Below are 206,789 nucleotides of genomic sequence, written 5' to 3'. Positions count from 1 at the left end.
AAATGGAATGCAAGGAAAAAATGCGTATAATTTAATATTCCGTACAAGGAAGTCATGTGGTGTACATATGAAGCTTTTTTTTAACCAAAAACTCTCGAACAACGTTTTTTCAAAACAAGCAGATTTTGAAAAAGATGATCAATGATATTCGTGAAAGAAAAATAGTGATTTTGTTAATATTTATCAACTAAGAACTGCAAATAAAACTGAAAAAACACAAGTGTGCGAAAACGAATGTGAGATTCTATATATTATTTATTTTTTTTACCGAAGCATTTAAATAAGTAGGAAACTAGAAATTGATGAATGTGCCGTGTTAGAACTTTCCGGAACCCTGGGCTAGAATTATTTTCTGCGACGAAGCAAAATGCAAACTGGCATACGTTACAGTTACAGCCAAACGAATTTCATAATTCAGTCTCAGAAAGAAAAGGAAACCTAATTATGCCTTAATCATTCAATATCTAAATCAACCTTGTATCAGCTTAGTCTGGTGCGACGAAATGAAAAGAGGTAGTACAAAGACAATCCGGCGCCATGTTAACCAATGCCACGCAGTTTTGCTTGGATTTTTTTTTTTTTTTTTTTTTTTGTATGATCAGACGCTCTGGCAGCTGGACACTCTTAACTTCCTTCCGAGCGCATTGACTTTCATCTGACCTTGACACAGTCCGGTCCGAACCGCATCTTCCATCTGATGTAAGGAAACGTTTCGTCTAACAACGTAAAACACGTGTATTCACCTAAGCAGTTCTTCAAAACAGTGATTGATGTGATAATTTTGATAATGTAATATCTCATGATCTATCCATCTTAGTCAATTAGCTACCATCTACATTTATCTGCAATTATCACATCTGTTAACCTCGAACAGGGAACAACTGAATAGTGATGTATGTAACAGGATTGGAGGTTCTGAGTAATTAAGAGAGATTTTCCGCCTGAATCAAACATATATGAATAATTCATTGAACAGAAGTAAACAAAACTGCTCAAGTTCAATTTAATTATGATCATAATTCGAATCACATTCAACATAAATATTTGCAAACAACATATCTTTAGAAATTATGAGAGACATTCTCGCCGCGCTGGAGATAAAAAATGTTTCTTTTCTTTTCTTTCTTTCTTTTTTCTTTCTTTTTTTTTTTTTTTTTTTTCGTACAGTGTTTCCCACTGCTCACTTTGAAATCTTTGAGCTTGTTAATCAGATATTCGTTAAAGTTTTCCAAAATATGAAGTAGTAAAACAAATTCGAAATTCAAAATTTGGGCTTCTCGGTGTCCATGTTCGCGTGGAGGACTATGATATTCCAAACGGGATGGCTCTAGGTACAGTCGTTTATTTACAATGCGAGAAATATGCAGACATTCATTGAAATTCTTTATTATTTAATTTGTTTAAATATAATACATCAAAGGCAACCTTATGGACAAAAGACTGCATATCTAGTAGAATAACATATTGTTAGTACTGTCTTGAGACAAGTTTTCGAATTTTATTGTTGAGAGTAATAATGAATAGTCTTTCAACAAATTTTAATTCTTTTCTCAATTAAAACAATTTTAATTCAAAAATAAACACATAATTTTAGGAAGCTTATAGCCATGTCACAATATGAAAAAAAAATTATTCTGCAAACTTATATTTCAAACAGTTAAAACTGTCAGTTAAGCATAAATATGAGATTCTGAGACGATGATCATTTTAAACTGCTTAATATGTATTAAAGGAAAAAATTTGTCTATTAAATAGTTGATATTTTGAAATATATAATTATAAATTAAATAAAAATGTAAAAATTTATTTTGCTGCTGTCATAAAAGAAATACAGAAATTCATAATTTGTTTCACCTTTTCAACAGCATCTCTTCACTGAATATATAAATATTCATGATAGCTGATGATGTCCAATTATTTACATATCTTGTTTACCAATCACCAGTTTACCAATTATCTTGAGAGTTTATTGCAAATGTTTTGGTATCTGAATGTAATAATTATGATGGATGTAGAATTTTTGAAATATAAACCAGGTTACGAAATGCTATAAAATAAAAAAGAACATTTATTAACGCAATGTAAAGAGGAAAAAAAGGACAGTCAGCAGCATTGCATGACCGAAAGTGTAAATCAGTCTGGAGAATACAGGAGCACTGCTATGATGACGTGGCTATTTGTAACAGTAATGAGCCATCTTCATCACTTGTAATATGCTGCAGATGTACAGATCCCATGTGGCACACAGCCATCACACCTGTCCTGAAGAAGTGGATTCTTAATTAACCTGCTTGAAATAAAACTTGAGCTTACAAGAACAAGTCCATGTTGTGCTGGATATATCTCTACTATTCTTCTTAATGGCCATGTAGCTGGGAAAATGTCACCTCTTAGCAGAATAATATCATCAATTTCCAGGATTGACCATTCTGATTTGGATTTCAGCATATGCAAGCATTCACTGTGCCATCTCTCTTCTTCATTTTCTTTATTTTCTGCGACAGAAACCTCATGGAATGAAGGTCAGGCCTGATACAATCACATTCAGGAACACTTGTAGTAGTTTCTCATAATTCTTTCAAAGTTCACTCAGTTTTCTCTTTGCTGCAATCAAGTTACTTATCACAGGAAATGTGTCAGGTATGAATTGGCTTCCAGAAACCTCTTGAATGCAACAGTCAATTGTTAAATCTGAGACAGCTTATTGGTGAATAGCTAGCTATTGTTGCCATGCAAACGAAAAATGCAGCATAGTTGTTAGTATTTTTCATTTACCATGACCTTAGTTAAATTTTAAGTTACTGGGCCCACATAATTAATACTACAGTTAATACATAATAATACAAGTGCCCTTCTAATTATATTTTAAATTCTGGCAAGTTAAAATTTACTTTTACACTTTACAAACTTTACATTTTGCTTTAAAATCTTTTAATAATTTTCTTTCTCCATTGAACAACAGTTGTGTTTTAAAATGGAATTTACCACTATACAGCTTGCACATGTAAGTTATGTAATTTCATTCAGCTCAATCAAGAGTTCATCCAGTCTATTAGGAGATGGATTAATAAATGAATGCTTAGCATTATAATTTATTCTAGTATGCTGAATACAACCTGCCACTTGTAGGAGGCCATCTTCAAAAAATTATTAGATGCCACCAATAAAATAATTTTCAAAGGTTTCTTGTAACTTAATAATTGTATTCCATCTTTAAAATGAACTTACTATATTCACAATGCTAAATAATGCCTTGATGCTTTTCTGCATTCCAAAGAGTTATAGAGAAAGGTTCACCCTTGAAATTTGGCAAACAGTTTTGTATCTTTTCGATAAGGGAGCTGTGCTAATTTTAAGTTTTAATTTTTAAACTATGTCATGAAAATATGGTATTAGTCCTCTTCTCAGTCAACGATCCTCAGTGATTCAGTCAAATTGAAGGGGCCTCTTTTAACCACCACAGTCAGTTTATTTTGAGCTTTTGGACCCGATTCCTCAGGAAGCAGGGCCTGCTGGGTATAATTTAGATGGAATGTAATTCTGACGAGACCTCAGTAAAACTCCCGAGATTTCTGTACTTCAGTTAACATGTTTTCCATCGGTGAAAAGGTGATGATAACCTTATTAGTACAACTTTAGAATCTGCCCATGCAAAGATTTGAAATTTGCAGTAACTCGGAATATTTTGGATGGAATCAACAAACTTTGATAGCATTCAGTTCTAATCTCAAAAAAGAAGAATAACTGTAGTCATCACAGCTATTGTAATATCAAGTTCTTGCTGTTATAATTAATCACTTATTGGTATTCAAAATCTGATGCATCACAAAATGTATGTTAACTGCATTGTCTGTGAGTGAATGCATCTAGGAATTTTAATATACTGAAACTGAATCCATTTTTCATTAATACTATTAGGAACCAGATCATACCAATCACTATTGGAAATCCAAAGATGTCGATATGTAATCTTTATCGCTTTTACGGCTATTTGGAAAGTTAAAAAATCTCCGATTGTAATTTTACACTTAATTAGGTTTTCTTCAACAGCCAAGACTGTCTTAATCCCATTATATAATAATGTTGAATCACATTATAATTTCAACAAGTTAGACAATTTATTAGGCATAATTTGCATGTTGAGAGAACCAGTTTCCTGGTTCAACAAATATTGGCTTAAAGAAAGGCCAATCAGTTCACGATTTCCTTAGTTTAAACCACTTCTTAATTTATTTAGTCACCAATTTCTTAGCTTCCAATATATAATATAACTGCCTACAAGTATCAAAAGCCTTTTCAGTGCTTTCCATTCTAAAGAAAAGTCATCACGTAGAAATAATGTCTTTTAATTGTTGATACATAGTGAATCTTTTTCACCATCCACTGCAATTGTTTCAAATTGTCATTGGCAGAAATGAAGAAGGAGGCATGAAATAAGTTACCATGTTTAATCGATCCCATGCTTTTGTTGTGCTAAGCATTTCTCTGGAAATTTCTACCTTCTTTATGTAGTCCTAAACATAATATGGAATTCAAAGACTTTCCTTTATTAGGCTTAGAAAAATCATAGCACTATCTGGTATAAATGCAGAATGGTGAGGAATGTAATATGCATTTTCAGGTAAACCTGTGTATTAAGTTAACTAGACTCATAGATTCAATTTTTCATATTTAGACATGTATTCTTTATAACCTTTTTGGAAACTAGGATTTCACTTAAATTTGTGCCCAATGGCAATTAAGTGTGAAATTGCCATTCCTCTTATATTCTCTCATATTTTCAGCAGAATCTCAAAACGGAAGCTTTACGATGAGTTTTTAACTCAGTCCAAAAGTTGTGTAATGCAATTGCGGTTTCATTGTCACGAAATAAGTTTCCAATTCTTCCAGAAAGTACCCAACCAAAATATGTGTGTTGTGCCACTACTGAATTTTTAATTACACCTGGCAACAAAAGGCAAATCTATTATAACTGCCAATAATAATGTCAATTTTTCTCACTATATTCAGGATCAGCTAACAACAGAATCTGCAGATGGCAGAATATTATGATCCGTATGCCTCGGTGGAAGAGGAGAGGTAACTTATTTAACATAACACACTCTTGCAGAATGAAATTTTAGAATCATGGGTGGAACAGCACATCTGGATAAACAGTAGATAGAACATAACTTCTTTTCAGTGGTAACTTCAGTGCACAAGACTCCGAAATAAAGCTGCATTCATTAGCAGTATGCAAAAGAACAAAACAACTGTGCTGGTTTCCCATTCTATCAAGTGCTTGAATGATTGCTGTGGGAAACAATACTTCTTATTTTTTCCACCAAAATAACGTGCCATGTAAAGCTTTAAATTATAAGAATTTGAGATCACAACTGGATTTAAGTCAGCTGTAACAAAACTGACTTACTGTTCTCATGTAGCAGTGTATTACTTAAATTAAGAAAAACTAATGCAAGTATGTTAAGTACCACAGAGGCAATTAAAGCACAGATTATATATATATATATATATATATATATATATATTACGTTATCTCTCCCTATGTTACATCTAATTCCTTAAATTTAAATATCTTAATGGTACCCATTCTTTAAATAAATAAACATAATTTATTCCTTTACATTGATAAGAAGCAGTTTTATTTGGACTTGTATTAGAAATACATTGGTATTTTCGCTAAGGTCTCTTTTCATGCTCAGTATTACAAATTTCTAATGAAGCACATCTATTACTTAAATCCTAAGAAGCTATCAGATAAGGACTGTCAATAGTTACTTTTTGAGACCATAAATAATGAGTGTTGGAGTCTACTTTTTGACTCAAAATAAATATTAAAGCAACTGTTCTGTTCTAGAAGCTTCTACATGCAATGAATATAAGTTCCGAATTACCTCATTAGAAATATCACCCTAACACTGTAAGCTTGAATGATTTGTTGCTGGTTAATCTGAAGAAGTTTTTAATAGAGATATTACTATCTCTTTTTGTCATTATATTGCTTGAAATTGTTGTATTGTCAAAAATAACTGTTACCCACAGGGCGATAATATTTGGTGTCAACAATTTAAAAAGTGATTCATCCTTTAAAGGGAATCAAAGCAAAATTATTAGCCCTTCTGGCCAACTTGGCCCTTTGGGATAAAAATCTTTAGCATTAAAGTGATTTGTTTATCTGCAGTTTTCTTGTGTGACTGTATCCTTACAAGCTTACAAGCTTCCTGTCATTTTCGTAACAGAGGTGGTGCTGCATTTCCTATATGAGAAAAGAATAAGTTATATTTCTTTCAGTAAATATAATATAGTAAATAGTAAAAATAGTAAAAACATTTTAAATTATTCTTTTTGAGTAGGTTATTTAGCTAAGTTAATTTATTTTATCAGTTTTAACAATTTTAAAATTAAAAAAAATTAGTTCACAGTTATAAGATATTCATTTTCATAAATGTTGCGTGAAATGCTCTGAATTAAAATAATTTTTTGAAACAATAGCAATTTTTTCAATTGTGAATTTTCAAAATTTCTCTCTTTGCCATTTTACTTAACCTAATTTAAAAATTATTACTAAACATCTATTAAAAGTCATATTGAAATCTAACAAAACATCTATTCAAAAGCATATTGTTACGGATTTTGTATTTAGTTAGCTATTTTTAGTAGAATTTTAAATTACTGTGTGATATTGTGATACTGTACGAATATCTGTGAGGAAAAAATTTCAGCATTTTGTTTTATTTCTTCTGATAAGAACAAATTTTATTAACTTATTAGACTCGTGCATTCATTCAGTCTATTACGAAACAGTATCATGCAAGTATATAAAAAATAATCAATCAAATCATAGTAAATCTATCAAAACATCTATTGAAAAGCATAAAAAATTTACTGTGGTCTTTTTCCACACATTTCGGTGAGTGGGAATTATTAGTCTAAAGGGGCTTTGTCCCTGAAGGACTATTGTTTTTTTTGTTTTGCGATTTTGCGTTGGTTCACTAAAAATATCCGTTTCACTTTTCAAACTGCTGCCACCTAATGTTAGAGTCCTGCATTATATTTAAAGAAATTAAATAATGAAATATCTGCATAAATGTATGCATATTTCCCGCATTGTGATAAAACAACGGTATCTAGAGCCATCCAATTTTGAATGACGTCATTCTACTGCGAATAGGGGCATGTGGAAGCCCAAATTTGAAATTTGGAATTTGTTTTATGATCGATTTCATATTTTGTAAAACTTGAACGGATTTTTGATTAACAAACTCGAGGATTTCAAAGCGAGCGATGGCAGTGCTGTACAGGAAAAACATTTTTATCTCCAGCGCGTGAGACCCTCTATGGGAAATTCAAATAGGCTCAAATGATAGGCTCAATTTAAAACTATTTTATGATATTGCTCTTGAACTAAATTTTATGGTTTAGATGCGAAGAACGTGATATTTAATAAAGAAAGGCAACAGACAAAATGTTAAAAAAGACGCCCCTTTGGACGCAATTTAAAATCTGAAACCTTTCAGATTTTCTTTCTTTTTTCAAAAAAAAAAATATTTTCTTTATAAGGATTACATACAAATTGTTTACAAAAAGACAAAAATATATGTCACTGTCAAAAATATCTGGAAAATGGTGGCCCACCTATTAGGTGAATCCCACATCTGTCCTTAGGAGTGGCCAATGCCAACACCCGACATAGGCTCGCCATTTAACACACAGAAAGGGAACAACAACAAAAAAAAATCGAATTCATGCATTGATATTAAAAATTGGTATTACATTTTCATGAATGGCAGTAGTAAAGGGTTTAAGAAACGCATTTATATCGCCAAATTGACCTCAGACCCGTAAAATACTCCGACCCACAGGCAGGAAGACAAGCAGATCTTCGGCGAACAAAACTAAAAGATAACTTTTGGTCTCACTGGGCAGAAAAACACTTAAGTTGGTGCATAAACTAACTTAATTCACTGTTTAACTAAGAGTTAACTTTTGAGTTAATTCACTGTTTAACTAAGAGTTAACTTTTCAGTTGACACAATCCTTTGACTGATTAATCATGCCTGCTTCAAAACAGTTACATTTTAGATATTGTTGTCTTAGGAAAAGCAGCATAAAAAAAAGCGAGAAAATTCGGTTCCGAATTACTTACGTCATCAGCGTTGTTAAGTCATAAGTACGAATTGATATGGAAATAAGGCAGTCCAGAGAAATTTTGATGCACTGTAGATGCTAAGAAAGGGAGCCTTCTAACCGGCAAGGCCGTATAAATACGACATAGACTATTTTTTGTGCTGTCTGCAAAAACGTATATATACGTGCATATTGAAATATGTCCACAAAATTAAGGCAATATAGTATTAAAAGCGCATAAATACAGGTATAACGTCCCGGGGATATTTTCGCATTAAAATTAAGAAAATAGCTCTTTCTCATGCCAATTTAGAATTTCGGCAGGCAGTTTTCGGAAATTAGGGCTTTCTTACGAAAACCCCGTGCCGGTCAGAGGCTTTTACAGAATTATTGCTTATAAAGTTGTACAGACATTAGATATTTTTTTGGAAGCAGGCAAGATGAAAAATATGCAACGCCTTCGCCGGGAATCGAACCACGGACTTCTCAATTACGCGCTGAGCGTGCAGACCACCACACCACGAAGGCATGCCAAGAAGGCGGCAGAAATACCTTATACACTCCTCCTTTTGAAGGGCGACTGGGGTTTTTAGGGAACCAAATTGCCAAATCCTGCGTGCGGAGAATCATCATCCAACACCCTTTTAGTTCGGACGCCACTGTAGAGACATTAGGTATCTTTTTTGGATGCAGGCAAGATGGAAAATATTCAACGTCTTCGCCGAGAATCGAATCACGGACTTCTCAATCACGCGCTGAGCGTGCAGACCAAAAGGGCGGTATAAAATTAATAATTTATTAACTGAAACACGCGTTAGCCCAGAAGGGCTATTAATCTCCAATAGGCCTTTTGCGTTGAATAAGTTAAAGGAGATGTATCACTTTTCAAACTGTTGCCACCAAATATTTTCGCCCTTTGTTATATTTAAAGAATCTAAGGAATAAATAATCTGCATAAATGTATGTATATTTCTCGCACTGTGAAAAAACATCGGTATCTAGGGTCATCCAATTTTGAATAACGTAGTCCTCTACAGGAACATGTGCACCTGGTAGCCCGAATTTTGAATTTGTTTAAATGTTTGTTTCATATTTTGGAAAATGTTAACTAATTTTTCATTAAAAATGTCAAAAGTTTTAAAGCGAGTAGTGGCAACACTGTACGGAATAAAACATTCTTGTCTCCAGCGCACAAGACTGTCTCTTGGAAATTTTAAAGAAATACGGTTTTTAAATATTTTTAACCTGAAGTGTCATAAGCCCAAATGCTCTCGTAAATGCTCTGTCTGTAAATGGGGGGGGGGGCACCCGCTTGGCCATAATGTAAAGTCTGAAAGTTTTTAGATTTTATTTTTTAAATTTATTTTCAGATTTTTCTTATTTTATATTTTACACATATATATCTTATATATACAAATAGTTTTGAATTAACAAGCATAAAAGCGAGGGTGTCGGGGGACAATTTCTCAAGTATTTTAGCAATTTTATTACATAAATTCTTTTCACTCAAAATTTGTATTAGCGAAAATACTTCATTCAGAATGAGTTCTTTCGTACTCTACTTTGGTTCTAAATACCTTCACTTCACGGAACTATTTGGCCTAACTTAATTTACCAGTTTGGCATCACCATTATTACTTGAGTAAAAGACGAAATACCTTCGTATTTATTAATTATTGTTCATTGAACGGGAGTTCCTTTGTTCCTCTTGAAAAGTCAACTAATTTCCGATCAATAGCAATAATTACTTGCTTTTAATTTAATGATTTACTTCAAGTCCCCGTAAAACATTTTTAACAATTTACATTCAAGTTACTTTAAAAAAAATTTCGGAATTAAACTTCCTACTTACGGGTTCACACTTTTTAGATACTTCTACTAAAACTAATATTAGGAGATAATATAACCAATATTTCTTTAGTAAATAAATTATGCAGATATATATATATATATATATATATATAAAGAATATGTGAAAGATTAAATTAGCAACGTAAATTAAATTTCGCTTCTCTAGTCTAAATATAGTAACTTCTATTTGTACTGCGTGATTTCGAGACTCATCCGTGTCATATGACTCTTACAAAACTCTGGTGATTTAAATGGAACTAAAACTCAAACGGCCAATCATAATTTTACAGAAATATTAAGTATCCAAACAAAATGTATTGATAAGCAAAATTAACTCAGTCTGAATTAAGATTTCACCCTGAACGTAAAGAACTTGCTTTCTACGCTTTGGCCTAGCTGGTCACTGCAGTCTGTCTGCTCCTTCGATTTTATTGCAAATTTATCTAAAATGTAAAACTTTTCGGTATAGGCACAATTAATGTGCCAACTTGATTGTGGCCGCAACATTTTTACTGAAATAAAAGTTCAATTAAATATACCTCGACTGCCAAATTTCTTATTCATTGTGGATCGGCATTTCACCATTCTACGACATCAAAATCCTCGCTGTTCATTACGGATTCAACCGTCCGCGTTCTACTATAGAATCCATTACATATACAGGGTGATTTCCTGTCATTTCTCCATACGCTCTCCCGCCCAGACAATTTCAATCCATCCATTGTCGAAATTAAGAGTCATTTAGAAACTTCATATTTAAATATTAAGCTACATTGGGTTAAGGCCCATATAGGCTTTATTGGTAATGAGAGGGCCGACAGCCTGCCCAAGCAGGCGGTCTCAAATGTCACTGCAATGGATATTCAAGTAACAGGTTCGAAAAGAATTCTAATTCGAAGAATGAAAGAATTTTACGTTAACAAATAGAAAATACGGTGGTTCTCTTCACATAAAACAAAGGATTTATGGAACTAATTAAAATCACGACTATAATGAAATGTATGAACACTATTGATGCTAATCAGGTTTTAACTGGACATGGTAGGTTTCCGTTCTATTTCAACCGATTTAATCTGCAGGAAAATAAACTAGGTAATAGTTGTCAGGTTGATGGTGATGCTAGGCATTTCATGGTTGATTGTAGTTTAACAGTCCCTATGAGAAAAATTTATAACATTACTGATTTTAATGTAAGTGTAACTAATTTTAAAGTTTTTAAATCATATTCTATTGCTCTAATGAAGTTTATCAATGAAAATAGGGCGCTGGTAGGAATCTTCTGTTAAAATTGAGTTCTGTGTTTGTGTGGGTTTTAGATATATGTGGTGTTCTATGTTGTGAATTTGTGTTTATGTTTTTTGTTTGTTTGTTCGTCTGTAATTTTGTGTTAGATGTGCTTACTTATTTTCAATTTAGTATTTTTGTTTGTTATTTGGGGGTATGTGGGTAACTGGATGCCCTCGTTTGTGGAGATACGGAGCCCCTTCTTTTGAGCTATTGGGACACTCGTGTCCAGGTGGGCTGAAGGGTGTCTCGAATTCTTACAAGGTGTATCTGAAAATGCTTCAACAAACTTAGAGGGATGATAGTAGCGATCAAGACGAACAAAAAATGCAACTGAACATGGGGCCGCAAATAATGTTTAATAAAGGGTAAAAATGGAGAAAATGGCTATTTTCGTCGAAATATAATATCCGAAATTTTTCGAGATTACAGTACAAAGAAGTAAAAAACTAATAGGGATACCACGACTTCCTTATACGTCTATTAAATTATACACACTTTTTGTAGCACTTCATTTAAATCTATTTTCTGAATTAACAGATCCCTTGGTTAATCATATCTGTATTATGACAGATAGAACTTCATAAATGAATCAACGATGTCTTATCATCGCCTTAATTATGAGTTAATTGTTTTAATTTATTAACACAAATTAGAGTTTATATAGAGAATTACTTTCTTCATAAAGGAATTCTGATAAAACACGATGTTCCGTTCTAGCTTAGACATACATTCGAAATCCGTTATAACGAATTTTAAGATATCGTAGGTTTGGTTCGCCAATATCCGATTCGGCAAGAAAAATAGATAAAATTCTTTAGAATTTCCGATACACGGTCTCGCGCGCTGGAGATAATTTTTTTTCGTACACTGTTGCCATTGCTTGCTTTGAAATTGTTAAGTTTATTAATCAAAAATTCGTTAAAGTTTCAGAAAATGTGAAAAAGACAATAAAGCAAATTCCAAATTCGGGCTTCCAGATGCACTTGTTCGGGTGGAGGCCTACGTTACTCAAAGCTGGATGGCTTCTAAGTACTGTCGTTTTTTCAAAATGGAAGAAAAATGCATACATTCGTGCAGATGCTTCATTATTTAATTTCTTTAAATATAATACGGGGCTATAATATTTTGTGGCTTTTGCGCTAAAAATTCATCATCCTATATGATGCATATATATACAAAAACAAGTACAACGCGAATGAAAGTTGCTATTGCATCAAACGATGACTAGAGAAATGTAATTTTTTTGCATCTCCTGCCTTATAAGGAATTCAAAATGAGCGGAAAAATGCTTGCTGCATTTTTGATCACGATTGATAATGAGATAGTGGATGTGCTGCCATTTCGTCTTCTCGATTGCTGTTGGATCATGCGATTTCTTAAGAGTCCGTTGACTCGGATCATTGAAGAAACGACCTCGCTTTCATTGATGTTGTATGTACGGGCAGGAATGTGTTTGAATGCGTCGTTTAGTACACACGAGATAAGAGACATCTTCTGCGGTCTCGAAAACAGTTCACCGTAACAAAACAGTCGAATATTCTGTATCGTCTTATGCAATCTTGAATGTTTGGAATTGCATTTTTTGAAAGACTAAAGATTAAATTAAAGAGAAATATAAGGGTGATAACTGATATTTCACAATTTTAATTTTTTCTTTTGTTGTATTGATTGATTAGTTGATATTTTTAAGAAATTCTTCACACGCAAACAGAGTGTGTTCATACATTTTTATAAAGAATTTGCAAAGATTTATACATAAACAAGCCTTAGAATTGTATTTGCTAATGCTCTGGCTTTTAAATGTACCAGAAAAATGCCGAATCGGAACACCAAACATTAAATTTAAAACCTGCACAGAAATTTACTCTGCAAAACAACTTTATGAAAATAAATAAATAAATAAATAAATAAATAAAATAAATAAATAAATACACAACAACAACAAAAAAGAATAAACAGAAATTTCAATAAAAATGTGTTATATATAAAACAATTACAATGAAATACGCAATATCCCTTAACACAAATATTAATTATCCTAATAAATAAATTAATCAACTTCCCGTTGGAAAATCTCAAGAATTCAAATGGTATAAAGGATGTTAAGAACTTTGTTTCCAAAAACAAATCATGCAAAATTATATAATTAAAACATAATATAAAACAAATTCAAATGAAATAAGCAATAAATCTCATATTTTCAAGAGAAAACATTCAGCAGTCCAGTACCCAAAGCAATGAATGAAAAACTGTTACCAAAACCGCATTTTTAAAAGAATGATCCTATCATCAGAAACCTATCATCAGAAAGCAATAACCCATCAAAATTCTGCTTCGTAGATGACGTAATTCGAAATATACAAACCTCTTTGCCATTAGCTAATAAAAAGAGAGAGGGGGCGGAAAAAGAAAGGAAATTCTTTGTTGTTGCGTCTCACGAGACGCATGCGCATCAGAATAAAAGAAGATTGCGATGTGCGTATTGCGTGCTTATTTAATAATATTGTTACGAATTTGGTATTTAAAAAGCTAATGTTAGTTCAATTATAAATTAAATGGTTTTATTTCTCGCGCAGTGCAGCGCGTGACGAATATTAAAAGAAAGCTAAGCCGGAAAAATTAAAAATACAAGAGCGCGTGCGTTAAATAAATAAATATCTCTTTTTGATTTCGAGAAAGTGCTGGAAAATTCTAGCGCGTGATTTTAAAATCTTATAAAAGGAGGAAAACATCTCAGTTTGTAGGAGTTGCTTAGTTTGTTGTTGTTTAGAAAACTGCCGTTGTTGATTATAGCGAATTCGCGGATTAGCGTTCTTTAGCTGTTTTGAATTACGTTCTATTGGACATTTGAGTAGTTAAAAGATAACTACTGTGAGATATTGTAATACTGCATGATAATTTGAGAAAATTTAAGCATTTTTGTTGTGATAATAATAAATTTTTGTTCATTTTTCATCGGACTTGTGCATTCATTTCATAACGAACCCGTACGCACGCAACAATATTTTATCTCGTATTTACAACAGTCAGCAGTCCAGTATACAAAGTATTAAATGAAAAACTGTTGGCAAAATCACATTTGTAAAAGAATGAAACTATTCAAAAGAACGCGATTTGATCAAAAAAGATCAAATTAAAAAAAATCTGATTCAAATTTTGAAAAACATCGCTTCGAGGTGCACTGGCTCTTGTCTAGATGCACCTATGTACCAAATGTCGTGATCCTGGGTCTATTAGCTTACGCGCAGCACAAACGAAAGGCAGACTCTTTTTTATTATATGTAGAAATGTTCAGTCTGATAGGCCTTTCGTTGAACAATCATATTACATCTTGATTTCCAAGATAAAAGTTCTTTTCTTAAAACATGAAGGTTGATTTTTATTCCACTTCTCCTTCTCAATCTTTCAGAATCTATCCAAAGTTTTGGGATGCCGCTCATAAAGAGCTTGTCCAGATCCACAGTAATCCATAGAAGACACATCAGGAATATGGGTGGGATGAATTTAAAAGGAATAGCTTCAATTCCGATTTCATTTCTCATCATTTCAAAAAATAGAACAGTAGATTTAAAGGTATGGACTTGGAGCCATATCCTGATGGAACTTAACGCAATGCAGATTGCTTGAACGAGCAGATGAAATTTCTTCTTTAAAAATATGTATTAAAACATATTTCTGATAGTAAATTGGAATTAATTTTGACATTTATTTTTCTACTTTTCTTATTTTAAGTTTTCCGTTATTAGCGAATCCAGTAATTACCATAAAACCTTTAGAAAACCTTCCGTGTTTTCTCCGAAACAACATATTCAGTTTTTTTCTTTTCTTTGTAATTCTATTGCAGTCATATAAGTATTTCCAAGCCTCCATCAGTTGTAACTATTATTATTTCCTCTCTTCAACTGCCAAATAATTTTCTTACACCAATCTGCACGTGGTCTTACGCCGAGAAATCTGTACATACATGACATCTGTACATACGGCCAGAATAAAGGACTCTTCTTCCCAACACAGATTGTAAAATGGATTTAAAATGGATTCAGCAGAGATTTTTTTCCGTCACATCTGTACGTACGTATGTATGTATCTCACATACCTCAAAAACCAGTAGCCTCAGAACGTTAAAATTTTGGACATGGGACTGCTATAACATTTAGTTGTGCACCTCCCTTTTTGGTTGATATCGGCTGCACCAAACATATGCACACACATATATATATGTAAATAGAAAACTTTTTTACACTATCTCCATAAGACAGAAATTCAATTAAAAGCGTGAATGATTAAAAGAAAAAAGTTTTTTTAGTTAGTATATTAATTAATTAGTATTTATACTACAGTATTTACATATACATACATATATATATATATATATATATATATATATATATATACCACTCTGTTGCCCGGCTCAATGAGCCAATTACCCGGCTCGATGGGTATATCTATTAGTACTTTACTGTGTTTTAAAATCTACTTTATTCGTTTAGCATATAGGTTACTATTTTTATTTTACCTCGCTCAATTGATTTGTTATTTTACTGTGTTAAAAATTACTTAATTCGTTTAGCATATAAATTACTTTTTATTAATTTTACTTGTAAATATTCAAATATTGTATTTTTCTCCTCTTTCGCACATTTCATAGCAACTAAACATGCTTATGTTGAAATTTTCACGGAGCCGCAGTTTTTGGTAACTTTTTAGCGTGCGCACTAAAATTTATCTTCCAATTTCCTTAATTTTGCAGCACAATGCGTAAAATTTTGACCACATAGGTCTTTTTTCGTTTGTTCTTACAACTTACTTTAAATTATATCTATCTATCTATATATATATATATACCCACTCTGTTACCCGACTTGATAAGCTCGGTATTTTAGTTCTTATATGTTGGTAAATTGTACATATTTTGCTTTAAAAGTGATTGCATTATGTTGCTGTTATGTTCCGGTTTATGTTTTATGCCTTTAGTTTATCTGCATGCAATAGTTGAAGATTTACCAACTATTTAAAAGTTTTAAGTGGTACTAAGCCTAAAGGGGCCGCCATTCGTTTACAATACAAATTCTTAGTAGAATAGTTAATTAAGTCAATTTGTGCACCAAACTTGTATGTCTTTTTGCCGAGTGGGACCAAAAGTAAACATTCAGTTTTGTGCACCGAAAAATATGTCTTCCTGCCCGCTGGCCGAATTCTTTGTTTTCGAGCAAAGTGTAACTTTAATTGTACATTTTTTTTGTATTTGTCGTTTTATATTTTTCAATTTTTAATAAAGATATTTTGAGTTTTCATGTGTTTTTGTCACGCCACGATGTAAGAACTGAATTCCTTAAATGAGAAATACATCTCTAACGAAGTTCGAAGAAATAAGTTAAAATGGCATCGGAATAAAAGTTAAGTGGCATCGGAGTTTTATTTTTATTTCCTTGTACGAAATAAAGGAAGTATTGAAATTGCGAAAAATTCTCACTTTCATATTTCAAAGGAAATATCCATTTTGATGTTTCCGGAATCCATTTTGATTAGTCGTGACGTCTATATGTACGTATGTTGCGTAACTCGAAAACGATACGCCGCAATATGCTGCATTTTTGTATTTGGAACTTTTGACTACTTCTGCCATGACGTCGGTACCTATACGTTCGTACATATGCATCTCGAGTCATTCAAAAAGGATTAGCGACGGAATGTTGAAATGTTGTATATGGGACTGCCATAACATTTAGTTGTGCATTTCTCATCTTTTTATTGCGATCAGCAGTGTCAAAAGAGAATTTTGAAATGAAAGATCCTATCTTTTCAAGTATGTTTAAACAAAGTGCACTTAAAAAATATGCTTAATTTAATAGGCACGAAGAGAGAAATACCTTATAAAGTATACACATTATATTAACATTACAATATCTAATAAGTTATCTTCACTAAATAATATAGGTAGAAAGGAAAAAACTATCACACATGCTTGAAATGTCATGGGGTTTTACTGGGGGGGGAAGAATATGAAAGGTTCCAGATTTTAAATTACGTCCAAAGGGGCGTTTTTTTAACGTTTTGTGTGTTACCTTTATTTATTAAATAACATGTTCTTCGCACTTAAACTACAAAATTCAGTTCATCAGCAATGTCGCAAAATAATTTTTAAATGAGCATATCTTTAGAATTTCCGATACACAGTTCCGCGCGCTGCAGATAAAAAGTTTTCTTTTCCCCCTGGTAGAGTGTTGCCATAGCTCGTTTGGAAATTGTTGAGTTTGTTAATCAAAAATTCGTAAAAGTTTTAAAAAATACGAAATTGATCATAAAACAAATTCCAAATTTCAAATTTGGACTTCCAGATACCCGTATTCGCAACAGGATTACGTCATTCAAAACTGGATGGCTCTAGGTACCGTTGTTTCATCACAATGCGAGAAACATATATACATTTATGCAGATTCTTTGTTATTTAATTTCTTCAAATATAATACAGGGCGATAATATTGAATGACAAGAATCTGAAAAGTTATACAGCCTTTTAAAGTTTTCAAAACAAAATTCGAAAAACGAAAACAGTAGTCCTTCAGGGACCAAGCCCCTTTCGACTAAAAAAGTGCTTAAAAAGGCCACTAGATGGCACTTCGTATGATAACAAAAGCAATAATTAGCAATAACAATTGATTTTTAACAAAGACTATGTTATTTATAACAAATCTTCAACATATCGGCCGTCATTCATCAACAATACCTGTAGTCGAGGGACAATGTTGTAAACAGCACTGCACAGCATATCTGTAAATATGGCGAGATTTTGTCGTCGGATTTGCCTTTTAGCTATCCTAATACGGTCGGACGACCATCGTAGACTTACGATTTCGGGTAACCCCAAAACGAATAATCACAGGGATTGAGATCTGGGGACCTCAGAGGCCAAGCATGACGGAAGTGGTGGCTCAGAACGCGATCCTCACCAAACGATGAGTGCAAGTGCAAGAGATTTTACACAAGCAGCAATATGGGGTGGAGCGCTATCCTGCATAAATGTCATACCTTCCAACAGGAGTGTATCATCCAGACTAGAGATGATGCGATTCTGCAACATGTCAAGGCACCTCGCACCTGTCACACTGATGGTTTGAATAGCAGGACTACGTATTTCCTCGAAGAAAAAGGCTCCGATGACACCGTGATCAACACTCGAAGGCGAGGGTAGAAAAGTGACAAAGTCTTGGTCAAAGTGACAAACTGATTCCTTCTCACTACAACTTCTTTCATACATGATTCTCATCCAGCGTCATTGAGATTTTGCTGCTCAGCGCCATATGTTGGCTTTTTAATTAATTAATTTATTTATTTTCTCTTTTTAGCCCAAAAGGACAGTTTGCACGTAAGGATTATTAGCTCCATTTAAGCCTTTTGCATCGGTTCACTTTTCAAATTGTTGCCACCAAATATTAGAGCCCTGCATTATATTTAAAGAAATTAAATAACAAAGAATCTGCATGAATGTACGTATGTTTCTCGCATTGTGATAAAACAAGGTACCTAGAGCCATCCAATTTTGAATTACGAAGCACAAATTTGAAATTTGTTTTATTATCGATTTCATATTTTGTAAAACTTTAACGAATTATAGATTAAGAAACTCGACGATTTCAAAGCGAGCAATGGCAACACTGTACGGGAAGAAAAAATATCTCCAGCGCGCGAGATTGTGTATCAGAAATTCTAACGATACGCTCTGTTTAAATTATTTTGCGATACTGCTGTTGAATTGAATTTTATACTTTAAATGCGAAGACCATATTTAATAAGTAAAGGTAACGCACAAAACCTTAACGCCCCTTCAGGCGTAATATAAAATCTGAAAGCTTTTAGATTTTTATTAATATTTATCCTCTTTTTTTTTCTTTCAATAAAACCTCCTGTTATTTCAAGCATGTGTGTCAATTTTTACCTTTCTACCTACATTATTCCGTGAATTATTGAATTTTCAAATGTTAATGGATTTTTGGATCATCCGGTACAAACTCTTCTGTCTATGCAAAAAGATCTATGACATCTGTAAGTACCTCACGCGTTCATGACATATGTAATATTCTGTAAAACGTTTTTCTTGATACTTCTAGGTTACGCTACTCGTCTGTAAATTTTAAAACCTTCGTAATCATCCAGCAATCTTTCCATTATGTCCATTATTCCATTATGGTCCGCTTTATTTGGGAATCAGCGGTAAAAACAACATTGTATGTCCTCAAAGTATTTGTTATTATACTGAAAATTTATTACACTCAAAGTATTCGATATTACACTGGGGTAAAAAACATTTTAAACACTTCTTAAAATATGCAGTTTTTATTACTATAAAAAAGAAAGAGCTGAAGAATTTTTGAATGCTAAATAAACCACAGCGTGTATTTCTCCCGCTTTCCTAGCGTGCCTTCGTGGTGTAGTGGTTCTGCACGCTGGGCCGGTATTCCAGAGGTCCGTGGTTCGATTCCCGACGAAGGCGTTTGCTCATTTTTCATCTTGCCTGCTTCCAAAAAATACTTAACGTCTCTAGAACGAGACTACAAAATATTGGAATGCTAGTTATATGTGCTGCCATTTTTCAAAATGTAATATCTTTCTGCCTTTTTGTCATTTTAATTTTTTATATAATGCGTTACGTGCGCACGCTATCATGCTTATTCTATCCGCGCATGTACGTTATCAAATAGACCAAAATAACGAAAACCCATTGGCAACCGCCCAGATAAATTTAAAGGACGCTTCAGTTCTTTTTCAGTTATTAACTAGTTTATGAGGAAAGGGAATTATGGTTAAGAGTTGAGAGACAACTTCATCTCTCTTCTAGCTACTAAATGGGGATTATCGCAGAAAGTCGGTGTTCTTCTTTTTTAAAATTCCAACTATTAGCTCACTCTCTCCATATATCTTGTTCCAATTTTCAGTCGTTAATAAAATACATTTTATTCATCCACTCAAGTTCAAATACATGTTTTTAAACTTGTAGTGGATGACTTACTTTTTTTTGTTTTGTATTTTTAAACTTTTTCTTTGTTGACCTAAGTTGGAATTGACTAACATTTTTTTAATATTACTTATTACAAAAACAGTTTCTACTGGAATTTATTCTAAATATTAAAAAATCTGATTCGGACACCACATAACTTCCATGCAGAGGCCTATTAAATTACACACGCTTTTGCTACACTTCATTCAAACTGATTTCCTCGAATTTTATGAGAGATATATTTTTCATTTAATCAATTCCGTTCCCACTTCACGGAAAGGCAAAAATATATATAAAACCTCAACACATTCTCATTAAAAATCGTTAAATACAGAAAAATATAAAACACCAAATACAGTTAAAAATAGTTACAAAAAAATTACAATTAGAATTAAGAGTTCTTACGCAAAAACAAGTAATCTGGACAGCGGGCAGAAAGATATATATTCGATGCATAAAACGGAAAGTTTACTTTTGATACCACTCGGTAAAAAGACTCTGAATTTGATGCACAAGCTAACTTAATTCGCTATTCTGCTAAGACTTTCAAATGGAAACAAATGCAGGCTTCGTTAGGCTTGGTATCACTTAACAACTTTTAAATTTCTGATAATTCTACAGCTATTGCATGAAGATTAACTAAATGCTTAAAACCTTAACCGAAACATAAGAACAACATAATTCAGTCACTTTTAAAGCAAAAAGTGCACAATTTACCAATATATAAAAATAAAAACAGACCTCACCGAGAGAATAACAGAGCAAGTATTATATACTATATTGGGTGCAACCTACTGCAAAGCGAAAAGAAGGTGCACAACTACATGTTATAGCAGTCCCATTTACAAAATTTCAACTTTCTGAGGCAACTCGTTTTTAAGTTATCTGAGATAAAGGCATATGTACCATATGTACATACAGACGTCAAAGAAAACGCTCTTCTAAATTGATTTTAAATCCATTTTACAATCCGTTTTGGGAAAAAAAAAGAGTCCTTTATTCTGCCCGTACGTACAGATGTCAAGCAAAAGCATCGTTTAAATGGATTCGATTGCGGTGAAAATGGGTATTTTCTTTGAAATATGATGCTTGAAATTTTTCGCCATTACAATACTTTATTTCCTACAAGGAAGTAAAAAAAAGAATTACCTGACCGTCTAGTATTTTCAACTTACCCCATACTTGAAGAATACTCAGTTTTACTGAAGAAAACTTAGCAACATTTATTTAAGCCATTCTGTTTATTACTAATCAATTTTAAATTGTCCGTAATGTTTTTAAAAGAATCAGAATGTTAAGAATAATCCTTGCTTAACGAAACACATCTTAAATTTTGATTAGTTTGATTATATTTCCTGTCTATCATATTATTATTAAAATATTTCATTTGTATTTGCATAACTTAAATTAGAATTATTTGCAAAATCATTGTCAGAATATTTATCTTCTTCTTTCTTCTTTTATTGGTTAAGTTTACAATTTAAAGGGCCGCCCAGCCGGTATAGTGGTTAGCGTTGCTGGCTGCCGTGCCGAAGGACTGCCGTGGAAGGACTGCCGAAGGACTGCTGACTGCCGCGCCTGGATTCGAATCACGAAAAAGGCATGAATTTTTCTAGATGTATTGTGTCCGTGCAGCATGGGGGCACTCTACATATGCGGCGAACCGAAAGTCCTTTGGAGAGGCTTATGGTAAAGGAAGAGGGGAGAAACCCTCGGGCCCGTCCCTCCCCGGGCGCATATTTCACAAGTGCACATCAGCGGAGCCACTGAGGGAGGAGTTTCGAGAATCGATCATTGATCTTTGCTCTAGTGACACTAAATCGTCGTACATGCCAGGGTATGTTGTTTACTGTTTCGTAGTTATAAATGTATGGTGTAATAGTAGAAAATCTCGTAGTGATTGATATTCACGACATATTATCGCTCTTTACATCGAGAATGTGACTCAAGCTACTAATATTAGCCTCGAATATTATGCATTTACTAACACCTGTGGATTAAGAGGATTCGAGTGTACAGTTTTTTTATTCGGCTGAGAAGGACTGGAAGTCTTACAATGAATCTAGTGTTTTCTTATTTCAGTGCTTGCATTCTTTTGATTTTGAAAGTGAATACAATACTAAGTGAAATTCAGAATACATATTGCATATGACCTGATTATATCCATTGTTAACATTAAAAGTTATATGTGAATAAATTCAATATATTCATTGCGCATAAGATAAACTCATTCTGTTTGATGTATTTTTCTTGTGTAGACAGTACATTTAAGAGTGAGCAGTTACTAAATGTGAAATTTAACATACTAAATGTATACGAATGCAAATTAGAAAAGTTCACTTTGAATAAAATTCTGCACTGGCTATTATTATACAACAGCTTTTACATATATACTGCAATAGAAAGTGCTGACTTCTATTTACATATGTAATTAGTGTAAATATTTTTCTCATATGCATAACCCTCATATGCATAACCTATATTTATGTAAAAGTAGCATTTGGGCTCAGATAAAACATATTTCTTTCTTCATCTTATTTATCACTACTTATTAAGTAATATTTCACGTGGATATTTTTGCGGAGTATACAATATGTGTTTGTATTTATCTCAAATTCTTTCAACTAAGTAGCGAAATCGTCACAGTTGCTTATATTTATTGCGCAATCGTCACAATAGCTTATATTTGATCTAACTTTGCAATAAAATTTTCAGAAGAAAGCGGCGATGATTTAATTATTTTGCACAGAAGATTGCGTGGCAAAATATTTTCAACCATCTTGCTTAAATCTTAAAGCGCGCGAAAGGTCATGTGACATGACAGAAATATTACTGGATGCCCATTGGTCCATCCTAGAAGCCACTCCCTCGGTGGCTACACAGATGTGCACTTGTGAAATATGCTTTCCGGTGTGCTCTCCATCAAAATTGGTTCGGAAATGAGCTAAATCGCTCTGTCGCCTGTAAAGTGCTGAAGGCTATTGCAAACGATAGGCGTAAATACCCTTTTTTGCCATGAAGAATTTCATGGGCTTGGGTTGACTATACGTGAGAGAATCGAGCAATTAGCAACAACAACAAAAACACAATTTAAAAGTTATTGTGTTAAAGATTTTGTAAATTTCTTCATTACCTCATATCCTTTTGTTAATCATTAGGATTATGTTTTGGAAGTAGGAAACTGAAGAAATGTACATTTGCCTCGCTGGAACTCGAACATGGACCTCTCGAATACGCACCGAGTGTGTGCTTAGCGGATACGTTACGTTACGTAAATACCTTATATACTCCCCTTATTAAAGGCGGACGGTGAATTAGGGGACCCAGTCGCCAAATCCTGGTAGTGAAGAATCATTATCCACAACCTTTTAGTTCGGGCGGCGCCATCCTAAAGATCGTTTAAAAAGAGCAAAAGTCCATAGGAGAAGCCTCAGATGCTTCTTTATGATACTCTTGATTCTTGAATATAGCTATAGCTGGAATTTTCCATGACAGTCAAATTTTTATTAGCATCATCATGTCAATTTTATCCCACGCCTCTTGGGTCGTTTTTCAAAACCCGTTCAGTGTTTTCCGATTTCTTTTTAGTTCAGTGTTTTCTGATGCCTTTTCCGATGCCCTTTTAAACAAATCGGAAACCAGAAGTCCACAGGAAAAGCCTCAGATGATAACATTCTGATATTGTAGAGTCATTAGGTTATTTTTGAAGCAAGAGACATGAAAAATTTGCAATGCCCTCGACGGGACTCTAACCTGGACCCGGACCTCTCGAATACGTGTCGAGTATATACCATGAAGAAATACCTTATACTTACACGGCCTGGTTTCACGGAGCTTATTTAATCATACTTTTTAAGTTTTTTTCTAATTCGGATTTTAAAATGTACGGCAGGATCGCTGAAGGCCCTCGTTTATGGTTTTTGAACTTGTGCGGTCCACGTCTTTTTTACTCCTCCTGATTCAAAAAATCCTAACGATTCTGCAACAGAAGATCAGTACCGACATTTACTCAAGTTCTTTGTACTGCTGACCCCTTTCATATGTGCTCGTCTTAAAGATACAGTTACAGTGAGAGAGTTCACAAAGTCTATTTATTTAGTCTACAGTTCACACTACGTGATACTTTAAAAATAGATAAAGTAAATATATGATTAAAAAAATGTAAAGTTGAAATATCAAAAAATAGCTATTTAAGATAAACTTTGCAAAGGCGATTTTACGTCTGGCCATGAACTGTCTTACAATCAGCCAGAATTAAGAACCACGTCGAACTGTTCGACCATTTGATTTTTTAATGATATGCATTTTACTTTTTTAGTTCTTTACTGTAATGATATGTTACAAAAAGATGTGCGTTTTAGATAGGAAAGAGTCAATTGCTGAGTTTTTTAAATACTTTATTAAATGTTGCAAACAACAAACAACGTAATATGTCTGGCAAAAAATATACAAAAGATTACAGTTAGTGTAACCAAATACGAATGCAGATATATTTACTTAACCCTTTGTGGCACAGTGTGTCCGGTCTGGACACACCTAAAAATTTCCTTCCGAACGCACAGAAAAATTGAATGAAAAAGGATTTATTACTCTGAACCTTCTTCATTTATAGTAGATGGCAGCTCAACAAAAACCAGTCCATATATTTTAGCCATGTTCAGTTTTCTAAGACCCTCATTTTTCAAAGAAATTTTCCAGATTTTTTTAGGTTATAAAAGGAATTTTTTGAAAAGAAATTTCTATGTTATTTTGTTGGCTGTGTGCTAATCTCCTTATTCTATATTAGTTTTAAATTTTTACCTTGAAATCTTGCCTAAAATCAAACGGCGAATCCTAGGTGTGCCCAGACCGGGCTCACCGATCATCTAGGACAACTGAGAGTCTGTATTCTTTGTTTCTCCGAATCTCATCGGTCAGTTCATTGACAACAATGCTCGTTTCAGCATTTTTTTCCAAGCTCTACTCAATCAGTGTGCCACTTCGGGTACACCCACAGAATTAAAACGATAAGCGCTATCTTCACAAAATTTTACTTTTGTACTCCTCTAGGCCTAATTAGACTGCCTACCTTTTTTTTTTTTTTTTTTTTTTTAAAATAAAAACTGCGACTTAAAAAGGTAGCGTCTAGAAAGTGTTAAAACCTAATCATACAGGTTGTTTATCCCTAATGAAGAATCTATATGTCTATACGCATCTTTGTATGTTCTTCCCACTGGAGAAAAATGACGGCACATAGAGTCACCAAGTTTTCGAAATCCCGAAGTCAGTTTTCCCACCGAACATGTACACAACGGGGGAAAAAAACTGAAAGGTTTCAAATTTTAAATTACGTCACGTCCAAATTGGCTTTTTTTAACGTTTTGTGTGTTACCTTATAAGGTATTTCTCTCACTTTACTTGGTGTAGTGGTTCTGCACGCTGTGCCGGTATTCCACAGGTCTGTGGTTCGATTCCTGGCGAAGGCGTTGCTAATTTTTCATCTCTCTTGTTTTCGAAAAAAAAAAAAAAAATCCTTATGTCTCTAAAGTGGCGCCCGAACTAAAAAGAGTTGTGGATGATGACTCTCAACACCCACGATTTGGTGATTGGGTCCCCTAAGAACCCCAGTCGCCCTTTAAAAGGGGGAGCATATAAGGTATTTCTCTCACCTTCTGGGGTGCCTTTGTAGTGTAGTGGTTCTACGCTGGGCCGGTATTCCAGACGTCCGCGGTTCGATTCCCGGCGAAGGCGTTGCTAATTTTTCATCTTGCTTGCTTACAAAAAATACCTAATATCTCTACAACCTTTATTTATTAATTATCATGCTCTTCGCACTTAAAGATTAAAATCCAGTTCAAGAACAATATCGCAAAATAGCTTTAAATTGAACGTATCTTTAAAATTTCCGATACATAGTCTCGCATAATGGAGATAAAAATGTTTTTTTTCTGTACAACGTTGCGATCGCTGGCTGTGAAATCCTTCAGTTTGTTAATGAAAAATTCGTTAAAGTTTTACAAAATAGGAAATAGATAATAAAACAAATTCCAAATTCGAGTTCTAGATTCCCATATTCGGGTTGAAACGCACGTTATTCAAAATTGGATGGCTCTATGTACCGTTATTTTATCCGAATGCGAGACACATACACACATTTATGCAAATTCTTCATTATTTAATTTCTTTAAATATAATGCAGGGCGATAATATTCGGTGGCAACAGTTTGAAAAGTGAACTGACATTTAAAGTTTCAACGTAAAATGTCAAAACAAAATTAATAGTCCTTCTGGGCAAATTGCCTCTTTGGAATAAAAATTGGGACAGTTCCCTATATCTCCCGTTATACAGGGTCAATCAACGAAATTCAACTTGCGTTTTTCATGTCTCGAAAATGCGACATAGGATATGTATTAATTTATATATAGCATTGTTTTAATATAGCTATTTTGACACAAAATCGGACTTTATCTGAAATGACACGCCAATTTTTCAGTAGGACTTGTTGCTTTGTTTTGATGAAATTTTACTCTTTGAAACCACTGAGATAAAGAGATAGGATTTGTTCTGTAAATAACGGATGTAAAACTTTCTCTTGATAGCACGTCAAAGTTGATTTAAATACTTTTTTCCCACTCTTCTTAATTTTAATTTCCTATTTTTTAAGAGAATCGTACTACAGTTATATACACCTTGCTGAAATTTTCTTTGCAATGACGGAACCAGCCCTGTACATTTTGTTCTCTTCGTTTTCTGTTAAAAATAAACATTTTGTTTTGTTTTGTTGTTGCAGTCATTTAGATAACTTCAAGCTTCAACAGTGATAAAAAAATTTATTTCCATTTACCTCCTGCTGAACAGTTTTCGTACAACGTTTTCTCTGTTTTCAATAATATAAATAAATAGTATAATCATAATAGTATAAAGCATTTTTAGTCTAAAGGAGCAATTTGTCCAGAAAGAGCTATTAATTTCGTTTCGACATTTTGCGTCGATTCCCTATCAACGTTGATTCACTTTTCAAATTGTTGCCACCCAATATTAGAGCCCTGTATTATATTTAAAGAAATTAAATAATGAAGAATCTGAATAAATGTATGTATGTTTCTCGCATTACGAATAAAACAATGCCTAGAGACATCAAAATTGGAATAACGTAGTCCTTCATTCGAATATGGGCATCTGGAAGCCCGAATTTGGATTTTGGAATTTGTTTTATTATCTGTTTCATATTGTTTCAAATATTAAAAATTTTTGATTAACAAACTCAACGATTTCGAAGCGAGCAATGGCAACACTGTATATATATTAAAAAAAATAGTTTATCGGAAATTGTAAAGATAGGCTCATTTTAAAATTATTTTGCGATATTACTGTTGAACTGAATTTTATGGTTTAAGAGCATGAATTTAATAAGTAAAGGTAATACACAAAACGATAAGAAACGACCGTTTAGGCGTAATATAAAATATGAAAGCTTTCAGATTTTTACAATCCTGCTTATGTTTTTTTTTAATCATTTAGGTAAACCCATGCTTCAACACGGATCTCACTTTATTTGTATTTATCTCTTTCTAAACAGTTTTCATATAGGGTTCTTCAAATTGTTCTGCTTTGAGCCACATACCTCGGAATAATCTGATGAACATTATTGTGTTTTAGCGAAAGACCACAACTTAAAAAATATTGTAAATCTTCATCTATTATTTCATTTATTATTGATACACATGTATTTATAGACTTTGCAACTGATTTCTGCATCGGCGGATTTCCTTTTGTTACCAGCGACTTAACTTTAGAAACACTGAAACAGTACGTACCTCTTTCGGGTATTCATTCGGAATTTTCTTTCCATGAAGAAGACTGACTGCGTTTCCCTTTCCGATTAATAAAGTTGTTTAATTTTCACACTGAAATTTCACTACCACGCATTTCACAAGGTCTCTGAATTGTGGAATAGAAATATTTCTTTTTGGAAAGCAAAAAAACGTATCGTTCAATCTACAGTATGTTTACATGCGAAATTTCGAAATAAGAGTAAATTTAAAAGTAGCAGACGATATTTCTCGTTTCAAACAACAAGCTGTTGCCAAAATGTTTATTCGAAAACATTTGTGCGAAGTTCCTTGTGTATTCGCGAAAAATTTCGAATATCATATTTCAAAGAAAATACCCATTTTGATCACTTTTGAATATATCTGAATGATTTTTTTGCATGACATCTGTACGTACGAACAGAATGAAAGATTCTTTTTTTTCCAAAACGAAACGCAAAACGCATTTAAAATGGATTCAAAATAGACTTTTCATGACATCTTTACATACCTACATACGTATCTCGTATAACTCAAAAACAAGTAGTCATAGAACGTTGACATTTTCTATCTCGGGCTGCTATAATATGTAGTTGTGCACATCCCTTTTTGGTGTCAATCGGCTGCACCGTAGTAAATATATATTCCCACTCTACTCCCCGGCGCGATAAACTATGTAGTTCATGTATTAATTTACTTGGTAAAATTCATGTCTTCTTGCTGATGAGTTGGATCTAACATTACTTTTAAACTTCAGTATTTTTATTCTTATATGCTGCTAAAAGTGCAATCTTTCAAAGCAAAGATTGCACTTTTAGCAGCATATAAGACCTCTTTCGTGATTGAATTATGTTGGTCTTGTGTTCCGGTTAAGATTTTATTGCCTTATTTTGCAAATTAATCTGCATACAATAGTTGTAGAATCATGTACTGGTAATAGTCCTAACGGGGCCGCCATTTGTTTACGTCTGAAACTCTTAGTAGAATAGTGACGTAAGTCAGTTGGTGCACCAAATTTCAGAGTCTTTTTGTATAAGGAGACCAAACGTTAACTTAATTTTTTACACCGAAAATTTGGTCTTCGTGTTCATTGGCCGAATTTTTTGTTTTTGCTTAGAAACTCTAATTTTAACTGCTAAAATAGTTTTTTTTTTTTAACTGTTTATAACTATATTTGGTGTTTTAGGTTTTTTTGTATTTTACAATTTTTAAGGAAGTATTTTGAGTTTTTATGCGTTTTCGCCTTGCCGTGAAATGAGAATTGAATTGATTGAATGAGAAATATACCTCTAAATGAAATTCAAGGAATTAAGTTTAAATGATATATATATATATATATATATATATATATAATTTAATAAGTCGTGCAAGGAAGTTATATGATGCCCCCATTCTTTGCCGAAAGCGGTCTAAAAATGTATTAACGCTCTTTGTTATTTTATGATCTAAATTAAAATACGAGTTTAAATGTTAAACTTGTTGCCATCAAATTCCACAAAAATACCGCTAAACTAGAAAAAATTATTTCGAAAATTCTGTGTTTACCATCAAATTTAGTTTCCGACATCGTAAACCTTATTCAGAACAGATTATTTTAAATTAACAACAGTTTCACTTCATCGAGAACGGAATTTTACTCTGTTAATGAGGGTAAAAATACACTTGTTTACCAATAATTACTTTACAGAATAAGAGCTATTTTACCGAAAATAAAAGTGCTAGAGAAGAGGAGAAACAACACAACTTTTCCCTGCAACCAATTTCCGTTGCAATTTTTCGTTCTTGAGTGATTTAAAGTCACTTTGTAACTCAAGATATCAGATGACAGTTGATGGCATGTAATATGTTGACAAGTCAGGAAGGCACGCGTTGACACACCCCCTTTTGTCCTCCCTTCCCAGCAAATGAAAGCCACTTTGAAGTTTAAGGTCAGCGAAAAGTCGCTCTGTCTTTTAAATTGTTTGTCTCCCAATTTAATTGGATAGTGGGTGGCAGAAACAAAGACAGAAAGAATTAAGCCTGTTTACTTAGTGAAGGTTGTCAAAGTAACTTTAATGAAAACGCCAAAGCGAGTGATAGCTTGTTGACGTATTTAGCTGTTAAATAAATGCACGGATATTTATTTTCACTGGCTTTCGGAATTTCACATAGTGGACTCCGAATTCGTTAGAAGAAACTCATTTATGACAATGAAATACCGTAAGAAAGAAAAATATAAGTTCTTAAAAAAATCGTGTTTAAATTATTTACGCGTGTATTTACTTAGTCGAAAATAGGTAATAATAATGACCTCTCTACAAGACGACCACGTACGCTTTCATATGATTTTAGTCTTCTCTCTGAAGATGTAGTCTCTGAATATATGAGACAAGTCAGTTTTCGTAGATAGCAAAAATGTTGTGAGTTAACATAATACGCAGTAAATTCACTATATTTGTAGTTAGCCAGGAAGAGTAAAATTAATTTTTGAAGTTAGACTACTATAGATTTGGCTCAGAGAAATAAAGATACGTATTTTTAAATTGAATAATATTACTTTATGAATATTGCCCCTTTTAATGTGCAATATCTTTCGCACCTTTGTGTAAAAATAATGTTTATCAGAAAAAAAAAAAAAAACCTCCTTTCCCTATACACGTGTATTAAATTCAGCAGCAATACTGAATGCACTTTTTCTTTCATTAAAGGCAACAGAATATTAGAAATGGGAAAGATATGGACATTAACGTGGAAATAACATATGCAGTTGCAAAGGAAATATTTTCTGCAACGTGAAAGGAAACGAACGCAACCAAATTGCAATGATACTTACGAGCACACAGTGCCTTTACAGTTGAGTCGAAATCGTCGGATAATTCAATGTGTTTTAGTTTTTGTACTAAATTCTAAAACTTGCTATTTATATAATCTAACCGCTTAAGTTTGCGTCTGGTATTTACAACATCTTTAAAGGATTTTATAATTTTATTATTCCATAAAATAGGAAGCCCTCTGTAGAACGCTGGAAGTAAATCTTTTCGGTTTGGCGTTATTATGAAAAAAAAAAAAAAAAAAAAAAAAAACAAGCGATAATTTTAACAATTCCGTGTCACTCATGCGCGTCATTCAACGAAAACAAAGCTGCCAGAATCCCTCCTAAACGTCAATACGCCAAGAGAAAATGATGTCATCGGAAAGTATGTCCAATCATAAGCACGTATTTTTCGCTATACGCGTGGCGCGGTACAAAATGCTTATATGCTTACGGGTTTGTGGCCGCCTCTTTGAAAAATCATTGCGGATTAGCAAGAAGAAATTAATAATCTATAATAGTAAAATCTGTACTCGTCTGTCTTTTTTTTTTTTTTTTTTTTGACATTATCGTTTGTGGAACGGCGGAGGGGAATTGAGTTTTGAGAGATATACTCCCTGATTCCAAAAATTCATGGAAAACCATTTCAACCATTTTCATCTCCATACGACTTTAATCAGCGGAGATATTAATTAAAAATTCTGAAAACACCAATTTTCTCCCTCATTTTTTCAGAGTGGCAACAGTTTCGCACGCTGGAGATAAAAATCTGCTTTATTTCCAGAAGTATTGCCATTGCTCGCTTTCAAATCGTAAAGTCTGTTAAATTAAAAATTCGTAAGTTTTACAAAATATGAAATAAAAATAGCATTGCCAAACATGAAATATATTATTCCCGATTCCAAAAATTCGTGAGAAGTCATTTCGACTGTTCCCATCTTCGTACGACTTTAATCAACTGGGATAATTAATTAAAAACTGTGCAAACACTAATTTTTGCACTCATTTTTACGAGTGGCAACAGTCTTGCACGTTGGAGATAAAAATGCTTTATTTCGAGAAGTGATGCCATTGCTCGCTTTCAAATCGTAGAGTCTGTTAATGAAGTTAAGTTTTGCAAAATATGAAATAAAAATAATTTTATTAAACATTAAGCACATTATTATTATTATATAAGGTCATATTCTAACGTTGAAGAAAGCACGCGATTGCATGTGACGTCATTTTACGTCGAACATTTTCGTTATTGTCAGCATTTTAAGTTGGTAATTTTTTTTGTTTCAGAATAAGAAAACTGGCACGATATGTTATTGCCACGTTAAGTCTTTTAACGAAATTGAGGAAAAGTTGTTCTATTACATCAAATTTAAATCATGGCGTCATGCATATACGTATTAACTGAAGTATTCAAAGTTTTCGCTTCCCGGTTTGGCAACCAAAAAATTATTTACGAGTTGGTTGCTGCTTGGAAAGAATGAACTGACTTCATTCATATTAAAATGTTTTATATATTTTCTTTTCAGATGTGCATACAAGTCATAAATTTTGCTTTCGTTGCAGGTAGCAACTTTGTCTACAGTACATTAAATTAATAGGTCATTTTATTTTCATTTTTTCAGTACATAGAACTTATAAATATTACTTCGACCGTAGCCCACTCATCTGTTGCGAATTGATTTAAATTAAGTATAATTATTTTGGTCATATTTTATATTTGACATATACCCCCTTCAAAGAGAAAAAGGTTTGGCGAAAGAAAAGTCTTTTGAGAAGAAAGCTGTAGTGTTAGCAAAAAGAAGAGAAAATTTGGAGAATATTTACAACATTCACAATTATAATGAGAAAGCAAATGAAGTGCTTCAAAGACACATCGTTTGGGATTTCACTGTGCGCCATCATTAGTTTCATAAACTTACTCATACTCGAATATAAAAAAAAATATACATATATATAGAAATGTAATTTAGGGATATAATATCAAAATATTATGAATGCAGAAAGGACTTCAAGTTGCATTGAAAAAGAAATGATTAAATTTAATTGGAATCAACTAGTTCTATAGTGTTGATTCCAATTAAATTTAATAATTTTTTAATAATTTTTATTCAATATTCAATAAATTGCTTATTCAAAATTCAATAAAATTTAATCAACTAGTTCTATAGTGTGGGTGCGCTGTAGATCTACCTCCTTCGTGGTCCACCTGGTAATACTTTATACTGGCTAGAAGATCTACAACTGGCATTATGTCTCATCCTTCTCGGATTGATACTCTTCAAGTGATACAGTGGAATGCTGGCGGACTGTCCCAATCCAAGCGCGCGGAGCTTTTTCAGATTCTGTGTGAAAAGGACATTGATGTCTTTATTATCATGGAAGCTAATTTGACTATCGGAAACCTAAATAACTATCCTTCTACAGGATATTCTTTTCACGTACTTACAAAATTTAGAAAAGTTGCCAGTGGTATACTAATTGGTGTCAATAAAGATTTAACAGCTGATTTTCGTATCATAAAAGAGATGGGTGTTGATGCGGATAGGAGTGAAGTCGTACATTTGGATGTATGGAAATGTGGAGCTCATTTTAAAATTCTAGCTGTATACAGCCCTCCTTGTAACCATCCGGACTTTTCCTATGTTAATCATTTAAAATATTCTATTTTTTTTAAGAGATTTTAATGCTCATTCTCCCATGTGGGGATATTCTGACACAAATGAAGCTGGAAGAAGAGTCCAGGACCTCTTGAGCTCGACTACATTCGAACTGATGTACGATAAAAAGGATTCCCATACTTATCTGCATTATACTAGTAAACGTACAACCCCAGATCTGTTGATGGTCACTTCTGAGCTTTACAAACTCACAAAGCGTAGCGTCTTGAAATATCCTAGATCAGGACACAGACAGGTGCTTGCAGAAGTTAAAATACCCAAAGCGGATCGGAAATCCTTTTCGCCATCAAAGGAATTTTAATAAAGCGAATTGGCTTCTCTTTACTGAATTGATGATTAGTGATTTGATATGTAAAATACGAAAGATTTCTGGCGTCAAGTGCCTCTTATACGCTGATGATTTGGTTTTCTGGAATGTTTCTAAAAAAGAAAGTGCAGTTAGAAACATGGAGTCTAAACTCTCTGCTGCCTTGAATGCTTTGGAAGTTTGGTGCGATACTAATGATATGGAGGGGAACTTAAATAAATCATACTGCCTGACTTTCTCACTCATGCACCAATCTTTGGATCTTCAGCTGACGTATAAGGGTACCCAAATCCCATTGTGCGATAAATTTAAATATTTGGGTGTGACGTTTGACCGCAAATTAACATGGAAGTCCCATGTCGAGGACTTGTACAACCGTGCTACGAAGAGACAAAGTGTCCTTAAACACCTTGCTGTGACAAGGTGGGCTTGCACTGGACAAACTCTGCTCCAAACTTATCATTCGTTTATCCTTCCCCTTCTGTCTTATTGCTGTGAACCACTTGTTGTGGCCGTAGAAAATATACTCTTGAAAAAATCCAAAATCAGTGCTTAAGTATTGTTTCTGGAGCCGTGAAGACCACCCCGATTGACGCCATGTTTATGTTAACTGGTGATAAACCCTTAAGAACCGTAATCCAAGAGAGGGCCTTAATTCTCTGGGAAAAGATCATTAGAGTTCCTGGATGTCTTTCACTCTGGAATGAAGTCAATCAAGATCTGACTGGAAATTTAAAGACCCAGATGGTCTTTCTAAAGAGAGTTTTTCAGCTAAAAAATTCACTTGGTTTAATGAATGAATCAGAATTACTTGTTCCACTACAAAACCCAACAAATTTGAAATCTTTCTGGATTAATCTTGACCTGAGTCAAAAAGTAACGAAACGTAATACGGATCCGTCTATTTTGACAGCCCTCGCTTTCGATGTATTAAATATTTTTTACCCTGAAGCCAGAGTGGCTTCGGATCTTCACTGATAGATCCCTCTTGTCTGATGGCTCTAATGCAGGTGCCGGAGTTTTCTTCGAAATTTTCTCTTTCTACATCCCTGTTTAGTATTTTTTGTTACCAAACGATTTACTAGTGTGTCTTTGCAACAATAGATGGCGTTGCTGGCTGATGATTCAATCCTGGTTGCTATGGTAACGAACTTTCAACTCATAATTTATGTGATTTGTATTCTATTCTTTTTTTGTTTTTTATTAATTGCTACTGTGCTTGGAGTGATGTGAGCTGTGTCGTCACGTGGACGGCATTCCTTCTATTTGAAAGTGTTATGTAAAATAAACAAGTAATAATTACAGTCCGCTTACCTTTTTTTGTGAACTTATTCATAACATTCCTGGTCCTAGCGACCGGAGAGAAGAGTTAGCGATCTTTGGATATGATGTGATTTATTCAAATATTAGCAAGTTAAATCACTTTCGATTTGTGGATTAACAATCAACTTAGTGTTCTTTCGAGTCGATTTGTGGATTATGCGTGTGACATCTGTGGTGAAATCAGTTTCGTTTTGTGGAATATTCCCGTGGTATGGTGTAGCGTAGAAACCTCAACATTTGGGTGAGTACGTTCCAATATTTCATCTTCTTTTGCTAGAGTTGTTAGTATAATATTTATTGTTGTTCATAATGGCTGATTTGAAACCAGTTTTAACTAAAAAGAAGGTTCTAAAAAGCAATATAACAACGTTTAAAGCCAAGGTAGATTCAAATTTAGAATAAGCAGAAATTTTAGAGGTAAAGTTGTTCGAAACGAAACTAAATGCTTTTAACAGTGAGCTTCGTTCTATTTATGAGGAAATATTTTTGTTGTGTCCTGAAAAAGATTGTGATACATTCATTACGGAACAACAAACAATACAAGAAACTTTAGATGAATTATGGATAACTATAAATAAAAAGTTACAGAAACTTTCCAGTGACTCTGTTATCGAAACAAGTAGTGTAGCAAAAGTAAATTCGTCTGACGTTCGATTACCAAAATTAGAACTTTCTACCTTTACAGGGGAAAATATAGAAGAGTGGATTAGTTTCTATGATCTTTTTAAGGCTAGTGTAGATAACAATCCGAATATTTCTAAATGTCAGAAGTTTCAATATTTAAAGGCTTCTTGTAAAAAAAAAGGCTCTGTCTATTGTTGAGTCAATTCCTATTTCTGATGCTAATTATGATATAGCGTTGCAACTTTTACAGGAACGTTATTCTAATAAAAGAGAATTAACTAATGCATTAATCCGTAAAATGTGTAATTTGCCAAATGTTTCTGATTCAGCTCAAGCTATTTTACATTGTGTTGATGTAGTGAATGAATGTATACGCTCTTTGAGAACTCTTAAGCTAGAAGTTTCTGATCTTTCTGATGTTCTTTTTGTTTATCTGATAACTGAGAAATTAGATAAAAACATAAAATTTTGGTGGGAAAGAACTTTGAAAAAAGATGAATTAGGTACTTTAGATAATTTACTCGAGTTTCTAAAAGACCACGCTAGAACACTTCAGAATAGTAGAAACCAATCTAAAGATTTTAGGAAATTTTCTAATTCCAAATTAACTTCTTTAGTATCGAGTAAAAACAGCTGTATAGTGTGCAAGGAAGATCATTTTCTTCACAAATGTGGTAAGTTTTTAAACTTAAGTGTCCAAAAAAGAATCGAATTTGTTAAGAAACACAAACTTTGTTTTAATTATTTATCTTCTCAGCCTCATTTAGTGAAAAACTGTCGTAGTTTACATAAATGTATGACGTGTAAGTTACCTCATCATACTGTTCTTCATTTTGATCGAAATATCAGAACTAGTGAAAATGAGAAACCAAAACAAACGTCATCACTCTCCCCCAGAGCCGAAGTGTTCTTACCAAAGAATGAAGTCGTTACAAATGCCACAACATGTACAGGTCAATTTAGTTATTCTAAAGGTGAATCAAAACGTGTATTACTGTGTACGGCTCTCATTAAAGTTAGTGATTCCAATGGTAAAGCCATCCCTTGCAGGGCTTTACTAGACTGTGGCAGTGAAGCCAGCTTTATAAGTGAAGAGTGTGTCAGAAAACTAAAGTTAGGTAGATTTAACAAAAAAACTGAAGTATCGTGCCTTGGTTCATTCAACACTGTAACAAGTGGAGAAGTGGAATTAATCTTTACCCCGCACTTTGAGTCAAATTCCAAATTTCGAACATATGCATTCTGATTCCAAGGATAACTTCAAATGTGCCTAACGTGTCGCTTCCTTCTAAAATTGCGAATCATTTTGACGATCTAGTCTTAGCTGATCCTAAGTTCTATGAAAGGAAACCTATAGATATTTTGTTAGGTGTAAATGTATTTTTTACTATCTTAAGGGAGACATCATAAAGAGAGGAGAATCGTTACCCTTTGCAATTTGTTCTCAATTGGGTTGGATCATTTCCGGGAACACTATTACTGATGATTCGAATCTAACTAACACTTTTACAGTGAATAATCTTCAGTTGAATACAAACGAATTAGTTGAAAGATTTTGGTCTTTAGACTCCATTCCGGAAGTCAAACGTATTTCAAGTGAAGATAAAAAATGTGAAGAGTTCTTTAAAACAACACACTTCCGTGATCAAAATGGTCATTACGTAGTGAAACTTCCATTTAAAGATAACCCTTCAAGGTTGGGTAATTCTAAAGATCTTGCTTTACAAAGATTTAAATCTTTAGAGAGAAATCTCTTAAGATCTCCTGATACATATGATATGTATAAACATTTCATGAAGCAATACTTGGATCTCGGGCACATGGAACCAGTCCGTAGTTCAGAGTCCCCAAGTCAGGCATACTACATGCCACATCATGCAGTAATTAAGGAATCTAGCTCTACGAGTAAAATACGTGTGGTATTTAATGCTACTAGTAAGTCTTCATCAGGACTATCTCTTAACGACATATTGATGACAGGTCCCAGAATACAACAAGAGCTGTTTCCAGTTTTGGTCAAATTCAGATGTTACCCAGTAGTTGTCACAGCTGATATCATGAAAATGTTTAGACAAATTCTAGTTAATGAAGCGGATAGAAACTTTCAAAGGATATTTTGGCGGGACAGTCCAAGTGATCCTATTCAAGAATTTCGACTTAATACTGTCACATACGGCACTGCCTCGGCTCCATATTTGGCTACTCGTGTTTTATACCAACTTGCCTACGATGAGCAGAATAACTATCCTTTAGCTTCGAAGGCTGTACTTCAAAATTTTTTTGTAGATGATTGTTTGGTAGGTGCTCAAAACACTGAAGAGTGCAAAAATCTAGTAAATCAACTCTTGCAAATGTTAGAACGTGGAGGATTTCTTCTGCGTAAATGGTCATTCAATGACTTGTCAGTGTTAGAGAATATACCCCAGGAGTTGAGAAATGATTCTGAAGCTATGAAAATTCAAGACGATAGCTCAATCAAAGTTTTAGGAATTAATTGGAATCCCCGTGAAGAGTACTTTAACTTTTCCGTATCCATTTCTGGTGAAAAGCTTAAATACTCTAAAAGAGATATCCTTTCTGATTTAGCGAAAATATTTGACCCATTGGGTTGGCTTGCTCCTTGTATTATTTATGTCAAAATCTTGATACAAGACATGTGGAAACTCCATTTATCGTGGGATGAACCTGTTAGTGATGAGATTGTTAACAAATGGAAGATTTTCCGAAATGATTTACATCTTATTCAACAATTAAAAGTACCGAGATTTGTTTTGATTACTGACGTGAACTATATTGATATCTGTGCTTTTTGTGATGCCTCCGAGAAAGGCTACTGGGCAGCAATTTATTTGCGTTCAGTGTCACGTAATTTGGACATCAAAGTAACAGTCTTAACATCAAAAACAAGAGTTGCCCCTCTGAAAGTGCAATCATTACCTCGATTAGAGTTATGCGCCGCAGTTTTGTTAGTGAATTTGCTTAAATCAGTGTTAGAACATTTAGAGTTTCCTATACGTAAAGTTATGGCCTGGACAGATTACACTGTTGTACTGTCCTGGATTTCTGCAGAACCATACCGTTGGGTTCCCTTTGTTGCAAACCGCGTTGCTAAAATACAGAACACAATTCCTAATGTAAGGTGGAACCATATCAATGGAAAGCAGAACCCAGCTGATTCAGGTACAAGAAGAATGTTTCCAGCAGAATTTCTGAAGTGTGAGCGATGGTTCATTGGAACTACTTGGTTATATTCACAAGATTACGAACCATGTCCTGACAGTGAACATCTTGCTGATTATGAAGGAGTTCGTAGAGAAGAAAGAAAAACTTACATTTCAGTATCGTGTGCGGTAAAGGAAAATGTCATTTTTAAACGGTATTCATCTTGGACAAAATTACGTCGTATAGTTGCATTATGCCTAAGATTTATTTACAACTGTCGAAACTTCTCCGAAAACCGTTTGAGAGGTTTTCTGACAACCGATGAGCTTCGATTAGCTACAAAAACAGTGATAAAAAAATGTCCAAGAATCATATTTTCCTCAAGAGCTCTCTTATTTAAAAACATCGAGAGAATTAAAAGGTGTGAGCAGCCGAGTAATACAATTAACTCCCTTCCTTGATGAAGAAGGCGTCATTCGAGTAGGTGGTCGCTTAAAAAATGCAAACATTCCTGAAAATAGCAAACATCCTATTTTGCTTCCAAAGGAAGGACATGTCACTAATCTCATCGTAACTCATTACCATGTCAATTATTTGCATGCTAGTCAAGAGTTATTAATAAGCACTTTACGAATGCAGTTTTGGATTCTTTCGGTGAGAAGCGTAGTGAGAAAGATTATTCACAGATGTATTCCTTCTATTAGAAATCGAGGCAAGACTGTGACCCAGATAATGGGTGATTTACCCTCGCCCAGAGTTCAACCATCAAGACCTTTTGCAGTCACCGGTGTTGATTATGCTGGTCCATATTCTATTAAGTCACAAGTTGGGAGAAGAACAAAAACTTTCAAATGTTACATATCCATTTTTGTGTGTTTCTCAACAAAAGCTGTACACTTGTAGTTAGTCAGTGATTTATCAACTTCAACGTTTTTAGCAGCTCTAAAAAGATTTATCGCCCGACGAGGCAAACCATCTAAAATTTCGAGTGACTGTGCTACTAACTTCAAAGGTGCTAGTAAGGAACTGAAGGAAATTTATAAAAATGCAGCTCGCATTGAGAAAAGCAGTGAATTATGTGACTACGTTACCTCAGAAGGTATAACTTGGTTATTTAATCCTCCGACATCTCCTCACTACGGTGGCTTGTGGGAATCTAATGTGAAATCCATGAAATTTCATCTTAAACGAGTATTAGGATCCACACTTCTAACTTACGAGGAATTTTTAACAGTTCTTACACAAGTGGAAACGTGTATGAATTCCCGTCCTCTTTGTGCGATGTCTAGTGATCCAAACGACTTTAGTGCATTGACTACAGGTCATTTTCTGATTGGAGCCCCTTTGCTTGCCATTCCGGAATCTGACTTGAGTGATGTGAGATCTTCACGACTTAAACGTTGGTCTCTAGTTCAACAGACTGTGCAACATTTTTGGAAACGACGGTGTGCAGAATATTTAACAACACTTCAACAACGTGCTAAGTGGTTTCGTGCGTCTCCAAATCTAAAATATGGTGATTTAGTTCTGATCAAAAACGAACATCTGCCTCCAAACCAATGGAAAATTGGAAGAATTGCCTTGATTCATCCAGGTAGTGATAAAAACGTTCGAGTGGCTAAAATCCATACAGCCACTGGTGATTTCAAACAAGCTGTTACTAAATTGTGCCTTATCCCTAATCATGACTAATATGAACTATGAACTATTGACTTTTTTCATATTATTGAACTTTAATTTTAGTTATATTTTCAATTATTTTTTTGTTAATATTATTATGTATGCTTTAACTATTTGTCTTTTGTAACCCCTAGAAGGCTTCAAGGCCGGGGCTATGTTTAGTATTTTTTGTTACCAAACGATTTACTAGTGTGTCTTTGCAACAATAGATGGCGTTGCTGCCTGATGATTCAATTCTGGTTGCTATGGTAACGAACTTTCAACTCATAATTTATGTGATTTGTATTCTATTCTTTTTTTTTGTTGTTGTTGTTTTTTATTAATTGCTACTGTGCTTGGAGTGATATGAGCTGTGTCGTCACGTGGACGGCATTCCTTCTATTTCAAAGTGTTATGTAAAATAAACAAGTGATAATTACAGTTCGCTTACCTTTTTTTGTGAACTTATTCGTAACAATCCCTGTGGGCCACGTTTCTGCGTTTGACGGTGAAATTGCTGCGATTCGCATAGCTCTGAACCAGCTACCCCATGCCACTTGGAAAAATTCTCAATAGCTGTTATACTCAGTGATTCCCGAGCTTCTATGTTGGCTATCGTTTCAGACAAAAATCCCATATCACAGGACATATTGGATTGTCGACTTTATCTACAAAACCTGGCTTCACTTCAGAAAACTACTGTTCTCCAATGGGTTCCTGCCCACTGTGGGATTCCAGGTAACGAGAAAGCCGACTTCTTTGCAAAAAAAAGGGTGCTTTAATCATGCAGAATATGTCTCGTCCTTTGCCTTCCCATACTGCTAGGGATCTTATTAAAAGATCTATCAAAGTACGTGCTCAGGAAGATCTCTATCATCGTGTTTCTCATAAGTCTTGGAAGAATGCTATCCGGAATTTGTGTCATGGCCCAAGGCGTAGAGCGGTCGCTGAATTCCGCCTTGCCACCGGACATGACTGCCTACAATATCATCTTCATAGATTCAAAATCGTTCCTTCTCCGGTATGCACTCTGTGCAGCTCTGGAGAGGTGATGGATGCCGCACATCTACCCCACTGTCCTGCTCTACGCAAGACTTATGATTATGAAGGAGCTCGCCGAGCGTTACTGGGAGGCAAGAAATATGTTAGATTAATGGACTCTGTTGCAGCTGTTTTTTTTTTTTTTTTTCTCATTGTATTGCCGTATTCTATGTTCTTTGTTCTTGTATTTTTGCTCTAACTGTTCATAATCTGTCATTGGAAATAATTAAAAAAAAAGTTCTGTAGTGTTAAATTACCCAATAACTAACTAACTTAAACGAAAAAAAAAAAAATAAATAAATAAATAAATAAAATAAAAGAATACAAAAATTTCAAAATATCCTATAAATACAAAATGAGAAATAAAGAAATGTGAAATCAACCCCCCCCGCCAAAAAACTGAAAGCTTTAAGATTTTATATTACTCCCAAAAGGGCGTATTTTTTTAACGCTTTGTGTGTTACCTTTATCTATTAAATATCATGTTCTTTGCACTTAAACCATAAAATTGAGTTCAACAGCAATATCGCAAAATAATTTTAAAATTAATAAAATTATCTTTAGAATTTCCGATGCACAGTCTCGCGCGCTGGTTATAAAAATGTCTTTTTTCCCTCGTGTATTGTCGCGATTGCTCGCTTTGAAATCGTCGAGTTTGTTAATCAAAAATTGGTTAAAGTTTTACAAAATACGAAATCGATAATAATACAAATTCCAAATTAGGGCTTCCAGATGCCCATATTCGGTGGAGAATTACGTTATTCAAAATTGGATGTCTCTAGGTCTTATTTTTTTTTTATATATATATAATATTGACGTAATAAATGATGCCATAATAATGTTTCTAAATTTACGCTAAATTTTATTCGTAGGCCGTATAAAATTGCATTGTGGATCGCATGCGACTCGCAGGCAGTTAGTTTGAGACCTCCACTTTATTGAACATCAGTACATTAACCTTCTTTTCGTTTTAAACTGTTCATTGAATGTTTCCCTCCTACCATCTGGTTTTCTGATAAAAGCACATACTCGGGAAAAAGAAGTCTTGTCCTAGTCACACAGATTCTTTTTTAAAATTTGAATGCCTTTAACCGATAGACGTTGATCTTTGAATGGATCAATGCTTGTAATTCTTTCTATTCTTGGTTTTCTTTCTCTCATTATAAGCCAGGCCGATGAATGCGAGGTTGTTAACACCAGTATCAATAGCGAACGAAAGTGCGTTTCAAAAGATAAGTGTAGTAGTAGATGATTATAGGACGGAATAAGATGCCTAATTCCTGTTAAAAGAGTAGCGCTTAAAGTGAAACGAACGTGATTTGTTGGACTAGCTCGAGCGATTCCCTGAAACAATTGGAGGTTTCTTCTTTTTTTCGTTGAAAAATACATTTTGCTATAACCGGCGAGAATTATCTCAACTAAGGTCACAAATAGTGTAGACATTTAGTGTGGGTTTTCAGATAACGGAAAAATAATTTTTAGTCCAAAGGGCGTTAGCCCAGAAGGGCTATTAATTTCCAAACGGAATTTTGCGTCGATTCACTTTTCAAACGGTTGCCAACAAATGTTATCGAAATGTATTACATTTAAAGAAATTAAATAATGAAGAGTCTGCATGAATATTTGTCGCATTTTGAAGAAACAACGGTACCTAGAGCCATCCCATTTTGAATAATGTAGTCCTCCACCCGAACAGGGGCACTTGGAATCTCAAACTTTGAATTTCGAATTTTTTCTATTATCTACTAGCCGCTACCACCCCCCGGGGGGTCGACGTAGAGAATTCTGCGAAGCTACTGGCTAGGATCTGTACCTAAGCAGTCTCGGGCACGGGGGTATAAAATTTATGAACTTGGTGGTTCTGAAGGACCTGGGAAAGGTCCCATATTGGCCGGCCTCGGGGTCTGGCATGTCCTGAGCGGTACGGGGAACCGTAGCCGTCCGTAGCCGGGGAAAGGGTGATAAGAAGAGTGAGGAAAAGTATTTAACGCAACTCAATGTACTATCAAGAAATGATTTTACGTCAGATATTTACAAAAGGAATTCCATTTCTTTATTCCATTGACTTTCTAATAGTGGAACTTCATGAAGACAAAGCAAGAATTTATGCTTGGGAAAGTACGGAATTAAGTGGTACTTTCCCACTTAATTCCTTGATGTTAAAAAAAAATGAAGACTGATATAGGTATTACATATAAATTTTTCCATGTATTCCTGCGAAGTCCCGTGACGTTTCTCCTAGTTACTACTGTGCGTCTAGTCTCTAGATAAGAACTCTTGCTAAGCGCAAACCTACCACTATAGATGGATTCTGGAAAGTAATTGAAGAGAAATGAAAATCAGTACCTTTTGGAAATTTTACGAAAAGCCCTTGGATTTTGGAAATCACGATGCTGAATGCTGAATAATATTCCAGAAGACAGACTATCATTTCGAACATTTGGAAAAATACTTTTTACATTTTAAATTTAAATAAATAGCCCAAAATCGTTTTAAAAATGTGTAAACACCCTCTGCATGTGTAAGGGCTGTGCTTTTGAGTAATAATGCTCTTCTCTGAAATATTCATGTAAATTTTGAAACTCAAAATTTTTTCCGACCTTGTTCGTGCAATTCTCGTCTCCAAATGTTCCCTGAAAATTTTCTTTTACCACTTATCTCGCTACTCCTCCGTGAACTTTGTCCTTTTTCCTCGTGATAAAATTACTTCCCTGGCTGCTACGTCATTAATTTATTTAATTTTATTCAATTTGTTCTGATGTTAGCACACAATTATCTTCAGCTATTTCCATGAGCTGAACAATGGCCTTTATTTTCTTTATTCTAACATAATGGGCATGTTCATAACTACTCTTTGTTCCCTAACAGACATTTCTAATTTACCTACTCATATTAGATAACTATCTTAATTATTCCTATTTCTAGCAAGCTATTTTTCGTCTTATAACAGCAGTTAAGTTTAAAATCAAGGAAAGCGGAAAATCTAGACCATAAAAGGCAATTACAGAAAGACAATTACGTTGTTGTTTTCCCAGATGGTTTCGTATATAATCTTAACTAACAAGCAGTTATTAATAATTTATTATTTATGCTGTTTTATTTCATTATGGACAACATACAGTTTTATTTTAGGGAGTATTGTAATCACGAAAAATTCATATTTCAGCGAAACTATCCATTTTGACCGCTCTCGAATGTAATTTAACGATGTTTTTGTGTGACATCTATACGTAAGGACAGAATAAAAGACTCTGTTTCCCCAAACGAATTGTATAAATTCATGGGGTCTCTATGTATGTATGTATAAATCAAAAATAGTAACTCTCGCATAACTCAAAAAAAGTAAACCTCAGAGTGTTGAAATTTTGTATATATGACTGCTAAAATATGTAGTCGGGCCTTTTTTGGGTGCAATCGGCCTTACCAAAAGTATATAAATAAATATACATAGAGAGAAACTAAAAGAATCTAAAGTTGAAAGTAAACTGGAGTCAATGCAAGGTCATTCTTCAACAATATCAATAATAACAATCGTGTATCATGGTTTAGTACAATATCCAAACATATAAAAATTATAAGAATTCATAGTAGTACAAACTCGAAAAATAAAAAATGAAAATGGAAAAAAAAATTACAAGCTATAAAAAAATAAAAATTAATCTGCTTTTATTGAAACTGCAATTCAGAACTGAAAAGAAGACAATGAATTCAAGTTTCTTAAAAGTCGATTAATATGTTTCGAAGACGTGTTTCGTTCTCCTGGTTCGATCGGGATCAAAAACCGAACAACGAGTCTATTAAGTTTTCATTTAAGACACTAAAATTTAAAACCGCAAACTCGAATCTCAAATGTACCAGTATTTTCCCTACACGTCTTCGAAACACTTCTTAAAACGAATGAAACATAACATTGTGCTAAACTGACTACTTAAAAAAAAAAAAAAAAAAAAAAAAAAAAAAAAAACTTTACATTACGTAGAAAGGCCGTTCAAAAAAATCAAATTGGTCTAAAGTCATTTACATACAAATCCCAAATCTGCTACTCGGCTCAATGAGCTCAGTTTTTCTTATTCTTATATATTGGTAAACTGCACATTTTTTTGGTTTCTAAATGATTGACTTATGTTGTTCTTATTTCCGGTTAAGGTTTTTATGAATTTAGTTAATCTGCATGCAATAGTTGTAGAATTATCAATAATTTAAAAATTATTTAAGTGCGGTTAAGCTTATTTTTTTTTACAATAGCAGCCATATTTGTTTACATTTAAAACTTAGCAGAATAGGGAATTAAGTCAGTTTCTGCACCTTCAGTGTCTTTTTGCCGAGTGATACCAAAAGTGAATTTTGAGTTTTGTGCACCGAAAAATCCAACTTCTTGCCTGCTGGCCGAATGGCTTGTTTTTGCGTAGAAACTGTAATTTGAATTGTAAAAAAAAAATTTTTTTTCATTGTTTAAACTGTATTTGGTGTTTTGTGTTTCTCTATATCTTTCAATTTTTAATGAAGATATTTTGTATTTTTATGTATTTTAGCCTTGCCGCGAACTGAGAATTGAATTAATTGAATGAGAAATATATCTCCAGTGAAATTCGAGGAAATAAGTTTAAATGAAATGCAGGAAAAAATGCGTATGATTTAATATTCCGTACAAGGAAGTTATGTTTCGTACATGAAGTCATTTTTTAGAAGTTCGTTCCAGAAGAAGCATTCGCACAATAATTATTTCATATTGTTTCAATCAGTTTTGATACATTTAACCTCATGCAGTTATTCATCTGTCCTTTTATATTTTTTAAACTATATTTTTTGTAAAAAAACTACCATTACAACTTCATAAAAGAGATTATTTAAATAATTTAATATTCCGTACAAGGAAATCATGTGGTGTACATATCAGATTTTTTGAAATTTTAAGTCATTAACTAATCATAAAAATTTATTTATACAGTGCGTCTACAAATTTTTTGGATTAAGCTCTACAAAATCGAAAGTTTGAAGAAAACAATTTTCTTCATCAGTCTTCAACATGCGAGCTTCTAAGACCATAAAATAATTTTCATGTTCATGTTCTTGTTTCCGGCCACTTATGTTTTTCGCTTTTATTTGCAAACATCATTTACTAAATGTTAGTGTAATGCCTTTATTATTTCGTTGTACGAAATAAAGGAAGTATTGCAACCTCAAAAATTTCGGGTATTGCATTTTAACGAAAAGATGCATTTTGACGGCTCTCGATTCCATTTGAACGACGTTTTTGAGTTACATTTGAACGTACGGACAGAATAAAGGACACATTTTCCCAAAATAGTTTGTGAAATGCATTTAAAATGGACTCAGAAGAGATTTTTTGCGTGACTTCTGTACGTATATGCATCTTGCATAATTTGAAAGGACTTCGTACAAGGAAGTAAAAACGCCCGTTTGGGTGTAATATAAAATCTGAAAGCTTTCAGAATTCAAATTAGGCAAAAGACTGCCATAGAGTTATGCATAATTTTAAATGTATATTTATACATAAATTTATGCATAATTTTAAATGCTTTGTCCAGTTTAGCGCAGATGTTCAGTCAGTCTGTAAGGCAGTAGTGCCCAGCCTTTGGCCTATCGCGAGCACATTTCCAAAACATCATCATTTTTGTTAAACATATTTCCAATCTTATGTGATACACGTGAAATATTAATTTCGTCAAATGGGTTTGACCTTATGGAAATCAGAGAAGAGGTGTTCAAAATTATTTTTCAGTGCATTTAGGTTTTCGGAGTATTTCTCTGTTTCAATTGCCTTGTGGTTATTAATATGGAGTGATAAATTCTGAAAATGAGTGAAATTTATTTCTTTCGTCTAATTTATGCACAAATTTATCTGAAAAGCAGTTACAGTTCCAGTCAATTGAAAAAGGGTTTTTTTCTTTTTCCTGGAGATCTTCGTTCAGTGTGTTCAGCTTAGCTGTCATATCCTGTCATATCCGTGAGAAAATACAGATCGGATAACCAATTATGATCGTCCGATTCTTTATAATTTTCGTTTCCGGATTCCAAAAACTGCTTTACTGGCGAAAGAAGTTCTACAAATCGTTGAAGTACTTTTCCCCTGCGGAGCCATCTAACATCGGAATGAAGCAATAAGATTCCATGCTCGCTATCAAGATCATCAGTCAGCAATCAATTATTTTACAACGTCTTGCAAGATATCTCTTATGACTATAAATGCTAACCATATTTTAACAATTAAGAAATATAAATGAAGGGTTATTTTTAAAATATTTTTTGTTCATAGTACTTAATCGGGCTGGCGAGCACATACGAGACGATCAGCGATCGCGACCACAAGATTGGCCACCGCTGCTGTAAATCTTTGAATGTTACAACAATTTTTTAAGTTTATGCCATTTTCTTATCTCTTTTAGCTTTAGCTTACAATGACCTCACTGATCACGTGAGTTATGTATAGCTTTTGTAAACAAACAATGCAAATGACTTCGGAGATCACGTGACTTACTATGTACAGCTAATGTAAATAAGCAAGGTTATTCTTCCTTTTCATGCCCTGCGGAATGCATCTCATTCCTTACCAGAATCAGTTTTTAGAATCGCGATAAATGCAAATGGCGAGAAAATTTAGAGGTAGAGTGGCATTTAAGCCAAGTTCCACTGAGAGAGTTAGGATTCCTGAATAGCGCGTGTTTGCCTGTTGGTTACAAAATTTTTCGCGATTACAATATTTACTCTACGTCGTAGAAGTAAGTAAAAAAATATTTGTGAATTGCAAAAACTTTTTTAATAGATTTAAACTATTAAAAAAGTTTTACAATATTTACTCTACGTCGTAGAAGTAAGTAAAAAAAAGATTTGTGAATTGCAAAAACTTTTTTAATAGACGCATTATTCTTGGAGGAATTCGAAACACACAGCAAAAGCCTTCTGGAAGACAGCCTTCCTCCCCCCAGATTTCCAGATATTCCAGTCCATTGTGCAGGTAGTTATTTTAGAAGTGTTCGATATCGATAGTTAAGCTGTAATAAAATTATGAATCCCGTTCACAAGTGGTTATTTTACGGAGGTGGTCCTCATGACACGGTTCGCTGTGTTACCCGCGAATATAATGAATTAATTCATTCAAAAGTTTCAAGAAAATGCTGAAACATAATTGCTTTTTATTTTCGAAACGAATAAATACGTAAATAATTAATAAAAGCAACAAGTTTGATTAAAAAAACATTTACAAAATAAAAGTATTTCCGTACACACACACACACACACACACACACACACACAAAAAAAAAAAAAAAAAAAAAAACTGAAAGTTTTCAGATTTTATATTACGCCCAAAGTGGCCTTTTTTAACGTTTTGTGTGTTACCTTTATTGGTTAAATATCATGGTCTTCGCCCTTAAACCATAAAATTCAATTCAACAGCAATATCGCAAAATACAGGGTGTTTATAAAATCCCAGACCCATTTTGATGTTTAATAACTCATAAAATAATGAAGATATAAACAAACTTATGGCATTTTATGATGGAATAACTTATATATTTTCCTTTTCAGGCTTGAATATCTTTACTTTTGTAAATATCGTCTGCGCATGGGGTTAATTTCAGATAATTTCATTTTCCAGTCTAAATATCTGTACTTTTCTAAATATCGTCTGCTTATTAATTGCATTTTTCATCTTTCTGGCATTGTTAGTCGCCATAATGTGCGCATAAGGGGATTTGAAAACCCCCATGAATACCGTGAGGCACAAAGGGATTCCCGAAAGGTTAATGTGTGGTGGTGTGGACGAATGCACGGTCCTTAGCTGTTACTACACTACGTGCCATTTGATAGCTTTGCTGGCTAAGTTAATATCACGGGCCAACTAGTTTAGAATTGTGTTAGCTTCGGCTAAATCTCTTTAGTTAGTCATTGGTTAGTTCTTATTTCTTACATGTTGAGTTTAAGCTTGAGTGCAGGCTTTGCTGTATGCCCTGAGAAAGAAGCCGACTGGATATCTTTATTTGGAACAAATAAAGGGTAATTAACCCTTCTTGAGTTTATGTTTCTGTTCTTGGACTTAATCGATTATTCGTTTAGTAGTTCACTAGGTTATTCAACGCTTAGTTTACTATAATAAAAGGAAGAAACCCTACAAGTCTCTTGATTTCAAAAACGAACAAACACAGAAGAAGGATCCGACCAGAATATGTCTGCCAGGAGCTTTCTGAAACAAATCCAAGCACATCATGTAATACTTTCTGAAGAACATAAAGAGAAATCTGTGAATTTTCTCTAAATGCTGTTGTAAGGAAAGCCTTAAGACTATAGTATTGGTCAAATAATTTCTAGAAGCGTTAAGTTTGTAGGGTTTATATTTATTTTAACTAACATTTATTTTAAGTTTAAACTATCTTTCCTGTTCAGCCTTACTTTCCCCTGGAATTGCCAATGCCAGAGTGTGTAAATTTTAGTAGAACGCGCAAGGATTCAAATTATCAGCAGAGGTAATTCTAAGTTAAATAGAAGGGAAACGAGTTCGAAGGTGTGCTTTCTTGCTTCACGAGCGTGGAGGTGGCTCGTTAGAAATTGAAGAACCACGCGTTTCGGCCTGTGTGCTTGCCTCGGCAGTTTGTTAATCTTTCAACGTAATATTCAGAAGTTTGCTGAATTATCAGCGGTATTTTAGAACGCGGCGAGGTTAGTTACGTTTAGAGAGCCTCGTAGTTAGTCACTTGTTATTATCTCTTTTCAGTTTCTTATTATTCAACATTACAAGTTCATGAATAATCCTTTGCATTTTTCTGATTAAAATACTGCGAAAATACCTACTTCTGTGTTCGTCTAAAATCTCTAGTTATATTTATATTAAATTATTTAAATTTCATCTCTGTTTTGAAGGATATTTTTTCTCCTTCTTTAATGTTAACATTCGGTTAACACGTTGAGCGCGGCACCGAAGCCGGCAGCGAGCTAAGCCGTATTTTTGTTTAGAATAATTCATTAAAACTAAATTTGATCACATTTCATTCAGACTATATTTATTTTTTTAACTTTAATACTGTCGGTCCTGCGGACCGACGCCAGCCAAACGAAAATTCCACTGCCGGTCCTCAGGGACCGACGCCGGCGCACGGAAAGTTCACTGTTGGTCCCCAGGGATCGACGCCGGCCACACGGAAAGTTCACTGCCGGTCCCCAGAGACCGGCGTCGCGCTCATCGTGTTAATGTTATCCAGATAACTGAAGGTAAATAATTTATTATCGGTTAACCCTTTGCGACACAGTTGTCCGGTCTGGACACACCTAAAAATTTCCTTCTGTACGCACAGAAAAATTGAATGAAAAAGGATTTATAGGTTACTATAAGTTACTCTGAACCTTCTTTATTTATAGTAGATGGCAGCTCAACACAAACCAGTCCATATATTTTAGCCATGTTTAGTTAAGACCCTCATTTTTCAAAGAAATCTTTCAGATTTTTTTATGGTATAAAAGGAATCGTTTGAAAAGAAATTTCTATGTTATTTTTTTGGCTGTATGCTAATCTCCTTATTCTATATTAGTTTTAAATTTTTATCTTGAAATCTTGCCTAAAATCAAACAGCGAACCCTAGGTGTGCGCAGACCGGGCTTGCCGATCATCTAGGACAACTGAGAGTCTGTATTCCTTGTTTCTCCGCATTTCATTGGTCCGTTCATTGACAACAATGCTCGTTTCTGCACTCTTTTCGAAGCTCTATTCAATTAGTGTGCCACTTTGGGCACACAGAATTAAAACGATAAGTGCTATCTTCACAAAATTTTACTTGTATACTCCTCTAGGCCTAATTAGACTGCCTACTTTTTTTTTTTTTTTTTTTTTAAATCAAGATTCTGACTTTAAAAGGTAGCGTGCCGGAAAGGGTTAATGTTATCCAGATAGTTATCATTCGGTTTATGTTATCCAGATACGCGTGGATAAAACATTTATTATCGGTTAATGTTATCAGGATAGTTATCATTCGGTTAATGTTACCCACATAGCCATGGATAAATAATTTATTATCAGTTAATGTTATCCATATAGTTATCATTTCATGAATGTTAGCGGCGCCTACTGTATTTCAGTTTTATGGGACTTTTACGATAACGGGGCGTCAGTCGCCAAATGTCTGCTGTGGCGCCAAATGTGGTAGCCTGTTTATATCTCGTCATGAACGGCTGCGCTGTGTTTGTGAAGCTTTATTGTTAGGGCTGCCGCCATCTACTTAGATTTCACGCCAACATATATGTTTGGCTCCAAGTGACCCATTAATAGAGAAGTATCAGTTTTATGTTAATTTGCATCGTCTTTTTCAAGGTTAAATAAAGTTTGAATTGAGACATAACATACGCAGAAAAACTTGCTGTACTAAATCTTATCAAATCATCTAAAATTCGCCAAAATGATCACGGAAATTTGCGCCTTATTCTAACGTTATCACTAGAAGACTCTCAAAAAAAAAAAAAAAAAAAAAAAAAAAAAAAAAAAAAAAAACGGACGTGATAATTTAAACCGGAATACTTTATATGTAAAAGTAGATTTATATTACACATTTGAAAACTGTCAGCAATAAATATGCTGTACACATATAATCGTTTCGAACTGACAAGTGCAGCTAAAAGTTTTACCTTAAAGGAGAATTTGCCCAGAAGGGCTATTAATTTCGTTTTGGCATTTTGCTTCGATTCACTATAAATTTTGAGTCAATTTTTAAATTGTTGCCACTTAATATTATCGCCCTGCATTATATTTAAAGAAATTAAATAGCGAAGAATCTGCATGAATGTATCTATGTTTCTGGCGCCGTGAAAAAGAAAAACAACGGTACGTATCGACATCCTGTTTTGAATAACGTAGTCCTCCATTTGAAAATGGGACATTTATGAGTTTTTGATTAAGAAACTGACGATTTCAAAGCAAGCAATGGCAACACTATCAAAAAGAAACATCGCAAATTCTAAAGATATGCTCTTTTAAATTATTTTTGCAATATTTCTGTTTAATTGAATTTTATGGTATAAGTGCGAAGAACATGCTATTTAATAAGTAAAGGTAACACACAAAACACTAAAAAGACTCCCCTTTGGTCGTAATATAAAATCTGGAAGCTTTCAGAATTTTATTTTCTTCCAAATTTATTTTGTTTGTTTTAAGACTTACACTTATTTCATAAGCATCAAAGTTAAAATTTTAGCAGAATTTCACAACAGCAGGAAGAGTTCTACGTTTACACAATGTCAGAGACTTCGCGTATCCCAAACTATCGTTTTTTGTACATTTAACACCCGTTCCAGATTGATAACTTAAACGAGAAAGCTAAATCGATGATCTAACTATCGATAACCTAAATTTTTGAAATAAAAACCTCCGTCTGATATTTTTAGGATGCTGAACTAGTTAAAGAAATTGATCGCCATAGAAAGACATTCGGAACGAGGATGATGACGTTTCAGATAACAAAGAACGGATAATTATTCACAGTCTGCCGAAATATCATCTAGAATGTTCCAGGAGTCCATTACCAAACCCTGAATACACGGGAGAGTGGAAAAATTAAATAAACACTGCATAATTCTGAATGAAAACAAATGCTAGTGATATTGAAGAGTTTTCACAGGCTGTGCCCCACATTCCACAAGCGCATCATTGATTCTCGAATTCTTTCTCAAATCTCGCCCTAATTCAAAGCGAAATTTAATAAAAATATGAAACAAAAGCAAAAGGGTTTTTCTGATCAGTGGTCGTCCTTGACACTATTTGAAGAAGATCGTCTACGGCCTTTCAAGGAGAAACTTTTTGTGGTGGAAGAATAACGCCTAAAACCGGTAATGTTTATTTACATAGAAATTACATCGAGGTATCTGTAAAAGTAAGATTTCTGATACAGTAAAAACTATATAACAGGTTTTTTGTTCATTAAAGAAATTGCTCAATGATTGCTTAACATATTAAGTTCGAAATATGCGAACTAATTAAATCATAAACAATCAAGATAATATTCGGGTTATCTTTTTACTATTTATTTACTTAAATTTAAACGAGTAATCTTCTATTATTACCGTTCAGAATTCAAAATTTCTTCTTAAATTTGCAAAATGTAAAATCTATATATTTCATGACGTTTAATATTAATAAATATTATAAGTTCGAAATATCTGAACTAATTGAATGAAAACAATCCGGATAATAATCGGGTTATCTTTTTACTATTTATTTACTTAAATTCTAAATTTAAACGAGTAATCGTCTATTATTACTGCCCAAAATTCAAAACAAATTCTTAAATTTGCGAAAAGCGAAATACAGTACATTAAATATCCGAACTAATTGAATCGTAAGAACAATCCGGATAATAATCGGGTTATCCTTTAACTATTTATTTACTTAAATTCTAAATTTAAACGAGTAATCTTCTATTATTACCGCTCAAAATTCAAAATTCATATATTTCATTACATTAAATATTAATAAATACTATACGCTCGAAATATCTGAACTAATCGAATCATAAAAAACAATCCGGATAATGATCGGGTTATCTTTTTACTATTTATTTACTTCAATTCTTAATTTAAACGAATAATCTTCTATTATTACTGCCCAAAATTCAAAACAAATTCTTAAATTTGCGAAAAGCGAAATACAGTACATTAAATATCCGAACTAATTGAATCGTAAGAACAATCCGGATAATAATCGGGTTATCCTTTAACTATTTATTTACTTAAATTCTAAATTTAAACGAGTAATCTTCTATTATTACCGCTCAAAATTCAAAATTCATATATTTCATTACATTAAATATTAATAAATACTATACGCTCGAAATATCTGAACTAATCGAATCATAAAAAACAATCCGGATAATGATCGGGTTATCTTTTTACTATTTATTTACTTCAATTCTTAATTTAAACGAATAATCTTCTATTATTACTGCCCAAAATTCAAAACAAATTCTTAAATTTGCGAAAAGCGAAATACAGTACATTAAATATCCGAACTAATTGAATCGTAAGAACAATCCGGATAATAATCGGGTTATCCTTTAACTATTTATTTACTTAAATTCTAAATTTAAACGAGTAATCTTCTATTATTACCGCTCAAAATTCAAAATTCATATATTTCATTACATTAAATATTAATAAATACTATACGCTCGAAATATCTGAACTAATCGAATCATAAAAAACAATCCGGATAATGATCGGGTTATCTTTTTACTATTTATTTACTTCAATTCTTAATTTAAACGAATAATCGAATAATCTTCTATTATTACTGCCCAAAATTCAAAACAAATTCTTAAATAGCGAAAAGCGAAATACAGTACATTAAATATCCGAACTAATTGAATCGTAAGAACAATCCGGATAATAATCGGGTTATCCTTTAACTATTTATTTACTTAAATTCTAAATTTAAACGAGTAATCTTCTATATTATTACCGCTCAAAATTCATATCTTTCATTATATTAAATATTAATAAATACTATACGCTCGAAATATCCTAATTGAATCATAAAAACAATCTGGATCATAATCGGGTTATCTTTTTACTATTTATTTACTTAAATTTTTAATTTAAACAAGTAATCTTCTTCAATTATTTCCGCGCAAAATTTATTCTTCAATTTTCAAAAAGCAAAACGCATATGTTTCATCATGTTAAATATTAATAAATATTACAAGCTCGAAATATTCGAACTAACTACTATATCACAAACAATCCGGATAATAATTGGGTTATCTTTTTACTATTTATTTACTTAAATTCTAAATTTAAACGTGTAATCTTCTTCTGTTATTACCGCCCAAAATTCAAAATTTATTCTTAAATTTGTAAAACGTAAAATGCATATATTTCTTTTCATTAAATATTAATAAATATTATAAGCTCGAAACACCCGAATTAATTGAATCATAAAAATAATCCGGATAATAATCGGTTTACCTTTTTACTATTTATCTATTTAAATTCTAAATTCAAATCAGTAATCTTTTTCTATTATTACCACCCAAAATTCAAAATTTATATTTAAATTTTCAAAAAGCAAAATGCACGTATTTCATTACACTAAATATTAATAAATATTATAAGCTCGAAATATCTGAACTAAATCATAAAAACAATCCGGATAATAATCGGGTTACCCTTTTACTATTTATTCAGTTAAATTATAAACTTAAACGAGAAACCTTCTTCTGTTATTACCGCCCGAAATTTATTCTTAAATTTGCAGAAATCAAAATGCATATATTTCATTATATTAAATATTAATAAATATTATAAGCTGAAAATATTTGAACTAATTATATCACAAACAATCCGGATAACAACTGGGTTATGTTTTTACTATTTATTTACTTAAATTTAAACCAGTAATCTTCTATTACTAACGACCAAAATTTATTCTTAAGTGTGCAAAAAGCAAAATGCATATATTTCATTACATTAAATATTAAGAAATATTACAAGCTCGAAATATCCGAACTCATTCAGTCATAAACAATCCAGATAATAATCGGGTTATATTTTTACTATTTGTTTACTTATTCTAAATATAAACGCTTTGTTCCAATATAGCTATTTTGACACAAAATCGGACTTTTTCTGAAATGACATACCAATTTTTTCCTATATTGCGATTCTACGACTCAAATTACGCCTAGCTACCAAGTTTTGTAAAAATCGCACGAGTCGTTTTTAAACAATTAGCTCTCAAAATTTTAGCTCCTCAATACTGAGTTTGGTACATACTTATTAATCTCTCTTTTTTTTATTGAACTTATTTCATTCTTCCTTTCACGTTTCGAAATTGAGGTTCATTCCAGATAAAATTCAGTCATTTTTTATGATTTATTTTTAAAATTTGCATTTTTAAATAATTTTTATAAATTTTTCAAAAAAATTTTTAATTATTATCTATATAAAAATTTTACCATCACCTTAAAATAGACGTGTTTCTAAACATACCTTCAAAAATAACAGTTTTATACTCAAAATTTCCGAAGATATACGTGAATTTATATATTAACGCGTTTTGAAATTGGGCATGTTTGTTGAAAGTGATAAAACGTTAAATGTGGTTTACACACTTTGCTAAAATTATTTGAAAGTAAGAACGATGTGACTTTTTTTTTCGCTCCTGCATAATGTAAAAAGATAGGAACGAGGCGCTTTTTTTCCGCTCCAGCATAATGGAAGAGAAAGGAAAATGGGTTACCACGTATTTAGAAATTCGCCAAGTGAATTATTCTTGGCGCAAACTGAAAAAAAATGCGCCAAGATAAATTTTTGAATTTCTTCGTAAATGTAGCTCCAAATTTTACAAAATTTAATATCTAGGCATAATTTGGGTCGTAGAATCGAAATATGGAAAAAAAATGGTATGCTATTTTAGAAAAAGTCGGATTTGTGTCAAAATACCTATGTTAGAACAATGCTATATATAAATCTAAGACAATCCTAAGTCGCGCTTTCGAGACATGAAAAACGCAATTTGAATTTTGTCAATCGGCCCAGTAGAACGGGAGATATCGAACTGTTCCATTCCCCCCCCCCCGCAGTGTACATGTGTGAGGTTGCGTAATACTTACTGCATTTCTGAACTCAAAAACATATTTATTACAATTACCAGAAGCTCTTTCCATGAATAGCAATTATGGTAGTGAAGTCTAGTCCTCGTAACGTGAGGGACTTGCTAACGAGGGTCTCTCTAGTCGAAAGTTCAAAAGCATTCTGACGCGATGTTCCGTTGGAGAAAATCTGCAAACTGAATTAGCCACGCCTCCTTAATTTTTCAGTAGTATTTCACATTCTCTGATTCGTTATATCTGGAACAATATCAGAGGAAAAACAAGATCATTGGTCTGTCAGCCCTCCCGAAATCGTGAGACTTGGACAAGAGACACCGTTCAGAACGTTAAAATCTCTTCATATTGGTCGTGAAGTTTTGTCTCTTGTACTGTCAAACTGGAACGAATTATTGCGTCTGCGATGCCAGACAATGTCGTTTGGCACATCATAAAAGCTTGGAAACAGTGACTTGCGGGGACGGTACACGCGATTTCCTCATCTCTGTGTCGTCCGTGGCCAAGTGTTTCTTTTGGGAAAATAAATCTTATCAAGTTATAATCGATTCAGTATACATTTAATCGATCCCAAACCCGTACACAAGTAACAATACTTAGTTGCGTAAAGATAAAAAACACACAGTCATCTTCATAAACTTTAGTTAACACTAAGTCGTGTACCGATGAAGAACTCGGTGATTTTCAGTTTGGAAATGTAAAACAATTTCATCTTTGCAACGGGCTTGTCATAGCAAGATGCCCTTCAATTCCTGAGATTGGGATTTAATATTAAATTCTCAAATTTATGTCAGCGTCTCAGCGAAGGGCCTTTCTTGTCACTCGATAATATCCCGCTTCGTAATCCAAGGCTTGCTCAAGAATGATCGAAATGATTTGATGACTCGGGTATTAAAGAACTTGAATGACTTGCACAAAGCTACAAGGGCAGAAAACAAATGATTAATTCATTTCTATTTCCTCAGGCCCGTGTGTCTTGTCATAACGGATCAAGTTCTACTTCCTCGACATCGAGGCCGATGCATCTGTGGCGAATGATAGTCACAATACTAGCAATGATTCTGTGTGGCACACATAAATAATACCAAGGCAAATAAAAAACCGAGACTCAAAGAATAAAATACAAGTTATTCCGTATATACATACATTTCCGATTCGCTCTTGACACCCTCCTAAAGTGAAAGCATTTAGCGCATAACGACACGCCCATAACTGGTCTAATTGAAGTCCACATTTGCGCAATTGCCGGGAGTTCGCACGCCACATCGCTGTTTGCATATTTATTACTAGCTGAAGTACCCGATGTCAGTTACGTTAGAATAAGAGTAATGTATCTAACAACAGAGATTTCTAATAACGATGCAAAAAATACCATTCTTAGTCATTAATTTTTCACTCTGATGCGATATGGAACCCGCATAAAAATTTCCATAGCAGAAAAAAAAAAAAAAAAAAAAAAACTGCTACAAATTTTTGATTAACGAACTCTACTATTTCAAAGCTAGCACTATCAACACTTTTCGAAATAAAGCATTTTTATCTCCAACGCGCCAGACTGTTGCCACTCGGAAAAAATGAGTACGAAAAATGAGTGTTTTCAGAGTTTTTAATTAATATCTCTGCTGATTGAAGTCGTACGAAGATGAGAACACTCGAAATGGCTTACCACGAATTTTTGGAATGGGGAATAATGTATTTAATGTTAGGAATTATTTCGTTGTAAACAACAGAAATTTTTTTATTAACAAACTCTACGATTTGAAAGCCAGCAGTGGCAACACTTTTAGAAATAAATCAAATTTTCTTTTCTAGCGTGCGAGACTATTGCCACCCGGAAAAATGAGAGTTTTCAGAGTTTTTAATTAATATCCATTATTTTAGCTTTTTAGGGGGGACGATGACCTTTCCTAGGGTCCAGAAACGAATTGTAGAAAGTTTGGTGACGGCAACTATAGTAGTGACTGAGTTAATCACGAACAAACAAACACATAAACAGACATTCTTCTTTATATAGATAACTGTTAATAGCATTTTCGAACTTACACATCGTTGACGTACTTATTACGCTTGAATGATATATTCTTTTAGTTGTCTATGACAGTGGTCGCAAGCTAGAGGCCCAAGGGGAGCGGATACATACTCAAAGCAAGTTTTGCATTCCAATACAAAACTAAGAATTTTAATAAACGCACTGCTTACACTCTTTAAATGAAAGATATTCAATAAATGCTTTTGACTCTTTGACTCTTTTTGACTAATTTATTACAGTTTGGCAACAAAATCTTATTGTGCATCTTATTGTCTGTAATAATATCACATTGTAGCGCCACATAAATATAAATAAAATCAAAATATACAGATATAGGTAGAATTAGGCGGGGAGCCAAGTTTTCCCCCACTGGTCGTAGAGGTGTAATCCCACTGCACTAACTCTGTACCTCCGCCCTAGTTTTGACGTAGAGTACTCCAGGAGATAGATCTCTCAACCCTCTTCCCCCATCAAGCTGACTGTCGCTCACCAGTATTATAAGGGTCCCCATGCCGCAGAGATACTGTACACTAACAAGCATCCATGCCTTCTCCGAGATTCCAAGCAATTCCAACAATATGACTGTTAGCATCAGTAACCACTATATCAATGAGGGAGGGGTGTTAATTCCTTACATCAGCGGGTCTCCTACTTTTATGTTTTGAGGTCTACCAGAAGCCGAGCGGTAAAATCGCCGAACACTGGTAGTTCGGTCCGAGGTTTGAATCCCGAGAACGGGCTGACCGCATGGGCGTTTTCATGTGAAAAATGAGCAACGCCTTTGCCAGGAATCGAACCACGGACCTCTGGAATACGCTCCCAGCGTGCAGATCACTAAACTACGAAGGCGGACTAAGAAGGCGGGAGAAATACCTTATCTACTTCCCCTTTTTAAAGGCCGACTGGGGTTTTAGGGGGATCCAGTCGCCAAATCCTGGGGTTGGAGAATCCTCTTTCACCACCCTTTTAGTTCGGGCCCCATTGTAGAGCAATTAGGTATTTTTGAAGCAGAAGAGATGAAAAATGAGCAACGTCCTCGCCGGGACTCGAACCACGGACCTCTGGAACACGCGCACAGCATGCAGACCACTACACAACGAAGGCACGCTAAGAAGGCGGGAGAAAGAAATATTCCTCAGAAAGTCCACCAGGAACGCATCCTTCCCCTTAGGCAGATAGGCCTCGAGGCTTTGCCATGATTACATAAACCCAAACCCTTTTATAGTTTGTAACGTATAAATAAAAATAAAAAATGTATATACAATCACAGAAGCATTTTCCGATTAAAAATCAATGCAGCCTTGACAAAATAATGTAAAAATTATACGTTCAAAAGTAATGCTATGTGCCATTAGTGGTCATAGTTTGAGAAACCCTGCCTTCCATCATTCATTGCTTCTTCTTCCGCCTTAACGCGACTGGGGAGAAGTTCGCGGCCAAGTTCGCTAATCCAGGTGATGACAAATTATCGTTCACACACCCCTTTTTATATTGGACATCACCACAGAGATTACCGAATTTTACTGAAGCAGAAAAAAAAAATTCCCGCCAAAATTCGAACCCAAGACATTCCAGTGCAAGCTGGATATGCAAGCTGCTTATACAACACCCAGCATGTATAAGAATACAGTGGTTGCCTGCAGTGGAGTAATGATCGTTTTCAAGAGTTTTTAGTCCGTTGTTTATAGTTTTTATGAGTCTCTTGTCTGTAGCTTTTAGCCCAGAAGGGCTATTAATTTCGTTTTGGCATTTTGTGGAGAATCACTACAAATACCGGAGTATCACTTTTCAAACTGTTGCCACCGAATATTATCACCCTGTATTATATTTAAAGAAATTAAATAATGAAGAATTTGCGTAAATGTGTGTATTCCACTCAAATATGGGCCTCTGGAAACCCAAATTCAGAATTCGGAATTTGTTTTATTATCTACTAGCCGCTATGTGGCCAGCCTTCGTCTGGCTTTTTGAATGTACCGTCTGGCTTTTTGAAAATAAATGTTCTCTCGACAAGCGTCCAGTATCCAAGAGAAATATTAAATTTAAATACTGCAAAGAATTATCGCCCTCATTTTTCCGAGTGGCAGCAGTGCTGATATAGCAACAATGGCAACAGTGATAAGTCAGCAACAATTGTTGCCATTGTTGCTGATCTAATGAGAGAGAATTATCTACTCGTATTTGACGCAATATCATCAAAAAACATAAAATAAATAATAATAATAATAATAATAATAATAATTTTAAAAAACATTCGAATTTTGAGAAAATCGCTTCGAAGTGCATTGGCTCTTGCCTAGATGCACCTATGTGCCAAATTTCGTAGCCCTGGGTCTATTAACTTACGCGCAGCACGAATGAAAGGACACATACACACAGACAAACCCTTTATTATATGTAGATATTTCATATTTTGTTTTTAATTAACAAACTCAAAGATTTCAAAGCGAGCAATGGCAACACTGTACGGGAAAAAAATTATCTCCAGCGCTCGAGATTGTGTATCGGAAATTCTAAAGATACACTTTCTTTTTAAATTATTTTGCGATATTGCCGTTGAATTGAGTTTTATGGTTAAAGTGCGAAAAACATGATATTCAATAAATAAAGGTAACGCACGAAACGCTAAAAAAAGCCGCTTTAGAGGTTATATCAAATCTGAAAAAAGATCTTCAGATTTCTTTTTATTTATTTTTATGAATATTTTAGAGAATAATAATAATAAACTTGAGAAAACAAGGAAAGAATTTAAATATTTTGCACAGTGTTACCAGATGTCAATAGATTTTAATAACGAGACAAGAAGCTTTTATTCCAAACATCAAATAGGGCAACCACTTCTCAGAGTTCAAGAATATTTCAAATGGACAGAATAAAACTAATTAAAGTATCCTTATGAAAAGGAATCTGTACTTTTCCTGAAGCATTCTGAAATCTCAATAAATTATGTGCGACAGAATTCAAAAAAGGTAAATACTTTTGACTTTCGAAGAAGAAAATCTGCACCTGTTGGACCCCGAAATAGGGTCAAGGATCGTTCATTTTGAGACTTGTTAACGAGCCAGAAAATACACGGAAGTGAAAACACCTATTAACGGTGAGTTTGCCCACGCCGATTTACAATCATCTCCAAAAATGCCTCCCCCATACCTGCTAGAGTCATTCATGTTTTTAGTTTGCTGTCGAAATTGTCCCACACTTCGAGAATTCGGCAGATGTCGAAGTTTTGGAATGTGGTCCATGCTGATACTTTTCAAACGGTCATCAATGACTGTTTAGTAAAAGCTGAACATGAAGTTGTTGTGTTGTTGTTGCTGCTCATTCTCACTTGTCTGAACTTTATAGTCACCTGAAGCCCATTAAATTCCTCGTGGCAAGGAGCGCAAGTTTACGCCTATCGTCTGCAACAGTCTTGAGTACCTTATAGGTTACAGTGCGGTTTAGCTCAGTTCCGCCCTCAATTTTAATGGAGAGCACTCCAGGGGGGATGGGTTCGACGGTCTCCCACCCCTCTTCCCTTACCAGCAATCTCTCGAGAGGACTTTCGGCTCGCCGCATATTTAGAGTGCCTCCATCCCACACGGACACTATACATTTACAAACACCCATGCCTTCTCAGGAATTCGAACCCGGACCCTTCGGCACGGCCGTCAGCGACGCTAACCACTTTGAGCGGCTGAACATGAAGTTAAAATGCCAAAGCAGTGAAGACAGATTATTTCAGCGCAATATTAATTGAATTTAGAAAGATAGGAGTACTTGTTTTTCAGAAAATGCATTGCTGTTTTACCTTTTCACGAAAGATCACGTGATCGAATTTTGCAGTTAAATCTCATTGGTCAGTTTCAGAAGCCACACCCACGGTTGCGATACCAATGTGCACTTAATAAATTCGCTTTCCGTTATAGTCATTATCGCTGATTTTTCTTTTAAAACCTAGTTGCCACTTGAAAACATACTCATATTTAGTTATGTGTATCAAATCAAAACACGAATTTTAGCTTACTGCATAGTGTAACCAATTGGAATACATAATGTTTACGTGTATAGTTTTGAAAGTTTCAGTGTGGTGTAGCGATATAACGGTCATTATAGTGAGTTGATGTGTAGGATGTGGACATCATTCGTGTTTACAAATTTTTCATTTTGTGTAATTTGATTAATGAGGTATTTCTCCCGCCTTCTTAGCAAGCCTTCGTGGTGTAATGGTCAGCACGCTCGACACGTATTCGAGAAATCCGTGGTTCGAGTCCCGGCGAGGGCATTGCATATTTTTCATGTCTCCTACTTCGAAATAACCTAATTTCTCTACAGTGCCGCCCGAACTTAAAAAAAAAAAAAAAAAAAAAAAAAAGGTGGTGGATGATGATTCTCCAGAACCAGGATTTGGCGATTGGATCCCCAGTCTCCCTTAAAAAGGGGGAGTATATAAGGTATTTCTCCTGCCTCCTTAGCATGCCTTCGTGATGTAATGGTCAGCACGCTCGACGCGTATTCGAGAGGTCCGAGATTCGAGTCGCGGCGAGGGGATTGTTCCTTTCTCACTTCTCCAGGTTAAAAAAAAATCCTAATGTCTTTACACTGTTTGTTGTTATTTTGATGTATTCAAAGATTTAAAATTTTCTGAACAAGTTTATAAGGTATGTATTATTACATAAAATTTTTATTACACATTTGCTTATCATATGTTTTTTGCAAAAATGTAGTCCATTCGGAAAAAATTACATTCTTTCAAAAATTGGAATAAAAACTTATTTTTTTAATATTTTTCCTATTTTGATATCAATTCTAATGTATTTTTGAATTAAATTTAAAAAATTAAATTAAATTCAAAATTCAAGCATTTAAATGTTAAGAATTCAACAACTTGCCAGTTATCTATTTGTTGGGATATCTACATAACAGTGCGCTGTCATAAGGTTGTTCTCACTCTTTATGCAGGTTGGTCGTAGTTCAGAAAATCAGGAGGAAACGTTTTGTAACGGTGTTCTGATGCAAATGCTCTCCTTATGAAAACCAGTTTCTGACTTCGAAACAAGTAATATAAAAAAAAAAATTTTTAATTCCTACTTAGGTCAACAAATAAATAAATAAATAAAATTTTAATTAAATACAAAAAATAAATAAATAAATAAATAAATAAACTGTATTAACATCAAGTGTCATCCAATACAAGTTTAAAAAAATGTATTTGAACTTGAGTGGATGAATAAAAAGTATTTTATTAACGACTGAAAATTAATTATTAACAATTAATTAAATAAAATTTAATTTTTAAATAAAATTTAATTAATTAATAATTATTTTAATTAAAAAATTTAATTAATTCCTACTTAGGTCAACAAAGAAAAATATTTTAAAATGTAAAAAATGTTAAATTAAAAATTTGAAAAATTTGTAATATGTGAAAAAAATTGTATTAACATCAAGTGTCATCCATTGCAAGTTTTTAAAAAAATGTATTTGAACTTGAGTGGATGAATAAAAAGTATTTTGATAACGATTGAAAATTTGAACAAGATATAGCGAGAGTGTGAGCTAATAGTAGGAATTTAAAAAAGAACATTCCTAAGAGGCTTAAGGCTTTCATGCTGGCATATTCTTAGGCAAATACGATTCTTACTTCTTTTACGATTTAAAATGATAAACGAAAATCGAATTTGCAGAAAAGTGCCCCCACCCTTAAAAGGCACCTTCTTTTTTTCAAGTTAGAAGCTGATCCTGCTAAGAACGCGCGAATCTTTATAACCGTTTGATTTGGCTAGGTTTACTTGATTATGGCAAAGCACACTAGAGCTATCTGCCTAAGGGAAGGGATATCTTCGCGGAGGACTTTCTAAGGGAAACAGACTTTTATACACGTTACACATGATGAAAACGAAGCGATGCGTAACTACCAGTGTTCAGCGATTTTACCGCTCAGACAATGGTAGGCCTTATAAAATGATGCCTGTCTACCTAAGTATCTCTACATATAATGAAAGAAAGAGTCTGTGTGTCTTTCGTTCGTGCTGCGTGTAAGCTAATAGACTCAGGGCTACGAAGTTTGGTATATAGGTGCATCTACACAAGAGCCAGTGCAGCTTGAAGCGATTTTTTCAAAATTCGAATCAGATTTTTTTTTTTTTTTTAATCTTTTCGATCTTATCGCATCATTTTAAATAGTTTCATTCTTTTAGAAATTTGGTTTTGGCAACATTTTTCATTCAGTTGTATACTGGACTGTTGACTGTTGAAAACCAGCACTGCACATTCTCGAGTTTTTAAATTTACTGTTTCTCTTGGATACTGGACGTTTGTTGACAGAAGGCATCGGAAGGTTGATTAATTTATTTATTAGGATAATAATATTTGTATTAAGGGATATTGCTTATTTCATTGTAATTTTGTTTGTTCTGCAGAGTCGAATTCTGCGCAGTTTTTAAATTTTACATTTCGTGTTCCCTTCAAGCATTTTTCCGGACATTTCAAAGACAGACGAAGGCTGGCAGCGTAGCTGTCTAGTTTATAATAAAAGAAATATCGATCGCTTCCAGTGACAATCGTCTGCGTAGTGACTGTGTTTTCTCGAATTTATTGTTTTCGAGAATTTCAGAATTACTAATTACTTTATTTCTCGAAATCTGAAATTCCCCTTCCGAACCTCTTGAACATTTAAAGCTTATAAAAGTAAGTTCAGTAAACAATTTCATCTCTTATAATAAGGGATTTCCAAAACTCACGGAATTCCTTTTAATAAGGGAATTTTGGGAACGTTCTCGTGAGTTTTCGGTAAATAACTTTTCTTGCTTTAATGATTTATTCGCTGAAGAAGTCCTGTTTTTGATCACCAAGATTCTAGGAGAAAAAACACGGAGAATTTCTCATTTCTTTTCTTTTCGCATTTCTTTATTTCGTTTTATCAGACATGAGTTTTTGTGCTTTTTCAGCAATTTTAAATACCAGAGGCATATATAATGTATTTCTGTTGCTAAAATTTACTGTAACTCTAACATTTATACAGAAATCTTTGTAAATATAAAACCTTGCAGGCATTTTAAAATCCTGTAAATGTATCATTTGAAAGGAAATTATTGATTTGTTAAATTTCCTTCTACACAAACAGTATATTTTTTCAAAATTTTGTGTAGTAGCAGATAGATTATGAGATAGCTTTTGGTTGCACTTTTTTTTTGGGGGGGGGTAGGAGAGGGAACTCAAATTCTCAGTATGGATTACTTCCTTGTACGAAGTAAAGGAAGTATTGTAATAATGAAAAATGTCGGGTGCCATATTTCAGAGAAAATATTCATTTTGATCGCAATTTAACGATATTTTGGCGTAACATATGTACGTAAGGACAGAATAAAGGAATCTTTTTCCACTTAACAATTATAAAACTGATTTAAAATGGATTCAAAAGAGATTTGATGTTGCGTCTGTACGTACGAACGTATGTATCTCCCATAATTCAAAACAAGTAGCCTCAGAACGTTGAAATTTTGTACACAGGACTGCTATAACACGCAGTTGTTCACCTCCCTTTTTGGTTGCAATCGGAGTCCAAAAAAAAAAAAAAAAAAAAAAAAAAAAAAAAAAAAAAAAATTCGTATTAAAAAATTAGAATAATTTTTTTTAAAACAAGTCCTGCCCTATAGCTGCAGGATTGAAGTAGAACAAATTTAAATTAATTTGGATGCTTTAAGTATATATATAAATACCCACTCTGTGACTCGGCTCAGTGCACTCAGTCTTTTTAATCCTTATATGTTGGTAAATTGTGGAATTTCTGCTGTAAACATGATTGAATTATACTGTTCAAACATTCCGTTTTATCCCTTATGTTTTCCTTCCGGTTAAGGTTTTTATGCCTTCAGTTAATCTGCATGCAATAACTGTAGAACTATCAACAATTTAAAAGTTGTTTAAGTGCGGCTAAGCCTAATTTTTTACCATAGCAGCCATATTTGTTTACATTTGAAATTTAGCAGGATAGTAAATTAAGTCTTTCTGCACCTTCAGTGTTTTTTTGCCGAGTGAGACCAAAAGGAAACTAAATTTTGTGCATCGAAATACTTGTCTTCTAGCCCGCTGTCGAAATGGCTTGTTTTTGCTGAGAAGCTGTAATTTTAATTGTAAAAAATTGTTTTTTTAATTATTTTAACTGTATTTAGCGTTTTATGTTTTTTTTCTGTACCTTTTTTTTTTTTTTTTTTTTTTTTTTTCTGTATTAATCAAAATATTTTGAGGTTTTATGCATTTTTGCCCTGCCGGGAAGTGAGAACTGAATTAATTGAATAAGAAATCTATCTCTAATGAAATTCGAGAAAATTAGTTTAAATGAAATGCAGGGGGAAATGCGTCTAATTGAATATTTTTGTACAAGGAAGCCATGTGGTATACACATGAGATTTTTCATACTGGAGAAACTGCAATTAGTCAAATGAGAATAAATTTATTTATTTTTGTGCATTAAGAGCTATCAGCAACCCCTATACTGTCAATGTTAAATTGGCCATTTTCGATGCACCTTTACTTAAAATCTGCTGTAGATACAGGCTTAATTCTTTTTTTGTAATTAAAGTACACCTATCTGATTATACTGAAATGAGCATTTGAAACATTTTGAATTTTAGAGTAATTTACAGAATATTTTGTTAGGCATAGTAAAATTTAGCACTTTTCTCACACAAAAATATTTTTTATATTTTTTCCCCCAAGTTTATCACAAAAAGCTCATTTCAGTAAATATTAGGAAACCTAATAAATAGGCCATAAAAATTTTAGATACCTGTGAACAGTAGTTCCTGAGAAAAAATACATCGAGTATAAAAAAAAACACGTTTTTATGTAAAAATTCTCATTGATCAAAGCAGTCGATGACAAATTAAAACTAGATTTTTTACAGTTCTAATTTTCATAGAGATTAAAGAATGGTATTTTTAGAAAGATAAAAGTGTAGAGAATTTGAAAATGCAAAAATCCGAAATCACAATTTTTTGAAGATTTTGTGGTTCCGACACCCCTTAAATTTCCAGCTTTTTTTCATAATATTTCTCGAGAACAGGGAATCCCGAAACTTAAAAAGAAAATTCTCGAGAAACGGAAATAGAAATGAATTTGATGGAAAATCTACGGATTCGGGATTCTCAAGAGCGATCGTTTCTTCTGAGACACGTGGGCGCAAAGACAGATTTTAGAGTACTTTGCTTGGTTTACAGTATTTGCTATGAATTTCTTTGTATATTTTAATCATGTATTAAACAGTGCTGAAAGATAAACATAAAAAAAAATTTCTCGTGGAAAGTAATTACCTTGACACCGTTTTTTGAGTCACTTGAACTTATCCCTCTCGACACTTTGACACGCGTTGATGGGAAAGGTTAAATTCGATTCCATTCATCAAGTGAGCTCCAAATTCAAGGCTGAAAAATTAAAACCAAAAATTAATTCTTATTCTTTTTCATTGTCTTGTGTACCAACTAATATCTAATACATCTTACATGTCGTCTGTACGACGGGTTTTCCTCTAAGCTTTTGGATATCCGTTGATCGGTGGCCTACATTTTTTTTAAACGGGAAGAGCATGAAAAATAGAGTTTATATTTTTCATTGCTCATTTATTTTGAAGTGAAATAGATTTAACGGAAATTTGATAGTGTACAGATGTTTCGTTAAAAACCGCAATGCATTTTTCTTTAGAATTTTCGATACACAGTCTCATGCGCCGGAGATAAAAATGTTGCCCCCCCCCGTACAACGCTGCTATGGCTCGCTTTGAAATCGTTGAGTTTTTTAAGGAAAAAATTCGTTAAAGTTTTATAAAATAGGAAATCGAATAATAAAACAAATTCCAAATTTGGACTTCCAGATGCCCATATTCGGATAGAGACGTACGTTATTCAAAACTGGGTGGCTCTAGGTACCGTTGTTTTACTACAATGGGAGAAACAGACATACATTTATGCAGATTCTTCATTATTTAATTTCTTTAAATATAATACAGGACTCTAATATTGGGTGGCAACAATTTAAAGAGATTCGTCATTTATAGTGAATGAACGCAAAATGGCAAAACGAAATTAATAGATCCTTTGGGCTAAACAAAAATTTAAACTATATAAATTTATTTATACTATATGTACGAAATTTCTAACAATACTGTTCAGGTTTCTGATAAAATTTGAAATATAAATATATCTTACTCTTTGCAGATTGGCAACATAAGGCTTTTAAATCGGTGAGTTTTTAATAAAAAGACCATTAAATTAGCACAAAATTTATCTATGTCTCTCTCTCTCTCTGTACATATATATATATATATATATGGGTTCTTTAGTCTCGAAATCACAATTCTTATTCAAACAAAACACATTTAATAAAACATTAATGCATCTATAATATAGTTCATCTATTAATACAGCATCTATAACATCTTACATCTATTAACACACCATCTACATCATCTTACATCTACCTTATCATAAAACAAAGTGGCGAGAGTTCTATCAATTTCACTCGTACAATCAACAGCTAAAATTTAGACAGCGCGCGAGGAAAAATATTAAGCTATGGATTTAAAATCCCACATATATATATGTGTGTGTGTGTGTGTGTGTGTGTGTGTGTGCGGATCCCGTGGGTGGTTTTTCGAAATCTTATGTGCACAGTGACCTTTCGCTTCTTTTGAAGGTCAAGTATGTAAAATTTTATCAACACAAGATTTATATAAATTAGCCCCCCAAAACAAAAACAAAGATACTTTTCTATATATATAGATATATATTTTCTTATATATAAGCGGCTTAAGTGTTTGTCGCCGATAGTTTATTAGTTGCTTGCGTCACTGTAAATTGTTTTATTCCCCGTGCCGTGCAGCGCGTGACGAATATTATGAGAAAGCTAAGCCGGAAAAATTAAAAATACAAGAGTACGTGCATTTAACGTTTAATAATTAAGTTTAACATCTATATATAATAGAATTCGGAAATATGCAACTGGCAAAAACCGGCAGCGGTAAAAAAATAAATAAAATGAAATAAATAAATATCTTTATTATTTTCGGCTTAAGTGTCTGTTTGTCGCCGATAGTTTATGGGTTACTTGCGTAACTGTGCTAGCCAATGGTGCGGAGTTGCCACGGCGCAGGGTTGTCGTTTCAATTGAGACGTAGACAATTTCCTGTAAAATTTGCCTTTGATATGCGTTCTTAAACTTAATATGTTTCACAAACAATAATCAATCAACAAATGGACTGTATTCCTACACTTTTATTTTATTACACTTGTCAGCGATGCGAAATAATTGATACAAAATAAGCGAGCCATTCTACATGGCTGTCACAAACACAATTCTATCAATCAATTATCTTGTTGCCACACATAAAGTTCAAAACTAAAAGAAGAAAAACAAAAGGAATTTACGCTGTTTGCAACAATAAAATGAAGCAAACGATACTCACATAAACATCCTGGCCCTCGTTGAAATCCCCTGGGATTTCAACAGTTGGAGCATTTTGAAACTTCTTAGTCTGTAATAAAAGATAAACATAAGAAAAATAATACATAATATTATATGCGAAGCAGTTCATAGTTTTTTAGTCTGAATAGGAAGAGGACACAATTTCACGACTGGTCGTTTAATGACACCATGACCAGTTTTAATACTAGCAACTCTATGATCTGAGCCCGGATGAACAGCAATTATTCTCCCTAACCTCCATTTAAGAGGCGGAAGGTTGTCTTCTTTGATTAGGACTAAGTCATTGACTTCTAAATTGTTTTGACTTTTTTGTCATTTAGGTCTTTGTTGAAGCTGAGACAGAAATTCTCGACTCCACCTTTTCCAGAAGTGCTGAAAAATAAACTGTCTCACATGCCATCTGTCAATGTGATTGAAGGAACTATAATTTAGGTCTGGTTCAGGTATGGCAGTTAAAGACGTTCCTATTAGGAAATGACCAGGTGTTAATGCAGTTAAATCATTTGGATCAGCCGATGTTGGACACAATGGCCTAGAGTTGAGACAAGCCTCAACCTGCGCTATCAAGGTCTGAAATTCCGGATAGGTCAGCACAGTATCACCAACAGTCCTTTTTAGATGTAATTTCATTGACTTTATTGCCGATTCCCATAGTCCACCAAAATGGGGAGATGATGGCGGGTTGAATATCCATTTTATTTCCTCTAAAGACAAAAATTTGTGAATTTCTTGATTTTGCTTACATTGCAAAAAACATTTTCTGATTTCTTTGTCTGCACCTTTAAAGTTAGTACCGCAGTCACTATAAATCTCAAATGGTTTCCCTCTTCTTGCAATAAATCGTTTAAATGCACTTAAAAATGCCTTTATTGACAAATCTTCTACCACTTCAAGATGTACTGCCTTGATTACAAAACACACAAATAAGCATACGTAATATTTAAATGATTTTTGTCCACGTCCTGCACGATGTTTAATCATGAACGGTCCAGAAAAATCTATTCCAGTTCGATGAAAAGGTCGCGATTGTGTTACTCTAGATTCTGGTAGATCAGCCATTATTTGACTTGCAGTTTTAGCTCTAAGTTTGCAACACGTGATACAAGATCTTACTACTTTTCGGATAGCAGATCTAGCAGCTATGATCCAAAATTGCTGTCTAATTAAAGATAGAAGAAGTTCCGGTGCTGCATGCAGATATTTGACATGAAAGTGTCTAATTATGATTTCTGTCAGATTGTGTTTTGAAGGTAATAAGATTGGATGTTTTTCATTTTCTGATAGTTGCGCATTTTTCAGTCTTCCTTTTACACGTAACACTTTGTTGTCATCTAAAATTGGACACACGGTAAGGAGGTTGCTGTTTGTAGGTAAGTCCTTTCCCAACTCCAAACATTGAATTTCGTTAAAAAAGTGAAATCGCTGTATTATTCGGACAATACAGAAAGTTGCAGCTCGAATTTCATTACTAGATAAAAAAGACGTATTTCTTTCTAGATATGCTACTTTAGAATTTGATATGAATCTTAATATCCAAGCAAATATGCGTTGTAACTGGAAATGAAGATATATTTGATATAATAGCAAGTTCCTGTACAGGTTCAGAAACTACAAATGAGACTGTTTTACGTGCATCTGGTAATGCCTCTTCATCTATAAGAATATTTTTAGAAAAGGCAATCTCACTGCACTTTAACCAAGAAGGACCATTCCACCACAATTGATGAGATAATAGTTCTGCAGGAAATAATCCACGTGAAGCACAATCAGCTGGATTTTCCTTTCCATAAACATGGCTCCAGTTCTCAGGTGGTAAGATGGATTGTATTTCAGAAACTCTATTAGATACGAATACTTGCCATTTTTTAGGATCTGACCTTAGCCATGACAACACGATTTGTGAATCACTCCAAGCTTGCACTAAATCAAAATTTATAACTAATGCAGCTTTTACAGACTGAATCAAGCGTGCCAATAACACTGCTGCACATAATTCCAGTCTTGGAATCGTAATAGATTTTAATGGTGCTACACGAGTTTTAGCTGTTACGAGTTTAACATTAATGTCAGAGTTATTGCAAGTTTTGATATAAATAACTGCTGCATAACCTCTTTGAGACGCATCACAAAATCCGTGAAGTTCACATCGAAAATAATCAGGTAGCAGAACTTTTTTAGGTATATTTATAGAATTCAAAAGTTTAACTTCTCTACATAGATTTCTCCAATTTCGATCAATCTCTTCTGTTACAGGATCATCCCATGGTAACTGTAATTTCCACAATTGCTGAAGGATCATTTTAGCGAGAATTACAAACGGAGCTATCCACCCCAATGGATCGAATAGTTTTGCTACGAATGACAAAATAATCCTTTTAGTTGGAACACTTTGATACTCTATTACACCGGCATTACATTTGAATTCATCATTGTGCGGATGCCATTCCAATCCCAGAACTTTCAATGGTTCGTCTTCTATTACACGATGAATATTGTCACTATCTGTGTTTGTTAAGCCAGAGGTTTTTAACAACGACTGTTCACTTGTCGACCATTTGTGAAGCTCAAAGCCACCACTTTTTAGCATATGTTGCAATTCGTCTATCATTGCAATACCTTCCGAACTATCTTTTACACCAGTTAACATATCATCAACATAAAAATCTCTTGAAACTATATTCTTTGCCTTTGGAAAGTTCAATTCTTCATCAATCGCTAACTGACTCAAAACTTTGGTTGCAAGATATGGAGCAGCTGCAGTTCCATGTGTAACTGTTTTCAAACGACAAACTTGTATTTGCTTATACGGGCTATCTCTCCATAATATTCTCTGAAAATCTCTATCTTTTTCATGAATCTTTATCTGTCTGTACATCATTTTAATATCAGCGGTTATTGCAATGTTATGAAGTCTAAATCTTAGTAAAATACAAATTAAGTCATCTTGTATTTTTGGGCCTATCATTAGTGTATCATTTAAAGAAACACCTGTGGTTGTTTTAGCGCTCGCGTCGAAAACAACTCTCAATTTTGTTGTTAAGCTAGAGTCCTTCAACACGAAGTGATGTGGGATATAATAGTGTTTATTCTCTAATTCATAATCTGTGTCTGGCACTAATTCTACGTGTTCTAGTGAAAAGTACTCTTTCATAAACTGAATATACTGGTTGTAAATTTCTTTCATAGATAACAGTCTCTTCTCCAAGTATTGAAATCTTCTGTACGCCATTTCACGGGTGTCACCTAGAATATCTCTATTATGTTTGAATGGTAATGCAACTGAATGACGACCTGATGTGTCTCTAAAATGCGAGTTTTTAAAATGTTCTTCACAAAGTTTTTCCTCATTTGTTAAAGGTTGTACATTTGGAAACTTTTCTAACTCCCAGAAAGAATTTACTAACTCATCTGTGTTTGTATTCAAATGATTTACATATACTGGCTCAAAATTTGTAGATTCAAAATTTGTAGTACCCGAAATTATCCATCCCAACCTCGAATTTAGAGCAAATGGTAGATCAGGACCACGTTTAACAATTTCTCCCGTCATTAAATGCAGAAATACATTTACTCCAAATAAAATGTCAACTGGTTGTGACTTGTAAAATAATAGATCAGCTAATTGTAAATCACTGAAGTTATCGAAGATGATTGATGGCAAAGATACATAGGGAATGTTATCTGTCACCTTGTCCAGTACAAACGCTGATGTTGATATACGAATATCACTTTTAAAATGAGAAGTGAATACCAAATCGACTTCCCCATTACTTATAGTATTAAATTCTCCTAGACATGATACAGAAATGGAATTATCTTTCACTCGTAATCCTAATTTCTTCACACAATCCCTTGAAATAAATGATCTCTGAGATCCAGTGTCACATAAACATCTACACTTCACAAATTGTTGCTTAGAATTTTGAACTTTTATTAAAGCAGTACACAATAAAATGTGACTGGTTTGATTACCTTTTGCATTCGAATCATAATGAGAGGCACAAACTGTGGCTGAAACGTCCTTAGGACTCGTTAATTCATCTCTTTTAATGATATATTGCGTAGGCGGAGATATACTGTTTAACTGAGTTTTATTCTTTGAATTATTTACAATGTGCAAAATACTGTGATGCTTCTTAAAGCAATGTTGATATGTATTTAAACTCTTGCATTTTTTGAGCAAGTGCATATTAGATAAACAATTAAAACAGTAACGATTAGATTTTACAAATTCTATCCTTTGCTGAACCGATAAATTTAGAAATTTCGAACATTTGGCTAAACTATGATCTTCTTTACAATAACCACAACCCAAAGTAGCAACCAGAACATTATTCTTATTTTGAAACACAGATTTAGGTACCTTATTACTTGTTGATTTGCTGTTTTGAAGTGTTCTTGCATAGTTTTTTAGGAATTCAATTAAAGTCGTAAGTTTTGGAATTTCATTAGATTTTAACTGACGTTCCCACCATAATTTTGTAGAAGGGTCTAATTTTTGCAAAATTAAATAAGTCATTAAAGTGTCACCAAAATTATCAATGATTTGATTCAATACTTCTAAAGAACGAATTACTTCATTAATATTGTCAACTAAATTTAAAATAGCAAATGCTGATTCATTTTGAATAGTTGGTAAACTTAAAAAACGTTTAATATATGCAAAAATTTGTTCTCTCTTATTTGAATATCTTTCGTCTAACAGATTCCATGCTATTTCAAAATTACAATCCGAAATTTGAATGGTTTGAATAATGCGATATGCTTCACCTTTCAACGAAGCCTTCAAATACTGCAATTTTTGAGCATTAGATAAATTTGTATTTTTTCTTACACAAGCACTGAAAAGATCTTTAAAAGCTATCCATTCTGTAATATTACCACCAAAGGTCGGTAATGTTAACTTGGGTAATTTAATATTGTCAAGAACCTGTTCTGAAATTACACCATTAGAATTATTTTTATTATTTTTATTTTTTAATATTTTTTCACCTTTAAATTTCCACAAATAAATTTTATCTGTGTACTCCTGAACATTATCTATTTCGTTTTCTAATTCTTTAGTATCTGTAATTAAACTTTCGATTTCAGAATCAAGCTTCTTTAACTCAATTTCTTTTTGTGTCAATAATTCAACACATTCCTCTAGTTTTATTAAATTAATTTCATCTGCAGTTAAAATAGTTTCAATTTTCTTTACATAATTAGTAACACTCCTGCGTAAGACCGCTCTTTTTGTTTTAAAAGTTATAAGTTCACTCATAATTGATCAATTCAAAAACAGAAATTGTTCTTAAATCACTTAACACTATTATTAAAATGAAATCGAATTCTATGCTGTATTACAACATTGTTCTTAAAATTTAACAACAAATTAAACGAATTTTTGTTCAAAATCCACTTACCTCACAAAGTGGATAATTTTCACCAACCATATGCATATTTGCGTTGTTAGAATACACTTAGAACAGTCACTATCTTCACTAGCTCTCCGGCTCGACGGACCAACTATAAGTGTTCTTAAACTTAATATGTTTCACAAACAATAATCAATCAACAAATGGACTGTATTCCTACACTTTTATTTTATTACACTTGTCAGCGATGCGAAATAATTGATACAAAATAAGCGAGCCATTCTACATGGCTGTCACAAACACAATTCTATCAATCAATTATCTTGTTGCCACACATAAAGTTCAAAACTAAAAGAAGAAAAACAAAAGGAATTTACGCTGTTTGCAACAATAAAATGAAGCAAACGATACTCACATAAACACTATGACTATCCATAATCAGGGCCAAACGCTTAAGCGTTTTGGCATTTTTTGACCTGAGCCTGCATTTGGACACGGTCAACTTTATGTTGCCTGTTCAAGAGTTCGTGAAAGAACGGACGTAAAATTAAAAATAATGGATGGTCCTCTGCAAGGCGAGCTTAAAAAGAATGGAAAGATCTACACAAGACATATTGTGTATAAAGAGATCTTTGACATGTGAATTAACATTTTATTATTTAAATCACCTTTATTTATTGAGCTAGCGGTGGCTCTTAAGAAATGTAGCGCCAGTGGTTTCCTTCATTGCACTCTACTTTAAGCAATTAAGCAAGTAGAAGGGGGAAACTCCGTGGGGCAGTAAGCAAAGGGCGTCTCGCCGCCTGCTCTGGGTAATTCAGTTTGAATAAGCAGACAGCTTTGCACAAATCATTTTAATTACAATTTATAATATCTAGAACAGCGATCATTTCGTATGACCGCCGAGCTTTCTAGTATATATAAATATATTGTTAAATTAGAATACAGCGCCACCTATTGGATATAGAGAAAAATTCTCACTTGGCCACCTGGATTCGGCTAAACAACATGCTAAGCAGAGGCTCTCAACCTTTTGACAAAAGCGTACCGTCTAAACAAAAATTGAAAACCTTTAGTACCACCACTACAAAGTACTACTACCACCACACCACTTTTGATCAAAGTTCAGATCACATACATTTACGAGTGTTAGAGGAAAAAACTCTATCAGGATGTTGGGGTTTTAATTTTTGAATTTAATGGTTAAAAATACTTTGCTTCTTTGCGTACCACCTATTTTTCTCTTGCGTACCACCAGTGGTTTTCGTACCACCGGATGAGAACCCTTTTGATAGAGCATGTACTAGAACAGAATATAGTTAATTACTGCAAATAATGTAGTTAGTTCTCGATTTATATAGTCCAGTCATTAGTTTAGAATTATAGAATCACAGTACATATATAGGTATTTATTTTCTATAAACGGTTAATTTATGGATTACTTTACGGATGAAAATATTTTGATCCACGCGTGAAACACGTTTTTCTTTTTTAATCTGCTTTATTCTAGAATATTCCGATAATTTACTTTTGAAAAAGCTGATTGTGATATCTTTTCTGATAGCAAGATAACGTTTCAATTTTGCATGCGTTTTTGAAGCCGATAACTATATTGCAATAGTTCAATAGGGTCGAAGGCAACTGAACAAAGCAAAAAATTTTAATGAGCTATTGCGAAATATCGTTCCGCGCTCTGAAACAAAATTTATCGCTAATAAGATTAGAGAGTCGCGTTACTTTGCGAGATACCTTCCTTCTGGAAGGTTAGAGGATTATGGAAGCTTTACGTAAGTGAAAATAAATCAGAGTCGGAGGAGGATGCATCAGATCGGAGATACGAAAGCAAAGGAATATTGTTCAAATTTCATATTTCACATTATAAAGTAAACAGAACTAAATTTCTCATTAAGAAGCATACAGGCATAAATTTCTTAAATTTTATTTTCCGATACTAAATAATCACCCGATCATTAATTTCGACTTTACTCGTGATCACAAAAACATAAAAAGTACACAAATACGAAGAAAACACCTTCTATTCAAATAAATTGCAAATGAGGGCTTCCAGATGACCATACTCGGTAGAAGATTCCGTTATTCAAAATTGGATGGCTCTAGGTACCGTCGTTTTATCACAATGCCAGAAATAGACATGCATTTATGCAGGTTCTTCATTATTTAATGTCTTTAAATATAATGCAGGCTCTAATATTAGGTGGCAACAATTTCAAAAGTGGAACGCTGCTTATAGTGAAAACTCCACAAAATGCCAAAACGATATTAATAACCCTTCTGTGCAAACGCCTTTTGGGATGTAAAAGAGAAGAAGGAAAAATAAAGAAAAGAAAAGTTCTGAATGTAAAAGAAATTATATTGCAATTTATGCTTTTAAATATAATTATATACGTATTAAACAGTCGTATTCCGCCCAGGTGTCTGTTTTGCGTTTATACAGAAGAGGTAAATGTACGTTTAGCAAAATGTTATTAAAAGTGCAATTCGTACACTACTATTACGTGTATGTAGTAAAACTTAATTCGAAATTTGTTTTAATCAAATTACTATCGATTTATCAAATCGGACGTTATAAATTACTTAAAACATTCGATGTAAAGAAAAACTCAGCGAACATCAAATAATTCTGTTCTCAAATATATTCGTTCCATAACAGGCAGAATTTCTTTATCTCCATACCTAAATTTTCTGATACATCATCTGAAAATGTTTATCTACGTTCTTCGAAAGAACGGTATTTTGCAAGATCTCAATCATAAATCTACGCAGTATTCAATATCAGCTCGAGAAATAGGAAAAATATCACTATGACACCATTTAATGATGTGTATCGTCTTTTTCTAATAGTCGCTTGCACTGTAGAACATGTAGGAGTTGAACACCAACTGGATCGGCTGGACGAAAGCCAAAAAATCGAATCGGAATAGATGCAAGTCACAAAAACGAATTGTCTACGCACATTTTATCTTCAAAAGATGTTGCCATGAATCAACAAGAATATCATAGAGGTGGTATACGCTGCAAATGTTCTTAAAGCCGTCCAGATGGAAAAGATTAAACCTCCTTGATTTTGTTGGCACCTGCCACTTTGGTGGTGAAGGTTAGATGAGTGCGTTCGAATCCTCCGGCGAGCTCTTTTCCGGTTTCAGCTCGTCCTTTTGTATGAACTTCCTTCCGGTTTAGTTCTGTTCCGAGATAAAGATAGCGGAAGTTTTTGTATGATTGGGGTAGGGGGGATCTTTTAATTGGAAAATACGAAACTAACTTATCACCTTTAAGGAAAATTCCGGTGCATAGAGTTTTTATACTACTTATTTGAAGAGAAAACATTAATAAAAGTTTAAAAAAAAAAAGGAAATCTTAAATTAAGTCCTAAAGAGACTTTTTTTTAACATTCTGTGTGTTACCTATATTTATTAAATACCAGTATCATGTTCTTCGCACTTAAACCAGAAAATTCAGTTCAAGAGCAGTATAGCAAAATAAATTTAAATTGAGCATATCTTTAGAATTTCCTACACACGGTCTCACGCGCGGAGATAAAAATGTTTTTTCTGTAAAATGTTGCCATGGCTCCCTTTGAAATCCTTGCGTTTCGAAATCAAAAATTCGTTATGTGTGTTATCTTTATTAAAGTTTTACAAAATATGAAATCAATCATAAAACAAATTTCAAATTTGGGCTTCCAGATGCCCATATTCGTAATAGGATTACGTCATTCAAAATTGGATGGCTCTAGGAACCGTTGTTTTTATCACAATGCGAGAAACATACACACATTTATGCAGATTCATCATAATTTAATTTCTTCAGTTATGATACAGGGCGATAATATTTGGTGGCAACAGTTCGAAAAGTGAAACGGACATTCAGAGTGATTCGACGCAAAATCGCAAAACGAAAACAATAGTCCCTCAGGGACAAAGCCCCCTTTGGACTAAAAAATAAATTACGTTTCTTGTTGTGTGTAAAAATAAATAAATTACAATTGATTAGTTAAAATTTCGAATCTGTAATCTTTATTAACAAAAATTAATAATTTATAATGCGATATTTCAAATTCCACATTAACATGAATTTTTTACAAATTTTCTTTAGTTTGGATTTATATTTCTTTCCTTATTTTTCAGTCTCTCATATAAAAGCCAACAGCATATACATTTTATTAGGTGCCGAAACTGACTTGCAAATATGACGTCAATGGTGACGTATTACTTATTCGTGCAATACGCGTGTAGTGTAATAAATCGTGTAGTATAATAAATATCGTATAGTATAACAAATACTATTTTGAATTATTTTGAAGTTTTGTCAAGAGATTTGATGCAGAATAAGTTAGAGAGGGATCATTAACAAGAGAATTTAGTTTTGATATGAAAGGGCGTTCGAAAAATTCCAAAGTATCTCTGTTAATAATTAAAATAGAATTTTAAAAAAAATCCAAAAGCTTTCAGATTTTGAATCACGCCCAAATGGGGTTTTTTAAACGTTATGTGTGTTATCTTTATTTATTAAATATCATGTTCTTCGCACTTAACCATAAAATTTTATTCGACAGCAATATCCCCAAATATTTATTAAAACAGCATATCTTTAGAATTTCAGATACACAATCTCGCTCGCTGGAGATAATTTTCTTTTTCGTACGCTGTTGCCAATGCTCACTTTAAAATCGTTGAATTTGTTAATGAAAAATTAGTTAAACGTTTACAAAATATGAAATCGATAATAAAACAAATTCCAAATTTGGGCTTCTAGATGCCTATATTCGAATGGAGGACTATGTTATTCAAAATTGGATGACTCTCGGTACCGTTGTTTTATCACAATGCGAGAAACATGCATACATTTATGCAGATTCTTCATGATTTAATTTCTTCAAATATGATACAGGGCTGTAATATTGAGGGGCAACAATTCAAAAAGTGATTTGCTGTTTATAGTGAACCAACACAAAATGCTAAAACGAAATTAATAGCCCCTTCGAGCTAATAATTAATTATTACAATTAAATAATTAATGATTAGAATAATTAAACAATTAATTATTAAAACTTAATAAAACATAAAGAGATAATGCATAATAAGTTACTAAATAAATAATAAAATAAGGTACTGGATCTTGATTTATTTAGAATTTCAACTGAAATTACAATGTCACACAAAAAATAAGAAATAGCTCAAACGGTCTCCTTTAAGCTTATTATGTTTATAATATAATGAAGTTCTTCAAGGGATGATAGCTACAAAGACCATTCTTTTTACAGTACGCCCATGAAAAATGTTAATACGGTTAAAGCGTCCCTAATGAAAATACAGAGAATGCTATAAATAATAAGAGTATGGGGAGAAAATTTTAATGGATGACCTGTAGATATGAATCCAACATATCTGCAAGTGCTATAAATCCAACAAATATATATATATGTGATGTACCAGCTTTAGTCGTAGCTTAAATTATCAGACGATAAGTTTAAAAAAAAAAAAAAAAAACAGGATCTATTTATTATTATTCAGGAGAAATAGCAGTTACAAAATCAGATATCCGGAGTAAATAAAAAGAATTACTAATAACTTTTTGTATGAAGTTTACTGCATCGTGACATTTAAGAAAAAGCCCCGATATTCTTTTGCGAGTCCTTTTATAGCCTCTGGAAAGGCGGAGCTTCCAAGAAACGACGTCAGCCAATCCAGTTCGCTTTAAATATTTCCAGAAAATTCTATAAGTGTACGTGTAGAAAAGGCGGGAAAAACAACTTGACTACGGGGCTGTGGATTTAATTCAACGTACTTTCAAATATGAGAACGTCGCCATTAAAAATGAAAAGAACATACAGTTAGAATTTTAAGTGTCTTCCTGACTACGGAATTTTATTATTACAGATATTCCCCCCATCTGAAAAGGCTTGAAGCCGGGCGCCTCGACTACAAGACATTCCAGGTAGAAAAAATATTTTAAATAATTGTTTAATTTGTTTGAAGAACTCGCATCCAGAATTCGAGTTACAATAATATTAATCTTAAATATACACTCTCACTATAACATAGTCAATAATAATAATATCAATATATAAATTGTAAATAATATATCTTAATATTTTGACTTTTATAGAAAATAAAGAAAAATAACATTATGCATGCAGTATTGGGAAAACATTTCTCGAGAACAGTTTCAGTTCTGGATCCAGGTCTTTAGAGATTACTGCACAACATTAGAGCAATTTGTATTTTACAAATCTTTCATTTCCAGTTCGCCGTGGCTTTAATATTAAAAATTTCTATTTCAGGTGAGGTATTCCTCTATTTTTTTCTTCATATCATTACAATTGCAATACTTGACTAATTTCTTAAATTTTTAAGCCAAACAAGGGCTGCATGATCGGTATGGATTGTAAATTTTTGACCGTGAAGATAGTAATAAAATTTCTCATTCAAGTTCTGTAATTGCATAATCTTTTTCGTAATATTTTAAAGCTCTAGAATGGTAGGAAACTAGGTGTAATATATTACTTTCGTCTGGCTGCTTCCAAACAGCTCCCACAGCAATCTGTGATGCATCAACAAAATCATGACAACGTTTATTTGGATCATACAATTGTCAGACTGGTTTTGAAATAAGAATATTTTTCAGTTCGTCAAAAGCAGTTTGACATTGATCATCCCAATGCCATGGTACATCTTTTTTCAATAATTTATTCAGAGGAGATCTTAATTTAGCATAATTAAGTATGAATCTATAATAAACATTTACACTGCCTAACACTCTTTGTAGTTCTTTTACATTACTTGGATATTTCAAATTTTTAATACTTTCAATATTTTGGTTATCTGGGGTAACTTCACCCTTTCTAATTTCATAACCTAGAAAATTGATTTTATCTTTGGCAAAGACACATTTACTCTGGTTCAGTTTAACATCTTCTTGAATAAATATTTCAAATAATTCACTCAAATGCTTTAGATGTTGTTCTTTGGAAGAAGAGTAAACAATTATGTCATCAAAATAACTACAAGCAAATTGGATTTTATTTTTAGTGAGGATGCGTTTAATAACTCTGTTAAAGATAGCCGGTGCATTTTTGAAGCCAAAAGGGAGTCTTAGCCATTCATACAGTCCAAAATTTGTAATAAAAGCCAATTTTTCGGTGTCATCAGGGTGAATAGGAATGTGCCAAAACCCTGATCTTAGATCTATTGTAGAAAAAACATTTGCACTACTTAATTTGTCTAATAAAAAGTCTATCCGGGGCGGGGAATGAGCATCAGTCTTTGCTAAAGCATTCAACTTACGATAATCAATACACATTCTTTTTTTTTTTTTTTTTTTTTTTTTTTTTTTTTGCCCTCATCGCGTTTTAATACTAAAGTTACTGGGGATGCATAAGGACTACTACTTTCTTTAATAATTCTATTTTTTAATAATTGATCAATTTGTCGTCTAATTTCTTCTTCTTCCTTAGGGGAAGTTCGATAAGGTCTTAAAGTGACAGGCAAATCAGAAGTCAAGTTAATTCGTTGTGGTTCAATGTTAATTTTACCTACATCATATTTATTTTTGGAAAACACATTCTTATATTTATTTAACAACTTAATTAATTCAGGGTTTTCTTCCTCCATACTCTCTGAATCTCTTGTTATTTCACTACTTTGTTTTTTCACATCACTTTTTTGAATTTTTAGTTTTACATTTCTTCCATTATTTACATTAACTCTTGTTACCTTAGACATCTTATCATCATTAAACTCCATAATATTAGACTTATTACCTTCATTAACTATTATACCTTTAGACACATTATTTTCATTAGATATATTATTTTCATCAACACTTATTACCTCAGAGATATTTCTTCTAGGTTTTGTCTTAACTGATGGCATTACATTACTGTTTTTTTTTCAAGTACTTGATCAAGTTGTACATGCAAAGAAACTCTGTTATTTACATTCACAGAATTTGAAATGTTTTCATTTCTTTGAGTTACCACTAAATTACTACAATCAATTTTTAATTTAAATAATTTACATTCATTTAAACCCAAAAGAACATAATCTAAATTAGTATCTAACACTAACAAGTTAATTAGTTTAATAATATTTCCAATTTTCATTTGTAATCTACACATTTTATCAATAGAAAAATTTCCTTTAGTTTGTCTAATTTTAATACCTTTTACCTTTTGAATTTTTAACAGTAAATTGTTTGCAGATTTTTCTGAGATGATAGACAATGTCGCGCCAGTGTCGACGACACAGTCGACTGATCTGCCATGGGATAAAAATCCCTTAATTCTTCCTTGTCAAATTCCTGAAGAATCAGACCCCGAATTTTTGTTTTCCACATTAGAATTAGTTTCAGTTTCGTTGTTCTCATTTCGGAATGGGCAGATTTGAGCCCAGTGATAGCAATTTGGTATATTTTTTGGTACATATTCTACAAGGTGATGGGGCTATACCGTCAAAATTACTATTAGTATGGTGACTTAAAACTTTCTTTCCGTTGTTGATATTGCTGTTAGATTTATTTCCAATTTGTTGAAAACTATGAGGTTTGTAAGTAGATGCATTGGGTCGATTATTAACAAACTGACGATTATTATTTCGGAAATTAGCTTGTCTGAATTGTTGACTATTCCTATCTCTGTTATAATTTTGTGAATTTTCATCTTTAAATTCATAAATTTGTCGAAGTTTGTGGGCTTGTTCTAGCCAAGTTCTTGGATCAGCGGGACTTTGAACAATCATCAAAGACTTTAAGTTCGTTGGCAAACCATCTGTCAAACCTTCTAAAATAATTGATTTATCCAAATTAAGCCGCTTGCCCACGTCAATTTTCTTTCGAAAGTAATTTGTGATGTCTTCTCTGGCGTTATATTTTAAATTAGCGAAGTCGCCGAAAGTAGTTAAGGTGGGATCGATAAAGTTTTCTTTTAATATTTGTTCAAATTCTGAGTAAGTTTTTAGCTCATGGCAATTTTTAATATAGAGCCAGAGGGCTTTTCCCTTAATGCAACGAGAAATATTTTGAAGTTTCCAATTTTCGTCCTTATTTTGGCAGACTTTGTTAAAATAAGCTAACCAAGAAATTATGTCACTGTCCTTAAAATCTTCAAATGGAATAATATTTAAATCTATTGTATCTTGATTCACGTTCAGTGAATCGTCAAGATTAACAGGTTCCTGATTTGTCGACATTGTAACTGAAACTTTAAAATTTTCTTGAGAACAAAAATGTGCACTTTTCTCAAAATATTTTTAGATTAGTTAAAATATTTTTTAAACCAAAAACTCTTCAGAGTATTATCAACACTTCATAGAATAATAGACTTGAATAAAAATTTTGCATTCTCAAATTTTATGATTATCACTACACATTTCAGGATAATATCAAATCTTACTTAGAATACTATTAATTTGAATAAGACTTGAAATTTAAATAAACTCGTAATTACTTTAACATAATATATTTAAACCAAACTATTATCGTAGCAACTTAAGTTCACACACTGAGAAAAAATAATTTCTTAAAATCTGTTCTTACTTGGCTGTTGAGTACACTATTTAATCCTGCTCGTTTGTGTGCTGTTAAAAAAACACACAGCATAAATGATTGAAATTCTTCAGCTTCTTTCCAGCAGACGATATCCAAATCATGCAGTTCTAACTATGAGACGCGCTCAAAACTCGAAGACAAAGCTGTATCACAATTCACAATTCTTCAGTTGTAAAAAACAGACACAACTTGCACTTAAAAAAGTTCTTTCTCTTCCAATGGAATTATTTTCCTTTTGGGTACACCCATCCTGCCGACTCCTTGTGATGAACCAGCTTTAGTCATAGCCTAAATTATCAGACGATAAGTTAAAAAAAAAAAAAAAAATCTGAAATGTTTCAGATTTTAAATTACGTCCAAAGGGGCGTTTTTTAACATTTTGTGTGTTACCTTTCTTTATTAAATATCATGTTCCTCGCACTTAAACCATAAGATCCAGTGCAACAGCAATATCGCAAAATAGTTTTAAAACGAGCATATCTTCAGAATTTCCGATACAGAGACTCACGCGCTGGAGATAAAAATGTTTTTTCTGCACAACGTTGCCATTGCTCGCTTTGAAATCCTTGAATTTGTTAATCAAAAATTCGTCAAAGTTTTAAAAAATAGGAAATCGATCATAAAACAAATTTCAAATCTCAAATTTGGTCTTCCACATGCTCATATTCGTTGGAGGATTACGTTATTCAAAATTCGATGACTATGTACCGTTGTTTTATCACAATACGAGAAATATACATACATTTATGCAGATTTTTCATTATTTAATTTCTTCAAATATAATGCAGGACTCTAACATTTTGTGGCAACAGTTTGAAAAGTGAACCGACATTTATGAGTCCGACGCAAAATGCCAAAACGAAACTAATAGTCCTTCGGGATTCAAATCCCTTTGGACTAAAAACAGGATCCATTTATTATTCAGGAGACATAGCAGTTACAAAATCAGATATCCGGAGTAAATAAAAAGAATTACTATTAACTTTTTGTACGAAGTTTACTGCATCGTGACATTTAAGAAAAAGACCCAATATTCTTTTGCGAGTCCTTTTATAGCCTCTGAAAAGGCGGAGCTTCCAAGAAACGACGTCAGCCAATCCAGTTCGCTTTAAATATTTCCAGAAAATTATATAAGTGTACGTGTAGAAAAGGCGGGAAAAACAACTTGACTACGGGGCTGTGGATTTAATTCCACGTACTTTCAAATAAGAGAACCTTGCCATTAAGAATGAAAATAACATACAGTTAGAATTTTAAGTGTATTCAGTCAATTCCTACTTATAAGAATTTTCGCTACATAATGGGACACTGCATCCACTTCATCCAACACTACAAAACTACAATTCTTTAATTCCATACACTTTAAAAATCTTTAGAACTCTGTCTTGCTGTTGCCATTTATTTTTCTTAAATATTACAATCCCATTTATCACAGACATGTACTATTATTTATATAATTCTTTAATTTCATACACTTTAAAAATCTTTAGAACTCTGTCTTGCTGTTGCCACTTATTTTTGTTAAATATTACAATCCCATTTATCACAGACATGTACTATTATTTATATAATTCTTTAATTCCATACACTTTAAAAATCTTCAGAACTCTGTCTTCCTGTTGCCACTTTTTTTTGTTAAATATTACAATTCCATTTATCACAGACATGTACTATTATTTATATAATTCTTTAATTCCATACACTTTAAAAATCTTTAGAATTCTGTCTTGTTGTTGCCATTTATTTTTGTTAAATATTATAATTCCATTTATCACAGATATGTACTATTATTTATAAGTTGTTATAAAATTAATTTTTACAGCACGTGAGAATTACTAATAAATGGTAATTATTTGCAAGTCTTATACTTAACTAGCAGCTACGCGGCCAGCCTTCATCTGACTTTTAAATGTACTGGGAAAATGCCTGAAGGTGAACACCAAACGTTAAATTTAAAAACTGCGCAGAATTTTACTCTACAGAACAACTTCATTAAAAAAAATTTTTTTTTAAATGTATTACATTTACCAAAATTACAATGAAATAAGCAATATCCCTTAATACAAATATTAATTATCTTAATAAATAAATTAACCAACTTCCCGTTACCTTCTCTCAACAAACGTCCAGTATCCAAAAGAAACATTTAATTTAAAACCTGCACAGAATAATCGCCCTCATTTTTCTGAGTCGCAACAGCAGACTTTCAAAAGTCGGCAGTCCAGTATGCAATTGAATGAAAAACTGTTGCCAAAACCACATTTCCAAAAGAATGAAACTATTCAAAATGATGCGATAAAATCGAAAATATGAAATAATAATAAAAAAAAACTCAATCGAATTTTGAAAAAATCGCTTCGAGGTGCACTGGCTCTTGTCTAGATGCATCCTACTGTATATACCAACTTTCGCAGCCCTGGGTCTATTAGCTTACGCGCAGCACGAACGAAAGACATATAGACTCTTTCTTTTATTATATGTAGAGAAGAGATAAAAACAGCATATCTTTAGTTCCGATAAAACAGGAATAGAAGTAGGAATGGATTTTAATATATGATTTTAATATGTATTAACATTTAAGTGTCATCTACTACAAGTTTAAAAAAATGTATTTGAACTTGAATGGATGAATAAAAAGTATTTCATTAACGATTTAAAATTTGAACAAGATATAGGGAGAGTGTGAGCTAATAGTAGGAATTTAAAAAAAGTAACAAGTGAGAATTCTGATCCGTGTTCCGTTACATCGTTCCACAAAGTGTGCAGGTGCTCTGTTCTAATGGAACACATAGGGCTGGAACGAAAAATTTACTCGCTGTCATTCTACTTTCTCGAGATAAGCCTTTGACATGCAAGTGGGGGCTTTTCTTTCCTTAAAAGTCTCGACCGCCATCCAAGGGTTTGTTTCCCAAGGAAAGAAAAGCACGCAGTCAGAATTTAGAATCAATTTTTAATATAATTTTATTATTAAAAATAAAATTTTCGAGATCAGATTTCTGCTGAAATTGCTGTGAAGTTACATTAAAGAAGTGCAGGAGGGTTCTTATTTAGGGCTCCGTTGGGCTTTGGCTACAATTATGATTTCTCTCAAAATCCGGCACAATTTAAGCTCTGAAACTTGTCCACGTTTAGGAAAATTTCTGGTACATACGAGTTTTCATATTAATTATTTGGTGGAAAAACATACAAGGCATTTCTCCCGCCTTCTTAGCATGCCTTCGTGGTGTAGTGGTGAGCCCACTTGGAACGTATTCGACAGGTTCGTGGTTCAAGTCCCGGCGAGGGCATGGCTAATTTTTCCTGAGTCCTATATCAAAAAAAAACCTAATGACTTTACAGTGGCGCCTGAACTAAAAACGGTGCTGGGTGATGATTCTCCACCACCAGGATTTGGCGATTGGGTCCTCTAATCACCAGTCGCCCTTTGAAAGGCGGGGTATATAAGGTATTTCTTTCGTCTTCTTAGCACGCCTTCTTGGTGTAGTGGTCAGTACACTCGGCGCGTATTCAAGAGGTTCGTTGTTCCAGTCCCGGCGAGGGCATTGCTCATTTTTCACATCTCCTGCCTTCAAAAAAATACCCAATGTCTCTTCAAACACACACAGAGAGAAAACATTTAAAACCGTCAATGAAAACTGGAAAACATAAATATGGTTTTTACTCCCAATCCCCCCCCCTTTATTCTCTGAGCATCTTTAAAGCACTGTTAACTCCAATTTAATAATTGGGGTGATATCGAAGATGGTGTTTACGATTAACTCAAAATGGCAGTTAAAATGTAATGGTAGTTTATAAAACACAGGAAAGAAGAAAAATTCATATTATAATAAAAAAACAAATATTAATTAAAAAATCCCTCTCGCATGATTCTCTCAGATTTATATTACATATAAACGTGTTATAAAAATAAGTTCTGACATTTTAAGCATTATATGTTATCGCCCGAAGATCAAGAAAATGAGACGTTTTAGCGTTATAAGCGTTTGTGTGTTATTCGATAACTGACACACAGCAAAAGTAAGGATAAGTTGTAAGAGTTTTTATAAGCACTATAAACAATATACATTATCGACCGGAAAGCGAAATTCGAAAACATAATAGGCGAGCGCCGAGCGGCAAAATCGCTGAACACTGGTAGTTCAGTCCGTGGTTTGAATCCCAGTGAACGGGCTGGCTGCATAGATGTTTCGTGATTTATCCCATGTTGTTGGTAATGCTCACTTGTTTGACCTGGTGTCAGGCCAAACCCACGAAGTTCCTCGTGGCAAGGAGCGCAAATTAACGCCTATCGTCTACAACAGCCTTGAGTACCTTACAGGTGACAGTGCGATTTAGCTCAGTTCCGCCACCAATTTTGATGGAGAGCATCCTGGGAGGACGGGTCCGAGGTTCTCCCCCCCTACCACCAACCTCTCGAGAGGACTTTCGGCTCGCCGCACATTTCGAGTGCCCCCATGTCGCACGGACACTAAAATTTACAAACGTCCATACCTTCTCTGGGATTCAAACCCGGGTCCTTCGGCTAACCACTATACCGGTTGGGCGGCGTTTTCCCATGTTTAACGTGTTTACCTGCCAGTTTACCGTAAAAAGTCTTCCACAAAGGCATCCCTTCCCTTAAGCACATAGCATTTAAGTGCTTTGCAATAATCAAATATACCAACAAAAACAAAGTATTTTTTCATTATAAACGTTAATGCGTTATAAAAATTAGTTATAAGATTACAAGCATAATTTGCAGAATTTTATGTTTATAAAAATAAATCTTTAGCGTCATTACATGCGCCATTTGCAGAATTTTACATTTATAGAAATAAATCTTTTTAGAAATTTAAGACGACACGGATATATCTATTACAGATCATACATCACAGGATGGCCAACTTCTGTATATGTATTTACGATAGACTTTTGACTTGAAAAGTGATATAGCACAATGCGAAATTGAGGATTGAGAGTGAAGCCCTCTGCTAGATAAAAAATAAAAAAATGAAAATCTGGAGAATAAGTTCATTTGGTAACATAAATTAAATCAGAATTCGAACCAAAAAGAAACGTATTATAAATAACGGAAAAATAAACAGCAATGGAGTAACTAAGATGTTTTGAGTTTTTGTGCATATTTTTGCTTGCAACGAAGTGAGAACAAACTGAATTGATGTGAGTTAAGAATATATTTCTAACTGAAGTTAAGTTAAATGGAGTGCAGGAAAAATTGCGTATAATTTAATACGCAAAAAATGAGTATAATTATAATTAATAACAATAATTTACATGTACTAGGAAGACACGTTGTGTTTGTTCACATCAGATTTTTAGTGCAAAGGGGCTTTGTTCCTGAGGGACTATTGTTTTCGTTTTGCGTCAAAACACTATAAATGGCTGTATCACTTTTCCAACTGTTGCCACCAATATTATCGCCCTGTATTATATTTAAAAAAATTAAATAATGAAGCATCCGCATAAATGTATGTATGTTTCTCTCATTGTGATAAAACGACGGTACCTAGAGCCATCCAGTTTTGAATGACGTAATCCTACTGCGAATAGGGGCCTCTGGAAGCCCAAATTCGAAATTTGTAATTGGTTTTATTACCGATTTCTTATTCTGTAAAACTTAAACGAATTTTTGATGAACAGACTCAAGGATTTCAAAGCGAGCCATGGCAACTTTTACAGAAAAATCATTTTTATCTCCAGCGCGCGAGACTGCGTATCGGAAATTCTAAGGATACGCTTAATTTAAAATTATTTTGCGATATTGCTCTTAAACTGAATTTTATAGATTAAGTGCGAAGAACCTGTTATTTAATAAATGAAGGTAACTCACAAAATGCTAAAAAAAACGCAGCGTTGGAAGTATTTTAAAATCTGAAACTTTTCAGATTTTCTTTTCTTTTTGATTTTCTGTGTTAGTGTAACGATATAAACAGTTACGGTTAAATGAAAGAACATGTAGCGGTAGGACGTAACTGAAGAAATAGAGGCTTGTCACTTAGCGATTGCGTTATGTAATACTAATTTTACGACGAACTTAAATGAGTGATTTCATTCTCTTATCGTGATGTTTCGTTAGTTATGAAAGAGATTGCATCTGCGGCATATGGAGAGAAAGATGAGTTGTCACAACATGATCGAGCAGTTTGCTTTAAGAGAAGAAAGACGCTGAAATATTACTTTTGTTTGCAAACAAAAGTGCTCTCTTTCTGCTTTCTGCATTTTTGTTTTTCCCTGTCAGCGTGATTTGTGCTTTTCATATGCATCATTACATCTACGAAAATTACAAAATTGCTGTTATTCTAACTGCATCTCTAAGAAAACGGCTTTTTCTTTGATATTTTCTGGTAGATTTGGTTATTATTCTTGTATTAACGAATTTAGTTCTGTATAAATATCGAAATAAAAAAAAAGTCTGTGTACACCACATGACTTCTTTCAACGGAATATTAAATTATACGCATTTTTTCCTGCATTTCATTGAAACTTATTTCCTCGAATTTCATCAGAGATAAATTTCTCGTTCGATTAATTCAATTCTCACTTCCCGACAAGGCAAAAATGCATAAAAACTCAAAATATCTTCATTAAAAACTGAAAAATATAGAAAACATAAAACACCCAAAACAGGTAAAACAATTTAAAAATAATTTTTACAATTAAAATTACAGTGTCTAAGCAGAAAAACGCAATTCGGCCAGCGGAAAAAAGACAGATTTTTCGCTGCACAAAACTAAAAGTTTCTTTTGGTCCCACTCGGCAAAAAGACACTGAAGATGCAGAAAAACTTAATTCACTATTCTTCTAAGTTTCAAATGTAAACAAATATGGCTACTATGGTAAAATAAATTAGGCTTGGTAGCACTTAAACAACTTTTAAATTTAGGTAAAATATAATTTGCAATTATAACGTTGATTTTGGCTGTTTGACTTAATAAACTTTTAAATTGTTGATAATTCTACAGCTATTGCACGCAGATTAACTAAAGGCATAAAACCCTTAACCGAAAGATAAGAACAACATAACTCATTTTTAATGGAAAAAATGCACAATTTACCAATATATAAGAATAAAAAACTCACAACATATACGAATAAAAAAACTGACAACATATAAGAATAAAAAAACTGACAACATATAAGAATAAAAAATCTGACAACATATAAGAATAAAAAAATGTATTTTTGGTGCGGCCGATTGCAAGCAAAAATAGAGAAGCACAGGTACATGTTATAGCAGTTCCATACACAAAATTTCAACGTTCTGAGGTTACTCGTTTTTGAGTTACGCGAGATACATACATACGTACGTACGTATGTACAGACACCACGAACAAACATCTCTTCTGAACCCATTTTAAATCAATTTTATAATTTCGTTTGGGGAAAATGAGTCCTTTATTCTGTTGTTACGTACAGATGTCACGCAAAAAAGGTCGTTAAATTGCATTCGATAGCGGTCAAAATGGATATTTTAGTTGAAATATGATACCCGGAATTTTTCGTGATTACAATAAATCGTTTGCTTAGTGCAAAGAAGTAAAATATCTTTTTATCCTAAAAGTGTGAAAACTTTCTAGTGCAGGAGTTCGCCATCGAGGGGAATGTGGTCAAGCTTTTAATTAGCTGTTACATATTTAGTTTTATTTTATGAATATAAAAACCTATTTTTATTCAAGTTTTGGTATTTATTAAAATTTTTTATAATTTTTCTTGTTTAATTTATGATGCAAGTTAAAAGGTAATCTAAATCTAAATGAATGTAGTATATTGCATTTTTCGGCTTTTGAAGAGGAGGATGAAAGAAATGCAAGGCGTAAAAAAGGTTTTATTAAAAGAAAATTTGACAGATAGGGGCCCGGATTTTTTGGTGATCAGAAAAGGTGGTGGATTCTCCACCAAATTGTTAACATGGCAGAAGTTATTAAACTGGTAATGTCTTTCGAGAATAACGCTGGAGTTTAAAATAAACAGATTAATTCCACCATTAATTACTAAACCGTACAATGTACACCAATTTCTCAAATTTTGACCAACTATGGAATTTTTAAACCATTTTCTACTAAAAGTCATAAGGTATTTCTCCCCGCCTTCTTAGCATGCCTTCGAATTGTAATGGTCAGCACACACGGCGCGGATTCGAGAGGTCCAAGGTTCGAGTCCCGGCGGGGCATTGCTCGTTTTTCATCTCTCCTGCTTCCAAATAACCTAATGTATTTACAGTGGCGCCCGAACTTAAATAAGGTGGTGGATTATGATTCTTCTTCACCAGGATTTGGCGACTGGATCCCCTAATCCCCAGTCGCACTTTAAAAGAGGGAGTATATAAGGTATTTTTCCCGCCATCTTAGCATGCCTTCGCGGTGCAATGGTCAACACGCTCGGTGTGTATTCAAGAAGTCCGAGGTTCGAGTCCCAGCGAGAGCACTGCTCAGTTTTCATCTCTCCTGCTTTGGAATAACCTAATGTCTCTACAAAATAAGAATAAAAATGAAAACAATTGAAATTGCTTTAAATTTGATCTACGTAATATCTAACATTTAACTTATATATATATATATATGTATATATTAGGACTGAGACCTCATTCATTATACGAGCGTTCTATGCGTGTGCGTAAAGATTAACCTTATTTACTATTCGTAGGCGTGCGCAGACCTTGTTTACCATTTGTAAACTTGCTTACAATTCGTATGAAAGTAGAACTGTCTCAGCTTTTGAAGCAGCGATGCTTTCAGCTCTGTGGTCGGTCAGCAAAGTTGACCTTGAACGACGCACATAACTGAATGGTCGGACGTAAACTGGATCTGAGAGGGTCTCCAATTCCATACTGGTAAAAAATATCATAAAGAAGAAATTACTGATGATGGCAAAATATTATTTGACGTGAGTTGACGTAAGAATAAGGTAGATGAAAATCACAAAGACCGAATGACAAGACAGATAAGCATTTTGGGCGGAAATTTTCTTCTAACAGAATTTGTATTATTCCTCACGTATTAGGCAAGGTTGTATTTTTGTATCCATAAATACACTTAGCGTGATTTTTATTAAGTTAACTTCTATATTTCTTCAAATTGGAACACTTTTATATGAACTGATTCACTAAGACCTATAAACATTAAAAAAAATGCAGCAAAATTAGTAGGAAATGAGAGTAGTGTTTGAATAAATTACCTAGAACCCGTCCATGATGAAATAGAGCCATCTATGGTCCATGTGTCCAATCAGTTACAAAAGACCATATATATTATTTTTTTTATAATGAAACTGCGAATAAATTTAAAAAAAAAATTGTTGTATGTATTTATTGGCTCATTGTCCGGAGAGCCTCAGAAATATACTGCTTGTAAACGACCAAAAATTCCACTTGCATGTTGTCAGTCAATCATCATGTACATTTTTACCAGTCGGTTTCATCAAATACACGATGGTTCTTCTTGCAGACTAAGTAGCTCATATCTTAATGGTATTTAGAACAACCAAAATGGCGATATACAAAACAACGAAAATACGGTATTCGAAACAACCAAAATACACGATGGCTTATTCTTGCAGACTAAACAGCATGTATTTTACTGGTATTTAAAACAACCAAAATGCCTATATTCAAAACAGCGAACGTACATTATTAGGAACAACCAAAATACACGAAGGCTTGTTCTTGCAGAATAAGCAGCATGTAGTATCTTACTGGTGTTCAAAACAACCAAAATGATGATATTTCAAAGAACGAAAATATGCTACTTCAAAGAACCAAAATACACGATGACTTGTTCTTGCAGACTAAGCAGCATGTAAGCATGTATCTTAATGGTAGTTAAAACAACCAAAATGACGATATTCTAAACAACGAAAATACGGTACTCAAAGCAACCAAAATACACGATAGCTTGTTCTTGCAGACTAAGCAGCACGTATCTTAATGGTATTCAAAACAACCAAAATGAAGATGTTCAAAACAACGAAAATACAGTATTCAAAACATCCAAAATACACGACGGTTTGTTCTTGCAGTCTAAAAGCAGAATGTATTTTACTGGTATTCAAAACAACCAAAACGCTTTGCAATAAATTTTTTGTACTTTTCCAGTAAATCTCGTCAAGCAGACTTTATTGGCGACAACATACAGTATACACATAAAAAAATGTTAACAAATGTTAGTTCTAAGAATTTTTTATTTTGAAGGCATAAACATTTTAATATAGTTTAAAATTTTGTAAAAAGACAATAAATAGAGACAATAAATTTGTAAAAAGTCATTAAAAATTTACTATGCTTTCATGGTACAACATTCTGATTCGCCGGTTCATATCACGTGACCCCAAGTAATCTCATCTCACGTAAACTAAGCTACAAAAATCTAATTCTCTCAGTAATTATCTACATTCATTCAAGTTAAATCTTAATATAGAATACAAGTTTTACAAGTTTAAATGCAAGAATTCGTACGAATTCCAATTCAATTTATTTCATTTCGTATGAATAGCTTACTCAGAAATTATGCAAAACCTCAGTGCTTTACATCGCTAGGGCATTCTTATTAGAATTGATGAATTTTACCCTTGGTTTTACCTTTCCTATATCTTCGGGTGAGCGGTGTGATTGCCTCCCAATTGACTTAATTACCGCGAATGGCCTTAGGGCATAAAATTGAACTGCCTGGTAAAAAATTCTATGTAATTGTATGTCAGTATTGAAAGAAACAATCAATCTGATAAGAAATGGCTGCGACTTGTTTTGAAAATGAAGGGTAAAATGTTACCAGGGAGGATATTCCGTTTGGCATCGGTTGTACCATTTTTGCCGACTTTATCGCATGCGCCGGCAAAATGGAAAAGTACTAAATGTTCTATGCAAGATGAATCTTTCATATATTACGCCCCATTTGTGAATTTGTGCGATCTGAATAACGTAAAGCTACCTGTGAAGCACGCTCCTTCAAACTGTTACACATTTTAAATAAAACACTTTAATAAATTATACACATTATACTACACAGTAAATATACGTTACACAACTCATCACACTTCATTCTGAACACACGTCAACGCTGAATAAAACCGAAACGTTTTGCTCAAGCAATTGAGAGCTGCAACAACGCCTTCTATAGGAGATGGCAACTCTACCAAAATGAAGAAATTGCTTCTTAAATCTCCTTATGTATTCATCAATGTATGGATGGCACCAAACTGTTCCTTACTTCAGAATTTCAGATGCGACTGAGTGGAAAATACCGATTAGTGCACCAGTGTTTTATTGTGAACATTCCAGTAATCATGTAAATCAGTTTGACGATTACGAACCAGTCTCATATACCAGACGTCTAAGAGAAGATGAAGGAACTCTTTTAGAGCCGTTCTCTCAATAAAAATAAGCACTTTTTCCAAATGAAAGAACCTAACTTTTTCTCACATTGGATTGCTACATACATTCGTGTCCAAAAGTTAGAGAATTTGCGAATTATAGATGTTTTTGCGAAAAGTATTGAACCAAAGTATTAACTCTGCCGCCGAAGAATTATGCAAATCTGACAGAATTACGCACAATTAGACGGGATTTACGTAAAATCAGTTCTTAGTGCGCGTGTACGTCGTGGAATGAGTAACTATACAAAATTTCAAGTCAATTGGATGTATAGTTTCGGAGATCTCGTGATGAGTAAGTGGTATTTCGCTTATATATAGAGCGGAAGATTAGCGAAAGTACCCGATGCCAGTTAAGTTAAACTGTGAGTAATACATCTAACAACAGAGAGAACGATACCGCTGTAATCCTTCTCTAATAACGATGCAAAAAATACGATTCAGAGTCAGACATTTTTTCAGTCCGATTCGATATGGAACCCACATAAAAAATTTCGATAGGAAAAATAAACTAATTCTTTCTCTCATTATATCAGCGGTTTTTAATGATTTTCGTCTTTCTAACCAAATGGTTGTGAAAGCTGAAGTTCCATCCAATATTTCACCTAGATTCAATTTTATTTGATTAAATGTAACAAAAAATTTATCATAATTGACTTTATTGATTTAAAGCGAACAAACAGACACACAGACATTCTTATTTTTATATATAGAGAGATTTTATAAAACTTACAAATATTTGATTTGGCGGCATCTGGCAAAATGGCAGGTCTCGAATAGCACGTGGGTCCCGAGGCAAAATTATTCTGCCCACGTTATGTTTCGTCCTCCTTCTGCTCCTCCTCTTCCTGCTGCTCCTTTACCTGTTGCTCCTGCTGCTGCTCCTCTTCCTACTGCTCCTTCTCTTGCTGTTCCTCCTCCTGCTGCTCCTCCTCTTGCCGTTCTTCTTCCTGCTGCTTCTCTTGCTGCTGCTCCTCCTGCAAGAGGAACAAGAAGAGGAGGAGCAGCAGAAAGAGGAGCAGCAAGAGGAGGAACAGTAGAATGAAACATATATTCGTGGGCAGAATAATTTTCTTTCGGGGCTCATGCGCCATTCCAGCCATTTTGCCACGTGCCGCCGGCGAACCGCCATTCCATAATTGCAAATAATAATGCTGTAGTTGTAAAGATAATATTTTAACATTTAGATGATAAATATCACATCTACCTTTGGAGAAGAGGGTTCTTAAGGTTATTTTTATTATTTTCCATATTTTTAACTTGAAATTTATGAGAGAATATTCTTCTGGTGGCAACTGATGTCACGTGTTTGAAATATTTTCGCCTTGGAACATCAACATAATGGCCTGCTAGGTTGACTGCTGTTTTCGAATTAAAAAATGTTTGACATCTGTATCATGACTGGTAATATAAAAGCAATTGAAGATTTACCGGAACACACTCGCGGTTTAGTCCATTGACGGTGATCGCGACTGCAGTTAAATTTGCAGGAAAGGAGAATAAAGTGTATTATAATAAATAAAAACTGACAGTTAATATTTTAACTATGTTTTGAAGCAATTTAATTTGTAAACAAGTTTATTTGGTTATGTAAAATAACACAGCACTCAAAACAAGAACGTACTATTTAAAAAAAAAAAGGAAAAAGAAAATGTCGGAAAGGATTTAGATTGTAACTTCGCATCAGAGAGTTTGTTAAGGTTTTTTTCTGTTGCCGCTGAGCTCACGGTTTATCTACCTGCACTCCTCCTGACACAACTACTTTTCCTTTTTTATAACCATTATTAGTTTATTGTAATTATTGTTATTTAAGAAAAGAAATGCAAAACCTCACTTGGTCCACCAGATAGGTCACGAGGCTTGCAGAAGTAAGGAAATACCTCAGCAATACATAAGAGCTATAATAGAGATGAATAAGACAACACAATAATATATGACACCTAGATCTGGAGAGAATGACGAATATATTCTTCCGGATTTTGTGTTTAGTTAGCAATTTTAGTAGAATCGTAATTAAAATCGTTCTATTCCCCCGTGTAATACAGCGCGTGACGAGTTTTAAGAGAAGCTACGCCTAAAAAGTAAAAATACTGGAACACGCGTATTTAATAATAGATATCTGGTAATTTATGAGTATATTTAAACTGAATAAATGTAATTGACTACTGCGTTAGCTGTGACCGTAATTCTAATCTTTTGCTTTACAGAAATCTCGAGAAAACGGAAATTACCAGAACCTTCTGGTGCACGATTAAAAAGTTTCAAAACGCCGGAGAGAAATATCTCAGTTCAGTTATTTACATAACTTTTTTGTTGACTATAGCGAATTTGCAGTGAGATCGAATCAGCTTTCTCTGAGCTTTGGATTGCGTTTTATTTGATGTTTTAGTAGTTTAAATTGTAACTATGCGTGATATTGTACGCATATCTAAGACGAAAAATCCAGCATTGTGTTTTATTACTTGTGATAAGAATAAATTTTGCCCCCCCCTGGTCCAGGCGCCCTTGCGCGGTGAACAATTTTGCCAGCTCCCCACACGGCGGCCCTGCCAGTATGACATCACGCTGCGCGATCTGTTTGGCTGTGAAAGAGGACCATAAGACTCATTTTCAGTTTGATATCATATCATGGATTTTGGACATCTCAGCTCTATTGTTAATCCATGGGTATATAAAATGACTTTTGAATGGTACACCTCTTTCGCTGTTACAAATATATGTCCATACAAAATTTCATTAAAATGCGTCCATTAGTTTTTCAGAAATTTGACATAAGGGAAAAATTCTCTTAATTTTGCACACGAGTGTAATATTGAGTTCAATTCATTTCTTTATCGTGGCTTAATAGGAAAGAATATGAGATTTCATTGCACAAATTTTTCATTTTTCAAAGAAATTTATTATACAAAGACTTTGCGTCAAGTGTTATACGAAGTTTTGTGTCGAACAAACAAAATTGCTCATTTTTTACTACCCTGTCCACAGAATGTAAGGACCAATGTCTACAAAATGTCCACAAATGTGTGGTCCACAAAATGTCTACTAAATTGTTCCTTTTTACCACCTTCACCTTGACCAAGAATATATCGGCCAATATCTACAAAATGTCTACCAAATTGCTCATTTTTCACCCCCTTGTCTACAGAATGTAAGAACTAATGTCCAACAAATGTGCGATCCTCAAAATGTCTACCAAATTGCTAATTTTTTACCACCTTGTCCACAGAATGTAAGAACTAATGTCCACAAATGTGCGATCCTCAAAATGTCTACCAAACTGTTCCTTTTTATCACCTTGTCTACAGAATGTATGGGCCAATGTCTACAAAATGTCCACAAATGCGCTGTCCACAAAATGTCTACCAAATTCCTCATTTTTTTACCACCTTGTCCTCAGAATGTAAGGAACGATGTCTACAAAAAGTCCACAAATGTGCGGTCCACAAAATGTCTACTAAATTGCCCATTTTTTACCACCTTGTCCACAGAATGTATGGGCTAATGTCTACAAAGTGTCCACAAATGTGCTGTCCATAAAATGTCTACTAAATTGCTCATTTTTTACCACCTTGTTTACAGAATGTAAGAACTAATGTCCACAAATGTGCCATCCATAAAATGTCTTTTAAATTGCTCATTTTTTATCATCTTGTCCAAAGAATGTATGGGCCAATGTGTCCCCAAATGAGCGGTCCATGAAAATGTTTACAGAATTGCGCCTCCTCTCCCTTTCCTCATCCTGCATCAAACTGGAGCTTTCTTTCCACCAAAATATTCCGGATAAAGTTATTTTAAAGGGATTGTTTTAATTACGGCAAAGAGTTCGAGGGCTATTGGCCTAAGGGCTAGAATGCCTTCATGAAGGAATTTCGATTGTAAGAGATCTAGTTCGTATTCACGTTATACATGGGAAAAAAACAGGAAAACACCAGTGCAGACAACCCTTTCGCCAAGATCAGTGTTCAGATGTCTTATCCGATTGGACACTAGTCAACCGAAAAGGTCAGGGTTTCAAAGAATTATTATGAACATAATCAAGCAATATTTTTTCTTTATAAAATAAATTTATATTAAATAGTATTGTAAATTATTTTATTAGCCCAAAAGGCTTTAGCCCAGAAGGGCTATTAATTTCAAAACGGTATCTTGTGTCGATTCACTTTTCAAACTGTTGCCACCAAATATTATTGCTATGTATTATATTTAAAGAAACTAAATAATGAAGAATGTGCATGAATGCATGAATGTTTCTCGCACTTGAAAAAACAAGGGTACCTAGAGCCCTCCAATGTTGAATAATGTAGTCTTCCAACTGAACATGGGTACTTGGAAGCCCGAATTTTGAATTTCGAATTCGTTTTATTATGGATTTAAAACTTTAACGAATTTTTGATTAACAAACTCAAAGACTTCAAACCGAACAATGGCAACAGTATACCGGAAAAAAGCAATTTTATCTCCAGCGCGCGAGGCTGTGTATCGGAAATTCTAAAGATATGCTGTTTTTAAGTATTTCGTGATATTGCTGATGAATTCAATTTTATTGAAATTTAGTGTTTTAGTTTATGATCCTTAATTTACAGGTTTAGAGACAAAATATCAAGCTTCGGCGTCAGGTATGTTGAAACATGTTTATTGCCAGGTTGTTTCCAGATAATTTCCATCTGAAACTGTAAACATAAGCGTGTAAACTGGGCAGATGTTGCTTCTTCTCTGATAAGAAATATAGCTGAATAATTTCTTTTCTTGTTTTTGTTGTTGTTTTGTACACTTCTTCTCAAAGTTTTGTTAGTTATCTGTTTTCGATTTTATTTTATCTTATTTTTGGGAGGGAAGAGGGCGGGATTTTTTTTAGGGGGGCTAACTTCGGCAGCTCCGAATTTTAATTTAAGAGTTAAAATTATTTTGAATTCTTCATTTTTTTGTTAAATTCTATTTTAAGTTATAAGTTTATAAAATATTTTTGAGCGCGTACGTGTCCGCCGATAACATCGCGGCAAAAACGTAGCGGACGAAAATGTCGCGGAGAAAACAACGCAAGGCGAAAACGTCGTGCTACAAAACATCGTGGGAGAAAATATCGCAAAGCGAAAACATAGCAGTTCTAAAACATCGTGGTACAAAACATCGTCGTCGAAAATAAAGCAGTTCAAAAACTTCGCACTTTAGAAACATCGTTGTCGAAAATATCGTGGTAAAAAATAAAGTATCTACAAATCATCGCATGACGATAGCATCGCAGACATGATTTTTTCAGGCTTTAGTAACTGTAAATGGATATTCCCATAATGATTTGTGAGCGCAAGACGGAAAGAAGGATAATTTTTGCTTTCACATTTTTTTATTAACTAATTAATTTTTGCTGAGAAAATAAGAAGGAAACTTAACCATAGAAAATTATTGGAACTTATAAGCACTTAAAAGAATTTTAAACAAACATAGTTAACTAACAAAGGCCATTAATGAATCATTTTTATAAAGTTTTTACTGGTAATTTTTCATGAAAAGTATAATCAGTAAGTTGCATTTAATTTTCTATTCTTTAAGTTTCCTTCTTACATTTTCAGCAAAAATTTATTAGTTAATAAAAAAAAATTTGAAAGTAAAAATTATCCTTCTTTCCATCTTGCACTCACAAATCATTATGCAAATATCCATTTACAGTTACTAAAGCCGGAAAAAAGCATATCTGCGATGTTATCGTCATGCGATGATTTGTAGTTACTTTATTTTTTACCACGATATTTTCGATGACGATGTTTTTAAATTGCGAAGTTTTTGAACCGCTTTATTTTCGATGACGATGTTTTGTACCACGATGTTTTAGAACTGCGCTGTTTTTTCTTTGCGATGTTTTTTCCCACGATGTTTTGTAGCACGACGTTTTCGCCTTGCGTTGTTTTCTCCGCGACGTTTTCGTCCGCGATGTTTTCGGCTGTAACTGTACGTAATAGGCTGAAAGCACAAGTCAGATAACAGGTTAATAAAATGTATTCTGCTCAAAAAAAATATATCAGAACTGTGGAATTTTCCTCAGAAATTTTCGTACAAGTACTCACAGTATCACGTAATATAATCAGTAGCTTTCTATTGCGTTAAACCCAACGCAATACAAAGCGCATCTAAAAAGAAAGCTAATCTCATTTCTCCGGACTCCATACTTTCGCCGGGAATCAAACTAGGCTGCGACAAACTAGCTGCCTCCGCTAGCCATTACACTGAGGCAGCGGTTTGCTATAAAAGTAAATATTCATAGTTTTCCTGCTTAGAAATATTTTTAGATTTCAATTAAAAAAACTGACAGTTTTCAGATTTTACATTACGCATAAAGTTTTTTTTTTTTTTTTTTTTTTTTAGTCCAAGAAGAACTATTGTTTTCGTTTTGCGATTTTGCGTTGAATCATGTCCGTTTCATTTTTCAAACTGTTGCCACCCAATGTTAGGGTCCTGCATTATGTTGGAAGAAATTAAATAATGAAAAATCTGCATAAATGTATGTATATTTCTCGCATTCTGATAAAACAACGGCACATAGAGCCATCGAATTTTGAATGACGTAATCCTCCTACGAGTATGGGCATGTCGAAGATCAAATTTGAAATTTGTTTCACGATCGATTTCATATTTTGTAAAATTTTAACGAATTTTTGAGTAACAAACTCAACGATTTAAAAGCGAGCAATGGCAACATTCTACGGGGAAAAACAAAAACCTTTTTATCTCCAGCGTGCGGAACTGTGTATCGGAAATCCAAACATTACACCCAAAAGGATCGTTTTTAGGCTCATTTTAAAATTACTTTGCGACATGTTTTTTTCGTACATTTTTGCCATTGCTCGCTTTGAAATCGTTGAGTTTGCTAATCAAAAATTCGCTTAAGTTTTACAAAATATGAAATACATAATAAAACAAATTTCAAAATTGGGCTGACAGATGCCCATATTCGAGTGGAAACGTACGTTATTCAAATTTGGATGGCTCTATGTACCGTTGTTTTTTCACAATGGGAAAAACATGCGCACATTTATGCAGATTCTTCATTATTTTATTTCTTTAAATATAATACAGGGCTGTAAGATTGGGTGGCAACAGTTTGAAAAGTGAACCGACATTTATCGTGAATTAACGCAAAATGCCAAAACGAAATCTGAAAACTTTCAAATTTTATATTAAGCCCAAAGGTGCGTTTTTTAACGTTTTATGTGTTACCTTTATTTATTAAATATTATGCTCTTCGTACTTAAAGCACATAAAATTGAATTCTGCAGCAATATCACAAAATATTTAAAAACAGTAAAGCAGCATATCTTTAGAATTTCCGATACACAGTTTCGTGCGCCAGAGATAAACATGTTTTTTCCGTCCAGTGTTGCCATTTCACGCTTTGAAATTGTTGAGTTTGTTAATCAAAAACGCATAATTGCTTTACAAAATATGAAATCGATAATAAAAGAAATTCAAAATCCGGGCTTCCAGATGCCCATATTCGGATAGAGGATTACGTTATTCAAAACTGGATAGCTGTAGGTACCGTCGATTTATCACAGTGCGATAAATATACATACATTTATGCAGATTCTTCATTATTTAATTTTGCTAAATATAATACAGGGCTGTAATATTGGGTGACAACAATCTCAAAAGTGAAACGCCGTTTATAGTGAAACGCAACAAAATGGCAAAACGAAATTAATAACTTTTCTGGGCTAACGCCTTTTGTGCTAAAACGTGTTTTTCCTCAGAATTCAATTAAATGGTTACATTCGATACATTTACATGCTTTTATCTCAACTGACTTATCAGATAACACAATTAACAATAAGCTTAATATAGACCAGAAGTAAGTACATTTTAAAGATAATTTCACTTATCTTAGCCCAAACTTCCGACAAGGAAAAAAATATTAAAACATACACTAACGATACAGGTGTCCTTAACACTGTGAGTGTATGATAGTAACAAATAAACTAGTCTGATCCGGTTTTGGAGAACGGAAGAGCGAAGGGAGAGGTCGAAGACAATGCCGACAGTCTAATATTAGCCAGCGACAGTAATCGGCAGAAGCCTAGTTTGAAATTTTTCCAAAAGGGTAGCGGATATGCTGCCTTTTGGGCATCCCTAGAAAAGGAAGCGAGAAGCGATAGCTGAAGTAGTTAAAATTCCACGTGTATCTCGCCACCGACACCCACTGCCTCACCCTTTCATCGCTATCCTGAAAAAAGTTTGGGAGAGACGTGGATTTCCAGGTTCTAGAGCTAAAATTACTTCAAAAAGCGTCATAAAGAGTAACAAAATTTGCATAAGTAATTAAAAAGTCTGTAAAGAGATAAATTTAAGAGTTTCATTAATCTCTTCCTGGGGACGGAAGAGATGAAAATACCTTCATATTTAGGTCTTAAATAGCAAATAGCGACAGAGAAAGTGAACCTTTTCTGAATCGTTTTCACCAGGTTTGGTTAATTTTTAAAATGTTTCAACTTTAAGATCTTCTCTATCTAGAATAAAATATAATTTTAAAAAAACTAAAAAAGGAGGAAAAAAATCTGAAAGCTGTCAGATTTTACGTTACACCCAAAAGGATCGTTTTTAGCCCATAACGGCTATTAATTTCGTTTCGGCATTTTGCGTTGGTTCACTTTAAATGTCCGTTTCACTTTTCAAACTGTTGCCACTCAATATTATCGCCCTGTGTTATATTTAAAGAAATTAAATAATGAAGAATCAGCATAAATGTGCGTATGTTTCTCGCATTGTGATAAAACAACGGTACCTACAGCCATCCAATTTTGAATAACATAATCCTCCACCGAATATGGGCATCTGGAAGCCCTAATTTGGAATTTGGAATTAGTTTTATTATCGATTTCATATTTTCTAACACTTTAACGAATTTTTTATTAACAAACTTAACGATTTCCAAGCAAGCAATGGCAACACTAAAAAAAAAAAAAAAATCTCTAGCGTGCGATTTTGTGTATCAAAAATTCTAAAGATACGCTCATTTTAAAATTATGTTACGATATTGCTGTTGAATTGAATTTTATGGTTTAAGTGCGAAGAATATGATATTTAATAAACAAAGGTAACACACAAAACATTAAGAAAACACCTCTTTGTAAGTAATGTAAAATTTGAAAGCCTTCAGATTTAAAAAAAAAAAAATTATATGTTACCTTCATTTATTAAATATCACGTTCTTCGCACTTAAACCATAAAATTCAGTTCAAGAGCAATATGGCACAATAATTTTAAATTAAGCTTATCTTTAGAATTTCCGATTAACAGTCTCGCGCGCTGGAGATAAAAATGTTTTTTCTGTACAATGTTGCCATTTCTCGCTTTGAAATCGTTGAATTTGTTAATTAAAAATTCATTAAATTTTTACGAAATATGAAATGGATAATAAACAAATTCCAGATTCCAAATTCGGACTTTCAGATGCCCATATTCGAGTGAAGGATTACTTATTCAAATTTGGATGTCTCTAAGGTTCCTTTTTTTTTTTTTTTTTCCACAATGCGAGAAACATACATACATTCATGCTGATTCTTATTTAATACCTTTAAATATAATGCAAGTCTCTATTATTAGATGGCAACTATTTGAAAAGTAAAACGGCGTTTATAGTGAAACCCCACGAAATGCCAAAATGAAATAAATTTGAAATAATGGGCCATTAATAGCCCTTCTGGGCTAACGGCCTTTGGGTTAAAATCTAGAACCGTTATTTGGCATGCTAGATGATTTAGACTTGGAAATTACTTAGGTAAGATAATTTCGAATTTCCAGACACGACACACATACAGTATCTCACAAAAGTGATGGGACACTTGTGCTTTACAAAAGGAAACTGTAGTAAAATAAATTTAAAAAACATGTAAAAATTTTTTGTGGGTGTGTTTCATATTTAAATTTAGTAACAATTATTACATAACATACATTTTCTCAAAATATAAAGATATTAATTTAATAAAAATACAATTGATAGAACGGAGCAAAAAATGGCTCACATAAGTGATGGGACACTTACTTTTCCATCAAATATTTATCTAAAAATTTTACTTTTTAAAAGGTTTTAATATTTTGTTGGATTTCCTTTTACTTTTAAAACATGATTTAATCTTCTTGGGATGGATTCGACCAATGTTTTTGCGATTTCTGAAGTGATTTTACCCCATTCTTCTTGAAGCACCGATTTTAATTGTTGTTTTGAAGAAATAGTGTGTTTGCGAATTCTTGATTCCAAATATTTCCAAATATTTGCGAATTCTTGCCAAATATTCTCTATGGGATTTAAGTCTGGAGATTGTGGTGGTGTTTTTATTATTTCAGGACAGTTATACAGCAGCCAGAGTCTAACGTTCAAAGCAGTGTGCTTGGGGTCATTGTCCTGGTAGAATTTAAAATCGTTGTGAAGTTCAATTTTCGTGCTGAAGATTTCAAATTTTGTTTTAAAATGTCAATATACTTGTACTGATCCATTATACTGTCAATAAAAACAAGATTACCAACTCCAGCGGACGACATACACCCCCATACCATAACTCCTCCTCCACAATGTTTTACTGTTGGCACCAAGTTCTTTTTGCGAAATTCTTCCTTGAGTTTTCTCCACACCAAAATTCTACCATCAGAACCAAATATATTAAATTTACTCTCATCAGCAAATATAACTTCATTCCAGTAATCAAAATTCTTGTTGGATTTATGTTGGATTTTGCGAAAGCCAGTCTGAGTTTTCTATTATTTTCACTTACGAAGATTTCTTTCCTGGTTGCTCTACCGTGATGTTCAGCAGATCGAATTACTCTTCTAATAGTCTCAGGATTAACAATTACTCCATATAATGCTTGTAAATCAGCAGCAACTTTATGAGCACTCATTCTTGGATTTTTTTTTTAATATTTCGAACGATAATTCGCTTTATTCCATAGGAAAGCTTTGATGGTCGGCCAGGTCTTCTTTTTTTATCCTGAATCATATGATTCTTCTTATATCGTTTAATGATATTGAAAATTGTTGAATGACTCAAGTTAACTGTTTCAGCAGTTTCTCTAATAGATTTTCTACGTTCAGTATGCAAATTAGTAACTAATTTTCGAATTTCAGGCAAAGTTTCTTTTCGTTTAGCATTCATGGCTGCACAGAACTAAAAGACACAAAAATTCCAAAACAAACTGGAGAGAAATACTGCAGTCGATTTTATAAATTATTGCCAATTGCTTTTGAGTAAAAATAAAACCCCCCAAAAATATTTTTATTACTTACTTCAGACGATTTTTGTTGCATAGTACGTAGTAGTATCTAATGGTGTCCCATCACTTATGTGGAGCCATTTTTTGCTCCGTTCTAAACAATTGTATTTTTATTAATTTAATATTTTAATGTTTTGAGAAAATGTATGTTATGTAATAATTGTTACTAAATTTCAGTATGAAACACACCCACAAAAAATTTTTACATTTTTTTAAAATTTATTTTATTACAGTTTCCTTTTGTAAAGCACAAGTGTCCCATCACTTTTGTGAGACACTGTAGATGAAAAATGAGTTCATTCTGTTAACATTCTCAGCTTATAAATATTTATAATAAAAAGCTTTTGCACAATATTAAAACTTTGCAAAAAATTGAGGTGAAAGCATATAATGTGAAGTATTTATAACGATATTTTATTAATGCTAGCTGGACCTGCGCTAATACAAACGGTGTTAAGACATTTACAGAACGATTTATTTCGATAAGGAATAAAAGAAAATATTTATGAATAAAAATTCTGTCAACAGCTTATTATTTGAAACGAGAAATATCGTCTGCTACTTTTAAATTTATTCTTCTTCCAAAATGTCGCATGGAAACTGGTTTTGGAATGCAATGTTTGTGCACTTTCCGAAGAGTACCTTAGTATTTGAAACGAGAAATATCGTCTGCTACTGTTAAATTTATTCTTCTTCCAAAATGTCGTGGATGAAAACAGGCTTTGAAATGCAGGATATGTTTATGCACTTTCCAAAAAATATTCCTATTCCATAATCCAAAAACATTGGGAAATAGATGATATTAAAATATCTAAGCGCTAAACAGGCAACTTTAATAATCAGGAAGGGAAAAACCATCATTCATTACTTCTACATGGAAAGAAAGCTCCAAACGAATACCCGAAAAAGGTACGTTTGGTTTCTAATGTTTCTGAAGTTCAATCATCGGTAACAAAGAGAAAAATCTGCTGACGCAAAAATCAATTTCAAAGCCATCTATAACAACAAAGAATAAAATAGTAAGCCAAGCATGATTTAGGGTTTAAAAAAATCTGAAAAACATTCAACAGCTTTTGCTGTTTCATGTGATGATTACTATTTAGCAGGAGATAAATGGAAATACATTGAGATCCTTGATGACGTAAGTACGGGTTTACCTAAATGAATACAACAAAATTAGGTCTGTCTGTTATCAAAAACGAAGAAAATAAAAAATACAGAAATCTGGTGCCGTCAATGCAAAGAAAGTTCCATTAACGGTTTTACGATTAATGCAGGATTAGCGATGTGGACACATGACTTTCTGATACGGCTAATTAAATTATGTACATTTTTTTGTTGGTCTTCATTTAAACTTGTTTCCTCGAATTAATTTCATTAGGGATATATTTCTCATTCAATTAATTCAGTTCTCACATCGCGGCAAAGCAAAAATAATAAAAACACAAAATATTTTCATTAAAAATTAAAAAATATAGAAAAACATAAAACACCAAATACAGTTAAAGCAATTAAAAAAAAAACAATTTTTACAATTAAAATTAGAGTTTCTATGCAAAAAGAAGCAATTCGGCCAGCAGGGAAGAAGGCAGGTTTTAGATGCACAAAACTCAAAACTTTCGGCATTCGTAAAACCATTCGGCAAAAAGACACTGAAGGTGCAGAAACTGACTTTATTCTACAAAGTTTCAAATGTAAACAAATATGGCAGTAATGGTAGAATTAGGCTTAGTCGCACTTAAACAACTTTTAAATTGTTGATACTTCTAAAACTATTTTATACAGATTAATTAAAGACACAAAGACCTTAACCAGAAGATGAGAACAGAATAATTCAATAATAATTTAAAAAAAAAAAAAAAAGTTGCACAATTTACCAACATATAAGAATTAAAAAAATTGAGTTCACCGAGTCGAGTAACAGAGTGGGTAACATATATATATGTAATAATAAAATTCCATAGTCAAGAATACACTTAAACTTCTAACTGTATGTTATTTTCATTTTTAATAGCGACGTTCTCTTATTTGAAAGTACGTGGAATTAAATTCACAGCCCCGTAGTCAAGTTGTTTTTCCCGCCTTTTCTACACGTACAGTTATAGAATGTTCTGGAAACATTTAAAGCTAACTGGATTGGCTGAGGAGGCTGACGTCATTTCTTGGAAGCTCCGCCTTTCCAGAGGCTATAAAAGGACTCGCAAAAGAATATCGGGACTTTTTCTTAAATATCACGATGCAGTAAACTTCATACAAAAAGTTATTAGTAATTCTTTTTATTTACTCCGGATATCTGATTTTGTAACTGCTATTTCTCCTGAATAATAATAAATGGATTCTGTTTTTTTTTTTTTTTTTTTTTTTTTTTTTTAAACTTATTGTCTGATAATTTAAGCTACGACTAAAGCTGGTACATCACATATATATATGCCTGCTCAACAATTATTCACTTATGCGTTTTTATAAATTTTTAGGATTAAAATATTTATTGGAATTATATATTATACATTTATTATATTCATAGATTTTTATTCTTGCACTTGATTTACACATGCTCTCAGAACTTAAATGATATTGTAGATTAGTTCGCAGCAATAATGAATCATTTATTTGTAATTCAATCTCATTTAAAATTTAATTAACTGTAAATTTGCTTTTTACGAATAGAGAATGTTAAATGCAAATTTATATATACAATTACATACTTTTGGTGCGACCGATTGCAACAAAATGCAATTTGGTGCGACCGATTACTGCCAAAGATAGAAGACATGAAAGAGTGCATGTTTACGAATTCCTGGATGCCTGTCTTCAATCACGTACTTCGAATAAAAATCAATAAATGTAGGATTTTCATGAAACTTGCATTTTATTGCAGAGTCACACTGTAAATCTATAAATTCTAACTGAAGTTCAGGTGGAACACTTCCAACGTCTACTGAAAAGAGCAAGGAGAATATTCTCATAAAAATTTCATTTTCACGAAAATCTGCTTCTGAATTCTTTTTTTCAAATTTGAAATGCATTGAACATAATTATTTGAATTCCATGTTGTAAAGTTCTTCATACACATCATTGATTTTGGAAAGTGAGTGGAATTCTTATTTAGCAACTGACTTTCCCACGTGATTAATTTTGTCTCAAAAGCTTTTACAAAGTAATAAAGATTATGAAAAAGTAGATCTTGTCCCAGTAAGCGGTAGTTAAATCATTGAGATGACCTGTAATATCGACAAGAAATTCTCAACCCTCTCTCAACATTGAATTCATGAATAGATTTCCCTTTAAATTCCATGAATTGTTGAACCTCGCTCTTCAAAGAAAACAGACGCTGAAGCATCTTTCCTCGGCTCAACCAACGTAGAGCCGCGTAACATCACCCTATTCAGCTTCCAAGTCACTCAAGAACTGTTGAAATTGCCTTTGATTAAGTCCTTTAGACCGGATGAAATTAACCACATTCACAACAACATTCATGACATGTTCAAAGTTTGAGAAGGACTTCTTGCACAAATTTTCTTGGTGGATGTTGCAGTGGAAAGTCATTACAGTATTATTTCAACTTGCCGTCACATTAGATTTGAATAATGTTACGAGTATTACTCTAATTTTCTCTCAAGTCATAGATTTAGCATCATCCCTTGTTATAGCAGATACGAATATTACTGATGTCTAACTCACATTTGTCAGACTCGAATACAAATCTGTTCCTCGTGTGGTACCTTTAAATGCAACAACTGGCTAATTCTTCTAGAATTGTGAAGTCTCTATCAACGCCACGAATAAAAATGGTTACTTGTGCAGTATTTGTTGCATCTGTTGATTCATCCATCGCTACAGAATAAAACTCAAATTTTTTTCATTTGTATTTTAATTTACTGAATATGAATATACCTGCTACGAGATCCTCTATGTGTCTTACTACTGGCAAACCAGACAAGCTAATATTCGATATGACTTGAGCCTGTGATGTACAAAGCACATCAACTGCACTCTGAAGATATTGTTACGTTTTTTATTCTTCTGATACCAGTTGTTACGTTATTTTCTCTTCTTCACGTTCGTACGGGGTTCGCAGATTTGGAGTGAATAACGACGACACTTGATGAAGTATCGAAACACACTTTATTTAGCCAATATTAGTCAGGGACAGCTAAAATAAAACTTTTTACAGTCGTCGAAGATCTACTATAAACACGCTGGAACAATCAGCGACACAGCTTTCACACTGTCAAGCAATAACGGTGGAGACAGCTTCCTGCAAAGCACTCTACTCTGCTTTCCGGAGTACAGTTACGGACTCTGGTCGGTCGTTCTCGGAACTCCACGTACTCTCGAGACTCTCCACGCTACAACTCGCGATGCACTCGACGACACACGAGCACAGCTCCCGAATCTTCGGTTCAGTCGTTCCCGGAGCTCAGCACGCTCTCTCCACGATGCACTAACCGCGATATACTAACAGACTCCTTCGGTGCACTCGACCACCCACTCGGCACTCGCTGCCCGGCTCCGCAGGGGATTGACTCGCTAGACGAGACACCAACTCGATACTAACTAACTCGCACTCTAGACGAGGCACACTAACTGACTGCTGACAAGTAGGGTTTATATAGCTTTCGGCTTTATATAGCTTTCGGTGTTCGAAAACATTCTGGGCTAAACCGGTAAGAATTCGTTCCAGAAGGTTCTCCATCCGTCCATGGTATATCGCTTTTGTCGCCAAATGTCACCAAATGGGCGATTCCTCGCCAAATGCGGCAACCCTGTCTTCCCTTGCCATTTTATGACAACCCTAAAACTGCTTTCTCACCTCGCCTTGACATTTAGTAACAATATTCTTTTACAAATTCTCCATCAGCAAAGGATTTTCCACTCTTAACAATTCTTTCTGCTATCATGTAACTAACACGAATACTAACTTCATTCGCTGCGGTGAAAAAAGAATGCTCAAAATTTAGTTTTCATTTTAATTTACTCGCCTTATCACTCCGAAAATAACCTTCCAATGCAGAATATTTCTCACTGTGCTTAGTATCATAATGTCTCTTAATGTTGTATTCCTTCATCACAGCTACACTGTCGTTGCAAATAAGGCAAACTGTCTTACCTTTATATACAATATAAAAAATAAAGATCTGACCACTTTTCTTGAAACAATCGCACTTTTCCTTCAACTTTTCTTTTTTTGTTTTCACAGCTTGCCATTGTGTACTCATTCAAAGACCACAATTGCTTCTTAATTTTAGAATGTGGAATGAGCGTGAGTAACCTAGCTTAAGATCAACTGTAGAAAATCGCCTTATCACCAAATCAAACAAGATGTTTACGATCACCGATTTGATAATTAATTGCAACATTAGGAGAAAAAAATTCTGTTAATTTATTCCCCTTCCCTCTATAATAGCTGCACGCTCAAGCTCATCTTTTACGAAAGATTGACATCTGTAGCACACCTGTTACAGATAAGAATCTAACCTTTTATCGAATTGAGATTTTATGCGTAGTCAATTTTTTTATTTTTTAAATTACATAAATTATAGTGAAATTTTTGAAAAATTTATCATTTTCAGAAAATTTTATCTCAAATTATATCAGGCAGATCAATAAAATGTTTTAAATATCAGGAATAAGAGGAAAAAAAGTGTTTTTCACGATAAAAAGCCGACAAGGGAATTTTTCTTCTTGAAATCAAAATTTCTTAAAATTCTTCACTTTATCTTAAAATTCAAATGTGGGTCCACTAAAATACCTTCAGCGGGCCACGGGTTGAAGACTCCTACTTTAAGGTTCCAATAAGCAATAATGAAATGTTTTGCATTATTTTAAGTTTTACTAAATATGAAGAATAAGTTTTGCATGAATTCTTACAATTTTGTGTTTTATCTTGTGACCACGGTTAAGGATTAATGAAAGGCAGTAACTCGCTTTAATATGTATAGATAATTTTTAAGGGTAAGTAGTTAGTCATAAGTAATTAAATTAGGTAGTTATGGATTTACATGGCCTTACCATGGAAAACCTTAGTCATTATGGATTTACATGGCCACTGTTAAATTTTATTTATTTTTTAACAATATTTGTTAAAAAAAAGCTCTATTAAAATCGTAATCTAATACAATTTCACAGTTTAAAATACATATAGTAAGTTATGACATCGATTCCTAAACGATATTAGTACGGTTACACATTAAAAGCTACAAAACATTTATGTTTTGTTCATGTTTATGTAACATAAATGTTTATGTTTATGTAAACATTTATGTTTTGTACTCCGCGTGCTTTATCTCCTAACTTGTCAACCTCTCCACAATGTGTTTATGAGGGTTTACTTGAGCTGGTTAAAGAGTCCAAAACTCCCCGAGAGACGTGAAGCAAATTATCGCCTGCCTGAAAGTAACTACAAAGTCACACAAAGGTTTAAATAAGCCTCTTTTTATTTAAAAAGAATTTAGAAGAAAGCGGCATGTTCCAATGCTAACAAAATCAAATTACAGTTCGTGGGAATGTAATTAAACAAGAACAGTCAAATTCAAACTAAAAATGTTGACTCGTGGTCAAATACTATACAATTTAATTTTAATTTAAGCTGGGTCAGTAACTCTGTCGTCATAACAAATTGTAATGTCGGCATCGATAATGTCAAGACAAATAATTACAAATTATCGGAGCTGGCAGGAACTAACGCAGCGAGCAAACAGAGGTCAAAAACACACTCTGTTTTGCACCCAAAAACCTCAGTTTAAAAACTGTCTAAGCGATTTGCATTCTGGTGAGGAAATAGAAATGGTAAATAATAGTAAAGGCTTAAATTATACACAACTGGGTAATTTACATAATAATAACTGCACATATCTTTGAAGAATAATTTTCTTTATGTATTCAGTTTCTTTCTTAAACAAGTTTCTTTTTCATTTTAAAATTTTTGGATTTAATTAAGGATTTCTGTTATTCTAAAAACCATTAAACGCATTTAGAATGTATAGAAAAAGCAGGTAACTTTATTTCTTTAGTAATATGAACGTTTAGAAGAAATATGAAATATATATGGTAAAGGCCGAGCTAATGTGGCAGAATTTTTAGAATTTAGTAACACGCCGAACGACAAAATCTAGAAATGGCAAAACGTTTAGAATTTAGAGTAGGCATTGGAAGCAGAATTTAGAAAGGCACTAGGCAGCAGAATTTAGAATCCACAGAGACTGCATCAGGTGGGAAAATGCCTAGCTTCAGCCCTGTGTATGATGCAGTAAGACATATTAGATGAATCTTTTAAATTGTCAGTTTTCAATTTCTTTATCAATAAAAAAATTCCTTTCTATAATGCCTGCCCATGTCTATTATGTTTAGACTCATTCTTGACATTTTCCATGCTTGTGTCTAATAAAAGGTAGAGAAAATAAAGGGAAGATAAACAAGAAAACGATTCTAGTATCAGATATTATGTTCAAATTCTAGTATCAGATATTACATTCAAATATTACTTTCTCATTATTCTTCCAGACGTTCTCCCGAAAGAAATTAATTACAAACTTTCTGTAAAATACATATCCATTACGTGTTATTATCACATTTTGGAGACATTTTTTATTTTGTCACATTCTCAGGATTCTTCTAGAATTGTGGGTCTATAAATCTTGCCTTCAAATCCTCCTAAACTGTCCAAGCTGCAATGTCTAAGATCCTAAAGAAACATTACCCTTACCAATTCTGTAACAGCAAAAAGTCAGAAATATTTTCGGGAAAAAAAAAAACAGAGGGAAAAGTATAAAATTAGTTTTACAGAGAAAAATGATGCATATTCTCAGAATTCTGAATATTCTGAGACAATTACATGGGAAAAACTCTTACTATGAACAATTTAAAAGAAGACATTTTTAATTAATTACATAGCTATTTCCATTTACTAAGAACTGTGTGTAAATTGTGCATAGCATTATACCTTGCTTATTTTTCAGATACAAAATAGTGTACTATAAGTGGCCAAAATGGAACTTTATATAATATGACAGTGAAAATTAAAGATTTTAATCTTATTTTTTAAATATAATTTCAAAATATTACCATTATTTTAACGAAATTTATCAATGTTACAATGTTTTTAAAAAAAATCGTCGAAAAATTCCCAGATCTCGGAATAAAAAAATTTCTATAGAAACTGATCTTAAAATCGCCAAACTGTTCATAAGTCGTTAAATTTAGAACCGTTTAATAAAAGAATTCACATCCCTAAAAGCGAAAAGTTGTTTAAGACCTCTTCATTAGACAAAATGAAATGATTTCGAAATGCTTATGTTTTACTTCTTGCTCAGAAACTCGAGTATCCCATCATTTATATTAGAAATAGGAACAAATTATATAACCCTTGAACTCATTCAAAAGATAACCATATTTGTCAGTGAATCGCCTAAAATATTTCTCCGAAATTCACACTCAAAATGGCAATCGTAAAAACAGACAGAAATTTCAGACGATTAAAATTAAGGACCTTCTGCTGATTTTGGCCGATATTAAGGACTTTTAAGGACCAAAAATCGATTCCAAAAAATCTAAGGACTTTTAAGGGCTGTTAAGGATCGTACGAACCCTGTATAAATGTCCGTTTCACTTTTCAAACTGTTTCCGCCAAATGTTAGAGTCCTGCATTATATTTGAAGAAATTAAATAATGAAAAATCTGCATCAATGTATGTATATTTCTCGTATTGTGATAAAACAACGGTACCTGGAGCCATCGAATTTTGAATGACGTAATCCTCCTACAAACAGGGGCAAGTGGAAGACCAAATTTGAAATTTAAAAGCTCGTTTAATTTATAGTGTTTTTATCTAATTGATTATTACAAACCTTTGCAATATTACGGAAATTTAAAAAAAAAAAGTTATTTCTAATACTATATATTGGGTACATAGATGCTGAATTTTTTCCTGTCACATTGTATTGAAATAACACGGACTGTCAAACCGTTTTGTCTTACAGTAATAAAAGCAAAAAAAATTTTGCATTTATTTCCTTATAAAATTATTTTAATTAATAAGTATCCTACTTCCTCCCATGTCCCCCTTTTTCTGCTAATTTCATTGTTCAAAAATCAAGACGGGAAAATTAAGGCGAATAATTTAATTTCAGAAGGACGCTTTTACAGCAAGTACGTAACAAATAAAAAGGAGCCATAGATAAACTACAAGTAACTATTAAAATGTTATTTCTTTTAAAGAAATCTACATTTTTAATAAGAATGTTAAGTAATATTTACATTATGGTATATTATTTTATTATTTCCCTGCAACTTGAATTTTGCCCGTTTTTGTTGTTGTCTCTGCCACCCCTTAAGCCTCAAATCATCCATAAATAATTAAGAAACATAAATGCGCCGCTGACTCCGCGAAATCGTAGACCGAATGCCAGTTCATGTTTGCTTCCTTGTGATGGGTCGGTTTTTGTGTTAGACTGGAGTAGTAGAATTCAGCATTTAGAACGGAAAGCTAATGAACTTCGCAGGTAGTTCGGCAGGGTTTGTATTTGTTACTAACAATAAAGAGCCGCCCAGAATGTATAGTGGTTAGCGTTGCTAACTGCTGTGTCGAAGGGCCCGAGTTCGAATCCCGGGAGAAGGCATAGATATTTGTAAATGTATGAGGGCGCTCTAAATATGCGGCGAGCCGAGAGTCCTCTTGGTAGGTTGCTGGTAGGAAAAGAAGGGTGGGAGACACTTGGACCCGTCCCCGGGGAGGGTGCTCTCTAACTAAATTGGAGGCGAAACGGAGGTAAATCGCACTGTCATCTGTAAGGTGCTCAAGGCTGTTGCCAACGAAAGACGTAAACTTGTGCTACTTGCAACGAGAAATTTCGTGGGCTTGGGTTGACTATAGGTCACACAAGTTGTAAGGTATTTCTCCCAACGGTCTGCACGCTGGGCCTGGACGCGTATTTAAGAGGTCCGTGGTTCGATTCTCGGGGAAGGTAATGCTCATTTTTCACATCTGTTGCTTCCAAAAAATTACCTAATGTCTCTACAGTGGCGCCCGAACTTAAAGAGTGGTAGATGATGATTCTCCATACTTAAGATTTGGCGATTGGGTGTCCTAAAACAATTTTAAAAAAGGGAGGAGTATATAAGGTATTTCTTCCGCCTTCTTGGCATGCCTTCGTAGTGTGGTGGTCTGCACGCTGGGCGCGTATTCCAGAGGTCCGTGGTTCGATTCTTCGCGAAGGTGTTGCTCATTTTTCACATCTTCTGCTTCCAAAAAATACCTACTGTCTCTACAAAGTGAGGATTAGCAACAACAGTAAGAGGAAAACAAACACTACGCGGACGAATCCATTTCATAATTTGGGGGAACTTGTTCTGTGAATGCGTTTGGGGAGAGGAAAATTAAACAAGTATTTTTAAAATTTTCAGAGCCTGGCGTTAAAATGCTGGAAGGGGGGAATATGCAAGGAAATATGGCACACAGAAATAATCTTTGTTAAAAATATTATGAAATGTATGTTATGATGAAGTGCATGTGTTTTTCCGGGTTAAAAAAAAATATGATGCTAAAATGCTAGAAAAGCAAAAAAAAAAAAAAAAAAAAAATTCTCACTTATTACTAAAACGTATTTGGAAGGCCACATTTTTATAGACTAGCCTCAAAATGCTCAATTCGGAAGATAAAACATGAAGTGCTCTTACAATATTTGAAATAACAGAATTGGCATAGATCAGAAAATGAAGGGGGAAAGAACGCGAGAAGCCAGAAATTAACTCTCTTTTTTTGGGTGTACGTGTGCGTAAGAAAGGGCGTTAAAAACAAAATTAGAAGAAAATAGGCAGCTTAGGCAGCCAACCCGTTGAGTCATTGAAAAATGTTGAGCTGAAATGAAATATTAAAAAGCGGGTCTTTCTACCCACCCCCCAGAGAATTTGTGCTTCTTTTTTTTTTTTCCTCAATACAGAAAAAAAAAATTGCGCAGTAAAGAAAAGAAGGCAACATTTTTATCAGGATGAAGAGAAGAAATTTCTTTTCTAGTTTATTAAAAAGAACATTACACTCAAAGAGACTTTTTTTTAAAACTTTTGTGTGTTATTAATTTATTTAATATCATGTTCTTCGCACTTAAACCATAAAATTCAAGTCAACAGCAATATCGCAAAATATTTAAAAGGCCATATCTTTAGGACTTCCGATACACACTATCGCGCGCTGGAGATAATTTTTTCTTTCCGTACAGTGTTGTCATTGCTCGCTTAGAACAAACAACTCTTAAATTACAAATTATGAAGTAGATAATAAAACAAATTCCGGCTTCTAGATCCCGGGTGGAGACGTACGTTATTCAAAATTGGATGGCTCTATGTACCGTTGTTTTATCCCAGTGCGAGAAACGCACATACATTTATGCAGATTCTTCATTATTTAACTTCTTTAAATATAATAAAGGGCTACAATTTTTGGTGGCAACAATCAGAAAAGTGATTTAAACTTTAAAAGTTTTCGACGCAAAATGCCAAAATGAAATAAATAGCCCTTCTATTATTTCTAGCCCTTCTATTCTGGGCTAACGCCGTTTAGGCTAACAAAATATGAATGTCTTCCAGATTTTATATTACAGCCAGAGGAGCGTTTTTTTAACGTTTTGTGTGTTACCTTTATCTATTAAATACCCTAATAGAGTAATAATTCGCACTTAAACCACATAAAATTAAATATAACAAAATATTTAAAAACAGCATATCTTTGGAATTTCTGATACACTCTCGCGCGCTGGAGATAATTTTTTCTCCTATTTATTTATTTATTTTATAAATTTTTATTTATCTATTTATTTTTATTTATTTTATTTTTATTTTTATTTATTTATTTATTTATTTATTATTATTATTATTATTATTTTTCGTACAGTGTTGCCATTGCTCGCTTTGGAATCGTTGAATTTGTGAATCAAAAATTCATTAAAGTTTTAGAAAATATGAAATCGTATATCTTAGGAAATTTTGAATAAAAATACTCTAAATTTTGCATATATGCTTAAAATTACATCTACTTTAAGATAACGGTAAAAATTTTATAGGTTATAATTCAAATTTTTTTCGAAAAATTAAAAAAAAAAATTATTTAAAAATACAAATTTTAAAAATAAACCATAAAAAATAGGCGAATTTTATTTGGAATGAACCTAAATTTCGAAATGTGAAAGGAAGAATCAAAAAAGTTTAAAATAAAAAGAGATATTAAGAAATATATACCAAATTCAATTAACATTGAGGAGCTAAAATTTTGAGAGCTAATTCTTTAAAAACTACTCGGTTTAAAAACTGAACCGGTTTGTACCCTAGAGGAAAACAGGTAGTACGCAGAGAAACTCAAGTATTTTTAACTATTAAATTAAAAACATCTCGTGAAGAATAAATAATAGAAATTTCCTGTCATCAAACTCTAACTGAAGATTTAAAAAAAAATCTGATGTATACACCACATGACTTCTTTGTACGAAATATTAAATTACACGCATTTTTTCTTGCATTTCAGTTAAACGTATTGGATTGAATTCAATCTACTTCGTCGACAGCGCATAAGCCACAATAAAATAAATGCACTCTTTAAAATTCACTATATTTGTTTACCGTAGCGACACACTGGAGCTAGGTTCACTTAACAGCGTTATATTTCATTCATATTATAAGTCAGAATGCACAAAATTTATATCATTCGGAGAATTATCTAATCGTTGCCACATGTTCTATTCAAATACTATAATAAAGCTACAACAATGTATAAAAGAAATTAAACAAACAAAACAAAAAAGAAACAGTTTTTCACAGACGATTCAGTATTTCTCATTCAATTAATTCAGTTCTCCCTTCGCGACAAAAATACATAAAAACTCAAAATATCTGTATTGAAAATTACGAAGTAAATCTTAAATACGTATTTCCTCGAAAAAATTCCAGAAAGGATTAAGCATGATTTAATTCGCAATAATAAATGAAGGTGTTATCTTTGTTGTTGCGAAGCTTAGCCTCTCTAGATTGATAACAAATCTACTATTCTGCTGTTTCAAATGTAAACAACTACGTTCGCCATGTCATTTAAAAATTAGGCTCATCCGCACTTAAACAGCTTTTAAATTGTTGATAATTAATTCTACAAATATTGCTTGCAGATTTCCTAAAGGCACAAAATATTAACCGGAAGATAAGAACAACATAATTCAATCATTCATCAAGCAAAAAATGCCCAATTTACAAATATATAAGAGTAAAGAAACTGAGCTCACCGAGCCGGGTAACAGAGTGGATATATATATAAATATATTTATATACGTTTGGTGCGGCTGATTGCAACGAATATACAAGGTGCACACCTACATGTTATAGCAGTCCCTATATACAAAATTCCAACGTTCTGAGGCTACTCGTTTTTGAGTTATGCGAGATACATACATACGTAAGTACAGTCACCACGAAAAATTCTCTTCAGAATTCATTTTAAATCTGTTTTATAATTTTTTCGGAGGAAAAGAGTGTTTTATTCTGTCCTTACATACAGATGTCACGCGAAAACATCGTTAAATTGCATTCGATAGCGGTCAAAATGGATATTGTCGTTGAAATATGCTGCTTGAAACTTTTCGCGATTACAATACCTCCTTTTTACTTCGTACAACGAAGTAAAAACACGCTTGTTAACTTTTGGCTGAACTCAAGAAAAGAATTTAAAGGCATTTCAAATAAAGCTATTATTTTTATTGAATTTTTGCACAACCTATTTAGTGAACAAGGATTTTTTTCCGTGTTATATTTGAAAAAGAAATACAAAACAAAATTAAAAGTGGATCCTAATTTACGGTTAAAGTTAAGTGAAATAAGACCAGAGAGAAAGAAATGGATCTCTCTTCAACAGGCCCAAATTTCACACTAAATTTTATAATTAAGGTATTATAACTTAAACTTTAATAATTCAAATGATTAATTACTAATTTTTAATTTAATATTTTTATATGTGCACATTTAAATAGCCAATAGTTGTGAAAATGGCAAAATATTTTTTTTTTAAATATTTCTATTGAGAAACTGAAAATGACGCGTTAGTCAACAGTTTGAAAACCGCTAGTGTATGCAGCTCGTTACAACAACTGTAAATTAATGGTCTGTACGCTATTCGCGATGTGAATTTCAATGTCTGAAAATAATATATATGCACTGTTCTAAAAACCACACTTTTGAAAATAAATTAATATTATTAATTCTTCTTTCAATTCAGCTGGATTGTTTCCGACACAAAAGTGTTCTTCATTTTCATTCGTTTATTCAAATTTGAAAGTTAAAATAATAATATTTACCCCAAAATGGCTATTAGTCTCAAAACGGCATTTTGCGTAGAAGGCTGTATTACTTTTCAAATTATTTTCATCAAATATTATCGCCCTGCATTATATTTGAAGAAATTAAATAATGAGAAAACGTGTATGAATGTATGTGTGTTTCTCGCTCTGTGAAAAACCAACGGTTCCTAGAGTCATCCAATTTTGAATAACATAGTTCTCCATCCGAACATGGGCACTTGGAAGTCCGAATTTGGAATTTGTTTTATTGTCTGTTTCATATTTTGTAAAACTTTTAACAAATTTGTGATTAAAACCTCAACGATATCTAAACGAGCGGCGGCAACACTGAAGGAAATAAAACATTTTTATCTCCAGCACTCCAGACTGTCTGTCTATCCGAAATTCTAAAGATATGCTGTTTTTAAACAGCACTTTTAGCCGAATGTCGCGTTAGCCTAAACGCTCTGTACGTGTCTGTAAGTGGAAAGGGGGAAAAAACCTGAAAGATATCAGATTTTAAATGACGTCCAAAGGGGCGTTTTTTTAACGTTTAGTGTGTTACCTTTATTTATTATATATCATGTTCTACGTACTCAAACCATAAAATTCAGTTCAGCAACAATATCTTAAATTAATTTTTAAATGAGCCTATCTTTAGAATTTCCGATACACAGTTTCGCGCGCTGGACATAAAAAACTTTTTTTTTTTTCCCTTACAGTTATAAGGCATTTCTCCCGCCTTTTCAGCGAGCCTTCGTGTAGTAGTCTGCACACTCAGCGCGTAATTGAGAGGTCCACGGTTCGATTCCCGGCGAAGTCGTTGCTAATTTTTCATCTTTCCTGCTTTCAAAAAATACCTAATAACTCTACACAGTGTTTGCCAATACTCGCTTTGAAATCGTTTAGTTTTTTAATCATAAATTCGTTGAAGTGTTACAAAATCTGAAATCGATATTAAAGCAAATTTCAAATTCAAATTAGGGCTTCCACATGCCCATATTCTATGGAAGATTACGTTATTCAAATTTTGATGGCTCTAGGTACTGTTGTTTTATCACAATGCAATCATGCAGATTCTTCATTATTTATTTTCTTTAAATAAAAGACAGGGGGATAGTGTATGGTGGCGACGATTTGAAAAGTGATGCAGCATTTTAAAGTTTTTGACGCAAAATGCCAAAACGAAAATCCTTCAGGGCAAATTGCCTCTTTTACTAAAAAACGACTGTTTGGGCCTAATATATAATCTGAAAGCTTTCCGATTATAATCAATTACTAGCGGGCAAGACCGCCAGTTGAGCGGGTTTCGGAAAAAGCAAAATTTATAAGTTCTATGTGCACTTGAAATAAAAATATATAAAAACATTTCAGTACGAATGAAATCAGTTCATTCTTTCTAAGTTACAACCAGTTCGTAGATAATTTTTTGTTGCCAAACCAGGAAACAAAACTTTTGACACTTCGGGGTTAATACGTGTATGTATGACGCTGATTTAAATTTAAACTAAAATAACAACTTTTTCTTAATAACAATAAAAGAATAAATGAGGCAACAAAATACCGTGCCAATTATCCTAACCTAAAACAAAAAAGTAAAAAAGTTGTCAACAGAAAGCTATTTATTTAAAATGTTGACATTAACGAAACATTTTGAACATACAATGACGTCACATGTAATTGTGTGCTTTATTCAACTTAAAATTATGGCCTTACATAATAATAGTGTACTTAATGTTTGGAAATGATATTTTTATTTCATATTTTGTAAAACTTGCAATTTTTTAATTAACAAACTGTATAATTTCATAGCGAGCAGTGGCAACACTTTTCGAAATAAAGCAGATTTTTATCTCCAGCGAGCGAAATTGTTGCTACTCTGAAAAAAAAAAAAAAAAAAAAAAAAAAAAAAAAAATGACTGCAAAAATTAGCCTTATCAGAGTTTTTAATTAATATCTCGGCTAATTAATGTTGTACGAAGATGAGAATGATTGAAATGGCTTCCCAGGAATTTTTGGATTCCGGGAGTGCCTCTCTTGAAACTCAACCCCCTCCGTTCCGGATGAGATGATGCCATAAACAAACAAACAGAAGCGTACGGTTTTTAATAGTATAGATTTCTTTCTTTCAAGTTAATTAAAAATTTTACGCTGTTAATTTGGCGGCCTTTCTATTTGTGCACCTGAGGCCTCGTATGACGTAAACGTTAATTAAATGGCCCTGAAATCGTTCTAAAAGTGTGTAAACACCTCTGTATATACCAAGTAGTAAATTCCATTTTCGTGTTCTGTCAAATAAACACTAGAAAATGCAATACGAAGAAAGCATTTTATTAATTGCTTTCAAAATGACAGTAGGCGCTTATGAGACTCAAGTATTTTTGCACGTGGAGAAGGGGAAAAAAAAGAAAAGAAAGTTGGAAAGGGGGGGAGTATAACATTCCTTCCCAAGTTTAAACGAATTATGTCAGCGCTGCAGAATTCTTCTAAAATAGTAACACTTTCGTGAGTTTCAAATGTGCTGTGAAATATGCAAGCGAGTCTGCATCACTGACACACCCTGACACTGAGAAAATTTCTTTTTACTTGGCATAAATTAAATAATTAATCTAGGACGTTTTACAAACCGGATTTCTAAAACTAGTGCTCGAAATAGCAGCACCAAACAGACGAGAACATTTACCTTTCTTTCGTTTTTTGTTGAGAGTTTTCTTTCATGCCGTGTGCAGTTTTCTAAAATAGTGTGTGCACCCTGCCTCTGTAACCGTACCCGCGTGACTGTCGTCTGAGTGTGTTTTGAAGGGGAGGGGAATGTTGGGGATTCCCTTCTTAGTGTTAAGGGAGAATACATAAACAAAGCAGAGAATGAAGCCAAATATCTGTCACTTTAATCTCGTGAGTAATAAAATAAATAAAAATAAAACAAAAATAGAAAATAGACAAAAGGTAATCATCCAAGGCATTTAAAAAAAAAAGTTTAATGATTTACTTTCGCTAGTGCGGCAGGTTCCAATATACTATTTTTCCTTGCTTATGCTCAGGGCTAGTTTCTAGCACAGGCGACAGAGGCAGCCGCCTAGGGCGCCAATTAAAGTTTTCGCTTGAGCGAAAAATAAATAAAGAGGTATTTCTTTTAAATTATTAATTAACACTGTCTCTCAATGTACTCATAGGTTAGGGCTGTGTAAATAATAAATAAATACAAAGTTCAAAATCTAATCGAATTGTTCTCTGATAGCAGAAACAAGTGGTGGTGGTAATAATGCAAAATAAATTAAATTGATGCGTTTAAATTCCATTCCATGTTCAATGTCCAACAAACCAATGCAATAAAATAAAAAAAATGTAATTAAAAAAAAAATCTTAAAGCTTTCAGATTTTACATTATGCCCAAATAAGGAGCATTTTTTAACGTTTTCTGTCTTACGTTTAATTATTAAATATCATATTCTTTGCACTTAAATCATAAAATTCAATTCAACAGCAATATCGTAAAATAATTTTCAAATGAGCCTGTCTTTAGAATTTCCGATACACGGTCTCGAGCGCTGGAGATAAAAAAGTTTTTTTTACCTTTACAGTGTTGCCATTGCTCGCTTTGAACTCGTTCAGTTTGTTAATCAAATATTCGTTGAAGTGTTACAAAATATGAAATCGATAATAAAAAATTAGGGCTTCCACATTCTGCGGAAGATTACGTTATTCAAATTTTAATGGCTCTAGGTACCTTTGTTTTATCTCAATGCGAGACACATACATACATTCATGCAGATTCTTCATTATTTAATTTCTTTAAATATATATAATACAGGGCTGTAATATTCGGTGGCAACAGTTCGAAAAGTGAATCAACGCAGAAAGTGGATCGCCGCAAAATGTCAAAACGGAATGAATAGCCCTTTTGAGCTAACGCTGTTTTTGCGCTCCCCCCTCCCAAAAAAATGTGGTAAACTGCATGAAAATTGCAAAAAACAATAAAATAAAAAATAGAAAAAAGTAATTTACATTTTCCGTTGCATCGTCATCAGGGGGTTGGTGCAACAATAGATGTAAGTAAATAAATAAACCTATTTCTGAAACGACCTTCAATTTTTTTTTTTTTTTTTCGGTTCACAACTGAAAGTAATAGAAACGATTTTTTTTTTCTTTCTATCGCAAATAATTGTTGAGTTGTTCTTTTTCAAGAACCAATCAGCTATCAGTGTCAAATTTCACGACAACAACCATCATTTGTAATGGATAATTAATTTCCCCTTTACATGGTAGCCCTAAAACGATTCGTAGTGATCCGATATGAAACATCATATCGGATGAGAAAGAAAAAAATTGTTGTAAAGAGTTGTTCTTTCGAAATGTTTTGAGTGTGTGATACAACCTTAACTGAGCTAATTTTACAATTCTAACGTTGTTGCACTCACTGTTAAAAGATCTATAGTGTTCAGCAACAAATAAACACATAAATGCAAGATATGTGATTGCAAATTATTAAATAGAAAATAAACCCCAAAATTATCAGCCTAAATCAATAAATAAAATAAATAAATAAAACAATACAAAACACCACAATAATACAAAAAATAAATAAATAAAGTATCTGAAAGATTTCGGATTTTAAATTACGTCCAAAGATGCGTTTTTTTTTTTTTTTTTTTAACGTTTTGTATGTTACTTTTATTTATTAAATATCATGTTCTTTGCACTTAAACCATAAAATTCAGTTCAATAGCAATGCACAAAATAATTTTCCAATGAGGCTATCTTCAGAATTTCCGATACACAGTTCCGCGCGCAGGAGATAAAAAGGTTTCCCCCCCCCGTAGAGTGTTGCCATTGTTCGCTTTTAAATCTTTGAGTTTGTCACTCAAAAATTCGTTACAGTTTTAAAAAATATGAAATCGATAATAAAAGAAATTCCAAATTTAAAATTTGGTCTTCCACATGCACATATTCGTAGGAGGATTACGTCATTCAAAATTCGATGACTGTAGGTACCGTTGTTTTATCACAATGCGAGAAATATACAAACATTTATGCAGATTTTCTATCATTTAATTTCTTCAAATATAATGCAGGACTCTTAACATTTGGTGGCAACAGTTTGAAAAGTGATTTGCCGTTTATAGTGATTCAACACAAAATCTCAAAACGAAAATAATAGTCCTTCAGGGACAAAGCTCCTTTAGAGTAAAAAAAAAAAAAAAAAAAAAAGTAAGGATTCAGATTCTACAAATATTAGAGAAGAACTTAAGCAGCAACCTGGCTCTCAGTCCCAAAGATGCTTTATTGGATTCAGGTCTGGGAATTGAGCTGGGCCATTCCATCCGCTCCATACCGTGACCCTCAAGATATTCTTCAGCAACCCGAGCTCGGTGCGGTTGCGCATGGTCGTCCACGAGAAGAAATCCAGGACAAATAGCAGCGGCATATGGGCGGACATATTGATCAGGGACCTCGTCTCGATATCTCACACCGGTCAAAGTTCCTCCATGGAACACATGCAGGTAAGTCTGACCACCGATATATGATGATGTCTATATGATGTATATATATATGATGTGTATATGTATATATGATGATGTCTATATGATATATGATGATTTTTGTAAAATGACCGCAATATTAACTATCATCTATTTCTTCAATTTTTTTAAAAAAAGTAAAATATAACAACTGACATTTAACCAAGTATCAAGACTGAATACATTGAAATAACTGATATAGGCACCACATCACTTCCTTGTACGGCATTTTAAATTATTAACATATTTTCCTTCACTTCATTTAAACTTATTTTCACGAAGCTTAAACTTATTTTCATTAAAGATTATTTCTCATTCAATCAATTCAGTTCTTACTTTGCGACAAGGTAAAATTACATCAAAACTCAAGACATATTGATCAAAAACTTTAAAATAAAGAAGAATCTAGAACGTGAAATATAATTACAAACAGTTAAAAAATATTTGCAATTAAAATTAGAGTTTGTACGCAATTTGGCCAACGAGGAGAAAGACCAAATGTTCAGTGCACAAAATTCAAAGTTATATTTTGGTCACACTGGACAAAAAGAGACACTGATTACTATTCTACCAAGAGTTTCAAATGTAAAAATTGCGGGCTCGGTAGTCCTCTCGTCACTTAAACTTTTAAATTGTTGATAATTCTACAATTAGCGCATGCAGATTAACTAAAAGCATAAAAACTTAGACGGAACTTCCACCATTTTAATGCAAAAAAGAACATACAAAGTTCTACCACTTTCAAAGCAAAAGGTGCACAATTATTTACCAACATATAAGAATAAAAATTGGCCGATTGCAACGAAACAGAGAGGTGCACAACTAGATGCGATAGAAATCCCATATGCATAATTTCAACGTTCTACGGCTACTCGTATTTGAGTTATATGAAATGCGTACGTACAAATGTCACGAAAAAGACCTTTTTCGAATCCATTTTGGAAAAAGGAGTTCATTGTTCTATCCGTACGTACAGATGTTATGTAAAAGCATCGTTAAAATGGATTCGAAAGTAGTCGAAATGGATATTTTCGTTGAAATATGATACCCGAATTTTTTGCACAGCCCTCCAAAAGTTAAGAAACAACATGTTTTGTGTGTCTAATTTGAGAATGAAGCAATGTAGAAATACGAAATTTACAGGATATGTTGACTAAATAGTTCTTTAATGAAGGCGACATAGAATATTTCTAAAGTTCAACACGAACATGAACTACAATAAAAAATTGCACTCTTGGAGAAACAGTATATCACAGTTTTTTTGAGAAAAAAAATGGGGTGGTAACATTGCAGAAATGGGTTCTAATAAGAAATGTGTCCACCCGTAGCTGCAATACAACACCGTCAGCAACGTTCCATGCTGTCAATTAAGTTGTTGGTCAGAGAAATGGGAAGCAACAATCCGACACGGAGTAATCCTTGTTTAAGCTCATCTAACAACCTTAGAGAAGAACTTAAGCAGCAACCTGGCTCTCAGTCCCAAAGATGCTTTATTGGATTCAGGTCTGAGAATTGAGCTGGGCCATTCCATCCGCTCCATACCGTGACCCTCAAGATATTCTTCAGCAACCCGAGCTCGGTGCGGTTGCGCATGGTCGTCCACGAGAAGAAATCCAGGACAAATAGCAGCGGCATATGGGCGGACATATTGATCAGGGACCTCGTCTCGATATCTCACACCGGTCAAAGTTCCTCCATGGAACACATGCAGGTAAGTGTGACCACCGAGATAGATCCCAGCCCATCCATTATTCCACCACCTCTGTAACGGTGTCTTTCCATGATGTGGGATTGGTTGTATCTGGTGCGTTGTTTCTTCAAGATCAGCTGACGACCTGAATCCTTCTCCAGTGTGGACCTGGACTCGTCTGTGAAGAGAGCAGACTTCCATTGTTGACTGGTCCAGGAGACGCGTTCTCTTGCCAAACATAAAAGGGTACCTCTGGGTCTTCGGGTCAAGGAGGCACCAACAACTAGTCGTCTTGCATACAGACCTGCCAGTGTAGTAGTTGAGATTCTTGTTCCTGTTGCCACTAAATCATCTGCCATGAGCTGAGGCACAGTAATGTGATTCCTTTTTCGGGCCAAAACAGCTAAATAACGGTCTCCCGCAAGTGTTGTAACTCTAGGTCTGGCTGGAACATGTCTTCTAGACACAGAATCCTCGGATTCAAACTGATTCCATAATCGTAGGATCACACTACGGGAGACAATGAGACGTCTAGCAGCATCAGCTTGTGACCAGGCCTTTGGAGTCGGAGTCATGGAGTCGGAATCGGGAAGATTTTGGGGTAAAAGGAGTCGGAGCTGGAGTCGCTAAAAACAGGTCGACTCCGACTCCAGTTTTTGTTGGACAGTTTTATTTCGAATCAAAATGAATTGAAAAAAAAATTAATAACAAGCTGAGTTATTATTTGTATTTATGGTCTATATACATTAATAAATAGTTATTTTCTATTTTATTGACATATTAATAAATAAATATAAGGGAGGAGAATGGATGTGATAATTTAGGTAGGTAGCAATAGCAGCAAGAACTCCAAAATGGATGCCCTTCTTAGGAAGTGAGTAGGAAAAGGAGCAATTATTGATCAAGCAACGCGATAAGGAAGCACATATTTGATGATAAAGAGGTTGTTAGAATTAGAACTTTTTAGAAGATGTAGTTAACCCTAATGTTTTATTAACAGAAAGACTGTGGAATAATCTTGCAGAATTGGAAACTCCCACTTCTACACCGTATATAGCCACAAAAAAGCTGTAATCTGAACAATTGACAGGAGGCGAGATTGGAAGAATGTGACGTTTGTTCTTTCTGAAATGGAGGGCTTATTCCAGAAAGAATCATTTCTTCAATGAAGAGAAAGTAGTTTGCTAGACAATGAGATCTTGCTGGGTTCAATATATGGAGATCCGAAACACCGAATTTTCTTGGATGACGAACTAATTAAAAAGGCAAAGAAAGCCATCTACGAACTTTCATTAAGAATGAAATTATTCTCACAACAATTAGGGAATTCGAATCAGCACAGTCAAACTGCAGATTGCATTTGAGTCTCTATCATCCTCTTCCAGTGATGAATTAGATTTTGAGAAATATTTTTGGATAATATTGAAAAGGCTAACGCAAAGCGAATGAAAATAAAGAACAAAGAGCCTTTAGATATAAAAATGAAAAATACAAACAAAATTTCTACACGGCCTTTGAAGAAATAGAGAAATATGATTGCGCTTGCAAAAAGACACCTCTTTTAGAACTTGTACAAATTTATCCTGAAAAGTTAAAAGAAGTAGCCCTAACAATAACAGCTCTTCCTCCTATTCAAGTTAGTGTGGAAAGACTCATCTCAGCTCTGAAGTTTATCCAATCGGATCTATGAACCTCCAACAAAGGACATCTTGCCGAAGCTATACTGTTCCTTAGAAATAACTAATGCCAGTTTTTCCATTTCATAATAAATGCCAATTAATATAAATAATTTGCTATGCCATCAATTTTTTTTCTGTAGCATCTATTACTTCTTTTATATTAAAAAGTAAGCTGTAACCCATGTGTATATGTTTACATATATATATACATATATATATATATATGTAAACATATACACATGGGTTACAGCTTACTTTTTAATATATATATATGAGTGAGTGGGAGTCAGAGTCGGACTACCGACTCAACAGCTCTGCTTGTGACATTCCCCATTTTTATCCATCCGATCGACCGCCAACTCAACGAATCGGGCAAACGACTTCACCTGGAAATAGATATTGTCCACGAAACTGTAATAACAGTTGAAGATCAATATTCCTGAACAAAAATTACAATTTTTGCATTTTTTCCTCCAACTCCTATATAAGTATTCATTTGTATAAAATAAAAGTGGTAGCTATTGTTTTTGAATATATTTCGGTAAACAGGGTTAATGTCATGCATATGAACTCTAAATTTAAATGTTACTGACATTTTTGTAATGGTGAGCTTTGAAAAACATGCTGTTCCTCAACTTTTGGAGGGCAGTGTACAATAGTTCCTTTGCTTCGTAAAAGGAAGTAAAAACACAATAACATGCCAAAAATAATATAAATGTAGAGAAGGTCTCAAAGAAAAAGTTCCTCCATGTTTCATATACAATTTAAAAAATTATTTAATAATATGCAACTTTCTTGCATTGAAAAATTAAGTGTCGTAAAAAAATTTTTTGTCTTTCCAGGCCTTTACGAAGCATAATTAAAAGTAATTGTCTGATTAAAGAAATTGTATAATGAGTTGCAGTATTCATAACAGCTTACTGTATAATTTCTGTCTGCAATTAAAGCCCAAAATCATAGTGGTGGAAAAATTAATTAAATAAGTGTGATTAAAATAGCGATAGCTTTGATTTATTAATAAAATCATTAAAAGAATTTTTTGAATTTAAACTAGCGCTGTACTCGGTGAAATTACACTAATGGAACTTATTAAAATCATTGTATAGTTGTTTTTTTTTCTTTTCTACGATAATTATTTAAAAAAAAAAAAAAAAAAATGTGCGAGGAATTCGCTGAAGCAATAGCAAAGGTTCTCCAACGGATGTTTTCTTTTAAACTTGGGATCCTCAGGGCCTTGTATTGTTCAGTGTGGGACATTGAAGAATTCTGCACGTGGCGAGGGGGGAAAAGTTTATTTTTTAGATATTGGATTATAAAAAACAAAAAAAAAAAAAAAAATTCTTCTTTCACATCGCATTTCCTTTTTTTAAACTTTCATTAAAAATATCATAAATTAGTAATAATTTTAAACATTTTTTTTATATTTAAAAATCTGATGTGTACATCACATGACTTCCTTGTACGGGATATTAAATTATACGCATTTTTTTCTGCATTTCAATTAAACTTATTTCCTGGAATTTCATTACAGATAGATTTATCATTCAAATAATTCAGTTCTCACTCCGCGGTAAGGCAAAAGAAAAAATACATAAAAACTTCAAAATAGCTTCATTAAAAATTGAAAGATACAGAAAAAAATAAAACACCAAATATAGTTAAAACAATTAAAGAAAAACAATTTTTACAATTAAAATTACAGTTTCTGCGCAAAAGCAAGCCATTCGACCAGCGGGCAAGAAGGCAGATTTTTCGGTGCACAAAACTGGATGTTTACGTTTCGTCCCACTCGGCAAAAAGACACTGAAGTTGCAGAAACTGACTTAATTCACTCTTCTGCTAAGTTTCAAATGTAAGCTGCTATGATAAAGTGACTTTACAAGAAAAGAATTTAGTATACTGGTTCAAATAACGTTATCTCATAAAATGGCTCTCTGAAAATTCCTATATGCTTGTAGAGTCATTAGGTATTTTTTTAAAGCAGACAAGAAGAAAAATAGCAAACGCCTTCGCCGAGAAGCGAACCACGGACCTCTGGAATACCGGCCCAGCATGCTACCGTTACACCACGAAGGCACGCTAGGGAAGTGGGAGAAATACCTTATATGCTTAGCATAATATACTTAACTCTCTTTAAGAATGGTTTATGGTTCCGGAGGATTTGTGACTTCAAGTGCAAGTTGACCCATCCCTCTTACCCTACCACCACCCTCTTTAAAGGACTTTCGGTTCGCCGCATATTTAGAGTGCCCCCATGCCGTATAGACACTATACATTTACAAATATCTATGCGTTTTCCGGGATTCGAACCCGCGCCCTTCGGTACGGCAGTCAGATTTACTAACCACTAATCTGGTTAAGCGGCAAACTCAAATATATGAGATGGTTTCATAGTCTGGCCAGTTCAAGAGATTTATTTTTAGTTCTGACAATTCGCTAAACTATTAGGGATAAATGCATATTTCATTTCGTAGTAATCTCAGAATTATCAATTTCATTCAGAGCTGAAATTGCGCCAGTGCCCAACTCCTATACTTCTTAGTTTGGAGGATAAATTATAATTCTAACCGGAGCATACGGAAGCCTTAAATAAGGCTTAAAAAGAAGAAGAAGAAATAAGAAAAAGAAAAAATAAGAAAAATAAGAAATAGGAAGAAAAAAAAAAAAAAGAAGATTTTGACACGTCTTTTATGTAACTGAATAAATATTTCAGTAGAAATTTAATCTCGAAAATTTTATTTTCAATAATAAAAAAATAATCAAAAGCTTTTATATTACGCCCAAACCGCTTTTTTTTTTTTTTTTTTTTTTTTTTAATATACAGACACATACACGATTCGACAGCATTTGGGCTAACGCCACATTGTGCTAAAAATATTTAAAAACAGCATATCTTTAGAATTTTTGAGAGACAATCTCGCGCACTGGAGATAAAAACACTTACACTTCTCGCTTTGAAATTGTTTTTTAATAATAAATTCAGTAAAGTTTTATAAAATATGAAATAGACAATAAAACAAATTCGGACTTCCAATTTTGAGTGGAGATGACTCTAGGTACCTTTCTTTTTTCACAATACGAGAAAAATTAATACATTCATACAAATTCTTCATTATTTAGTTTCTTCATGTAAATTCTTAATTATTTAGTTTCCAATATAATACAGGGCGATAATATCCGGTGGCAACAATTTGAAAAGCGTTTCGGACATTTAAAGTGATTCAAAGCAAAATACCTTTTTGAGACCGCAAATTAAATTTGAGCTAAATTAAAAAGCGCTTATTAAATTTTAATTTAGCTCTTCACATTTTATTGAATTTTAATTTAAATTATTTATTTACTTTAATCATTAATTATTTAATTTTTTAATGATTAAATAGTTATTACTCATTTTTAGTCTAAAAGGAGTCCCTGAAGGACTAATTTTTTCGTTTTGGCATTTTGCGTCGAATCACTATAAACAGCGTATCGCTTTTGAAATAGTTACCACCAAATATTAGAGCCCTGTATTATATTTAAAGAAATTAAATAATGAAGAATGTGCATAAATGTATCTATGTTTCTCGCACTGTGATAAAACGGTGTCCGCCGATAACATCGCGGGAAAAAACATCGCGGACGAAAACGTCGCGGAGAAAACAACGCAAGGCGAAAACGTCGTGCTACAAAACATCGAAGGGAAAAACATCGCAGTTCTAAAATATCGTGGTACAAATACAGGGCTCTAATATTTGGTGGTAACTATTTGAAAAGCGATACGCTGTTTATAGTGATTCGACGCAAAATGCCAAAACGAAAAAATTAGTCCTTCAGGGACAAAACCCTTTTAGACTAAAAATGAGTAATAACTATTTAATCATTAAAAAATTAAATAATTAATGATTAAAGTAAATAAATAATTTAAATTAAATTCAATAAAATGTGAATCGTCGTCGAAAATATCGTGCTAAAAAATAAAGTATCTACAAATCATCGCATGACGATAGCATCGCAGACATGCTTTTTTTCAGGTTTTAATAATTGTAAATGGGTATTCCCATAATGATTTGTGAGCGCAAGACGGAAAGAAGGATAATTTTTGCTTTCACATTTTTTTATTATCTAATAAATTTTTGCTGAAAATGTAAGAAGGAAACTTGAGCATAGAAAATTAAATGCAACTTATAGATTGTACTTTTCATGAAAAATTACCAGTAAAAACTTTGTAAAAATGATTTATTAATAGCGCTTGTTAGTTAACTATGTCAGTTTAAAATTCTATTAAGTGTTATAAGTTGCATTAATTTTCTATGCTTAAGTTTCCTTCTTATTTTATCGGCTCACCAGCGGCCGAGCGGTAAAGTCGCTGAACACTGGTAGTTCGGTCCGAGGTTTGAATCCCGCGAACGGGCTGGCTGCATGCGTGTTTTCGTTGTTTTTCTCCATGTGTAACGTGTATACGAGCCAGTTTCCCTTAGAAAGTACTCCACGAAGGCATCCCTTCCCTTAGGCAGATAGCCCTGGAGGCTTTGCCGTAATTAAATAACCTAACCTAATCTTCTTATTTTATCAGCAAAAATTTATTAGTTAATAAAAAATATGAAAGTAAAAATTATCCTTCTTTCCATCTTGCGCTCACAAGTCATTATGGGAATATCCATTTACAATTATTAAAATCTGAAAAAAGCATGTCTGCAATGTTAACGTCATGCGCTGATTTGTAGATACTTTATTCTTTACCACGATATTTTCGACGACGATGTTTTTAAACTCCGAAGTTTTTGAACCGCTTTATTTTCGACGGCGAGGTTTTGTACCACGATGTTTTAGAACTGCGATATTTTCTCTTTGCGATGTTTTCTCTCACGATGTTTTGAAGCACGACGTTTTCGTCAGCGATGTTTTGGCTGTAACCGATATAACAACGGTACCCAGAGCCATCCAATTTTGAATGACGTAATCTTACTGCGAATATGGGTAATCTGGAAGCCCAAATTTGAAATTTGGAATTTGTTTTATCATCGATTTCATATTTTGTAAAACTTTAAGGAATTACAAACTCAACGATTTCAAAGCGAGCCATGGCAACACTCTACAGGGAAAAATTAATCTTTTTATGTCCAGCACGAGGAACAGTGTATCGTAAATTCTAAAGATAGGCTCATTTTAAAATTATTTTGCGACATTGCTGTTGAACTGAATTTTATGGTTTAAGTGCAAAGAACATGATATTGGTTAATAAAGGTAATACTCAAAACGTTAAAAAAAAGTTCCTTTGGACTAATTTAAAATCTAAAAACCTTTCAGATATTTTTTTTTTTTTTTTTTTTTTTTCTTATTTTAAGCCCGAGTGGAGGATTTGATCTAAGCCCGAGAAAAGGGCCAACAGTTCATCTTGTTTTGAGTGAAATAAAGGAGAGTTAACCCTTCTCGAGCCTACGTCTTTAGTTATTTGAACTGAGTCTAAGTCGCTTAACACTTCACTAGGTTGCTCAACGTTTATTTATTAGAATAAGAGTAACCTTACAATCTAATTCACCTATTCGTTCTATTTTAAAGCGAGGAATGTTAAGTAGGTTTTTCCACCAGAAAAGTTTTTTGGAACCGATGGCAAAACTCTTAGGGATAAACGGTATAAAGTATTTCTCCCGCCTTCTTGGCATTCCTTCGCAGTGTGGTGGTCTGCAAGCTGGGCGCGTATTCCAGAGGTCCGTGGTTCGATTAATGGCGTAGGCGTTGCTCATTTTTCAATCTCTGCTGCTTCCAAAATATCCTAAAGTCTCTACAGAGTGAGGAAACCCTACAATCTAATTCACCTATTCCTTCGTTATTTTTAAGTGAGGAATGTTAAGTAGGTTTTTTCTACCAGAAAAGTGCTTTGAAACCGATGGCAAATCTCTTAGGGATAAACGCATATTTCATTTCGAGGTAATTTCAGAATTATCAGTTTCATTCTTTAAATAGTGCAACATTTACAACGTTAATTTGCTTAAGAGCCGAAGCTCAAGTCCAAAATTATCACGCAGTAAAATAAGTAGCGGCAGCATAACGCAATCAAGTGAAACCGGAAAAATCAAAAGTGCTTTGGACGGAGTACTCAAATCTGTTAAAAGTTTCCTCCAAGCACGCAATTTTTCACCAGACATCCATTAACAACCGTAAAACTGCGCAATTTGATTTTTTCGGAAACTGATAACGCTTTCCGATCTCGACAAGAGCGTGCCTGTGGTGGTTTACTTGACCTGGTCCTCTCACTCCCGATCAGGAGATAATCAATAACAAAAATCAGATGACGAAAGAGTTGCCCAACGGTGCCGACATCCAATTGAACTCCTCCTTTAACTGCGCATCTGATTTTTTAGGGAATCAGTTGGTGACGTAACCCAGCCAGCCGTGATCTTGACCCGACCTTCGGTTGGAGAATCCCAAGTGTTAATTCCTCTCGCCTGCTTGTGTGTGAATCCTTTTGTTTGTTGGACTCACAGTACTCTTCTTTGATCGTATTTCTCGCTTGATAACAGAGTGTCTGGAATGTCTTCAACACGTGGAGGAACTTTCCCCTTTCCGAAATTTCACTGATACACATGATGGAACAAGAACAAATATTTCTGCTAAGGCATTGTAGATCTTAAAATATAGAAGTATTATTATATTAATTACGAATTTTTTAAAAGCTTTTATTTTTTATCCTAAAAGGGCTATTAATTTCGTTTTGGCATTTTGCGTCGAAAACTTTAAAAGTCTGAACCACTTTTCAAATTGTTGTCACCCAATATTAGAGCCCTCTGTTATATTTAAAGAAATTAAATAATGAAAAATCTGCATAAATGTATGTATGCTTCTCGCATTGTGATAAGACAACGCTATATAGAGCCATTCGATTTTGAATGACGTAATCCTACTGAGAATATGGGCGCTATGAAGCCCAAATTTGAAATTTGTTTTATTATCTACTAGCCGCCATGCAGCCAGCCTTCGTCTGGCTTTTAAATGTACCGGAAAACTTTTTCCGGTACATTTAAAAGCCGGACGTTATTACATTAAATTTAAAAAATTACATTACATTAAATTTAAAAACTGCACGTACATTACATTTAAATTTACAAACTGCACAGAATTTTACTTAGCAGAATAACTTTACCAAAAAGAACTGAAAGATTTCAGATTTTAAATTACGCCCAAAGGGGTGTTTTTTAACGTTTTGTGTGTTACCTCTGTTTACTAAATATCATGTTTTTTGCACTTAAACTATAACCTTCAATTCAATAGCAATGTCACAAAATAATTTTAAAATGAGCCTATGTTTAGAATTTCCTATACACAGTTCCGCGCGCAGGAGATAAAAAAGTCTTTTTTCCCCCCGTAGAGTGTTGCCATAGCTCGCTTTTAAATCATTGAGTTTGTTACTCAAAAATTCGTTAAAGTTTTAGAAAATATGAAATCGATAATAAAACGAATTCCAAATTTCAAATTTGGTCTTCCACATGCCCCTATTCGTAGGAGGATAACGTCAATCAAAGTCCGATTGCTCTATGTACCGTTGTTTTATCGCAATGCGAGAAATATGCATACATTTGTGCATATTTTTTATTATTTAATTTCTTCAAATACAAGGCAGGACTCTAACATTGGGTGGCAACCGTTTGAAAAGTGAAACGGACATTTATAGTGATTCAACGCAAAACGGAAACAATAGTTCTTCAAGAAACAAAGCCCCTTTGGACTAAAAATGTATTACATATAAAAAAAATTCAATGAAATAAGCAATATCCCTTAACACAAATATCAATTATCCTAATACTAAATAAATTAACCAACTTCCCGTTGTCTTCTCTCGACAAACGTTCAGTATCCGAGAGAAACATTCAATTTAAAAACTGCACAGAATGATCGTCCTCGTTTTTCCATGTGGCAACAGCGCTGATTTTCAACACTGAAAAGTACAGTCTACAAAGCATTGAATGAAAAACTGCTGCCCAAACCGCATTTCTAAAACAATGAAACTATTCAAAATGATGCGATTTCATCAAAAAAGATTTTTTTAAAAACGTTTGATTCGAATTTTGAAAAAAAGCGCTTCGAGGTGCACTGGCTCTTGTCTAGATGCACCTATGTACTAAATTTCGTAGCCCTGGGTCTATTAGCTTACGCGCAGCACGAACAAAAGAGACACATACACAGACAGGCTCTTTCTTTTAATATATGTAGATATTTCATATTTTGTAACACTCTAACAAATTTTTGATTAAGAAACTCAACGATTTCAAAGCGAGCAATGCCAAGACTGTAAGGGGAAAAATAAAAATTTTCATCTCCAGTGCGCGAGACTGTGTATCGGAAATTCTAAAGATATGCTCTTTTTAATTAATTTCGCGATATTGCCATTGAATTGAATTTTACGGTTTAAGTCCGAAGAACATGATACTTAATAAATAAAGGTAACATACAAAACGTTAAAAAACGCTTCTTTGGATGTAATATAAATTCATATTTTAGCTTTCAGATTTTTTTCAGAATTTTACATATTTATTTATTTATTTTTGTTAGTCATGTTAATCTCCTGTCACGTGGAAAGGAGCGTGGAGTCTAAAAGAATCTTCTGTTGAAATCCTTTATCATGCTGCTGAAAATCTTTTTTTTTTTTTTTTTTTTTGTAATCAAAGTAGCTTGCATGAAGAGCAGAATTTTATCAAATGAACACTTTTAGTTTGAGTAGAATGTTCAGAGGTCACAGTGCATTTGAGGGCTTTCTACTGCCTTGTGTTCAACGTTCTTAGTAAATCGACATGGTAACTATCGACTGTTCTCTATCATACTCAGAAGAGCTGTACACTGCGGTGGGAAAGAGGGGGGACATTTCTATATTGCCCGTTCTATTAGGCAGATTGACGATATTCAAATTGCATTTTTCATGTTTCGAAAGCCCGACATAGGATATATATTAGATTTATACATAGCATTGTTCTAACATAGGTATTTTGACACAAAATGGGACTTTTATCTGAAATAACATACCATTTTTTTTTTCATATTTCTATTCTAGGACTCAAATTATGCCTAAATATTAAATTTTGTAAAATTTAGTGCGAAATTTACGGAGAAATTAAAAAATTTAACGTTGCGCATTTTTTTTTTCCAATTTGCTCCAAGAATAGTTAACTTAGCTTACTTCTTAATACATTCTTAATACAATTTCCGTGTTTGGTGTATTTAGGTTTTTCTTTATTTTACAATTTTTAATAAAGATGTTTTGAGATTTGATGTACTTTTGCCTTGCCGCGAAATGAGAGCTGAATTGATTGAATGAGAAATATATCTCTAATAAAATTCGAGAAATAAGTTTTAAACGAAGTGCAGGAAAAACTGCGCATAATTTAATATTCCGCATAAGGAAGATATTACACATCAGATATTTTATTATTATTGTTTAGTTGCTTTTTTCCAAAGTATAAAATCTTCAGAACTCATTTTTTTCGCAACACCAGTTGTTAAGATTCCTGGTTTTGGACACGATTAAAGCCTAAGACAACCACCTAAACGAGATGATTTTGGTTTTATGTAGAGGTGGTTATCTTTGAAAGGATAAATTCAGTTTCAGGGTTTATTTATGTCCTCAGAAATATAGTCACTTTCAGAGGCGGTCTTCTTAGAAATGTGATCACCAAGAGAGGTCACTGTAACAGACATGCGACTTCGATGGTCGGAGCTGTGGTTAGAAGAGGCTTGTTATGTTGTCAAAGATTTCACCTTCAACTCCACTGTAAAACTGGGATACTTGTTAATAGCGCCTTGTCCCCTTAATATTGTATATCCTATCAACGGCCTGCAATGTAACATCAACAGTGCTCTTGCAGGAGAGATGATGATGTCCGTTCACTGGCAAATTCGTAATAAGAGAGTACAATGCTTTTCGGAAAAAAGGCATCTCCAATGAGCTCATTTTCGATTTGTGGGGTTCATTACTCTTTCTGTACTAAAATTAACGTTGGGGAGCCTAATGAACTATTACGGGATTTATCGCTGAGTTCAAACAACTAATGATCAAGAAGAGTTAAAATACCCCCTATTTCATCAACTAAGAATAACACTCGGCCCCTTTCTTGGGCTTACACCAAAGCCTCCACTCGGGCTTGAACTTAAAATAAGAACTAAATTAGAACTAACTGAAAGAGACTTAGCCGAAGCTACCACAAGTGTCTGACGTAGTTGGCTCTTAATTTAAACTAGCCGGCGAACATCAGAAGGCGCGTAAGATACGGCCGAGCGTAACAGCTTCAAGAGATATCTAGCCTGAAGGCAAACACGCGCTAAATCAGGATTTTTAGCTCTCTCTTCCACTCTCGAAGTATGTTGAACCTTCTTTAAATTCCACTTCTAACTCATTTGCATTCAACAAGTTTCTAAAACCTCATTCTGGTAAGTTGTAAGTGGAAACAAAAATGGATAGGAAAGCACTTTGAAATTAAAGTAACTGTGTAGAGACATTAGGATATTCTTATAGCAGGAGTGATGAAAAGTAAGCACCGCCCTCGCCGGACTCGAACCACGGACCTCTGGAATACGCCCCCAGCGTGCAGACCACTACACTACGAAGGCATGCTAAGAAGGCGGGAGAAATACCCTATATACCCCCCTTTTAAAGGGCGACTGAGGTTTTTAAGAGGACCCAATCGCCAAATCCTGGGTGTGGAGAATCATCATCCACCACAATTTTAGTTTGGGCGCCGCTGTAGAGACATCGGGTTATGTGAAGGCAAGAGATATTGAAAAATGAGCAATGCCTTCGCCGGGAATCGAACCACGGACCTCTGGAATACGCGCCCAGCGTGCTAACCAGTATACTATGGAGGCATGCTAAGAAGGCGAGAGAAATACCTTCTAACTGTTACAAAATTAAAATCTACCTTACAGACTCAAGTGTAAAGTCTTCAGATATACTTTATATATATAGAAATTCTATTTAGCAAGTACAGAAAATCCACGGCAGTTAATTTTTCAGGCAGAGTCCTCCTTTCTTTACTTTATCTAACACCAGTTTCTATCTATTCTAACAGCGATTCTGAACAGTCTTTTGATTGCTTCTTTGTTTAATTTTAAGTAGTTCCTAACAGAATACTTTTTCCCCGAACAACAACATCCAAGCTTACATGTAGACTTTATGAGGCTCTTAGCCGTCTATTCCGCTGCGTTCCCAGAGCAGGGTGGAGCAGAGAGTAGATGGTTTCTGCCAGGAAGATAACACACTGTGAGGCTAAGCCCAGGTCAGGGGTCTTCCTTGGTGGCCCTCACTCACTCACTTTGACTTTCTTAAGACTGCGGACCTGCCAATGACCAACAATGGGAATGCAGCAATATGCTTAGGTCACAGAAGAGAAAATGTCCGGTGAGTACGGCCATAGGTTGTCAAATGCCCAACTAGTGGTTGTTGAGGAAACAATTATCACGAAGTAGCTCATCTTCACCTCAGGTTTGGATATTTATAAATGACTTCCCTTCTGAAGTGTATATATGTTACGGTGAAACACCGAAATCTCGGGAATGTCGACTTTCACCGGTGAATGTCAACATTCACATAGTCGCTTGGTGTATGTCCGAAATATTTTCCAAATACTCTTATTTCTGATTTACATCGGTGAATGTCGACATTCACCCTTCTCCGTAATTCATTCGCGAAAAAACGCACTTGAGACTCAGAATAAGAACTTAAAACACACAGTACATTCAAAATGAGAAAGGAAAATAATAAAAGTTATAAACTTACCAAATTATGTGATTCAAATCTTATTTATTGCAACAACTTAAACTATTGTGACATTTTGAATTGTACAAGAGGCCCTTTCTTTTACGACTGCATTTATTTGTGGAACACTTCCTTTTGGAATGACAGCGTGTACATATAATCCTCTCTTTTCGACCTACACCAGAGCATATCTGTGATTGTCGACATACACCTGTTAGGGTTCGAATTCGATCTTTCACAGACGTATTTGGTGAATGTTGACATTCTCCGGTGAAAGTCGACATTCTCCAATTTCGGTCTTTCACGGTAACATATATATTGTTACGAAATGTAAAGGCGCGGTAAGATAGCTTCCCTGCAAAGCAGTTTTTGGGTTGCCATAAAATTGCAAGGAAGGTAGGGTTGCCACATTTGGCGAGAAATCTTCCGTTTGGCGACAAAAGTGGCGATATGCCGTGGACGGATGGAGAACCTTCTGGAACGAATTCTTACCGGTTTAGCCCAGAATGTTCTCGAATACAAGCCGAAAGCTATATAAACCCTGCTGGTCCGCAGTCAGTCAGTAGTAGTGTGTTTGTGCCTCGTCTAGAGTGCGAGTTAGTTAGTTACGAGTTAGTTCGTGTCTCGTCTAGCGAGTCAGTCCGTGCGGAGTCGATCGAGTTGACAGCCGGGCAGCGATTGCCGAGTGGGTCGTCGAGTTCCCCGAAGGAGTCTCTTAGTGTATCGCGGTTAGTGCATCGTCGAGGGAGCGTGTACAGCTCCGGGAACGACGGAACCGAAAGGTCGGGAGCCGTGCTCTATGTGTCGTCGTGTGCATCGCGAGTTGTAGCGTGGAGAGTCTCGAGAGTACGTGGAGTTCCGAAAACGACCGAGCAGAGTCGGGAGCTGTACTCTGGTGCTTTGCCGTGAAGCTGTCTCCACCGTGATAGCCTGATAATCTGAAGGCTGTGTCGCTGATCGTGTCAGCGTGTTCATAGTAGTTTATCGACGACTGTAAAACGTGTTTTGGAGCTGTCCTGACAATACTGGCCAATAAAGTGTGTTTCGATACTTCATCAAGTGTCGTCGTTATTCACTCCAAATCCACTCGAACCCCGTACGAACGTAAAGGAAGAAAATAACGTAACAACTGATGTCAGAAGAAAAAAAATGCAACAATATATATCTGTCAAACAGTATGCTATAAATAACGCTTTTGGAACACAAAGGACGAAATGCTTGATGGGCCGACCATCCATTAGCAAGTGAAACACTGTTGGAGATAAATTAACTTCAAAGAGAACATTTCGGCCCACAGCTCTTGAGGAGGGTAGACATTAATAAAATATGATACTTACTAATTCTTTCCCCTGCTTAATGTGCAGCTCTGTCAACAGCTGTGCACTTGAAACACAGACGGCGTTCACACATTTTTGCAACGATTTTGCAGAGCCTTATATGTAAACAAACCTTAGAATTTTATTTTCTGATATGTTCAGTCTGGTAGAACTTTTGTTGAATAATGACATTACATCTTGATTTCCGAGATAAAAGTCCTTTTCTTAAAACATCGAGGCTGATTTTATTTCGCTCCTCCTTCACAATCTTCCAGAGTCCATCCAATGTTTTGAGATGCCGCTCATAAAGAGCTTGTTTTAAAAGCCCTGATCCATAATAATCCATAGAAGACACATGAGGAATATAGGGGGGGGATGAATTTAAAAGGAATAGCTTCAATTCTGATTTCATTTCTCATTTTTTCAAAAAATAGTAGTAGATTTAAAGGTATGGCTTGGAGCTTTATCCTGATGGAACTGAACATAGTGAAGATTGTTTGGATAAAAAGATGGAATTTCTTCCTTAAAAATAGGTGTTAAAACATATTTCTGATAGTAATCGGAATTAATTTTGACATTTTTTTCTACTTTCCTTATTTTAAGTTTTCCGTTATACAATAATCAGTAATAACCATAAAAACTTTTAGAAAAATTTTCCTTGTTTTCGCTGAACCAACATATTAAGTCTTTTTCTCCTCTTTTTCCGGTAGTAAATCGATCTTTGGCTAATCTTTAGAATATGGTAACAGGTAGTTTGGCGACATTTTGGTAAGGCGATAAAGGTTACTAGCTAAGACTTTAGCAATAATCTGAGAAGTACACAGTTCGAATCACAGATTATTTTGTCTCAGAGAAATGAGAGATTATGAGACATGTCATGTGACATTTTCCGGAAAATTCCGATCGTGATTTTAGCTACTAAGCACTTAGAAACAATTTCGCTGCTAAAGTGCAGAATCGCCCACTTATTTGTTTGGCACTTTTTACAAGAGTAAGAAGAATTGGATTTTTGCCAATTTTCTTTGACTTTTTAAGTGAAAATAGGTCGATGTGTACATGGATAAAGTCAAGCGTGTGCGCAATGCCATTTTTGTACAATTCTGGGATGTTTTTTTAAGTGAAAATAGGTCGACGTGTACATGGATACCGTGTATATGCATTTCTTAAAAATGCGTCAAGCAGTGGGTGATTCTGCACTTTCTCCCAATTTTGCACCTAATCTTCGTCATGATTAAGCACTTTTGTTCCCTAAAAGTTCTAGCATAAGCGTAATTTGGCTAACAAATTGTTGGAAAAAATGTTGAGTTTAAAAAAAAAAAAAAAAAAAAAAAAGAGCCTTTACTTCGTGAAAACAAAATGGCGTCCAAAAAGAAAAACTAGCAGGTTGCTGTAGCAGGGTTGGTCACCAAATTTTAGCCAAAAAATCGCCAAGTTACCATAATGTAAAGATTCAACCGATCTTTTTCTGTTACAATCAGATAAGTATGTGCAAGCCTTATCCATTGTAACTATATATTTCCATTTTTTACTTGCCAAATAATTTTCATACGGCAATCTGCTCATAGTCTTACGCCGAGAAACGCGTTTCAGCGTTCGACGATGAACATGATTTTTTTTTTTTTTTGTTTTGATTACCCTTAAATCAGATTTTATAATTTTGTTCGCAGTTCCTGCAGATATATTTAAAGATTTCGCAATAGGTCTTTGGGACTAGATTCTCCATTACAACATGAGATGCGACTTTAGATTTAATAAGAGCTGTACGTATACCTTTGCGCGTAATGGCAAACTGCACATTGAGTTGATCGGTGTTAAACGAATTTCGCTTACTGCGCATGCCTAGAAGTGCATTTGGCGCAATTACGACTTTCGCACAATTTTAAAAGAAGATAAATACGGTATGTGGTTGATATTGTGTTTATCAGTTCGGGGTTTTAAAACTTGTTAGGTTTTAAATTGCTTCATTACTGAGAGTGTAAATATCGATTGTAAACTACGCAAATTTTCGTTTAAGAATGATTACGAAACGGAAAACATTATTACAAGATACATTAGCTGAATGTTTATTGATTATACTTCTGATGAGTAAAAGCAGTTAAGTATTTACCATACGTTACTAATCCAGTTTAAATCAAAGAAATTATTATAAGTACCTGATATTAAATGTAACGTTTATGAACAAAGCTAAAATTAAGCAGAAGTACATGCAATAAGCACACACACATATCCGTAGTACTGCAATTGTAAACAGTTCAACTAACAAGCTCGTGTGGGGTTGTTTAGGCCTAGTCGAAAGTAGTTCCTCCCACGCCAACGCTACACCAATGAGCATGCGCAATACGCGAAATTCGTTAACATAGATCAAATGAATGTGCGGTTTGCCATTACGCATACCTTTGCAGGGCATGCATTTTTTTACCTTTTTCCCAGTCAGATGTAAACTTTGACGTTTCTTTCGTTTCATATTAATTATGTCACTTATTTTACGTGTACAAATATTTAAACCATGCATTTCACATCCTTTTTCAATAATTGAATAAGAGTATTTCTCTTCGGACGGCGCAAAAATATAGTCTTCGATCCATTGTTTATTATTTTTCGGCAACACTTTAAAGAAAAGAATATTTTAATGCTGCAGACGATAATTAAATATTCCAATGGCAGCCAGTGACGTTTGTATTTTTAAATCAATATTTACATTCATGGAGAAAATCAAAATTGTTACAGAAATGTGTAAATATCCTCTGTATATGCTGCGTTCGACCATCCAAGTAAGTAAAAGGCTTTTGGACAGAAAATTCTGTCTTAATTGTTGCCTCACTCAGTTCTCTAAAATGAGAAAAAACATGCTGATGATGGAATTATATCAAGTAGTTGTAGGTATATTTGTAAAAGTTGACTGAATTTACAGAACAACCGAGTATAGGTATTAACTTTACACAGACGTGACGTCAAAGAAAGCATTTCAAGCAAGTTTTGAATGTCTCAGTTTACAAAAGACAGCTGCAGACGTATTTTGAAATATTTAAGATGGAATTCTACCTAATTTTATAAAATGTTTCTATAAGATGTTTCAGTTCCCCAAGACTATGTTGTTTACTTTGGTTTTACGTCAATAATTCGAAATAACACAGTACTTTTTAAAATTTCTGGAATTCATGAAGCGGTATCGAAATGGGCAACAAAATAAAGGCAGCTTTCTCTATTCTGGGAATTATATTAGCATTGAGTATCACATTTTATTTCAGTGAAGGAATACAGCATAATTTTAGATAAAGTTTTAGTATAATTTTAAATAGTTTTTACTCAACAGAATAATATATATAACCCCCAAAACATGGAAAAAGAAAATACAGTAGAACTCCAATTATCCGAATCAATTGTAATCGGACCCCATTCGGATAATCAAAAATTGGGATAATTGGATCATTTAGACGTTAAAACCCAGAGTCCGACGAATCACACACCAAACATTCTGCTGTATCTTCACTCTTCTGAACATCCAGGAATTTTCAAAAGAATGTTTCTTAATTCCTCAAGTGACACTTCAACCCATCTTTTCCTATTTGTTACCATTCCTTTTCTTGAGCTTCTTTTTCCTTTGCTTTCTCTTCTTCAGTTGATTCTGAAAAATTCTGAAATCGATTCGGATAATCAGTGATCCGGAAAGGCGAAGTTCGGATAATTGGAGTTGTACTGTAACAGGAATCGTAAACTCGAGAAGGGTTAACTACCCTTTATTTCACTCAAAAGGCTCTAGTGCAGAATTGGGTGCCCCTTCGATTAGCGACATTTTTAAAAATTTTGGCGATGAAACCTCACTTCTGGTTACTATGATAGTTTTAACTTTGTTTCAGCTTCCTGATTTTATTTAAATGAAAATAGATTGATGTGTACATGCACAAATTTTAGGCAGTGCGCAATGCCTAGTTTGTGCAATTCTAGGATTTTTTTTAAATGAAAACAAATCGATGTGTGCATGGGCACAGAGTTTGTGCAATTCTTTGACTTCTTATTTTGGTTTTGTGTAGCGGCCATCTTGAAATTGTGCGTTCCTGACGCCGATCTTGGCGTCAAAAAAGAATCGCCAAGAAACAAGGGGCACCCAATTGTAAACTTTTACCCACTCAAAATAAAATAAACAGTCGGCCCCTTTCTTCGGGCTTACAACATAGCCGCCACTCCGGTTTAAACTCAAAAATTAGAAATAAGAACTAACTATATCTAAGAAACTTTAGCCGAAGCTAAATTAAATTAGCCGACGAATATGAAAAGGCACGTAATATACGGCCGAGCGTAACCGCTTCAGGAGAGACTTAATTCGAAGAAACACACGCTGCTGAGGATTCCTAGCTCACTCACGAAATAAGTTGAGCTTCCTTAAATACTCCTCCTAATTCCATCCATTATTATCTTCCTGTATTATAATTTAAGAAATTAAATAATGAAAAATCTGCATAAATGTTTGTGTGTTTCTCGCACTGTGATAAAACAACGGTACCTACAGGTTTAAATTTTAAATGACGTCATCCTACTGCGAATAGGGGCATCTGGAAGCCCAAATTTGAAATTTGGAATTCGTTTTATGATCAATTTCATATTTTGTAAAACTTTAACGAAATTTTGATGAACAAACTCAAGGATTTCAAAGCGAGCAGTGGCAACGTTGTACACAAAAAATATTTTTATCTCTAGCGCGTAAGACTGTGTATCGGAAATTCTAAAGATAGGCTGAATTTTAAAATTATTTTGCAATATTGCTCTTGAACTGAATTTTATGGATTAAATGCGAAGAACCTGATACTCAAAAAATAAAGGTAACACACAAAATGTTTAAAAAAAAAAAAAAAAAAAAAAAAAAAAGTAAGAAAGAAAAAAAAAATCTGAAAGGTTGTCAGATTTTAAGTTACGTCCAAAGGGGCGTTTTTTAACAGTGTGTTATCTTTATTTATTGAATATCATGTTCATCGCACTTAAACCATATAACTCTTTACTTCCTTGGTACGAAGTAAAAAGGAAGTATTGTAATCGCGAAAAGTTTCAGGCAGCCTATTTCAACGAAGATATTTATTTTGACCGCTATCAAATGCAATTTAACGATGTTTTTGCGTGGCATCTGTACGTAAGGACAGAATAAAAGATTCTTTTCCTCCAAAAAAAATTATAAAACTGCTTTAAAATGAATTCTGAAGAGAAATTTTCGTGGCGTCTGTACGAACGTATATACGTACGTACGTATCTCGCATAACTCAAAAACGAGTAGCCTCAGAACGTTGGAAATTTTGTATATAGGACTGCTATAACATGCAGATGTGCACCTCGTATTTTGGTTCCAATCGGCCGCGCCAAACGTATATAAATATATTTATATATATATCCACTCTGCTACCCGGCTGAGTGATCTCAGTTTCTTTACTCTTATATGTTTGTAAATTGTACATTTTTTGCTTTAAAAATGATTGAATTATGTTGTTCTTGTCTTCCGGTTAAGGTTTTTATGCCTTTAGTAAACCTGTATGCAATATTTTTAGAATTATCAACAATTTTAAAGTTGTTTAAGTGCCGCAAAACCTAATAATTTTTTCGGTGGCGGCCATTGCTTGTTTACATTTGAAACAGCAGAGTAATGGATTTGTTTCCAATCTAGAGAAACGTGGCTTCGCAACAACAAAGATAACGCCTTCATTTAATATTGCGAGTTAAATCATGCTTAATCCTTTCTGGAATTTTTTTCGAGGAAATAAGTGTTTAAGATTTACTTCGTAATTTTTAATACAGATATTTTGAGTTTTTCTGTATGTTTGCCTTTTCGCGAAGTGAGAACTGAATTAATTGAATGAGAAATACTCAATCGTCTGTGAAAAACTGTTTCCTTTTTGTTTTGTTTGCTTAATTTCTTTTATACATCGTTCTAGCTTTATTATAGTATTTGAATAGAACCTGTGGCAACTATTTGATAATTCTTTAACTGATATAAATTTTGTGCATTCTGAGTTATAATATGAACGAAATAAAATACTGTTAAGTGAACCTAGCGCCAAAATGTCGGTATCGTAAACAAAGTGAATTTTAAAGAATGCATTTAGTCTATTGTGGTTTATGCGCTGTCGGCGAAGTAGGTTTAATTCAATCCAATAAGTTTAAACGAAATGCAAGAAAAAATGAGTATAATTTAATATTCCGTACAAGGAAGTCATGTGGTGTACACATCAGATTTTTTATTATTCGCATTCAACGCGATTCTAAAAACTCATTCTGGTAGGGAGTTGTAAGATAAAAAAAAAAAAAAAAGGAAAGCAATCTTAGTAGAAGTGAGTGTAAAAGCAGACCGGTAGACTGCGAGCTTATCAAGAACGTATAAAACCTTAACAAACCCTTTGGGGCTACCGCTAAAATTTGAAACCTTTCAGATTTTATTATTATTATTATTGATTTATTCAGTTTTTTATTTGTTACATATTATTACTTTAAACACTATGTAATTTTCAGTGTACGAATGTCAAAAAATTAAATAATTTCCAAGTATTTTTTTTACTGAAATTAATAAAATATATCCTTAAAAAAATTACTCAAACTTAAAGTTGATATTTTTCCCTCACTAGAGAAAGTTTCTCATTATGTTTATTATTAAGTTTCTCATTTTTCATTTCAGAGTAAAATTAGTTTAATTTTTGTAATAGAGACATCATAGACCTATTAAAATTTTCATAGCCAGGTTGTTGGCAAGGCTGCGTTTTCGCTGATTAAAATAAATACCCTTTTTTAATGACACAAAAATGATTATTTTTTAATGGAGCGATTAAAAGTAAAATTTTAAAAAGATTAACTTTTGATAACCGAAAGAAAAACATGTTTTGCACTTCAAGAAACTTGATATATGTGGTACATTTAGAAAACACGCTATCTGCGTTATGGAAAATGAAGAAAATAATGCTGAATTCATCGAAAAAAAGGGAAGCATAAAAACATGTTTTGCATTTTAAAAAATATGATAATTTTCATTTTGAAAACATTCTATCTGTATTCGAGAATAATCAAGAATTAGGTACTGTAACGTATTTTGCAGTTTTTATCGAAATAACAGATGAGCTTCTAAGCAAAAATTAAATTTTATTGTCAATTCACGAAGATAAGATAATTTAAATACAATTCTAATCCGTTACAGATTCACACTCCAGCTTACTATTAGTTTCTTTTTCTATAAATTTTTCATACATCTCCTACTAGTAAAACTTTCAGAATAACAATTTTAAACATTTTGCAACATTTGCACGATACAAATATGGCGTTGCCACTCCAGTATCAAAGATAGTAAATATAATTATTTGTTAAATAATAAAATATTACAGTACACATGTTTTCCATATTCTATAGCAGCTTTTCAGTGCAACATGTCGCTTAGCACTTAACTAAAAATTCTAATGTGGACATCACGTCACTTCCTTGTACTGCGTATAAACTCTTTCCGGCACGCTACCTTTTAAAGTTGGAGTTTTGATTAAAAAAAAAAGGGGGTAGGCCGTCTAATTAGGCCTAGAGGAGTACACAAGTAAAATTTTGTGAAGATAGCACTTATCGTTTAATTCTGTGGATGTGCCTGAAGTGGGCACACTGATTGAATAGAGCTTCGAAAAGAGTGCTGAAACGAGCATTGTTGTCAATGAACTGACCGACGAGATGCGGAGAAACAAAGAATACAGACCCTCCAGTTGTCCTAGATCATCGGTGAGCCCGGTCTGGGCACACCTAGGGTTCGCCGTTTGATTTTAGGCAAGATTACAAGGTAAAAATTTAAAAACTGATACAGAATAAGGAGATTAGCATACAGCCAAAAAAAAAAAAATAACATAGAAATTTCTTTTCAAACAATTCCTTTTATACCCTAAAAAAAGTGCCGAAGATGTCTTTGGAAAATGAGGGTCTTAAAAAACTAAACATGGCTAAAATATATGGACTGGTTTGTGTTGAGCTGCCATCTACTATAAATAAAGAAAGTTCAGAGTAACCTATAAGTCTTTGTTCATTCAATTTTTCTGTGCGTACAGAAGGAAATTTTTAGGTGCGTCCAATCCGGACATACTGTGCCGCAAAGGGTTAAATAATACACATTCCTTGCTGCAATTCATTTAAACTTACTTCCTCAAATTATTCTAACTGAATTAACCGATCTCTCCCGGCAAGTCGAAAATAACATCAAATAATGTAACCCCAGTCAATTTTTATCGTACGGGAGTTAAACTCCTTGCACTTACATTTTTTTCAAAAACGGTCACATCAACTCAAAAAAGTAATTGTCAAACAAAAACTTCGCGTTCAAAATAGCTGAAATTTTGATTGGTAGTTATCGAGTGATGCTCAAACAAGTCCCCCCCCCCAAACTTAGGTTGAGCTGAGCTGCCATCTATATACTGAGGAAACCTTTCAAACAACCCTCGTATATGCTTTTGGTGTTGCCGATTGCAGTAAAAAAGAGGTGCACAGCTACCTGTTATAGCAATCCCATACACAAAAATTCAACGTTCTGAGGCTACTCGATTTGATTTTAACCGCTTTGAATAACCGACCATGCGGATAATCGCGTTTCTTTAATATTAAGTAGTAGCGGAAGTACCCGATGCCAGTTAAGTTAGATAGAGAGTAATGTTATAAGGTATTTCTCCCACTTTCCTAGCGTGCCTTTGTGGTGTAGCGGTCAGCACACTGGGCCGGTATTCCAGGGGTCCGTGGTTCGATTCTCGGGGAAGGCGGTTGATAATTTTTCAATCTCTCTTGCTTCCAAAAATATACCTAATGTCTCTACAATGTATCTATCTAACAACAAAGCGAACGAAACCGCTGTAATCCCTCTCTAATAAGGATGCAAAAAATACGATTCATACTCATACATTTTTCAGTCGGATGCGATAGGGAACCAACACAAAATATTTCGACAGGAAAATAAACTAATTCTTTCTCATTATATCAACAACAATGGCACGCAGTTTTTAATGATTTCCGTCTTTCTAATCCAATGGTCGTAAAAAGCTCAAGTTCCATCCAATATTTCACCTAAATTCAATTTTAATCGATTAAATGTGCGAAACACTGATCATAATTGATCAAAGATCAATAACACGAACAAACAAACACATATTCTTCTTTACATACATAATATACAGAGTTTGTGAAACTTACAAATTTTTGATTAACAAACTCTCCGATTTGAAAGCGAGCAGTAAAAACACTTCGAAATAAAGCATTTCTATCTCCAACACGCCAGACTGTTGCCACTCCGAAAAATGATGGCGAAAATCAATGTTTTCAAAATTTTTTATTAATATCTCGGCTGATTAAAGTCGTACAAAGACGGGAACAGTCGAAATGGCTTCCCACGAATTTTCGGAATCGGGAATAATGTATTTGGCAATGCTATTTTTATTTCGTTGTAAAACTTAGAAATGTTTTATTAACAAACTCTACGATTTGAAAGCCAGCAGTGGCAACGCTTCTCCAAATAAAGCAGATTTTCATCTCCCGCACGCGAGACTGTTGCCACTCGGAAAAAATGACGGTTAAAATTAGCGTTTCCAGAAATTTTAATTAATATCTCTGATTTTAGCTATTTTTTATTTTTTATTTATTTTATTTTTTATTTTATTTTATTTATTTATTTATTTATTTATTTATTTGAAAAAGTGGAAGTCGACCTTTTCCAAGACCCATAAAAGTATTGTAGAAAATTTGGTGACGATAGCTAGAGTAGTGACTGAGTTAATGGCGAACAAACAAACACACAGACATTCTTCTTTATACGTATATATAGATTGTGGATAATTATGAGACTTTCGTACGTATTTAGATTAGGCAGTGTACTGAAAGAGAAGTGCAGAAATGCAGTTTTGTTGAAAAGTTTTATTTTCAGTGCGTAAGCACTTGAATTAAACGGGAAAAAAATCAGATAGCGCTGTTCCTCGTGTACCACTTTGTCTATTTATCTAATTCTGTCGATTCTAAAAATAGTGCTTGATCAACGCTTCAAAAGGCTTATTAACGTTTAATGATATTTATACAATATCAGCATATTTATTGCATCTGTATAGTTGTGTTTTCTGAATCGCAAAATAGACTTTCATGTTTAAACAAATATACGGTACTCAACAAGAACTCTGCGAACACTCGGTTAATATGAAAAAAAATTCGGTTCCCGGCAGCGATGTATTATTTGATCTCACAGAAAGTTTTATCTGATAAGACGAATATAAGTTAGAACGAATTACGAACTATTCTTAGCCGTAAAAGCGTTAGCCCAGAAGGGTAATTAATTTTGTTTTGGCACTTTGTTTCAGTTCACTATAAATGTCCGTTCATTTTTCAGATTCTTGCCACCAAATATTACAGCCCTGCGTTATAGTTAAAGAAATTACATAATGAATATTCTGCATAAATGTATGTATCTTTCGTGTACTGTGAAAAAAACAACGGTACCTACAGATATCAGATTTTGAATAACGTAGTCCTCCATTCAAATATGGGCATCTAGAAGCTCGAATTTGGAATTTGTTTTATTATTGTTGCGTGCTTACGGGTTCGTTACGAAATGAATGCACAAGTTCGATGAAAAATGAACAAAATTTATTATTATCACAACAAAGATGCTTAATTTCTTGCATTGCTTGCACATTTTCGATACAGAGTCGCGCGCATTGGAGATATTTTTTTTTTCAGTGTTGCCATTCCTCGCTTTGAAATCGCTGAGTATGTAAATCAAAAATTAGTTGAAGTGCTTGTAATGTTGCGCGCTTCCAACCTGCACGCAACAATAGTGGTGACTGCTATGAACTAGAAAGTATACAAAGTCTTGAGAAGGGTTTAAATCCCTTTTTATTCAACTTTAGAAATTACAGATGCGTGCTCTTGACGCTCACAAACTACGCCGACCCGGCGGTAAAATAAAAATAAGAAACTAAAAATCAATAATAACAAGTGACTAGCTACGAGGCTCTCTAAACGTAACTAACCTAACCGCGTTCTGAGATACCGCTGACAATTCAGCAAACTTCTGAATATTACGATGAAAGATTTAACAATCTGCCGAGGCAAGCACTCAGGCCGAAACGCGTGGTTCTTCAATTTCTAACGAGCCACCTCCACGCTCGTGAAGCAAGAAAGCGCACTATCGAACTCGTTTCCCTTCTATTTAACTCAGATTACTTCCGCTGACAATTTGAATCCTTGCGCGTTCTACTAAAATTTACATACTCTGGCATTGGCAATTCCAGGGGAAAGAAATTACATTACAGGAAAGATAGTTTAAACTTAAAATAAATGTTAGTTAAAATAAGTATAAACCCTACATTTGCCGCTGCCAGAATTTGGTAAACTAAAAATTAAAAAAAGTCCCTTTGGGCGCAATATAAAAATCTGAAAAAGCTTTCAGATTTTTTTCATTGCTTTGTCATTATTATTTTTTTTTTTTTTTTGTTTTCTTTACCAGTTATTTATTTATTTATTTATTTATTTTTTCTTTTTAACTTTCTGTATTTAACATAAGTTTTTTCGCACTTGTACCACATAAAATTCAACAAAGATTATCAGCAGCATGATAAAGGATCTCAACAGGAGATTGTTTTAGACTCCACGCGCTTTTCCGCGTGACAGGAGATTAACGTGACTAACAAAAATAAATAAACAAATGTGTACAATTCTGAAAGCTAAAATATGAAATTATATTACATCCAAAGAGGCTTTTTTTAATGTTTTGTGTGTTATCTTAATTTATTAAATATCGTGTTCTTCGCACCTAAACCATAAAATTCAATTCAATGGCAATATCGCGAAATTATTTAAAAAGAGCATATCTTTAGAATTTCCGATACACAGTGTCGCGTACTTATTATTATTAACTTTAGCATCCACTTTAAATTTTTATGCATGATTTTGAATTGTATTAATAAGTAAGAACCACTGAGACTCTAGTTCTCAGTGGTTCAGTGGTTAGAGGTTCTAGAGTCTCAGTGGTTAAATCGGAAATGATCTTTCTCTGGTTGACCTTGGAGTAGGTTTTAATCGAATTTATCAGTTGGGAATTCCTCATGCGCGTTTTAGTTTATTGGCCCTTCCTGGTGTTTCTTAGTGTGTGTGTTTTGTTTTACTTGTTCTGTTTGTAATGTATGTTATGTGTTGATTGCATGTTATGTATTGATTGGTGGTTTTTCTCTTTTCCTTCACTTTTTTATTTATTAAATTAACAACGTTTTTTTTTTTTAATTTAGTTTTCTTTGGATTCTCTCTCTTTCCTTTGTGTATGCATGCTCAGTTAGTTTTGCGATCATACAAGTTTGTACTTTTACGTTTGTTTTAGTTTCCTTTTTCTAACTTCTTTTGTTGCCCGGCTCCAGTCTTTGGTTTCTCGGGGCAATTTATATTTTTGCCCGTTAGGCGCGGCCGGTTCGCTGGCCGCCGTCGTTTGTGGTTTGACGGAGGAAGTTCCAATAGCCACAGGACAGTAATGTCAGGTGGGCGGGCTTCTTCCCATTTTGTACACAGTCTCGGGCGCTAGAGATAATTTTTTTTTTTTTTTTCTTATTCCCGTACAGTGTTGCCATTGCTCGCTTTGATATCGTTGAGTTTATTAATGAAAAATTCGTTGAAGGTCTGAAAATATTTTAAAAACAGTACATTTTTAGAATTCCTCATAAAATAAATATTAAGGATTGCTATGCATTTTTTATATCTGCTATAGTATTTCCTTAAAAGTAATATGCGTGCTGAAAACATTTGGTGGTAATATTCTTTTATTTGAAAAGTGATGCAGACACAAAAATGATATGAGCAAACAAGTAAGGATCGAAAGAATAAAAAGAATTTCATCCCAAATCGTCTGTATTAGATATAAATTTATCGAATAGAAACATCTCTTGTTGCTTCGTTTTCCCGCGACAGTTCAGCACCAAACTTCCGGAAACCTTACTCGAAAAGCTCGTCTTAAAATAAACCGCGAAATCTATTTTTCGAACGCGCCTACCGTTCTATCCGGCGGTATCTGGTTCTATTTTTAATATGCAGGAGTGACGGAATTCTCCTTACCTCCCCAGGACTGATCTTCGGTAGCTACTGTTTGTTTACTTGTGTAAATATCGCGCCTGCATTTAGGTAAGCGTGGGAGTAGTGACGTAAGAAATTAATCGATCCAAATTGGTGAAATGAACATCGTGGGCGTTTGGACTCAGAAATCGTTGTCGCATTTTAGTGGCATTCGTCGGTGTCATAATCGTCTGAAATGTGCCATTTGCGTCATTTGAATAAATTACAAAGAACGGCTTAAATCGGTGACATTTCACGTATACAAGCATATTCGCAAAATGGCGATGAAAGTGGGTTAAAAAAAACATAGCTTTAATAAGAAATTCTAATTTGGAATATTGCATGAATGTTTATTTATTTATTTTGGCATCGGAGGTGCTATTAGTATCCAAACTCATTTTTTGATCGAATCATTTTTCAATCTGCTGCCACCATATGATTACCACGACATATTATCTTTACAAAAATTTAAAAAGAAAATGTGAAACTTCTTTAGATTTTAAATTAAGTCCAAACGAACTTTTTTTAACATTTTGTGTGTTACCTTTATTTATTAAATATCATGTTCTTACTTAAACCATAAAATTCAGTTCAAGAGCAATATCGCAAAATAATTTTAAATTGAGCCTATCCATAGAATTTCCGATACGCAGTCTCGCGCGCTGGAGATAAAAATATTTTTTCTGTACAACGTTGCCATGGCTCGCTTTGAAATCCTTGAGTTTGTTAATGAAAAATTCGTTAAAGTCTTACAAAATATGAAATCGATCATAAAACAATTTCCAAATTTCAAATTTGGTCTTTCAGATGCCCCTATTCGCAATAGGATTACGTCATTCAAAATTGGATGGCTCTAGATACCGTTGTTTTATCACAATTCGAGAAATATACACACATTTATGCAAATTTTTCACTATTTAATTTCTTCAAATATAATGCAGAACTTTAAACAATTTGGTGGCAACAGTTTGAAAAGTGAAACGGACATTTATAGTAAACCAACGCAAAATCGCAAAACGAAAACAATAGTCCCTCAGGGACAAACAAAGCCCCTTTGGACAAACAAGAAAACGCTCTCACCCGATTTTGTTACATCAAACGTCAATAATTAGAGAAGGATTATAGGCGTCTTAGTATATTTTTGTGTTCCTAGAAATCTATTTTATATAATGAATTAAATTAAAAAGGGAAAAACTCAAACAGTTTTCTTACACATGTTCTGCAGTTAAGATCGTTATCGAAGGATTTATATTCAAGACTCGTATTTGTTATCCCAGTTTATTTAGAAATATCTACATTTCGTATTTGGAATAACCGGTTGAACTTTATTTAAGGTGGCAAGTAGGCGCGTTGTCTTTCGTTGGGATTTATGGCGTTGTCTCTTGCTTGAGATTTGGTGATAAGAATGGAATTAATAAAATAATAAAGTTAAAAAATAACTTTAATAACCTCTAACAAAAATAGCTGAAAATAATTCAGTTCATTTCTGCTTTAGCACTGAACCACTTGCAGTATAGGTGACCTAGACGTTAATTAATTAAATGTTTTATTGAATTAATATTTGCTACTGCCAAAAACGAAAATAGTTGATTTTACTATGCGGACGATTGCTCGAATCATTTTAAGACGATTACTTCGGATAATGTATCTTAGTAACCACGTAATAATGTAGACGTTAAAAGTAACTCGGTATAATGAAATTAATTGCACTAATAAAAAAATTTTGCAAGGTTATAAATATAACGTTAAAAAAAACTGAAAGGTTTCAGATTTTAGATTACATGCAAAGGGGCGTTTTTTTAACGTTTTGTGTGCTAACTTTATTTATTAAATATCATGTTCTACGTACTCAAACTATAGAATTCAGCTTAACAGCAATATCGCAAATTAATTCTAAAATGAGCATAGCTTTAGAATTTCCGATACAGAGTCTCGCGAGCTGGAGATAATTTCCTTCCCTCGTACAGTGTTGCCATTGCTCGCTTTGAAACCGTTTAGTTTTTTAATCAAAAATTCGTTGAAGTGTTATAAAATCTGAAATCGATAATAAACAAATTTCAAATTTAAATTAGGGCTTCTACCCCGTATTCTATGGAAGATTACATTATTCAAATTTTGATGGACCGTCGTTTTATCACAATGCGAGACAAAGACATACATTTATGCACATTCTTCATTATTTAATTTCTTTAAATATAAGACAGGGCGTTAAAAAAATGCCGCTTTGGGCATAATATAAAATCTGAACGCCTTCAGATTTTATTTTTTTATTTTTATTTTATTTATTTATTTATTTTTTTTTTTCTTCTTTGTGTATCTCTGATCATTGCATCCCTCATTATTTTTCTCGCATTTTCATGAGTGAAATTCTATGATTCTCTTTCTTATCTTTATTGCTCATGCGTTAAAAGAAGCCTAAATTTTTCAGGACAATTCTCACCATCACGGATGAGGAGGAGGAATTTAAAAAAGTAATTTTAAAAAATAAAATAAAGTATATAATAAATATAAAATTAAAAAAAAGTTCTGAAAGATTTCAAATTTTATCGATCATCCAAAAGGATTTGTTAAGGTCCTTTACGATCTCGCTGAGCTCGTAGTCTACCACCCTGCTGTTGCCACTCACGCCTGCTACCTTTACTATTAAGCACCATTTTCTTCACACTTAACGCTATATACAATTCAACAGCAAAATTACAAAAATTTTAAAAGCAGTATAGCAGCATATGTTTAGAATTATCGATGTAGCGTTGGTGATAAGCATACGTTTTTCTATTTTTTTTTTTTTTTTTTTCCCTTAAGTTCTCAGTTCATCATATCTGTGTTCAGTTTTCTTAGTAATATGTCTTGTAAACTTTTTTTGTGTCTTTTTACTATTAACGTTTTGTATATTAATTTTATTTATCAGATATTCCGTTCTACGTCACATAATCAACTCAACAGCAAAATCCCAAAATATTTAAAAACAGCATATCTTTAGAATTTCCGACAGACAATCTCGCGCGCTGGAGGTAAAAATGTTTTTTCCGTGCAGTGTTGCCACTGCTCACTTTCAAATTGTTGAGTTTGTTAATAAGAAAATTCATTAAAGGTTTACAAAATATGAAATATAAAATTAGAAATTCAAAATTTGGGCTTCCAGATGCCCATATTCTAGTGAAAACGTACGTTATTTAAAATTCGATTGCTCTAGGTACTGTTGTTTTATCACAATGCGAGAAACCTGTATACATTTATGCAGATTCCTCAACATTTAATTTCTTTAAATATAACACAGGGCGATAATATTGGGTGGCAACGATTTGAAACGTGAAACGGACATTTAAAGTTTTCGAGGCAAAATGCCAAAACGAAATGAATAGCCCTTCTGGGCTAACGCCCTTTGAGCTAATAAATGAAAGAAAGAAAGAAACAGCGGGAGTTGGCATCCTTAAAAAAAGAGAACATGTGCTTCTCATTCGCTCTATTGTATCGTCGACACGTGTGAAGATTTCCTCCATTCAAACGATTATTGCCGCATGTCGAAGTTGTAGTAAATTCATTCACAAGGAAACTGGGTGCCAGTCTGGCGCCTCTTAGGATTTCCGTTACGCATTTTACTTTAGATTGAAAGAGTAATCTTCAATCTAAAGTAAAATGCATCTTCTAGCGCCCACGCGTTTTGATAAAGCTACGTCAAAGAAATTTTGCGATAATTTAAACTCGAATTTTCGTGCTGTTTTGCTTTACTAGTTGAACTTGTATTATCTATATCGCAATTTGATGTCTGATTTTATATCTGTCGATATGTAGGGGGAAAAAAATGGAGTCACACAGCTTTAAACTCTTGATAAACGTGACCGTCGAATGTGTTCGAACTTCGACATCAGCTTCGAGCTTTGGAGCTTTTTGGCGACGGATATTTCACGCATCCGCAGTTGTGTCCCTTTTCATTCGGAGGGAGCCACTCCTGTTGCTGCGAAGCTTTCCTTCTTAACAATACATATTCTTTGGCTACGCTGTACTTCAACATTGAGACAGATAATGAGAACATATAGGGTGAGGCAGTGTTCATAGTAGGATATTAAAAACACACCATAAGGCAGTAACTATAATTTATTTATTACCTCTTATGTCCATTAATAGTTAATGGTATGTCATTTACTAATGTGTAAGTCATTGTCCATTGCGTGGATTACTTTTTGAATACGATGCCTCTTCTGCACAACACATTCATTTAGGCGCCGTTGGAAGCTTGCCATAGCTCGGCGTAACGTAATTCCTGGTACATTACCGACGGCAGTTCGGATGCGATCCTTCAACTCAGGAATGGTGGCACAACGTGTTCGGAAAAATTCTTTCTTCAGGTGCCCTCAAAGTCTGCAGATGAAAGGATCAGGTGAGCGAGGCGGCCAGGAATTGTCACCCAAACGGGAATTTACTCTACCTGGATATGTCTTTCGCAATGGTCCGTCCATCTGAAACTTTCCCATGACGTCCCAAGTTCAAATGTTACCGAAATAGACGCTGGGTAACAATAACAGAGTAGTTATTCTTTAAATAACTTTCAACAGCAAAGGCACGATGCTGTGCACTCCACCGATCCATATCACTGTCACACTCGAAATGGCAGCAGTACACGAATGCGGCACGAGCTGGCGCGCATTCATGCAGTACGTCATTGTGATACGCAAGTCAAATTACGCTATGAACGTTGCCGCACCATATACAATGTCCATGCTTCTAAATTGTAACTTAAAACTTTCGATACAGATCAAAATATAAGACAGTACTTCCTGCTGTATGTTTTACCGTCAAAGTTTGGAATCCAGCATTCTATAGAATACCTAGGCATTTATAGAACGCCTAAAACTAGCCGGCAATGTGTAAAACGATTCATATTTCACACATTTCCTAGACATTCTATAGAATGCCAAATGACAAATCGGCAAAGCGTGAAGCACATTTCCGATTCGTTTCCAAGAACCCAAATTACTTACCGGAAGCATATTTCACAAGTGCACATCAGCGTAGCCACTGAGGGAGGGGTTTCGAAAATGGACAAATGACCTGTTATTGCTCTTGTGACGCTAAATCTTCGTGTCATGTGAGCATATGTTGTTTACGTTTTAATTTGCATTGGTTTCGCAGTTATAAATATATGGCGTAATAGAAGAAATCTGCTAGTGCTTTCGTTTTCTGAGTTTAATTAATCGCTGACATTTCACTTTCGCGATTTTTATCACGCATTAATATTTGGATTGATGTTCACGGCATATCATGTGGATTAAGAGAATTCAAGTATATATTTTTTTAACTGACATGAGAATGACTGAAAGGGTTACAATGAATCTAGGGTTTTCTTATTTCAGTGCTTGTATTCTTTTGATTTTTAAAGTGTAAGATTCAGAATACATATGATCTGATTATATCCATTGCTAACATTAAAAATTATACGTAAATAAATTGAATATATTCGTTGTAAATAAGATAAATTTAATCTGTTTGATGAGTATTTCTTGTGTAGACAGTACATATAAGAGAGAGCCAGTTATTAAATGTGAAATTTAACACACTAAATGTATACGAATGGAAATTAGTAAATATCACTTTGAATAAAATTCTGCATTTGTTATTATTATAGAACATCTTTTTCATATAGACTGCAATAAAAAGTACTGACTTCTATTTACATATATAATTGGAGTCAATATTTTTCTCATATGCATAGTTTTATGTAAAGATAGCATTTGAGTTCAGATATTTATCACATATTTCTTTCTTCATCTTATTTACCACTTATTAAGTAATATTTCACATCGATATTTTTCGAAGTATCCAACGTGTGTTTGTATTTATTTCCACCAGGTAGTGAAATCTTCATAATTGCCTATATTTGATCTAACTTCGCAATGAAAAGTTTCAGAAGCAATCGACGATGCTTTAATTATTTTGTGCAGAAAATTACGTCTTGCTTCTATCTTAAAGCACGCGAAAGGCCATGTGACATGTTAGAAATATTATTGGATGCTCATTGGTCCATCCTAGAAGCCACTCCCTCGGTGGCTATACAGATGTGCACTTGTGAAATATGCTTACCGGAAGTTAAGAAATGATGTAAAAAACCCAAAACGATTACTAAGAAGGAACCACGGGACTATTGGTTGCTGAATCGCTACGATGTGGTGTTTGTGGAAAACGAAAGTACATTCATTTATCTTGTTAAAGAAAGCGTCAGTACTGTACAGTAAGTATTACGTCACGGACGCGGAGTTATTTCCCGTTCTTCATGAAAACACATTTGAGTACTGGACACGGACGACGTGATAGAATGTTGAAAGAGCTTTCAACCAAATACAAAAACGTTACAGGTAATGATATTAGCCCTCAGCGCTCCGTTGGCTCTGCTACGGAGCCGTCCGTCATTTGCTCCGTAACTCCGTAGGCTCCGCTGCGGAGCTCAATGTTTTTAGCATGATTAGGCTTAAGATGTTACGGAATCGTCGGCGTTGGCAATTGTTATCTGTAGTTAAAACGTGCTGAGTCTCGCTACTATTACGATTGAAACATTATTTGACCCATTTTGTGGTTAGCAACATGGAAAAAAATAATGATTGTGATGAGAATATAGAGTTGAGTGATAGTGAAGATGTGCTTGATTTTTCATTGTTAGAAGATATTGTGGAAGACAATGTTGATTATAATTCTGACACTTCAAGTAGTGGTTCCGAAATTGTACTACCAAAGAGACGACGAGTGATGGTTATTGAAAGTGAAAAGCGAAGAGTCGCCGGAAGACTTAGATGAATGGCGCGATGTCACTGAAGAATTCGATATTCCGGATAGAATACATTTTAGTGTATCGCCAAAGGTCATTGGACCACAAATTCCTACAAATATTGTACAGCCGACACAATATTTCAAATTATTTTTCACAAACGAACTGGTAAATGAAATTATGAAAGAAACCAACAACTACGCAGAAAATGTTCTAAAGAATAAAGAAATATCTAGTAATTCTATTTGGAAAACGTGGTGTGCGGTGGAAGAGAATGAGTTTTGGGCTTTTATTGGAGTTATTATCAATATGGGTACGATACCCCTGGCGAATATTCAGGATTATTGGTCAGTTAAGGAGAATAGTCGCATCCCTTTCTTTGTTAAAATATTTACAAGAAAGAGACGTATGCAGATATTCTGGATGCTGCATTCCGCTGCGAAAATGTGCCGGAGTTGCTGGTAGGCAGTGCTACAAAAACGTGCGGACCGCTAAGGGTTAGAGCTGTACAACCACCTTTGTAAGCCCTCTCAGAAAAAAAAAAAAAAAAAAAAAAAAAAAAAAAAAAAAAAAAAAAAATGGCCATTGCTGTGAAACTTATGACTGTTTTCCGAATTTAATTTCCGTTGTCAGGTAGATCTTACCGATTTCCAGTCTCAGCCAGATAGAAAATTCAAATTTATTACGTTGTATCAGGATCCTCTCACTATTTTTTTACGTATTGCAGATAACAGTTTTTAATGTAACTCTTCCATTAATATTTCAAAATAACATTTGTATTTTAGAGGAATGAACGTCTTTTAAATGATAGCCTCATCATAATCTTTTTTTCCATACTTTTCCTAAAGAGCATTTGTCATTCTGTAGAATGCCTAGGTATTATATACAATGCCTAGGGGAAGTATGTAATAATTCTCATATTTCACACTTTCCCTAAAATCGTCCGGCGTTATATAGAATGCCTAGGCATTCTATAGAATCCTAGGCCTAGACATTCTATCGTCCGGCATTCTATAGAATGCCGGCGTTTCATGCTTTGTCGGTAACATATGCATTTTGTAAACTACCATTTTGCTGGAATTGTCATATCATACAAAACACTTTTCAGAAAAATTCATTCCAGTAACTTATAAGGTTTAATTAAAAGACGTAAAAAATGAGCAAAGTCCTCACCGGAACTCGAACCTTGGACCTCTCGATTACGCGTCGAGTATAATTGCAATTCCACCACAAAGGCATGCAGAAATGAGGGATAAAATGCCTCGTAAAAATTTCGATTAAAGTATGCAAAGTGCCGCCCTTTTATATGTTAAAACATTGTCAATGCATTGCATTTTGTAATCAACGATTCGGTTAATATAATCGTCAAAGCATTATAGTCTGAAATATAATCGTCTGAAAGCTTTCAGATTTTACATTAAGCCCAAAGGGACATTTTTTTAGCCTTTTGTGTACTTTTACTTACCAAATATCATGTTCTTTGCACTTAAAACACATGAAATTCAGTTCAGTAGGAATATTACAAAATATTTAAAAACAGCTGAACTTTAGAATTTCCGATACACAGTCTCGCGCTGGAAATAATGTTTTTTTTTTCCTCGTGCAGTGTTTCCATTGCTCGCTTTGAAATGTTCAGTTTTTTTTAATCAAACATTCGTTAGTTTTTTTTTTCAAAATTTTAAATAGATAATAAAACAAATTCGAAATTCAAAATTCGAGCTTCGAAGTGCCATCTTCGGTTGCAGAACTACGTTATACGAAATGCGATGGCTCAACCATTGTTTTTTCACAATGCGAGAAACATTCATGCATTCATGAAGATTCTTCATTATTTAGTTTCCTTAAATATAAAACATGGCGATAAGATTTGGTGGCAACAGTTTGAAAAGTGAATTGAAGCAAAATGCAGTTTCGAAATAAATAGACCTTCTGTTATAACGCCCTTTGGGCTAATAAATATTTTAAGCTGAGGAAATGTCGCCAAATAAAATTGCTAAATAGTAAGTTTAAAATGCGTAAATTACAGAAAAATATCGCCAAGTACGAGCTAAGCCGCCAAGCAGCTTCGTTTCAAGTTTGTTTAAAAAACTTAAAACTAGACAAAAAAAAAAAAAAAAAAAAAAGAGGGGGGGGCTTCAGAATTTCTCTTATTGAAAACATCTAAGCCCGCGATTCTCAACCTTTTGACCAACGCGTACCATCTAAACAAAATCTGAAAAACTTTAGCACCAACACTATTACAATTATTATTTTTCAATTTATCAACAGAAATATTAAAATATACATATATATTGCCATTTGTACAACCTATTGGATATTTGTATTACATATGCACACATAAAAAAATATCAGATTAAAAATTGGTTGCCATTCTAATTAGCAAAATTTAAGTTATAATACTTTAATTCTAAAATTTGGTGTGAAATTTGGACCTGTTCAAGAGAGATCAATTTGTTTAAGTCTGGTTCTGATTTCATTTAGTTTTAAACGTAAATTAGGATCCATTTTTAACTTTGTTTGGTATTTATTTTTCAAATATAACATGAAAGAAGATCCTTATTCATACAAATAGGTTGTGCAAGAAGGCAATAAAAATTTAAGGTACTATTCGGTTTCGAGGCCCGTAAAAAAATTTTAGCGAAAATGTACGCGCAAAAGCGCCAAATCTAGCAAACGCGTCCATTTAACAGCGCGCCAAATCTAGCTTACGCGCTGATTTCAGATTATTCAGTTTATATAGTTCTATATTTCTTAAGACGCCATTGAAATACTCGTTTAATTTTTAAATCCTTTTTTGATATCCTATGGATTTAATAATTTGGGAATTGCCCATGACGAGAAGTCGACAATAGAATTTTGGGTAAAGTGCAGAATCACCCACTGCTTGACGCGTTTTTAAGAATTGCACATACTCGGTATCCATGTGCACATCGACCTATTTTCACTTTAAAAAAAAATCCTAGAATTGCACAAAAATGGCACTGGGCACACCCTTGACTTTATCTATGTACACATCGACCTATTTTCACTTTAAAAAGTAAAAGAAAATTGACAAAAATTCAATTGTTTTTACCCTTGTAAAAAGCGGAAAACAAATAAGTGAGCGATTCTGCACTTTACCAAGAATATTTTCAAAGAAAAGGCATCATTCATTATAGAAAATTACGTTTGAACAACCAACGAGATGAAATTATGCTTTAGCGATAAGTCGCTAGCGAAATAGCGATGCAGGCATCTATTCAGTTATGTTTAGCAATTTTTATATAAATTATAATAAGGATCTAAAATAGTTATTTACTCTTATGCTTCCATTCAGTCATGTTTAGTCTTTTTCAGATAAATTATAATAATAAAAAAGTATTATATGAAATTAAAACATCGATCTTAGATAGTTATTTACTATTATACTTCCTTTCTTGCCGCAATGATTAGGGTTGCCAAAATTATTTTTGACAGCATTGGCATCAACAATAGTTTGGCGATTTTTTACGGCCCTCGAAACCGAATAGTACCAAATTTAATAGCCTTATTTGAAATACCTTTAAATCCTTTTTTGCGGATCAGCCAAATGTTAGCAAGTGTGTTATTTTTGAAATCTTCGGTTAAAGTTCGATCACAGGAAATTTCCATCAATTGTTCTTTTTCTTCACGATATTTTTGAATGTAACAGTTAAAAACACTTTGTTTCTTTGGCGTACTACCAATTTTTCTCTAGCGTACCACTAGTGGTACGCGGACCACCGGTTGAGAATCGCTGATCTAAACCAAACTAAACATTAAGATGGCTTTTTTTGCCGGATTTTAAATTTTACACCGGAGAGTTCCTTTGGAATGACGGGCAAGTTCGTTTCGAATGAGGATTAGTGATCAAATCGGTCAAATAGAATCGGTCAAATAATTTCCAGAAGAGTTAGGAACAGTGTCTTAATTAAAATGCCGTGAAAGTGCCGATTTATATTTTTCTAGTTATATTTGTATTAAATTTGTTAAATTCCATTGCTGTTTTGAATGCTATTTTTTCTCATTGTTTAATACTATCATTCGGGCAATGCTATCAAAATAGCGGTGGACAAACTTGATCACATTCTTCAAAACCTACTATAGTTTTAAACTTTGGCAGTTTTAATCGTAAAGAACCTTAAAATGTCTTCTACTTTCAAATCTCAGCTTCCTCAAATCGTTTGCCATAATTTTTAATCATATTTACGGGCACATATAGTGACAACTATATTTAAGAATTAGACGCGCCCGCCGCTATGCGATCACAATAAAAATGTTTTAGTTTTCAATAAAATTCTATGTGAAAGTTTTCTCATTTTTATTGAAATAGAAACTGAAATAGAGTCAGTCCAACACAGATACCAGCACAAAGAGAATTGCGACAGATCTCTTTTTTTTTTTTTTTTTATCTATACTGCGGGAAAAAAAAAAAAAAAAAAAAAAGTCTTATTCTAACATAGTTATTTTGACACAAAATCGGACTTTTGCTGAAATAATATATCATTATTTTTCCATATTTCGAATCTACGTCTCAAATTATTCCTAGATACTAAATTTTGTAAATTTTGGTGAGAAATTTATCGAAAAATTCAAAGATTTATATTGGCACAATTTTTTTCAGTTTGCGCCAAGAATAATTCATTTGGCGGAATTCTTAATTTATAATAACCCGCTTGCACGAGAGGGAAAAAACGTCCATCGTTCATCCTTTCAGATAATCTAAGCAGAGCGCGTATTTTTTGACAAACACATTTTCGTTATCATCGCTTATCTTAAATACGCCAAATTTCAAAACGCGCCAAAATGTAAATTCACTTATATCATAGAAAATTTTGAATAAAACACTCTAATATTCTGCGGGAATACTTAGAAATACATCTACATTAAGATGTTTAAAATTTTAGAAGTTATAATACAAAAAATAAATCATAAAAAAATGTGTGAATTATATTTGGATTAAGAATAAATTCCAAATTCTCGAAGAAGAAATTAAGTAAGTTCAATAAAAAAAGAGATATTAATAAATATATATCAGATTCAATTAACGCTGAGGAGGTAAAATTTTGACAGCTAATTTTTTAAAAAACTACTGGTGCGATTTTTACAAAACTTGGCAGTTTGGCATAATTTTAATCGTAGAATAGAAATATGGGAAAAAAATTGGCATGTCATTTCGGAAAAAGTCATATTTTGCGTCAAAATACCTATATTAGACCAATGCTATATATAAATCGAATACATATCCTAAGTGATGCTTTCGCAACACAAAAAACGCAGTTTGAATTTCGTTAATCGGCTCAGTAGAACGAGAGATATAGAACTGACCCCCGCCTTTTTTTGCGCAGTCTACATGTATTAGTAAGTCTATCCACCTATAAATTCACCTTGAAAAAGAAATGGTGGTTAATCTTTGGATGATGGTAACTTGGCGATTTTTGGTGAAAATTTGGCTACCAACCCTGCTACAGCAACTTGCTAGTTTGTTTTTGGACGCCATTTTGTTTTCACGAAGAAAAAGCATCTTTTTTTTTTTTTTTTTTTTAATCAACATTTTTCCCCCAACAATCTGCTAGTCGAATTACGCTTATGCTAGAACTTTTATGGAACAAAAGTGCTTAATCATGACGAAGATTAGGTGCGAAATTGGAAGAAAGTGCAGAATCGCCCACTGCTTTCCGCGTTTTTAAGAATTGCACATACACGGTATCATCCATGTACACGTCGACCTATTTTCACTTAAAAAAATCCCAGAATTGCAGAAAAATGGCATTGCGCACACTCTTGACTTTATCCATGCACACTGCTAAAGTCCTAGCTAGTAACCTTTATCGCCTTACCAAAATGTCGCCAAACTACCTGTTACCATATTCCAAAGATTAGCAGAAATGGTGCCTGCCGTCCAACAGATATTCTAGAATGTGCTCTTAAAGACAAAAAGGTTGGGGACTCCTGAATTAGAGCATCGACTTTGGTACTAAGTATAATACAGTTTATTCAAAATGATTATAGCGATCACAAACGCCAAACAAAATGTCGCCAAACTACCTGTTACCCTATTCCAAAGATTAGCCGAAATGGTGCCTGCCGTCCAACAGATATTCTAGAGTGTGCTCTTAAGGACAAAAAGGTTGGGGACTCCTGAATTAGAGCATCGACTTTGGTACTAAGTATAATACAGGGTAATGTATAAAAGATGATCAAAATTTTGTTTACAAACTTTATAAATGGCTCCCCTTGGTAACATCTACAACAACACCGACCATCTCAATAAATGGTGAAATTGTCTCCGTTACAAAGTTCGTAGGAATATTTATGAGTTACCACTAACTAAAAACTCGCTTTCAAAGATCATATCCGTACTGTATGTACTAAACCATGTCGATTCTGCTTATATATGGCTATTTATTGTTTAATCGGAAGAAAGACAAAACTGAATATTCGTGTAAAACGAACACTCCACTAAAAATAAATGTTTTGCAGAACAAAATTCTAAGATCAATAGTGAACGCGCCGTGGCTTGTGCGTAATTCCATTATCCATCACAGTGGACTTTAAAAATTAGTTTTTTAAGTTTTTGTGTTTTCAACAAGAAATTTTATACATATACATATTATAACATCAGTTTATAAAATATATGTTCAAAATTTCAGTTTACTTTAAAATAAAAATTTTTTAAACAAATAATTATTTATTTTAATTAAAGATTTAAAATGCTCCTTGAGCGCTAATTTTCAATACTTTTTCCTAATTTTTTATTTAAGTTAGCTATAAAGACTTGACAAAAGTTTTTGTGTATCCGTTATTGAATATGATGGATCAGAAACGTTTAATAAGGATTTTTATGAACTTAAACCCAGTTTTTGGAAGAATGTCACTTTTTGTTAAACATTATCCCAAGTTTAAACTTCTTAATAACCTCATATCCAAAAATGCATACACAGATCTATTGTAACATGCAACAAGATAGTTTCTTCCAAATATCATTCATTTTTAACTAAAAATGAGGCGCAAAATAGTATTTTCAAGACATACGAAGTGCGAAAAAATTTGTTTTGAGAAAACCGAGTTTAAAGTTTTTCTTCAAACTTACCTTTAACACATACATGGTCATGAGAAACAGCAAATGAACTTTAAATATGAATATGTAGACACTAGATAACACTTTCGTATCATTTAACTATTTTTAATCTCACAATATTAAACATGAGAAAAATAAACTTATCGCAAACTGCTATGTGATTCGAAGTTAAAGGTTGAAACAATTTATCCATTATATCCAATGAAACTTTTAAAATTCGCTCGCATCGTATGTTTTACTTTTATTTGTTACATTTACATTATCTTTTAATGCTTTAGAATATTTTTTTTTACTATTTCTGTTTTTTCCAAGCAGGTAAACTTTTCTTTTTGCTTTCGTTCAAGCGACGTTGATCACGCTTTTTTGGTTTGGTTTGGTTTGTTTAATTATGGCAAAGCACACTAGGGCTACCTGCCTAAGGGAAGGGATGCCTTCGTGGAGGACATTCTAAGGAAACTGACTCGTATACACGTTACACATATGGAAAACCACGAAAACGCCCATGCAGCCAGCCCATTCGCGGGATTCGAACCTCGGACTGAACTACCAGTGTTCACCGACTTTACCGCTCGGCCGTCGGAGGGCCACGCTTTTTTACAACGAGTTGGGAAAACGAGTTTGTTTCTTTCTGCTTAACGCGTATAGCATTTACATAACAGCATCATGACATATTATTAGAGATATATTTGAGATATATTAATAGTATTATTTTACATTATGAGAGTAAAAAAAAAAAAACAAATTCAATATTTTGGTTGACTTTTAGCTATTTTAAAGTCCACCGTCCCCTTAAAAGTAAATCGGCCTAAAGTCGCTGAACACTGGTAGTTCGGTCCGAGGTTCAAATCCCGCGAACGGGCTGGCTGCATGGGCGTTTTCGTGGTTTTCCCCATGTGTAACGTGTATACGAGCCAGGTTCCCTTAGAAAGTTCTCCACGAAGGCATCCCTTCCCTTAGGCAGATAGCCCTCGAGGCTTTGCCATAATCACACACACACTCATTAAAAGTAAATCCTATCCATGACAAAATGTTGATTACTACTCATAACATTTTCGAAAAAGCAAAGAACTCGCCTTATTCTGCAATTAAAGGAACTCACCGAATATGATCCTTGTGCATAGAATATGTTGTAAAACGCCCAACATCTATTCATCACAATGTACACTGGTGGTAACGGTAAACAGAAATATATTTTACAAATGCTTACTTGAAACAAACTTTAATTTTTGTTTACCAAAGCAGCCATATTTGTTTACATTTGAAAAGCATAGCAGAATAGCAAATTTAGTTTCTGTACTTTCAGTGCCTTTTCGTCGAGTGTGACCAAAATTAAACTTTCTTTTTTGTGCACCGAAAAATCTGCCTTGTTGCCTGCTGGTCGAATTGCTTGTTTTTGCGTAGAAACTCTAACGTTAATTGTATTTTTTTTTTCTTTTTTTATTGTTTCAACTGTATTTAGTGGGTTTTTTTTCCTATATTTTTCAATTTTTAATGAAGATATTTTGAGGTTTTTTGTACTTTTGCCTCGCTACGAACTGAGAACAGAATTTATTGAATGAAAAATATATCTCTAATGAATTTCGAGGAGATAAGTTTAAATGAAAGGCAAGAAAAAAGTGCGTATAATTTAATATTTCGTACAAAGAAGTCATATGGTGTACACATCAGATTTTTTTAAATCAGCAACAGTTAAGTTTTGTTTCTCTCAATGTCCTTCAATTCTGTCGAGTAACGTATTTTGCCAGGACACAAAGCGTACTCAAGCCCTCGCTGCCGGTAATAAGACTAAATTTAACGCATGCATTTAAAGAATAAATAAAAGAAGACATTTCTGTGTGTTTATTCAGATTCAAATTTCAATCCGTTCATTACATGTTTTGATTACAGAGCTTTTCGAACTTTCTAGAATCGCACGTTTTTTTTTTTTTTTTTTAAATTACAGACAGATACCTAAGAAGTTTGCTGACTTCCGTATTGTTTATCTGGAAGCCAGACGGAAGTCTCCAAGACTCTCAGGTACCTCTATAATCAAAAGATTTTTCGTTTTCCAACTTCTGTCTGAACTTGGCCCACTCCAGAAGCAAGGTACCTGTCACAGAAGCAAATATTTTGGACGGGCGCCACAGTGCCAAATAATTGTAAATGGCGCCACTCTGGCGCCTTGAATTAAGTACCAAAAACAACAGAAGGAAGAAAGATGAAATAAAAATGAAAACAAAAAATGCGACTACAATGAGAGAAGAAAGCGTTCCATGAGCAATGCATCCAACAGTTTTGTTGATACTTTAATTAACTTAACATCATTCATCTCTTGAATTCTACGATGCAATTATTAGGTCTAAATTAATACCTGAAGAGGTAATTCTTCTCGAAAAGCAGAACAGTTTACTTTATGTCATTATTATTTTAAACGTTTTGGAATCATCTGCTAATTTGTTAGTTGGCTCAAAATCGTTTGCATTTGAAAAATAAGAAAACCACGTGCTTCTTCTTTGTTTTTGGTTCGTTGCCAGAATTCAGTTTTTTTTTTCCTCCTTTCTAATATTTCGTTAGCTCGTGATTCTGTTTAACATTCTTTCTGTTTTTATTGTACCTTGAAATCGGGTTATAATTTGCGTATAAGTAATCCTTGTAGCAAGGTTTCAGAAAAGGATGTAATATTAGATTAAAATCTTATTTTCAAATTAAGCTAAATAAATAAAATATCATAAAAGAGTAAGAGAATTCTAAAAAAATTAAATGTATTGATATTAAAATAAAAAATAAAAATATATATATAAATAAAATAAAATAAAATCTGAAACTTTCAGATTTTACATTAGGCCGGGCGTTTTTTAACGTTTTGTGTGCTACCTTTACTTATTAAATATCATGTTCTTCGCAATTAAAATTCAATTCAACAGCAATATCACAAAATATTTAAAAGAGCATATTTATAGAATTTCCGATAGGTAGTGTCGCGTTCTGGATATAAAAATGTTTTTTTTTTTTTTTTTTTCCCTTACACTGTTGCCATTGCTCGCTTTGAAATCGTTGAGTTTGTTAATCAAAAATTCTTTAATGTTTGACAAAATATGAAATCGATAATAAAACAAATTCCAAAACCGGGCTTTCAGATGCCCATATTCGAATGAAGGACAGCGTTATTTAAAATCGGATATCTCTAAGTACCGTTGTTTTTTCACAGTGCGAAAAAGATACATACATTGTAAAATTATATCATTATATAATGATATAATTTCTTTAAATATAATACAGGGCTCTAATATTTGGTGGCAACAATTTGAAAAGTAAACCGACGCAAAATGCCAAAACGAAATTAATAGCCCTTCTGGGCATATTGGCCCTTTGAATTGAAAATTTCATAAAGAGAGTAAAAGAATTCTAAAAAAATTAAATATACTCATACTAAAATAAAATAAAACGGTATTTTAATTTTAGGACCGAACTAAATAAAAGCAAATTGATGAAGAAGCCAATCGAATTCTAGCACACTAAAAAATAAAATATAAATTTAAAATATACCTGAATTAAGTATAAACAAAAATTAAATAAAATTAATTAAAAACAACGGAAAAGAAATCTTAAAAAGCATACGATATAAGGCACATTTTACATTTTTCGAAATCTAAAAAATTTATAGGCAAATGTTACAACTCTTTTACATAATTATGCTAATTAAATGAAGACTAAGCATAAGAATTTAAAGGCCTTTGGAAACCGTAATTCGTTTTCAAAATATGCTGCTTTAAAGTTTCATGTTTATATTTCAAGGAGGAGGTTTGCAAGAGACTTTTTTATTTATTCGGAGAGTTTTTCTGTTTAGCCTAAAGGGCGTTAGCCCAGAAAGGCAACTTCATTTGGACATTTTGCTTTGATTCGCTATAAATGGCCAATCACTTTTTAAATTGTTGCCACAAAATATTACAGCCCTGTATTATATTTAAAAAAAATTAAATAATGAAGAATCTGCATAAATGTATGGATGTATGCTTTTCGCAAAACAACGGCACCTAGAGCCATACAATTTTGAATGCCGTAATCCTCCACCGAATATGGGCATCTGGAAGCCATAACTTGGAATTTGTTTTATTATCTATTTCATATTTTTGTAAAGCATTTATGAGTTTTTGATTAAGAACTCCGGCGCGCGAGACTTGTATCGGAATTTCTAAAGATATGCTCTTTTAATAAGATATGCTTTCTAAAGACATGCTCTTTATTATTGTTTAAGATTTAAGAGCGAAGAACATGATATTTAATAAATAAAGGTAATATAATACCTGAAAGCTTTCTGATTTTATTTTTTTTTTATTTATTTATTTATTTATTTTTTTTTTAAATAGCTCAAATGGGCGTTAGACGCAAAGGATGTCTTGAATACGAACCAATAAGCCGGCAACAAACGATACTCCAAAATGCATAATTTTTTTTTTAATTTTATTTTTTTAATTCAAGTCAAAAATACATTGGAATTGATATCAAATGAAATAGGGAAAATACTAATAAAAAAACCTAAACTAAGTTTTTATTTCAATTTTTGAAAAATATTTTTGTTGCCAACAGGCTACATATGGAAAAAAAGCAAAAACATCTGAAAGGTTTCAGATTTTAAAAACCGTCCGAAGAAGTTGTTTTTTTTTTACATTTTGTTTGTTACCTTTATTTATTAAACATTAGCACAGAAGAGGAAAGTAAAAAATTTTGCTAATGCTTTAAAGTAAATATGATACTGCAGTTCCAGAGTACACAAGTAACATCAAGTGTAAAAACAATAATGCAATACTAAAGCAGTTCTTTACGCGAAGTTTACGCGAAAAAAACCTCATGTAATAACTACTAAACAATTTAATATACAAAAACAAAATTGGAAATAAGAAAAGACTAAAAAAATTTTTTGAAAAACTAAAAAAATATCAATTTTGTTCGCAAACAATCAAAAACATTTTAAAGAGAAAGTAATAATATACAAAGAATGGAATAAATGGTCAATAAGCCCAATTCGAGGTTTCACTGAGACTTATGAAGTGAAAAGCATGAGAAAACTCCAAGTTAGCTAATACCATAAGCGCATTTCGTCAAACGCAACAATTGAGACTTAAAGCGGTCATGTTCTTCGCACTCAAACAATAAAATTCAGTCCAAGAGCAATATCGCAAAATAATTTTAAATTGAGTCTATCTTTAGAATTTCCGATACACAGTCTCATGCGCTGGAGGAAAAAAAATGTTTTTTTATTATGTACAACGTTGTCATCGCTCGCTTTGAAATCGTTGAGTTTGTTGATCAAAAATTCGTTATAGTTTTACAAAATATGAAATCGATGATAAAACAAATTCGAAATTTCAAATTTGTGCTTTCAGATGCCCATTCGCAGTAAGATTACGTCATTCAAAATTGGATGGCTATGGGTACCGTCATTTTATCACAATGCGAGAAACAGACATATATTTATACAGATTCTTCATTATTTAATTTCTTCAAATATAATACAGGGCGATAATATTGGGTGGCAACAGTTTGAAAATTGAAACGAACATTCAGAGTGATACGGCGCTAAATCTCAAACGAAAAAAATAGTTCCTCAGGGACTTAAAAAAAAAAAAAAAAAAAAAAAAAAAAAAAAAATCTGATGTGTACACCACATGACTTCCTTGTACGGAATATTAAATTATACGCATTTTTTCTTGCATTTCGTTTAAACTTATTGGATTGAATTAAACCTACTTCGCCGACAGCGCATAAACCACAATAGAATAAATGCATTCTTTAAAATTCACTACCATAGCGACACTCTGGTGTTAGGTTCACTTAACAGTATTATAATTCGTTCATATTATAACTCAGAATGCACAAAATTTATATCATTTAAAAAATTATCTAATCGTTGCCACATGTTCTATTCAAATACTATAATAAAGCTAGAATGATGGATAAAAGAAATTAAGCAAACAAAACAAAAAAGAAACAGTATTTCACAGACGATTGAGTATTTCTCATTCCATTAATTCAGTTCTCACTTCGCGAAAAGGCAAAAATACATAAAAACTCAAAATATCTGTATTAAAAATTACGAAGTAAATCTTAAACACTTATTTCCTCGAAAAAAATTCCAGAAAGAATTAAGCATGATTTAATTCTCAATAATAAATGAAGGCGTTATCTTTGTTGTTGGGAAGCTAGGTTTCTCTAAATTGACAACAAATCCGCTATCCTGCTGTTTCAAATGTAAACAAGAGCAATGGCCACCATCAAAAAAAAATTATTAGGCTTAGCGGCACTTAAACAATTTTAAAATTGTTGATAATTCTAAAAATATTGCATACAGATTTACTAAAGGCATAAAAACCTTAACCGGAAGATAAGAACAACGTAATTCAATCATTTTTAAAGCAAAAAATGTACAATTTAAAGAGTAAAGAAACTGAGATTACTGAGCCGGGTAACAGAGTGGATATATATATAAATATATTTATATACGTTTAGTGCGGCCGATGGCAACCAAAATACGAGGTGCACATCTGCATGTTATAGCAGTCCTATATACAAAATTTCAACGTTCTGAGGCTACTCGTTTTTGAGTAAAGCGAGATACGTACGTACGTACATACGTTCGTACAGACGCCACGAAAAATTCTCTTCAGAATTCATTTTAAAGCAGTTTTATAATTTTTTTTTTTGGTGGAAAAGAGTGTTTTATTCTGTCCTTACGTACAGATATCACGGAAATACATCGTTAAATTGCATTCGAAAGAGGTCAAAATGGATATTTTCGTTGAAATATGCTGCCTGAAACTTTTCGCGATTACAATACTTCCTTTTTACTTCGTGCAACGAAGTAAAAGAGAGAGGCAAATGTGTAATAACAATTTTATGCAATTTTTTTTATGTATCTTATAAACTTGTTCAAACGATGTTAAAACTATTTGATTTTACATGACTAAATATAAGTATGTTGCCAAATGGCAACTACATGCATTTAAGAGTTACTCAGTGGAAGAAATGTCTTTAGAAGAAGACGGAAAGAAAGATGTTCCTAATTATTTGATCCGCGAAATTTGTGCAAAATGGGGTAAGGTGCAAAAGACCGTTGAACATGTCACCCTGATGAATATTTTAAAGCATAGACAAAAACAAATCACAGTACGAGAGATGGGGTAAAGTAGAAAACCAGCGATTACCTGATATTTTCATGGAAGAGGATTTCTCTTTCAAACAACAACATTTTGAACTGGCTCTGGTTGTCTTCTTAAGCTCTCAATATTTCATCATCATAAAATTTAATTCAAGTTTTCCTATTTTTCATGTGTTTAGTGTAGAAGTGTATGTTGTGTACGTGTTAGATTTAATGAATTCTTTTGATTTTGCATTACATACAAAGTATTCATTTCTTAGTTATTCTTTGCATTACATACAAAGTATTCATTTGGGATTCAGAAACGGATTAATTCGTTTGACATTAATTCTTAAGAAGAAAATGGTTTCAGGTCACGAATATTTCGGGTGACGAACTAAATAGCCAAGTTTGCGAAGTTTCATTTCATTGTAGAATTCTCGCCCTTTTAAGAATCACAGAATTTTTTATTCAAAGCAAATTCCGCGCTTTTTTGTTTTTTTAAGTTATTAAAAGTGAGTTATATTTTGTCCACCCTTTGTATGTATCAGATATAAAAACAATTAAGAAGTTAAATCATCTTATAACATTAAATAAAAAGGCGTACAAAATGCTTGCTGTGAAAATTGGGGATAATTAGAAAGCATTTCGAGTATAACATGAGCCGAAACAGCAGCCTTAGTTTTTCGCAGATGTTCAATAAAACTGTATCGACTTCGAGAGCGATCAGACAGGGGTCCCTCTTCTTCAGGAGCAAAAACACTTTGCAAAATTTAAACACTTTTTTTAATTGAAATAATAAGTAATTCCATAGTACATTTAAATTAAATATTTTAAATTTTACATATTATTTGGAATGGTTTTGCCGAGTCGCGAATACGAGATGGAACTTTTATCCCGTGACCTACCGAAAGTACTTTTTTCATAGTAAAATAATGGAAATTTTTTAGAGTTGTATTACTTCCAAAATGTATTATAATGAATAATGGTTCTTTTGAATCAGTTCTTTCATGACATTATCCCAAATAGCTTCAAGACTTTTAACAAGTAAGTAAGTTTGTTTCTTATTATAATAAAAATTATAATAATGAAAATATTTTAGCTTAAAATAAACTCAATTACTCAAACGAAATGGTACTAAGTATTTACTATTATGACGTATTTTCAACTCAAATAAAAAATTATTCCGCTACTCTTGCTTCCTGAGAATATTTTTATAACTTTATAATCATTTGGGATCAATTCAAAAGTAATACCACAGCTGCCATCTATTAACAAAACAAAAAACAATTTTGAAATTTGAAAAATTGCTTAAGGTTTTTGATACGTGCTGCCATCTACGGGCAAAAATAGTTAAAAATATAAATGTTATTCAAAACTTTTGAAGAATTAAAAATTTTTTAACTAGTGACTGAAACATAAAACAAACCATTAAGAGTCTAGTTAACAAATGTTTAAGATACTTTATTCTCTTATTTGTTTTAAATTTGTACATCCTGAGTTATTTCGGCTACCCTGATATTTTTCAGTCCTTTTTTTTAATAGGTTACTTTGATTTACTTATTTTGGGCAATTACTTTTTGCTATGCGAATGTTCACTCGATTTAAGATTGTAATGCAGTTTAATATTTATTAATAATAATTTAAAATATTAAAATGAAATAATCAATAAATATACGATTACAGATCATATATAAAAATATACTACAAAAATTCTATAACATACGCAAAATGAGCACATTTCTTCAGGTAATTACAGTAAAACATTTCATCTACTTTTTCACCGAGCATTTTTAAATATTTGCAGAGCATTAACTTTTCAGTTATAACAATATTTTTTTAATTCGATTAATAATAATTCGAAATTTCAACTTGAATTAAATACTTCAGTAATATGTACCCCTTTGACATCATGCTTAAGTTATACATGGCTCATATTTGTTTTCGTACATTTGTGTTTTTGAATTTTATTTGCAAATATCAGTTACTAAATATTAGGGAAATGATAGTTTTTCTTTCACGTAACTATACTACTGACCATGTTCTTTTTTAAACCTACTTATGTTGCAAACTATTTGGTTTAAAAAAAAAAAAAAAAAATTCAAAAAGTTCTGAAAATAAACTTGTATAAACATTTGAACAAGCAGTTTATATTTAATAAAAATTTTAAATACCGAGAGATGTAATACTTCATTATATATCCTTTAATTAAAATTACACTTCGATGCTCTTTGCTATGGATTTAAATAATTCTTTTTTTAGTGTTGCCTTTTTTCCGCTAAGTTTTAATGTACTAATTTTGGGGTTTTGTTTGATTTTTCGTAAGACAAATCTCTGATCTCTTTGGGTTAACTTCAAATGTGGTAGAGACTTCGGTGTATTTTGAACAGTTTTTCACATTTTCCATCAAAGATAGTTGAACGTGTAGTAAAGGCGGTTGTTTGCGTTCCACATATTTTTATAATCAGATCATTGTATTTTTTTTAATGTTCCTTCATAGTGTGCACTTAATATTTTAGATGCTAATACCTTATAACACACTTTACTAACAAATACATAATTTTAATTATTAATTACTGCTTTTGACATCAAAGAAGCTAGATCACTTATTGGTTTTATAAGTGAGTGCCCGAAAAGAGAATGTCCTCTAAAATCAGAATGCACTTTTCGATGGCAAAAGAAATCAAATTCCGAATAGTGCTGCCATCTGCTGGGGAAAACCGCAACGATTCCTCACAAACGCTTAGCATCAAGAATTTTTAAAAACTTTTATCATCTTTAAATTCTTAAACAGCTAAATTTTGAACCTGTCGTTAATCTTTAGCGTCTTGTAACGTACACTTTGAATATGCAGCTATTAATATATTTCACCAAACTAGTAATAATTCTCAAATTCAGACAATAATTTTTGTGATGTATTTTTACTTAAAAAAAATATATGCAATAAATATTGTCTTTCCAAATATCTAAACACAACTTTTGAGTGTCCAAACTATTACGTCAGTTACAGATAAACATTTTCGGAATAAATTATGGTATCGCAAATAAAATTTGGTGATAATTCTTTTGTAAAATGCAAGTCTTAAAATAAAAATAGAAAATAATAATAATAATATTAGGTAAAAATTGAGCTTATGTTTCAATATTTCGCACAAGATCTAAAAACTCAAAAACACAAGTGTCCAAAAACAAATGTGAGCCACTGTATTTAACACATAAGATAACACACATAAGAAAACTAATTAGAAATATAGTCATTAGATACTTTCCTCTAGCAAAAGAAGTACATACTGTCTTAGTTAAGCTAGCTGAAATACACAGACTCACAAAATCCAGCAACCATAAATAAGATAAATACAGATGCACAAAACTGAGACTTCTTCCTTTCACATATAAATTTCAGTAAATGATGCTTAATTTTTGCTATCAAATAATTTACAGACTATTTTAAATACAGGAAAATTTACACTTGGGTAGTAATCTGGAGTCAGCCATATGCTTCTACACAAGGAATTATCACATTTCTGCTAACGCTCTCACTGTGCATGTCCAGCTAACACTGCCAAGTGAACAGACGATTGATTCTTCATGCATCGTGTGACACAAAAACACTAATGTCACAGTTATATAGTTTTATCCCCCAGTGAAGTCATCCAATAATATCAACATTACATTGCCTTTTCAAGCATTTTTTCTTCAAAATGAATAAATTTTCAATAAATCACTAACTTAATTTCCACTCAGTTATCTCCTTTTTGTCATTATCAAAAGATCACACATTTTTAAAAGAAGAAATTTTTATATCAGTGGAAATTTTAATACAACATAAGAAAATGTATGCTCTAAAATTCTATCAAAATGCCATAATTTACACAATAAAACAAATTAGAATTTATTGAAGTGAAACACAGTGATAATGAAATTCAAATGTCTCTTACTTAAGCTAACTCTGAAAAACAAAAACTTAAAATCAATAAAATGAAACTATTAACTATTTATCATATACAAACTTTATTATTTTAGTCTTGATACACAACCATACAGGTTTAGTCTTTAAGATATACAACCATAGATTATATTACTACAGATCAGTTATTGGTCAATTCCCGGCATCTTTAAAAATCACTAACAACTGCTCTCATTTACTATATTACATCGAGAAATGATAATAATGTGCATAAAATTGTTTAAGAATGTCAATAATTTTTTAATTCACAATCAATGCAATGAAGTTTTAGTATCATAAAACATACAAAATATTTTACACAAATACTTCACATTCATCTTGTATACTATATATACAAGTAATCGAAAGGAATACTTCCTTTCTTTAAAAGCAAATTTAAAATATCACTTTTTCTTAAAAAAAGGGGGGGGAATAATACACATTATTTTAAAAATTTAATCTAAAATAACAACCTAAAATAAATAAAACTTTGTCATACCAATATATATATATATATATATATATATATTTTAATTACTTAGACTGGTATTTTTACAAAAGCCTGCTTGCTTTAAACATTACTTTAAAAAAATGCAGGGAAGCCAATGTCTTTTACAGAAAATTTTTGTACAGAACAAAATACTAAACATTTAGTAACTGTAATTTAAATTCAAACATCAACTTAAGATATGAAAGATACAAATATAGAAGGCAAAAGTACGTTAACAATACATCAGATATAAACAAAGTTTGTTATTATATTTACATTTACATCTGATATAAAATTTACTTATACTGAAGTGCCAAATTATTATCAGCCATTATTATATGGTTTACATTCTTTGTAACCACATAAACTATAATAAATGGACACACAATATGTTATTTACTGCTTATCGTATAAATAATATGATACACAAAATTTGGCCAATGTTTAAGGAAAAATTTAAGTTATAAAACATATCCATTAAAATGAATGCAGAACAGTGATTAAATTTATGTTGTGAAAACAAGAATTAAAACTTAATTAATACTGTTATAAAAATTTTTAGAATACTGTTAAATAATTCAACTTGGCAGCTCTTTTTGTGCTCAGAGAAAACTTAAGTTAAATATTTTTCAGAAAACCGAATCTTTAAAGACCTTTATTAACCTACAGAAATATGCCATAAAGTTATAAAAAGGATTACTTTGATCAAATTTTTAATGCTTCAATATTATTATATAAAATTTTTAGGTTATCTTTAGTGTACTAACAGATAAAAATTAAACATCATGAAACTTTAAAAACTCATAGGTAAGTATTGTATGCATATAAAAATATACAAAATAAACAAACTATACAGAAAAAATAAATGCCAAACCTTTCATTCAATTACACACACACACACACACAAACAAAAAAAAACAACAACAAAAAAAAAAAAAAACCCTATATTATTATGTCTAAACATTGAAATATCAAACACGTCTTGCAATGCATTTTTACAGTACACACTGCTTCATGTGACCAGATTTGTTGACGACTATTTAGATAACATTCTGCAAATGATGAGAAAAAAATATCTTTCATAATAGCAAAGGAATTTAAATAATTTAATACAAATATAACTAGAAATACATAAGCAGGCATTTTTACAGCGTTTTAATTAGGTAAATGCAAATGTTTGTTAACTGCTTATAACACTTCTGAAAATTATTTCACAGATGCTGTATCATTTAATACTCAAGAGGATGTTCCTCAATGTAAGAGAACTCACCAACTTAAAATTTAAAAATTTAAAAGGAAGCAAAAAAAAAACAATCTTAGTTTGACATAGATGTTTTCAAAAGAAAAAAATTTGCAGACTTTTCTTACTCCTGAAGAAGAGAATCTCGCAAAACCTCTAGTTAATGAAAATTTACATCAACTATGGTTTTTTTCTTTGGCTCTAATTTATTTCAAATCAAGATGATTGGCAACTTAATCCCTTACTTGGTGATATTTTTCTGTAACTTGTCAATTTTTATAATGCATTTTAAACTTATTTAGCAACTTTAGTTTAGTTTAAAAATTGATTCTGTACTATTTTGATCTATTAAACAAATTGTGATCACAATAAATGATAATTCTATACACAGAGCATCAGTAATTCAGTAACAATATGTGAACAATAACATTAACTGTAATCACATTTAGTGGTGTCTACTGTATAGCCACAATAAGCTAAATGCCTGTTTTCTGATTTTGTACATGTGCACACAAATGCAAAATTTTACACGGAGAATATTTCAGAACTATAAAGTTTTAAAATCATTTTCAATCTATATATTCTTACATGTGGCAGTCACTTTTAATTTTTACCAAGAAAATGATGCCAATGTTCAAACATAAAAACTTTGTGATATATATTTGAAATATTGAATACCTGTTTGAGTGTTGTACACATAAAACTTATATTTAAAATTTTATTAAAATTACATATGGGAAAATATGGATTTCTCACAAAAATATAATAAAACATCCAAAATAGTACAGTATGATAAATTAAAATATAATAATGGACAACCAAGAAAATACATATATCTTATTTGAACAATGCATAAACTTGAGGCTAGGAATAAAACTGCTTAACATTAAAACTGACATAAAGCAAGGACAAAACAAGTTATTTGTGCAGAATAGAATATTAGGCTAACTAGGACCACAACCTCTTTCATATACGAGAATTCCAGATGACTGGACTTTTCTATTATTTTCTGCAATTCAAATGACTTTATTCGCCCATTTATTATACAATATTTAAACAAAGAAAACCAATTAAAAAAACTCAGTTAAAAAATGAAACATTAAAACATAACACACTTTTTTGTAAAACTAAACAATAAAACCATTTTTTTTTCCTATGCCTTAGAACTCTAAACAAATAACCTCATTTTTATTTTAACTACATTTGATGAAACAAAATACATAACTGAATTCTATTTAACTAACTGTTATGATTATTTTTCCCTAAATACAAAATAATAAAATTAATGACAGAATAACAGGTTTCTTTACAAAATATTTACTCCACATAATTAGAATCAACAAACTATATTACATATGGTTAATATATACATAAAGTATTATTTCACTTTTACATCAATGAGGAAATAAAAAACATACAAATAAATTAACAAAGGCTTAATTTTACTATGTTATAGAAAACAACAAAAACCTGAGAACACTGAACATCAGCAATCAAGATTATTGGAATTATATTGTATTTCATATTGCAAAGTATTCTATTATATAACAAAATTATTTTTTTAAAAATACTGAGATACTATAGTATGTCTTTTAAACAAGATTGCAATATAGTATTTCACACAATATTAAGAGAAAAAGCAGATTACTGCTAGCTTGTTTGCACACTGCTATCGCTATTTAATGTGCAATTAATCTAGCTTTGTAGACTAGGTGGGGTAGAGATAAATAATTCATGGCACAGGAGATCAATTACTGGCGAATTTAGGCATGAAAAATATACTGAATATATAAATATATATTCAATGCCAATGTTTGTTTATGATTTAGAAAATACTGGTTGCTCTGACAGATTTCATTAAACAAATATAATAATTTATATGCTGTTTAAATAATTTTATAAATAATTATGATAAAGAGCATTCATACTGAAATATAATTCACTAAAAATTTTTTTAAATGTCTGCTGAATACCTTATAAATGATTAAAAACTGAAATGCTCAAAAAAAATAAATAAATAAATAAATAAATAAAAAGTCACAAAAGAGCACAGCTTATTTTCTTTTTAGCCCAAAGGGGCAATTTGGTCTGAAGGACTATTGTTTTTGTTTCGCGATTTTGCATTAAAATCTTTAAAAGGCTGTATCACTTTTCAAATCGCTGCCACCAAACATTATCGCCCTGTATTATATCTGAAGAAATTAAATAATGTAGAATCCGCATAAATGTATATAAGTTTTTCGCACTGTGATAAAACAACGGTACCTAGAGCCATCAAAATTTGACTAATGTAATCTTCCATAGAATATGGGCATGTGGAAGCCCTAATTTGAATTTGAAATTTGTTTTATTATCGATTTAATATTTTGTAACACTTCAATGAGTTTTTGATTAAAAAACTAAATGATTTCAAAGCGAGAAATGGCAACATCGTACAGAAAAACATTTTTATGTCCAGCGCGTGAGACTGCATATCAGAAATTCGAAACATATGCTCAATTTAAAATTATTTTGTGATATTGCTCTTGAACTGAATTTTATGGTTTAAATGCAAAGAACATGACATTTAATAAATAAAGGTAATACACAAAATGTTAAAAAAAAAAAAAAAAGACTCCTTCGGATGTAAATCTGAAACTTTTCAGATTATCTTTTTTTTTTTTTTTTTTTTTTTTTAAATTCAGATGGAGTAAGAAATGTATTACAAACTTATAATAATTTGTCAAGCTCTAATATTCTGAATAAAAAGATCAAGAATGCACTACATACTATAATCAAAATTCTATGCACAAAAGCATATAATCTAGAGCAGTGGTTTTCAACCTTTTGATTAATGCATCTTAACTAAACAAAAACTGAAAAACTTTAGCATTACCACTACATTTTATCATGATTATTTTTCATTTTCTCAATAGAAATGTTGAAAAAAAATATATATATATATATATTTTGCCATTTGCACAACCTATTGGGTATTTGTATTAAATTAGATTAAAAATAGGTTACCATTTTAATTATCAAAAAATTGTGGGATGATATTTAGATCTGGAATTACAAACTTTAATTTGAAAGTTTCTGCAGGGGAAAACATCTTCAGGTAAGTTCTTGCAATAATATATACGAACAGTTTTCAAATTTTAGTTTATAAAAAGAAAACAGTGTTATTTTCTGTTCATGTAATGCTGATTTAATATGGTAAAATTAAATACAGTACAAAGTCCATAATCTGGACTTGTCGGGACTTTGGTGATTCCGGATTAGAGATCATCAATTTAATTCTGGTAAGATGGCATGCAGAAATAATACAATTAAAAATATGAAACCGTAATTTATGAAATAAAGAGCAATTATCATCTAAAGGGTATCAAAATTTACAAAAAAAAAAAAAAAAAAAAAGCTTAATATACATTTATTTACTTTAGTAAACATTTCTTTCAATGTAAGTTATTTTAAGTTGCTTCGTTTTTGTGCTAATACTTTCTCTTTAATAATTTACTTTAACAGACATAATTTCTTGTTCAGTTACAAAGTTCCACTGTTCAAGTCCTGTAATTACTGAGCCGAGAATACCGACTAACTTGTCAATCGAAATTTTTTCGTTTTCAATAACGTTCACTGTTACTTTCTTCACTATCGGAAAGCCGCATGGGCAAACGCTTTACTGGCTTTATGCGCATGCATAGTGGACGCGCGCATCAAATGCGCATGCATAAGTTTGTGGCTTTGAGGTCTGGATTAAAGACTTTGTACTTTATTTCAAAACTATAGTACACATAATTGCCAAATCTTAAAGAATTATCAATTAGTGACCTATTATAACTTACATTTTGGTAACTTCAGACATTTATAATACGGATTCAAATATTGAAAACTCAAAATTGGCTTATAAAATGGTGTCGGCAACCAAATAGATGTTATTTAAGTATTAGCATTACCACTTTAGTAGAAGTCGTCAAATTTGCAGACTGTGCAAAATTCTGACAAGCATATATTTGGCAATTTTGTAGGCCAGGATTTCTTAAACTCTTTGGTGTGAGAACCCCATAATATTTACGAAACTTTTGTGGGACCCCCGTAAGCATTATGTAAATCTGACACAGGCGCGAGTAAAATTGTCAGTTCCTTCACTTGTCACTCTATTGCAGTTTCAGGTCATTAATTTTTTAAGTAAAATAAACATTTCTATCATAAGAAAATGCATCGAAATAATTTTGCTTTTTCTTTGTCTGTTTTGTCTAACCTTTATCTATTTTCGGACACACTATGTAAAACTATTTGGCAATTTAAAAATTATTATAAATTAAAGGATATATCAAAATTATAAAATTTTTGGAGACCCCTACTGCAGATCCTGTGACCCACAGTTTAAGAAGCTCTGCTTTAGGCAACCATGCACATACTAATTCTTGCATCTCCATTTTCGTACACATTCTTTCCATTGTATTCCAAGTTTCAGCAATTCTTAACAGACATATTTTTTGTCTTTAATTTAAAAACATATGCTCCTAAATTTGCTTGATGCAGGAGAAACTGCAGTATAATTTCTACAGGAAAATAATAGTTTGCAGCAAAATTGGTAAAGGGAATGCCAAAAATTTCACCAGAGAAAAAGAAATAATGATTTGCATGTGAAATATTTAACTAAAATATGGAATATACATGTATGGAATATGTATGTGGGTAATAAATAATTTTTTACCACAAGTCATCATTCTTTTTCTTAAAAAATCACCAAATTGCATGAAGGTGCTTGTGTAATACGTAAGTACAAATGGATAAATAGAAAATATAGTGAAAAAAAAAATTGAAAGCATAATTGAGAAATGCAAACAACATATAGTAAATGTGACCTTACTAGCCTTCCCAAATTGCAAATAACCTCTGTCTGTGCACACAGATAGAGAGAGACACTTGAAGATGAAAACCTACAAACTTTTTCACTTCATCAATTACAACTTAAAAGATGAAAATCTGCAAGAGGCAAAATCAAAGACGGAGGGGGGAAAAATCACATATTTTGTGTTCTTTTAGAACTTATAGTTGTAGAGACGTTAGGTTTTTCAGAAGCAAGGAAATTGAAGAAATCTGAAATATGAAAATTAAGTTTCGTATCACATTATATCACAAAATAAAATTCTTTCAGTAGCAATTTACAGCAATATTAAATTCTTTGCATTTATAAATCAGAAATTTGATTAAAATAGTTTCCTTAATGCAGAATAATGAATAGAAGTTAAATACATAAATTTTAAATGGAGTGCAACAGAAAAATTCTGCATAAAAAAATTCCGAAAACACATATACTGAAAAACCTTACTGATCTCAAATCTTTTTGTCTTTATGGAACTTCAGCATATTTCAAATGGTATCGAAAATTTCTTCTCCAACAATTTCTAAATAGTGTACATTTTCATGTATAAGATTATAAGATCGATTTCTTGCAGGTTTTATTTTTTTACTACTGAAATTTCGGGACTGGCTTACACTCAACATAATTCACAAATTTCTAATATACATTAATCAAAGTTTTTAATACCAATATTTGACTGAGAATGTTCTAGAAATTCTTGAAAGTTTTACCCTACCAGAGGTCACTCCGAGTGAATGTCATTATTCTCATATATTTTTTAGATATCATCTTTAGTTCTGTTCACAGCATTGCATAGGAAAAGGTATTAATTTTTAGTTTAAATCTATTAGAGTACACAGTCCTTTTCTGCCTAAGCATCTTTCACTATATACATAAAAATGAAGAATTGTATTTTATTCATAAAGTTAGAAGAGCAACTTTGTGGGGTCTTGCAATTGCTTAAGAAAGATTTCATAACTTAAATTAGTCATACTGTTGCCGAAGTGCCAAATGATGTGCATGCTCCAAAACTAGAAGATTAAAAACAATGATGTGCATGCTCCAAAACGAGAAGATTAAAAACAAACTACTGGCAGCAGAACTACCTTTTCATTTTGCAATGCTTTGACTCTTAGTTTCGATTACATGTGAACTAGTTAGATTACTAATTATTCACCTGATTTATAGGGTGATTTTAAATTCATCTCATATATAGGTTTCCAATTTAAATGCATTTTTACAGCAAAAGCTTATCTCTCGCCTTAAATTTCAAAATAGACCATGCATTTTTTTTTTTTTTTTTTTTTTAAGACCTTACTGTACCAACTGAAGTCAGAAGCAATCTGTGTATTGGTAGACTTGATTGGTTAGCTTTTATGGTACATTCTGATTCATTCAGCATAGTTTTACCATCTTATTGTCTGGAAATCTCTCAACTAATGAATTGTTTTGCACTTATTCCGAGATTTTAACCTAATTTAGCAGTTTTACGTGCATTTTGATAATTTCGGAAGAGTCAATTCGCTTTAGTGCACAAAAATAAAATATATTAAAAGCAAAGGATAATTTTTAATTTAATTTAAATATACAGGGATTAAACATAAGTTTCTCTTCATAAAACTGAACAATAACCCCTAAAGATTGCAGATTAATTCTGGCATTTAAAATGCTTATTAACTGATTTCAGTTCCTTTTGCTACTAGAATTCCTCAAAAAGCAAATTAAGTCTTTAGTTCCTACTTTATTTTTTAATTCTAATATGAAAATCAGAGATATTCTTATTGAAAATAATAACATATGTGAAAACTTCTTGAAGATATTAATGCTAATATGCTCTGAATGAGCTTTAAAACATTCAATTCTGGTTACAAATAAGTCATGTTTCAGTTATATACATATACTGAGCCGGACCACATTTAGGAAAAGCATTTTAGCAATGAAAACATATATTCTTACATAAATACAATATATATATAACAAAATTATTAGTTTATTAATTTAATGTCATGTCTGTAGAGCTTTTAAGCCTATTAAAAACACAACATAGAAAATGGCAAAAAAAGGCAAGAAAAAAATTTAAATAGAACACATTCCCAAAGCAAAATCTGAAATAAGTTAAATGCATCACAAAACAAATCTTGTTTAGTAACATATAAATACTTATGCACATTTTTGTTGCTTATTTAAAATGCTGGTATGTCTTACACAAATTTGAAATATATAGATTATTTATATTTACAGGAAACAAACTATTATGATAAAGAAGATAACATTGGCTGCTGTATTTCTGGATCTTCTGAAAGAATTTCCACTTTCACCCATTCACGACCTTTCGAGGACAAACGTATTGCATCTATAACAGCCTGAATGTACTGCCCATCTTCGAATGATGCTGCCATCGCAACAGGTTCTTTAACCCAGCTTTGCAAGTCTTCTTGAGAAGCAAAAGCTTCTTTTAGTGCACCTACCATTTTCAACAGTCCTTTCATGTATGGTTTTGGCAAGAGAGCATTCAGATAATTTTGAACGGCACAATCTGAAGTATCAGCAGTAGAAGATACAGATACACTGTTAAATGATATCACAGAAGACTTTTTTAGGTCTTCAATGTCGAGATACAATACTTCTTCTTTCACAGAATTCAATTTCTGTCCATAAAGATCACCACCTCTGACAACTACATGGCCTTCTGTACCGCAAAGCAGTACTTCCTGGCTAAACTGTCCAGGAAGATGTTCATTTAAAGTCACAGTTGCACAACTCCCACCTTCTAATTCCATTTGGAATGTGCAAAAGTCATCACTTGTAATTTGCCGTATTCCTTTAACATGACGTGTAGTCTTCGTGAAAGTTCGAACCATGCCATGAACTCTCAAAGCACGACGACCTGTGGTATACGTGATGATATCAATTACATGGCTTCCAACATTGGTCAGCAGACCACCTCCCATAAGTTCATCACATGTCCAGTCATAACGATCATGTAAAAGACTACCGCACTGAACCTGGACATCACATATAGTTAAATCTCCTATGTAACCATCTTTCACTACCTTTCGCATCTGTACAAATGCGGGCAAAAATCGAAGACTGTGAAAAAGTACAGAGATAAGAGATGGATAATACTGTGCTGCATGTACCATTTTAAGTACTTCGTTTTGACATAAGCCAGCTGGTCTATCACATAAAACATGTTTGCCAATACCTAATGCTTTAACTGCTATTTGTGAATGCAAATGAGGTGGACAAATAATACATACTAAATCGACATCTTTACGAAGAAGAACTTCGTCAACTTTATTCGTAGAAAATGGAATATCAAGCTCCGTAGCAACAAATTCTGCAGCTTCTTTAGTCCGACCCCAAATTGCTTCTACTTTAAACCCACGGGCACGTAAACATGGAACAAGAACTCTGATAATTTTGCCAGTGCCGAATACTCCGACACCTGGTAACATATTAAGCGAAATCTACATGCAATAGAATGACAACATTACACAATTTGAAGATGCCTTTAGAACTACGTAACATAACAACAACATTATTTTGTTTTTAATGTACACAAACAGCGGCCATTTTGAAATGTTTACGATATCGATATGTTACACATAAAAATCGTTTTATAGATCTGTTCCATATCAAAAATTATTTTCAAATATTTCAAACGTACCTGAGGAAAAGGCTTGTTTTTATAAAATGTACCATTAGCAGAATTTATAAATTATCCAAAACACTTCAGTAATAAGAATTAACATGCTTAGAGAGAATTTGGACAACACCGATTCTTTACGAGCGGCTAAAACCCGCCGGGAACTGGGGAAATTCAACCAATCAGAGAAAGACTAGCGTCTACGGAGAGAAGGGAACTTTTAGGATCGTGATCTGATCCTTCCGTGCGCATCTCAATTTGCGCTTATGCTGCCGGCTTCTTCCTGAAATTCTGTTTATTTACACGAAGTACAGTAGGGTTTGGAAATTTATGTCATGTGTTGAGAATGGATGCATTTGCATTGAATCTGTATTAAATATCTGTATATGATCTACAGTGAATACAGTTGAATGAATAAATCGGTGTTTGTTAAAAAATTATGTTGGAAGGTAAGAAAATAAAATTTTTGCTAATGCAAGTTATGGATAAGGTTCGGAGAACAGCCTTGGTTGCGCCAACTTGGCTCCTTTAAGGATATGGGCGACATTTCATTATGCCAACGGAAGTAAATATCATGTGCTAAGGAGAAAAGGAAAATACATGGGGGGAAACGGGCTTAAGATGTGTTTATAGTTGTTTGGTATCTGATTGCTAATTAGTTTCTGTTATGTTGCTAAATTAGCATTAAAAGTCGAGTAATGTGCGTCTATTGCGAAAACGCAGGGCAATTACTTTTCGATCTGATTTTATATATGTATTAATATATCACATTCCTGCTCATATGATATACATATCTATCAGATAACTAGCTACTTTTCTTTAAAAAAGTTTATTCCTTTTTAATTATGCATTAAATTAATTATATACAATAAATAATAATGAGTTATTACCTGTGACTGTTAATTAAGCATGCCTATCTTCTGTAAATTATTGCTAGAACATGTGCAAATAATGAGGAGTTATCATCATGCCGCTGATATGCCGCGAATATCATACAATTTGTATGACGTGTTCCTGCTCTTTGAAATAACTGCCCTGTGGGCCGCCTAACAGTAAAGTTTTCCTGGTGCTTGAAAGCGAGGTTTTCATGGTGAGAAGGGGAGACTGCAAGACAGCACAGGTCTGAGAAATAATAAAGAGGCACGTCCTGGAGTGGGAATAATAAACTGATGGTACGCAGTGACGACATGTCCAGTCTGGAAAATACACGATAAATTCAGTTAGGTGGGAAAATAATGAGGAAATATGCTACATTAATTGTTAGCAGGTAATTACAGGACCATGAAAGAGAGTGCCTAATATTTGTTCCTGAAATTTCTTTATTGCTTACACTAAGCTAAGCGTTAAAGGGTATTAAAAAGCTTATTTACGACACCTATGAGCACATCCTGATGCATCAGCTATGTGATAACTTGAACATTTTGTGTTGCAACTGGCATCTCAACAATGAATTGAACTATTGACATTTCATCAATTGTACAAGAGCAATGAAGTGCACTGTTTTTCTCTATATCCTGACTATACTGTATTTTCATTAAATCAGTAAGCCGTGCATGTGAGACAAATGCATTAAATTGTTATTACGAAAGTGTGAAAACAGGAAAATTAAAGTCAATTGGAAAAAACTGTTGCTTTTTGAAAAAAATACTTTAGACATTCGTATTCATTATTTTCAGTACATTTGCAATGCCAATAGTCACAAATTATACCTAGGTATTATTTGTGATTAATATATCATTTTAAAAGAGGTATATTATATGTCAGGGACAAAGTTGACAAAGAAAATATAAGAATTCTTTCTGTAACTAAACATGATTCTCTACTCAGTGCTAAAATAAAGAGGATTATCAATCCATGAATAACATGTTTTTTACATTACTGGATGGTTGCTGCCATTGAATCGACTATCTGTGCAACAGCTGGAGAACAAGGTGCACAGAATTATCATTCATGCTCTGTGCTTTTTCTTAAAAAGCATACATCAAACTCGACTTAAAAATTAAATTAATAGACACGAGGCTTAAATAGAAGTATCTAATTTTATAACAACTGTAAGAGCCATAGCTGCAGTTTACTCAATAACTCACATGTCTGTGATTTTATCATTGAGAAGCCTTTTGGCTAAGGATTATATAACGTAACATTAAGTAGTAGACTACAGTTAGCAAATTTGCAACATTTTTATAGTTAGTTGTAACGTTTATAGTAAAGATATTAGTAAAGACTACTTCAACTTGAACCACCTATAGCAGGGGTTCCCAACTCTGCGCCCGCGGGTACCATGGCGCTCGCCGATCGGTTAACGTGTGCCCGCCGCTGTGCGATCACAATAAAAATGTTTTAGTTTTCAATAAAATTCTAAGTAAAAGTTTTCTCGTTTTTAATGAAATGGAAATTGCGTCCAACACAGATACAATCACAAAGAAAAATGCGATCGATCTCTTTTTTAAATGCATGTTATTAACTATATCCAACTATAAATTCACCTTGAAAAAGTAAATGGTGCCTGTCACATTCTTGCCACTAGGTGGCGGGCATCTCTTCCTTTACTTTTGCTGTAATTAAGTTCCGAGAAGCAGTCGAGATTGGAACCGCTCTGAGGAGCGTAAAGACTCAGAACTAAAAATGTACTGTTTTAAAATAATTATCACCTACCTTGTAAATAGTGTATATTAGCTTTTTATTCCAATAAATAATTAAAAGACAAGATGGCCTGCTAATTGTAATAGAAACTCTTACTGGAAAACGTGATTATTAGAAGCCTGGCGTCGAGAACACTGAAGATGCAGCAGGTAAGGAATTTTACATTAATTTTATTGTAAATAGAAGAACCTGATGCAACATTTTTATGGCGCCCGAACAGGGACGCCAGGTTTTTTGAAAAGTTCTAATAAAGTGAATTCAAAAGCTGAATATTAAAATTGAAGATTTTAATACTTGTTCTTGAAGTATTCAGCAGAAGAATAATTTTGTTTTCTAAGTAAGAGTTAAATATTTGTTTTTCATGAGACGTATATTTTTTGTGTAAGTGTTTGAATCTAAGAAAGATAATGGCTGAAGTAGATAAATTAAAAAAGAAAAGAAGTATCTTAAGAACTGCCGTTACAAAACTATTTAAGAAAATCGAAAGTGAATTAAATAAATCTGAATGTAGTATTAATGAGCTCGAAGAATTGTTAGAACAGCTTAATGCTAAAACCGAAACGCTATCTAATGCCGATGTGGAAGTTGAACCAATTCTGAGTGTAGATGAATTCGAAAATGAATTCGAAATTACAGAACAATATCGCGAGAAGATAACGTTATGGAAATTCAGGCTTAAGAAACGGATTAAGGAACTTAATCATGACTTAAATGCACCGAACACACAGCAAAATATAAAAGATACACCTAATGTTAAATTACCAAAACTTTCGATTCCCGTATTTTATGGGAACAGTAGTCAATGGCTTACTTTTTGGAATAGTTTTGAGTCCTCAATACATAATAACGAATCATTGAACAAAGTAGACAAATTTAATTACCTGAAAGCATATTTAGGAGGAACAGCTGCTAGCTGCGTTCAAGGATTTCCGTTATCGCCAAAACATTATGATTCAGCAATTCAAATCTTACACGACCGTTTTGGAAGGAGAATGCTTATTAATGCGCACATGAATAATTTGCTGAATATTGAATCATTAAAAAATGCGAATGACATAAAAACATTTCGTAACCTGTATGATAAAGTACAAACACAGATTAGATGTCTCGAAGCGTTAGATGTTGTATCGGAATCTTACAGCGCTTTGCTGTGTCCGATGATTTTGAAGTTATTGCCTTCAGAATTAACGCTTGAATTTCATAGAACACAAAATGTTGGCACAGATTATAACATAAAAGATTTAATGTCATTTTTACACGCAGAACTTTCATCCCGCGAACGCACAAGGTCAACGGTTTCGCAACAGCAAAAAGTATCCGATCGGCGACAGTCTTCTTTCCCCCCTGCAACGAAAAGCGCATATGGTTTCTCAAATAGACATAATAAACCAAAGATTCCGACCGCTACAGATTTGTTTACAAAATGTGAATGCAGGGAGGAAGATATGAACTGCGTCTTCTGTAATCAATTTCACAAGACTTATGACTGTAGTTTCGTTTCCGGCTTATCATTACAAGAAAAAAGGGACATTTTAAAAAGAAAATGTGCTTGCTATAAATGCCTAAAATTACACCATTTGGCTCAAAACTGCAGAACAAAAATAACTTGTTCTATTTGTAAAAAACAACATGCAATTATTATGTGTAATAAACAAAATCCTTCTGTCGAGGTTTCGGAAATTAAAAAAGACGAACAGATAGAAAATAAAGTACTTTCAAATCAAGCAGGATGTTCAGAAGTATATTTGCAAACTTTAATTGTTCGCATATATGGAAGAGGGAATAACCAATTTGTTCGAGCGATAATTGACACCGGAAGTCAAAACTCATACATAAGCAGGTATGCAGCAGAAAGGTTACAATTAAGAAGCTTAGGTGAACAAAGTGTAACCCACGGACTTTTCGGTGGCATAGAAGTTTCGGAAAAACATAAACGTTATAGAATAAAATTGGGTAGCGTAGATAAACGGTATAATTGCGAAATCAATGTATTGGATGAAAGAAAAATATGTTCTTCGGTCCCTAAAATCAAAAATATACACTGGATTGGGGAACTTAGAAGAAGAGGAATTTACGTCAGTGATGTTTTTGAAAATGGAAATTGCAGATTATTCCAGGAGAACCCCCAAGAGATTCATTTGTTGTTAGGGGCAGATGTTGCTGCAAATTTATTTACAGGTAAAATCGAAGTTCTTCCTTGGGGAAGATTAGTTGCTGTAAGTACAAGACTTGGGTGGACAGTCATGGGGAAAGCGAACACTGACAATTATGAAATAGAAAATTCCTTTTCCACGCTTTCGTTATCTTTACATATTTCTGATGCCACGTTGTCAGAACTGTGTAGGCTTGATGTTATCGGAATAACAGATCCAGTTACAAAGAAGGCTAGAGAGAAAAGGGATTTGCAATCAAAATTGCAATTCGAAAATTCTGTATCTCTAAACGAAGAAGGGCGTTATGAAGTCGCACTTCCGTGGGCGGAGAATCATGTACCACTCTCCACCCACAAGGATTTAGCGTTGAAACGTCTACAATCTACCACCCAGAAACTTTTATCTCAAAATTTATTTGCTTCATACAATGCAGTTTTTAATGACTGGTGTAACTTAGGAGTGATCGAAGAAGTTAAAGAAAATATTGCGGTTGACTTTGGACATTATTTACCGCATAGACCGGGGATCAAAGAAAATAGCTCAACACCAATTCGACCGGTGTTTGATGCGTCTGCGAGGAAACAATCGTCTCCTTCTCTAAATCAGTGTTTGGAGTGTGGACCAAATTTGATAGAACTAATTCCATCTCTTTTGTTGAGATTTCGGGAAGGCAAGTTTGCTGCTATAGCAGACATTGAAAAGGCTTTCTTACAGATCAGTGTAAGGCCTCAAGATAGAGACTGGCTTCGGTTTTTCTGGTGGAATGATGTGGAAGAAAGGAAAACGAAAATATTTCGTCATACTAGGGTAGTATTTGGGGTTAAGAGTAGTCCTTTCCTTTTGGCAGCTGTTATAGAATTCCATCTACAAAAGTACATGAAAAATTCTTCATATGATACGGAGATTATAGCTAAACTCTTGCGTAGCTTCTACGTAGATAACGTTGTTGCCAGTTTTGACAAAGAATCCGAGATGATTCAGTTCATTGAAAAATCTCGAGAAATAATGAATGAAGGAAAGTTTAATCTTCGAGGTTGGTTACATAATGGAGATAACCTGAAACAGGAAACTATTTCACCCGTATTGGGTCTGTTATGGAACTGTCAAAAAGATAATTTAACTTTGAATCTGAATTGGCTAGAAGATTTTGAAATGGGTATAATAACGAAGAGAAAAATTCTCGCTGTAACACACAAAATATTTGATCCTATTGGTATTGTGAGTCCTGTTCTCTTGTATCCTAAAGTATTGTTGCAGAACCTATGGAAAACAGGAATTTCTTGGGATACTGAAGTCGACAAGAGTACAAAACAAAATTTTGTGAATTGGCATAAAAGCCTTTTTCTCTTAAAAGAAATATCCCTCCTACGTTGGATACATTCCAGCAAGGACAATAGGAAGTTCTGCAGCATTCACACATTCTGTGATGCCAGTAGTAATGCGTATGCTGCTGCAGTTTTCTTGAGAACTGTGACGAATTCTGGAGTTGAAGTTCATCTGTTGGCATCGAAGTCTAGGGTAGCTCCCGTGAAATCTATTACGATCCCTCGTCTGGAATTGATAGCTGCCACGATAGGTGCCAGACTATGCTCTTCTGTTTTAAATGGTTTACAATGGCAAAATGTGGAAACGCATTTTTGGACGGATTCTACAACAGTTTTGACATGGATTCAAAGGGAAGAGATTGTCTGGGCTGTCTTTGTGGAAAACATAGTCAGGGAGATTAGAAACTGACGGATCCAAAAACGTGGAAACATATTGCTGGAACAAAAAATCCAGCTGACCTCCCATCAAGAGGTTGCACCGCTAAACAACTTTTAGCAGTTAGATGGTGGGAGGGCCCCGACTGGCTGAAGAAAAATCAGGAAGAATGGCCTATACAAAGAGAAATACCGGACATGGAAATAGTGAATTCAAAAAAAAGGAAATCAGTCATTTCTGCACTAAATACGCAAAGGGTAGAACATTTTTTTGAGAAATATTCATCTTACCATAAAATGTTAAGAATAACTGCTTGGATATGCAGATTTATCAACAACTGCAGAAGACCAGATTCTAAACAATCAGGAGAACTCACGGTCCCTGAAATAGAAACTGTAGAAAAGAAAATATGCAAGATAATACAAATAGAAGCATTTGGCAAAGAACTTAAAGTTAGCAACCTTTGTACCTTTTTTGACTCAGATGGCCTTATTCGGTTAAAGACCAAGATTACTAGAAGAGAGGAAGAAGAAAATTTTCTCTGTCCAATTGTATTGCCCTCAAATCATGACTTAGTTCATAGGTTAATTTTAGATTACCATTTGCGACTATCCCACGCTGGTGTGCAATTCGTACTAGCCAATATTCGACAGAAATTCTGGGTCCTGAGAGGAAGAAAAACAGTACGTAAAGTTCTTATGAAGTGTGTTCGCTGTAGAAGATATAGCGCAAAGAATATAGAGACTGTTCCAGCACCTCTTCCTGAAGATCGAGTTAGAGATGCTCTGGTGTTTGAAGTGACCGGAGTCGATGTAGCCGGTTTTCTTTATTTACGAAAAGGAAAAAAGGCATGGATCTTGCTCTTTACTTGCGCGGTCTATCGCGCGATACATCTTGAACTGATAGAAAGTTTATCAACAAATGCGTTCATCTTGGGATTAAGGAGATTTATTGCCAGAAGAGATCGTCCAGGTATTATTTACAGCGACAATGGCACTAATTTCGTTGGAACTGAAAATCTGTTAAGATCGATAGATTGGAAAGAAATAGAATGTCATTCAACTAGTATGAGAATACAGTGGAAGTTTAATCCCCCAACTACTTCATGGTGGGGCGGTTGGTGGGAGAGGTTGGTACAAACAGTGAAGAAGATGTTGAGAAATGTTCTCGGCAAGTCCTGTGTCTCTTATGAGGAAATGTTGACTATACTTTGTGATATCGAATCAGTAATCAACTCAAGACCCCTTACGTACCTTTCAGAAGATCCAAATGATCTTACGGCACTAACTCCTTCAATGTTTCTACAAGATGTGCACGACGTCGGAGTGCCTGACTTAGACTACCTGGATACCATTAATCTGACAAAAAGATACAAGTTCTTGCAGAACTTAAGAGAACATTTTCTCAAAAGATTTCGTGATGAATATTTAGCTATCCTAGTGCAAAAACCATCTAAACGATCTACTCGGACTATCAACAAAAATGACTTGGTGTTTGTCGGCAGCGACAACAAGAAGAGAATAGATTGGCCAATAGGTCGTGTTGTAGAACTATATCCTGGGAAAGACAACGAAGTACGTGTTGTCAAAGTGAAAACTGCAACAGGTGAACTCCTAAGACCTGTGAAACGTATTTATCCTCTCGAACTTGATAGACCTAACTTGTTTAGTGACTTCACCATGAACAGAAAAAACTCTGCCGATAAGTGTGACAGTGATATGAACTATCAAACTAGATATGGACGTAAAACTGTAAACCCTGTTACATATTTTTAAATTGCTATACTAATTTTTGTTTCTTTTCAGTATTTTAGAAATTTAATTGTCCTAACAGTAGTCAATTGGAACATGTTATCTGGATATGGTATGAATGTAATGCAGAAAATGTTTAGATGTGTAATCCTTCTTTGTAAGTATTAATTTTAGAGCATTAGTTACTTTTCATATTTGTGAAAGTTGTACTTGAATTTTTGTTTGATTATTGATAAATTTTGTTTTGATTTTCCCATTTTATCGAGGTAAAATCAAAAGGTGGGAGGATGTCACATTCTTGCCACTAGGTGGCGGGCATCTCTTCCTTTACTTTTGCTGTAATTAAGTTCCGAGAAGCAGTCGAGATTGGAACCGCTCTGAGGAGCGTAAAGACTCAGAACTAAAAATGTACTGTTTTAAAATAATTATCACCTACCTTGTAAATAGTGTATATTAGCTTTTTATTCCAATAAATAATTAAAAGACAAGATGGCCTGCTAATTGTAATAGAAACTCTTACTGGAAAACGTGATTATTAGAAGCCTGGCGTCGAGAACACTGAAGATGCAGCAGGTAAGGAATTTTACATTAATTTTATTGTAAATAGAAGAACCTGATGCAACAGTGCCCGCCGTCTAACAGATATTCTAGAATGTGCTGTAAGGGACAAAAAGGTTGGGGACCCCTGACCTACAGTACTTTCATATCTGACATACTTTCATATCTGATATCTACAGTACTTTCATATCATATATTTTCCCTTACTGACTCGAGAGAATCGTTATTGTTTACACCCAGAGCTCCTTGACAGTGCTTTGAACGGGTGGCTAAAATCCGCTGGGAACTGAAATTCAACCAATCAGAATAAACCATCGGCGGAGAGCCATCCGAAAAAAAAAAAAAAAAAAAAAAAAGTGTACGGTGTTGTATTGCAAAAATTATATGGTAAATTGAACATTTCGCTTCATTTTGTAGCACTGGAAATTACAGAGAGCATTTATTTTTTTATCACCAAGTAAAAAATCTGATGCATATACCACATGACTTCCTTGTACGGAATATTAAATTATACACATTTTTTCTTGCATTTCATTTAAACTTATTGGATTGAATTAAATCTACGCTGACAGCGCATAAACCACAATAGAATAAATGCATTCTTTAAAATTCACTCTATTTGTTTACCATAGCGACACTCTGGCGCTAGGTTCACTTAACAGTATTATATTTCGTTCATATTATAACTCAGAATGCACAAAATTTATGTCTTTTAAAGAATTATCTAATCGTTGCCACATGTTCTATTCAAATACTATAATAAAGCTAGAACGATGTATAAAAGAAATTAAGCAAACAAAACAAAAAAGAAACAGTTTTTAACAGACGATTGAGTATTTCTCATTCAATTAATTCAGTTCTCACTTCGCGAGAAGGCAAAAATACATAAAAACTCAAGAGATCAATATTAAAAATTACGAAGTAAATCTCAAACACTTATTTCCTCGAAAATATTCCAGAAAGAATTAAGCATGATTTAATTGGAAATAATAAATGAAGGCGTTTTCTTTGTTGTTGCGAAGCTAAGTTTCTCTAGATTGGCAACAAATCCACTAGTCTGCTGTTTCAAATGTAAGCAATCAATGGCTGCCATAAAAAAAAGGCTTAGCGGCACTTAAACAACTTTAAATTGTTGATAATTCTAAAAATATTGCATACAGATTTACTAAAGGCATAAAAACCTTAACCGGAAGATAAAAACAATTCAAATTGGCATAATTCAATCATTTTTAAAGCAAAAAATGTACAGTTTACAAACATATACGAGTAAAGAAACTGAGATCACTGAGCCGGGTAACAGAGTGGATATATATATATAAATATATTTATATACGCTTGGTACGGCCGATTGTAACCAAAATAGAGGTGCACATCTACATGTTATAGCAGTCCTATATACAAAATTTCAACGTTCTGAGGCTACTCGTTTTTGAGTTATGCGGGATACGTACGTACGCACGTACTTACATACGTTCGTACAGACGCCGCTAAAAATTCTCTTTAGAATTAATTTTAAAGCAGTTTTATATATTTTTTTTTTTTTTTGGAGTAAAAGAGTCTTTTATTCTGTCCTTACGTACAGATATCACGCAAAAACATCGTTAAATTGCATTCGATAGCGGTCAAAATGGATATTTTCGTTGAAATAAGCTGCCTGAAACTTTTCGCGATTACAATACTTCCTTTTTACTTCGTAGAAGGAAGTAAAAAATGGACATGAAAAAGGATTTCTCAAGTTTTCCTGTGCAGAAGATATGTTGCTTTTTTCTTTCTTTCTTTCTTTTTTCTTTCTTTCTTTTTTTTTTTTAAATCTTCAGTTTTCTTTTTCAGCTACACACAAGCCGACACATTAAATGTGCCTGTTCCAAAAGGCTTACATTTTTTATAATTTTGTAGCAAGAAAGCAGCAGCAGACAGACAGCAGTGTAGCTAGGCCGAAGCGTGGAAAGAAAGTGCGTTATTTTCAAGTTGAAATCTTATTCAGACTGAGTTAGTTTTATTCTCAAAGCATTCTGATTGGATGGTTAATATTGCTGTAAAATTATTATTGGCTGTAAGAACCTTAGTTCCGTTTACATCATCAGAATTATGTAAGAGCCATACGGCATGAATTTTTCTCGAAATGACGCAGTGCAGAGAGAGGTTACTATTTTTAGAATGGAGAAGGGAAATTAATTTACGCTGCTAATTTAATCTTTTACATAAACATAGGTTACGGTAAAACACCGAAATCTGGAGAATGTCGACTTTCACCGGTGAATGTCAACATTCACATAGTCTCTTGGTGTATGTCCGAAATATTTTCCAAATACTCTTATTTCTGATTTACACCGGTCAATGTCGACATTCACCATGTACTAATGGTGAATGTTAAACATATAACAATATTACATTTTCTTCTCCGTCATTCAGTCACGAACAAACGCACTTGAGTGTGTGTGTGATTATGGCAAAGCCTCGAGGGCTATCTGCCTAAGAGGAGGGATGCCTTCGTGGAGGACTTTCTAAGGGAAACTGGCTCGTATACACGTTACACATGGGGAAAACCACGAAAACGCCCATGCAGCCAGCCCGTTCGCGGGACTCGAACCTCGGACCGAACTACCAGTGTTCAGCGACTTAACCGCTCGGCCGCTGGTGAGCAAACACACTTGAGACTTGAAATAAGAACTTAAGAACATGAGAACCTAAAACACACAATACATTCAAAATGAGAAAGGAAAATAATAGAAGTTAAAAACTTACTTAATTATACAGTACGTTCTAAATGAGAAAATAAAATAACAGTCATAAAAAACTTACTAAATTGTGTGATTCAAATCTTATTTATTGCAACAACTTAAACTATTATGGCACTTTGTGACCTCTCTTTTCGATTTTCACCAGAGCAAAGCTGTGATTGTCGATATACACCGGTGAGGGTCCGAATATACAAGAATGTAGTGAAATATTCGGTCTTTCACCGACGTATTTGGTGAATGTTGATATTCTCCGGTGAAAGTCGACATTCTCCAATTTCGGTCTTTTACGGTAACATATGTTTATTTCAGTAGGTTCCTAAATACTAATAAATTGTAATTTCTTAACTTGTTCTAAAATATATTGCATTTTTGTGTGTGTTTGCTTTTTAAGAAATGTAACACATTGAATAAATTGATAGTAGAAATTTCAAATAATACTATATTTTTGAAAAGGTTAATATATAATTTTGTTAATTGTTTTGTTCATCTAATAAAATCAGGAATTCTTTCCAAATTTCGGCAAGTAAGAAACGTACATAACATGTTAGGAAAGTCTTCCAATTTTTATATTTGAATCGCAGTTTAATTACAGTACTTGATTTATATTTGATTTCCAAGATAATATTTTCTCACAGAAGACTAGGTACAATACTTTTACAAACATAACATGTGTGAAGGATTAATGCATGTAACAATTAGATTTTTAGGAAAAAAGTCAGCAGCAGAACACGAGGAATGTAAAATGTGAATGCTCTTTGTAATGTATTATATAAAAGTTATAATGCAGTTCATAATCTTCCAAAAAAAAAAAAAAAAAAAAAAAAAAAAAAAAAGAGCTCTTAAGTGGTGAGACTGCTGAACACTAATAGTTAGGTTTATATCTTAACAAACGTGAATTTGGACACATTTTTCTCAGCTTATCTGGTCTAATGTTTTCCATAAAATGGTAAATGAAAAACAAAGTATTTGTACCCAATATTATATCTGATCTGCAAACAAGATTACTGTGGCTGTGGAAACCGACATGCTTGTGAAATTGTTATGTGTCGTGTAGATATTACACAAACACTTCAGCCAGAATACTCTGTCAAGCAGTATGGAGATAGGTACCAAATAACCAAATATGCACATATCAAACATTTGTAATTGTGTATTTTAAAGTTATAGACTTCCAATACGATTAGAATTTATATTTCTGTAACACATACTTAATGAATCATCCTTGAAACCTACTTATTTTGCTTAAATCTACTTCCAAAATAATTAATTTTGATACAACCCATGGTTTAGAAAAATTAATGCTTCTGACAATCAAGAGCAGATAGATAAAAGTATGTCATACGTAACTGACAAAAACATGTAAAACATGTAAAGTAAGGCAAAAATAGCAGCTTAACATAAAATCTTGAGTCAGTTTTAAGAATTAACTGACATAGGACCTTTTCTTCAATTAAAAAAAAAAAAAAAAGTTTTTATTCCTGGCTTTTTGAAGAACATATATCAAATAACCTTCGAAATTAATAAGAATTATTCAAACTCTGCATCAGTCTAAGCTTTTTTGATTTATTTTAATCTTTAAATTCATGACCTGTCAAAATTTTGAATGTGACAACTATGTGTTTTTGAGAACCTGGGATCACAGGTGGATTTGTTTAAACACCATTCTAAGTTTTTCCATTACATGCCTGCAATGACTCTGCATGAAAACTCTACAAATTAAATTCGTCAAAAGCTTCGAAACATATGGTCATTTAAAATTACTTTGCGATATTGCTCTTGAACTGAATTTTATAGTTTAAGTGAAAAGAACATGATATTTAATAAATAAAGGTAACACACAAAACGTTAAAAAAAAAATGCCCCTTTGGACGTAATTTAAAATCTGAAACCTTTCAGTTTTTTTTTTTTTTTTTTTTTAAATTTTTATTTTATTCTTTTTTTTTTTTTTTTTTTTTTTTAGTTTGGTTCTTGCACTTTCAAAGAGATGCGTCATTAGGACTGAAAGCTAACTAAATGACCATACAAAAAAGAACAAGATAGGGACCATTCAAGCAATGAAAGTGACAATAGTTTTACGATTTCAAGTATCAGAAAAGTCATAGTCAGACCCAAGGTTCTTTAATATACTAAGGTTAGGCCAGGAACGGAAAAAGCATGCCATTGGTTGCTGGTAGTGACGTCACCCGGGAGACAAGACGCATCGGCCGACGCGTCTGCTACATGATTTTCGTAATGGAAGTAATGTAAACTAAAGCAAAATAATCATTTTAAATGTGGTAGATACACCGGAAATACCGGGTATATACTTTCCGATAAAGTATTTTGTTAAAGCAATGTTTATTTTATGCACAGAATTCGTACGAATGCTGAAAATAATTGTAAACATTAAATTCTTATCATAAAGGAAAGCATTAGGAAATGAAAAAAGATATTTAAGTTAATTGAGGGAAATAAATATTGTAAAACAAGCTATTCTTCAATATTTTTCGTAGTATTGTTTGCACTAAAGAAATTTTGTTGAACAGAACACATGATGGCATAATTGCTAAGACCATGGTAAAAACATA

At 33.2% G+C, this 206,789-nt stretch overlaps 1 protein-coding gene and 1 long non-coding RNA gene across 3 annotated transcripts; both read right to left on the bottom strand.

The window, feature by feature from the left end:
- Nucleotides 1–233: 233 nt before the first annotated feature.
- Nucleotides 234–192,868, bottom strand: LOC146995225 (uncharacterized). 2 transcript variants are annotated; one of them, XR_015043654.1, is made up of 4 exons: nucleotides 192,697–192,868; nucleotides 70,702–70,770; nucleotides 68,555–68,665; nucleotides 234–6,256 (listed from the first exon to the last, which is right to left on the bottom strand). It is a non-coding gene; the product is annotated as an uncharacterized LOC146995225 (long non-coding RNA). The 2 variants fall into 2 exon arrangements; XR_015043655.1 differs by lacking the exon at nucleotides 70,702–70,770.
- LOC118182834 (glucose-fructose oxidoreductase domain-containing protein 1) lies at nucleotides 181,683–192,604 on the bottom strand. Its single transcript, XM_035352229.2, has one exon. The coding sequence runs from the start codon at nucleotides 192,482–192,484 to the stop codon at nucleotides 191,279–191,281; it is 1,206 nt and encodes a 401-aa protein (XP_035208120.1). The 5' UTR covers nucleotides 192,485–192,604; the 3' UTR covers nucleotides 181,683–191,278.
- Nucleotides 192,869–206,789: the final 13,921 nt, after the last annotated feature.

The sequence above is a fragment of the Stegodyphus dumicola genome, chromosome 10 (assembly GCF_044657685.1).
Source record: "Stegodyphus dumicola isolate Sdum_Otavi_A_Nest chromosome 10, ASM4465768v1".
NCBI classification, from domain to species: Eukaryota; Metazoa; Arthropoda; class Arachnida; order Araneae; family Eresidae; genus Stegodyphus; species Stegodyphus dumicola.
The sequence above is the reverse complement of the archived record's forward strand: the minus strand, read 5'-3'. Positions and strand labels throughout refer to the sequence as shown.

What these genes read in the sequence shown, in the direction of transcription:
- LOC118182834 (XM_035352229.2), bottom strand. Translation starts at nt 192,484, where the DNA reads ATGTTACCAGGTGTCGGAGTATTCGGCACTGGCAAAATTATCAGAGTT.